Here is a 242,432-nt window from a genome sequence, read left to right as displayed (position 1 = left end):
TGGTGACTGACGCTGCCCAGTCCCCAGGAGGGGGAAGGGCAATGCTCTGCTCGTTCTTTTTTTTTTTTTTTTTTAATTGCTTTTATTTTTTAAATACACGACAGCAGAATGTATCACAATTCTTTTTTTTTTTTTCTTTTTTTAAAATTGGTTGTTCACAACATTACAAAGCTCTTGATATATATTTCATACATTAGATTGAAGTGGGTTATGAACCCCCAATTTTACCCCAAATGCAGATTGCAGAATCATGTCGGTTACACATCCACAATTTTACATAATGCCCTATTAGTAATTGTTGTATTCTGCTACCTTTCCTATCCCCTACTATCCCCCCTCCCCTCCCCTCCCAGCTTCTCTCTCTACCCCATCTACTGTAATTCATTTCTCTCCTTGTTTATTTTCCCATTCCCCTCACAACCTCTTATATGTAATTTTGTATAGCAATGAGGGTCTCCCTTCATTTCCATGCAATTTCCCTTTTCTCTCCCTTTCCCTCCCATCTCATGTCTCTGTTTAATGTTAATCTTTTCTTCCTGCTTTTCCTCCCTGCTCTGTTCATAGTTGCTCTCATTATATCAAAGAAGACATTTGGTATTTGTTTTTTAGGGATTGGCTAGCTTCACTTAGCATAATCTGCTCTAGTGCCATCCATTTCCCTGCAAATTCTATGATTTTGTCATTTTTTATTGCTGCATAGTACTCCATTGTGTATAGATGCCACATTTTTTTTATCCATTCATCTACTGAAGGGCATCTGGGTTGGTTCCACAGTCTAGCTATTGTGAATTGTGCTGCTATGAACATCGATGTGGCAGTATCCCTGTAGCATGCTCTTTTAAGGTCTTCAGGGAATAGTCCGAGAAGGGCAATAGCAGGGTCAAATGGTGGTTCCATTCCCAGCTTTCCCAGGAATCTCCATACTGCTTTCCAAATTGGCCGCACCAATTTGCAGTCCCACCAACAATGAACAAGTGTACCCTTTTCTCCACATCCTCGCCAGCACTTGTTGTTGTTGGACTTCCTAATGGCTGCCAATCTTACTGGAGTGAGATGGTATCTTAGGGTGGTTTTGATTTGCATTTCTCTGATTGCTAGAGATGGTGAGCATTTTTTCATGTACTTGTTGATTGATTGTATGTCCTCCTCTGAGAAGTGTCTGTTCAGGTCCTTGGCCCATTTGTTGATTGGGTTATTTGTTATCTTATTGTCTAATTTTTTGAGTTCTTTGTATACTCTTGATATTAGGGCTCTATCTGAAGTGTGAGGAGTAAAAATTTGTTCCCAGGATGTAGGCTCCCTATTTACCTCTCTTATTGTTTCTCTTGCTGAGAAAAAACTTTTAAGTTTAATTAAGTCCCATTTGTTGATTCTTGTTATTAACTCTTGTGCTATGGGTGTCCTATTAAGGAATTTGGAGCCCGACCCCACAATATGTAGATCGGAGCCAACTTTTTCTTCTATCAGACGCAGAGTCTCTGATTTGATATCAAGCTCCTTGATCCATTTTGAGTTGACTTTTGTGCATGGTGAGAGGAGGGGATTCAGTTTCATTTTGTTGCATATGGATTTCCAGTTTTCCCAACACCATTTGTTGAAGATGCTATCCTTCCTCCATTGCATGCTTTTAGCCCCTTTATCAAATATAAGATAGTTGTAACTTTGTGGATTAGTCTCTGTGTCCTCTATTCTATACCATTGGTCCACCCGCCTGTTTTGGTACCAGTACCATGCTGTTTTTGTCACTATTGCTCTGTAATATAGTTTGAAATCTGGTATCGCTATACCACCTGATTCACACTTCCTGCTTAGAATTGCTTTTGCTATTCTGGGTCTTTTATTTTTCCATATGAATTTCATGATTGCTTTATCTATTTCTACAAGAAATGCCTTTGGGATTTTGATTGGCATTGCATTAAACCTATAGAGAACTTTTGGTAATATCGCCATTTTGATGAAGTTAGTTCTGCCTATCCATGAACAGGGTATATTTTTCCATCTTCTAAGATCTTCTTCTATTTCTCTCTTTAGGGTTCTGTAGTTTTCATTGTATAAATCTTTCACCTCTTTTGTTAGGTTGATTCCCAAGTATTTTATTTTTTTTGAGGATATTGTGAATGGAGTGTTTTTCCTCATTTCCGTTTCAGAAGTTTTGTCGCTGATATACAGAAATGCCTTTGATTTATGCGTGTTGATTTTATATCCTGCCACTTTGCTGAATTCATTTATTAGTTCTAGTAGTTTCTTTGTAGACCCTTTTGGGTCTTCTAGGTATAGAATCATGTCATTTGCAAATAGTGATAATTTAAGTTCTTCTTTTCCTATTTTTATGCCTTGAATTTCTTTCGTCTGTCTAATTGCTCTGGCCAGTGTTTCGAGAACTATATTGAATAGAAGTGATGATAGAGGGCATCCCTGTCTTGTTCCAGATTTTAGAGGGAATGCCTTTAACTTTTGTCCATTCAGAATGATGCTAGCCTGAGGCTTAGCATAGATAGCTTTTACAATGTCAAGGTAAGTTCCTGTTATCCCTAGTTTTTCTAATGTTTTGAACATAAAGGGATGCTGTACTTTGTCAAATGCTTTCTCTGCGTCTATCGAGATGATCATATGGTTCTTATCTTTAAGTCTATTGATGTGGTGAATAACATTTATTGATTTCCGTATATTGAACCATCCTTGCATCCCAGGGATGAATCCTACTTGATCATGGTGCACAATTTTTTTTATGTGTTTTTGTATTCGATTCGCCAGAATTTTATTGAGGATTTTTGCATCTAGGTTCATTAGAGATATTGGTCTGTAGTTTTCTTTCTTTGAGGTGTCTTTGTCTGGTTTCGGAATCAGGGTGATGTTGGCCTCATAGAATGAATTTGGAAGAGCTCCCTCTTTTTCTATTTCCTGAAACAACTTGAAAAGTATTGGTATTAATTCTTCTTTAAAGGTTTTGTAAAACTCCGCTGTATATCCATCCGGTCCTGGGCTTTTCTTGGTTGGTAGTCTTTTGATGGCTTCTTCAATTTCATCCATTGATATTGGTCTGTTCAAATTGTGTGTATCCTCCTGACTCAGTCTGGGCAAATCATATGACTTAAGAAATTTATCGATGTCTTCACTATCTTCTATTTTATTGGAATATAGGTTTTCAAAATAATTTCTAATTGTCTTCTGTATTTCTGTAGCATCTGTTGTGATATTGCCTTTTTCATCCCATATGTTAGTAATTTGAGTTCTCTCTCTTCTTCTCTTCGTTAGCATGGCTAAAGTTCTGTCGATCTTATTTATTTTTTTGAAGAACCAACTTTTAGTTTTGTTAATTTTTTCAATAGTTCAATTATCTTATCCCCCCTTCCTTGAATTCTACCTGCTTACTCTCATTCTCTTTAGTGACTTCTTCCCTTCCCTTCTAATACCTTTCCTCCCAAGCATCTAATAAATTTATAGGAGTAAACAGTAACTCATCAGTCAAACAGAACAAGAAGTAACATGAGCAGCTTCAAAAAGCAAGGAAGAAAAGGAGTACAAACAATGCAGGACAGCCTAAATATTCAGGAGGACCTAGAGTCATCAGAAAAATGGTCATATAAAGAACTCAAGGAACACCTTAGACAGATGGAATGGAACCTTAAAGAGGATACAAGACAGCAAATCCAAGCAGCAAAAGAACACATTGAGAATGAATTACATAAACAGATAAAAGAAGAAGTTAAGCATCTTTATCAGGAGATAGAGATTATAAAAAATAATCAAACAATAATTCTAGAAATGAAGGAAACGATAAACCAAATTAAAAACTCAATTGAGAGTATCACTAACAGAGTGGAGCAAGTAGAAGCCAGAACGTCAGATAATGAAGACAAAATATATCATCTTGAAAAGAGTCTAGCCAACTCAGAAAGGCTGGTAAAAAATCACGAGAAAAACATCCAAGAGTTATGGGATAACATAAAAAAACCAAACTTATGAGTCATCGGGATAGAAGAAGGTACAGAGATTCAAACCAAGGGAATGAGTAACCTGCTGAATGAAATAATTACAGAAAACTTTCCAGAAATAAAAAAGGAAACAGATATACAAATTGAAGATGCATACAGGACACCGAGCACACAAAATCACAGTAGACCAACGCCAAGACACATTGTTATGAAGATATCCAATATACAGAACAAAGAGAAAATATTAAAAGCTACAAGAGAAAGGAGACAGATTACATTCAGGGGTAAACCAATAAGGTTAACAACGGATTTTTGATCAGACACTGAAAGCAAGAAGGTCATGGAACAACGTATTTCAAACACTGAAAGACAATGGATGCCAACCAAGAATTCTGTATCCAGCAAAATTAAGCTTCAGGTATGATAACGAAATAAAAATCTTTCATGATAAACAAAAGTTAAAAGAATTTGCAGCCAGAAAACCAGCATTGCAAAGCATTTTGAGCAAAACACTACACGAGGAAGAAATAAAAAACAATAACCAAAACCATCAGTAGGAAGTGCCTCGGTAAAGACAGAGGGTGGGGGGAAAGATAATCATGGAGAAACAAGCTAAATTTTTTAAAAAAAGGAGAAATAATCAAACATGGCTGGAAGTACAAACCATATATCAATAGTAACTCTGAATGTTAATGGCTTAAACTCTCCAATAAAGCGACATAGGCTGGTATCATGGATTAAAAAAACAAATCCAACAATATGCTGCCTCCAGGAGACACATCTGATTGGAAAAGACATACACAGGCTGAAGGTGAAAGGATGGAAAAAATATACCACGCACACGGTCCTCGTAAGCAAGCAGGGGTGGCCATCCTCATATCGAATAAAATCGACTTCAAGACTAAGTTAATCAAAAGGGATAAAGAAGGACATTATATACTGTTAAAAGGAACCATTCACCAACAAGACATAACAATTATCAATATTTATGCACCAAATAATGGTGCTGCGACATTCATAAAACAAATTCTCCTCAAGTTCAAGAATCAAATAGACCACAACACAATAATTATGGGTGACTTCAACACACCTCTCTCACCATTGGACAGATCCTCCAAACAAAAGTTGAATAAAGAAACTATAGAACTCAATATCACAATCAATAACCTAGACTTAACTGACATATATAGAATATATCAACCATCATCAAATGGATATACTTTTTTCTCAGCAGCACATGGATCCTTCTCAAAAATAGACCATATATTATTCCATAGGGCAACCCTCAGTAAATATAAAGGGGTGGAGATAATACCATGCATTTTATCTGATCATAATGGAATGAAACTGGAAATCAATGATAAAAGAAGGAAGGAAAAATCCTACATCACATGGAAAATGAACAATATGTTACTGAATGATCCATGGGTTACAGAAGACATAAAGGAGGAAACCAAAAAATTCTTAGAGATAAATGAAAATACAGACACAACATATCGGAATCTATGGGACACAATGAAAGCAGTTTTAAGAGGAAAATTCATCGCCTGGTGGTCATTCCTCAAAAAAAGAAAAAACCAACAAATAAATGAGCTCACACTTCATCTCAAAGCCCTAGAAAAGGAAGAGCAAAACAACAGCAAATGTAGAAGAACACAATTCTTATTACACATATAGAACACAATTTTTCATATCTCTGTTTGTATATAAAATATGCTCACACCAATTCATGTCTTCATACATGTAAAGCTGCTTTTTCCTCTTTTTTTTTTGATAGAATGCTAGAATTCAATCTATATTAAGAAAAATCTAGATTACAGAGGTAACTTTCATCCTCTTAAATCAATAACTTATCATTATTATTATTATTTGTTGTTGTTGTTGGTCGTTCAAAACATTACATAGTTCTTGATATATCATATTTCACAGTTTGATTCAAGTGGGTTATGAACTCCCATTTTTACCCCGTATACAGATTGCTGAATCACATCATTTACACTTCCATTGAGCTCTGCTCCTTCTTGGCCCTTGTCCTCCACTCAGAGGAAGGTGTGGCAGAGGCCCGGAGGCCTGGGGCTGACATAGCAGGTGGACGCTGGGCTGGGGCACAGAATGGCTCAGAGCCCCGTGAGAAGTGCCTTTGCTCTTAGTAAGAGAAGAGGCTAATTAACTTGTTAAATCCTCCCTCTTCCAGGGCACGAAGGCAGGAAATCCCCAGTGGTCCCAAGCAATCATGGCTTTCCTTCTCTTCACATTCCAATTCCTGGTTCCAGAGGTTCTCGTCAAGAGGGCAAGAGAGCTGGTGCAGTGGTGCACACCTGCGGTTCCAGCTACTCAGGAGGCCGAGGCAGGAGGCTCACAAGTTCCAGGTCAGCCTCCGCAATTTAGTGAGGCCCTCAGCAACTTAGTGAGACCCTGCCTCAAAATAAAAAATAAAGAGGGTTGGGGGTGTGGCTCAGTGGTTAAGTGCCCCTGGATTCAATCCCCAGTACCAAAAATTTAAAAAATAAAAATAGGGGCTGGGGATAGAGCTCAGTTGGTAGAGTGCTTGCTTTGCATGCACAAGGCCCTGGGTTCAATCCCCAGCACCACAAAAAAAAAAAAAAAAAAAAAGAAAAGAAAAGAAAGAAAGAACAGGGGCAAGCTTTCCACATGGCTTACCCTGGATAGCTAAGGAATATTGTGCAATATTAAATAATCTGTGTTATTCTTGAATTCATGTATTATATTTGTGGGTCCAGATGGAGCATGCACAAAGCATGACGTCATTTTCTTACCCGGCTGCTGGGCCTAGATACTGCTAAGAGAGACCGCAGAGATCAAGATGCATGTGAGACGAGTTATGCGAACAGCATTTGATGGTTGGTGATATTTTCCACCGTAATCATAATTTCTCACATGTGACCCCATTACAACGCTTCAGCTTGCCCTGTACCAGCCACGGCTCATTTCCCAATCTAAATATTGCTTTAAGAATTTTATTGACAATTTGTTCCCACATCCTCCACAGAGCAAGTATTTCCAAGTTGAAATTAATTAAAAACTATCGAAGACATACAATGCCTTGAGAAATGTGGTCTGATTTCACATTACTGTCAACAGAACAGAAATGATGGGAGAATCTTGATGATCAAAACACAATTCTGGTTTTGGTGAAAAAAAAGGGCAAGAAAAACAAAATTCACAGAATAAATATATAATAATTTCGGGGGGCGGGTGGGGCTGAGCGCTTGCCTAGCATGTGCAAGGCCGTGGGGTTTTTACCCGGCACAGCAAAAGAGTAAAAATGATGAATCATGTATGTTTTTATTTTATTACTCATTCAAATATCATCAGCCCATGATGAGACCAGTCAGATACATACATGAATAATTACTAATCTTTGATACTTTGTTAACCTTCAAACATATAAAACCATAGCTTTAGACATATTTTATAGTTTTTTACAATAAAGGTATATTGGCCATATGTTATGTCAGTGCTCATTAGTTTGAGCTCTGACTTTGGAATATTACGGTATAGGGCACATGGAGCTGCATTGGTATCATGCCCTGGACTTCACAGGTGCTCCCTGGGTTGGCCAAGGAGAGTGCCCGGGACCACACATGATCCAAATGCCTGGCTTCTCATTCAAACATGCATTTAATGAGCACCTACTGATTGCTAAGCATGGGGAATTATGTCAAGACACGTGGTTTACCAGAATTCAACGCAGTGACTCCGTGTGTGTTTCAGTTTCCTATTGCTGTGTAACGGATCATCCCTAACGCATCGCGGTGGCCTAAGACAGCAAACATTTATTCTTCACTGTTTCTGGAGGTCGGAGCTCAGGAGTGGCTCTGGCTGGTGGTTCTGGCTGGAGTCTGTCCTCAGGTTGCACTCTGCTTCTCTGGGTCTCTCTGGGGGGCTGCAAGCAGGGGGCCACCACCTGGGCCCCCTGATTCGCGTGCCGCATGTCCTCAGACACTGCGGCTAACTTCCCCCAAAGGACGATCCCCGGCAGCCAGGGTCAGCGTCACGTGGCATCTGCCCTGCTTCACCCCATCAGTTGGAATCCAGTGGCCCCGTCCAGACCCGGCTCCAGGGAAGGCAGGAGGCTGCACCTCTAGAAGGGAGGGGCTCTGAGAATTTGGGGACACATGGCAGAGTCACTCCAGCACGAGGGAGGGTGAGGTGAGTGCCCCACAGAGGGCCTGGCCGGCGGGGACACGTCCTTGCCTGCCACGTTTGGGTTCCACCAGCTCCCGGGCACTGGTGACCCCGGCTGTGCCTCACCTTCACCAGGACCCTAAGGGACCGACCCACACAGTCCCCGACCCACCATGATCTGGTTTACATTCTTTCTCCCCTACTGTGGGGTGACAGTGACTTCCATTCAGCAGAAACGGCTGTGAAGTTGGCTGCTCCCCAGCTCCCAGGTGGGCCCGGACCTGGGGGGGGGGGGCGCTGAGCTGGGGGAGGGGGAGGTGGCCATTCCATGACTTTTCAGCTGACCGTATTTTGGTGCTGGGCTGTCAGGACGTCACCCATCACAGCCCGAGGAACATCTGTATTTCCATTTTACAGCCAAGGGGACCCAGGCCGACAGGCGGTGGCAGAGCGGGGTTGGCCCCTGGCCCCTGTTGGCCTGGCCAGCAGCAGTGAGTGGGCTGCTTCAGAGGCTTCGGGGTCTGCCTTCTCAGGTGCCTGGGGACACCTGAGAAGCTGTAGAAATCTCCAGGCCCCCAGCAAAGGCAGTGTCACCCTGCCAGGGCGCGGCTGGCATGGGAGGCCCCATTCAGGCTGAGGAATGAGGGTGGGGAAGGAGACGGACCCTGAGGACAGACTTGGGCAAGTCCGCACAGCCGGAGCTTCCAGCAGGGTGACGGGGGATTGGGTGAGCTCCAGGGTGCAGCGTGATCAGCTTGAAGGGGACCCTGGAGATAGTACCCCAGCAGAGCCGGTGGCAAAGCCAGGGGTCTCAGAGTGAGGCTCACCTTCAAACTCTGACTCCAGCATCTTCATGCTGTGTGCCCTTGGATGGTCCCTAAACCTCTCTGAGTCTATTTCCACATCGACCATGGAGAGAGCCATAGCCCTGGACCCCACCTTGCGCCCCCCAGGCCCAACGTCAACACATCTGCGAGGACACCAGGCACACACCGTGGCACACGTCTGTCTTCACAGGTGGAATCCGTCACTGGAGCTACGTCCCTCGCAGTAGCCACCAGCCACATGTGGCTACTTACATTCCAGTTTAAATTAATTAACGTGAAATAAAATTTAAAATGCACTTGCTCAGCGGCGCCAGTCGTATTTCAAGTCCTCAACAGCCGCACGTGACCTAGAGGCCGCCATCCTCCTGCAGGACGGAGGGACCCACCACTGCACACAGGTCTGTTGGGCATCCTGGCGGGCACTGCCGGGAAATGCAGGAACACAGGGGGGTGGGGGGCCTGGCTCAGCATTGGGCGCTTCCGTGGCACACAGGAGGCCCTGGGTGACATCCCCAGCACCCAAGGAAGGAAGGAGGAAGGGAGAGGAAGGGGAGGGGAAGGGGGAGGGGGAGAAAAGGGGGGAGGGGGAGGGGAGGGAGGAGGAGGCCAGTTTTTCAGTAACCACTTTAGAAAAAGTAAGAGAAACAGGTGAAATTAATTTCAATGATACTTTTTCAAATCTACTGTACCCCTAATATCATTCCAACATCTTATTAAACCTTATTTTACATTCTTTCTTTTTTTGTTTATTTCACTAAATCTTTGAAATGTGGCACCTATTTTACATTTAGGGCACATCTCAAGTCAGACGATCAGCCTGTTTCAAGTGTCCAGTAGCCGCATCCCCGCCCATCCACATCTTTATTCTGAGTCAGGATCTTGCTCATTTGCCCAGGCTGGGCTTGAACTTGGGATCCTCCTGCTTCAGCCTCACCTGTGGCTGGGATTACAGGTGTGGCCGCTGCACAGGTGCAGGGCCGGTGGGAGTGAGTTCTCCAGGGCAGGGACCAGTGTCTGGCCCTCCCCACCCCTGCCCCTGCACTGACCCAGAGCTGCCCTCTGTCTGTCTGGCTCCCCGCTGTGGCCAAACAGTGTGCAGTTGCTCGTTGTGCACCCCCCAGGGCCTCGCTGAGCGCAGGACTCCCCACAAACACTTTTCAGCCAGAAGACAGTTAATGGTTGAAAGCTTAGTTCCCCTCTGGTGGGCGGTGGGCGGGTAGGGAAGAAGGTTTGGGGCTGGGAGATGGTTGACCTGCTAATCACTCTGCTGCCTTGGGTGGGTTACACTCCTTCTCTGGGCCTCAGTTTCCCACCAGGAAAATGGATGAGCCAAACCCAGGTGGCGCCGGAGCCAGGAGCACAGTGGATTCAGCCTCATGCCACGAATATTCATCCGTAAAACGGATGCTTGCCTGCTGACCTGGGTTCCAGGTACAGAGCCATCACCAGCTCCCGCACTCAGAGCTCAGCGCAGCTCCCGGCTCCTGGCTTGCCGATATTATTATCATTATTTTGTTAGGACACACGGTTGGCCCCTCTCCATTGGTTCAGCCCCTGCAGATTCAACCAACCTTGGATCGAAAATGCATCTCTACTGAACACGCATAGACTTTTTCTTGGGTTTTCCCCTGAACAGTGTGATAATCACATGCCTGGCACGTGCACTGTCTGAGGGGCTGTAAGCCATCGAGATGGTTTAGCGTCCACAGGAAGGTGCGTGTGGACCACGGGTAAAGACCAGGCCTTTCCACATGGCGGACTCGGGTGGCTGTGGGTCTTGCTCTTCTCAGGGGTCCTGGAGACCGGCCCCCATGGACACCAAGGCATGACCGGATATACAATTTGCTGTGGTGCTATTATATCATTTCCACGAATGCTACTGTTATAATCTGACATGAATTATTGTCACATTCATTGAGGCCACCAGAAGAGGCAGCATCGGCCTCCGCTGTTGAGCAGGGCTGCGGGCATTCGGGGGACTTTATCTGTTCAGTGTTCACATCGACTCTGTGGGAAAGCAATGGTTGCCTCCCCCCACTTCACAGATGAGGAGACCGAGGCTTGGAGGGGCAGAGCCACTCACCCAAGTTCACACAGCCGGCGGTGGGCAGCAGACCAGGGATTGTGACACAGTTCTGACTCCCAAAGTGACACCCTTTCTTCTGTGTCCCACTGTCTTGGAGGAGAACTACGCTCCACACCCTGTCCACCTTTGCTATCCACTTTTGCTGGCCTCTTTGAATCCCCTCTGCTGGGAAAACCAGGCTCCCTTAGAAGTTCTAGCTGCAGGCTGGACACTGTGAAGCGAGAGTGTCCCCCCCCCCAAGTGCCTACCACACCCTAGACTGGAGGAAGGAGGCCATTCCAGCCGTGGTCTGTGGGGTTTCTGGACTGGACAGGGCTCCGTGGCAGAGAGATCAACCGGGAACCAGAAATCTCCATCGGGGCCTCATTTGCATAATCCCCACAATCCAGTGCAGGCCCAGCTCCCCTTTGTGATATTCATTAAGTGGAGGAGAACGTCCCGGGCAAGATCAGGCTCCTGTTCTTCCACCATCGTCCCCTCCTGTCACCTCTACTGCTTCGCCCCTCCCAAACAGATCATGGGACTTGTGCAGAATCAGAATTCAGGAGCAAGAGCTACCCCGAGTGTCTCCCCATTCTGTGTCCCTCCAGGGTCGCCCGGGGCCCCTCGAGGTCCTGGAGGAAGACCTTCCCCTGCTCAGAAACCAGGGAGCAGTGAGCGCTAACCATTCGGATGTGTGATCAAACATGTCATCTGCATTTTCAAATTAATCCTAGAGGAAAATAATAGACTATTAGTTAATAGGTGTGACTGAGAAGCTGGCTGCTTTCCAGGTCCATCCCAGAGAGCCACCGGGCTGGGCTCTGCCAGCCTGCCAGAAGGCCCCAGAAAAACGAGCACCACCCCCGTCTCCTTGGCCTCCCCTTGGGCTCCTTGTTCCAGACTCCTAGCTGGAAGTGCCAGGCCACCTGCCAATGCCCCTCCGTAGCCTGCAGAACATCTCACCACCGTGGCCCACCGGCTTGCTGTGTGACCTTGAGAAAGCCACTTTCCTTCCCTGAGACTCAGTTTCTTCATTCGTAAAATGAGAGGGGTGACGCCGATGCCAGGCTCTTCTGAACCTAGAGATTCTGAGGTTCTGTCTCATGGTCAGACGGAAGATCTGCTTCCCCGGACAGAGCCGGTCCAGGGGACAGAGGTGACAGATGAGGCACGTGGGCCCACCACCCTGAAAGCTCCGTCTCCTCCCCTCATCTTGGAAGCTTTTCTGGACCCCAGGTCCCTGTTCCCATCAGGGTGCAGAGGGGGGAAAGCACCAGGAGAGCTGAGTCCTCGTGCCGCCCCTGCCCCACCCTCCACGAGACCCTCGGCAGGGCTTCTCCCCCTCTCAGGACCCAAAGTCAGCAGGACGGGACAGGGACCCATGGCATGGCACGAAAGCCTGGCCGATCCTCGTCTCCCCCGAGAGGCATGGCCAGCACCACGGTCAAGGTGGACACCCAGGGAATGGCCTGCAGAAAGAAAAAGGGCACAGAGGCCTAGAGCAGCCATCTTTTGAGAATCGTGGGGAATGACGAGGACACTTGTACACGGCCTGGCACGGGCGGCGGCGGCTACGTTATCATTATGGCAGCGACCAGGGACGCCTTTGATCTTCTCCGTAATCACCCACCTGCTCAGGCCTCGGGAGACTTTTTCTGGGTTCCCTTAGTCCTGAGCATGGAGCAGGGCTTCCTGGGTTTGACTGTGGGAGGCATTCCTGGGAAAGCTCCTGGGTCCTTTTCTCCAAATCCAGAGAATCATCTCAGTCGTGCATCACCACCTGCTGCAAGCCTGTCTGCCTGTCGCCATCCACCCATTTACCCATCCATCCCCCATCCATCTGTCCACCCATTCCCCATCCATCCATCCATCCCCCATCTATCATCCATCCTCCCTCTCATCCATCCATCTGTCCATCCATCCCTCCATCCATCCATTCAACCATCCAACCATTTTTTCCACCCACCCATCCATTCAATGATCCATCCATTCATCTATCCACCTACCCACCCACCCACTCATCTAACTATCCATACATCCATATATACATACATCTCCATCCACCCATCTGTCCATCCACCCATCTGTCCATCCACCCATCTGTCCATCCACCCATCTATCCATCCATCCATTCCTCATCCATCCATCCATTCATTCTTCCTTCCATCCACCATCCATTCTACCATCCATCCATCCACTCATTTACCAACCATCTATTGTCCCCCATCCATCCATCCATCCTTCCATCCATCCATCAATCCTTCCTTCCACCCACCCATCCATTCAAACATCCACCCAACCATCTATCATCCCCCATCCGTCCATCTATCCCCCTTCCACCCATCCATCCTCCCTTCTCCTTTCATCCATCCACCCTTCCATCCATCTGTCCATCCACCCATCCATCTCTCCTCCCACTCACCCACTTGGTAGATGCTTCCAGAACCCCTCTTCTGTGCCAGGTCCGGTTGGTGGACTAGCTCCCATTTGTTCCCTCCCTGACCCACTCTCTCTCTAGCACCTTTCCAGATGGCTGCTACAGCTGGTTCTGTGACTTCATGCACCACAGCCCATGGCTGTGCCCTGCCGTGTGTCCTGCCAACCCCTGGCCAGCTTCGTCTGGGTTTTTATGACTCTTCCTGGCTGGGGGCAGTTTTCCTGGCCTTCGAGCTTCCACACCTTGTAGCCCAGCTCCCCACCCTGCTGCACCTGTTGCCAGGCACCCATCCAAACAGCCCTCTCCAACTCCCAGAGAGCGGCAGGCTGGGAACAGGCAGCAGGTGAAGAGCCATAAACCTCTCTTCTGTGGGCGCCAAGATCAAAGCACCCTGCATCAGGCTCGGCGAGCAACTGCGACAACCTTTTACCTGGGCACGGCCCCCACAGTTTACAGAGGCGTTTCTCATCTCCAGGCTCCTTTCATCTCCCAACAGTGTCCCCTGCCACAAGGAACTGAGGCTCAGGAGGTCACACACTCAAAAGCCACATAGAAAGTGGCTGATGTGGGATTTGAACTCGGTGTTTCCTAGTGTTAAGTCCAGTGTCTTCTCGCCCACAACACAGCTACAAGATTGGAAGGACCTTAGCGCAGGGATCTGGAGGCCTGGCTCCTGGCCCAGCATTCTTGAGTCTATTGAGTGGCCTTAGCTACGTCATTTCCTCTCTTGGCCGCCGTTTCTTCTGCGGTAAAGTAGGAGGACTGCCAGGCCCGTGCAACTGTCGTGAGGATCTAAGCAGATGACGTGGGAATGGGCTACGGAGACAGGCTGCCCGCTGCAAGCCAGAAACCACCCACTCCTGCCAGGACCTGGACCATGAGCTTGAGTCTTTGGCTTCAAATGCTCGTCCCCACCCCATGGCTCTCAGGCTCTGGGCAGCACTTACCCCACCCCCACCCCCTTTCCAGGGGGTTGTTATCAACTGGCGGGAGAGAAGTTTCGATTTACTGTAGCAAGTGATGACTCAGTACCTACCTACCAGGCCCCTTGCTGGCTCTACGGTCCAAAGGTGAGCAGGACACAGTCTGCCCTGGGGCAGCTTCCCGTCCACAGGACGAATGAACTAGCAGGGCAGGGAAACCTGTGACGTGTTGAGGGGACTCTCTGGTGGCTGGCGCTTTGAGCGTGCCATCTCATTCTGCATTCATAACAAAGCTATAAGGACCAGGCCCATTTTGCAGATAAAGAAACTGAGGGGCTAGGGCGGGAGCTCAGCAGTAGCGCACTTGCCTGGCATGGGTGAGGCACTGGGTTCGAGTCTTAGCACTGCATATAAATAAATAAAATGAAGGTCTGTCAACAACTAAAAAAAAATTTAAAGAAAGAAAGAAACTGAGGCTGAAGGAGGCCAAGCAGCCTCCCTGTTAGAGGCCACACGGGGTTACAACTCGTGCCTGCCTGATTCCAAAGCCCGTACCGTGCCCAGTCCACGCGGCTGTTTGGCAAGAAAAATGGATGAAGAAAATCGAGACGTGTGTCATCCTCTCTTTGGGGAGGTTTAGAGGAGACACGCTGGTCTGCGGCGGGATCCCCTGGGGAAGCGGTTTGTGAAGAGGTCTTGGAACATGCGCAGAACCCCGGGGAGGACAGGGCACAGGGCAAGGGCCAGACTGAGTAAAGTTTGGAGGAAGGTCAATGGGGCCCGTGCCCGGAGCGCTGTGACAGGGTCCAGTTGGAACAGAGGCACCAGGAGGGAGCTGAGGCTGGGGAAGGGGCTGGGCCCTGTCCCCGAGGGGCCTTGTAGACCCAGTTGGGGGGGTTATACCCATGACGGGGGACGGCAGGGAGCCACTGAAGGCTTGACAGGAGAGGGGCTCAGCCGGGGATCAGGGGTTCAGGAAAGCCCTCCTGGGGTCGGAGAAAAGACCAGAGCCCCAGAAGAAGAGGAGCCATTCAGATCCCGCCCGGTCCCTTGTGGCCAGTTTCCTTCTGACGCCAAATAATTTAAACCACTGAGCAAAAGGCCCAAGGCTCAGCCTCATGACTCTAGGAGGCAGACGACGTCATCAGCCCTGGTCACAGGTGAGAGCCTGAGGCACAGGAAAATGGGGGGGTCCAAGGACACAGTGGAGCTGCAGCCCTTCAGAAAGAGAGCAGAGGAAGCCCCAGAATGAAGACCCCAGTGAGGCCACCCAGAAGTCTGGCCATGGAGTGGGGGGTGGGCCAGGGGTGTGGAAAGGGGACACCAGGACCTGCCTCCTGCCACCTCCATTCAGATGGTGCTACTGGAGCATGCATTCCCTGACTAGGACACCAGGTGGCAGTCAAGAGACCAGCAGCTCTGCCTGCTCCAGCCCAGCCCCAGCCCAGCCCCAGCCCAGCCCTAGCCCAGCCCTAGGCCAGCTCCTGCCCAGCCCCAGCCCAGGCCCAGCCCCAGCCCATGCCCAGCCCAGCCCCAGCCTCCAGCTGGAGTCCCAAAGACCCAGGGCTGGTTTCAGACACAGGGTGGCTTGCAGAGAACCCTCCCCTCCTGGTCGCTCTGCTCCACTCTCCCTACAGTCTCTGCGCTCAAAGTAGCATCCACAGCGGAGCTGGGTTTGCTGGGACCTTCAGGTGAAGCTGGAAGGTACCCAAGGGTTGCAGCCCTTCCCTGGAGTACTATACTGCCCAAGCAATGATGGTCTTAACAAGCCAGGGAAATGCTCATTCCGCGCAGTGCTGGGTGGGAAAAAGCTAGGACACAGCACTGCGTGAAGTTCTGCAGGGTGGTAGTTATGTGCAAAACGTGTGCCCAGAAAAATGCCCCCAAGGAACCACAAAATATTACCAGTGCTTCTCAGGCTGGGGAGATAAATGGATGGCTTTTATTTTTCTTCTTAATTCTTTTACATCATCCTCATTTTTAACAAGGAGTATGTGTACTTTTAAGGGAGAACAAAAGTTTTCTTAAAAGGGGGAGGACAGATGTTAGCTATGGAGATGAATTTTTTTTTTAATGTCTCCTCTTCTGGGAAGCCTTCCCCCTCTCTCCAGGGAGAGGGAGTGTCTCCCCCTCTGTGTCCCCGGAGGGTTTGCACAACCTCTGCTAAGGAGCACTTTTCACCCCATAGGGTAATGGTTGTTCTATGGCTCCACCTATGCTATTCAATATGGCAGCCACCAGTCACATGTGGCCAGTAACCACCGGAAGTGTGCCTAACGCAAACTGAGAGATGCTGAAATCAAAAAAAATGTTCATCAGAATCCAAGTATTTAGTATGAAAAAATACAAAAGAGGTCACTAATTCCATGTTGAAATGATAATATTTGGGATAAGTGGGTTAAATAAATATGTTAAAATTAACTCCACCTTTTACTTTTGAGGGGCACCAGCGATGGAACCCAGGCATACCAAAGCTGGCGGGCAAGTGCTCTACCAGTGGCCTACACCCTCGGCCCGCCTGTTACTTTTTCAACGTGGCTACTAGAAATTTCAAAATGAATATGGACTTTATGTCTTTTCAGTAGTGTTGACCCATGAGCTTCATGAGGGTAATGTGTGACTCTCCCAACTTAGGTCCAGGGAGGGAGAGGGTCCTGTCTGAGGTCACACAGCAAACTGGTGGCAGAACTAGATCTGAAGCCTCATCTGTGTTAACCCTCCTTGGTCTGGCACTAGCTGTCCATGTGACCCTTGGAACCCCCTTCCCATGTTTGCTCATCAGATCTAGCATTCAACTGTCACAGTCCCTCCGTGGCCTTCCTGACACCCCGGCTCTTGGCCCCTCACCGCCCCATCAGGCCCTTTTATTATCTTCCTAGTTTTATGATCTCCCTAGCACTCCTCACTATTGTCATTATCGTGTCATTATAGAGGTTCCCTGCAGCAGAATGTAGGCTCCTGGAGAGCAGAGCCTGATGGCCAGGGCACAGCTGTGGCTCCGCCTCCCCAGGGCCTGCATGCAGGAGGTGCCCAGCTCATGTTTGTCAATCAAACTTGATTGAAAGAGACTCAGACAAGTCAGGTCACGAAGCCTCTCTCCAGCTGCACCAGAAACCAAGCAAAGCCTGCTGAATGTCCTTGGGCAAGTACCTTCCCTCTCTGGGTCCCACTTTCCCCTTCTGAAGCCGGGCGCGCCCCACCCCCCCCCCTGGTGGCAGGGCTGGCGGCAGGATAGGCTGGTGGAATTAGCAGGAGCGGAGCTGATGGGTGTGAAGGCTGCTTTGTAAACTGTTAAAGCGTGATTGCAAATGTGGGGAGCTGTTGTCATTAGACACACAAGCTCCAAGCCGCTGCTTCCTCTGCAGCGAGGGGACTGGGTCACACGCCCTCGGGGCCTCCAGCCCTGGAGTGTCTCCTGCAGGCCCTGCCTGAAGGTAGTGCTGTCTGCAGGGGGGGTGGGAATACTGTGTAAATTGGTAGAGATCAAAGGAAGACACCAGCAAGGGACTTCCAAGAGCCAGGATCATCATCCTTCAGGAAATATCACAAGCAAATGGGTTGGGCAGGAGGGATGAAGCCAAGGGCAGTGAAAGTTCTTAGTAGGAGCTCAGGTGGAACGGAGTCCTAGGAGTGGAGAAGGCCGGTGCACAGGGGCAGCCCAAGCCAGCTGCCCAGGGACCAGGCTGGAAGGGCCTGGCCGGATGGCAAACTCCAGGACCCCCAGCAGGGAGTAAAGCAACGTTTATTATTATCACCATGTTTATGTGCAGCCTGGTAAAGGTGCAGGATGGCGGCCAATTCTGTAACTTTCGGGGTTCACTTTCCCCCTGAGGCCTCAGTTTGCTTGCCTGTGAAACAGGCAATTAACTAGTGGAATCCCTGAGCTGTGTGCCCACAAAAGGCGCGGGGCGTCGGCACTGGGTCAGGCCGATGGGGTTGAATCTGAGCTCCAACTTCCTGTGTGACCTTGGGCAAGTGACTTAATGGTCCTCTGGTCCTCGGTATCACCACCTGGAAAGGTCAGCACCCACCTCACAGGGTTGAAAAGTTTAAGGGGGCTGACGACGCACAAGTGAAGCTTGGCCTCAGGTCTGGTACCGGGTCCTCAACAAATGCTCATCTCTGCTGTTCTTTTTTTTTTTTAAATTAAAAAAAAAAAAAAAAATATATATATATATATATATATATATATATATATATATCAGCACTAGAGGGTGTCACCCATGCTAGGCAAGTGCTCTACCACTGAGCGACATCCCAAGCCTGTCACTGCTGTTCTTATATTGAATTAAAGAGAAAGGTAGCCACTGGGGTGGGAAGGTGCGAATAGAAATAAAGCAGCAGAACTGAATCCACCCAGCACTTAGAAGGTGCTCAATAAATATTCCTGGAGGCCGAGTACTTCTTGAGACAGGGCCAGGCATGTGGATTCTCTGGGGGTAGTATTGATAAGTACCACAACTTGGAGCTCCTCTGTGCAGGAGACAAGATCCTGCCCCAAAGTGGGACAAGCTCAGGGGCCCTGAAAACTTGGGTCCCCTGGAAGGTGTGACAAGCAGAAACTGAAAATAAAAGCCAGTCCCACCCCAGCAAATCTTGACCCTGGTGAGGAGTCTGCAGGCTTAAGAGGGGGATCTCCCTGACTCTTCTGTCCCTGCTCACTCCTGCTCCTCTGGGTGGCCTTCCAGGATGACACCCAATTCAAGTTCGGCTTCAAAGGATGACCCTATTTTCCAAATCTTAGTGTCTCGGGGTCTCTTGTGCCATTTTCTTGGTTTGGACTGTCAGGAAGGGATTGCTGGGACATTTGGATAGTTTGTGGGACAAGGGGGCAGCAGCAGTCTGAGTGGCACAGATTGGACTTTCAGGGACTGTCCCTCCACTGGGATCTCGCACCCACCCCACAGTGAGAAGCTCCTGGTTGAGGCTGGCTTGTCGGGAGTGTGGCTCCCAAAGGCCAGGCCCCCTGCAGCCGCCCACCACCTGGCCTCCGTACAGCCTGCTAATGATGATGATGATGAAGACTGTCAGAGCAGGGCTGGGCCCACAGAAATGGAACAAGGGGTCGTGTCCTCCCTGAAGGGACAGGCGTGCACAAAACCGTGGCTGCACAGACGGGTCCATTCCACAGCGTGGGGTGGATGGGGCTGTGCTTGGATACCCCCATGGGCCGCCTCCGCCCCTTGGCATTTAAACTGCAATGGGAACAAGATCAACAGAGAAGGAGAAATACAATGTACAGATAGAAGGGTCTGCAGGGAGGGGCTCCTGGGCTGGCTCACAACAAGGCAGGGATGGGAGGCCTGGGGTCTGCATGCCAGAGCCCGCCCCCGCCCCTGCCCAAGTGAACCCCCCAGGCCCGCTGGTTAGCGCCAAGGCCCACTCTCCCCATCGGAGGCCCCAGCCCAGCCCCAGCGCCTGGGAAAGCCGCCTGTTTTGTTCCCAGCCCCCCCCCCTTTTTCTCATTCATTGCAGTTCTGTCCCTTTCGAAGCCGCAGGGACCCGGGTGGCAGGGCTGAGGCGAGGGGGTGGCACTCCCAGCCCTGACAGGTAGGGCCAGCCCCCCCTTTGGGCAGCCCCTTCCCCCGCCCTCCCCGCGGGTCCCCTCTCCCTGCCCCTGTCAGCCGCGCCAGACGCTCTCCGGCTTTGCAGCATTCAATAAAAATTGAGAAACATTTGGGCTGAAATCGCTGCTTTATCTGGAGGAGCCACAGCGCCGGGAGAGACCACTGCTGCGCGGGGGGAACCCGGGGTCCCGGCCATCCCAGAGCGCGGGGTCGTCGCGCCCCAGCGCCCGCGCAACCTCGGGGTGACCCTGCGGACTCTGGGGGCCGGAGCTCGGGGCGGCGCGCGGCCAGCCGGGGCGCGGGGCGCGCGCAGGGGGCGGCGGCCGGGCCGGGCTCCCCCCGCTCCCGCGGCTCAGGTGGGCCGTGCCCAGCGCTGGCGGAGCCCGGGTCCCCGTTCTGCCCGGGCTGGATGGCTCATTCTGCTGGCTGCGCGGTGGCGGCGGCTGTGTGTGCGCCGCGCCTCGCCGCTCCCCCCGGCCCCCCGAGCCCGGGGCGCGCGCTCCCGCCCGGGCCGCCTGGGCCCCGCGGCCCGAGGCGCCGGGAAGCGCAGCCATGGCCCTGCGGAGGCTGGGGGCCGCGCTGCTGCTGCTGCCGCTGCTCGCCGCGGTGGAAGGTGAGCGGGCGGGCGGGCGGGCGGGCGCGCGGTGGGGGCGGGGAGCGGCCGGCACCTTGGCCCCGGCGCCCACCTCCGCCTGCGGCCCGCAAAGTTTGCCCCGGGGCGGGCGCCGGGCGCAGGTGGCCGCGGGGAGGTGTGTCCGGCGGCGCTGGGAGGCGCGGGCCCCGCGGGCGCCCGGGGAGCGGCGGGCGCTGATTGACTGTGCCAGGAGGAGGCGAAGGGACCATCTTGCCGAGGCTTTGTAGCCAGCCCGGCGAGCGCCGCCCAGGGCCGGGGGCTGCCCACGCGCGCCCGCCGCCCCGGCCCTGCAGCCCCTCGCGCCGGCCTGGCCTGGCTCGGCACCGGATGGAGGGGCGCGGGCCGGGGGCCGCGGCGCGCAGCCGGGGCTGCAAAGTTTGGCAGGCAGAGGAGGGAGGGAGGCTCCGCGCTGGCCTGGGTGGGGGCTCCGGGTTCGCGCCCCCCGCAGTGGGGCCCGGCGACCGGGAGAGCGGGGACTGGCAGAGTGCAAGTGAGCGCGCCAGCCCCGCGCCGGTGCCTGCCCATCGCTCGCGGCGTACAATGGGGTCCCCTCCCCGGGAGGACTGCGCGGGGGATGGGTCCGTGGGCATCTCTCCACCGCGCGGGGTCTCCGGGCACCCCCCCGCCGGCCACCGCCCCGCGGGGTGGCTGAGCTCAGCGTGGCGGCAGGAGCCCCGGGAACTCTCCAGCTGCCATCAGGGCTGGACCAGATGCCCGTGCCATGTGTTGGCCTTGGCCAGGGTCGCTGGGCCCTCTCCCCGTGGCCTTTGGTGTTGGTACCACCCGACCCCCAGGGGGGCCGAGTGGCTGCGGAGTGGCTGCCGGGCTCTAGAGGGAAAGTTGTTAGCGGGGTCTGGGTGTGTCCACCAGGAATGGCCGAGCTCATAGGGCAAGGAATGGATCCGAATAATGCTTCTCGTGTGCACTGCTTTCCAGTTTTCAAATGGCTTTACAGTTTGTGAAGTACTTTGCACTATACAGAGCGCTCTGTGGTTTACAACGTGCTGCGCTGTTGACAAGGTACTTCAGGCTTTACAAAGTGCTTTCCCACCCACAATTGTGTTGAATCCTTCAAAATAAGCCTTCCAGGGAGCCAAATGGGCATGCTTCTTACTCCCCTTTAACAAATGGAGAAACTGAGGCTCAGAAAAGTGCAGAGTCCCACCCTGCGGCTGCCGGGGCATGGAGACAGAACCCAGATCTGAGGTCTCCGAGGTATTACTCACTTTGCTGGGCTTTCTTGTTCCTAAGCAGGGTGACCCCTTCCAGGGTTCTGCCCCAGAGGCTGAGGGGTGAGGCATATTCACCCTCCGCCCGGCCATTCCGGGGTGATGGGCCCTTCCCCTCTCGAAGTGATGGCCTGGTCAGAACAGGCACGCAGGTCACAGCCTCTGGGGATGGCGTCATGGGGGACCCCATGCTATAACTTTAGTCTCTCTCAGTAATGAGCACTTTAGTGGCCACAGTCCGGGGGTGGGAGGGTGTCCCTGGATGGCAGCCACAGTTTCTGGCCCAGAGGCCGCTGTCCTCCGGCTCCTGGAGGGTTTGGTAGCTGCCTGTGGTTTCCCGGAGCGGGGCTGCTAGGCACCAGGGGTGCCATCGGCTCTGGGTGTGGGGGACAGCTCTAGGGCCCGGCTGCTGGCCGGAGCTCCCTGGAAGACGGCTGAGGTGCCACTTATTAACTCTGGTTTGGGGAAATGACTCATGTGCTGGCCCGCTATACGTTGGGATGTTTACAGAGTTAGGGGAGCTTGGCATAAATATTGCTATTTAGGTTGCAGTCAGCGGTGCTGGAGGGAAGAAAATTGGCCTCTCTCGTGTTGGAAGAGGACTGGGTGTGTTTTTAATTACTGTGGGGTAGATGGTAGGGCCATGTCTGTCCAGCCCTGACCTTGGCAGGGGGTGGTTGGAATCTGGTGGGCTGCGGCCTGACTACCCTGGCCCTGGACCCAGGGCTAGTTGGCTGCTCATGTCACAGGAGGGGGTGGCTGCTTGGACTGCCACTTGGGGGCAGGATGTGGAAGGAGTCCGCAGCAGAGTGGAAGGAGAGCTTCCGTGGGCACCCTAGACCTTGCTTCAGGCTTCCCTGGTTCCCTGGACCCTAAGGAATTTACTCTGTTAGGAGTGAACACAGAGCTGGCCATATTCGGGGGAGTTGGTAGAGGTCAGGGGGGCTGCTTCTAATTTACCGTGGGACCCCAGGCCCCTCCCTTCCTTCTAGGGGCCTCAGTTTCCCTGGGCCGTGAAAGGGTCTCACCCATGTTTTCGGGCGTCCATCCTACATGTCACCCTGCCTTCTCCTGTCTGAGCCTCATTTGCTTCATCCGTCAAACAAGGGTGATCATCAAGCCTGTCTGTCTGTCTGACGGATGTCTGTAAGGATCAAACCAGGGCACAGAGAGGGAAGAGTCCCCCTTGAAGCCCCGGGCATGGCCTTGTGGAATGGAAGACGGGGTGGGTGGTTCCGCCCACGGCACATCCAGGGGACACCTGCTGCCCTCCCTGGAAGCAGCTTGGCCTGTGGGGACGGGACCGAGGCTTGAGGCTGGGAGGGTAGCCGCGCTGCTTCCAGCACCCAGAGACCCCTGGCTGTGGCCCTTTCCTCCTCTCTCTGTAGCTCCCAGCCCACAGCAGGACACCTGAGCCCCAGCCCAGGAAATCCCCAGCTCCAGCCTGAGGAATGTGAGGAGGAGAGGGCGTGGGAGTGTTGGTGTGCGTGTGTGTGCGCGTGTGTGTGTGTGCGCGTGTGTCTCGGGGAGGGGATTCCTGGGTTAGGATGTTAAGTGTCATATCTCCCCCAAACCGCGAGACCCCTCCAAGAAAAACAGTGTGGAACATCTGGAGTCGAGGCTTCGAGAGGGCTGGAGGAGCCCGGGGGACACATTCAACAGGACAAGAGGACAGTGGCAGATGAAATCCAAAGGTTGAGGTCTAGAGGAGCTGGTCTCCGCGCATTTCATTTGCTCTCCAAATATTTGTGGAGCTTGCTCTCTGGCTGGTGGCGCTGGACCCCGGGGCGGGCAGGGAGCCGGGGACGGGCTGACAGGGAAAACCGTTGGCAAGTAAGAGGTGTGAAGCGTGCCCCAGAGTGCTGCCAGGAGGGCGCGGAGGGCCACCTGGGGCAGCAGTGGAGGGTTGGAGAAGGGTGACTCCGTCCTTTACGGCGCTGCACTCTGCCCGTGTTCTCAGCCCTGCACCTCCCTTTGCCACCTGGCGCGCTAACGAACTGTGCTCTTAAGCGTCGTGAAGGTTGGGATCCTGGGGATGAGGAGAATTTTGTCTGAAAAAGGAAACAGCATATGGGAAGGCAGGGAACAGGAGGGTCAGGCACTCACCTGGGTGTGTCCCCAGGAATGGGCACAGAGGGCAGCAGCAGACGCGAGACTAAGCCTGGGTGTGCAGGCAGGTCCGGAAAGGCTAGGGTAGAAGGCTGAGACATTTGGTTTTGTGCTGAGGGCAGCAGGGAGCCATTGAAGGTTCTTGAGCCATCGAGGGACCTGACCAGATCTTGTGTTTGAAAAGATCGCTGACTTCCTGCTCATGGGGCCATTGAGATGAGCCAGGTCGGGTCCGGCATCGTGGCCATAAGATGCACTTGCCTGTCCCCTGAGGGCAGGGACCCATCTGGCCCATTCTTGTATCCATAGTTGTGGTTCCCAGAGCTCTTTTCCAATGCCACCTTCCCAGAGTCCTTCTTGTGACTGCCTCATCTAGACCCAGTTTTGAGACTTTCCATCCCATCAGCTTCCTGTGGCTCTGCACCCCCCCCCCCCCCGTGCCTCCTCCAGGAGTCAGACACCTGGGCTGCTGGACTGTCAACCCTGGAGAGAAGGCCTTCTGATTGCCATGGTCACTACGTAGCTGTTCCAGGGCCTAGGACCCTGCCCAGCCAGGTGGGTGCTTGGTGCCCGGGCTGTGGCCAGGGAGCCCTGCATGAATCGCGTGTGGCGGGAACGAAGGAAGGCACGTGTTCTATTGTGTGGACGCAGCACCAGGGAGATGAGACAGGGACGAGGACAAGAGCCACCTGGCCAGGAGAATCAGGGAGGTCTTCCCGGAGGGAGACGCCGAGGGGCTTTTGAGCAGGGATGCAGGGGGGTGTTTGGGGACGATGGACAGAAATACCCCACTGGCCCGTCTCTTGGGCATTACCTCTTCAAGACCCGGCCATCTTTGTTGGGACCAGATAGGAGTCCGTGTCCCCTCGTGTTTGCTCCTGTCTGCTTCTCATTTCAGGGGAGGGTGTCCTCAGCCAGGGAGCCCGGCCTCGAGGTGAGAGCCAAGCGCTGTCGGGCTCCAGAGCCAGTTGGTTTGCTGGCCCCGTCCTCCATCCGTTGAAGATCTCGAGCATCACGGGTGGGAGAAGGGTTCTGAGAGCAGCTGGGGCCAGCGGATGTCAAGGGCAGTGTGGGGAGGAAACAGGGCAGCCTTAGGGCCACGTGGACCTGGGTTCGAATCCCGGCATCACGCTGTGTGCCCTGGAACTGGGGCCCAGCCACCCTCGGCTCCACTCCTCAGGTTCCCAGGGACACCTGGGGGGGGGACGTCAGGCGCTCAGGCACATGGCCATGTACATGGTGAGCGGGTCCCGGGTCCCTTTCCTTGGCGCACCCTCAGGTGTGCTCTGTGACAGCTGGGTCCTGACCTGGCCCCTGTAGCATCTAGATTGTGGGTGACACATTAGTCCTTAGCACCTCCCCTACCCCCTCCATAGGCTCCCAGCTTCCCCAGCCTGGGGACAGTGACCCCTCAAGGGTGAGTGGACCCGCTCCTCCTGAATCCTGGGCTCCGCCATCACCCTGAGATGGCGATGCAACGTGGGAAGCTAAGGGGGTCTTTCTGGGAACAGGGGCTTTAGTGCCACTGTGAAGATACCAAGCGACCCTGGGCACCAGTGAGTGGGGCTGCTTCTCCCCCTCGGGGGTCCTGAGCTTGCCCCCATGCCGCCCCCGCCCGCTGGGGCCCCATCCCTCCTGTCCGCTGTCCCTGGTCTTTGGCCCCTTCCTCAAGGTGCAACAGCAGGTGGTGACTGGTCAGCTCTGCTGTGAGCTTAAGCCTTAGACCAGGTCCCGGACACAAAGGCCCCCAGCAGGAGGGGGCAGTCGGGGCTGGCTGGTGGCAGGAGGTCTGGGCTGGGCAAGACGGGGGTCTTGGTCCCCTGGAGGGCTGGTGGGGTGCACACGGGACAGGCTTCCTGGCCTGGGTGGGCCAGGCCCCACCTGCCACCCAGGCCCTGTCTGATCCTGTGCCTGGCCCGGCCTCCGGACTCTCTGGAGGTTGGCAGCCGGGAGAGGAGGCTGGGGGACCTGTGTTCTTAACACACCTCCAGGTCTTTCCACCCGGCAGGCGCTTGTCCCCCAGTGGCCGCGGATAAAACCAGGACCCCAGGGAGGGGGACGAGGCTCAGACGGAAACTGGGAAAGACTGAAATGAAGTGAAATCAATCAGATCCCTGCCGCCTCCCGTGCCCGCCTCCCACACGGCTGGGGAGGCCAGGGGATGTTTGCACAGCGCAGGGCGGGGCGGCCAGGGCTGGGTGGCCGTTGGTGGCAGCACCTGGGAGCTTCCTGATTGGGATCAGGCTGATAAGGCCGCCTGAAAGCAGGCGTTTTTAGGGCCTTTTAAAGCAGCTGCCTTCCGGAGCTGGGGGAGGGGATACCTGTCTCCCCATGTCCCTGTGTCACCCGGGGGGGTTTTCCCAGGCCACAAAAGCCTGAGTCTGGCTAGGTGACCTTTCCTGAGGCCATCTGCTGCACCGCATCCCTGATGGGAGGTGGCCTGCTCTGTGACCTCTCTGAGCCCGTTTCTTCCTCTGCAAACCGGATATTGGGGCATTGAAGGCTCGCAGGGAGGGTTCAGGGGGACCCTGGGGACAGATCGTCCCTGTCGTGACTAGGAGACCTCAGCACCCTGTGCCCTGGCCACGGGCCGTCACTCTTTCTCTGAAGTCCTCGGCCCTTTGGTTTGGCCCTGGCCACTCTCCTCTTGTCCCCTGAGCCATACACCCTGGGGTCAGACTGACCCTTTCTGGGCGTCCTCTGGCTTGTCACTTACGGACTCTGAGCGTGGGTCCCCTTGTCTCTAAAATGGGGATGACAGTAGTTCCCAGATCCCAGGCTGGTCCTGAGGAACGGGTGTGTCACCGAGGAGACAGCAGGGTGTGTGCCCCAGGGCCGGGGAGTGGAGCGTGAGCACATGGGACTGTTGGTTCCTGCCTGACCCCACTGGGACTGGACCCAAGTAGGGGATGTGGCCGCCACTGTAGCAGGTTCCACTCCAGCTCTCCCCTGCTTTCTGGCCCAGTGCCTCCCGGCGCCCCCTTCCATGCCGCGTCGTGCCCAACGTGACACCGAGGCCACCGTCTGTGTTGCCCCGGCAGCCCCCGTGTGGTGCCTGATGACTCCCATTTTCCGGATGAGGAAACCGAGGCTCAGAGAGTGATTGGCCCAAGGACAGATGAGACGGCGCAGCAGGGATTCGAACCCTGGGCCCACTTCTGGAACGCGCCTGCCGGCTCCGAGGAGCGGCTTGGCTCTGCGAGGGTCTCCGGGGCAGCTGTCCAGCCTCTGACTCCCTCCACATCCTGAGATAATGCAGGCAGGAGGGTTCTGGAACTCACAGACCTGCCATTAAAACGCGATCGCTGTCATAATGGTCAGAATAATGTTGTGGTAACTTAGACAAATCAGGTGTTAACTCATTACCCGGTGAGGGTGCCTCCACAGACAGCGAGGACCAGGGACAGTCACGGGGCCACCGGCAGCTGCACTGCCAAGTGCGTGAGCTCCTCGGGTCTCACAGCGTCCCTGGAGGTGGACAGGAGCCAGGGGGCCCATTTCAGAGATGGGGAAACCGAGGCCTGGGGAATAATATGATTTGCCCAAAGCCAGAGCCTGGACGGAACTTGAAGGCTGAGGCCAACAGAGATCAGAGGTTGTTGGAATTCTTAGCCCTCATTTTGAAACAAAGAGATTCCACAGAAAAAAATCCTGTTTCTGGATCCTCTGAAAAGTCAGACAGTCTGGCTTCACGGGGCCCGTGTTCCCACGTGACCACGGTGGGCTGGAGCCCGAGAGCCGAGGCCTCTTCAGACAGGATGCTGAGCCCTCCCAGTGTTACCCACCTGGCCCCGAGGGGTTCCAGCCGCCCCGTGGGGCTGCCCGTGATCCTCCGTTACCTAGGATAAATCGCTTGGGGTCCTCCCGGGCCTCAGCTGCCTCTTCTGTATAACAAGGGGCTGGGACTCAGTGGTCTTGGGGGCTCCCTCCAGCTCCAGGGTTTGCTGCCCAGGGCTGGGCCTCAGGCGGGGAGGAGGTGCCTGGGAGGTGGATCTGTCATCTACGGCTGTGTCCTAAGCCACTCCAAAGCCTCTGGCTTCTGAGAGTGATTTAGTAGTTCTCCCAATTCAGTGGGGTGGCTGGGCTCCGCTGGGCACCGATTCTGCTCCATGTGGTGTCAGCCAGGGTCACCCAGCAAGGGGGACTGAAGTTTCATCATGACCCTGTGTACACCTTTGTGGCCTGGCGGGGATCACTGCCGCTACCAGACTAGACTGAGCTGCTTTCCGCCATGACGGACTCCAGGGTGGGGGGGGGAACGGCAGCACTGTCTCTTGGGGAGCCCAGGACCAAGCCCAGGGCCCTGCACAGGCCACTGGGCCACACCCCTGACCGCTGGGCCACAACCCCAACCCTGCAAGACTCTTGAGGGCCTCACGCTAATGTCACAAAACCTCGCCTCTAGTGTCCTGTCAGTCAAAGCAAGTCACAGAGCCAGCTCAGGTCACCCCAGGCTTCCTCCTCGGGCTCACAGGCATGACTTGCTGCCCAGTCCTTGGGGAGAAGCCCTGCGTCTCACCCGGTGGCTGAACACAGAAAAGTTGAACTTGGATAACGCTCCTGGATCATGGTCCGGGTTCTGCCCTTGGTCGGGTCTTAGAGGGGACGCTCGGAGCTCTGTCCCCTCCTCCCGCCATGCCGCTCCATGAGCTCTGGGCTACCCTGGGCTCCGGAGTTTGCTCTGGGCCACCCTCACGGGGGGCGTCATGGTGCTTGGTGTTGAGTTGCAGCAGCCCTATTCGGAGACCCTCCTCGGTCCTCGGTCCTTGGAGTTCATGGCCCAGCGGGGGTGGGGGTGCCAGGAGTGGGGAGCGCTCTCCCTCCCTCCCCAGCACTGATCTCCATTGCCTTCCAGGGTGGTCTGCCCATCCCAGGGAGGCGGGGACTCTCTCTGCAGTGTGTCCCATTCCTGGCACCAAACCTAGTTCACAATGGGCACAGAATAGGTCTGTGTGCAGGTTACTGAGAAGGGCGGCCCCGAGACACAGGGCCCTGCGTGAGGCCGAGGCCGGGGGAGGAGGCTTCGGGCTGCTGCAGGGGGATCTGAGAGCTGGGACCCAGGTGTGCCTTGCCCCCCTGGGTGAGGGGGTGAGCCGGGGCTGTGGTGGCAGGAGGCTGTGCAGGGAGCACCTGTTTTCCTCGCTCAGCGCGGAGAGCCCATAGAGGTTTGGTGGTGGCCGTCATTCTCAGTTGGGCCAGCGGCCACCACATGCCCAAGAAGGCCACCACATGCACACTCCAGGCATGTGTGGGCCCATGGCCATCAGACCTGCTCGGACCAATGTGGCCAGAGCAGGAGGGGTGCAGGCACCGGGCTGCGAGGGCCGCCCCCAGAGAAGCGCGGGAGGAGCAGCCTGGGCCATGCCAACCATCGAGCAAGGAACCGGGCTTCTGTGGTGACCCAAAGGAAAACTACGCCCAATGTCACACAGATAGTGAATGACAAGAGTCCTGGTCGGAGACGCAGACCCACAAGCTGGCCCGGCTCTGGCTAAGTGAGGGCAAGTGGGTGTTGGTCAGACAGTGGTGCCCCAGGGAGAGCCCACGACAGGCCAAAGAGGGCAGGAGCCACCACGCCTGACCACGTCCCTGGGCCGGGGTTGGGGCAGTTTCGCCAGAAGGATTTGCAGTTCTGGTGTTTGTGGGGAGCTGGTGTTGGAATACGGTCTCACCAGATCAAACCGGGTTTGCGTGTGGACTTGGCTCAGGGGCAGTTGATAAGGTCTCATTTAGGTGTTTGGGGGAAGAAGTGGCAGGGTATCGTCATCACCCCTGTGCCAGCAGGGACATCAGGGCTAGGGGACTGTGTGGATTCATCAAGGTCACCCTGCCCGTGGGCAGTGGGCTTAGAACACGCCTCTGAGCCTCGAACTGGGAACCTGTGACCTCATGGTCCCCGTTTCCCACTGGACAAAAAATCCAGGAACACGAGATCCATCTTGCAGGCACGTGGCGTAAAGGCAGAGAACGCGTCTTCTCTTGGTTTCCTCTTCGTGAGGACAGTTGGTGGGACAGAAAGCACCTATTTTGGAGAGGAACCAGGCTAGGTGGACCTCTGGCTCTCACACTGGGGACGCGTGACACTGGCCCTTTTAACTTACCTGGTTGAGCCTCAGGTTCTTCACCCATAGCATGAGGTTAGGAAAGGCTTCGTGGACGAGGCGGCTCTAAGACTCCTTTTTATCTTTGTGGGACTGGGGTTGAACCCAGGGCACTTTATCACTGTGCTCATCCCCAACCCTTTTTAAGAATTTGGGGACAATTGCAAAGATGCTGAGGCTGGCCTTGAACTTGTGATCCTCCTGCCCAGGCCTCCCGAGTTACTGAGATTGCAGGCGCGTCCCGGTTGCACCTGGCTCAGTTGATTCTTAAGGAACGGCCAGGTGAAGAAGTGGCGGGGCGGACGTTCCAGGCGATGGGATGGCGTGTGCAAAGATCCGGGTCAGAGCCCTGTGCCTGTGTGGTGCCTGGGGAGCTGGAGAGTCCTGTGTGACAGGGAGAGGGACGTGCCCAGCGCGGGGCGGGGTGCAAGCTGCCTGGCCCCAGCAGGGAGAGAGAGTGGGGTCAACATTCCCATTATGGCGGCGACATATGTCCACAGCACCAACTTGTCACTTGGCCTGGGTCCATGGGAAGCCGGAAGGACAAAAAGCATCTGAAATGTGTAAGTGGGGAGCAAGCAGCTTAGCGCACAGTGGGACGTGGCCCTCCTCAATGGGCCCCTCCCCCCTCACAGGAGCGGGGGCCTGGGAACAGCCTCCGCCAGAGCCCGCGGGGCCTTTATGGAACCCACCAAAGGCCGTGGCCCAGGGAGTCTTCCCGAGTCACGGCTCCTGGCTGGTCTGTCCTCTGGCTTGTCCCCACCGTCGTCAGCTGTCACTCCCGGCGGCCTCAGATGGCAGCTCCCGTGGCTCTCAGGAAAAGTCAAAAGAGCTTCTGAGCCCCAAGGAGCCCCTGACTCGGGGTGCTCCCAGCTGGCCAGGAAGCACGCCGTGCTGGCCGGGGTGGGGACTCCCTTGTGACCGTCCCCTAGCGGAGCTGCAGGGCAACAAGGCTGGGCCCCTTGGCCCAGGTCCCAGAGAGGCAGGAGATGGGGGGGTGTGCTTTGGAGACAGGCAGGACCGGGTTCTAATCCTGGCCTCTCACTGAACAGCTGTGTCCACGGGGGTCCGTCACTTCCCCCTCTCTAAAATGAGTGAGCCCCCTGCCCGGGGCACGTTAGGGAAGGGGAGATGGGGGTTCTGAACCGCACCCGCCTCCGGCCTCCGCTCCTCACTGCTCAGTGATAACAGCAGCGGCCGGTGCCAGGGAGGAGCTGTGACCGAGCAGGCAGCCCGGGTCTGGTCACCAGGGTTCCTCCAGCTCCACAGGTGGGAACTTTGAGAGCCGCCCGGGTCACTGGGCCAGGGAGAGGGGAGCCGGAGCCATGCCCACCGACTCCAGGGCAGACCCAAAGAGCTGATCTCGCCATTTCTATTTAATATTTTAAACTACAGAAAAGTTCAAAGTGTCTTTAAAAAAACCCTCATCTACCCAGATTTGACATTCAACCATTGTGAACATTCTTGTCACATTCTCTCTATAAATGTGTGTTTTTTCCTAAACCATTTGTCCTGAAGTTGCAAAGAACTAACATTTACTGGAAATTGACTCATGTCTAAGCCCCACTTTCTTTTTCTTCTTCTTCTTCTTTTTTTTTTTTTTGTACTGTGGATTGAACCCAGGGTGCTGTACCCCTGAGCTCCATCCTGTCCCTTTTTAGTTCATCCTGAGACAGGGTCTTGCTGAGTTGGCCAGGCTGGCCTCCAGCTTGCGGTCCTCTAGCCTCAGCCTCCTGAGTGTCTGGGGTTACAGGTGTGGGACACCGCACCCAGCCTGAGGCCCAGCTTCTCTTGGTTCAGATCACTGTCCCTGGCACATAGCGGGAGGACAGCTGGCAGTGCCTGCCGCTCACCGAGTCCTCCACCTGCCCGCTCTCCCTCAAGCTGGGCGAGAGCTACTGTTGTTTCCTCATTGTCACAAGGAAAGTCTCAAAGGTCCTGGCCACGAGGCCGGGGACCTGCCTTTCCTCCACGTTCACCTGAATTGTAGCCACCAGAGCACAGCCAGGGGCAGCCGTGGTGAGACGTGGCCCTTTTTTCTCCAGGAAGTGAGGAGGGATAGTAGCATCTGGGGGACTTGGAGCAGAGGACTAGCCCGGCCACAGCTTGCCATGTGGACTGAGGTCTCGGGCCTTTGGATTTCTGTCTCTTCCTCTTTCTCTGTTTGCCTGGTGTGGTGCTGGGGAGGGAACCCGGTCTCTGTGCTAGGCCAGCACCTCACCCTGAGCTGCGATCGGCCCTGCTTGCTTACTCTTTTTTTTAATCTTGGGACCCTCAGAGTCCACCATGCTCCCTGCTGCTCCGTGTTACACCCACCCTCCCCCTGCCTGGTGCCCTTTCACCTCCTGTCTCCCATCTATCCCTGCTGCTTATTAAGATCAGGCTTGGGCCGGGTGCAGTGGTGCACACCTGTCATCCCAGCAGCTCCGGAGGCTGAGGCAGGAGGATCACAAGTCCCAGCCTCAGCAACTTAGCAAGGCCCCATCTCAGAATAAAACCAAAAAGGGCCGTGGATGTAACTTGGTGGTAGAGCACCCTGGGTTCAACCCCCAGGACCACCCACCCCCACGATGGATCGGACTTGAGCATCTGTACCCGTCTGAGCTGTGACCTCCCTCGAGTCCCTCTCCTTCCATCCGTCCTTGGTGGCCTCTGTGTTCTTGGTGGTGTCCCGAGTGAACCTCTTTTATGTTGCTCCAGTTGGCCATCCCGCAGCACAGCCCGCACGCCTGGCTTCCTCCCAAGCACGCCTGACAGCCTCGTGGCCGTGGCTGGAGGGTCTGGTTAAATCCTTGGCTGAGCAGCTGAGCAGGGAGGTGGCTGGGTGATGGGTGGGTTGGTGGCTGGGTGTTGGGTGGAGAGCAGGGGAGCACACGGAGAGCTAAAGCATTGGACAGTGGACGGTCAGATGGATGATACCCAGGAAGGGAGGGGGGCAGGTTACGTGGAGATTGAGGGGCTGGGGGGTGGACAGGTGGATGGCTGATGCGGTTTGGGATGTTTGTGTGGATGAATGAACAGAAGAAAGAACAGACCCCAAAACCTAGAGCGGACTTCTCCCCTGGGTTCCCTCTGGTCTCTGGGCATTTCCTCATCCCATTCCTGGCCCTGGGAAGAGCTACCAGTCAGCACCGTCCCCGGGTTGGGAAAATCTCCTGAGATGTGACTGTGGCTTTGCCAAAGATTCTGCACTGGGGAGCCCCGGGACGCTGGCCCCCAGAGGGGATTTCTGCGGAATAAATCGAGTTTCCCCACAGGCTGGGCTCACTCTCCTGGAGACAGGGTCCTGCTCGCAGGGGCTGCTGACAGGTGTGGAGGGGCCGCCCTGAGCGTCCACTCGCTGCACCGTGAGCGCAGCCTGTGCCGGCCAGCAGCACCGGAGCTCGGAGCCAGGGGACGCAGCAGCAGGGGCCAGATCTAGCATCTGCTCCCAGAATCCTCTGCTGCCCGTGGGGTGCCCCGCTGCTGGACTCTGGGCGGGCTCCTTCCGTCTCCCCAGATGCTCTGTCGGTTCATCTGTCTGCACGTCCTTCCTTCCTTCCCTAGTCCTCCCCTTCCCTCATCCTTTCACCCGTTCAGCACTCGCTGTGGAGACCCTCCGGGTGCTAGAGCCTCGGGGAGAAGCTGAGCGGAACTGGCCCCTGAGGTCACAGGTCCTGGACGTCGGTGGGCAGCTTCCCTGCCCACCTCCGGCTTCCTCTCCCTTCTCCTCCTCCTTCCCTCCTCCGTCATGGACACGGTCATGGCAGCCTCTCTGGGGGCTGGAGGCCGTCCTGGGTGCTCACCTCCCCGTTGACAGTCATCAACTCATTTTGTAGGTTAGAGAAACTGCAGGTTGGGAATTGAGGGCGGTCCAGGGCCACGGCCCTCAACAAGCTCGGATCCTCCATCTGAGGGTCCAAAACCCAACATGCTCCCGGGCCCCCAAAAGTTTGGAGCCCCAACAGCATGTCACAAGTGGAAAATTCCACACCTGGCTTCCTGTGACAGGTCACAGGCAACACGCAGGTGCACTCAAAGCTCTATGTAAGACGACCTCCGGGCTCCGTGTCCAAGGCGAAGAGAGACACACGTGTTTCATGTTTAGACTCGGCCTGTCCCCAAAGGCTCGTTATGTTTGTGCAATTGTTGCAAAATTTGAAGGAAAAAAAAAAACCAACCTGAAATCCCAGACCCTCTGGTCCCAAGCCTTTCCAATAAGGGCTCCTCGATCCGCAGTTACTTGTGTGTGGGATGAGTGTGTGGCAGGCAGAGGGGACGCGCCTTCCGCCTGTGTCGTCAGGATCGTGTTTAGAGGGAGGGGATCCTGAGTCGGGAACAGCCTGAGCGGAGACCTAGAGGCTGGAAAGGGACCGAAGGCACGGGAGGGCAGTGGGCACAGGCTGGCAGAGGGGTTGCGCCCGCTGAGGGGCCTGGGGGAGGCTGGGGTTGGTCTCAGAAGCCAGAGGAAGCTGCTGGAAGAAACCCACAGCAGGAAGGAGGTGAAGCTGGCGACTGTGGAGGCCGGCAAGGGAGGCTGCAGAGCGGGAGGGTGGCCGGGGGTCCAGGGGGCCTCTGCAGCCCAGACCTGGTGCAGGCTGCCCCTGCCCCCAGCTGCTCCGCCGGTGGGAGAGGCCGCAACGGGGCCGGGACAGTGGCAGAGGAAACAAGTCAGGACAGGGCCGCTGCACAGCTCCCCGTCCCCTCCCTAAAGTCCTGTGGCTCTAGGCAGCACCTCAGGATCCTGTCCCTCCCCGCCCACATCACTCCTCGGTGCTGGGGGACGGTCACGGGCAGCCCAAGCAGCATCCCCAGCACCACCCAGCCTGCAAATGCCAAAGCTGGACGTGGGGGAAACTGAGGCCCGGAAAGGGAAGCAGCCTGCCCGGGTCCCCCGAAGCCAGTGTCAGGGTGGAGCTGGGGCTGCGTCCCTAGCCACTGAGATTCTTTCTGAGGGACACAAGACCATTAAAGTTGGCGGCTCCCTTTTCTGCCTGCGGAGACCTGGAGGTCCATCTGCCTCTGGCCCTTTAGAGAGTGGGGTGGATGAAGGTGAGAAATGGGCGTTCAGAAGATCATTGGCCACTGTGAACCTGTGTACCACGCTGGGAAGTGACATTATTATGAAGTGACGTTATGTAGTCATCAATTTTCTCTAAGAATGTCGGCTTCACAGAGTGAGGCTGTTTTGTTTTTGGTCTCTTTTGTTTGCAAGTGCCTAGCACTGTGCCCGGAGCACAGCAGGTGCTCAATAAATGCTGATGGAATGAGGGAGTGAGGAACACCCACCCCTTGTGGGCTCCTTACAGTGTCCCTGGAACTGCACAAAATCTCTACGTGCAATAGCCCCGTGGATTAGTGTACATGGCCCCACTTTGCAGATGAGGAGACTGAGGCTCAGCGAGTTCCCGTGACCTGTCATCTGCAGCTCTGTGACCTGCAGGCTGAGGGGCCACCCGCTGCTGGGGAGCTCAGTGAAGGCAGGGTGCTTCTGGGGCCTGTCACGGGGCCTGGCACCAAGTCGGGGCTGGACAGAGGGCAACCCTGGCCCCTTCCTCCCATTTCCCTCCCTTGGACTTTTCCCATCTGGAACGCACCCACCTCCGGGGCTCCCTGTCCGACTCTGGCCCTGGGGACCTTCCCGCCGCTGATGACCAAGGCCACCCCCTCACCCTGAGAAGCCTCTGAGGCTCCTTCCCTCTCCGTGGTCTGAACTGACCTCCAGCAGATCCTGCTGCTCCCCGACGGCGTCGGTCCTGAGGTGCGAGGCTGCAGCTGCACGTGTCGGGCGGGCGGCCGTGGTGTCTGCCGTGGCGTCTGCAGCGTGGCGCAGGGAGACAAACACAGCTGTGTTTATTCCAGAAATTACCTGCCCTGGAAATCTGCTCCCGCGGGGTAACGCCTCCCAGCTAGGGTCTCAGGGGGAGCCGCACCGAGGTTCCCCGAGTTCTGGGCCAGTTTTGATGCTGCGGGACAGTTGTGCTGTCAGGCAGACCTTGGCCGGCGGGGTAGACCTCAGCCAGCGGGCGCCCGACAGCTTCAGAATGCCCAGTCCGAGGGCAGCAGGCTTTCTCTCTGGGGCAGGAGGTTCTGGGAGGCGACCTTTGGCCTTCAAATCTCTAAGTCAGGAGGCCTGACACCCGCTCCCAGGCCACACTGACAGCAGAGCACCCAGACTTACCTAAGGGGACACGCCCAGGCTGGGCTGTGAATCTAGCCCTGCGCTTCTCTAAGCCATGGCCCTCGGCTTCCTACTAATTTGGGGATAAATCCCACCCTTCCCGTCCCAGGGCCCTGAGTGGTCCGGCCGCTGCTCACTTGGCCTCTCCATTGCCCACCCTGGTCCAAATCCAGGGCTCTGGCCTTCCCGCTCCTTACAGTCTCTGTATCGCAAGGCCCTTGTGCTGGTTGGTCCCTGGAGTTCAAGTGCTGTCCCTGCAGCTGGTCCACTGCCGTCCACTGTCCCAGGGAAGCCTTTCGGGAGCCCCAGGGAGCTCCACAGTGGATCTGTGATAGCGTGTTACAAAGTCAGGGTTGTGAAGTAATCGTGTGTTTCCTGATGGGCTTCTCTCCTCCCCAGCGCCCTGTAAACTCCACAGCGACGGGAGCCTGGACGGCTTCCCCACATTCTCCAGGCCCAGCGGCGTGCCTGGCTCGTAGTAGGTGCTCAATTAATATGTATCAGTTGGGAGAATGAACAAGCATGGTTTTCAGATAAGTGAAAGGAGGGTTTGCTTCTGTCTGTTCTTCTGGGTGACAGTTGGCAGGGTGCTGTGACACCCGTCATCTCCCTCTAATTGAACAGACTGGTATTGAAATCTGCAGGGGCTTGGCCCAGGGCCAGACCCAGGGTGGGCTGCAGAGCCGAGGTGAATCCGGCCTCCCGGGCCCGGGTTGGGGCTCACGCTGGCTGCACGCAGCCCTCTGGGGGGCTGGGCTTGTCTTCCTGCCAGACGGACGGAAGAGGCTTCTGGTCCTCAGAGAGGGGAAGTGACTCGGGGCCCACACGGCTAGCAAGTGGGCAGATATGGATTCGGAGCCAGGGAAGGTGGCTGGGCCTTTCTCTTACTTCTCACCGACACTCAGGCTCTGGGCAGGCAAGCCCCTCGCCAGCCACCGTGTGACTGTGGGCAGGTTACAGGGGACAGCAGGACTGTCCTGCCCCACTGGACAGTCATGTGCAAAACTGATGACAAGTGTCTAGTGGGGGGACAGTTGCAGGGGAGGGGGTCAGAGGCCCGCTGCAAGCGGGGGGGTGGGGGACATGGGAGTAGAGGCCTGCAGGAGCAGGGAGGGAGCCCCGGGGGTCCCAGAGAGGATGTTTGAGGCAGAGAGGACAGTCTGGGCAAAGGTCCTGTGGCAGACACGTGCAAGACTCCAGTGAGATTGGACCTGGGGGGTGAGGGACAGAGGAAGCAGGTGCCGGGGTGGTGGGAGGCAGGGCCTGGGTTTCCACCTTGATTGACAGGGAGCCGTGGAGGGACTGGGAGGTGTCAGGAAGTGCTGCTGTGACTGCCACGAGGGGACAGACTGGGGGACGACAGGGGGGTGTGGGGGTGCGAGGAGCCTCTGCAGGGCCCCGGGTGAGAGCCTGGGCTGGCGGGCAGTGGAGGGGCCTGTCAGTGACGGCAGGCCTTGCTCCCTGGTCAGCGTCACCCACTGTGGCTGGCTGGGGGGTGTCATACCCTGTGGCCGGGCCCGCCCCCACCTTCCCAAGGCTCTGATGGCGTCGTGGTGCACGGTGCTGGTCATAGTTTCTGACATGAGCCGTCGATCAGCTCCCGGTAGCCAAGCTGGCAGCTCTGGCACATACCGAGCCTCCCCCGGCGGAGCAGGCAGGGGGCAGGGGGAGCCCGCGGGGCCTGTGGTGACTCTGCACAGATCCCCTTCCTCCGTGGGGCTAGGGGCTGTGTCGGGGACAGCTGCCCCCAGGGGTTCGCGAGCCACATCAGCTGGCTCCAGTCCTGGGGCCAGCTCTTCCCAAGCGTGACTGGGACAAGTGACTCCCGCTCTCAGAGCCCCAGTTTCCTTGTCTGTAAGAGGTGACACCTAGTAAATGCTCAGTAAAATGACATTGCGTGGGGGACAGAGGCACAGAAGCCAGCTCAGCGACACCTTCCTCTGGTCTGTGCCTGGTCTTTGTCCAGTTCACAGCAGAGCCAGCTTGCCCGGTCCTAGGACTGCCCTCTGGGTACGGGCTTGCAGAGCCTGCCCCAGAAGAGGGCACCCTCTAGGGAAAGGGACCAGGCTCCAGAGCTGCCAGGGACAGGCTGTGTGGCCTCAGGCTGGTGACACACCCTCCCTGAGCCTCTAGGCCCATGCACTTCCTGCCTTTGGGATAATAAGAGGACCTGCCTCCCAGGATGCAGAGGGTGAAATAGGAACTTCTTGGAAAGGGCTTCAAGGGTGGGGCTCGCAGATTCTGGCTCCCTTCTGCCCAGATGTGTGGGCCAGAGGCCTCCCAGGAGTGGGCGCCAAGAGCTGCGGGGGCCTGGGAAAGGTGAGGCCCTGGAGAAGGTGGTGGGCGGCCACCTGGAGGTGGGAGGGCGGGGGAGGGTGTGGGCCCCAGGGCGGCTCTGGAGTTCTCTCTAATTTTTGAGAAAACCTTTCCCCCATCTTCATATAATTAAGAGTATTTTTAAAATGCCCCATTGAAATAAAAATAGTCCATTTCCACATGACCTCATTTCATTCCGTGCCCCCCAGGATGTGTGCACGCGCACACACACGCACACACGCACACGCATGCGATTGGATTTAGAGCTGTCTCTGTGCTAGCAGGTAAATACTTAGGGGATCCCCAACTTTATTTTCTAACTTAGAAATGGAGCCCATCGGGGGCCCTGTGTCCAGCTGTGGACTCTCCGCAGCTCGCGGACGCCTGTCCCAGGGAGGGGTGTCCCTGTGACCCACCGCCCACTGTGAGACCACGTTGTCTGTATCTTCTCACCGGCAGCATCTGGCCCAGGCCTGGCACGTCACCCCCACAGACTGGAGAGGCCGTCCCACAGGTGCAGAAGCCCGGGCTCAGGGACGCAGCCCCTCCCAACCCCAGGTCGCCTCCTGAGCAGGGGCCGCAGGACTGTCCAGAGCTCTGTCCTGCTCCACGGGCCTTTCTGTTCAGCCCCTTTGATTTCAGGTGGAGGGGCCAAGACCCAGGGAGGATGGGATCTGTGCATGTCTCCTGGAGGAGCCGAGGCAGGCACGGCTGGAAGTGTCAGAGTATGAAGCTTTAATACTCATCGTACAACGTTGGTGCGAACACGGACTCCACAGTCGGCCTGGGGTAACCTGCACCTGCGCCTGCGGCCTCGTCCTGTGCCAGCGGTTACCTGGTAGCGTCCACCTGAGGCGCGACGTTGGCCATCTGTGTTGGAGAGGCGGGAAAACTCAATCTGTGACAGGTCTGGGGACTTTCCCAAGGCCACCCAGCCCAGAGCCTGTGTTCCCAACCCCTGCGTCAGGCTGGTGTGCTTGGACGGGGACGTGGCCAGAAGCTGATCTCGGGACTCTAGATTCTTGGCCTCCTGGCCTCCTAAACAAAAGCACAGCCAAGAGTCCTCCCCCTCCCCCCCCGTGGGGAGCTCCCGGGCCAGGGCCCCCCACTCAGAGGCCGGCCTGGGAAGGAGCTGGGGTCTCCCAGGTCCTCAGGGAGGGGGCTCCGGGGCAGCCGCAGGGTGGCCCAGCCTACAGGCGGCCTCCCCTCTCACACAGCCAGGACAGTTGACCCCATCCTGTCACCTCCCGGTCTCCTCCGAGCCTCTGATACCCTCGCAGACAGCGGGGCGGGCTCCCCAGTCCCAGGTGGAGAAGGTGAGGCCAGGGATGTGCTCAGCCCGGGAGAATGTTCTTTTGCTGTGGTTCCTAACTTCGGATCACGGAGAGCCTTGAGACGCTGCCAAAAGCCAACCCCCGCCTCCTGGAGACCGGAGCCTCACACATACTTTCAGATATGATTTCAGGACTCACGGGCTTCGAACGCTGCAGCCACGCCGCTCTGGGCCAGAGCCAGGGGGATCCGCGCTTTTCCTACCTCACCTGCCGCCTGGGAGGCAGGGAGACTGGGGCTCAGAGAGGGTGGCCTCACCGACGCTGCACAGCGGGGAGGTGACAGTCCTGCTCGCAGGACCAGGAGGTCTAGGGAGCGTCCTCCTGAGGCTGCGGTCCAGGTCCAGACCCAGGCCTCAGGCCAGGTCGGAGCTTCTGGCTCCCTGGGAACTCCCGGCCCCTCCCCTTTCCTAGTGTGACCTCAGCCCCTTTGTGGGCTCTGAAGGATGGAAAGTCTGCCCTTGAATCTGGCTTAAATTATGGGCGTGGGTTTTCCCTGAAACCACCCCCTCACCCCAGGCCAGAGCACCCAGGGCTCTTTGGAAACCAGCCTGACCAGGGAGGAGGAGCCAAGGAGAGGTTGGGGGTCGCAGAGGTGCCTGGACTTGGAGCAGAGCCTCTGCCTATTTGCCCCTCATCAGCAGAGCAGCCTCAGAGTCTTGCTTGGTGGATAAGAGGGCCTGTGGGGCGGGTTCCAACCCTGGCTCAGCCACCTAGTGCTCTGTGACCATCTATAGGTTGCTGCCCCTCTCTGAACTTCAGCTGCAGGCACCACCCACCGTGCATGGCCTGAAGGAAGGGCATGGGACAGACAGCGGCAGCAGGATTGGGGGGTGACCCTGCGGTAGGCATGGCGTGCGCAGGCCTGGGTTCTGTCCTCAGCAGCAAAACGGACAACAGAGACGGACAGTGATGGTCCCAGTCGCCGTGGTTCTGGCAGCCGTGGGGGGATGGGGACACACAGTGCGGCACTGGTGTCCTCGGGAGGCTGGTCGGCGTAGGCAGGACGGCACCTGGAGGGCGACCGGGCAAGGAGCAGCGGGCAGGCTGGTCTTGGGGAGCGGTGGGGACAAGGCGGCGTCTCCTGGCTGTGTCGTAGTGAGGCCCGGGGCTGGCCCCAGAGGCACAAAGGCCTCCCTCCGGCTGCCTCCCCAGTCATTGTGGAGGCCAGACAAAGGGCTGTTGGTCCCCTTCCCACACGCGGGGGCTCTGTGTAGTGGCCCCCACCCCACAGACTGGTCCTGGTCACTGCGTGGGCACCAGCGGGATTCCCCAGGGGTGGGAGGAGTGGGGGCCGCAGTCTGGTTTTCAGAGGCCCCTTCCCCAGCTCGGCACAGGCCCTGGGGAGGGGCTGCCCGCGCCCTGTGCCGCTGCTGACACGGTGGCAGGGTCACCGAGGAGAAAGGCGCTGCCCAGCCCGGCCCAGCCTGCAGCGGGGCCTTCCTGCCCGAGAGGGGCCTTTCTTCCCAGGCGCAGTGGGCGGCGGAGGTCAGCGCCTCCTCCAGGATAATGGAGCCCCCAGAGCAGAGCCAGACCCAGCCGCAGCCCCAGCCCGTCCCAGCTGCAGGGAGGAGGCTGGGCGGCGGGCAGGGCCATCTCAGCCTGCACCTTGGCGGTGGCCCTGGCTCCCCCAGGGGTGTCTGGGGACTGGGAGTCCGTCCGCTGGCCTGACGAGGCCTCTCCCCGCTCCTCCAGGGCCTGTCTCCCCATCTGCCTGCCTGGCTGTCCCCAGGAGAGGCTCCGGGGCCAGAGCCAGCCGCGCCTGCCCCCTGGCTAGCCATCCCGGCTCCTCCCCGCCCCTCCACCCAGACCCAAGGCCTCTCCTTCCTCCGGGACCACCTCAGGAGCCATGGCTCTGCAGAGCGTCCCCACCCACCCTCCAGGGTCAGCTCAGCCCCACTACCAAGACCAAGCTCGCCTGCTTGGTGACCTGGCCCTGGTGACTTCTCTGTTGTCCTTGTCATCCTCGTCCTCCCACATGCACCTCATAAGCTCCCATGCCCCAGACCTCCATTCAGGCCCAGCTGTCACCCAGGGTCCTCCCTCCTCTCAGCTCAGTCCAGCCAACTCCTACTCACCCTTCAAAGCCCGGCTCACACCCCTCCTGAGCGCACCTGCCCGGTCCCTGCCCTCGGCCGCCCTTATCCACAGCCCTCACCGACACCTTAGGACACCACGGGGTGGTGATCTGTCCACACTGGCCTCCCCCCCAGGCTGGAATGTGGAGAATGTCCTCTCTTCCTGGGCCCAGGGGCTGCTCAGGCCGGCTCCCCCTCCCCCTTGGCCCATGTTTTATGAATGAGGATGAATGGATACACTGTCTGCCCGTAAAATAACTCCCCCTCATCCTGGAGGCCTTTAAACTCATGGTGACACCCCCCAAGACCTCGGCAGTGGGAGGGAGTCATCCCAACACGCAGGCTGCTCTGATGTGGCTGAGACTGGGCAGCGTCCTGGAGGAGCCGGGACCCAGCGGCAGGGACCCAGCGGCAGGCACGGGGAGGTGGCTCTCCTCTGGACGGCCTCGAGGAGCCTCTGGGTCCCTGCAGGACCCACTGAGCCACTGAAGTACACGGGCTCAGTTCAGGGGCCGGGAATCTCCACTGGGGGGCTGGGCGGCATCTGGGGGCCTCGAGGCCCAGCCCCGCCCTGGGGACGGTCTGGACAGAAGCACCTGGGAGCCTGGTCTCAGCTTCTCTTTCTGTCTCCTTTTCTTGTTCCCAAACCCGCCGAGCTCTAAGGTCCGTAACCATGATGCTGACCCTTTCTGGCGCGGATGACCATCCCCACTGCAGACGAGGAGGCTCGTGGGAGCAAAGCTCTTTCCCAGAGGTCGTCCGGCTGGCGAGGGACCGAGCCAGGCCCTGGGCTTCCCTGCCCTGGGACCACCCCACATCCCCCTCTGCCCTCCATTCCTCCAGGTGCTGGTTTGGCCCCCCCATTCTGGAGGGTGTGTTAACCAGTATAGTCGTCATTAACTAGTATCTGTTCCTTGCACTCAGTAGGCTTTCACTGAGGACCTACTGTGTGCTGGGCTCTGCTGCAGAGGCTTCCAGGGGAGGCTGAGGCTGGCGTTGGCAGAGAGGAGGGGCTCTCCTGAGCCAGGACGGGGGTCCCCTAGGCAAGGTGGCGCCTGGGGCCCCGGGGGCCTGGGGTCTGGGGGGCTGGGGACACTGCTGTGGCATCAGCTGGGACAGGCATGCTCTGGAGCCTCCCCTGGCACTGTGAGGCGGCGTTTTTGTTTCTGCTCCGACTCTGCAACCTCTCTCCTGTCCCTTCCTCCGGAGTTTCTGAAATGCACTAAGAGGACGGGACACAGCCCGCCAGGCTGTTCCCAGGCCCCAAGGAGCTCACCTGTGCGAAGGGCAGGCCTGTTGGCCCCACCCGTCCCAGGCCCGGCATTTCCGGGGTCCCACGCAGGTGGCCCTGGTGGAGTCAAAGCCAGGAGTGGAGGCCCGGCCTCCCCTGCGCCGGCAGCCCCGGGCCTGGGGGTGGAGCGGGCGCCCGCGCACCGGCCGGGCCTGCTGTGGCTCTCAGATCTGATGAGTGATTCATAACCTGACGCTGCAGAAAGCCGTGCTGGGCGGCAGAAGGGCTGCCCAGGGCTTGTGGTTTTGAGCACAGAGAAGAATTCCCTTGTTGGCTCGGGGTAGGATAACGTAGTTGTTGAGAGAGACATTTTCACAAAATAAATCCTTGGAGAAGCCAGGCGCTGAGGCCAGGGGGCCTGGCGAGGGATTATCTAAATAAACCCTGTTTTTGAAGCTTCAGGCCCAAACGATTTGCCTGAGCCTTTGGTTGCTTCCTTGTACTCAGCTTGAGGTCCCCAGTGACCCTGGGATCGTTTTCCGTGGTACCAGTGCAGCCAAGCCCTCTTCCTCTGGGTGGTGTGTCACTCGGTCCAGTCCCCCCTCTTTTTTGTGCTTACTATTCACTTTTGGAGCAAGATGGGTGTCCGTTTCGTGAGATGCTCCTGCCCACTGAAGGCTCCAGCTCCTGAGATGCTAGTGGCATCCTCCAGGGTCATCGTGCCCCCTACAGCCCTCGAAAAGTCGAATGAGTGGGCCAGGGGTCCTGTGCTCTGTCGGGTTGGGGACAGCACTCCTATGTGGCATCAGCAGGGAGCAAGGGCGCTCTGCAGCCTCTGTGTGAGCCGAACTGCTCTGTGCCTTGCCAAGTGCCACCAGCCCCTGTCCTGTCCCTGGGGTGCTGCTGGTTCTAAACTGGCTCCTGCTGTGCCTTTCCCTGCCCGGACTGCTTCCCGCCTCGCTCACGTGGGTGGCCTTGGCCTCCTCTATCTCTCTCTGCCTGGTTTTCCTCAATGAAATGGACAGCAGAGCAGGACCTTCTCTGGTGCGGGGACAGGGTGGGTGACGTTCTTACCGTGGCCCTCTGGGGCCAGGCCCCCCCTCCCTGCTCCTCCTGCCACCGCGGCCTCTGTGTGGACAGGGACGTGTGGACAGGGACGGGCTGGCCTGGTTCTGGAGGCCCTGCGCCTGGTTCCGTCTGCCACCGCGGGCTGCTGGGACCCATCTCCCCGCCTGACACCTCTGCTTTACTGCCCCCCTCCCAAACAGAGCTGTCCCCGCCGCCTGCCCGGAGCCGTGGCTCCCTCCCAGCGGACACCTGGCCGCCTCCCGGCTCCCTCTTATCTCAGCCCCAAGCCCTGGCCTCTGCCGGGAGATAAGGCCGCAGAGTGGCCCTGCGCCCCCTGCCCCGCACCCAGCCGTCTGCCTGCACCCCTGCCCCGCACCTAGGGCGGCTCCGGGCTGGAGTCCTTGTCACCTCCCATCGCCTCGCGGCTGGGCCGGGGCCTCTCGGGGTTGAGGTTTGGGACCCGTGGAAGGCTTGGGAAAGCAGGAGCATCTGCCTTGACAACCTGGTTTTCTGCCCCATGAGCAAAGGGTCCCTTCCCACGATGGCTGCCTCCGGGCACAATGACAGGACAAGGCCAGGAGGTGAGCTGCCGGGGCCTGGCCCGCCCTGCACGGCCCGTTGTTCTCAAGGCGGGAGGCTGAGGCTCCTGGGGAAGGGGACGCCGGCCTCGACCCAGCTCCGGGCCCCCGGCTCCCCGTGCAGGTGGGAAACAGAGCGAGCCCCCGTCCCCGGGTGACGGGGTGGCTGGCAGGGTCCTCGCCAGGATCAGACCCAGGCTCCTGCCCCTGCGTCCCCTTCCTGGCCCTGTGAGCCCAGGGGCCGTGGTGCCCTGTAGGCTCCGAGCTCCTGGAGTGGTCAGGTCACAGCTGCTGGCCTCGAGCTGTGCTGACAGTGGGGACGATGCCCGGGACAAGGGAGGCTGGACAGAAAGCCCTGCAGCCTTCACAGTGGCCAGCGCCACGGGCAGTCATGGGGAACTTAGGCGGGCAGCGGGGCGGGCAGCTCAGCCTCGTCCAGAGCAGGAGACTGGGGTTTGCTGGCCACTGGTCCAAGTGTCCTGGACGGAGAAGTTCAGGCCAGGGTCCCCTGTTCCATTCTTACCGTGACGCCCGGGAATGAGCCTCCCTCCTCCAGGCAGTCCCGGAGGAGCCTTGGTGACCGGCTCACCATTGGTGGCCACGTCGGACAGGGCTCCCGGCACTGACCCAGCACCTCCCCGGGACCCTCACTCCTGGGAGGCCCCGATCGGGCGCTTCCCCTCCAGAGCCTCAGCGGCCTCTGTACATGGGCCACTGCTCACCAGGCCCCTGGGAGTCCCGAGGAGCCGGCCGGGCGCGCACTGGGCTCCCTCCGCCGCCCACCGTGGTGACGTCGCGGTCCAGGCTTGGGGTGGGGCAGGTTCTGAGGCAGGAGGCCTCACCTGGTTGGTCTGGACCCCAATGTGACAACACAGGTGTCGGGGCAGAGGGTCTAATGGGTCTATGAGTTTGTTTCTAGTGGATCACTCAGTGAAACTGAAGTGAATCCGATCACGCGCCATTATTGACCCCACGAACCCCCTTCATCCAGAAGAATGAAATCCCCCTGCATCGTGACTCCCCTGAGAAGCACTCGGGGACAGGGACACGGGGGAAATCAGCCCTGTCACACCTAGGGAAGCCCCGGCCATCTCTCGGGGACCCGAGCCTGTGCCTGCCCCGGCTGGGACCCCTCTCTGTATGGGGGACCCGGGTGAAGGGAGCCCCCAGATCAGGGCCTGGGCTAGACCGTCCCCGGCAGCCCTGCCCACGAGAGCCTGGGCTGGAGGCAACCTGAGTGGCCATTCATTAACAAGCGACTTCCCTCGGCCCCTCCTGCCCGGGCCTGTCTCAGGGCAGCGAAACGGGGTTTCGGCTTCATGCCAGTCAGGCCGATGGGGAGGAGGGTCTGCACCCAGTCCTTGGTCTCTGGCTGGGGCCTGAGCAGGGCAGGCTCGTGTGGCCCATCGAGGTCAGAGCAGTGGGCACCAGCCAGGTCCAGGCCAGGACCACGTGTACGAAGCGCGGCTGACGTGGATGAAGCGCTGTCTGTGTGCCCAGCACTACGCCGCTGAGAGCGCTCTCTGAATACCTGAGGTGATGATCGACATTGTCCCAGGTGTGAGCCGGTTTGCCCAAGGTCAGTCTCTGGTCAAGGTCGGCTGACTCAGCCCCTCCTCCTCCTCCTCCTCCTCCCAGGGCCTGGAGAACCTGCAGACCCGGCAGCCTGGGCCTCGGCCAGCGGGCAGACAGACTCGAGGTGACTCACCTGCTCAGGGGAGCAGAGCAGACCCCTTGGGGTGGCGTGTGGCCTGTGAGCTGGCATTGCCAGACCCCCAGTCATCAGGGGCCCGTGCCAGCGGGGGCGGCCTGCAGGAAGCACTGGCAGGATGGCTCTGCCACCTGGGACTCGGGTGTGGCCTGTCACCTGGAATGAACCCGTTTGCCTCCTTGGGTGGGTGGCAGGAGCCCTGGGCCCTGACGTGGTGGCAGAGGACAATGAGCTGGGCGGCCCCATCCACCACTGAGGAACTGTGCACACTTGGGCAAGTCGCTTCACCTCTCTGTGACTTCATTTGGCAGCGAAGACAATCACACCCACCCGGGTCACCTGGGGTGGTACACATGGACAGCTCAGCATCCTGGTCAGGAGCCAGACAATGCACGGTCAGATCCCTGTTCAGATCCAGGCTCACATTAGAGCAACCGTTTAATCCTTTTGTCTCAGTTTGCCTCTGCAAAACAGGGCAAGTAATCCTCTCTGTTCCCTGGGTTGCTTAAGTATCTCTCCACGTAGAGCTTTTAATGCGTGGTACAGATTATGCACGCAGTGAGTTTTGACTATTGCTGATCCATTTTCCCTTGATCTTCCCCTCTCAACTTGCTTCCCTTCTTACTTTGGCTTCCAGGAAGCTCAGAACAGACATTGTTTCCTGATTAGGTTTGTGGACGAATCCTCTGCCCCTTCCCTGGAAGGGCCGACTTGGTGCTCTTTTTATAGGTACTTGATTCCAATTTCCCGGCACATATGTAAATTACAGAGTTTCCTTGAGTTCACCCTAGATAGAGAACAGAATTTTTTGGAAACCAGGAGGGTGGGCCACACGTGTCATGGGACCTCTGGCCTGTGGGGTCCTGGTCAGGGTCTGTCTCATTCGTCCCTGGCCCGGGGCTGGGCACAACAGAAATATCCAGCAGAAACCTGGGAGTGAGTGGAGGGGTTCAGACCGAGTTCGAATCCAGACTGTGGATGACCACAGCAGCTTCCCACCCACCAAGGACAGGTGTCCCTCCTGGTCCTCCTTTGAGGGAAGGAAGTGAACCTGGGCCCTTCCTTCCCTGAGCTGTGGCCTCGCAGCGACCCCAGGCCCTGCACCCCAGGGAAGGACAGATGGGTCAGCTGGGCCTCGACCCCCTGGCGGAGCGCTCAGAAAGCCCAGCAGACAGGAGGAGGGGACTGCAGGTTCTGGGGCCATCCCTGTGGTGGAGACCTCTGGTTTCACGCAGGAGTTTTTCCTCAAATCTTGAGTTTATTTATAAAAACAGTCGTGGTCGTCACACAGTGAGTTCCGACTCTGCCCCAGCCTGCACCGTCCCCCCACCAACACCCCCCGCGTCTCTCCTCTCTCGTAGTATTTTTACTAAGCAGATGAGGAAGTGGAACAGAGCAGGTTATGACTTGCCCAAGGTCACACAGCAGCGAGCACAGATTGGAATTTACAGTCCAGAACCCGGACCCTTCCCTTCTCCCCGCTGCCACTTCTCCATGAGGAGGAACCAAGTGGGAGGCTTTCTACTGGGGTGACCACGAAGATCCAGGGCAAGTGGGGCTGCAGAGGGGGCCCTCAGCCAGCAAGGGCAGGGCAGGGAGGGACGGCCGCTGGGCGGCTGGGACCTGCGTGGCCGCAGAGCTCTGCTCTCCCGCTTCCTGGAGTCGGGCCTCAGACGTGCCTTATCCCCATGTTTACCAGGTGTCGGCCCCAGCGGCCCCAGGGGAGCCCGGAAATGGCATCAAATAACGCTGAATCACACGCTCAGAGAATTCCCCTCCCTCTCCTCCCACCACCGATTACTCACGAGAGCGTCTGTGGCCCGCCACGTCTCCAGCGCCTCTTTTCCACCCGGGAAAGCAGGTCTCAGGCTCAGACCCTGCCCGGGAGCCAAAACGCCAGGGCATCTTCTCGTTTTCATTGTTCGAAGCCTGTGTACTTTTATTTAACAAACCCCCCACGCAGCACCTTCTGAGTGCTTTATAAGTGAGTCGTCTTCAGCCTCATTACAACTTTAGATGACAGGAATTCTTCTGCATCTTACAGGTGAGTAAGCCAAGGTCCAGAGAGGTCAAGTAACCTGTCAAAGGCCACACAGCTAATAAGTGTCAGAGCAAGAGTTATAAACCCAGGCAGCCAGCTCCGCTCCAGAACCCATGCTCTTCACCACCTCTCCAAACCGCCTCCGTTGATGGGGATCGGTGCTAGAGTTCTTCTGGTGACGGCAGGAACCTGATCTTCCCTGTACTAATGGATTTTTGGAGTGAGTCAATTTAAAAATAAAGTGTAGCTCAACTGGCAACATACTCCTATCGATAGTTCCACTGAAGCTTGATGATCACCTGGATCAGTCCAAGGGGGACGTTGAAGCCCAGAGAGGGGAGGGGACGTGACAAAGTCACACAGCCAGGACAGACGGGCGCTGGCACCTGCCGCCCACGCCCGTCTGCTTCCTGCACTGAGGCCCAGAGCCTGGCAGAAGGAGGGAGCGCCCGCCGTCACAGGACCCCGTCACCCAGCTGGGCCCGAACAGGCCTGGGCCAGTGTGGTGGCCGGGCCCGGCCGACTCCCTCCCCTCCTGGTCCCGCCCAGCTGCAGCCGCGAGCCCCGACCCGCGGCACCACCCCGAGCCCCTGCAGAAGTTCCCGGGCCTCTGCCTTGGGGAGCGGGACCCACCTGGCCTGGATCCTGGCTCTGCTGACCTCCATGGAGGGGACAGCGGAGGCCCAGTGAGGGAGGAAGGTCAGGGGCATGCCCCTGCTTTGGGCAGGGCCCCCTGTGTCACAGAGGCCAACAGCCTGTCCTTCTCCTCCCGGGGGTCCTGGGAAGGAGCCGTGGCCCCAACACAGATGGGGAGACGGAGGCCCGAGTGGAGGGTGGGGTCCCTGGGCCAGCTCTGGCCGGGCCTCGGCCCTGTGCACGGCCGCCCAGGTGCAGGCCGGACCTGGTGCCCATCGGCTCCGCGGGGCCTCCCGGGCCCTGCTCTCTCAGATGCGGTTTCCTCACCTGTGGAACCCACCGTGACAGCTGTGGTGCGTGTTCTTCGGACGTCCGATGCTCGACGGGCGTCCTTTATGATCCTCGATGCCTGGCGTAGACAGGAAAGTCCCCGCACGACGCTCTTGACAATCAGGTGCAGGCGGCACCTAGGAAAAAGTTAAACCCGTGTTCCAACAGGCCTCTAGAAGGGCCCGACCAGAGTTGGATCGGGCTGTTTTCTTTCCCACTCGTTCTCCTGGCCATCAGCCTCCAGGGGAGGAAAGAGCCTGAGCCCCCGCGTTGGGCCACCCTGGATTTATATCCCGGCTCCCCCACTGCCTGGCTGGTGACCCTCTCTGACCTTCAGGCTCCTCATCTATAAAATGGGGACGCCTTCTGAGGTTGTCCTGTGGATTGAATGAGTCAATGCATGTTTAGCCCGGGCATGTCCAGGCCCACAGTGGACATTTGGTATTAACGGCCATTCCTATTGTCATGTCCTTGCTAGGCACAGGCCTCCACTGGGCTCCCCTGACCCAGTCAGGTGGCCTTGGCTGTGCCGGCGCGTCACTTCCATTCCCAGATGGAGGAGGCCGGGCTGCTCACCGGCCGGTGGTCAGGGTAGCTTCCCGGGCCTCCTCTGCCTCTGGCTGCGCTCCGGCTGCGTGGGGGGGAGTCAGGAGACAGGCTGCTGAGTAGATGGCCCCCGGGGACCGTTTGTCGGGGGGCCTGACAGGGTCAAGGATCTTCCTGGACCCCCTTTCCCTTCCCTCAAGCGCCTGGGCTGGATCCATCATCCCGGTATTTATCTAAACCCTTGCTGGACCCATTCAGAGCCCGGCCTCTCAGCTTCTCCCCGTAATGAGCTCCAGATGTGTAAGGGGCCTTCCCGAGCCCGGAGGGGGCCGGGGGGCTGAGGAGGGCCAGAGCCGCTCCCCACGCTGCCCCCCACACGGGCCCAGGACACCTGGATCAGCGCTGGCCGCTGGGCATGCCAGGCCCGGGCATCCCGGCTCCTTAGTTAAGACGGCCCAGGGGTATGGGACCCGCTGCGCCACCCGAGGAGAGAGGCCGGGCGACAAGCTCTCTCCACCCAGGACCCCAGAGCGCTGGGGCTGGAAGGGGCTCGGGCACCTTTTCTCCCGTGGTTCCTGGTGGCCACTCTCAGGTTCCACCATCCGGAGCCACCTCTGGCTGCCACGCTGACCAATGACACGCTCCTGTCTTTACTGCAATAAAAGCCGGTACAGTAAGAAGGGAAGTCCCCCCGCAGATCAGACCCGCATCTGGACAGAAACAGAAGGAAGCGGTGACTGCGAGCGAGCAGCAGAGCAGGGCGGGTCCTCGCCTGCCAGCTCCAGCCTGCTGCCCGCTGCCCGCTGTCCCTGTGAGGAGACCTGCATGTCTGAGGCGCTCAAGTCCCGGCGGCCCCCGGAGACGGTCCCTGTGTGGGGGGGAGACGTCCTCACTCTGTAGCACCTGGAACATAGCATCGGGCACCGCCGAGTCCCCCGCAGACTGTCCCCAGGAGAGAGTCCAGGGTAGGGAAGGGCTTGTCCAGCGCACGCGGCCAAGCTAGAAATCTCGCTTCTTGCCCTGCACTGCCCGGCCTCCCCCATCACTTATGACCACCTTCACCTTCAGACCAGCCAGGCCCCGTGGTGCAGCCTGCAATCCCAGCAGATCAGGAGGCTGAGGCAGGAGGATCGCCAGTTCAAAGCCAGCCTCAGCAACAGTGAGGCCCTAAGTGGCTCCGTGGGACCCGTCTCTAATAAAATACAAACTAGGGCTGGGGTGTGGCTCAGGGTCAAGTGCCCCTGGGTTCAATCCCCAGTATCGACCCACTCCCAAAAAAAAAAAAAAAAAAAAAAGACCAGAAAACATCTTTAGATGGCCACAGGGGAGGGGATCCCAGAGTCAAATGGCAGGGCGCCACCCTCCTTCAGGCCGCCGTCTGGGAGAGAGAAGCCCCCGTCTCAGCAAGGCCCCTCCCTGCGCTTCGGGCCTGGTCCCAGCTCGACCTCCGAGTTCTCAGCAGCAGAGGGTAACCCAGGAGGTGGCCGAGAGGGACGGCCTCAGGAAGCCTGGAGATGGCCTCTTGGAGGGGGGGCTTCCTGGGGGAGCTGGGTGCGCCGGTTCGAATCCTCCCTCTGTCCCCGATGACCACATGACCTTGGACCATGACTTCACAGCTCTGTGCCTCAGTTTCCCCGTTGGTGACGGGGACGGCGCAGGGCTCCTCTCCATGAGCGTCCAGAAGATGAGATAAGCGAACACAGGCTTCCAGCCCAGCCTGGCATGGCCACTCCGCGCCGGGCTTCCTATGACGAGGCCCAGGGAAACGGGGGGTGACATCTGTCTCTGCTTCCCGTGGCCCTGGTGCACGGGGAGGAGGGGGAAATGCAGGAGGGGCTCTGGGGGAGGGGGTTGGGGGCGGCCGAGGAATTCCGGGGGGAAGGAGTCTGTCTTCCCCCCCACAGGCGCTGGGGAGCCACCGGCAGGCCACGAGCAGGGAGTGACATGATAAAAGGGGTGTTGGGGACGCTCTGGGCAGCTGTGGTTTCGGGACGGGCTGGAGGGGAGGAGGAAGCCTGCTGGCTGCAGCCTGGGATGGCCCCAGGAGACGCCCCGGGCGCCTTGGGTCAGAACGGTCAGCATCAGCGGGTCAGGGCCCGGCCGAGGGGCTGCACCGCCCGAGACCGGGCCTCCCCTTTCCGTGGGCAGCCCGTCGGGGAGTCTCTGGAGGGCGTCCAGGAGCCGAGCAAGGTGGACGGCTGCAGATTGATGAGGTGTGGGGAAGTGGCCGTGTGGGGGTGGGAGACAGGCCTGTCGGGGAGGGAGAGCCAGGATGTCCTCCAGCCCTCAGACGGACAGACGGGCGGACACGCTGACCCTGTGTCCACCCCACCCGCTGTGCAGCCAGCTTCGGGCCAGTTCCCTCAGCCCCTGAAGAGGCCACCCCCGCTGCCTGGGTTTCTCTCAGATTCCCCTGGAGTGGGCGGAGAAGGGCCGCGGGAGCCTGAGACGGGGAGGGGGCCGTGGAATGTTCTGGAAACTGCCCCAGGGTCGGGAGATGTATACGATGTGAAGGCAGATTCTCAGGGTGGCGTGCGGTTCCATTTGTGATGTTCAAAGGAGTAAATTGCACTTATGCCTCCCCAGATGCACTTCACGCGCAGGGAGATGTCTCAGTGACACCTAATTGGGCACCTCTGGGGACAGTGTGACTTCCTACTTCAGGCCTCCTCTATTGTCTCGATGCCTTTTAATAAACATTTCTTTTCCACTTAAGACCTTTTAGAAAATTCAGGGTGATGTTGGGTGATGTCGGCAGGAGGAGGCGGGGCCGGGGTAACGGGCAGGCAGCTGCGGGGGCCGAGGGGGTTCAGGGCTCTGCTCATTCTGGGGCCATCTTCTCCCTGCGGGGAGCCCCCAACAGCCCACACAGATGAACCCCCAGGATGACGCAGGTACATCCGGGGAGCAGGGAGGTGGCTAGGGGTCTCTGGGGGTCTCCGAAGGCGAGCAGCTGGAAAGCAGGTGGAGGGCCTGGGCTCAGGCAGGTGGGATCAGACCCTTGCCCCACGGGCCAGCGGGACCCTGAGCAGATCCATGGTCTCTGAGCCTCAGTGTCCTCGTCTGTGTGTGGCATTCAGCGTCAGGTGGTCTCACTGTGGGTGAGCTCTGTTTTTAGGTTGTCCCCAGAGCTGGGGCTTGAGGCATCAGGAGGAGGACACAGCGGAGGGGACTTCCCCGGCAGACAGATGAGCTCAGGGAGGCTGGTGGCCCCTGGCGAGGGCACCAGGCAGCCCAGGGTCAAGACCACCCTGCCTAGGCCCCCATTTCTCTCTCGCTCTGAGGGCCTCTCCCCTCGCCCGCCATACCCAGGCCACTTTCCTGGAGCAGTTATGAGGTGGCCCTCAGATAATTATGCTGATAGCCTTGGGAGGAGGCTCTGTCTCAGATGGGCATAGGATCCTGTGGGGCGCCTCATCCCTCCTCAAGACCACGTGGGGACCCCCATTTTTTCAGATAAAGAAACTATAGCTCAGAGAGGTGAATGCACCCAACCAAGGCCACACAGCTCAGCCGGGTCAAGCCAAAAGATGCCAGCTGTCCCCAGAGCCAGTGGTGTGGCCAAGGCAGGTCTGTGGGCTGCCCCAGGCTGGTGGAGCCTGGCGGGAAATACAGGGCCCCAGCCACCAATCCCGGCCTGTGCCAGGATTCTGCTGCTGTCTGGTCTTGGGGGACTCAGGGTCGTCGGGGCTGGTGCTTCTGAAAAGGGTCCCGTCTATTGTGAGCTCCGCCGGCCCTACCCAGAGCCATCCGCAGTGCTGAGATGGTGACCAGCTGTGGGAAGGGAGCGACAAAGAATAGAAAGGACTCCATGCAGCGTTGGCAGCGGTGGCAGAGGGGCACAGGGCGCGGGCGCCGACTGTCACTCTGAGCTTTAGCTGCCACCTGATTTCTGTAGTTTCCAAATTGTCCTTAAAGAGTGTGTGGCTTTTATGATGGGAAAGCGAATCGCAGGGCCTGGACAGGGACTATGCAGAGCGGGCGAGCGTGAGAGCCGGGCCTGGGCTCCCGCAGACCTGCACCGCCATGGCTCTTGGGCAGGACACCTGGTCCCCTGCGCCAATCTGTGGATCGGGGACAGGGAGTGGGGTGTGGCCCGGGGATAATTCCCCGCAGCCCACTCCCCTCCCTCCCTCCCACTCCTGGGCCTCCCGCCCCCGCCGCTGTCCCGGCCCTGGACCCTGTTTCTGCCCAGTCCCAGGGGCAGCTCCCTCTGAGAGGCCACCCAGACCCCCCAGGGCATCGGGGCCCCGGGGCTTTCGCGGTCGCCTTAGGGAGGCCCCTTTGGCGGATGGGGAAACTGAGTCCCGCAGCCACCTCGGAGCCTGGCGGCCGCTCCAGGTCCCCAGCTGCAGGGAGGCGCCTGCGCTCGTCATGCACCCCCACCCCCGCGCGGCGGCGCCCCGCTTAGCGTCTGAGGGGCACCGTGTCACCATCTGTGTTTTCCAATAAAAGAAAATGAAAATTGAAGCACATTAAAAATAGCTCAATTGGGATTCCGGGCGGGTGCGAGGCTCCCGTGGCAGACACCCAGCCCGCCTCCCGCCCGCGCCGCCCGGAGTCATCTGAGGCGAGCCGCAGGGGACGGGCTGCAGTGCTGTCCCTGAGAGCCCAGGGCTGCCACGACCCCCGGGCCAGCCTCCCGCTCCTGGGGTCCCTGGGAGACAGGAGAAGCTGGGCTCAGAGTCCTGGGTCTGTAGGCAACCCCCCACGAGGACCCCCCAGGTGCCCAGGAGGACCCAGCTGGAGCCCCCTTCTGAGGTCACAGGACCCGCCATGGCAGAGTGGAAGGGCCTGGGCCGTCTCTTCCTCTGACCCCAGGTTACTAACAGAGCCTGAGGGAGGGGTGTGAATGCCCCCCTCCGCCGTCTTGAGCGAGGGCCTTTCCCCGCTGTGTGACCTAGGGAAGTCCCTCTCCCTCTCTGAACCCCAGGGTCTCACTTCAGGATGACACAGGAGTTTCCCCTGGGGCTTGTCAGAGGACAGCATGGGACATCACTTAGCTCAGGGCCTGGCATGGACGGAGACTTAACCTTGGCCATGACTGTGCTGGTGGCTGAGCCACAGGGAGCCCAGGTCGACCTGGTGGTGAGGGCTTTGTACCTGTTGCAGCTGCTCACCATGAAGATGGGGGTGTGTGTCCAGCAGCCTGGGTACCATCACTGCCCGGGTGTCTTCCTCCCCTCGGGCTGGTTCTCTGAAGCAGTGTCCTGCACCTCTGGTCAGCTCCCACGCAGGCCCGGGGGCACAGTACCTGCCTCGAGGCCCCGAGAAGGGTGGGCAGGGAGCGCCCCAGATCCACACAGCCAGCCAGCAGCAGAGGTCCTCTGCCAGGATATGAGTGGCCTGGGAGAGGACAGGGTCCATGGACCTACCTGGACCTCGGCCTGTACAAGCAGAAGCCAGACCACATCCTGCTGGTCAGCCTTGGGCAAGTCGCTTCACTTCTCTGAGCCTCGGTTTCTTCATCTGTAAAATGGGAATGACTTGTAGTTCCTGCCTCTTGGGGAAGATGAGGTCCTGAGAAGGCACTGAGTCCATGAGAGGAGTCCACCCCCACCCTGCCAACCCCGACATCCAGAACAGAGACTGTGACACAGGGCCAGCGTCTGAGGGCAGCAGCTCCAGGCCTCTCCAGGAGGCCTCTCGGTCATGGGGAGTGAATGTGCGGGGCTCCTGGGATGGAGCCCGGGCCGGAGTGTGAGAGGTGGCCACCTCTCCATGAAGGAGGCTGTATGAGTGTCCTGTTGCTGCTGTAACAGATTACCACAAATGCGACGGCTTAAAGCCACACGAATTTATTATCCCGCAGCTCTGGGGGGTAGGGATCTGGAATGGGCTTGAGGAGCTGACGTGGTGTTGGCAGACACACGCCCTCTGAGGTTGAAGGGGAGAACCCATTTTCTGGCATTTTCCAACTTCCTGGGCTTGTGGCTCCTTCCTCCCTCTTCAGAATGCCTCCCTCCCATCTCTGCTTCTGTGTTCACAGCAGCCCCCCCCCCACTGCCGCCCTGCCGCCCTCTCGTGAGGACCCTCCTGATGACATTGGGCTCACTTGGGTCATCTGGGATGACTCCCGGGGGCTCGATCCTTCACTCAGTCCTATCTGCAAAGTCCTTACACACCTGCCACGTGAGGTGAGGCTCACAGGTCCTGGGGATCAGGACGCAGGCAGCCTGGGGAGCCAGTGTTCTGTATTCCACAGACAAGAAAGCCGGAGTGGGCCTCGGCCTTTCTTGGGGGCCCTGGCTAATGTTGATATCATCATGTCACAATATCATAATGTCTTTTTATTGAGTGACTGCTTTGTGCCCCGTCATGTGGGGATCTGAGTCATAATAATGACAGTCTGCATTTTACTGAGCACTTACTATATCTGGGCACGGGCTCAGTGCTTTTCTTGTGCCTGGTCTCGTTAATTGTCACAGTCACCTGCAGGGCAGGCAGGTACTAATGCCATTCCTGTTCCACAGCCCAGAAATGGAAAGTGGTGACAGGTCTGGGCCTCTGGTCTAGGAAGCAGGTTCCAATCTAGATGGCTGCCAGCTGCACCCTCCACCCGTCAGGAGCTGCCCCAGGATGGCAACCTCCCTGGAGCTCGGAACCACACCTGGGCTACACCGCCAGGTCCCTGCCCATCACCCTGACGGGGGGTCTAGCACTGCTGGCTGGGGTGCCGTCCTTAGCAGCTGTAGGTTCCTTGGCCGTGGGCACAGGTGCCCAGCGAGGGTGTGGGTGGAGGTGGAAGGGAGCTTGGGGGACAGGCAGGGGTGCTGAGAGCGGGCCCAGGTGCCTGGCGCGGGTAGCGACTGGACCAAGCTGTTGACCGTGGTGGCATGGCAGGTGGGTGGAGGCTGACGGTCCAGGTGGGTGGGGGAGGGGTGCAGGGCCCGACATTCTGGCCTTGGCGCTGGGTGCTGGGCTCAGGGACTTGGTGCAGACCCTCCTCGGGGGCTCCGTCAGGAGACTCGGGTGCATTCGAACCTCAGAAGCCCCCCCTGAGCACCGCCATCCTCTGCTCCAGCCCGAGGCCCTTCCCTCCTCCCTCTTTCCACCTCTCATGGAGGTTTCGGGGACCCACCTCTGGGTCTGTGCTACTGTGAATTTGAGATGTGACCTTAGTCTGGTTCCCAGGCTGCTCCGTCCTTCCGTCTCTACGTTGGACGTCACCTTCTGCAGCACCCTAGTGATCCCTATGGCCTCTGCCTGTGGGGTGACCCCTTCGCCCCCCGCAGGGTAGATGAGGAGCCCCCCACTGGCCTGGAGCAGGGCCTCCCGCAGGCTCGTCGGTCCGTCAGGGGCTCGGCGAGGAGCCTGGGAAACTCCCTGTCCCTGGTGTCCTCCGCCAGGGTCTCCTGCCTCCCTGGAGAGCTCAGCCGCAGCAGCAGGAAATGGGACAGAGAATTGCAACTTTAAATAAGGCCTTGTGCGCGCTCCCTGCCAGGCCCGTCCGTCACAGGGGACTCTGGGCTTCGGAGAGGGGTGGTAGGAAGGGAGCCCCAGAGGGTGCTCAGCATCCCAGCGTGGCTGGGCTCTTCCTGGGGACCCAGGCAAGTCTTCAGTCCTCTCTGAGCCTCAGTCTCCTCTTCTATTAAATGAGGACCTAGGAGGGTTCCTGTCATGTGCACCCAGTGGCACCTGGTGGACCGCGGTGGCTGGGCCGGATGATCATTTCCCTGTGAAGGCAGCTGCCGCCACCCCCCCCCCCCCGCCCGCCCGAGCTCCCTCTGGTCGCTGTCCTCGGCCCTGCTGGCCGCGGTGATGACGGTGACCGTGACCGTGGCAGCAGCCGAACCCGCAGGCCTCGGCAGAGAGCTTTGCATCAGACCAGGAGTAGGTGTCATTCACGGTCCCCATTTCCCAGATGAGGTCACCGAGGCTCCAGAGCTGTGTGGGGAGGGAAGGGGTCAGGCGTGCCATGAGCCTGAGGGGCCACCCACCACACACTGCAGCCCCTTCCGAGAAGCACCGTCCTGAGGAACGGCCACCAGGGCACAAGGCGCTTGGGGCTCCGGATCCAACCCCCCAGTTACGGCAGGAATTCCTGAGATGCTCAGCATCGAACGGGCCACCCCAGGCTGCCACCGCCACCAGCCATCGGCGCAGAGCTCCTGGCCAGGAGGGGCCCGAGTGGGGCTGGGTCTCAGGCGCTATGGCCTCCGTTCCCAGGGGACCTGCAGAGTGGTGTGGCCAGCGGCTTGGGAAGGCGTGCCACGAGGCCACCTGCTTGCCATCGGAGATGGCCCCTCCGTGTGCCTGGGAGAGACTGGCTGCTGGTCACTCAGGGCACCAGTGGCCTTCACATCCCACTTGGCAGCCGGCGTTGGAGGACACCAGGCCGCGTGCTGCGGGGACAGCTGGGCGCAAGGGACGGGCGCGGGGACGGCTTCCTGGAGAGGTGCCTGCATGTCCTTAAAGGTGGGCAGGAGTTCCCAGCTGGACACGGTGGACACTCTGGGTGGGGCAGGTGCAAGGAGCTTCCTCCGGCGGCCCCTCACGCTGGCCTCCCGACGGCCTGTCCTTCCAGGCAGGGGTGGCTCCCGGTGAGCAGACTGGCCTCAGGGCGCGGAGGGTGTCCCTGGGATCACCAGCGCCCTCCCGAGGGCCTTGCATAGCGCACTGGTCCTGGTGGCCCCCTCAGAGCTGCGAGGACACCAGCCCCTGTCCCTTTGAGACCGGTCGGTCCCGGGGCAGCAACGGCCTGGAGCCTGGACCATCACAGGCAGTGATGGCAGAGAGGCCTCTCCCCAGGGCCTGGCCTCACAGAATGAGGCTCTAGTGCAGGTGAGAAGCCCGCGCTGAGGAGCTCCTCCCCCAGCGGCTAGAAAAGCCGGGGCAGGTGACCGCTGTCCAGGCACCTCCCAGGCCTCCTCCTCACGGTCTGCAGGCGGCAAGGCAGCTACCGGGGGTGGGAGGGAGGAGCACAGGTTGGCTATGTGAGACCTCATCCCTGCCCACCCTGGAGGCCTGGCAACAGCCTCCTGCCACTAGATCAGACCGTACCTGCTGCCTGCCTCTGCTGCCACGTTCAGGCCTGGCAGCTTCCACTTCCCAACTTCACCATCTGCTTTAGCCCTTACCTGAGCCACCAGGTACCCAAAAGTTCCCTTGGGATGGTGAAAGAGGTTCCGCCATCCAGCCCAGAATGAAGACAGCCTTCCTTGCCAACCTGCTACCACTTGCAGAAAGGACTAGAAAGGACTCGTCTGAGGCAGCAGCCGCTCCCAGAAAAGGGGAGATTTAGAGCCATCAGACCTGGCGTGGAGCCTCTGCTCTGCTTTGAGCAGCTGTGTGGCTTAGGGTAGCTTTCTATACCTCTCTGATCCCTTGGTTGCAATTTCCTCTTCTATAAAATGAATATGTTATGAACGTGTGGACGGCCAGATCAGGCCACCCACCTCGAAAGATCCCCTCGGCCCTCAGGATGGACCCTCAGCTCTTCAACAGGTGTCACGATTCTGCAGTCTGGAGCGCTCTTCCTCCTCGATTCCGGAAGGGGCCTGGCTCACCGTTCCCTCCTGCCTTTTTTTTTTTTTTTTTTAAGAGAGAGTGAGAGAGGAGAGAGAGAGAGAGAGAGAGAGAGAGAGAGAATTTTTTTTTTTAATTTTTTATTTTTTTAAAGAGAGAGTGATAGAGGGAGAGAGAGAGACAGAGAGAATTTTTCAATATTTATTTTTTTTTTTTTAGTTATCGGCGGACACAACATCGTTGTTTTGTATGTGGTGCTGAGGATCGAACCCGGGCCGCACGCATGCCAGACGAGCGCGCTACCACTTGAGCCACATCCCCAGCCCGAGAGAGAATTTTTAATATTTATTTTTTTTTTAGTTCTCGGCGGACACAACATCTTTGTTGGTATGTGGTGCTGAGGATCGAACCCGGGCCGCACGCATGCCAGGCGAGCGCGCCACCGCTTGAGCCACATCCCCAGCCCCCCCTCCTGCCTTTGTACAGCCGACCCCTCGGCCCCGGGCACCCGTCCTCTGTCCTGGTTCTCCCCCTCTCTCCTTCCTTTGGCCTGGCTGTCTCCTGCACGGTACCTGGGGTGCAGGCCAGGTGCCACTCCTCTGGTGCCGGGCAGGCCAGGTCCCTCCTCTGCGGTGGGCTCTATCTGGATGTGTCTGAGTCTCCTATGGAGTGATCAGGGAGCAGGGGCTGAACCTGGGTTCCAGATCTTACTCGCTGACCCCTCTGTGGGCAGGGGTGGGCCTCAGCCATGTCCGGACCTAATGTGATCTGGGAGATAGTGGGGCCCCGTGAACCAGGCCACCTGGAGGTAGGGAAGCCAGCTTCAGAGGCCGAAGGACAGGACCCAGGACGCCAGGCTGAGCAAGAGGCCAGCTCCAAGTGTGGGCTGTGGCGCCTGGAAAGCCCTTGGACTTGCAGGGTGGGAGCCACAAAGGGTTTGACTCTGCTCCAGAGCAGCCACCAGCATCCTGGGTGACAGAGTCTATGGTGATTCTCTAGGAATTGGCATGGCTTGGCACATAGTAGGTGTGCAAAAATGTAATCTGGCTGGATGAGAGACGTGGAAAGCAACCGTATAGAGCTGCAAGAGACACGAATGGAGGTTGTCAGTGAATGGGCAGGGGAGTGAGTGGGAGGGAGAGGGAGGTTGGCTCAGTGGCTGAATGGATGGGTGGTGGGTGCAGGGGTGGATGTGGGTGGATGGTGATAGATGGATGGGTGATGATGGATGGATGGATGGGCTGATGGGAGGATGGATGGGTGGGTGGATGGATGGGCAGGTAGGTGGATGGATCGGTGGGTAGGGAATAGGTAGATGGATGGATGGGTGGTAGATGGAGGATGGATGGGTTGATGGATGGGTGGTGATGGATGGACGGGTGGGCTGATGGATGGGTGGTGATGGATGGATGGATGGATGGATGGGCAGATGGGTGGATGGACAGACAGATGGATGGGCAGATGGGTGGATGGATGGGTGGTAGATGGAGGATGGATGGGTAGATGGATGGTGATGGATGGGTGATGATGGATGGATGGATGAGCTCATATGTGGATGGATGGATAGATGGATGGGTGGGCAGGTAGGTGGATGGATTGATGGATAGGGAATAGGTAGACGGATGAATGGGTGGGTAGATGGAGGATGGATGGGTTGATGGATGGGTGGTGATGGATGGATGGATGGGTAGGTAGGTGGATGGATGGATGGGTAGGGGATAGGTAGGTGGATGGATGGGTGGGTAGATGGAGGATGGATGGGTGGGTGGATGGATGGTGATGGATGGATGGATGGATGATGATGGATGGATAGATGGATACCTAAGTGGGGTGCTAGGCATGATAGGTGGGTAAAAGGTTTGAGAGGAGTTGGTGGATGATGGGAGGATGGCAAGATGGCAGAATGATTTCGTAAATGGTTGCTTGGATTGGTTGGTTGGTTGGTTCGGTGAATGGATGGATATGAGGATAGGTGGTTCCTTGTTGTGCATGAGTGGATGAGTGGGAAGATGTGTAGATGACCGATATGTGAATAGATGTGTGTATGGGTGGGCAAACCGGTGGGCGGGCGAGAGAATGTCGTGATAATTTACAGATGATCACGAGGACAGGATGGTTGGGAAGATGGATGGGCGGGTGGGTGTGGGGGTCAACGGGTGAGTGAGTGAACAGAAAACCTCCGCGTGGCTAAATGCCTGTCACCTTGCCCAGAAGCAGAGGGTGGTCTGGATTCTGGGATTTGAGTTAATTGTCCTTCGCTGGGGAAACCAGTGCCAATTAGGCAAATAGACCCAGTCCCAGCAGGTCCTGCGGCAGGCTTGCTAATTGACTCCAACCTGACAGACCCGGCTTGGACTTACTGCGGCCTGTGTCTTATTGATTTGTAATTTACACTCCACTCACATCCAGAAGGATTTGAGGTGACTTACATGATTAAACCCACATGAACTAGGACATTTAGAAATTAAGTGAGACCGTGAAGAGGCCACAGAGCAGAGTGGTTAAAAGTACCTGGTTCACCTCCCAGTGTTGCGCTTCCTGGCTGTGTGATCTGGGGCAGGGTGCTTAACCTCTCTGAAGCTTTATTTCCCCTCATCCACAGAGAGGAAGGAAGGCAGAGAGGTTGGGCCAGAAGGTGTGCAGATGATAGATAGATACTGAAGTGGGATGCCGAGCAAATGGGTGGGCGGGAAGGAGAATGGGTGGAGGTGATTGGCTGAGAGGAATGATAGACAGATGGTGAGTGTGTGTGGGATGGGTGGATGGGCAAACCGGGACCATAATAACTCATCTCATAGGAGATGTGATCATCAAAAGAAGTAATGTATGTGACAGCTCGGCACAGCGGTTGGCACAAAGTAAGCGCTTTGAATTATCGCCAGCCCTCCGTCTCCACGGGTCTCACCTCCGTGGATTCAGCCAACCAGGGATCAAAAATAATTTTAAAAAATTACATCCGAGCTGAACATGCCCGGGCCTGTTTTTTCTCGTCAATGTTCCCCGAACAATGCAGCATGATAATATTTATATAGCGTTTACGTGGGGTTGGCTGTTACACGGAATCCAGGCGGGGTCTAAAGTATACAGGAGAATCTCAAAGGTTTTCTGCAAATCCTGTGTCACGTTCTGTAAGGGGCTTGTATCTGTGGGGTCCTGGAACCCAGCCCCCTGGGAACCCAGGGACAGCTATCATGCCCACATCATCTTGATACAGTGACCACGTTTCCTGGAGCAAAAGTCCAGACGCCTAGACTCATGGTGGTGCGAGGAGTGGCCTTTGGCCTCCAGGTCTGCTGGGTGGTCATCGGTGAGGTGGTCTCAACAGCAGCCTGACCCCTGGAGGGGCCTCCGAGTCGAAGACACTGCAGGCAGGTGACCAAGGCAATGACTGAGCCCCACCATGGCCACGGGAACCCCACTTCCCAGGTCCCCAGGGAGGGCTTCTCCGAGCAGGTGACGTTTGAGATGGGTCTTGAAGGACGGTGTGAGTGTCCCAGGCAGGTCAGGGGGGTGAGGAACATCTCAGGGAGCGGGAACAGCACCTTGGGTGCCCGCAGCCTGGTGGCCGAGGGGAGCGTGGAGTATGTAGCAGCGCACCCCATAAACACCGGGGCCCGGCTCTGCTGCGTCTTGCTACGTAAAGTCTGAACTTTCTTTTCTCCATAAAAGGACCACAACAGCCAGTCCGCCCTCAGCAGGCCACGCTAAGATCTCACAGGATAAAGCAACAGGACTCAGTGTAATACCGCACACAGTAGGTCTCAGTTTTGCCAGCCGCCGTGATCAGTCACCTCCTGTTAGATAGGAAGGGCGTGTGCGTTCGTTTAAGTAAAGGAAACTTAAAGATTGAAACCCGTGGGTGAGTGCTGGCCGCCAAGAGGCCACCTGGTGTGTGGGGGAGACTGGAGGGCCGTAGGCTTGGGTTCGATTTCTGACTTGCTGTGTGACCCTGGTCAAGTTGCCCAACCCCTCTGAGCTTCAGCTTCCATAAGAATACAGTGAGACGGGCGAAGGCGTCCCCGGGGTGGCTGTGAGAGCTGAAGGAGCTCTTCATGTGTCCAGGGCCCTTCCGCCCCCGCCTGCCTTACTTCCCCTCCCCAGCAGGCCCTGGTATTCATTTACCATCCACCCCCCCCCCCCAGCAACCCCGTCTCAGACCCCCATCCATCATCCTGTCCTTCGCAGAGGTTAAGTGGGTCCCCAAGCAGCGGATCCAAGCTCTCGAGGCCCCTGCTGCACAATGCTGCCCGCTGTTAGCCAGCGCCCGGCCGGCCCAAGGATTGGGTTTCCGCCGGCGGCCGGCACTGGCGGATGCCCAGAGCAGCGGCCGGCAGCAGGCAGGGGACAGAGCAGAGGAGCCGGCGTCCCCGCCCAGGCGTGAGAAAGCACAGGGCCTCCAGGCAGCGTAGGGCCTGCAGGAGGACAGGAGGGACGTGGCTCTCAGAGTCCTGGGCAGCAGGATTTTACATTAGCAGGGTCCCCTCTCCTCCAGCCCCAGGGCCGGACAGCTGCTGCCTGTGGGTGGGTTTCACTAGAACGCCCGCGGCCTTCCGGGACCTGGCCCTCCCTGGCTCCTCGGACTTTGCCACCCCTGACCCGCCTTGTGGTGGGCCAGGGAGCCAGGCCCTCTCAGACTCCCATCACGTGTCCAGAGGACAGGCCTGGGTTCAAATCCCAGCTCTGCTTTTTAGGGCTGTGTGGCATTGGGCAGTCTGCAAGCCTCTCTGGGCTGAGTCTCCTCACCGGTGCAGTCTTGCAGGGTGGGCAGAGCTTCTAGATGAGAACCTGACGCCCAGGGCGGTCAGGGGTGAGAGCAGGGGTTCCCATCCCTTTCCTGAGCCAGTGCTTCTGGGATCAGCCAAAAAAAGGGTCAAATCTGGCTTTGCTCCTTACTGGCTCCAGGGCCTTGCGGGAACCTGCCTCAGTTTCCCCCTCAGTTCGCTGTGGGGCGTCGAGGGGATGACATTGACGGAGGGCCCCCCATGGGTAGCTTCTGCCAGGGCTAGCCACTCCCTGGGGCCTTAGCTCGTCCTGTTCCCCCGGTGCCTCCCTGAGTCCTCAAAGCCATGCTGTGAGCTACTGGGGCTGGGTTTGCACCCCCATCTTACAGATAAGGAAGTTGAGGCTCAGAGGGGAAGGGACTTTTCCCCAAGCTGGTCCGTGACCTCGAACTTCACCTCCTGGTGGCCAACTGTGGCCTTTTCTTGGAATTTCTGATTTGGACCATGAAAATCATGCTCTGGACCCGTCGCAGAGAGTCTGGGTTAGGCTCCAGGCTGTGGCTGGCATCTGACCGCCAGGCCTGGGTTCCAGGCAGCTCAGCCCCAGCCCCGACAGGGCAGGCCTCCCCAGCAGGCCCTGCGCAGCCTCTGCCACTTGGGTCACATGCCTGGCTATTTGCTATCTGGGCTGCTGTCCTGTCTGCGGGAAAAGACCCCTGAGTGAGCTGCCGAGTGTCCATGTATTTTCAGTGTCCAACCTCCTGCCCCAGCTGGTCCCCACCTTGAACGTCATTTTCTCTGCGGCTCAAAGGTTCTTAGGACTCACCGTGTCACTACCCTCCCCTGGAACCCTCCATAGCTCCCCGCTGCCTATCGAGCAAGATGCCAGCCCCTGAGCCCCGTGTTTGAGGCTGTCCATGTTCTTGCTGATCCTGGGCCACCACAGCCTCCCACGAAGGGCTTTGGTCCCACAGCCTGGGACACTTGGCCCAGAGCCCCCCACTGAGGGCTGGTCATTGGTTTTGCTGTGACCCAGATGCCCTCCCCCTATGCCTTTGACCCTGCGGTGCCCTCTGTGTGGCCTGCTCTTCCCCTCTCTGCGATACCTCTCCGACTTCCCTGGTCAGAGCTCTGTGTCCTGGCGCCCCGCCTGGACCAGCCATCTCGCCCCCTCTCCCTGTCGTGAGTCATGCGCCGGGCACCGTCTGGGAGCTCCTGGAGGCAGGGACCCTGGTATCCGTCTGCATCCCGGGCCTGGTGCACCCTGGGTGGAGTAGGTGTCCACTGGATGACCGTGACTTTGCCAGAGGGGGAGAAGTCAAGGACAGCCACCAGGGACAAGGGTGGAGGCTTTGAGCTCGATTTTGGAAGAGAAGCAGGAAGGGCCGCGCCTTCCAGGGAGAACATTCTGGAAGTGTCACGTCCCTAAGGCTCAGGAAGCACAGTGCCTTCTGCAGGCAGAAGGGAAGTCGGGATGGCTGGACCCTCGGGGCGTGGGAGAGAGGGGCCAGGAGGTTAGTGCTGGTCCAGTTGGCAGGGGCCTTGGACACCGGAGCCAGGACTCTGTCCTGCAGACTTGGGTGTTAGGATCAGTGGCGACAGGACCAGACGCGGGCCTCGGGAACATCACCCAGCTCCATGCGCAGGGCCGAGGCGCCTCCTGTGCGCCAGGCCCAGGGCTGAGGACACGGTGGTGAGCAGGCAGCACAACGTCACCCAGAGTGAGGCCCCGGAGACAGCAGGTCTGCAGTGCTCACCCACAGGACGTCACTTCGTTCTCACAGGGACCCGTTTAGCAGAGGACACCGGCTTGCTTACCCTCCAGAAAGTGCCAGACCAGGGACAGGGCCCAGGCCGTCTGCCCAGGACCTCCCTGCTTGGTCTGGTCTATGTTTCAGTCCGTGGCTGCAGCGACGTAAAACTAACTCAGGTGGGAGGAGGCAGAGGGAGGTCCACCGCCTGGCTCTGCCCTGTGCCCTCGTGAGGGTCACCTTCACTCTCTGACCTCAGTTTCCTCATCTGTAAAATGGGGTTCTTAACAGCACAGACCACAGGCTCACCTGGGCCTGGAGTAGCATTGAGAGTGTCGTGGCCAAGGCTTGCCACACCTCGGTGCCTCGTGAAAGTCCCCTCCTCACCGCCCCCCCCACCACGATCACATATTTATTAGCCCAGACAAATAGTGTCTGTGGCCCTGGCGCATGATGGCTCGAGAGGGGGTCAGACAGAGCCGACTGGGGCAGGCTAGGGAGCAGGGGGCAGCCATCTGCCCTAGACGGAGAGCAGGGGGCCCCCACGCAGCCACCTCGTCGGCCTAGCGCTAACGACTTCAGTGTGTCTCCCCTTTTAGCTCAAATATTTCTGAAATGCACACTGCTCATTCACACGTAGCCGGAGGGCCGGGGCCTCCCCAGCCGGGCAGTCAGGGCCTCCTGATTACTTTCTTCTGTGCGGTCTCCAGGAAGGAGAGGGGGCGCCGCACAGCGGGGCCAGGGCCAAGACCGCGCGCGTGGCCCACAGCCTGGGTTCTCCCTGAGGAACGGAGGCCCGGCCCGGCTTCTGCCGGATGCTGACGTCTGGTGCCTCACCGTCCCCTGCTGGGCATTGGGTGGTGTCTGTAAGAGGGACTTACTGCAGCTCGGACCTGGGAGCTGGCGGGGGGTGGCGGGCACAGGAGCAAGGGAAAGAGCCGCTGGCAGGGTGGGCCGGGGTTAGGGCTAGTGGCCGGCAGGGAGGAGGCAGAGGCGTCCCCTCCTCCAGGAAGCCCTGCGCACCCCGGCCTCTCCTCCTCCCCGCTGCTCGGTTTCCACAATCCCCAGTACTCCCTGCACGTCCCCACGGTGGTCTTTGTCTCGTCCGAGTGGCGATTAATTATCCGAGTACAGTAACAGTGGCTGCCCTGCATGAGGGATTGTCACTGTCACCGTGGGGATGGGGACGGGGACATCTCCACCACTTCAGAGGCAGCTGGATGAACCCGGCCACCCCCGAGCCCGGGCCGCGAGGAGACGCCGTGTCGTCTGTGGGCGAGTTCCGCGGTAACAGTCCTGGTTCACTTTCCTTCTTTCTTTATGGTCACTTTCTTCCTTTTAAAAATGTACTTAAAAAGAAAGAGGAAAAAATAATTGGAAGAAAAATAGTAAGTGGACCATGGTCCAGGATGTAGGTGAGAGGGCCCCGTCCTGTCGTCCACGGGAGGCTAGAAGCCGGGAGTCCAAGCCCCGTGGATAGGAGCAGGGACCTACTATGTACCAAGCCCTGAGCTGCTCGGGGACCCCAGCACCTGCCCTTTAGGGTCACAGACACCATTGGAAGAGAACAGTAGCCGTGGACAGTTGCCACCCAGGTCACCTGCAGTTTTGAGAGCCCCCTGAAGCACCAGTGGCTGCAGGGCTTTGGGCTGGGGTGGATCCCAGAGGACTTCCTGGTGGAGGTGACCTGAGTTGGCCCTTCACAGATGAAGAGTGTCGGGGCAGGCAAAGAAGGCGTAGAGGGGAGGGGGTCAGAGGAACAGCACACGCGGGGTTGGCCAGAGGGCCCACACAGCGCATGCACCTGGAGGGTGGCTTGCAGACGGAATGGGTGGTGCCCTTGGGCAGTTCCTCAGCTTTGGTAGGGCTGTTTCTCCATCTGTGAAATGGGGCTGTAGCAGGCAGCTCTCAGCATTGCTGTGCAGATGTCGGCGAGTTTCTGGCTCTTAATGGGGTGTCAGTGGCTGTGAGGTCCCTCCCTCTGCAGATTTTTGGAACTGGAGGGAGATGGCTGGTGTTACGGGAGGAGGAAATGCTGAGAACCGGGGCGGCTCGGCTTCCTGAACCCACCTAGGTTCTTGGGCGAGATCAGCTCCAGATTCCCCACAGGATGGAGGGAGTTTGGCTTGAGCCTGGTTCGAGAAGAACAAAGAAGAAACTTGGGGCGTCTCTGGCGAGCAGCTCAGAGGCGTGGGACGGCCCCTCCTCACAGCCTGTGGCCGCCCGTGCAGAGGCTGATGTTTGTCAGATGTTGGCCTGGGGACGGGAGGCCAGGCAGGCTGAGCCAGGGACCCTGGGACCTGCCTTCGCTTTCAGGGCCCACTTAATGAGCCCAAAGGAAGTGGCGTGTGGGCAGACACTGGGTGGACCAGAAAGCACTGCGCCCCACCTAAAAATAACAACCCACTGAGTGAGGACGGAGCTGCGCGGGCTCCCAGCCGACGCTCTCTGCCTGTGATCAGCCTGCACACCCGTGCTGGGCCATTTTGCAGGCAGGGACGCTGAGGCTGAGGAAGCCAAGGCAAGGAAGCGGGAGACGGTGCAGACATCAGCTCCCCCTGACCTCCAGGCCCGGTCCATGAGCCCGGCCTCCCTGGCTTTGGCGCAGGCAGAGGGAGCCATCAAGACGGAAGTGTGCGGGACCAAGGGGACACTGTCCCAGCCCAGTGGTGGGGACACAGAGCCAGGGCTCTAGTTCCACAAACTTCACAGGCCCTTCCTGCTGGTGACCCAGGGGTCTGTCCCTCTGAGCAACTCCCCGTGTCCCTCCCCGCCTGTGTGTGGGGGACAGGTGGCCCCTAGCCAGGGATTCTGGGGAGCCCAGGCTTGGGCCTGACTTTTAGCGGGTGTCTCTGGCCGGTCACTTGCTCCCCCTGGGCCTGAGTTTCCATCCTCAGAATGAGGCCATCCGTTCCCAGCCCTCCTTCTCTGGGCCACGGAAACTTCTAGCGCTCCTGCTCTGGGTCAGCCCAGGAATCCCACCAAGGGGTGTGGGCCACCTGCTCGGGGGCTCGCCTCCACCCCCCCCCCAACGGCCCCTTTCGGTCCCAGGCGGAGTCTCCTCTCCCTGCTCCGCGTGGCTCCCAGCAGCTGTTCCTCGGGCCCAGGCCAAGAGCCCTGCTTGGCGCGTCTCTGGCTGAGGCTCTGGCTGAGGCCGATGAGAGAAAACAGGTTAAAAGTTCAGCCCTTGTTCTCTCCAGGAAGAAAAATCTGTAGCATTTGGAGTGTGAAAAGAAACCCTTTTTTTCGGCTCCAAAGCTGCATAATGGAACTTCCCTCCAATTTGCCATCAAAAAGATGCCCTTGGCACCGGCTCTACCGTCCCTGGCACCTCCCGCCCCGCCAACCCCTCCCCACGGTGGCCCCCGGGCAGAGGGACACAGTGGCCACAAACAGAACCACAGGTGGTCCTGGGGACACCTCTGCATCCTGTCTTGTCAGCTTAGGGGTCTGACTGGGGTCACTCTAGCCTGATGCCTCCTCCCTCCCTATCCTCGGTTCCCAGCGGTGACAGAGTTCACACCCTCGTGACCTCCCACTGAGACCTTCTCAGTGACCTGAACCTGGACAGTGCCTCCGGGGCCGTCGGACTCATTGTCTTGGTGCCTAGAAATGTACAGGGTGACGTCACTTCCCGCCCTGCCACCAACTCCTGTGTGATCTTTGGGAAGTCCCTCCCACCCTGTGCCTCAGCTGCCCTGGGCTGGATAGGGCTAGCCTCTCAGATGGTCAGGGTTCGTCTCCTGGGGCACCGCGGTGAGCAGCGCTGTGTGGCCACAGAGGGCGGGATCGTGCCTGGCACTGGAGCGCGGCAGAGCGTGTGCCTCTTGGCTATGGTCAGTGAGCTGGGGGACATGGAAGGTCCCACTGTGACCTCCTCCGTCTCTCTGCTTACTGTCCCGGAGCCTTTTCATTCAGGCCTCATGGCCAATACCAGGCTGGGAGCCGCTCCCTCCTAGGATTGGCCTTTAGCTGGTTTCCCTCTGGGGGGTGCCCAGCACGGTGCCTGGCACCTGAGCTTTGAAGATCTATTTGTTGAGTGAATGCTTGAAAGGGGTCAATTTAAATCCGTTCGATTCAATTCAAAAAGTGTTCTGAGGGCTTCGGGTGAGCTCAGGGGCAGAGCGCTGCCTAGCACAGGAGGCCCTGGGTTCCCGAGGCCTGAGGAGGTAGCATCCCAGGTCCTGGAGCAGCAGCGGGGGTCCCTGTGAGGGTGCGTGGGCCAGAGAGTGAGGGGGGGCCACAGGAGGGGCCAGTGCAGGCCGTCTAGGACTATGTGCCATTTTTTGAGAATTTGAAGATGCAAGCTGAAAAGTGCACAGATACCCAAATCTGGCATCAAAGTGAAAGGCTTAGGTGATGGATTCCCTGGAACCCATCCAGGAGACCCCGTCCTGACTCTTGCCTGCCCGAGTCAACCGAAATGAGGGAAGGACAGACCTCGTTAGACGTGATCGGCTGAGGGGATGGGGAGGAGGCTGACCATTAAGTTGTGCCTAGAGGCGCGGAACCCTAGAGGGGATGATTGGCCAGGTGTGGGAGGAGGTGGGTCCATGGGGGAGGAGATGGGTCCCAAGGGAGGGCTGTCCCGATGACGGGGGTCAGTGGAAGTGGGTGGGGCTCTGTAAGGAAGGGGAGGAGTCTTAGACCCCCCCCACAGAGTGAGGGACATTGCTGGGGGGCAGGGCGGGGCCATGACTCCTTGCTCTCCCCACAGAAACGCTGATGGACTCCACTACGGCGACGGCAGAGCTGGGCTGGATGGTGCATCCCCCATCAGGGGTGAGTCCGTGGTCCCCAGACCCTGCTGGGTTCCCCCTTGCTGTCTCGGGCTCGGTTGCAGGACCTGAGTGCCCCTTCACATTCCAGCCCCTCTCCCCTCTTCAGGGCCCAGAGCCAGGCTGCTCATGTCCCACCCTCCCAATCCCCTACCATTGATGGAGCGCCCGTTACCATGACAACCAGCTGGATGCATTCAGCCTTTATCCCACGGAATCCTCCAGGCGAGGCTGAGAAGTAGATACTCACACAACCCCCATTTCAGATGAGAAAAGTGAGCTCTCACTGCCCAAGGACGCTCTGTGTCGAGAGGCCTGGGGCACCTGTGCACACGTCACCTCCAGTCCCTTTTAGCTGAAGCTCAGAGCCACCTGCCCAGGACCCTGCGGCTAACAAGTGCAGGGGCTCGGGTTTGTTTTATTTGGTGCTGGGGATGGAACCCAGGGCCCGTGCTTGCTGGGCACACACTCCACGCTGAGCTGCACCCCAGGACTCAGGTTTGTATTCAGGGCTGTGACCCGTCTCTCTCTCTGGGTCTCCATCACACCAGGACTCTCTGGTTCTGGGCATCGTGTTTCCTTGGGTGGAGACTGTGCCTATGCCCTGAGACTCCCGAGGGCAGGATCTGCAGTTCTTTCTCCCCAGCACCTGCGCAGAGGGAGAAGCTAGGGGGTCAGACACTCCCAAGACGCTGTCCCAATGCCACCTGCCAGGTCTGAGCTTTGGTTTCCTCATCTCTGAAGTGGTCCTAATGATGCTGTTGTGAGATTTTCCTGCAAAGTGTCTAACACAGAGCTGGGCCTAGGTTGGTCCCCAAGAGAGAGAGAGTGGCTGTACTAATTATCACCGTCGTCATTGTCATCTCATCCATTTTAATATTCATTTCCCCTCCCCTGGTTTCTGGGGGAGGACCCTGGACGCCACAGCCCAGCCCTGCCCTCCCTCCACCCTCTAGGGACTCAGCTGCGGCCCCAGGGAACTGTCCCCCCTCTACCCCCAGGCCTACGCTCTCAATAGGCAGGGCCCCAGGGTCAGGCCTCTTTCTGTGGCTCTTTCTTGTCACCAATTTTCCATCTGCGAAGGCCGCTGGGCCCAGCGGCCCCACCCTGCCAGTAATGAGGCCAGGCTGGGCTGCAGGGCCCCCGGACGCAATTATTTGGGGTGTTTGGGCTGCAGGGCCTCCGCATGTTAATTAGAGAGAGGGGAGAAAGGCAGAGTGCTCTAATTAAGTGCTCTAATTAAGTTCTGAAGAAGAGCAGCAGTTGTAACAAGGGGCTGACTTTATCACATGGTGCCACCAAAAAAAAAAAAAAAAAAATTAAATGCAATGTAGGGAGCGTCAGGGTCGCCATCGGAGTAGAGGCCAGGCCAGTGAGCCTCGCTAGGCCCGCATGTCTTGCTCTCCCCAGGCCACAGCCTTCACTCTGCCCTGCAAGGACTTGGCCAGAGAATCTGTGCAGCAGAAAGACAAAGAACACCCGCTGGAGGGTGACGTCCCTGTCACCTGCCATTCCCACAGTCACATTTGGCAGTTGGGGAAATCGAGGCCCAGGGAGAGGAAGGGATTGACCAGGGCCTGCATCGGGCCAGCACGCTGTGTCCCAGGCAGCCTAAGCTAGCAGACCTGGTCTACGTGACCTGGGTCGAGTGAGGTCGCTGGCCCTGTACCTGTGCAAATCATGGCCGAGAAATAAGACCGTGAGGACACGGGCACTGGGCCTGGCCAGGAAGCCGGGAGGACTCTGCCGTAGGGTCCCAGGTGAAGCCACGGCACAGGAGGAGAGAGCAGAGGTGGCTGCCCCTGGCGAGCTCCCACCCGCTGCAGAGGCCCTGCCCCCATGTCCCTAAAAGCCCAAGGGAAAGTAGATGAACTCCAACCCAGGCAGCCAGGGGACAGTCTGCGGCAGAGAGGTTGAGGAAAGGTGCTCAGGCCGGGGTGTGGCCCAGTGACAGCTAAGCCTGAGGCCCTGGGCCGACTGCCTCCCAGTACCCAAGTCCAAACAAAACCAAGGAGGCTCGGCCACGGTCCAGCTCAGCCTGAGAGTGCGTGGAGATGACCAGCCCTGGGTCACAGAGGCCAGCCCTGTGTCGCTCAGGCTGGGTCCCAGGCAGGGAGGGCACCCGAGAGCAGCCTGAGCTCCCAGGAGACCCAGCAGCTGAGAGCCCAGAGGGGAGCTGTCCCCGAGGAAGGACTGTGACTTCCGGGTCCCCTAGGCAGCCGGGGGGCCGTCTTTCCCATCAGACTAGGAGTCCCCAGAGGCAAGGACTTATCTCCCCCGTCGGGCAGGGAGCTCCCAGAGGGCAGAAGATCCGCCTCCCCACCACACCGGAAGCTCCCACCAGGAAGCTTGCTCTCGCAGGGACCTCCCAATTTTCCCTTCCAAGTGGCCACTTTCTGAGATCAGGGTTCAGATCTTCTTTATCAGATAGTGAGCCACACCACCCGTGTCACCTGGGGGAGTGCCACGCCGCACGCCCTTCCCACTGAATTGTGCGTGGCTCTGACCAGCCGGGGGTTCCTTAGAGTCCGGGCTCTGTCGCTCCCCTCCGATTGGGAATTTCCTCCATCTCAGACTGGAGGAGCCCAAAGGCAGAGTCTGTGTCCCCACGTGGGGTGTTCACAGGGGCTGAGCCCTCCTCCCCCTCCTGACTGGCATCTCCCCCGCAGTGGGAAGAGGTGAGCGGCTACGACGAGAACATGAACACCATCCGGACGTACCAGGTGTGCAACGTCTTTGAGTCGAGCCAGAACAACTGGCTGCGGACCAAGTTTATCCGTCGCCGCGGCGCCCACCGCATCCACGTGGAGATGAAGTTCTCCGTGCGCGACTGCAGCAGCATCCCCAGCGTGCCCGGCTCCTGCAAGGAGACCTTCAACCTCTACTACTACGAGGCTGACTTTGACTCAGCCACCAAGACCTTCCCCAACTGGATGGAGAATCCGTGGGTGAAGGTGGATACCATTGCCGCCGATGAGAGCTTCTCCCAGGTGGACCTGGGTGGCCGGGTCATGAAGATCAACACCGAGGTGCGCAGCTTCGGGCCCGTGACCCGCAGTGGCTTCTACCTGGCCTTCCAGGACTACGGCGGCTGCATGTCCCTCATTGCTGTGCGCGTCTTCTACCGCAAGTGCCCCCGCGTCATCCAGAACGGCGCCGTCTTCCAGGAGACCCTGTCAGGGGCCGAGAGCACGTCGCTGGTGGCTGCCCGGGGCAGCTGCATTGCCAACGCGGAGGAGGTGGATGTGCCCATCAAGCTCTACTGCAACGGGGACGGCGAGTGGCTGGTGCCCATCGGTCGCTGCATGTGCAAAGCGGGCTTCGAGGCCGTGGAGAACGGCACCGTCTGCCGAGGTAAGAGCCGCGGCAGTTGGGGCCCAGGCTGGCCAGGGCAAAGGCCTGGAGCTGACCCTGGGGCTCTCTGTGGCGGGTTTCCAAATCCCCGGCTTTGCCCAAACAGCACTTCCAGAACCATGGTCCAGGCGCAGATCACAGGAGGCATGCCCCTCGACGTGGGCTGGTGGGAAGATGGAGGCCTTTCATCTTAATTACTATGTGACTATTTATGGTGGTCAATGGTGTTTCTTTTTCTTCACTGCAAAAGTGATACAGTTTCTCGTTTAAGAAAATGAATATCATTGCTAGATGCCATCTAGAGGTTAAGGAGGGGACGGTTATTGAGCTTTTGCTCTATCAGTCAGTACAGGCCGAGCGAAGGTGACGCGACAAAACAGAAAGTGTGTTTCTCACTCAGTGCTGCACATGCATCGTGGGTCAGCTTGAGACTCCTCCCTCTGGGAGCCAAGTGGGTGGAGGAGCCACTGTGAGGAATGTCACCATCATTAGTACCGAAGGAGGGCCAGTGTAACACATTACATCCGACTCAGAGGCTCAGCTGCAGTGGCTGAGCCTCGCTTCTCTGCTCATCCCAGTGGCCAAAGCGGGCCCTGTGATCACTCCCAATTTCCACTCTCACTGTGAACTGGGCCTTGTGACCACTTTGTATGATGCGCTGGAAGGTTCTCTGTTCTCTGAAGAAACCGAGTCTCAGAGGGGTCATGCAGAGGGTCAGTGGGGGATCTGGGATTCTCACCAGGGAGTGCTCCAAAGCCAGCCCTTTTAACCAGGATCCTAGTTAAGGAAACACGGTGAGTAACAGCAGCCCAGGTGGTGACAGTTGGGGTGCCAAGGGTTGGTGAAGTCTGTCATCAGCTCTACATGGCGGTCATAGGTCGCGGAGGTGGAGGGGCATGGCCTCCCGTTGGCGGGCTAGGCCACGCTTTTCCACTGAGCAGATGCATGGATTTGGCTTGATATCCTTGGAAAGAACAAACCTTAGAGATAACAGGGTGGGAGGTGCACACCAGAAACCAGTCAGTGTTGGTTGTTTATTCAGTCATCAAACCTTCACGGGCCTGCTCTGTGTTGGACCTTGTCCTGCGAGTCAGGTAATGCAGAGAAGAGCCCAGCTGCGGCCATCCCCTGGAGCACTCAGTCCCTGGGAGACACAAACCTGTAAATGGACAGAGGCTGAGGCATGAGACTTGTTTTAATAGGAACCGTTTAGGCTGCAATGGGCACAGAAAGTGACCGAAGGCTGCACAGCGGAGGTGCCCTGGGCGCTGTCTCGGGGGGAGCTCTGTTGGTAGGTGGCCCAGGACTTCTGGGGGGCGAAGCAGCATGAATGCGTCCTCGGGATGTGAAGCAGCTTGGCCCGCGAGGGGGCCTGCTTGGGTACAGCCAGAGCCAAAAGCTGGAGATGTAGAAAGAGCTGCGTCCGGAGCGGGGCTCAGACGGGATGGCAGGCGCGTCCTCGACTGCTGCTGAAGTATCACCCCAAGATTCAGCCGAGAAACCAACCCAGTGTCCGTCTCACCGTTTCCCGGATCGGCCATCCAGGGGGGGCTTGGACTGTACCTCTCTGTTGATGGGGACCGTGGTGTCATTCGCAGGCTTCAGGGGAAGGGTCTGCTCCCCTGCTCCCAAAGGTCGGTCACAGGGCCACCTTAGAGGTGCCCTCCTGGCCAGTGGGGAGGGTTCTGGAGGATGCCGGGCAGGCTGGGCCCAGCCCTGGCTCCCTTCGGCTCCTTATTCCCCTGGACTCACCAGCTCACCTAAGGCCCAGCCGCTGGTCAGGCGTGGGGGCCGGTCAGGCGTGGGGGCCAGTCAGGGTGTGATCCAGCTGCTGATGTGGCCTGTGGGCAGCCACCCAGACGTAGGGCTGCTCCAGCCCACATCCTCAGACGCTGGCCTGGCGGTCAGGAGCTTGGAGGAGGGGCAGCGACAGCCCTCTTCGGAGGGCCGCCCAGCACATTCTCACGCCCCTGCTCCGGGATCCTCCACTCTTACTGTGGATGGGCATCATTTGGAAAGTTGGCAGAAACGCGGGTTCCCGGGTCTGGCTTGGACCTCCTCCCCAGGACTGGTCACAGGGCTCCCAGGTGCCCGGGCTTGGGCTTTGCAACCGAGCAGCCCCCATGATTCTGAACCAGGACCTTGAGCTCAGACAGGCACGGAGAAGACAGATCTTAGCCAGACCAAGCTGGGGCTCAAGGCCCAGGGGATGACCCCAAGCCCAGCCCCACCCCGCCCCAGGGAGCATCCACCCTGAGGGTAGGGTGGCAGAATCTGGAGGGTATATTCCAGAAAGATCCATTTAATATCCTGACATCATCTGATCAGAAAAGTTCCATTGCTTTGCTCACATACAGTGCAGAACACAAGACTGGACGGAGTCCTGGGGAGATGAGTTGGGGAGGCCCCATAGCAAGTGGCCACCACCCCGGGGGGAAGGCAGCACTGGCTAACAAAGGGTCCTATTTCCCAGCACAGTGAGTTTACAAAGCTAAGCTGGTTCACTCCCACCCACTGTCTGTGGTGCCCACTGTGTGCAGGGATCAGTGAGAGAAGCCAGCCATTCAACAAGCATGTATTAAGTACCTACTGTTTGCCATTTAGCCCTCTGACCAATGTGTGTTGAGGACTACTGTGAAGCAGACACATGCTGGGACAACAGAAATGACCAAAATAGACACGCTCGCTCCCCCTGGAGTTCTTAGTCTGGATGGGGGACTCCAAGGGGAAATGTTAATGAACAATCAATAAACCAGTCCCAGCCGGTCCTGCGTGCACAGAGACCCTGTGTGACAGGAGGACCTGCTGTAGGAAAGAAAGGTGGGCTTCGAGCTGGTGGGGCTGCTCTGTGGGACCCAGGAGGACCGTCCCCAGCAGAGGGTCCCTGAGGAACCCGAGACTCAGGGTCAGTGGCTCCTGGGTGAGCTGGGCACTCAGACATGGGGGACAAGGCTGGGCATGGTCCTGCCAGAGCACTTTGAGAGCACGAGGAAGAAGGTGTCCTTGCCTGGGGGTCTCATGGGCCAGGAAGAGGTGGCACGAAAGCTGGGAAGACTGAGTGGAGTTGGGGGGCGGAGGGGCAAGTTGTTGGGGAATGAGGCCCTGCCCTGCGACGGTGCCGGGCACTCTGACAGAGGCCCGTGCTTTGTCCCCTCCCTTAATGACTGTCCCCTCTTCGTTGTCTGGTCCCATTGTATCGACCGGGGGATCTGGGCCGTCGCTGGCGGTTACACCTGCCAGGTGAGGACACCCAGGACTCCCTTCGAAAGACCTCAGTCCCCTCCCCTTCCCCTGTGACAGTCCCCAGCCTCCTTGGGATCACACCCCAGGGCCTCCCGCCAGCAGGTGTGTGGGGGGTCCCTGGAGTTCCTCTCCTGCAGCCCCCACCCACCACCTGTTCCCCACTTTCTCCAGTCACTACTGGCTGGATCAGGAAGGGCCGCTGCCTGTCCCCAGGCTGTCTGTCTCTGCATCCCTGTTTCCTGGCAGCCCTGCTTCCCCGGTCCAGTGGGAGCCCCCCACCCCAGCCACCTCTGGGGGCCCTGCCCACCTCAGTGCCCCTGCAGTGGCTCTGGGGACAGGCCCTGGTGGGCACAGTGCCCATGGCACCCCTGGCAGAAGGCTCCGGCTCAGTGGGGTTTGACATTTAGCTGGGGGGGGGCCCTGGCCAGGGCGGGGGTACTGCTGCTCGAGGCTGCCGCCAGGACTTCCCAGGCCGCAGCTGCAGGCGGTCAGCAGCCCCCGCAGCCCTGCCGGCTGCTGGCCCTGCTCTCAGCCCAGCCCAGCTTGACCTTGGCTCTGGAGACCTGGTTTCAAACCCCAGCCCCGCCTCTCGCTGGCCCAGTGACCTCAGACACAGCTGACCTCCTCCGACCTCGGCCTCCCCTCTTCAGGGCGGGACTGGGGAGGGCCTGGGAGCAGGGGCCAGACTGGGACATGGGGGGGAGCCAGAGGAGGCCCAGCGCCCGGGCGGCTCCTGTGTGTTGTTCTTTTTATTTTTTTTTCCTGATGAGCTTTTTATTTTGAGGAAAAAATAACTTTTCTTTATTGTGAAAGCCATGGGAGCTATTTGTAGAAACTTCAGAAATTGCTGATGAGCAAAAAAAAAAGAGAAAATTCAAACTTCCCACATCCCCGTCACCCAGGGAGGACCACGGTCACGAGCTACGAGTGGCTTGGAGCCCGCCCCAGGTGACAGGAGTCACACGTATGGATTTTTTCTTTTAAAGAAAAACAATGCGCTCCTGCTGCAAGTCAGGGGGGAGCGGGTGCCCGGAGGGAAGCCCTGGCCGTGCCCATGCCACGGAGGCTCGGCCACCACGCCACGTCCCTGCCACATCCCCGCCCCAAGCACTCTTCACCTCACGCCCTGCGGGTGTCTGTCGGGTCTCCTCAGGGCCTTGCTGGCTCCCAGAATTCCGCAGTGGAGTGAAGCCTGGCGTGGACCGTCCACCCCGCGGCTGGCCCAGGGATGGCCAGTCCACCATCGGCTCCCGCTCCTGGCCCAGTCGCTCAGGATACGTTTCCAGGCGTGGGATCTTGGTGCTCTGGACACCCACTGCCAAGTTACCCACAGGCAGGCGGGGCGTCCCGCGGTGGCCGCCTCTGACAGCCGTCCCCTGTGCCCCCCAGCGCCGCCTCTTAGGCCCCCGCATTGTCTTCTGTTTCACTCCCAGGATCCTGGGAGGGAGGGGCCCGGCTCCTCTCTGGGCCCCGGAGTGGGATCCTGGGCCACCCGAGGGTGGCCTCCCTCCCACCCTGCTTCCAGGCCCAGCCCTTCCCTCAGAGCCCGGCCCAGGCGCCCAGATGTATGGGGGGCCGCGGGGTGGGGTGCAGGCGGCGGCGGGGGGAGGAGGGAGGCCTCCTGGCAGGGCCCGCTGCTGGGGAAGGGCGTGAGGCTAGAACGCGGGTGGGAGGGGAGGCCGAACCCCCGCCAGAAAGTTCTCCTGTTTCCCTTGAGTGCAGGGTGGGGACAGCAGCTGGAGGAGGGGGCGGGGGTGGAGGGGCCCTCTGGACCCTGGGCAGGGGCGAGGGCCGAGACCACACAGGCCAGCCCCTGGGGAAGGGTTGGAGGGAGACCCGGCCAATGCGCTCCAGCTGCCCACATCTCTGCTCTGAAGACCTGGGACAGTTCCACACCCTCCCCTCCCCCTCCTCATCCATCCTCCGATCCATCTGTCTGTCCGTCCACCTAGCCGGCGGTCACCCAATGCCAGCTTCTGGTGTTTTGCTCCTTGGAGGGGTCGGAGATGTCCTCGTGGAGAACCAGAAGCCAGCCCCTGCTGAGGCCTTGTGTGTGCCAGGAATGTGCCAGGCGTCGGGGTCCTGGGAGAGGTCCATCTGGCCCCTGCCCTCGAGGACATCCAGTCTGGAGGGTTGACAGTGGCCTGTGGACAGCAGAGGTGCAGGGACAGGTGTCAGGCTGCGGAGGGCAGGACAGGCAGGGGAGGCTTCCTGGAAACCCTTTTCCCCTTATGGGGCAGCAGGAGCTGGCCAGGTGAGGAGGGGGAGGTGCAGAGGCCCAGAGGCCTCCTGTCATGGCTGCGGCCTTGGGGTGCTTAGCAGGGAGAAGGGAGAGAGCTGGGCAGGCTTCCTGGAGGAGGAGCCATTTCCCAGCGATTTGGGGGATGGGAGGAGAAGAACAGGTGGAAAGTAGGCCAGCAAAAGGCCATCGGAAAGGGCCACTTTTTTCTTTTTGTTCTCCAGACAGGTTGCTGCCCCCCCCCCCGGGGCGGGGAGCAGAACAGGGGGCTCTTGGCAAAGAGAGGAGGGAAGGGCCCCCAGGACTTCAGGGCCTCTGCTGTCAAAGGCCGAGGGCTGAGAGGCCTGGCAAGGCCCACGACAGGACCACCTGGGGTCCAGCACCGAGCTAAGTGCCCTGCTGCCCTGGTCTTATGGAATCTGCCATTGATCTTACTATTTCCATTGTACAAATGATGAGACTCAAGTCCAGAGAGGGTCAGCAAGTTGCCCAAGGCCACTCAGCACTAAGTTGGAGAGCCAGAATTTGAACCTGGCTTTCTCCGACTCAAGGCTGGGGCAACTTACTAACCAAGCACACCGATGCCAGATGAGCTCTCCACCACACCTGAGGTCCGCCATCTCATCCACCTGGCGCGGAGCCGCCATCTTGAAGAACCTAAGAGTGAGCAGCAGGGTGTGCTGGGAAAAGCCTCGGTGGCCTTATTTGAGAAATGGGGACAGTACAACCTGCCCTGCCCACCTCTAGGTCATGGAGGAGCCCCACGTGGTGGGCTGCAAAGAATGTGACAGCTAGCCAGCCTGGGGACCGTGGTTAGGACAGTGGGAGGGGCTCGCCCAACAGGGGCCACCCAAGGGGCTTCTCAGGCCTGGCCTTGAGGGGTGAGCTGCTTTCCTGTTCAGAGATGTGGGGCAGGGTGCAGCGTGACCCCAGGTCAGGCCCAGGGTGGGGAAGCCCTGAGGGTCCCCCACCTGACTAACCTCTACCCAGAAAGCAAATCTCCCCATCTGTCCCCACCCAGTGCTTCCTGCCCACCACCTCTGGAAGCCGTGTCACGTCCCTCTCAGGTGGCAGAGGCAGGTCTGTGCTCCTGTACCTCCCACTTCTGATTTCTGCTTCACAAGTGGTGTCCAACTGACACCTGGCCATCCGGTGGAGTTGGTAGAGGTCATGTCCATTTAACAGAAAAGGAAACTGAGCTTCCGAGAGATTCCACAGGCTGCCCCAGGGGATATGGCTAGGAAGGGGTAGGACGTGAACCTGGGCCACCTGACCCCGGAGCCCCTGTGCTGTCCTCTCTCGGCCCCAGACTGGCTCTCCTGACCCCATGACACCAGGGTGACAGGTTTGATGCACGAGGCCTGCAGAGCACGCCCATGGGGCCATAAACCGCTGGGGAAGCTCCCTCCCTCCACCGCTGCCTTTTCATCTGGCTGGGCTCTGGATCTCGCAGGAGAGGCCGGTTTATTGAGGAAGTTTATGCGTTTAACAGTTTAAGCCTCCTAAGCCTGTGGTACAACAAGATTTGGGAGCCGTTAACAATTCTGTGTGGTTAAGAGATTTTCATGGCGCTGCAGCAGCTGGCCGAGGTCCCACTGGCCTGCTCTGGCCTCTCCCTCCCGGGGCCCTTTGTCTTCAGCCCCCTCCCTGCTGCCTCTGCCCATCCTCCCACCCCCCACGTGTGAACTTTGGCCTCCCAGAAGGAACCAAGGCTCAGAGAGGGAAAGAGAGTTGGCCAAGGTCACACAGCCCGCAGAAGGCTGGCACGGAGACCTCTGCCCTGGAAAGGAGGGGACAGTACAGGGCTGATTCCTCCGTGGCAGAACTCACACACCCCCCTGAAGCCAACTCGACCCCAGCAAGGCCTTGCCGCATGGAGGGGGCCTCGCCAGGTTGTTCACCCGTGGGCTGGGGCTGGGTGAGAACTGGGGCGTCCTGAGAACTTCACCCAACACCAAGGGGTCCGCTCCCCCCCCCCCGCCCCCGTAGCTTGGGGCAGAAGTGCCACTGGTGACTGTGACGTCCTGCGCATGTGCAGCACTCATTCCGCACGCCCCGTGTGGCCCTTGGTCTCCCCCAGGAGATACTGTGACCTGAATGTCACCCACCTGAGAGGGAGGGGACATTTTTGACACAGGAAAACTGAAGTCCAGAGAGACAGGACGTTCCGGGGTCACTGAACATTCAGGGGACAGAGCTGGGACCGGAGCCCCGTGCTGCAGCCTCCTGGGCCTGGGCTCTCTGGAGTCCCTGGCTGTCTCCAAGACATCAGGCTGGCGGCTCCCCTGGAGCCCCAGGAGGTCCTGGGGGAGGACAGTGGTCAGGCTGGGCAGCGTGTGAACAGGCCGCTGAGGGTGGCCTGGCCTTGGGACTCCCGCCCTGGCTGCGAGGGAGGTGGTGTCGCAGGGAGTTGTCTTCTGGCCGCGGTCACACGCCTGTCCGTCCAGCCAACTGCGACACCACTGCCCCCTCTCACTTGCTCCCCTTGTCCTCTCTTCCCACCGCCCCCCTAAGGAAGGGGCTGAGGGACGGCCCCAGCCGATGGCAGTGAGCCCAGGGAGGTGACTGCAGAGCGGCCCAGGGCCCTCCTCTCCGCCCCCTGCCCTCCTCTGGCTCATCCTGAGAGCAGAGGGTCTGGGAGGAGCCAGCAGGCTACACGGAGGCCTCCCTGGGCACTGGGCCTCCTGGGCTGGGAGGGGTCAGAGCTGGGACCTGGATGAGGCCACTGGTGGGCTCTGCCCTGGGGCCCCCTGGCTGCTGAGACCGCCCCCCTCTCCTGAGCCAACCCACCTTCATCCAGCATTTCATCCACTCCACTCAACGGTCAATGCCACCGGTGACCTTCCACGTGGCCAGTCCAGGGCCGCGTCCCTGAAAGCAGCCACCCTGTGGGACCCCACTCTCTGCTGGGGCCCCTCCTGCCTCTCTGGGGGCCTCAAGGCTTGTTCCTGCCCCTCTCCCACCTCTGCACCACGTCCCCCGTCCCTCTCCCTGGGTGGCCCCATAGTCCCGCAGGCCCCGAGGCCTTCCCTGGGCCAATCCGAAGGGCAGACCCCCTTCCCCAGGTTTCCGGGTGCCCTCTCCTGCCCCCACCCACCCCTGCCTCTGTGCTCCCCCGGCAGACCCAGGGCTCCCCAGAACAGAGAGTCCCCAACCCACACCACCAAAGCCAAGGTCCTGCGGCCCACAGAAGCATCCGCGCCGGGTCCCTCTGGGGGCCTCTCTCCTTCCATCTCCCACCCCTCCCGCCCTCTCTGCACACCGACCCCTGGCCCTTCTTCTGCCCAGAATCTCTCTCTCTCTCTCTCTGTCTCTGAGATTCCCCTGTGGTCACCTTATCTTAGTGCAGGTGGGCGTCCGTCCCCCGTTTCTCTGTATCACCCCGTCGCCAGCCCACATGCCGGTGTGTCTGCTGCCCTTTCCCCCGCCCCCCCCCACCTCCCCAGCCCCCCACCCCCGTCTTCCCGGCAGGCACTTGGCTCCACCAGGTCCAACGTTGCTGCCTCCCTGGTCCCTGCTGTAGCTGCTGACTCGCGGGAGGTTCTCGATGAGTAAACCTCAGACTGAAACCCCCAACCCTGATGAGTGGCCCTGCTAGCGAGGGCCCTGGCACAGGCCGGGGTCTCCCCAGGCCCTGGCATGGACTGCCTACCTGTCTGTGCTAGGACGGTGTTTCTAGGTCTGCGAGGAAGGTCCCTCTCCTCCATTCTCAGGGGTCCCCTAAGATCTCAGATCCTCTTGGACCAGAGGCGTCAGGAAGTGTCTTTGGTGCAGACTTTGTCATTAGTAAATGTGGTTTCAGCCCTTGCTGTCCTCCTCCCCTGGCCTGACGGTGGCCTGCAGGTGGCGCGAGACCAGAATCCGTCCCTTTCTCCCCTCAGGAGCTGCGCAGACAGTGCTGGGGACAGGGGCTTCCCACTGATCACCCTTGAGACCTACCTGGCCAGGTTTTCCTGAGCCTTGGTTTCCCTGCTGATAAAGGGGGGCAGTAGTCCCAGCTTCCCAGGGTTTGGGGGAGGCTCTGAGGTATGGAGGGAGCTCAGAAGACAGGAGAAGGGTGGGGGGCAGGATTCCCCTCCAGGGCAACCCAGGGAGGACCCAGCAGTGTTGTTAGCAGGGCCGTGTGCGCATGTGACAGGGAGGCACGTGGGGATTACAGGCAAGCCTGGGCATGCAGCAGGTGCCTAATTTGTGCTTGAGCAATGACATGGCTTTAGCCAGCCAAGGTGCTCACGTCGAGCAGCCCGGGCACAGCCCACAGACTCAGGTAACTTGGTCCGAATTTGGCCTCTCCACCCACCTCGCCTGAGGCCTGGCAGAGTGTGGACCCCTGGCCTCCCTCCCCTGGACTTCAGTGGCTCCATCTGATTCTATCCTACCTGGTCCTTGTGGCCCTCAAGAGGCCACCAGGGCAGCTGTGACCATCTAAGGGTAAGGGTCCACGTTGCCTGCCCCACCTGCAGGCTCCTGGGGGCAGGAAGGCTTAGCAAAGAACCAGCCTCTTAGGTTCGAATATCGGATCCACCTGGGTGGCCCTGGGCTGGCGATCCACCTCCCAAATCCTTGATCGCCTCGTCTATAAAATGGGCATAATAAACAAATGTCTGTAACAGGCAAGGCATGAGGACTCAGGAAATAATGGCAGGAATGTGTCCAGCACAGCACCCGGCATGAGGCTCATGGTCAGCCAACTGCACCCTGCTGACCGTAGCCTGGAACTTGCTCTCGAAATGTTCAGAGTGGTCACCATCCCCTTTTGTATATGAAGATACTGGGGTTCAGAGAGAGCAAGTGACTTGCTCTAGGCCACACAGCAAATAAAGGGCGATTGCTGAACTCACTATGTTGGATGGAACAGGAGGTTTGGCCTGGGGAGAGGCTTGGGCACCAGACAGAGCTATTTCTGTCCCTGTGTCCTCAGCAAATTCTGGGCTTAAGGCCTCACATTAGTATTAGAAGAAGAGATTCTTCCTGGGGACTCTGAAGAACTCACCTGGCACCCAGCAGGGTCACACTGGCTCCTGGGAAGCCCGACTGAGTTCCCAGCCTCCCTCTCTACAGCCATCGCCATCTGATTAGCGACACGTAGAGACCCCAGAGTGGTCGCTGGCCTTTCTGTGCTCCTGGGCGGGCTGTGTAGCTTTGGGAGCCCCACGTCCGTATCCCTGGCAACCCCCGCCCTGGCCGCCCTCCCCCATACCCGGCTGTCAGAGCTGTCGATCTGTGGGAGCTCCCTGGAGACCCCGGGGGATGCACCGCATGTGCTGGGTCAGCGCCGAGTGTCCCTCTTAAGCAAGTGCGTGTGCAGGGCTGCTGGGGTGTGTCCGTGGGCTTGCGTGTGCTCACACACGCCGACCGCTCCAGCATCTGCCCAGGGGAACACCTCTGGGCCAGTGAGCATGTTCCTACCTCTCAGGAGTGGGCTTTGCACACGTGCTTGCCCACGTGGGTCACCCTGAAGCCGCCGTCGGTCATGACTACCCTTTGCTGTGTGCCTTTTCACACATTGGTGTGAAGGGGGAGCACACGCATGGGTGTGCCAATCAGCCAGCCTGGGTAGCAGCGCGTGCACTGCGTCAAACAAATGTATGCATCCATCCGTGCATGAGGGTGCCCACCTGTGTCCTTGTGCCACCGTGCGAGCACACTCTCTGGGTCGTATGGCACGGGTCTGCACAGGTGCACACACACCCTCAGGGAGATGGGCCAGCTGGGTGTGTTTCTGTGCTCTTGTGTGTATCAAACCAGATGCACGTGCACTTGAAATTGGGTATTTGTGAATGTGTGTGTGTGTGTATGTGTGTGTGCATGCGCACGTGTGTCTGTGTGTGTGATACTTTCTGGGGGCCAGGATGTCAGGGCCATTGATTTTCTGTCTCTTAGAAATTCCCTTTGAGGTCCTCTTCTTGTCTCTTTCATGAACCAAAGTCAGCGGATCCGACGTTCTTAAAGCAAACAGGGCCAATTTTGCAGCGGGCTCCATCCCTGGCCCACCGACCCCCACTGGTTGTGTGCCGGCACCTACACACAGAAGCTGCTCATCGTGCACAGAGAACAGGGGGCTCCAGAGGGGTGCCGTGGGGCGCAGACTAGGGGTCAGGCTCCCCATCCAGGTTCTGCTAGTTTCTGGAGTCGCGGCCCTGGCCGGTTTTCTTCACTCCCGACTCTCGGTTTCCTTATCTGCCACGTAGGGTGTCCAGGAGACGTGAGCACAAGGGGTGAAGCCCCCACCCCGGCTGGGGACTGTCATTTACCTCTTGTCCACCCTCTGTCCTGCCGTGATGTTCATGAAGTGCTTTTGCCTTTGGAGGTCGGAGGCTGGTGTCTGCTGGACAGGCCAGTGGAGGAGCTTTGGGAGGGGGACACACACACGCTGCCTGCCCTGGGGACCCTCTGCTCCAAGCTCTCTGCTCGGGTCCCTTCATTTCACGCTGGCCACCGCCCCAGGTGGTGGTTGGTGTTGTCCCCATTCCACAGAGGAGCAAACTGAGACCCAGAGAACTGCAGCGACTTGCTGAACCTCCAGGGAGCAGGTGGCAGGCAGGGTCGGGGCTCAGCTCCATGGACCCCTGAGTCTTATCCACGAACCCCCAGAGCAGGCAGGAGTGAGGGGCCAGGCCTGGAGGATGCCCAGGCCCCACAGGCAGGTGGCGTCCAGGCCCAAGGCTTGGCGCCGAGATAGGGTGGCACCCGCCTAGAGGAGAGGGGCCCCAGCCTGCGCCACCGCATCCCTCTCCTTCCCTTCCCCCTCCAGATGGGCAGCCCCTTGCGGGGTCCCCCCGCCCCTCGCGCTGCCGTCTTTGTGGCCCGGGAAGAATGCCTCTCTTTATCTCGCAGACGCCCCTTCCCTTTGATTCTCCTCTCCCCGGCTTTTCTGCTGACCTCTGCGTGTTGGGAATCCAATTAGAGGCGCGGACGGCGAGAGTGACAGCCGCGCCGAATCCCGCCTCGGCCCCAGCGAGCACGCTCCGCCGCGCCGCGCTGCTTGTCATGCTGCGCCCTGCGCGGGCTTTGTGGGGATTAGCTGCCGGGGGTGGGGCGCTGCAGATGGGACCGAGCGACGCTGGTGAATGTCATGTCCCTGCGGAGAGTGGAGGAGGGGCCGGAGCGCGGGATCCCGCTGGGGAGGGGAGGGATGGGGAGGCGCGCCTGGTGAGGGGTGGGCCGCTCCAGCCCGCAGGGGCGCTCGGGGACGGTGATGCCCCTCGGGTCCTCGGGTTCCCATTAAAGGTCTGGAGGGTAGAGCTGGCAGCCAAGCTCAGGGCTGCCCACGACAGGGCAGGGGAGCCAGACTTCCCACCCAGGAGGGGACTTGGGGGCTCCATGGAGGGCAGGCAGCGACGTGGCCTCCAAGTTCATCTGCAAAGCACTTTCTATATGAGTGGGGGGACCTAAGAAATGAAATGGGAAGGGGTCTGCCACAGAGAGAGCTTCCCGAGCTCCTCCTACCTCCAGCCACCCCTTGGCACAGCCTCCAGCCTCAGGGTACAGGTTATGCCCTTCCGTGGCCACCAACATGACTGTCACCCTCCTGGTTTAACAGCTGGAGAAACTGAGTCCCCCCCCCCCCCAGGGAGAAAGGCCCTCCTGGAGGGCATGAGGACAGCCCCTGGCAGAGCTGGGATTTCTTAAGTACCCCATTCCTGCCACCTGACCTTACCCACCTGCCTGGACCTCCTGGATGAGGAGTATCCCCAAGGCCACCTCCAGGGGGGATGTGGTGTCCCAGGCCGTGGATTCAGGGCCTTTCGGGGAAAGTGGTACCAGACAGAACTGGTCAGACACTGGACCAGCAAATGCCCCGGCCCCTCTGGACGTGGCCTACTGTGTGCCAGGCCCTGGGCAGATCTGCCTCCTGGGGCTCATGGCAGGGTGGGGAGACAAGGAGACCCAGAGGCACAGAGGGTGGAGTATGTGACGGGGGCTGAGGACTGAGGGCCACGGAAAGAACTGGGAGGTGGGGACAAGATCACACCAGCCTGGGTGGGAGTCCCCGAGGGCTTCCTGGAGGAAGGGCCACCTGAGCCGAGACCTGGCAGACCAGTGGAAATAGCCTGTGGGGCCCCGACATTCGGGCCTGAGAGGTAGGGCAGGGGTGGGTGTGTGGGGCGGACACCTGCCCACCCCTCCCCAGGCTCATGCCACAGCTGCCAGCGCTGGCAGGCCCCGCACCCAGAGCCCCAGAGGCCTGGGCCGTGCAGCGATGGCCACCTGTGGCGGTTGGCAGCCCTCGGGTGCTCAGGATCTGCAGTCAGAGTCACCATGGGGTGGGACAGTGGCTAGGAGGCAGGTGTGACAAGGGAGCGGGCATCTCTGGCGGAGCTGGTGCCTGCCACACGCTGACTTGCCCTGACCCACCCCAGCGCAGGAGTCACCACTCCACTTTACAGACAAGAGGACGGTCCCCGGGGACAGGGCCGGTCCAGAGCGCATGTCACCCTCGGAACCAGACGAGCAGGGCTGGGTGGCTCTTCCTGGACCTCGTGGCCAGCTGTCCCAGCCACACAGGCTCCCAGGTCTCTGACTGACCACCCCCAGCACCTGCCTCCCCTCCTTTGCTCCCCGCCCCCCCCCTGGTGTCTGTGCCTTAACCTGGCTCCACCTGCGCCTGCCCTCCCCGCCCCCTTGCCTCCCCTGCTTCTCCCTCCCTCCCTCCCTCGTCCCTCCAGCGCCTTCCCCATCTCCTTCCCCATCTCCTTCCCCATCTCCTTCCCTCCGGCCCGCAGGGGACCTCTTACCTGCCAGGACAGGCCAGGGGACCTGGGTGAGCCGAGGCTGGAGACAAGCTTCAGGGGTCAAGCTGGGGTCAGGAAGGAGCCCCAGCCTTCCCCCACGGCTCCCAGGTCTCTGACTGACCACCCCCAGCACCTGCCGGCCACCCGGCGGGGCCGGCCACCCTCACCAGGGCGGCACCTCGGGCTCCTCGGCTGCAGACCTGCGGAATCCGTGGCCTTAGTGGACACTTCACGCAGCTGCCGACACCCGTCTGGCTCAGCTCCGTCCCCTCCGAGCCTGGAGAGGGGCACCTGGCTCAGTCTTGTTCTCTTTCTTGTGTAAGATGGAGGCAGGACGCTGGGCCTGGAAGGGCTCAGCGCGAGGCCCAGATGCACTGCCACAGGCCAGTGTCCTGCCCGCCACACGCCGGTGCTCGGGTGGCCGGGAGGTGAGAGGACCCCCCAGCACACTAGAGCCCGGCGGAGGCAGGGGAGCAGGAAGCCCATTCCCTTGGACCAGAGCCACCATCGAGTCCTTTGGCCCTGAGGTCAGTGATGGCAGACTGAGGGGCCAAGGGTCAGGGGTCACAGGGCAGTTGCCCAGGCACACTTTGGAGGGCCTCTGTCCTAAGCAGTGCTGGCCCCAGGCCCTCAGAGGTGGGGTCCAGCCCCCGGGTGTGGCCCAGCTGGAGTCTGGTGTCACTCTGGGGGTCTCCCTGCTCCTGTCCTGCCGACCCCTGGGGGCGGGTCCCGCAGGCGTGGGAGGAGCCGCCAGCCTCTAGATCCCCCTCGTCCCCCACCTGCCATCCTGGGCTCCACGCTGGGCACAGGCCTGGCTTATTGGTTCTGAAGGACGGAGTGGTGCTCGGGTTTGGCCCTCTCAGGGTGCCTCGAGCCACACCCAGCCTCTCTGAACCTCAGTTTCCTCCTCAAGACCCTTGAATAGATTGAACAAGGAGCAGTCGGCCCAGAGTGGGTGTGGGCCGTGTGCTCCCCCAGGGGGACATGCCGGGCTACTCCTCCTCCTGCCTGGAGCCCTCCCTGCAGAGCTGACCTCCCCTCCCACCGCCTGAGGAGCTGCCTCAGGACCCTCTCTCTTGCCTTCTGTCCTCTTCCTCTGCCTTTCACAACCACCCGGTCCAGCTAGCTGGGCAGGAGGGGATCAGACAGTGTCCCCTGCCCATCCTGGACCCAGGGTGGGTCAGCAAGCCTTCAAGTGTGTCTGTGGGGGGTAGGTGGTGGAGTCGGGTGGGACACTCAGGCAGGTGAGTGCGAGTGGGCTGCAGACGGTTGAGGTGGACCAGCGAGGACAGAGGGCCTGAGCTGCTGGGGACGCAGGGCCCATTTGTATGCCTCAGGGAGCAGCAGCCCCCGAGGCCGGCTCTTAGAGGAGTCTGCCTTTGCAGTCCTGGAGGCGTCCCCGCCTGCAGAGCCCCCCTGGGTAGGTGGGAGCAGAGGCTGGGGACGTGCCCTGCAGGTGACTGGCAGAGCTGGGATAGGAGCCCAGCCTCACAGATAAAGCCTCTTCCCTCCTCAAGTGCCTTTGGGGACCTTGACTGAGTTCGAAGTTGGGTAAATGAAGAGATGACTAATGGCCATGAGTGTTTGCCAAGGGCCTGGTGCAAGCCTTTTACGATAACCCGTAATCCTCACACAACCTGCGGACGTACATGCCGCTTTATCACTGCCTTTTATGGGTGGAGAAACTGAGGCACAGAGAGGTGAGGTCACTGACTCACAGTCACACAGCGCCAGGATTCAGAGCCATGCCAGCTTGCCCTCTGCAGACGAGGACGTCCCAGGAGGCGGCTTTCCAACGGGGGGGGGGGGGAGGGGGCATGATGAAACCGGGTTCATTTTCACTGATTTCCACATAGCAGCGTCAATGCGTGGGGTGCCTCTTAGCATGTAAAGTCCTCAAAACGTGGGGCTGTCCCATCTCGGTGCCCCAGCTCTGGGCACTGGCTGACCCCACGAGGGTTCACAGATACGTATTGAGCACGTGAATGAGAGGGGGTGTCCCCAGGTCCCCAGAGCCCATCTCTGTCTCACAGTCCTACTGCGCGTGCGTGGCCCCTGCCCCGCCCCCACTCCCACCAGGCAGGTGTTGGCTGTGCCCGCCACAGGGCCAGGCCCCACGGGGACAAAGCGGAGGGCGCCCGGCCACCCGGCCCTGCGCAGGCTGAAGCTGCTCACAGGCTGGAAATCTCTTTTGTCGCCGCCCGCGCCGCCTCCAGCCTCCTTTAATTAAAGACAATTAGTGCTTTCAGCCCCTCCGCCCCGCGCGGCGCCCCTGTTTGCAAACACACAGCTGCAGGAGCTTTGTGGCCCCCCTACCGCCCCCAGCCCGCTTCCCCAGAGACACACAGAGGTGCCTTTATCACCAGCTCCCGCTGCAGCAGAGCCTCTGCGGAGGGAGGACTGGGACGCTTCCTGGGCAGCGGGGAGTCCAGGGCCCTGGGGGGGCGGCCATGTGGCCCAAGAGCAGCCTGTGGTGCCAAGTCCAGCCGGGGCACCTGGGAGGGACCTCAGCCCCTTCCTCCCCCTCTGTCTCCTCTGGGCCCTGCTCTCTGGGGCTTGGGCTGTCCCTGGGTTTCTCCAGGGACCTGAGGTCCCATCCAGGCACTTCAGGGCACAGATATTGGAATAAGAGGGAGAAATGGCGTTTATTGAGCACCTGCTGTATCTAGGGCCCTGGCAACACTTGGACTCTGCGCACTGTGGTCCTCAAGTGTCCCCATCCTGTGGACAGAGGCTCAGAAGGCACCATAGCAAGCATGGCCAGGAAGTGGCAGAGCCAGCCTTAGGGTCCGCCTGCTGGCCTGAGCGAGGGTGGGACCCAGCGACGAGGGCCACCCTCTGGAAGTCAGAGGCCATCTGGTCCAGCTCCCCGCCAGCCGCAGCCCTGTGGACAGGCCCCGCCGCGGGCCAGGCCACCTCTGGGTGTGGGGAAGCCCCAGCCAGGCCCTCCGGGAGCTCCTGGCTGAAGAGAAGATGCCACCCACAGCCCTGGACACGGCGGAGTGGGGGGCCCTGCGGAATTCTCCAGAAGCACAGAGCGGGGCGGGGTGCTGGCGGGAGGGATGAGTAATCGTTCTAAAACAGAGAGATCCGGGACCTGAGTCTTTCAGCCAGAGGTGTGGGCATGACAGGATCCCCCAGGGGCCAGCAGCGCAGGCAGGAAACGTGTCACTGTGCCCACCGTGGATCACGGGACAGGGGCTTGGGAGAGCTGAGGCCACACAGCAGGGGCCTGGCCCCCCTGAGTGCAGTACCCACCCACCCACCTACTCTCGGCCCCAGTGGGAACATCGCAGAGCCTGGCCCAGGCCTGGACGGAGCAGGGGCTCCATAAGGCCTGCTGAGCAGATGGACTGTCCCGTGATGGCAGGCGTGAGGCCCACTCACCGGCCACCTCTGTCCACTCCTGAGGCTGGTGCAGACATCACCAATCAATCCCAGCATCCTTCCCCTCCATCCAGAGAGCTGCAGGCCGAGTCCTGCAGCTGTGGCTCCCGCGCCCCCTCCCCCCCCCCCCCCCCCCCCCCCCCGGCAGGTCGCATTCTGCAGAGGAGACTGTCCACAGGGGACGGTAATGACGTTGATGACACGGGTGGCTTCTGCACACTAAATTCCCCCAGCATCCCTGCCGGAGGGTGCCCGTCACCTTGGTTCTCAGAGGGGACGCTGAGGCACACAGGTGGGGGTGACTCCCTGGGAACTGGCCGCACCAAGCCGCAGGCCAGGATCGACCCCAGGAGCCCCGCGGCCAAGGCCTGTGTCCCTTCCCTGCCTCAGGTCAGCTGCTTCTCCTGGCGTGGGCCTTGTGGCCCCCAGAGCCGGCCTCTCCAAGGGACGGTGTGCGTCAGGCCTCGCCATGAGGCCCCGGTTTCCTCCGGCTCCGGCGGAGAGTGGAGCCACTGGGACCTGGTGGGCTGGACCAGGCCTGGGATCCGTCTGCCTTTCGGCAGCTCTGGGCCGTTTCCTCCAGCCTGGACGTCTTCCCGCGGTGCCTCTGCGGGCCCTTTCAAGTCCCCTGGCAGCCCCCCAGCCCCACTTCCCGTGACCCGTGGCCCCAGCCTGACCCGCTCCACTCAATTTCCCGAGATGAGTTGCAGAAGCTGCAGGTTTGTGTGCGGAGACGGGAAAATTAACGAGCTGCTCCCCGGCGGTTGGCAGGTTGCAGGCTCCAGCTGGCCTGCGGTATTTACCAGCACCCCCAGAGCGAGGCGGTGAAGTGCAGCCCAGGCTGGGGCAGGGACGTCGGAGGTCAGACGAGACCCTCCTAAGATGCCTTTCTAAGGGCTTGGTGCCCTCGTCAAGGTTTTAGGGAACTACAGCCTTCATTCATTCCTAACGGAGAGGGAATGCTAACAGACATAGTGCATCGTGTGTGTCCATCCATTTACTGAGCATTTACTATGTGCCAGCCTCCTTACCTTGTTGAATCTCCTGCAAAGGGTTCAACATCTCTCCACATTGATTCCCATTCTGCAGACGAGGATTCAGACTTTCAGTAAGACATCTCCCAGGTCAGGCAGGGACGCTGGGCTTTGAACCCACAACTGTCTGACTTGGAGCATCTGCTTCTAGCCAGAGGAGAGGCCGCCTCCCTGGTCTTTGGTTAGGCACACTGTGCGCTGTGTACCAGGCACAGAAAAGAATAAGAGCCTCCCCGGACTGAGAAGTGCTGTGTTAGGGATCTGCTGCCTGGAGGCGGCTCGGCCCTGGGCATTTAGCCAGCTCGAGTCAGTTCTGAAGGTGGGGTGGGGCTTCCAAAATATGACATCGGGGCTTTGAGGGCTGATTAGGAGTCCGCCAGGTGACGATGAATCAAAGGATATTCCAGGTGAGGAGTCCACCTGGACTGCAGTGCTCTGTGTGCTGGGGAAGGACCCAGGCTTGCTGGTGTGGGGGCTGAGGGGGCTGGGATGGCCAAGGAGAAGAGGCATGGGAGGGGCGGGTGGCTGCCATGGTGGCCCTTGGGTGGAGGGCTGCTCCATGGTGGCCCAGGGTCCCGTCCTCTGGCCTTTTCTTGTTCTCCTGGGCCTCACGGGGGGGGGGGGGGGGCAGCTGAGTGGTTGGTTAACAGAGCCACCTCCCCTGCCGTCCGCCACCTGTCCCGGCCCCGGGTTGAGGCAATACTCACTCACTGCGTGCCTCAGGCCGGTCACTTGTCTCTGGGCCCCCAAGAGTCAGAGAAGGGAAAAGCCAGAGGCCACCCAGGGCCCTCTGTGTCCCCGAGTCCTCTGAGGAGATGCATGAGGAAGCGCCCTGTCTTGGGGATTCCCCAGGGGACGGGGCAGGCAAGTTGCCACCAGGTCCTGGGACGAGAGGTGCCTGTGGGGACAGCCCAGCTCCTCAGGGTGGCAGGCCAGCAGGTCTCCCTGCAGCCAGGCTCCTCGTCCCCCCATCCCTGGCCACTTAAGCTCCCCCGAGGAGTGGCTTGGTCCTTGTCACCCACCCCTGGCTGGCTGGGGGAGGAGAGCGGTTCGGTTGTGGGAGGCCCTGGTGGCCCAAGCCCCTCCCAAACCCACTCAGCCCCCAACGGCCTGGGGATGAGGTGACAAGGTCAGTGTCAGAGCCTGGGCAGCCTGGCTGGGCACGGAGTGGCCTGGGAGGAGCCCGGCCTCCCTGCCCTCCTGCAGTGGGGGTGCGGGCAGATGGGGCGCCTCATCCCCGTGGGGCGGTCCCCCAGCCCTGCAGTGGCCCCCAGCTGAGGACGGTCAGGGCTCCCCAGCTCTGGGCCTGGCCTGGGGAAGCCGAGGGCCAGTTCAGCTCCAACTCGATGCTCGGCCCACATCCTCTGCGCTCCTCGGCCTGGCCCACGTGAGCCCTGGCGCCCTGACCACTAGGCCCAGGGACTGCGTCGCCTCATCCAGGCCGACGTGCACAGGAAGTCACGTTTGTGCTCATTTGCACTCAGCGTGGCTGTCCCCAGGCCCGTCTGCCCTCATGGTGGTGCCATAGGAGCTAAAGATGGCCCTGCCTGGGCTCCAGCGATGCAGGGACCAGCTGTTGGAGCCCAGCCCAGCCAGCTATGTGGCTCCAGGCAGGTTAGCACCCTCTCTGAGCCCCTGAGTACTTGCAATGCAGGTGTCTCCCCACCTCTGGATCTGGGGGCGGGTGTCAGGTGGATTTGGACCCAGCCAGCCAGCCCCACCGTCCCATGTGGTGGAGGGAGGAGGAGGGTCTCGCGGGGATAGTGCAGCCCTGCCGAGTGCCAGCAGGTCCTGAGGTCCAGCGCCCGCTCCCCATCCTCAGCCCGGGGTGGCCCTGGGATGGGAACCGCGGCCCGCCTGCCTCCGCTGGCCCCTGCTGGTGTCTGGGTCCCAGGTCTGTGGGTCTCTCCAGGCCCAGGTGGGAGACCCTGGGGGAGTGGGGTCCCCGGGGGCAGGCCTCTTCCTGTCCCTGTTCCCTAAACGACACAGCAGAGTGACGCTCCCCGCAGCGCTGTCCCCAGGGACGGTCAGCCCTCGGGCCGGGCGCAGGTCTGTGCGGACACCCATTGCTTTCCGATTCTGGTGTCCACGTCCTGGATGCCGCCCCCCAGGGACAGCGAGGGACCACTGTGCATGTTCACTGGGGACCCGGCGACTCCCCCGTGAGCATGGCTCCGTGAGGACCCTGGGGTCGGTGGCAGTTCACCGTGACACGTGCCCCATAACAGGTGGGCGTCCACGTGACCCTGCCTGGAGCGGGTGGCCATGTCCCCGAGGGTGACGCTGGGCGGTGAGGACAAACAGAGGATACTGAGCCTCAGGTGCAACTTGGCACCTGGCCAGGCCCCTCCACCTGCTTCTCCTTGTCCCCTGCAATGTGTCACGTGACTTCCGTGCGTCCACGTTACGGGTGAGGACGCTGAGGCTCAGAGAGGTGAGTGCACTCACTCAAGGTCACACAGCTAAGAATCCAGGGCAGCTCCCTTCAGAGGGCGGGTGGGTGGGTCTGAGGAGGGGCCTGGGGTGCGGGAGGAGGCAGGAGCCAGACCTGGTGGCCCAGAAGCCATGTCCTCGCCTGGCTCAGGCCCTGCCGGGGCGTCTTGCCTCACAGCGCTCACAACTCTTCGGGGACCAGTTTGATCCTTTACGAATGTTCTTCAAAAGCCTGGCTCGGCTTCCTGCCCGTCACCATGGAGACAGCTCTGGGTGGCTGAGACCTGCCGCCCTCTGTGGCCACGCGTGGAGGCTGCCAGGTGCTGGGTGGCACCAGAGGCCCTTCCTGAGGGCCCCTGTTGAGGCCAAGGGTGGGGACTTAAATCCAGGCCGTGGAAAGGGAGCCTGAGTCCCGGGTGGCCCCCAAGCTAGGGTCTCCCCTCTGGCCGGGCATTGCTTTCCCGAAGAAGCAGCGCCCGTCCTGGTCCTCGGCCTTGGAATCCTGACAGGCCAGCCCAGCCCCGGGGCTGGGTGCATCCAGGAGCTTGACTGCACCCTGTACCCCCTGAGCCCCACACAGAAGCCCCTGCTGGTAAACAGGGCAACCAGGGCCCCAGGACACCAGTGAGGTGGAGGCCGGAGGCCGGAGGACACTGTGGTGGGGCCCCGACTGGGCTCCTGCCCCTTCCAGGCCCCAGAAGAAGCTCACAGGCAGCTGAGGGGCTCAGGCTGCTTCAGGCGCACAGTCGGCCCCTCGAGGGGAGCCCTTGCCTCCTGGGAGGACTGGCCTCGCCTGGCCTCGCCCCCGGCCTCCTGGGCTTTCCATTTGGGTCCAAGTCTCAGGGGTTGTTCAAAGATGCCAACGGCATTGGAACAGTTTGGAAGCAATTTGTCATTCCTGGAAGCTGTCAGGGGACTCCAAGGACTATTTAAAGAGTGCAGAATCTGCTACATTTGCAAGGGCTGTTGTGTGAGGTTTTCTGGTGCCGAGTGAAAATCCCTAGACTTCATGGCTCGGGGCCCTGCATGGCACCGGAGGTAAACTGGCCGCATGAGCAGCCGTCTTTCTCCCCAAGGTCCTGGTGTGTGAAGTTACCTGCTGTTTTGAGGGAACAGACAGTTTGTGGGTATGGGCAGCTGGAGAACAGGATTTAGAATCCAGATGTACCACTCACATGCTGTATGACCCAAGACTAATTACTGAACCTCTCTGGGCCTCCTTTTCCCCCATCTATAAAATGGGAATTATCCTACCTCTTCTGCAGGCCTGATTGTCCCCCTCCCATCTAATCTCAGGCATATGTGGGATTAGTCAAAGAGCCCCCCAGTCCAGCCATGCCTAACGCTGTCTTAATGAGTCCTGAGTGTGGATTTGGAGTTTCTGTGCCGTCACCCATCGCTTTCCGTTGGCCCAGGTTTGTCACACAGGTTAGAGAGCAACAGCCTGGGGCAGAGCCTAGGGTCAGACAGACCCACAGCCTGGCCAGGCCCCTACTGCAGTGTGACCGTGGGCAGGCTGGCCGCCGGGCCCTCCTGAGCCTCAGGTTCCCTCCCTGCCGTGGGAGGGAGACTCAGGCAGCCCCAGGGCTGTGGTGGGGGGCAGGTGAAATGAGGGACAGGAGCCAGGCGCCGAGGTGACCCCAGCAGCTCGGAGGCTGAGGCAGGAGGACCTCGAGTTCAAGGCCAGCCTCAGCAGCTTTGTGAGATTCTGTCTCAAAATAAAAAATAGAAAAGGGCTGGGGATGCGGCTCCGTGGTAAAGGACCCCTGGGGTCGATCCCCGGGACCAAACGTTAATCAACTCAACTCTGTAGTGACCAGGCCAGTGGTGGCAGGGAACCCCCCAAGGTCACCAGGGAGGCTGGGAGCCAGGACCGACCCCTGTCCCAGGCTCCTGACCAGGGCGTTGAAGAGGGAGCCCGGGACGGTGCCGTGGGGCTGTGTGGGCCGCGCTCCCCGACTCCCTGACACACTTGCAGAGCCGAGGGTGGCCCAGCGGGGACCCACCACCCCGACGGATGCACTGAGCACATGGTGCCTCCCTGTAGATGGGAAGATCGATACCGCGGCCTGTGGGCAGCCGCTCGATGCCCCGCCAGCTGCCAAGGGGGAGGAGGGCAGAGAATAGACTGGCCAGGCCTGCTCAGCCCCCAGGGTCCGTCCAGGCCACGCCAGGAGGATTCGGCTTTAGACCACCCGGGGCAGCCACCTCCCACTGTGCTTCACACCTTGAACCATTTCAGTTGTCCTCAGCATTGATCACTGAATCCCCCCAGCACCCTGCGCAGCACAGAGGGATAATTCCTCATTCCACAGATGAGATGTGACACAGAGAGCTTCAGTAACTCACCCAGGGTCACACAGCTAAATGTCTCCCAGCCAGGATTAGAGCTCTCACTGCCTGGCTCAGCCGGACACTCCTGCTGCCTTTCAGTAGCCGTGGAGACCGCCCGGGCCACACATGCTCACGGACCCCTCCGGGAGTCCTTTAGCCCCCTGTGTGCCGTGACACTGGGGCTTTGGCTCCAGAACCACTGGGGATGTTAGGGCTGGGCAGGAGCTCCTTGGCAGGGCCATTCTGCGGGACCTCAGAGCAGCAGGCGATGGTCACAGTCACTGTGGGAAAGCTCAGCCAGCATGGATTCTCCAGGACCTGCATCCCTGCCGGAGTGGCCTTATCCTCCCGAGGACCAAATACACAGAGCTCAGGTGGGACCAGGGGACCCAGCCCCAGGCCTCCTGGGGTCCGGCTGGGAGGAGGAAGGGACTGCTTAGAGGAAGAGCCCAGCTGACCGTCCTCTCCCGGCTCAGGTGGTAGGAAATGTGTGACTTTGGGGTTCAACGCAGAGAGAGGCCTCCTGACTGTGTGACCTTGGATGGAACCTTAACCTCTCTGAGCCTCAGTCTCTCAACTCCCTTGCTGCAGCTGGTCCTTTCGCCCCTCCCAGACTGCATGGTCCAGGGTCATTGTGCTTGTCCCTCCCTCCCTCCAGCTCAGGAGCCCTGGCCGGCCCACACTGCCCCTGCGCTCAGTCCCTGGGTCATCGGCCAGCCGGCCTGCGCTGCCACCCAACCCGACTCCAGATCCTGTGCTTCGTGTCTGAGTCCTGGCCAGTCCCTCCCCTCTGGCGGCCCAGGGCGGCTTTCTAAAGTAGAAATCTGGTCGCGGTCAGCCTCTACCTGAAATGTCCTGGTTCCACTCAGCACCCAGCACCGAGCTCCGCCGGCTGGACTGGACCCGGGAGGGGAGGCCGCCTCCATATCCGCCCAGCCACTGTCCAGTGAGCTGCTCTCCTAGCGTAGATCTCCCTCCAGCCCCCTGAGGTCCCCCCCCCAGGGACCCTCCTCAACCGCCCCTTCTCCAGGGACACAGCCACGTGCCCACGCCCCACCTCACCTGGTCACCCATCTTGCCCCCAGGTAGACGGGGACCATCCCCAGGCTCTGAGATGCCCCTGTAGTTAGAGTGACCATCCCGGGGAATCTCCCTTCCCAGCTCTCAGGTCGCTGGTCACGTTCTGGTCCCAGCTCCCCAGGCCTGTGCTGTGAGACCTCAGGCTGGTCCCCTGCCCTCTCTGTGCCTTGGCTGCTGAGCTTATCATTATCAAAAGAAATGCCCGGAGCCCAGCCAGCCGGGCAGTCCCTGTCCTGGTCTCCCCGCAGACGGCCTCCCCTCGGCTGGTCTTGGTGCCTTTCTGTTCTGTCCCCACACTCGAGCTCCAGCCACCGCCTTACGGTCGCCTTCCGCCTCCCTGGTGGCCCTTCCTTTCCTTTCTGTCCCCAGATTCCTGTGAGCACCGGGGCCCCCTCTCTGCAGGTCTGGATCTGGCTCCGGGCGGGTCTGGGAGCCCCCCTGACCCCCCCCCGCCCGTCCTCCACCGCGGGTCCCGCCATCTGCCCAGGCCCTCGAGGACCATTAGCTCACCGCGAGGCGCACCAAGCCATAAATAAGTAAAGGGGTGCGGGTCCCCGGGGGCCTCGACCCAGCTGGCCGCCCCGTCTCTGGCCAGATCTGGGGTCTCCACAGCCCCGGGATGGACTCAGCCTGACAGATCTCGACATGTCCTCACCGTCCCCAGAGAGTGGCGGGGAGATCGCCAGCCTCGCTGGCCCCATTAGTGTCAGTAATTGCCAATCAATTTCCGGGAGCCTGGTGAGGAAGAGGCCCCTGGGTGGCTCTGGGGGAAGCCACAGCTAATGGCCCTTGTTTGGATCACTGCAAATTGAGCAGTTGTTAAGAGTGGAGCTTGGTTTTCCTCCCTGCGTCCGAAGCACCCTCCCAGGGCCCGTGAGGCTACCAGACCAGTAAGGGCAGCCCCCTCTCAGAGAGCGGGGACCAGGCCGGTCACTCCTCTCCGCTCCTGCGTCCTCCGGATACTTTCCCAGGTCATGGCCACGTCCCCCTTCTCTGGTACTAAGTCCACCCCCGGCCTTCCCCAAGGTGGTCCCGTGGGGACCTGGGAACAACCGTCACCATCCTCAGGGCAAGAGACAGGAGGCTTGGCCAGGGCCACGCAGCTGGGAGTGGCAGGGTCACCGTTAGATGCCAGGTCTCGCTGGCGCGAAGCCTGTGTCCTCCCGTGCTGACGTGTGTCGCCCCGAGTGTCGTGTGCAGAGTGAAGCCGAGTCACCCCGAGAGCCAGAGGGCTGCAGGGGTGATGCCAACGGGCTCTTGTGCTCATACCCATTCACAGACAGGGAAACTGAGACCAGAGGTCAAGGGGCTTGGAGACCATTTCTCAGGTTTTTGGGAACAGAACTAGGATTCAAAGTAGATATATGAGTCCACAGCTGGCATTTTTAACCAGTTGTGTCAGTTTGGATTGCAGGTAACACAAAATCAAAACAACAGTGACTCGGACAAGGTAGGAGGAGCCTTTTTCTCTGGCAAATAAATGAAGCCCAGAGACAGGCTGGTATAGTGGCTCCATGATCACAAAGGTCCCAGAGTCCTGCTTTGGACCCAGGATCTCAGTTTGGCTGCTAGAGCTCCAGCCATCATATCCAAATTCCAGCCAGTAGGACAAAGGAAGGGTAAATGGTTCTTTGAAGGACACTTCCCAGAAACTATGAGCTATCATTTCCACTAACATCTCATTGGCCAGAACAAAATCACATGACCATGGCCCTATCCCAGGAGAGGGTGGGAGTGTAGGCTTGACGGCAGGAAGACCCAGGTAAAAATCAGGGGCAACCATTAAGGACCAAAGGGGGTCAGAAATGGGGACCCTCCTCAGTGCCTCCCATCAGCACCATCTGACTGGCTCTCCAGGTGCGTAGACAGAATCGTCCAGCGCTGTCTTCAGATCCAGCTTCCAAGTATTCCAGAACAGAACCTGAGACCCAGAGAGGGCAAGTGACTTGCTCAGGGTCGAACAGGAAAGGGGAACAGGGTCAAGTTCAGAAGCCAAGTCACAAAATCCAAATTCTTGGCCACACCCTACCCCTGGGCTCTTTTCCAGTGGCTCCTGGATCACTTCACATTCTCACCTCCTTCCTGAGCCTTAGGATAGGTGCACTTTCCTTTAGCACCCCCCCCCCCCCACTGAGCGAGAGGTGGTTTTTTCCACCAGTTTTGATACCGAAGACGTCTGACCTTGGCCCTTAGTGTTCTGGCCTGTCTTAAAGGCCTTTCCTGCTCTGAAATTCCATTTTTGAGATGCTCAGAAGCCAAGGGCAGCCTTTGTTAGTGAATGCAGCTATAGTGCTGACAGAACCAGCTATGTGTTCCTCAGCAAAGGGGTCTCCAGAGGCGGCACTTGTGGATGAGGCAACGGATAAGGAAGAACAGAATTGAAGGTCCTCAGATGATACCAGGAGGAAAGAATCCTCTTTGCTAGGCATCTTCCGCACCAATTATATTACTACAATAAATGTGAATGGGCTATATTCCTTTATAGACAGACAATGACTCTCAGGGCTTAAAAATAGAAAAAAAAATCCAGCTACTTGCTCTTTTTAAAAAGACACATCCAGAGCAAAATGATACAGGATAAAAAGTAAAGGATGGAAAGGGCCTCGCCAAGCAACGTGAAACAAAAAATAAAGACCTGGAGGGAAAGTGGGTGATAGTCCTCCGTATTTCACAGTTGAGGCCCAAGAAGCAACTTGGCTGAGGCCCCAGCACCTCTGGATGGCAGAGGTGTGAGTTAAACCCAGTCTGTCTGTCTCCTGGATGCCTGGCCTCGGGGAATGCCTAGCTGCCTTCTGTAACCAGACCAGTGTCACCACCTTGGCCTGAAGGGAAACTCATCTGGAGCCAGCCACCCGCCCCACAGAGCCGGCTGCAGTGGTTGGGAGTGAAGGCAGGACCGCGTTGGCCGCGGGGAGCTCCGTACTCCTGGAGCAAAGCTGGACCAACTCGCGGGGTGCCTGCCCCTCACCTCTGCTGCCCACTGCCTGGGTTCAAGCACTGCTCCCAGCCAAGCAACCACGGAGGTCTCTGTCCCCTGTTTTCCAATCCCTACCCTCAGAGGGACTCTGGGAGAAGGAGGACCTGTCCCACAGAGCCACATGGCCCAGGTTCATGCTTGGAACCAGGCTCCCTCTGCCTGCAGAGGACAGCAGGCCCAGAGGACAGTCTGGCCTCCAGGAGACAGTGAGGCAGCATTTGGGGCCCAGCACCACGCTGAGAGCCACTGAGACCTAATGGACCCCAGACAACCCCAGATGGCTTGATCCTTGTGTTTCTTGGGAAGAGTTGGCAGAGCCAAGCCTTCACTTGGGGAACAGGCCAGTACCAGCCCCTATACACAGCGAGCTCCACTCATCCCAGACAGACCCAGTGCGGTTCCCAGGAAGCACCCTTGACTGCCCCACTCTTCTGAGCTTGTATGTGCAGCAAAATGTACAGACAGAGTGGCTGACCTCTTTAGCTAGCCCTGCCCCTCCTTCACAACTCCACCTGTCACCTCCTTCAGGAAGTCTCCGACTCCCTCCCGCCTGCATTACTGTGTGCAGAACCTGGGTTTGCTGTGCAGAGTTCTGTTCACTGTGCGTCCATCCACCAGCACCACAGTCTGGCACGTGGGTAGCCTTTAAGGAGGACTTGTTCACTGAAGGTCTTCTGTGGGTGCCCATGGGCTTTCCAGGGACAGCAGTGATAACTTGCGTAAGATTCTCTTGAATCCCCACTCTAGACGGCGATGCTTGTACAGTTAGGAACTGTGTCTGCCGCTGTATCCTCAGGTGACAGTTAATAGGCAGTACAATAAATAGTCATTAAGGGGATGCTGGGATGAATGATTTAATAGGTGGCTTTAGGGAACAAACTTCACCTCTTTTGATCTTGGCTTTCTCGTCTGTGAAGTGGAGACAAGTAGAGATCCATCATGAGCTCTTCCTCGTCTCTATCCCTCCTCTGCCTCGGTGTCTAACATGGTGCCTCACACACGGTAGGCGCTGGGTAGTGAGCACGAGAGGACTGGGCAGAGGGCGACTGGCAGGTCGATGAGAGAATCAGAGTTTAGATGAATGACAGTGAGTGAGAGAGGCGTGGTGAGGAGTCGAAGCCTGTGGGTAGAAGACTCAGCAGGTGGCTTCCCGGGGTCACAGTAGGTGGATAACTCAGTGGACACGGAGATCGGCTGGTGAATGATGGACAGATGGATGAATGGATAGGAGGCAGGTGGATTTTGATAAAGAATCAGTAAATGGGTGAGATGATGAACACTGGGATCCTAGCTGGGTTTGTGAATGGATGGGTGGATGTATAATTGGAAGGATGGATGGGTAGATGGATGGATGGATTCATGGATGGATGGATGGATGGATGGATGGATGGATGGATGGATGGGTAGGTGGATGGGTAGATGGATGGATGGGTAGATGTATAATTGGATGGATGGATGGATGGATGGATGGGTAGATGGATGGATGGTGGATGTATAATTGGAAGGATGGATGGGTAGATGGATGGATGGATGCATGGATGGATGGGTAGGTGGATGGGTAGATGGATGGATAGGTAGATGTATAATTGGATGGATGGATGGATGGATGGATGGATGGATGGATGGGTAGATGGATGGATGGATGCATGGATGGATGGGTAGGTGGATGGGTAGATGGATGGATGGGTAGATGTATAATTGGATGGATGGATGGATGGATGGATGGATGGATGGATGGATGGATGGTTGGATGGATGGATGGATGGATAGATGGATGGATGGATGGATGGGTAGATGGATGGATGGGTAGATGGATGGATGGATGCATGGATGGATGGGTAGGTGGATGGATGGGTAGATGGATGGATGGGTAGATGGATGGATGGATGGATGGATGGGTAGATGGATGGATGGATGGATGAGTGGGTGGGTGGATGGATGGATGGATGGATGGGTGGATGGATGGATGGATGGATGGATGGGTAGATGGATGGATGGATGGATGGGTAGATGGATGGATGGGTAGATGGATGGATGGATGCATGGATGGATGGGTAGGTGGATGGGTAGATGGATGGATGGATGGATAGATGGATAGATGGATGGATGGATGGATGGATGGGTGGGTGGATGGATGGATGGATGGATGGATGGGTAGATGGATGGATGGATGGATGGGTAGATGGATGGATGGATGCATGGATGGATGGGTGGATAGTTGGGTAGATGGATGGATGGATGGTTGGGTGGATGGATGGGTAGGTGGATGGGTGGGTGGTTGGATGGATGGATCCATAGACAGCCAGAGGATAGACTTGAGATTGGATGAACTAATGAATGGAAGGGTGGAAATTTTGTACAAAACATGTATATCTGTGCCTATGGGAATATAACACAGTTGGATAGGAGAGACGGAAAGATGGGTGTGGATGGACAGATGGTGGAAGGAAGGTCTCCATCTGACCTGGGCAGAGACGGGAGGCAGGGCCAAGGGTCCCTGAGCACGGGCCCCTTGCAGAGCAGACTAGCCCCTGTCTCGCAGCGCTGCTGGGGGTTGGGCCCCAGCCCAGGCTGCACCCCTGTGAGTCAGGGGCTCTGCGGTGGCGATGCTCAGAAACTGACCAGGAGGGAGACGGCGAGCAGGCAGATAGGAGGGCCCAAGGGAGGGAGGGCGCCACTGGGCAGCCACCCTGTTCCCTCGGCTCTGGAATGGAGTTCCAGAAAAGGGCCGTTCATATTTCTCTCTTGAACAGGGAGCTGACATTAATGAACAGCTAATTAACATCTTGGAGTGCGATGGTTCCAGTGTCAGTGTCCCTAATTAGTCTCGCACTAATCTGCTTTAATTAACTGTCCCTGTCGTGGTTTTAATTTAATTTTCAGCTCCAGCCTGGGATGGCGGCCCTCCGAGCATTCCATCCCAGGGCGCCTGTGACCGGGGCAGGGTGGGCTGGCCCCAGCCATGTTCCCAGGGGCATTGCCAGGCGGCCCAGGATTGGACAGAGCCTATGACCAAGAGCCAAGCCCCTCGACAGCCCTGGGGACACAAAACCACAACGGAACAATTCCCTCCCCTCCTCTAGGAGGGTTCTCAGGTCAGCAGGTGCTCCCAGAACATTCCCTAGTCAGGTGCACCATCTGGGACCACACCTCGGTCTCCGGAAGTTCCCAAAGACTGAACAGACTTTTTGGACAAAGGCTGTGGTTCGGAAAGACCTGGATTCATGTCGTAGTTCTAGAACCTCCTAGCTGTGTGGCCTTAGGAAAAGTGCTTGGCCTCTCTGAGCTACTGTGAAATGGAACATCAGATCTAGGTATTAACACCTTATTCCCACCAAAGAAGCCAATTTTCAGGGGCGGTCGGCAGGTGCACCTAACTCCTTTCAAGGTCCCTGCAGAACACCGTGGCGGACGCCCCTGGGTTAGGAGCAGAGAGGCTGGTGGGGAACCTCTACTGGGAGTGAGAGGAGCCCCAGGCCAGGCCTTGGGGTGCCCAGGTCCAGTCACAGCTCTGCCACTACTCAGCCCTCCTGAGCCGGCACCTCATTCTCACCCATAGTTGGGAGGGCGGGGAGGGAGGGATGGCGCTGAGACCTCTTGTGCTGTGACCCGGGCTGGAGGACAGATGTGCAGCTCACATCTGCAGCTGGAGAACCAAGAGGAAGCGGGGTGCTAGGGCCACCTGGGCCTCTGCCTTTTGCAAGGCAAAGCAGGATGGCGGGGAAGGCTGTGGCCGCCTGGGCGGGAAGGCCCCGCTGCGGGCGGGAAGCAAATCAGGCTGCCCTGCGGCCAGACCCAGAGCCGCACCTGCCGAGTGTTAGACAAATGAGGATCTTTGAGGGAAGCTGGCGGGGGCAGGGGAAGGGACAGGAGAGCCCAGGAGCCCCAGCAGGGCCGAGAGAGGAGAGTGCCCAGCAGGGTGGGGACTGAGGTCCGAGGAGTGAGGAGGCCCCTCTGAGGGCCAGCCAAGGGCTTGAGCTCTACCCCGGGTACTGGGGAGCCACGGCAGGGTTTGGAGCAGGGGAGTGGCCTGGTGGGTGATTGGCAGGGCGTGAGTGAGTGGGAGTGAGGAGACTGCTGCCCAGCAGCCTGTCAGCAGGCTCCGCCAGGCCTCCGAGCGAGGGCCTGGTGTGCGTGCTGTGCACACTCCGCTCCCCATGGCCTTGGGATTCGGGAGATCTTTGGAGTGTCTTTGTGGCCAGGGCTCCCAAGCTGTCCCTCACACTTTCTCAGACGAGGTCTGCAAACCCCAGGACGGGAGGGGCTCAGACACCCAGGGCTTCTAGGGAAATTTAATTTCCTGTGTTGGGATTCTGATCCAAGCCAAACAAACAGATAAGCAATTTGCTCTTGACCAGACCTGAAGGAGGCTTCTCTCCCAGTGAGTCCAAGATGGGAGGGCACCCTGGCCTCCCAGCCGGCTTCCTTGTCTGGAGAGCGGCCTCCAGATCCTCCGGAGTTTCCCTTCCAAGGCCTGGGCCTGTCCTGGGCCTGTCCTGGGCCTGCCCCTAGAGGTCTTCCAACCTGCCCCTCTGGGGTCCCACAGCCTGACCCAGGTCTGGATCCCGCGGGTTTGCAGACCCTCAGATTCCTTCTGGCTGTCCCATGCCCCCTCCCCCTGCCTTTGACCCCCAGTTGATCTTTGCCTGCGTCCAGCCTGCGCCGAACCAGTTCTTCCTGAAATTCTTAGTAAATGAGTGTGGAATCCAGCCCCTGCGCCCTCCTCCCCATGGAGCACAAGATAAGAAAGAAGATGTCCCTCTCTGTCTGCTGCCCTCCCCGACCCTCCGAATCCCTGGAGAGTTCCCCAGGTCCAGTCCAGACCCCCCACCTCCAGGGATCCCTCCCCGATTCCCCAGACGAATGTGTCCATCTGTCCTTGCAGCCCCTGGGCTCAGGTCCTCTTGCCTTGTGGCATCTCTGGATGCTCTCACTGTGTCCCCTGCTTCTAACCCAGTGGCCAGAGAGGCCCATGGGAGCAGGTGGGAGACTCCCCCTCCTACCCAGGCTGGGGATGGATGCTACATGGAACTGGCCCAGGGGCCAGTGGTCAGCAGGCTGACCCTTAGTACAGTGGACTCATAGACAGTGGTGGCTTTGCTGTCCATCAGGCCTGGCTGCAGTCCCACCCCTAACCAGATGGCAACTTTGGGCTGCATCTCTGGAAGTCTTAATCTTGTCCCTGGGAGGACTCGATGGCGGGAACTAGTGCTAGGTGCCTGAGACATAGTAAGTGCTCAATAAAACAAGCTGCTGCTGGTGACGAAGTGCCAGAGCCCACACGCCAGAGCCCTGGCACCCTCATACCTGGGGACACCGTGGTTCACACAGACCTACCATGGAATAAACCTGATGCTGAGTGTGGCACTGGGCTTGGATGAGGCCGGCTCACTCCCACATCCCCCTGTCATTCACGCCAGGAAGCAGCTTGTCCAGGGTCCAGGCTACTTCAGATCGTGTGGGCCACAGGGGGACCAGCCCCTGGGCTGTGTTCCGTGGGGCTTCGCCATCTGCTCACATGGAGAGCCGCTCACGAGGATGTGCAGATGCCCACAGACGGGAGCTGAAGACATGGTGCCCACCGTCAGAGCAGGAAAGAGGCTGCTTCTGATGGTCCCCTGTAAAGAGTAAAGCAGGGGGGGGCACTGCAGCTCCTTGGACCCGGAACCCCACCCCTGGAGGGGGACGGGGTACTGAAGCCGCACCCACCAGCTCCATCCAGGTAGAGCCACCACGGGGTCAAGGCTGGGCCAGGTCTTAGGTCAGTGCCTGGAGCAGGCTCCCGGGGGTTCGGGGCTCGTGGGGGCTCCAGTGCTTCTCACGGGGGGCTCGGAAGCAGGTGCACATGCTGTTCCACGAACCTGGGTCAGAGAAGCCCCCGCAGGACCTGGGCCGCTCCCCAGCTCACCCTGCATGGGGTGGGGGAGCAGCCAGCACCCAGCCCCACCCCAGGAGCTCTGGGGTCTCCCCTACACCTGCTCTGGTGGACACTCAATGGACCGCATCCTGGCTCTGCAGGGAGAGACCAGAGGGCCCAGCCTCTGTGAGAGAGCAGGAGACCTTCCTCAGGGAATCAGGTGTCCCAGAAGGACTGTCCCCACAGCCAGAGGCGGCGTGGGGGATGGGACAAGGTCAGAGTCCAGGATCCCCCCCATGACATGACAGTCATCCCCTGTTATGGCCACAGAGCTGTGCCAAGCAAGTTGGACTGTCCAGGCCAAGAAAGGTCGCAATCATAGACCCCGAGAATGTCACCAAGGGGTGATCATGGGACAGGAAGGAGGAGAAGCAGGGCCGTCGGCAAAGCAGGAGTCTGAACAGCGCAGGCGCTCAGAGGTGGCAGTCACAGGATCAGAGACTCGTGCAACCCTGGATCATTGACACTGCAGCCTCCATCAGCAGGAGTTTGAGAACACGTGGCGCCTGCCCCAGGACGCCAGGCAGGGCTACGGAGCTGTCTGCCCCAGCGCCAGGACCAGGAACTGGAGGCTCTCGTCGTTTGTCTGCTCCGTGGTGCTGGAGATCTAGCCCGGGGTCTCGCACAGGGTGGGGGGGGGGGGTGCCGACTACGCGGCCTTTGTCCACAAAGCGGGCTCCTCTTGTGGCCGTGCCTCTAGGGGTCGCTGGTCCACTTCCAGGTGTGCGGCCAGATCCCAGCAAGGATCCCGCACCTGGGCGTGCGGGGCCACGGGCGTGGGACCCCCAGAGGCCTCCCGCTGACCAACTGCCTCACCCTCACCTGCACAGGTGGCCATGCCCACTGTGCCCTGCACGTGCCTCCCCACCAGCCACCCATCGTTCAGTCTGTTGTCACTTTCCGATCCCTTTCTGAGACTCAGACCATGATCTGGGCACCGGGAAATGGCCGTGGATCAAGACAGCCCCCTGCCCTAAGCATCAGACTGGCAGGGCCATTTAGGGACAGAGACCATGCTGTGGGGAGCAGTGGTCGGGGCATCCTGGAGGCCTTCCTGGAGGAAGGAGCACCGAAGGCGGCAGAATTCAGATCCACGGGGCGGCAGAGGAGGCAGTGGGGGCAGAGGCCCCAGGACAGCCACGTGACGGATGCGTCTGGAGTGGGCGAGAGCCCTGGTGTGGGCAGGAGAAAGGTGCCCAGCGGTGGTGATGGGGCAGGAGGTGCCGACGGGGTGCTGAGCAGAGGCACTGGGGGCCGCGGGGAGGCTGGAGTGGGGCACTGTGGCTGCGCCTGTTCGTGACAACACTTGTGCCTGATGTGGGGGGGGGGGGCCTGGGCCTACAGTTTGCTTCTCTTTCCTTTAGAAGCGAGGAACTGCGGATTCCTTCCCAGGACTGGCGGCCAACCCTGGGCCGTGCTCCAAGATCACTGAGAAAGGCCTTAGGCGGGGTCCCCTGGGCTGCACCGAGGGGTGCCGGCTGCGAGGCCTTTGTCCACAAAGACAAAGGGGAGGGGCGGGTCCCAGGCACTGAATGGACCTACACGGGGACTGGGACGCGTGGTGCGTTGCAGCCCTGTGCAGCCTCTGTGGAAGTCTGTCCAGAGCGGGGGCCACGCACGCACGAGGGACGAGAGCCAGGCGGGCCTGCACAGGGGGCCCCCAGCCCCGAATTGCGGAACGAGTGGGCCGGCGACATCAGCTCCCTGGGCCTCAGTTTCTCCGTTTGTAACTTGGGGCTGAGGACAGAGCTTGCCCTGCGGAGCCTCCGGGGGGAAGGGACGCCCCGCTCCTGTCACTAGCACCCTTTATCCCACCCGCCCAGCCACCCCATTTCCCAGGCAGCAAACCAGAGGCCCCAGGAGTGACAGCGGGTGTTCAGAGGTAGAAGGGGCGATGGTTTGGTCTCCCAGGGGCAGAGCCGCGACGGGAAGGAAGAGGGCAAAGCTCGGAGGTGCTTATAAAGTGTGTGGGGGACGAGGCCGGCCGTGACCCCAGGGCTCCCAGGTGAGCCCAGCAGGCGGGGACTGCGGCTCCAAGGTCTGCACCGGTCACCACTCCACACGGGGCAGAGCACAAGTGCGAGGTGGTGCTGGGTGGCGGTGCCAGGCATTGACTTAGCGAGGTGGTTCCTGTCAGGTGCTTCGCAGAGTGTCTTGTACATAGTAGGTGTGCAGGTTCTAGGCGGTGATGAGCATGAGATTCAAACCCAAAATCAGAATGGGGACAGCTGCCCCCTGTTGTCCTCCCCTCCCAGCCCACCCCCCAAAGAGGGGCCACATATTGCATAAAAGCTCAGCTGTGGGCCTAGTATGGTGGGCTGTCTATTCCACGAGTGTTAATTGAGTTCCTACTATGTGCCAGGCGACCTGCTAGGCCCTGTGTGTGGATCACCTCGAACTCAGCAATCCTGACAAGTGGGTCCTCTCTTATTTCCACGTCACAGATGAAGACACGGAGGGAGGCTCGGAGCCTGCGTGGTTGACCCCAGGTCAGACAGAGCGGGCAGGTGTCCAGGGCCTTCCAAACCAAGTGCCGTAATGCCCTGGCGCAGAGCCCAAGACTCGCTGGCTGAGATGGCTCAAGGGAAGGTCCCGAGTGGCTCCGGGTGGCAGGTGCTGGCCTGAGCGCCCTGAGCAGGCTGGGAAGTGTGGACCCCGCCCCCCAGCTCCTCAGGGACCCGGGAGGGCCCATGCTTCAGGGATCCAGAAGCAGAGGGCTGACCACAGTGGGTTCCAGAGGGGCGCTGCCAACCCCTAGCCAGAGGCAGGCAGGATCCCATTAACCTGATTCTCTGCCCCACATACACCTGCAGAGGGGCCCCGGGAGGGAGGGGGGCCGGGGAGGGAAGAATCGGGCTTCCCCAGACCCCAGATGGAGCGGCTGGGGGTGCTCGCTCCGTCTCCTGCAGTCAGCAGGACCTCGAGGCCCCTGGCTCTGAGAAGGGAGCGGGGAGAGAGGTGGGAGCAGAAAGTAGAGGAGAGAACTCGGGCTAGGGTGCAGGGCCGAGTCCCTGTGTGGCCTCGGGCAAGTCACCCAACCTCTCTGGTCTTTAGGGTCCTCCTTGGTAATAAAGGCAGACCAATGCCACTGCCTCAATGTTGCTGGGCAGATTAGCAACACTGGGCCTGGCACACACTAGGTATTCAAGAAAGGGTGGCTGTCACTACTGCTGTATGTTTAAAATCTTGACTCCAGACAGCCCTTCTCAGCTTGCTGGCCACATTCACATCCACTGTCTCTTTGGAGCCCCACCACACTTTCGCAAGGTCTCTTTATCAGAGAAGTTGAGAGACTTCCTGGGAATCACACAGCTTCTAACCCTCAGGCTGAGCTACAACCCCAGTGATTGTCACAGAGTGGGCCACCCAGCCAGGCCACCCCTCTTCATTCTGGCTGGTTCCTGCTCCTCTGACAGGATTCCCGTGGGTGCCTCTTCCTCCAGGAAGCCTTCCTTGATCACACAGGAGCCTGGTTAAGCTCACCCCCATCTCCCACAGCCTTCAGGCTTCTGTCGGGCATTTCTCAGCCAGCGTCTTGATGGTCAGGCGCTACCAGTCCCAGGTGGGACTCCCAGGGCCCAGCCAAGCTCCCCATAGAGAGGGCCACAGGAAACCCTTGGTCGACGGCTGCAGCTGCACAGGCACAGAGGGCCTCACAGGTGTCCCCAGTGTGCGTGTGTAAGTGCAGTTGTGCAAACACACCGTCACGCAGGTGTGGGGTGGAGGGGGTGCGTGAATACAGAGGGGGAGCTCCCTAGAACCGGGTGGGTGGAGCTGGCGTGGAAGCCCGCCCCCAGCCCCAGACATGCACATAAAATCACAGAGGTGACGTGGACACAGCTTGTAAGAAAACAGGAGAACCCTTGGGTGACTTTCTATTTTTTAATTTAGGAAAAAAAAATTATTAGGTAGAACAAAATATGGACATTCAGGGGCTGAGGCTGGGTGGGGCTCAGTGGTAGAGCACTTGTCTCGCACCTGTGAGGCGCTGGGTTTGACCCTCAGCACCACATAAAAATGAATAAGTAAATAAAATAAAGACATTAGGTCCACCTACAACTAAAAAATATTTTTAAAAATATAACCATTCAGTTGAAGATGGAAAGACTGAGAATGGAATTAAAACACACTGATTTTGGGGGGAAACAGACAGGGATAGCAATCAACCTTCTACTTGGTCCAGAGAATGTGCCTGTTAAAGTGTAAGGGTCAGGCTCGGGGCAGCGCAGCGGCAGAGCCAGGCTTGGCCCGGAAGAGGCCCTGGGTCCCACCCCAGGCCCCCCCACACACAAAAAGACCAGAATATATAACTTCAATAGAAGGAATAAAAAGGCATAAAGAAAGTTCAATCCATTCTACAGAAGGCAAGAAAGGATGATGGAGATTTAAGTGAATGATAAATAGAACACAGAAGAGTACATAAATTGACGCAGATGCACAGTAGTATTCACAATAAATGAAAAGAGATTAAACGCCACTGTTAAGAAACCAAAATTTCCCGGTGGCTCCGGAGGCTGAGGCAGGAGGATCGTGAGTTCAAAGCCAGCCTCAGCAAAAAGCAAGGCACTAAGCAACTCAGTGGGACCCTGTCTCTAAATAAAATACAAAATAGGGCTGGGGACGTGGCTCAGGGTCAAGTGCCTCTGAGTTCAATCCCTGGTACCAAAAAAAAAAAAAAAAGGAAAAGGAAAAGAAAAGAAAAGAGAGAGAAATTCTTAGTTTGAGGAAGGAAAACAATGAGTGTTCACCAGAGCCAAGGCCAGGAGAGGAAGGCCCAGAAGGAGGGAAAGGACAGAGGGTGACAGTAGCAGGTACAGTCTCTAGGACAGACTGGATACAAGGTATGTATCAGGGGTGCAAAGACCTCAAGACAGAAAGTATTGTCAGGGACAGACAAGGTCGTCCTCTTAATGACGAGATGTAACAATCCTGAACCTGCCTCCCAACACGGTCTCCAAACACGTCAGGAGGAGTCCCAGGTGAGGAGTCCCAGGTGAGGAGTCTCAGGGGAGGAGTCCCAGAGGGAGGAGTCCCGGGGTGAGGAGTCCCAGAGGGAGGAGTCCCAGGGGGAGGAGTCCCGGGGTGAGGAGTCTCAGGTGAGGAGTCCCAGGGGGAGGAGTCCCAGAGGGAGGAGTCCCAGAGGGAGGAGTCCCGGGGTGAGGAGTCCCAGGTGAGGAGTCCCGGGTGAGGAGTCCCGGGGTGAGGAGTCCCAGAGGGAGGAGTCCCAGGGTGAGGAGTCCCGGGGTGAGGAGTCTCAGGTGAGGAGTCCCAGGGGGAGGAGTCCCAGAGGGAGGAGTCCCAGGGGGAGGAGTCCCGGGGTGAGGAGTCCCAGGGGGAAGAGTCCCAGGGGGAGGAGTCCCAGAGGGAGGAGTCCCAGGTGAGGAGTCCCAGAGGGAGGAGTCCCAGGTGAGGAGTTCCAGGGGGAGGAGTCCTGGGGGAGGAGTCCCAGAGGGAGGAGTCCCGGGTGAGGAGTCCCAGGGGGAGGAGTTCCAGAGGGAGGTGTCCCGGGGTGAGGAGTCCCAGGTGAGGAGTCCCAGGGTGAGGAGTCCCAGGGGAGGAGTCCCAGGTGAGGAGTCCCAGGGGGAGGAGTCCCAGGGTGAGGAGTCCCAGGGGAGGAGTCCCAGGTGAGGAGTCCCAGGGTGAGGAGTCCCAGAGGGAGGAGTCCCTGGGTGAGGAGTCCCGGGGGGAGGAGTCCCAGGGGGAGGAGTCCCAGGGGAGGAGTCCCAAGGGGAGGAGTCCCAAGGGAGGAGTCCCAGGGGGAGGAGTCCCTGGGTTTGACCCGGTGCTGTAAAAACATAAAGTAAAACTGATACCCTTGCAAGAAGAAATCCTCAAGTCAAATCCACATTCTTAGCGGACCATTTTAGCACAGATTTCTCAGAAATTGATGAAGTAGACTCAAATTATTAGATTCAAGTGACCTAATTAATAAGAACATGCTCCCGATAAGTTTTAAAATCCACATTTCTTTTTTCTTCAGACACACCACACAGAAAGGCTCAAACAGGCCACAGACCTTCCCTGGTGCATAAGCCCGTCTACAGAAACAAGTACAGTTAGCTCCCACAGAGACGCGCAGATGTGCGAAGGGGGTCCCGTGTGACAGCCAGGTGTTCAGTGAACTAAACACTTCCTGGGGCATGACCTTGAATAATCAAACCCACTGTCTGAACTCAGTTTCCTGATGTGAGAAATGTAGATTTGGGATCAGCAAACCCTAAAGGGCCGGAGAGTTAACAGTAGCCCATGGGCCTCCTTCAGTCTAGGTCCCCCTCGCCACTACTCCACCTGCCCTTGGGGCTTAAAAGCAGATGTAGACACTATTGAACCAAGTGGGCGTGGCTGGGTACCAATAAAACTTTATTTTCAGAAACGGGTGGCGGGCCAGATTCGGCCCTCACGCCAACCTCTGCTGTAGATAATACCATTTCCCTTATCAGGATTGTAACGACCGAGGGCACAGAATCTCACTAATAAGTAGCTCAGTAAATACTACCTATTATGAAAGGACACCCCGGAGGACGTGAACAAGACAGACAGACAGACGTGTGGATATGTCTGCAGTCGGATATATGAAGACGGAGGTGTACATGTGTGCAAACTTTGTGCACAGAAGGACATACGCACACAAGTGGGCGTGTTCTCATATGTACCTGGAGAGTGAGATAATAGGAACCTTGTTCTCTCCCAGCAGCTCAGGAGGCTGAGGCAGGAGGATTGAGAGTTCAAAGCCAGCCTCAGCAACTTAGCGAGGCCCTAAGTCACTTAGTGAGACCCTGTCTCTAAATAAAATTCAAAAAAAGGGCTGGGGGTGTGGCTCAGTGGTTAAGTGCCCCTGGCTTCAATCCCTGGTACAAAAAAAAAAAAAAAAAAAGAACCTTGCCCTTGTAGGGTTTCGGGGGTACAACCAGGTGGCATCGGTGCAATGCCTGGCACACAGTGAGCCCCGGAAGTTAGCTCAGGTCCTGGACCCAGGGAGAGGCCCACGGACACGTTTGTACCCACGATGCTCTTTTCACCCACTGGTTGCCCAGGGCAAGCTGTGCCCACGAGGAGGCTCTCTGGGTCGCCGGAGGGGCCAGGGCAGCCCTGACCAGGACGCAGCTCAGCCTTGCCCTGAGATGTTGGGCAAGAGAGGAGTGAAGGCGCTTTACTCCCCCGTCACGTCTCCCAGGGCTCGAGGCCATGTGCTGAGTTGGAATTTCTCGACTTCACCCTCGTTTCTTTCCCTTGACACATCCATCCCAGGAACATCTGTGAGATGAAACGGAGGGGGCTTCCGAATTCAGCTCATGGCGCTGCGCTCCCACCCTCGCCACGGGGACATGAATCACGGGTGGAGGGGCCCCCCCGCAGAGCGGCCTCCCCCGGGCCTGGCCTTTTCCCGTAGCTGCTTTTGATTTCCCGCTGCCCCTGATGGTCTCCGCCCCCAGCCCCGAGGGTGCGGGTGTCAGGACTTGCCGGGAGCTCGGTGCGCACCAGGTGGGGGTCAGCCGCTCCTCCGGGGTTCTAGAGTCGACTCAGCTCCAGACTCTGGGGCCACAAAGGTCAACAGACCAGAAGCCAGGTCCTGCTTCTTGTCCCCATTTTTCATTCTCTGAAAACACTGGAGGGAGATAGTCACTGTGATTTTAGGGACAGGCCACAGCGAGCCCTGACTCTCGGCTATGGACCGCATTGTGCCCTGGACATTTTTATCCCTGGAGCAGGAGGGGGAGGGCGTGGTTGCCCTGGGCCGGGAGCACCCCGTGAGGTCTCACGGCTGCTCTTCACTGCACTTGATCTTCTGGGGCCCTGATGGCCCGGCAGCCCCGGGTTCCTCCGGGTGGCTGGCCACCTGAGCCCTCTCCCCCTCTGTCTCGTCTTCTGTGTGTCAAGAATGGATCTCAGGGCTCCAGAGTCCCTGGCCTTCATGTCGTGGGCCAGGGCCAGGGAGGGGCGCAGCCGGGCCTCCTGCCCATTTCTTCTGTCCAGGGCACAAACCCTTGGCGGTGTCCCGCCGAGCTGGGCAGTGGGAATCGTGGCAGAGACCTCCGCTAGGAGCCACAGGCTCTGCAGGGGGACAGTGGACAGCCCAGGGCACTGATGAGAAAGGCAAAGCATCCCGTGCGGGCTGCTGACAAAGCGCCGGGGGGGTGCAGGCGGTGGGGACAGAGCCCCCTGGTCCCGGTGGCTGGAGCAGGAGCAGGGAGGTGTGTCCCGAGGCGGGGACCCAGAGCTGGATCTGCTCAGGTGGCCATGGGGGTGTCTGCCGAGAGCCGAGAACACTGGGCCAGCGAAGCCTGAGCTGGGAAAACAGGCCCTGGAATGATGTCCCCCCCAGAAGGGTCCCCATGGTCCCCCGCTCCCAGGTGCCACCAAGAAAGCCACAAAGGCTCAAAGAAAGGAGGTGGCTTTCCCACTGTCACGGGGGCTCCTGGCCCCCCAAGTCCCTGCCTCAGGCCTTCTCCAAAGTCGGGGGGAAAGGTGCTCTGCAGTGAGCCCCCTGCACACACAGACACCTCTGCCCTGGTCCTGCTGGCTGCTCTGTCCCGTGGGGACAATGTGACATTCACAGAGTCACAGAGGGGTAAGAGCCTCTAAAAAGTAAATGCAGGTGGGGACAAAGAGCTTATCCCAGGCCCGTCTTCCAGGTGGGGAAGTTGAGTCCCAGGTGACCCGGTGACATGACGAGAGTCACACATTGTCTAGATGAAGATTAACCAGACCCTAAGGAGCAGGACGAAGGGAGAAGGGGGGTGCCAGGCCTGCCCAGCATCCCTGGGCTGTCTTGGGGCCACCCTGTCTTCCCAGGGACAGTCACAGACCAGACCTGGGTGGCTGCTCCGTCTAGGTCACCTCCGCCCTCCCGGCCTCCCACCCAGAATCCTTAGCAACAAAAGGGCAGCCGAGAGGGGCAGGACTCCCCCTGCCCAGCCGCCGGCTCCTGTTTACCCAGCTGTGGAGGCCCCGGCGGGGGTCCCTGGGAGGGTGGGAGGCCTGTCATCCAGCCAGTGCCCCACTGCGCAGGTCTTGTGACCCCTGAAGACCCCTCCCCTCCAAAGAGGTGGCCCAAGGTGGGGCTTGGCCTCGTGGGAGAGGCCGTGCGGTTCCCAGTACCGCTCCTTTATGTCTCTGCTCTTTCATCTTTAAACACACACTGAGGTGTCCGTGAGGGAAGGGGACCAACCCCGAGCTGGCCGGGAGGGGCAGGTGGGCAGCACAGGACCTGAGACCCAAACACCAGCGTGTTCTGAGTCCAATTCCAGCGAATCCCACTGCCTCTCTGAGCATCCTCTGCTGACCAGGGCAACGGCCACCCCTCTCTTGCCAGAGTCCTTGAGAAACTCAAGTGCAGCAGGCTACCTAGAAAAGCTTTGTGGATTCAGAATGCAATGTAGCTGGTGATCGAGAGCCTTTGGTTGATGTGAGGGGGAAATGTCTGTTTCGAGAAGCACCATTAGCTCATGGGGGAAGGAGCGCCAGCCAGGAGTCAGAAGAGCCAGGGACGGTGTGGGCTTTACCACGTGGCCCTGGGCACGTCTCCACCTCGCTTCCCTCCTGTTGAGATGAGATGATACAGCGGCTCACAATGACAGGTTATTCATCCAACCAGCATTTACTGAGCACCTACTATGCCCAGGGCCTGGGCTTTGCTGGCCTGCAGCTTCGGTCCCTCACACCAGGGGAGGGTGTGGGGCTCAGAATCCTGCAACACTGGACATTTTCACTTTGTAAACAGGAAAAACGAAATCTTAAAGAGCAAAAGGACTTGCCAGGATGTCAGAAGTGAGGTGCTCCTGTTGCCACCGTCTCCTGAATCCGGGACAGACCCTGGAAGTCCATCCTAACACTCTTCCTCCTGAGCCAGGTGCCCCTCAGGATCCCTCTCAACACAACGCTCCACCCAGCCACCAATCAACTGGTTGGAGTTGGGAGGTCAAAAGAAACTGTGTGCATGCCAACCCAGGGCCTGGGACCAGCGCAGTCGAGACTGTCGCTCAGACCCACGTTTCTCCCCAGCTCCGCCCTCCGTGTTCCTGGACCAGGCTCTTAGCGAAACCCGCGATGTGCCCAGCATTGTCTGAGATTCAAAATGAGTGAGGCCTGTTACTCTCCAGGGGAGGAGCGAAGTCCGGCGGGAAGGAAAGTCCAGGGAGAAAGACTTAAGTCTCAGGAGACAGTCATGACACTCAGTTCCCCGTGGGGACGTGGAGGAGAAAGCCCCTGGCTCCACAGGGTCAGGGCTGTGGTCACAGAAGGCCTCCCAAGAAGGGGACATCGGACTCATCACTCATCAGCAAACAAGTGACAATACGGGGTCCAGATGCATCTGGCTTCTCAGGGGGACGTGGCCTCTGTGGCCTGCGAGATAAGGAAAGGCATCATAGCCCAGGCCACCTGCCCTGAGGAGGGGGGATTTGCGGTGCTGAGAAGGGGCAGGACGGGACCAGGGAGGGGTGACTTAGGGGGTGAGGGGGATTCCCGGGGGCTTTCCTGGCTGGAAGCCCTGACAGGACAGGGCCTGGTCTCTGGAGGTTAGCTGGGACCTGAAGCTGCCCTGGTGCCTGACGAGCGCGTCGAGGTATCCCAGCAGTTCGGGAGGCTGAGGGAGGAGGATGGCAAGTTCAAAGCCAGCCTCAGCAACCTAGCAAGGTCCTAAGAAACAGCAAGACCCTGTCTATAAACAAAATATAAAAAGGGCCGGGGACGTGGCTCCGTGGTTAAGTGCCTCTGGGCTCAATTCCTGGTGCATCTTGGATGGATGGATGAAGGATGGGGGGATGGGGGGATGAGTGGATGGAATGGCACTTCGCTGAGTGTGTTTTCTCTTTTGCAAAACGAGGGAAATGGGGCCAATCTCATAGGGAATTGTAAGGATTAAATAAGATGACGTGGCTAAAGCACCCAGCACGGTGTCTGGCATTCAAAACAAATTTTTTTTTTTTTTATTGAAGGAATAATGATAAAAACTTAAGCCCAAGTACAAAGACTCTCACCTGGCAGCTCGTGGTGAGCGAGTCTTACACACCACGCCAGGATGCCCACCAGAGGAGAGAGTCTGCGACACGACAGCTAGAGACAAAACCCCTGGCGCCATCAGGGTGGGGAGTCACGCTGTGGCTGGGAAATCCCCCAAGTCCTCAAGGCCACAGAGGAGGGAGGTCCCCCACCCTCTGAGCAGACACACCCCTGGCACTTTTCTGATCCCCACAGGAACCTCACTTCTAGTGCTGCTGTTGTCCCCTTTTATCAGGTGTGAAGCTCACGTGTGGGTGTGCTAAGGGTCACGGCCAGTCTGACTCCCCAGGCCACTCTTAACCATCTGGGAGCTCACAGTCAGACGGAGGAAACTGGGGAGCAGCTACCAAGGGCAGGTTGTGCAGCTGTGCCCAGGCAGGTGCCTGCTGCGGGGCACTCTGTCAGTGCCCGAGGAGGGGAGGGAGGGAGGGAGGGAGGGATAGAAGGAAGGATGGATGGACAGATGGGTGGGTGGACAGACGGGTGGATGCTGGATACGCCAGTCTCTAACGGCGGTTCAGCAGGGGCCATGGTCTCCAGGGTTAGGGCCTCCAGAACCTCGGAGCTTCCTCCGTAGTTGTCCTGGTCAGTTTCTGAAGCCTGCTCAGGCCACATGCTTTGCTGTCCTTTCCTGTCTGTCACCTCCTTGTAGTTCCTGTGTCTTCACCAGAGCCACCTGCCACCCTTTTAGTCCTCGGAGAGCCCGAGGGAGCCTGGTGGTGCAGAGGGCCCGGTACCAGGGGGATATGTTCTAGTTAACAGAGGCGGGCACCCTGCCCGCTGTGCCGCTGACACCTGTGTGTCTGGGACAGTCACTTGTCCCTCTGAGCCTTCTCATCCTCATCAGCACAAGGAGAATACCAGTGGCCTGGCCCTGAGGTGGCGGACACACATGTGGCCATGCCTCGGACACCGAAGGAGGTTGTCCTGGGAAACTGCTGTTGGCAGGCAGGTCCAGGAGCAGGGACCAGTCCTGAGTGCGGGAGACCCTGGTGAGGCGTGACCCATGCCCTGTGTGGCCTCGGAGTCGCTCATGTCCTACCGTCACAATGTTGGACCCGTCCCCGGCCCCCCTTAGCTTGAGCTGGGTTCAGAGGAATGTGCCAGGGCGGGGGCAGGGCCGGTGCCAGGAGCCGGGCAACCTCTGTGGCTTCCAGCTGCCTCCCTGGGGCCTCGGGGCAGCTGTGGGGACCACATGCCTGTGGCCAGGGGAGGGGCGACAGGAGGACCCCAGAAATGGAGCGAGGAGCTGCCGGGAGCAACTTCCTTGCCTGTTTCCACTCTGCCAAGGAGCGGCCCCGAGAGGGCTTCTGCCAGCCCCCGGGCACCTGTCCCGGAAGCCTAATCACGGCCTCTCAGTGGGCGGCCAGCGCTGACCGAGGGCCCTGGGGAGAGGCCGTGCAGCTCAGTGGAACCCCCAAGGCAGCCCCGGCGCCCTCGCAGGGTGACAGCAGCCATCCTCCCCCCACAGCGAACTTGCTCCCACGTCCTCACTAAACCCAGCACCTCTCCGCGCCCTCGGTCCCTGCCCTGTCCGTCCACTGCCATCCAGCACTGCCCCCTCGCTGGCCTCCCTGTTCCCCCGTAGCCCCCTGGGGACCCGATCGGATCGCAGGTCTCTTCCCAGCCCCGTCTGGGACCCGTGGTTTCCCCGTCACACTTAGAGCTGGTTCTCCTTTCTGTAGTCATGACCCCACGCCTGTCCCCTGTCCTGCTCCCCCTGGTCACCCTCCCCAGCCACCCAGGCCTCCCTGCAGCTTATTACTGCCAAAGGAAGGGACCTTGCCCGTCTCTTCCCTGGCCCAGAGTCCCCTTCCCGGCCCTCTCCCCACAGCCAACACCTTTGAGTCTCACCTCCTCCGAGAAGCCCTCCCTGACTGCCGCGGCTAAGCTACCTCCCGGGCCACTCGGTGCACCCTGTTCTATTTACCCACTGTCCATTCCTTGCCCGTCCCCTCACTTGGTTCTCCGCCCCCAGGAGGGACCCAGCGCGCCGTTGCTGCTCCGTCCCAGCCGCTAGAAGAGCGCCTGGCATCTCCCGGGCACGGAGTCTGTCACATGAACGGCCCCTAAAAAAGAAACAGGTAACACGAGTGGCCACGTGACAGGTCCCTGCGGTGCCCGGTGCCGTCCACCTGGAATCTCCTTCTGTCCTCCGTCTGGAGCCCTCCGAGGGAGCGTCCTCGTTTTACAGCAGAGACGCTGGGGCTCCGGGGCTCGAGCGCCTCCTCCAGGCCGGGCAGAGCAGGAAGCAGGCACCGAGCGGCCGAGTGCCCAGCCCCTGCCCCGGTCTCTGTTCTAACAGGTGTCAGCAACCTGCGTCACAGACCAGAGGACAGTGGCGCAGAGCCCTGTGCTCCTGTGGGGGCGCCTCGGCCGCGAGAGCTGGGCTGCGGTTTGAACCCAGAGGCCGCTTCCTCTGCAGGGACAGGGGCTGGCAGGTGGCCCGGGCCGCTGGCTGCCCCCAAAGGGCTTTGGACACAGGACGCACGCCCCGGAGAGGAGATCCGACTGAGGACAGCCTCTGATGCATGTCGGTACTTGCTCGGCTCTGGGGGCCATCTCTGCCCTGTCACCGTGCTCTCCACACCTCGGGAGGTAGAGCCGGCGTCTCCATCTTGCAGATGGCAAGACTGAGGCACAGGAGGCCACCAGACCTGCCATGGCCCTCAGCTGGGAGCAGGGGAGCTGGGGTGAGCCAGGCAGGCACCCTGGTGGCTGCGTGTGCACCACTGACCGCCGCCCTGCCCTGCCTGCCCCAGGAGACCAAGCTGGTCAGGGCACCAGGCCCCTGGTTCAGGAGGGGACTCGCAGACCTGCGGTCCGAGTCACGCCACCCAGCCGTGGGTCCCACTCGGTGTGGGGAGAGGGAGCAGGAAGGCACATGGCGTCCACTCCGGTGAGACCCCTGCTCTGCCCTTGACGGCGTCTGTGACGCAGGGGACCGACCTGTGTTCCCTGATGTGCTTTGAGGACACCGTCGGCCAGAGGAAGCCCCGGCGAACCCGCAGTTTATCAGAGTCCAAGAGCTAAAATGTCACCCAAGGAGAGGCCCCAGACAGGGCGGCCACACGGTCCGAGGAAGCCGCGGGAACCGTGGCCCGAAGCCCTCGCGTGGTGACAGCCTGGGCGCTCTCGGTGGCCGCTGTTCTCCAGAAGTCGCCTGCCCGTCCCCATCGCGGTGTCTCGGGGCCAGAGGCCCCTCCGCGGGCACGCACCACAGCTCAGGGCTTGGCAAGTTTATGAGCTTTCAGGCTGTTCTTAGGGACCCTCCAGCCTCCCGTTTTTATAAGGGCTAAGATAAGAGAAGGGTTTATGGGATTAGAAGTCTGTCATCGTCCCCGGCTTTAATGTCTCTCTCTCTCTGTTTCCTTCTCTTACAAAACCGTCACCTGGGCTGGGAACAGCAGCCCCGGGCCCCATAAACAGGCTGTCCAAATAAAGGAGACGTTTAGGGGCTCCGAGGCGAGGCTCCGTTTATGGGGGACGCCCTGACATGGCCGGGCCTGGGTACCGTGTGGTCAAGTCTCCTGGCCGATGGCCAAAGGTCAGTTGGTGTTGAAAATCTTGCCGCCGCCTTGTAACGTTCAACTCTTGACCCTTTAAAACTAAGAAGGTGCGGGATCTTCGCAAGCTTAGGGGATGGGAAAATTTCAAAGTAACTTTTAAAGAAATCACTTGTCCCCGGTCGCGTTTGGGATCATTTTGACCCGAAGGAGCCTGGCAGCAGCACCTCTGATGCCCTGGGCCCTGCTCTGCCGTGGAGGCTTGATGGTTCTAGAACATTCCAGGGCAGGGACCAGGCAAGCTTCTGCCCAGCCCTCTGCGGCTTCACACGCTGCCTCCTGCAGACTTGGACACAGAGGCATCCTGCGCGGCGCTGCCTGCCCATCTGCCCGTCCCGTCCGCGCACTGGGGCTTCAGCTACAGCCCGTGAAGCCACCTGCTCCCCGGACTGGCCTGGCCTGGCCCACTTCAGTGTCCTGTCCGGCTCCCTGTCCTTCTAGACAGCTCGGGCGAGCATCACCACCTCCCGGAAACTCTGCTGTCAAGGACCCTCCTCAGGGGTCCCAGGGCCCAGCGCCTCCTCCCCCTGTAGCCCAGGCACCAAGCTTCGGGGAAACTACCCACCCAGCTTGGGCGCCCACTGAGCCCTGAGTCCCCACGCCCAGGCCAGGGAGCAGGCTCCAGGGGGCCGGGCCCCTGATGGGCAGGTCAGGCCCCATCCCGGCCGAGGAAGGCCAAAGGCTCCCTCCAGGAAGTCCGGTAACAGACCCCTTTCCAGTGGGGAGAAGCTGAGCAGCTCGCCCAGGCTGGGGGACCCAGGGTCCAGAGCCAGGTGTTCCCGGGCTCCGGAGCCTGACCCTCTCCATGGGGACGCACAGCCCTCCCCACAACACGCCCCTCAGCCTGGCACACAGTAGATGCTCAGTAAACGGTGGCTGCCCTGTTAGTAGGTTCCTGGCCCATTTCTAATGAGGAAGGGGGATGGTGACGGTGGGGAAGGGCTGGAGTTAGTAGAGGAGGCAGGGAGAGGTGGGGACTGGGCAGGGGAGGCCGTCGAGGCCAGACCAGGAAGGCTGGAGCCCAAGGAGGGGAGGGCCGGCAGGCCAAGGAGGGGAGGGCCGAGGTGACCAGGATGAGGACTCCCTGGGTCACTGGCGTCCCCACTCTTAGAAGATGAACCCGGCCTCCCTCAGGGGCACACAAAGCCCTTTGTGACAGAATCCCAGATCACCTGTCCTGCCTCACGTCCCACCTCCTCCCCCAGCACCCGTGCTCCAGCCACCTGCCCTGCCCTGACCCCTCCTGGCCCTTGTTCTGTCTGTCCGAAATGTCCTTCCTGACTTCTAGCCTCGGCAGACTCCTGTGCATCCTTCAAAACCCTGTTCCAATGGCCCCCTCTCTGAGGAGCCTTCCCGGACACCCCTAGCTGATGGCAGCAGCTCTCCCCGCTCGGCAGTGAGCCTCAAGGCCAGGCTCTGAGCCCAGTGCCTCTGCAGACCTGGCCCAACGTCCTCATTAGAAAAAGTCCGTGGGGTTTCAGTTGTCCCTCCTGCAGTCAATGGCAGGCCCTGGTGAAACCACACAGGTGACCGCCAATCGCCAGTGTCCAGGAGCGCTCAGGCCGAGTGAGCTGAAGGCCAGCTCACGCCACTCAGGGTCTGTGACAGAACGCTCCAGGGCCAGCGGGGTCCCCGAACACTGCCCTGGGCCTATCCAATGCTACCTGGAGACTTCGTAGCTGGGACCCCCCTGAAGTGTCCTGCTGGCTCCCGCCAGCCCAGCCTGAGCAGCAGGGAGGAGCTGGGCCGTCTCTCTCCTCCTATTCTAACAGCCTACGACCACATTGGCTTTTTCAGCAGCCTTTGGCTTGTGGTCAGCTCAAACCCCCAGATCTTTTTCACTGGGATGGCTGCCAAGCCACATCTTGTGCGTTTGATTTATGGCTTGGGTTAGCTGAGGCCTCCTCCTGCTCCCCAGAAGCCAACAGGAGGAGGAGGATAGTTTTTGTACCCGTAGGAGGGAGAAAGATTCTAGTCCCTCCCCTCGTCGGGGACCTCAGTGTGAATGTGGAAAGCCCGCCCCCCCCCCCCCCCCGTTTGTATTTCCTGATTCCTCCTCCCTGAGGTGCCAAGTGCTGGGACCCCTCGAGTACAGTTGTCATTAGCGTTCAAACCATAGGTGCCGGGGCTCAAGGAGACCAACTTTTGGGTCACTGGGGGAAGCAGTGGTTCTAGAAAGCTCCCAAAGAAGATAGGGAGAGAGAGAGGCCGGCGCTGGAGGCTAAGAGGCCGGCGCTGGAGGCCGAGGCCCCTGAGCTGAGGTGTTGAGGCTGGAGGCTGGTGCATCGTTTCTCTGAGCCTCAGTTTCTGATCTGTGGGATGGGGGTGATGGATCTCAGTGTCATGGTGTTGTTGGGACAAAGACAAGACGCCCCTTCCAGGCCACGGCCATTCCTTCTGTCTGGGGTCATGTGTAGCTGGGGCACAGGGCAAGGGGGTACCCAGCACCCAGTACTTCCCGGCTCTCAGTCCCTGCCCTGACTCCCTGAGGTCCTATCTTTAGGGAGCCCCCCCCCCAGCACCATTAGAATTTGTTGCCAAAGTCTCTGAGAAAGTTCTGGAGCCTGAAATGGTCCCCCCAGGTCCTCACCAACTGTCTGCCTCTCCACTGCTTCCTGCCTCTGTCCCCCGCCCGCTGGACCGTCCACTCCACAGGGGCAGCGACCGCAGTCCCCCCTGCCGCCGTTCCCGTGGCCCCAGAACCCAGCCGTGTGTAGAAGCCACGTTAGAGCTTGGGACCGTCCTGGGGACCTCGGCAGCAGGCCTCACCGGGTGGGCAGCGCAGGGTCCACCCAGAACCGGGAGAGAAGCCGAGTCGTTCCCCTCTGGCCGGAGCCAGGTGCCTTTCCACCCTCGCTCCTCAGGGGGGTGAGGAGGAGGCCGGCGGCTCCCCGGTCCTCCAGCCCCAGCCTCCGCCCCGCCTCGCACAAGTTGCTTGAGCAAAACAGCTTCTGCCAGGGCTCCGTCTGGCTTTGTCACTTTGTCCACTGGCCTGGAAAACAACTGCCCCCCAGGCTGGGACCTGAGAGCAGCCGGCAAAGCTCAGCCCCCTCCTGCCCCGGGCGCGAGGACAGGGCCCCTGGACAGGGCCCCTGGAAGGTGTGTGGCGGCCGCCCCGGGGGCGCGGGCTGTTGCTTTAACCCACTCACCGAGCAGGTAAGGAATTCCAGACATGTCCTCCGCTGACAGCTAATTGTGTCCTTTATTAATGACCCTGGCTTTCATGGGACACGGGGAGAGATAGGAGGGCAGGCTTGGCCCCGGGGCTCCCGCAGGTGGGCTGATCCCACAGAAGGGGAAGTGCTACGTGAGGTGACCCTGAGAGGCCCCCACCCGAGCTAGAGACGGGAGGGGCCTTTCCCAGGCCCCCAGCCCCCAGCAGGGTGGCCAGGCTGACGGCGATGACACGGGACTTGGGGGCCTGGCAGCCCCGTCCTGGGCCCTGACCCTGCCACCAGCCATGGCCCTAACGGGGGACCCCTGCAGGAGACACGGGGCCACAGCTCCGTCAAGGGCCTCGCCGCCTCCTGCGCCAGGCGCCCCACCTCCGGGACGGCTCACCACCTGTCAATACAGAGCCAGATGTGCTGGGGGCCGCCGGCCAGATGTGTCAGTCCTGTGAGCACATCCGGCTTCCCCCTGGGCACGCGGTGACGGCTCCTTAACACTCGCTCTCCCAGTGTCCAAGTCCCAGGATTCCCGGCTGGGAGGCTCCAGGCCTTGGTGCAGCGAGGGTGGATGGTTGCTGGTCACTGGCTGGGGCCAAGGGGGTTCCTGATGGATCTTTTTCTCAGGAGGGTGCGGTGTGTGGCATCAACCCAGTGATGGGTGGGGAGGTGCAAAGGCCCCGAGACTGCAGGAGGTCCGCGTACCCCAGAATGGTCAGTGGGTAAAAGGCAGGGTGACAGGAGGCGATTCTGTAGGTTCCAAGTGAGGCGGGAGCTGTCGGCCCCTGAGCAGAGCGGCAATGGGAGCGATCCTCGCCGCACAGGATCCCCTTCTGCCTTGCGGAGAGCTGACTGCAGTCGGCAGAAAGTGGGGTGATGGACAAGGGTGAAGCAGGAAGCCAGTCAGGAGGCCACCCAATATGGTGCCATTGCTCCCCTGAGCTTCTTTCTTCCCTCCAAATCTGGGTGTCAGATCCTTGGGCTGCTGCCCCAGCTTTGTCGCCGCTGACTTGCTGTGTGACCTCAGGCAAGTGACTGTCTCTGTCTGGGCCGTGTATTCTGTAGTCACAACATGAGGGGTTTAGCCTAGAATATGGTGGAAGCTCTGTCTCCCCTCCTGACTCCCCGTCTCCCCTCCTGACTCCCCAATCTCTCCTCCGGCCTCCCCTGTCTCCCCTCCGGCCTCCCCCAGCGGTGACCTTCATGCTCCAGCGGCCCTGCACATTTCCAGTGTCCCCCAGGCCAGGCCGGCCTCCTTTGCCCAGGCTGCCCCTCTGCCCAGAGCACCCCCTCGCTGCAGCTCTGCACCGGGAAGGACCTGCTTTTCAGGGTGGCCTCCCGCTCAGGTGGCATCTCCTCCAGGAAGTGGCTCCGGGTTCCATGTGCCTCTTGGAGCGGCTGAAGGCTTGGAGCCGCCGTTTCCTGTGAGATGGACGAAGTCCCTACTCCCAGGTCTGGGGACGATGCCGTCATAAGGCACTCAGCCAGCCCCTGGCACCTGGGAACGGCCTGGGATCTTGGGGTCAGAGGCTACTGGCAGAAGGACCCAGGCGGGTGACACTCCACAGGGTGGCCCCAGGTCGCTGGAACAGCTCCAGCCCAGATCCCAGGACAAGCTCCCAGCAGCCCAGGTGCCACCGGGATCCTGTCACCCCATGTCCCCAGCTCCTCCCTCGTGCCCCGCCTCCACCAGGACCTGGTCAACCAACACCGCGCAGCGGCCAAGCAGCATTGGAAATGTCCTTAATTGCTTCACCAGAGCGGGAGCCACCCCCAGGCAGATAATTAAAAAGTTCAGAGCTTGATTAATTGGGAGGAAATTGGAGGAATGGGGCGGCCTGCTGGGCGGGCGCGGGAGTGGGGCGCGCCAAAGGGAGGCCCAGGGCTGGGCCGACTTGGGGTCTAGGGCTGGGGGATGGCCGTGAAACACCCCCACGCACCTCTGCAGGCCGTGGGCGCCACATCTCGCGCCCTCACAGACCAGGCTCTGTCCCCGGAGCCCCCTCCCCTCGCCTGGGGAACCGACGCCGTGGTCACTCTGCGTAGTGGCCCTGGCCAGGGGACCTAGGACCTTCCAGACCACCCTCCAGGGAGCCGTTCCCAGTTCCTGCTCAGTGCGTGCCCTGCCCGGTGGCCAGCAGGGTGGTCAGCAGCTGCCCACAGGAAGCTCACAGTTGGGGGGGTAGGGAGGGGGCAGGTAGACGTTAAGGGAGGCCGAGGGGGGAGGTGGGTGGGCGCCCTGAGAGCCATCGGCAGGGCACGGGAACAGCGCTGGGGCGTCCAGCAGCCTGGGACAAAACCCCCCGGGGCCACGCGTAAGCTGGCTGACCTTGAGCACAAGATGCCACCATGTGGGCTATTGTCACCCCTCGGCCACAAGCTGGGACACCCGTCCTCTCTGCTGCTGCCCTGGTAGGGGAGACAGACGGTGACGATCCCCGGTGACGGGGCGGTGGCAGAGCCCTGGGAGGGGAAGCCTCCCTTCAGGACTAAAGGCTGCTCGGGCAGAGGCTGAGATGGAGGACCGGAGTCAGCCGGCGGGCACTGGGACAGCCTGCAGGGCCCCAGAGACCCAGAGCAGCTTATCAGGGGCGCTGCTGCCTCCAGGGCCAAAGCCCGGGGCGGAGGTGGGAACCCGCAGCCCTAGAGGGGAGGCCTGGCGAATAGAGTCCCCCAGGCACAGGGGAACCACTGGAGGGTCTGGAGCAGGGCAGGGACTGGACAGAGGGCAGGTCCAGGCACCCGGTGCCTCCCTCAGGCAAAGGAGGCATGTGGACTGCTCCTGCCTCTGACCTCTGTGTCCTGCCAGCGGCTGACACGGTCCCCAGCCCCATCCCAGCCACGGCATGTGTGGGGGGGGGCCGGTGACTGACATCCCCTGAGCGTTCCCTGGGCACTGCCACCATGGGGACACGGCACCGGGGCCCCTCTGCCTAGGGAAGGAGTGAGAGGGCGGGAGGGACATGCTTCATCCAGGGACATGAGGACCTGGGGGCAGATGTTTCAGAAAGAAAATAGACAGTGGGATCGCGTCACCTGGCCCCAGATCCCATGTGAATTCAGACAGGGTTCCCCTGTCCTCGGTGTCATCTCTAAAATGGGGTCAGCCCCCTCTCCTGCATGGAAGGTCGTCGGGCCTGCGGAGGTCACAGCCCTGGGTGCCTCTTAGGCCCACCGACTGGAAGGGAGACGCTCCTCTCTGTCCCCGGGGCCACCACCGGCTCTGTTCATGGCCCAGAGGATCCAGCACCCGCCCAGCCCAGCCCAGCCCAGGGGGGCGGAGGCAGGTCAACCTGCAGGGGGTGAAGCCCTCAGCACCCCCAGCCGCAGAGCACGCAGACCCGCCCTGGCACGGGCCCAGGGAGCCTCGGAAAACAAACAAGTCTCAAACGCAGGGCCAGAGCCGGTGCCCGCACCCGTTCACCGCCAGAGCCCGGCTGCTCGGGAGGAGGCAGAGGTGCCCAGCCAGCGCCGGCCTCTGTGGGGGTGTGGAGGCCTAGAGCCCCGAGGAGGTGGGCAGCAGCCGAGAGATCCGGTGGGGAGGGCACGCGGCCCCTGCTCTGCCCCAGGGTCCTGATGTCCCAGCGCCTGGCATCTGCTACGGGCTCGAGAAATGCCTCACCACATCCCCAGCCGGGCCTGACCTCCCGGGGACAGGGACCTGTCTGGTCCCCCTCTGCAGCTCCAGGGGCATGGCAAGCTCAGGCCTGGAACAGATGGCACAGGCTGGCCATCCCTGATCTGAAATCCAAAATGCTCCCAAATCCAGAACCTTACAGCGCTAACCTGACACCACGGGAGGAAATCCCCACGCGGGAAGCTGTCCCGGGACACCATTGTTTGAAATAGTGGGAGATTCCTTTCAGGCTAGGAGTTTGAGGTGCACGCGAAACTCAAATGGATTTTGTGGGTCCCCTGCCCAAGACATCTGTCCAGGTATGTGCTAGTGTTCTCAAGTCTGAACTCCCAAACCCTCCCGAGCCACACCTTTCAGATGAGGGATCCGTAACCTGTGCGATGGTAGCTCACCGAGAGCCAGGAAACCGCAGCTGTGGGCGCTTGTCTTTGACTATCTCCTGTGATCCTCTCAACAGATATAGAGTCAGTATTGTTATCATCCTCGTCGTATGGACAGGAAACGGAGGCACAGAGAGGTTAGGGGAGTTCCCCATGGTCACACAGTAAAGGAGAGGCATTGACTTTACTCAGAGTGGGGAGCGGGAGGTGGAATGCGGGTGCGGGCAGCCGACTTTTCAGGTGCCACCTCCACCTGGAGCCACAGACAGGCCTCGACCACAGGACCCCCAGGGAGACGTGCTCCTGCCAACCCCGCTGTCTGGCACACGGGGCCTGACTGAGCGGTTGACTCCAAGGCGGCATCAGCCATCTCTGGGAGGAGAGGGGTGAGCAGAGGCAGCAGGCCAGCCACTCGGTGCCAATTAGCAGCCCCGCCGTGCCAGGCCCAGATGGAGCCCGCGCGGCCTGACTCGGGGCTCACTTGGTCAATTATCACCTATCCCCGGAGCCCGGGGGGGGGGGCAGCGGAGAGAAAATCTGTTTCCCTGTAATCCTCCTCTCCGTCCCCAGCTGGCGGCCTGCCGTCCCCGCCCAGGGCTGGCTGGCCCAGGGTACAGGCGTCCACAGAAGGCCAGGCTGGCTGGCTGCTCCGTGCCGGAGCCCTGGGTTTGAGCACCAGGCTTTGCCTCTGTCTTGCCCAGTGACCCCGCTCAGCCTGACAAGATGGTCTCCAGCCCAAGATTCGGCCTCTTAATGATTTCTGCATCTGGACACAAGGTCTTTGAAGTCAGAGACCAGAAGTCCGACCCAGCCCTGCCGCTCGATAGCTGTGTGGCCTCCGGGTGATGGCTTCACCCCTCTGAGCCTCAGTTTCCTTATCTGTAAAATGGGAACGATAATGGTACCTACTTCAGTGGGCAGAGATGGATTAAGAGAGAGAATTAGGTGAGTTCCGAGCACGGGGCCCGCACCTGGGAAGTGTCTAAAAAGCAAGAGTTGTTATGTCCTCACGGGGCAGATGAGCGTTGACAGGCAGCGTCTCCGTAGCCTGTGCTGAGGGCTTTGTGGAGACCAACCCCCACGCCCACAGCCCAGCCCTCCACTTGCTCTCTGTCCAAGGACAGACCTGCCGTTCAGCAGATGGAGTTGGCTGAGCACCTACTATGTGCCAGATCCTGTGCCGGGGAGAGTGGAGGCTCAACCCCTCCTCCAGCCAAAGCTGACTAACCAGGGGGCAGGACAAAGATAAGCCCAGGTCAGACAAGCCCAGGTGGTGGCCTGGTCTGTACCGGCCCAGGTTACAAGCTGTGGGCGCAGGTTTCTTCCGTGTTCCGCCATCTCAGGTTGGGAGCTTGGAATTCGCCCTGGTGGGGAGCACACACCCCAGGAAACGGCAGACACTCCACTATTTCCTGTGTGCCCTGCACAGGGGCAGGTCTGCCGATCCTCAGGCTGGGGGGAGGCTGGGTAGGGCATGGGGCGTGGGGCGTGGGGTAGAGCCAGGACGTCTGGGCAGCTCGCAGGTTGACACACTGTCTCTAGAGCATTTGCTAATTGTGACGGGGTCCGCAGAGGAACAGAGATGGAGGTGGGCAGGAGTCGCTTGAGCCCGGGGTGTCCGTGTGGCCCTAGGAGGTCCTGGAGGAGGAAAAGGAGCCCATCCTGGGGGGAGCAGGGGGAGCGTCCAAGCCCAGGGCACAGCGTGGCCAAAGATGGGGAGGTGGGAACCGCCTGGTGACCCGCAGGCTGCAGCCCACGGGGTGGGGGTGGCTGGCAGGGGCAGGGAGACCCTCGCGGCGACCCAGGGCCTGGTGGCAGGGCTGGGCAACGTGACGTGAAGGGCAGGAGAGAGGCCCGGGCGAGTGCAGCTGTGATTCCCCATGGAGCTCACGGGGATAGGCGGGAGGCAGAGTGGCCCGTCCCTGGGTCCCGTCACCCAACGTCTGCTCTGCCTGCTCCCTCTGCAGAGGGGGAGGCTGAGTCGAGGGGCGAGAAGGCCTGTCCAGGCTGACCCGGGCCTGCGGCTCCCGTCCTCTGGCTTCTTCCCGTGTCTGCACCTGAGACCCAGATGCTGGCAGGAGGGGCGCCTGCCTGGTCCCAAGAAACTGGAGCAGTGCGCTGTCTGGGCACTGTGCTCGGCGGCCACCAGGCCCCTCTAGGAGGGGGAGCCGTGGTTGGGGGCTGAGCCCCGGAACACACCAGGTGGCACAGTGGACCTGAACCAGGTCCGCCTCTGCCTCCTGCGTCCATCTATCCATCCATACGCTCTGCTCTGGGCCTCGGTCTCCCCACAGGCCAACAAAAGAGTTGATCTGGACACTCCCCCAGCTCCTCCGGCATCAGCCGTTCCCACCCAAGAGCGCTGGCACCGTGGGGGGGGGGCTTACAGCCCAGCTGGGCACCAAAACCTGCTGGGGTCTCACGGAACCTGGAACAGGTGGGATGGGGGCCTTCCAGGCAGTGAGGACAGGGTGGGCGAGCCCAGAGACATGAGTGGGCCTGGGACTTCACACTAGAGAAGGGCAGCACCAGCCCAGGGGGCGCACGGGGCCCTGAGGAGCTCCGGCCTCCCCTGGGCGACGAGACTCATCGTGAGCGTTTGGAATTGCGGCTTCGTGGGGACATTAGCACAGATCACCAACTTACCTGCCCAGAGTGCACAGCTTAATGGATTTAGAGCATCCACAGAATCACGCAAGCATCCCCACAATCAATTTAAAACACTTTTGTCACCCCCAAAGAAACCCTACTACCCATTAGCAGACATCTCCCGTTCTCCCCCAGCCCCTGCCCTGGGCAGGCACACATCGACTTTCTGTCTCTTCGATGCACCTCCCCGGACCCATTTCCTATAAATGGAACCACACTTTGGTGCCTGGCTTCTTTCCCAGCAAAGCAGCGTCTCCAGGTTTACCCATCTGGGAGCCTGTATCAGTCTGTCGCTCCTTTTTATGGCTGAATAATATTCCACTGTCTGCCACTGTGCGTTGTCAAGTGACGTGGAAAGGTTTGCCTCAGAGAGCCTGCTCTGGAGGGTGGGCAGGGAGGCCAGATGGCCCTGCCAGGCTGGGGAGTGGGTGGGAAGAGCTTTCTAGATGCCTGTGGGGGCGGGAAGCGGCCACAAAGAGGAGGGATAGGACCCGCTGAGGAGGAAAGACCTGGTAATTGACAGGCGGCAGGGGGTGAAGCGGGGGAGGACATCAGGCCGCTTCCTGGGACAGAGAAGAGCAGGTTTTAGGAAACTCGGTGCCAGCGCCAGATAGACTGCTACGGGGGGTGGATCTGGGGAGCCTGAGAGGGGCTGAGGCTCGCAGGCAAGAGGGCAGGGGAAGACGGGCCAGATGGAGGGGCTGGCACGGCCCAGAGGAGGGGCTGCCCCCTCCAGTGGGCCCAGGAACTGGCCAGCGGATGCGCAGGCCCCTGAGCTGGGCAGGCGCTCTCTGGGAGGCGCCAGGAGCCTCCTGACCTGGGGCTGCGACCCCCGGGCCTCTGTCAGGAGGGAGGCGCTGGACCCTCCCTAGGGCCTAGGCCGGCACTGGGGGTCCGGAGGTTCACACAGGTCAAGCCTTGGGCCAGGGCCAGGCGTCACACGGAGACAGTGGATGCCAGCCATATGCACCCCGAGCCCTGGCTCCCGCCCCTCACGGCGGAGGCCCCAGTTCCAGAGGACCCTCGCCTTCCCGGCCTGGTCATCGGCGTCACAGGGGCCTGGTGGGTTGTGTCGAAGTCCTGGCTGAGCCCACAGGGCCTGGTCAGGGAGGTCTCAGCCTGGCGGGTGCCAGGACGCTCTGGAGCCACCTCACAGAAGTTCCCCCAAAAGGCAGAAAGGCAGGGTCCAGCCAGGTGCCTTTGGAGCACCCCCTTCCTCCACTGAGCCCCAGGACTGGAGCGGCAGCCCCTCCTCAACCCTGCTCCAGGTCCTGCGCTCACTGGAGTCCCCCTAGGTGGCAGGTCCTCTGTTTACCCACTGCTGAGAAAATTGCAGCTCAGAGAGGTCGAACAACTCGTCCAAGGTTGCATAGCACCTGGGCAGGAAATGTGCTCCAGGGCAGGGGCTTATAGACAAGTCAGCAGCATTTCGTCCCAAGGACGATCTTGTCCTCCAGAGCTCTTTCCTGCCCGCCCACTCCCTCACCCTCACTCAGTCCCTCCGAGGCATCACAGCGGACCTGGGGTGCTGAACCCCCAAAGGCTGAGGCTGGGAGACGGATAGCACTGACCACCTGACTCCCCACCCAGGGGCCACAGGAAGGGAAGGGAAGAGGCGAACACGCGTGCCTCCAGTGGAACCTCACGGTGTGCTCCGAGCTGCAGGGCCTGGACCCCAGAGTGGGACCAAGGCCACCGTCCCTGGGCCAACCCAGAATGACAAGGGTAGGCCAAGTGCAAACACTGCCCCCTCAGGCTGTCCTTGGTACTGCAGGCCCCGGCAGTTAATAAACAGGTCAAACTGGGCACTCAATTCTGTAAGGACTTAGGTGCCCCTTACGCACTTACGCTAAATAAATGGTCACCTGCAGAAAGGGGCCTTCGACTCATAGTTTTATGAATAGCAAAACTGAGTCTTCGAGTGGTTAAGCCACTGGTCTAGGGCCACACGGTAAGTAAAAGACGGAGCAGGGACTTGGGCAGGTGTGCGTGAGCCCAAGGGCAGCACCCTCTGCTCACCACGACCCTCTCTACTGACCCTGTGCTGTCGTAGGAGTTCTCTTATGTAATTAACCCCCTCCCGGTCTGGAACCCAGGACTCTAGCTACGAGCTAGTGGCCGGTGGCCAGCTGGACGTCAGAAAGCAAGAACGGACATTGGACACGGCCTCAGACTCCTTCAGAGGCCTCCCAACGAGGCCAGGGTGGATCCTAGAGGCTGCAGCACAGCCAAGCTGGGCAGGGAGGGAAGATACGGGCCCGGCCAACCCAGATGGCTCAGGGAAAGAAGCCAGGTGGTCGAGAACCTTCCGGATGGGGCCAGAGCTGCCCCATTAGACCTGGAGTCCCCAGAACTTCGGGAGGTGGTTCCCAGGATCAGGTCCTGGTGTTGTGAACTGGTTCCCTGATGACCCCCTCGTCTTCTCCCCCAGGTTGTCCCTCAGGAACTTTCAAGGCCAACCAAGGGGACGAGGCCTGCACGCACTGCCCCATCAACAGCCGGACCACCTCGGAAGGGGCCACCAACTGTGTCTGCCGCAATGGCTACTACAGAGCTGACCTGGACCCCCTGGACATGCCCTGCACAAGTACGCTCCAGGGTGCACCTGCCGGACGGCTGGGGACAGGGTGGGAGGCTGCCGAGAGCGCCGAGCACCTGGGGTGGCGCTGCTGCCCACGGTGGACGCCGTGGAGTTGACCTCTGTCTCCTGACGCCCTCTGCTCAGGCGCCGGGAGGATAAAGTCAAGGTCTCCATTCACAGAGGGGCCGGGGTTGGGAGGCTCCGCAGCAGAGCCAGCACAGTGGGGCAGGGGTCCTGCGGCACAGAAGGCTGCCCAGTATTCTAACCTGGCAGCGGCCGTCAGAACCACAGGCCAGGGTTCTCCAGGAAAGGGTGACCAAGAGGGCAGTTTCATAACCCCAGTCCCAGTCAGCTATAAATAACAGAGCTGATCCCAGTGGCTTAAACCATGCAGATTTGTTCTCTTCCATGCAAGGAGCCCAGGGCAGGCCGTCCTGGGATAGTATGAAAATCATGACGACTTCTGGGATGTGGCTCTTTCTGCCAGCCATAACATGTGGTTTCTATCCTTAAAGTCGCTTCATAGTCCAACATGGCTGCTGTAGCTCCAGCCATCATACACATTCTAGGCAGTAGAAAGGGAAAAGGCCAAAAGGGACTTCCTGTTCCTGTCTGTCTCCCTTTTAAGACACAGCCTTATTTAATAGCTTCTGACCTTTATGAATGACCAGTACTTAACCACAAAAGCCTGGGAAACATAGTCTTTAGCTGGACACATTGCTATCCTGAGTAAAGGTGGGTTCTTATGTGAGGAAAGAGGGGGAGATAGATATTGTAGGGGTATCCTGCACACAAAACCCTGTCCCTAGTAACACGTATTCAGAGGCTGGGGCCCAGGAGGAAAGGTTTCAGCAGATCCACAGCAGGATAACTCAGATTCTAGAAACATCCATCAGGTGAGGATTTGGAAGAGCCCTTTGGGAGGCCTGGGCTGGAGCCCGGCAGTGGGCAGAGGGTCTCTTGGGGGACAGCCCCCACAGCCCCCTCTGACTCACGCACTCCCCCCCCAGCCATCCCCTCCGCCCCCCAGGCTGTGATCTCCAGTGTCAACGAGACCTCCCTCATGCTGGAGTGGACCCCTCCGCGCGACTCCGGGGGCCGCGAGGATCTCGTCTACAACATCATCTGCAAGAGCTGCGGCTCCGGCCGGGGCGCTTGCACCCGCTGTGGGGACAATGTGCAGTACGCGCCCCGCCAGCTGGGCCTGACGGAGCCGCGCATCTACATCAGCGACCTGCTGGCCCACACCCAGTACACCTTCGAGATCCAGGCCGTGAATGGCGTCACCGACCAGAGCCCCTTCTCGCCCCAGTTCGCCTCGGTGAACATCACCACCAACCAAGCAGGTGAGCCACGGGGGCGGGGTTCGCGCTGTGCCGAGTGACCCTGCCAGCCCTCGGGGAAGACTCCCTCCGTCTGCAGAGGGAGCTCTTCTTTTCAAAGGCTGTGCATGGGATACACACCCTGGAGAGTCGGTGTCCCTCTGCGTTAGTGGCACTTCAAACAATGCCACCTTCTGTGGAATGTATACTACTGGAGGTTAAGGTTTGGCTGATGTAACAAAAAGCCCCAATGGTCAGTGGCTTAAAGAACACAAAAATGTATTTCCCTCTCGTGGAAGAGTCCAGAGGCGAGGAGTTCAGGAGAGTAGGTGGTCCCCAGGAGACTCGGAGACCCAGGTTCCTCTCGTGTCATCCCTTCCCCCCCCGCGGCTCCTCTGTGTGGTGGGAGAGTGTGACGAGGGGGAGACCCGGGAAGACAGGTGTTTCAAGCCGGGTTGGCAGGAGTCGTACCCATGGCTCCTGGGCATCCTGTGGGAAAGGCCTTGGTCATGTGGCCTCCCAGGGAGCTGGGGTGTCACCTCAGGCTGGACTTGAGCCCTTTGTCATGGTGGAAGGGAGAAGGGCCAACACCCAGCAGCTCCCACAGGGCTTCAGCCCACTCTGGTCTCTCAGTAGATGCACAGCAGGAGTCACGTCTAGAGACGCCTCTCCAACCTGAGGCTCACCTTCAGTGGTCCTGCCACACACGCGCACACACACACGCACACACACAGTGGCCAGCCAGTGCAGCCTCCCCCTCACCCCCTCCTCTGGGGCTGGTCTCCTCCATGACGGCCGCCCTCAGGCTCACCTGAGACCTCTAGTGTCCAGCAATGCCCACCTCCCAGCCTCCAGGCCCCATGAGACCACCAACCACACCTCGGTGCCCAGGTGGAAGGTCCCCTGATGGACACTGTGCGTGTGACCCTGTTATTCACTCAACACACGGTGCTGACCCCCTGCAGTGAGCAGGGCCAAGGAGCCAAGGGCGGCCAGGGGAGGGCCAGCGGCCACTCTGCTGTCTTCCAGGGCACAGCGCCCATAGCAGGCATGCAGAGGTCCCGAGGGGGAGGCCGGGGCCAGCCCTGGAAGGCCTCCTGGAGGAGGCAGGACTCGGCCTGCAGTTGGAAGGACCAACAGTAGAAAGACATGGAGTCCCCAGGCCCGAGAGGGTGCCCGGCAGCGCCACCTGGTGGACAGGTGCACTCCACGCCCCACCTCCAGGGGACCCCAAGGCCTCCCTGTCCCTATCTCACAGATGGTGCTCGGAGGAGCCACAATCCAGGAGAGTGCCAGGCAGGAACTGGCCAGGACTCCGCACGTGGGCGAGGTCCGGGCTGCGTCCAGGGACCTGGAGTCGGCTGAGGGTCTGGCTGTGATGTAGGGGTGTGTGTGAGAATGTGTGGATGTGTCACCCTGTGTGTGTGACCCACGTGACTGTGGCCGTGTGGCCTCTGATTTATACTTGCATTTGTGGACGGGGTGTGTCTCGCTCTGGGCCCTGGGAGCGGGGCTGAGGCGTGTGTCCACTTGGGTCCACACAGCTGAATGTGGCTCTGCTGTCCCTGGCGGTGTCTGAGGAGTGTGGCTGTTTGGGACCATGTGACGCTGTGTGGCCGCGGGTCTGTACGGGAGGCTGAGCCTGCAGTTCTTGCAGGTGCCCTGAAGTCCCCCTGATTGGGGTCCGCGGGGGGCAGGATCTAAGCGAGATCCTTAGAGACCCCTCGGGCCAGCAGCTGTCGGCCGGGACCCCCTGACAGATCTCCAGCCTCCCCTTGGCGCAGCTCCGAGCTGGGGAAGCCCGGCCCCCAACAGGGCGGGAGGGAGGCAGAGAGGAAGCCGGGGCCATTCCCTGGTGGTGGGCGCCCCCTGCCCCTGCGGGGACCCTGAGAGGACAAGTATCTTCTAGGAAGCCTGTTGGTGGCTAGGGGTGCTGCGGGGATGGGCCCCTCCTGTGCAGAGCTGAGTGTCAGCCCGTCTGGTGGACCTCCCTGGACTGTTAGGAACTCTCCTGGCCCTAGTGCAGGGGCCTTCAGGTTGTCACAGTGGAAATCTTGTGTCCCCATCATTTGGTCCCGTCTGTGTCCCCCACCTTCAGCACTGCAGTGGCCTGCCTGTCCTCGCCACAGCTTTCCCGGCACTAGAAGGGCACGCCCCGCGGCCCATGGTCAGTGGACATCTGCAGAAGGGTTTGGTGAGCATGGAGTCAGGCAGGGTGTGGAGAAGGGGGACGAAGCTGGGGACGAGGCCGGGGACTCCACGTCCCGTGGTCCCATGGTCAGCTGGACCTGAACCTCCAGCTGGTTGCCTTACCAGGGACAAGTGTTTCTCTGGGCAGGCGACTGGCCCTGCTTGCGACCCCTGGCCTGAGGAAGGACCGGGGTGACCGGGAGAGACCGGGCAATGTGTCCAGCCCCACCACCAGGGAGTGTGTCCAGCTGTCCCGAGTCCACAGTCTCGGCCACACTGCCATCATGGCCCTTGACACAAACAGGAACACCAGAGGGACAGGAGGAGGGGAGGCCAGCGAGGAGAGCTTCCCCGAGGAGGTGGCATTTCAGCTGACATCCAAATGACGGGCAGAGCTGGGGGCAGAAGGTTTCAAAAACACAGGCTCGTCCTCAGAGTCCACGCAGGGCTCCCGGCCACCTCCAGGCTGAGCCGGACACAGCCTAAGCCCTCGGGATGTGGCCGGGGCAGGTCCCGCCGCCCGCGCTCTGCGGTTCTGGAGCTGTGGGAAGGCGCCGGGCAAACCTGGCTCTGGGCCTCGGGCAAGTTGCTGTGCTGCTCCAACTGCACCCCCACCCACGGGCTGTCACCACACCCGGCTGCCAGCAGGGGGTCAGCTAATGGCCCCAGTGTCCGAAGAGCCTGGCACAGGGGGGCCCTCGAGAGGCGGAGCCTCTGCGTTCACTGTGGTCCTCCGCTCGGCTCCCACCCGCCCGCAGCTCGCCGTGCCTGGGGCTGGTCAAGGCCCTTTGCAAGGGCCATGCACAGGTCTCATTGTCCCCTAAAGGGAAAGCAGAGTGTGGAGTGCTAAGTGACCTGTCCTCAGCTATCCAGCAGTCAGACACAGAGCTCGATGACCAGGACCCAGTGCTGGCCAGACCCGCCCTTGTGTGGAGATGGGACGCCATGCCACAGCCAGGCTGCCCTCTGCAGCTCTGAGCGGCTGCACCCGGCAGGACACTGTCCTCTCCTCCTTCTCAGCAAGTCTCGTGGGAGCAAAGGCAGGACCTCGGCCCTCATCTACCAGGACCTCGGCCCTCACCCATCAGGTCCTTTCCGGGCCCAGCAGCCCCACCAAGCAGAGATGCCTCAGCTACGTAGTGGCACACACCTGTCACTCCAGCTATGCCTGTGGTCAAGAGGACTAACGATGCATGGACGAGGCACCCAGCACACAACAGGTGGACACTACATAGCATCTGACCTTATGGCTGCCTCGCAAACCCTGCAGACTTAGCTACAGAAAACTTGGCCAGGGGTGCTGTGGCCCACGCCTGTCATCCCAGCGGCCTGGGAGGCTGAGGCAGGAGGATCAAGTTCAAAGCCAGCCCCAGCAACTTAGTGAGGCCTTAAGCAACTCATTGAGACCCTGTCCCTAAAAATATACATATATTTTTGAAAAGGGCTGGGGATGTGGATCAGTGGTTAAGTGCTCCCAGGTTTGGTCCCTGGACCAAAAGAAAAAAAAAACCTGGGAGATCACTTAGGACCTCCCATTGCTGGAAGATCAGACGTCAGTGTGGACCCCGTCAGGTGAAAATCAGTGTCGGCAGGACGTGTCCCTTCTGAAGGCACTCGGGGAGGATCTGTGTCCTTGGACCTCAGGTCCGTGCAGAGAAGCGAGGCCTGTCTCCTGCAGAGGGTCAGCTGGGGCCACCCTGGGCTCCTGCAGTCCTCTCTCAGATCCTTGCCCGGAGCCTTCAACATCTCAGGGGTTCTGCCTCACAGAAGGCCACCCACGTCACACTGATGCACACCGGCACCCGCAGGGGACTTGGAGTTCCTCAGCAACCACACCTTCCTTTACGGAGAGGGAAACTGAGGCCCAGAGAGGTTCCTGAGTGACTGCCCAGGATCACATAGCCCACGCTTCGCCCAGTGGCCGGGTCGCTCCCTGTGACACCCGCCACGTGGCTCCCTCATGAAGAGACTTTCAACTCTCCAAAGCCTCCCTGCCTCCCGAGTGAGAGCCGGCGCCTCTGATCCTCTGCCCCGCTGTGGCGCAGTCTCTAGAACTGGCTGGAACATGTTCCCCTACTTCCCTCCCTGGGAGGCCAAGAGGATCAGAGAGAAAGAGGCCACGGGCGCCCCTGGTGAGCCCAGGCCGCGGCAAGAGGGTTGAGAGGGAAAGAGGGGGGGGAGGGAGCCCCCCAGCCCGGCCCCCACCTGCGTCCTGCTCTCTGATCCTCCAGAGCTTCCCCGGGAGGCCAGCACTGGCCTGAAGTGACATCAACACGGCTTCACTGTGCAGCACGCCGAGAAGAATGAGAGCTGGCCGCCGCCGCCGCCACTACCTCGGTGGCCTGCGAGGCAGCCCTGCGGGGACCGTGGCCCTGGGCTTGGCCAGGAGCGTCTGAGGATTTGCAGGCCATCTGCTCCGGTCACTCGGCAGCCCTTTGGCTGGGCTTTGCCAGGGCTCTGTTGCCCGTTTAGGGGTTGACGGTTGTCAGCCAGCCTGGGGGGGCCCTGGCTGGGACCGCTGGGACAACGGCTCGCTCCAAGAGTCTGGGCTCCCAGCAGGGTGGCCTGGACACCTTCTGGGGACAGTCACAGGGAACCGGGACAGCAGGCTCCTCTTCAAGCCCCTGCCTATCCAATCCTGTTTGTTTATGTCACAGTTGGCCAAAGCGAGTCACAGGCCAAGCCCAAAGTGGGAGCCAGAGGAGTGCATAGTTCCAGGGCAAGGAGTGTGGACACAGAGGGGCGATGAGGACAGCCAGCCTAACACAGGCGCTTAGACAAAATGGAGGTCTTCTTTTTCTTATGCGTAAAGAACGTTGGAAGACAGGAGTTACAGCAACCCGTGGAATGATCGGGGGCCAGACTCTTAAATACTCAGCTTCTTGTCCTCATGGGCCCTAATGACTGCAGTATCTCCAGCCATCCCACCCATGTCCCAGGCAGCAGGATGGAAGGAGAGTAGACTTTCCTCCCTTTTAAGGAGATTTCCTAGAAATCCTACACAGTATACCGGCTTATACCTACTGGTGAGCATGTTGTCACATGGCCACTCTGATCACCAGAGAGCTTGGGAAAATGTAAGACTTTTCACTGGGCAGAACCAGGATTTTGCTAATCTGAGAAACAGAGACCCGGAGTCTGCTGGCAGTGGGTAGTGTCTGCCGTGGTCCATTCTGCAGGGGAGGGACCTGTGCAGAGAGGGCGGTAGCTGACCTGGGTCACACGGTGGCCTGGGAGCAGCACTACTGGGTTGGGGATCTTGACACTGGTCCGGGGGTCCCTGGGCCCTTCCTCTGGGTCAGGTCCTGTGCTAGGCCCTTCACCAAGAGGTGGTCCCCGCGTAACCTTGCCAGGGTCCTCGTCGTCGTCATCCCCATCCACAGAGGAGAACCAAGGCCCAGGGTGCTGGGCCAGGTTGCCCGGGCCTCCCGCCACCTGGGGTCCGGGTGCTGGCGGGCCTGGGTCCCCCGGGAGGCCCTGCGCTGCCGCACAGACTTTCCTGCCTGGAACGCTCAGCGGGCTCCCTGTGCGTCCCTCCGTGTCCCAGCCTGTCTCCAAGAGCCTGAGTGAAGGACCCGAGGCAAGAAGCAAGGCTGTGTCTGAGAGGCCTCTGTGCAGACCCGTCCTGAGCGTCCTCCTGGGTCTGGAGAACCGCCCCCCAACCCTGGGCAGGCCACTGCGGTCTAAAAGACCAACACGCAGAGGAACAGCTGCCCCTTGAGCTGGCGTCCACAGAGCCTTGCTGGGGGCGGGTGCCCTGCCAGGGCCGGGGCAGGCTGAGGGCGGCTGCAGGTTGGCAGGCAGCCCCTGTCCTGGGGGCAGGAGGCCGCTGCCTACGGGGGACAGGGGGCTGGGGGCCAGTGGTCGGCAGCTGTCGGGGAAGTCCTGCGAGCCCTTTGCTGGCCCGCTGCTGGGGTGGGGGCTGAGTTAAAGCCCAGCCCGGCCCTGGCCTCTCTCCCTCCCTCTGGCCACCAGTAAGGACCTTCTGTGAGCTACACACCCTGTGCCAGCACTGGGGACAGGGGACCGAGGAGAGAAGGTCCCTGCCTGCAGAGTGCTGATTCTCTAAGGAAAACAGAGAGGGTGTGGAAGGGGTGAGGGGCCCTCAGGGGCACCTCCGAGGGGGACACTGGAGCCCACACCTCTGAAGAGGGGAGCTGGCCACGGGGCCAGGCTTGTGGCAGAACAGCAGCCCAGGCTGAGGTCACCTGCCGTGAGCCACCTGGGCCACTGTGGAGGGTGCCGGGAGGCAGAAGACCAGGCAGGTGGCCCCGCCGGCCTGCAGGGTACCTGTGCTATGCTGGGGGCAGTGGGAAGCCACTGAGCCCCGCCATGGAGGCTCCAGGGCCCGCCAGGCCGAGGCTGGGTGGAGCCTCAGACCCCACAGTGGCTGCCACCTCTCCCCACGCTTTAGCTCCGGCTGTCACGGAAGTCCTGACTCGTGGAAGGGCAAAGGTCAAGTGCACAGGTCTCCCTCCTTCCTTGGCTCAAGTCTGGAGAGGCGAGGCCAGGAGCCGGACACTGCGTCCTGTGGTAGCCGGTGGGGGGGCTCCTGGCTCCCGGCCCAGGCCCAGCATCCCAGCCCCTCAGCCCTGGAAGGACACAGGCACCAGAGAGGGTGGCCTCTGGTCTCAGTCAAGGACAGTGGGAACTGTCCCCAGGGCTTGGGGGGGGGGGGGGGCAGCAGGGCCCCTGACCACCTGCTCCAGCCGGGAGGCCCCGGGCTGCCCCCTTCCTGGCCACAGCCTCTTTCATGCTGGCTCCCTGGGGTTCCATCTCCTCACAGGGGTCACAGGGCACCGCTGACCGTGTCCCCTGCCAGCGTGTGCCTGGCTGGTAATTGAAAATACCAGAATCCCCCAAGGACCGGCTCACAAGGAAACCTGAGCCCCAGGGTGGGCGGGGGGCAGGCAGGGCCGAGATCATACAGCTGTTCGCCTTAATCCCGGATTCCAGGAGAGGCCAGCCCCGCAGCCTGGCCGCCTTGGTCACCGTCCCGGCGAACACTGCCTCCTGCCACGCCCAGGTTACGGGCTTAGGAGATCAGAGCCTGGGAGCGGCCTGAAACCCAAGCCGGCCAGACCACAGCGGTGGGCCCGGCCTTGGCCAGCAGCTGACCCCGGGCCAGGCATGGGTGGTGGTGGGTGCTTCACGGGCGGGGTTCACGAGACACAGATGAGTGGGAGCCGCAGGGGTGTCCCCGGACCTCCCTGGTCACAGGCCACCTGCAGCCAAGGGGAGGGGGAGGCCATCTGACCCCAGCTCCACTGCCTGCTCACTGTGTGGACGCGGGCCGTTGCCTCACAGTGAGTCTGTCTGCTCGTCTGTAAAGTGGGTCTGAGGACAAAGCCCGCCGTGCAGATTGGGGGCGTGTCGGGTGGATTCTCTGACGTACAGCGTCTGGCTGGATGCCCCCACGGGATAAGCCGAGGCTGGGCCCCCACCTGACTCGCTGCCTGGCCTGTGCCCGACTCAGGGAGTTCCTCAAACTGCTGCCCAGGGGCTCAGAGTTGGAGGCCCCGAGGGAGGAGTCCAGCCTGGGCAGACAGGGCCAGGCCTGGAGAAGCCATGTGGGAAGGGGTGGGAATGTACTCCACCAGGGCTCAGCTACTCCAGCCTCTAGCCTGCAGGGTCCGGTCTAGCAAAGCCTCCTCGTCATCCCGACGCCCACACAGGTGTGCATAGTGCAGTGAGTGCTGGATCCCAGCGACTCGGGAGGCTGAGGCAGGAGGATCGCAAGTTCAAGGCCAGCCTCAGCAACTTAGCAAGGCCCTAAGTGTCTCAAAAAGGGTTGGGAGGTGGCTCCGCGGTAAAGCGCCCCTGGGGTCAATCCTAGTACCAAAACCGAAGGAAGTGCAGAAGCTAAGGGACACATTGTGCCTCTTCGGTTTGCCGTAAGGGGACGTCACGAGGAGCCACGGGGACAGAGCAGCCCCTGTCCTTCCTCAGGCCTGGAAACCCTGGGCCGGGTCCTGAAGGCGGCTCCAACCCAGGGGCTCCATGTGGCTTCCCAGTCTTGAGGTCTGTCCAGCGCCCAGCGTGGTGCCCGCCTGCAGTGGACCCTGAGCTGAGAGAAAGACGCTTTCTCCCCCACTAGAGCTTGAGCCCGGAAGGCAGGGCCCCGGGGCTCCCCTCTGGCCCCAACATCACGCTGGCGTCATGCTGGTGACGCCAGGAACAGAGGGAAGTTCGCAGTGTCTCCCTCCTGGCCGACCCAGCACCCGTCCAAGCCAAGGGTCCCATTTCACAGACCTGGAAACCGAGGCTCAGAGAGGTTAGAAGAACCCGCTCGCCGTCCCCCTGCAAGTCCCCTGGGGGCTCAGGGCGTGTGGGTGGCAGGCAGCAGGGGCCGGGCACTGCCCCAGGCACCTGGCTCCTCAGAGCCCCACCCACACCCTGGCCCCCACCCTCACTTACACAGAGCCGAGGGGCCCAGCCCTGTGGGTCGGCCAGGAGGGCTGGGAAGCTGGGGTACGGGAGGTGCCCCCTGGGCTGACTTACTCCTCGGAGTCCCAGCCCTCAACTAAAGTCCCCGCCCCTACTTTCATCTCCTTCAACTGCCACACTCCAGACCGCAGGGTCGGGGAGACTGATGGAGGGACTGAACGTATGGAGTTGAAATTCAGCCTCTGTGCAGCGCTCGGCAGCCCCTGCCTCTGCCTGCTCCCAGGACATTTTCGTCTCCCCCCAAAGAAGATCCTGCGCCCAACGCTCCCCGTTCCTCCCCCCTCCCCAGCCCCTGACAGCCACCAATCTGATCTCTGTCCCAAAGGATTTGATACTATTCTGAGTATTTCTTTTTTTTAATATTTATTTATTTTAGTTTAGTTTTAGTTTTAGGTGGACACAACATCTTTATTTTATTTTTATGTGGTGTTGAGGATCGAACCCAGTGCCTCGCGCGTGCCAGGCCAGTGCGCTACCACTTGAGCCACATCCCCAGCCCTCTGAGTATTTCTTATAAATAGAATCCTACTGTATGTGAGCCCTGGCGACTGTCTTTCACTTAGCATATGCTTGAGGCTCCTCCATGCTGTAGACCGATTCAGTACTTCATTCCTTTTTTACGGCCAGGTAATATTCCATTGTGAGTGTACGCGCGGCAATTTGTTCATCTGTTGATGGGTATTTGGATGGTCCCCACCTTTTGGCTATTGTGAAGGGTGCTGCCACAAACATCCATGTGCAAGTGTGTGTTCAAGTTCATGTTTTCCGTTCTTTGGAGGATGTTCTTGAGAGTAGAAATGCTAAGATAAATGTAAATTGGTTATTCGGGTTGGTTTTATTGATGGCTGTATTCCTTAGCATACAGTAGGCACCCAGTGCAGAGCTGTTGAAGGAACAAATGGACCCCATCGCTTCCCTCTCCTACAGCCCTGTCACCACGACCAAGGTCTCTGTCCCCGGAGGCAGTAGATTGGCTCTTCCCGGAGAGACTGAGGGTGTCCTGTTCAGCCCCCTGGGGCCGGGCCCAGAGGAGGGGCACAGGGCATCTCTCATCTCCATGTGACTTGAGGCCCCAGGGATGGCCAAGGTCAACGCCGTCTGCACCCCGAAGGTGCCTGGAGAGCTCCTCAGCAGCCCCCGGCCCTGCTGACCCTCTGCCCTGCCTGCCGTCCACCTGGCCCCTCCTCTTGTGGGCCGCTGACCCCTGAACCGTCCTCTCTTTCAGCGCCGTCGGCCGTGTCCATCATGCATCAGGTGAGCCGCACCGTGGACAGCATCACCCTGTCGTGGTCCCAGCCAGACCAGCCCAACGGCGTGATCCTGGACTACGAGCTGCAGTACTATGAGAAGGTAGCCGTGCTCGCGCTGTGGCCCCACCTGTCCCCCAGAGGAGAAGAGCAGTGGCCTCAGAGTCAGGCCGCTAGCTCCCCCTCCCCCACCCTCCCCTGCTGTGCAGCCTCTGGCAGGTATCCTCACCTCTCTGTGCCTTGTTTTCCTGGCATGGGGTCCAGCAGCCATCTGGATAAACGCAGCCCTCACACACGAAGACCCCTCTGTCTTGATCTCAGTGGGCCTGAGATTGAAAAAAAAGTAGCTTCAAAAAGTTTTGCTTCTTGGTAATGAGCACCCCCACACCTATCTACAGCCCGTGCAGGGCCGGGATGGAGCCCCCCCCCCCCCCCCCCCGCGTCCTGCTCGCCCAGAGCCCTGGCTGTGGAGAACGTGATTTCTCTTGAACCTTTAGAGCAGCACAGGAGGGAGACTAGCAGCGAGAACCCGGGTTCAAACCCCCAGCTCCGTCCGTAACCAGCTGTGTGACCTTGGGCAGGTGCGGGTGAGGCGGGCTCTGTGGTAGGAGAGGTCTGTGCTGTGGGCAGGGGAGGCCAGTTGGCGCCCACCGTGGTGCCTGGCCATGGCTGCCCAGGCGCACCCCTTCCCTGCTCTCCCACTCTGCCCGCCGCAGGGTGGTCAAGGGCAGCATCATGGAAGGCCAGGAGAATCGCGGGGCCTGCATGACTCAGGGTGGGAGGGTAGACACAGCAGCTGGCCACCCAGAGGATGGACACCAGAGGCCCTGAAGCCCTCCCCGCTGACCGAAGACTTCCCGTCCCTGCTTCCTACAGGAGCCACAGAGAGAAACTTGCATTCGGACTAGGGTGTAAATGACTGATAGGAAGTCCCAGGAAGGCCCATTGGGAACCAGAACTGCACAGGAAGGTGTCCCTAAAGGCTCAAAGGAAGGGAGGGGGCCCTGCTGGAGCCCTGCTTTCTGCGGCCCTGCCCCTGCAGCCTGTGAACTGCTTTGACAGCCAGAACCTGGTGACCTCAGGGGCTCGGCCCACCCTGATCTGGCCTTACCCAGCTACTGCACGCTTCCTTGCAGTCCACTGGGTCCCCTCCTCCAGGCAGTGCGCTCCAAGAGGTCTGGGACCACTGCTCTCCCGGTCACCAGCTTCTCCCAGCCCCTAGGCCTGGCACACAGGAGACACCTGGTCTGGGGCTATGGATCCCAGCGGACCACGCCCTGCCCCGCCCCACCCCAGGACCACGCCCACAGCCACGCCCCCCGAGCGGCCACGCCCCACCCCTCCGGCCACTGCCGCCTCCTTTCTGTTCTCAGCTTGAGTACAACCTCCTGGGCCAGGCCTCATCCTCCCTTCTTCTCGTTCGTTCCTCACCCCACTTGGTGACTGTCATCGAAGTCTCTGCTGCCTCTACTTTGGGTCCAATCCAGGCTGGAGACCCTGCCGCTCTCTGTGCGGTTCCCCAGAGCCTGGCACACAGGAGGTGCTCAATAGAGATTTGTTGGATGTCTCAGAGAAGCCGTCCCTGAGGGCCTGGACTGGAGGTGACATGGGAGGGTGACTCCACCCTCGCTGGGCCCCGTGGTGGTACCTCCAGGGAGCTGGGCATCCTGGGCAGTGGGCCAGACTCCAGACCCAGGCAACCCAGGCCGGGCACAGCCTTACTGCCCGCTCCAGCAGGGCGGTTTAGCAACTCCGAATTCAAAAAGGAAAAGAGAAAAAAAAAAAAACCTAATTAAGAAGCTTTGTGATTAAATGAAACTGAAAGTGTGTGTCCCCAAAGACAGGAGCGGAAATGAGGGAGCCCCGTGTGGGTCCTGCCTGCGACCCATTTCCTCGGCAGGCAGGCCTGGGGGGCTGTGAGGTGTGAGCTGGGAGGAGTCTGCCCCAGTTTCCAACGCTGCCCAGGATCCCAGCCCTTGCCAGGGGCAGGGCCAGCAGGCTGGGCAGCAGCCGAGGTGACCGCCTGCTCCCGGCTCACGAGCCCTCTCTGTGCCAAGCACATCACCCACTCTCCAGCGGGGACAGGAAGGGAAACCGAGGCACGGGGAGTATGTAACTAGTCCAGGAGCCCCAGGGGCCAGGGCAGAGCCAGGATCTGCGCTGCGCTCCCCCTCCCTGCTTGGCACTCCCACCCCCCGCTGCTTCCCAGGGTGCTTCTGGGATGACCAGTGAGCAGTAGGCGAGACCAGGCCCTGCCACGGAGAACCTTGGGGACAAGTGGTGTAGAAGGGCAAGACTGAGAGCGAGCATGGCAGCCCCGTGCCCCCGTGATGACACAGCCCTGCTCTCATCAGCCCATCCCCGGGGACTGGGGTGCAGAGGGGGGCCACTTGGCCTCTGCTACCAGGAAGGGGGACAACAGCCGCTCACCGTCATCTTCACCAACTTTGGACCAGGTCCACATGGGAGTCAGGAATACGGAAAGCAACCAGTTGACCCAGAGGCCTCAGGGACCTAAACACAGACTCAGACACTAACAGCATGAGACAGGTGTGATGCCAGCTACAGAAGGGTCAGCAAATGTCCCGGGGCAACCAGAAGAGGCCCCCAGTCATGGCACGGGTGGGAGAGGCCTGCATTTAGTGACATTTGAGCTGTGCCTTGAAGGATGCAAAGAGCTGACAGGCGAAGAGCTGAGAGAGGGGTCACTGGGGCAGCAGGCAGAACATGCTCAAAGGCCCTGGGGCAGGAATGCGCAGCTGCATTCAGGGAACAGAGAAGGCGAGGCTCAGGGGGTCAGGTGGGAGCAATGGGAGCCAGAGGGAGGGCCGCAGGGGAAGAGGCTGGAGAGGAGTTGGGTCTGGTGTGTCCGGCCTGCCAGGCCCTGGGAGTCTGGAGGGAGTTAAGGTACGATGGGAAGGTTCTGGAATGATGGGATCTGACTTGGGGTGCATTCACGGGCCTTGTAGCTTGCTGTGTGGAGAGCAGACTGCAGGGGAGACTTGGGGACCCAAGGGAACCCTGCTCAGGGCTCTCATGGGACACCAATTGAGAAATGGTGGTGGCACAGCCTGGGGGGTGGGCAGCAGGAGCTGTGAGAAGCTGAAAGATCCAACAACATCCTGGAGCTTGGGGACCTGGGGACCTGGGGACCTGGGGTAGGTGATTGGCAGGTGTCGTGTGGCACCTGCTGGAGCAGGGCTGTGGGGACAGGAGGGTGGCAGCCAGACGAGTGTGCAGAAGAGCGGCAGAAGCAGAAGGAAGCGGGGGATGCTGAGGTGCAGAGGGGAGGGACTGGGTCGCTGAGGTGTCGGGGAGGCCCTTGTCCGTAGCCGGCTCTCAGCGACACCCGTGGCCTCGGGGTGCCTGCTACCGATTGCCTCAGGGAATGCTCCAGGTCTTCCTAGAAAGGGCCCCGAGGGACCCTGTCCCCTTTCCCTCGACTCCTTTCCTGCCTCAGAAAGGTGCTCTGTGGAGTGGGCTCTGCTCGGCCTTTCCCCAGCTCCACCGGGATGGCCCAGCCTGCCAGGCCCCAAGCGGCCTCCGCTCTGCCAGAAGGTTCCTGGATGTGGCTGCTGGAGGGGGCTAGGCTCGCTGCAGACCCTGCCGGGGGCCCTTTCCACCATTGGGCTTCCCAGGGGGAGATGGCCTCCTTTGGCAGCTGCCCCTGAGCCCCCTGGTTCAGCTCCCCTCAGCTCCGAGACCCCGAGGAGAGGCATCGGCGAGGCCGATTGATGGGGACGGGCCCTCAGGGGCCACACGGATGTCAGTCTTCATCCAACAGAAATGTGAAGGGGCAGCTGTGAAGGGGAAGGACGCTCCAGGGCACAGAGGTTGGGTGGGAGATCTGTGTTCAGTGCACTGAGCAGCACCTACCAGGAGAGGCCTTTCACCCATTCACAGCCATTTACTGATCACCGTGAGAACTTAGCCTGTGATAGCGTAGATGATAGCGATGTTGGTGACAGCCACATTTCATCCTTATGTGTGTGCCAAGGACTTATGTGCTGAAAGTTTGTCCGTGTTCTCACACTGAGTCCCTGCAACCACCCACCTTGGTGCCCACTGGCGTTATCCCACTTTTGAGGAGAGAAAACCAAGGCCAGGGTAGCTCAGGACATGCACCTGGTGACTCTGGCCCTCGGTCTCTGGGTAAGGACTCAAATGAGGGACTAGTGGATTTTGTGCTGATTTTCTTCCCAGCACCCATGGGCGCTGAGTCGCTTTTCAGATGAGGAGTTGGTGGCCCCGCAGCAGCTGATCAGATTTTATCTTCACAACAGCCCGGAGGGATTGGCATGCTTTGCTCCATTTTCTGAAGTGGAAAATAGAGGCTCAGGGCAGAGAAGGTCCTCCCCAAGGTGCCTTTAAGTGGAAGAGCTGATATTTGAAGTCTTTAATCCTGGGCTCCGTTCTGCACCCAGCGTTAGAGAAGGGACCTGCTCAAGTTGGCTCCTCACTCTCCTGTGGCACCAGTAGTGACCTCTCATGTCCCTCACATCAGCAGGACCTTAAAACCTGCGATCCTTACGTGGGCACCCACGGGGCCTGCAGAACCCAACCCACTTTTCACACCTGAGCAGATCCGATGTGAGACAGTGGCACCTAGTGTTAAGTCGTGGTACTTCACCCCAGATCTTGGCAATTCTGAATGTTCTGGTCACTAGCTAGTGAGCACCTACTGTGTGCTGAGCCTGTGTGCTGAGCACCTACTGTGTACAGATGAAGGAGGTGGCCCCTCCCTCAGGGAACCCACATCTTAGATAATATGGACCCATATAACAGAACAACAGATAGAACAGAAGGCAGGAGACAGGCAGCCCCGGGCTGGCACATCGGGGAAGTTTCCCCAGCAGAGGTAAAATGTCAGAAGAGGGAAGGGCATTTTGAACGGTGGCAGCCTGCCTGCAAAAGCTCAGAGTGCCCAGGGAAGGTGGGGTTGCCCGAGAAAATATAGGGCACAGGGCTAGGGGCAAAACTCAGTGGTAGAGCATTTGCCCAGCAAAGGCCCTGGGTGTGATCCCCAGCATGGAAGGGAGGAAGGGAGGGAGGAAGGAGGGAAGGAAGGAAGGAAGGAAGGAAGGAAGGAAGGAAGGAAGGAAGGAAGGAAGGAAGGAAGGAGGGAGGGAGGGAGGGAGGGAGGGAAAGACACAAGATTAGATTTGAATTTTTTGTACTGGGGATTAAACCCAGGGCCACTCAACTATTGAGCTGCACCCTTCTATTTTTTTGTATTTTGAGATGGTCTCACTAAGTTGCTCAGACTAAGTGGCTCAAATTCCTCGAACTTGTGATCCTTCTGCCTCAGCCTACTGAGTTGCTGGGATTAGGGGCAGGTACCACCACACCCAGTTAGATTTGAGTTAAAAAATAATGATTTTTAGTTTATGACCCAAATAGTGCATGGGACATACTAACATACTACATATCCACACACACCTTTCAGGCGCGGTAGCACACACCTGTAATCCCAGTAGCTCAGGAGGCTGAAGCAGGATGATCGAAAGCTCAAAGCTAGCCTAAACAACTTAGCAAGGCCTTAAGTCTCAAAAAATAAAAAGGGCTGGGGATGTGGTTCTGTGGCTAAGCACCCTGGGTTCAGTCCTGGTGCCAGTACACACACACACACACATATATATATATCTGAAGTTGACGCTCAGCTGAGCCACCTGAGTGTGTGTAGACATGGCAGCCCTCTCAGGGAAGGAGGAAGTAGTTGGGGACGGAGGAAGTGTGAAGGACCTTAGGGATGGGATGTGGCAGGCAAAGGAGTCGGCCTCACACTGTGGGCGCTGGGGAAGGACTCTGTGTTCAGGACCCTGGGCTTGGTGCAGGAGAACAAGGGACAGCCCCTCCCTCGTGAACCCACAGTCAAGGTGGCCAAGGGGCCTGAAGTGGCAGAAATCCCCTTCCTGTGGCACCCATAGCAAGTGCTCGGGGCCCTGAGAGAGAGAGGCACATCTGGCCTGGAAGTCAGGGAGGCTTCCTGGAGGAGGAGGCAGATGACCTGCACAGGAAGAGACCTCCTATCTGCTGCAGCCCCTGGCAGGACACCTGCAGGTCAGCCCCTTCTCTAGCCTCCACCCCAGGCTCTTGCTCCCTCTTGCTTCCCCCAGGCCAGGTCTCAGCTCACCAGGACCCGCCCCCTGGTAGCGGGAGCACCCACGGCTCACTTCAGCCTGTGAGCAGTGCTTTGAGATGGGGGGTCTTATTACTCCCACTCCACAGAAAAATGAAGGAGACACACAGAGGTTCAGGAGGTCGCTTCAGGCTACAGAGGCACTAAGTCACAGAGCCAGGACTTGAACCCAGCAGGTCTGGCTCCAGTTTGTGACCTTAACTTCCACGTGACAATGCCTTGGTGACGTTGCTCAGGCTCATCTCCATTGCTTCAGGAGGGCTTACAGGGCTCTGAGGTGTATACGTGATTGGCGGGTGCGATTAGGCGCGTGTTTTTCTGGATGAGGGTCCATGGTTTTTTATTTTTAATATTTATTTTTCAGTTTTCAGTGGACACAACATCTTTATTTTATTATTATGTGGTGCTGAGGATCGAACCCAGCGCCCCGCACATGCCAGGCGATCGCGCTACCGCTTGAGGCACATCCCCAGCCCGGTCCACGGGTTTTTATCAGTTCCTCCAAGAGCTTCATAATCCTCAAACGGTTGAGATCCTCGCACCTCTTACTCTGCTGGGCCGATCTCTGAGGCCAGAGCTTGTGCCTTAGCTCCCTGTGGAACCCCAGTGGCCAGCCAGGCCCAGTGAAGAGAGGGCACTTGGGAAAGTACCTGCTGGTGGCTGACAGATGCCTGGACCCCTATCCCGTGCACCAAGCCCAACCACCTCCCATGCCGTGGCTGGGAGGCCGGAATCGGTGTTCCACACCTCTCAAAGGAGGGAACATTAGATGTCCCAAAGCATGGACTTAGATGTGGCTCCTGGCACAGGCTGGTTTTGAGTCCCAAAGCAGCTGCCACCTGTTACACCTGATCTTAGCTGAGAAGAGGCCCCTTCACTTGACCCCTCAGGGCCCAGGACAAGGAGGCAAGGGCAGAAGTAATAAGATAGAGGAGGAGGCAGATGACCTGGCACAGGAAGAGACTCCCCCTGCTGTCTCCAGGCACCTGTGGGCTAGTCCTTAGGATCTGCACCCATGGGGACACTTGTCATGTGTATTGGTCAGCTGTTGCTGAGATGATGCTGCAAAACAAACTGTCCCCAAAACCCAGTGGCACACGACAACAAGCCATCGTTGTTCTTGCTCCTGGATTTGTGTCTGGGAACCAACTAGCTGGCCCCGTTTCAGCCTAGGAGTTGGGCCAAAGTATCCACCGGTTCTCACTCTGGAAGCAGCTGTGGCCTGGGGCGAGCCCCTCCAAGGCACGTGGTGTCAACACAGAAGTCAGGCCATGTCAGCAAACGCGCAGAGCTTGCCCGCCCCCCTGCTTGCTCTGCTCGCTCACCACGTCCACCAACATCGCGTCCACTAGAATACTCCCATGGCCATAGCAGGTCACCTGGCTGAATCCAGCAACCATGAGGCAGAGAAATACACTCTGCTCACTGCAAAGTCACGTGGCCAAAAGCGCATGGCCATGTGACAAATGGGGCCAGACCCACCCCACGTGGCAGCTATGGGCAGCGGGCAGCAGGCTGTGGGCAACAGCCCCACTAACCCTCTTCTCTGTTCCCCGGCAGGAGCTCAGTGAGTACAACGCCACAGCCATAAAAAGTCCCACCAACACAGTCACCGTGCAGGGCCTCAAAGCCGGCGCCATCTATGTCTTCCAGGTGCGGGCACGCACCGTGGCCGGCTACGGGCGCTACAGTGGCAAGATGTACTTCCAGACCATGACAGAAGGTGAGGAGCCCAGGGAGCAAGGGGGGCACCCGTTCCACAGAGAGAACAAATCCAGGGCCCCCTTCCCGTGAAAGCTTTGGGCAGATTGGAAAGGCTCCCCCTCCTCCAGGCACCAGCCTCCTTCCCTCCTGGTTGCAAACCTTTGGTCAGTGCACAGACCGCACAACCCTTCATGGTGCCTCTGCTTCTGTGGCCCAGAAGAGATACGGGCTTCTCAGTTACCATCCCATCGGCCAGGCCACTTCCCTTCCCAGGACACTGGGAAGCTCAGGCCTAACCTGCAGGGCCACTCGGAGCAAATAACTTCATTTCTTCCTCCAGATTTTTCTCATCTATAAAATGATAATTTCATAGTCAATCTGAGAGAGTAAACATATTCGATCCATAAATGACCGCCATGACTTGCAATGGGATTGAGAATTCTGAAGCCGCCTCTAAGTTCAGCAGGAAGTGCCGCGATAGATTAGTCATGTCTGCCCGGGCAAGGGAACAGGGGCTGTGGCCTAAGGAGTTTAAAAGGAGCGTGACCTCAGTGACCTCAGATGCCAGACAGACAGGGTTACCTCTCTGACCCTCAGTTGTTTTTTTTTAGCCACAAGTTGGGGTGATAACAACTATGTCATTATCATCCTCACCATCAAACTAGTGTAAGGACAAGGGACACAGCACACGGCTGGTTTTAGGCTCACGCGGCTTGGCCCTCGTTGACTAGTAGCCAGCGCCGTGGCTGCGGGTCTCCGGGGCCTTTCTCCAGGCAGCCACACCATCTACAGGTCCCAAAGTTTCCACGGGGCACCTTTACTGGGCCCAGACTCCAGTGTCCCTTTTCAGCATCTGCTCAGCTGCTCAGCATGGGCCTTGGCCTCTGTGTGGCCGAACGTTTCGGAGGCTCCCGGGCCCTAAATTCGTGTCTTAGCGTAATGAATTTACTCTTACGCTGACTGATCTGTGGCGGCACTTCCTGCTGACCATCTCTGGCTTCCGCCACTTCCTGAAGATATGACCTTGGGCAAATCACGACCTCCCGAGCTCAGTCTCCTCCTCTGTAAAATGGGGTCACTGCAGGAGGTGCATCACAGTCCCACAGAGAGGACCTGGCACTATTGTGACTCACGCTCGGGGACTCTGGCTCCAGAGTGAGTGCTCTGAACGGCCTCTGGGTTCAGGTCAGCTGGTATGATCGTTGGTTGTCATAGCAACACGGGATGTAGGTGTTGTGCCCATTTTATAGATGAGGGATTGGGGAGTGGACCGATTCACAGACTCGTCCAAGGTCACTTGTAAGCGGTGGCTTTCTCCATCCAGACATGTGACGGGTTGCTGTCAGGACGAGGACAGGGCCTGGGGACCTGGGGGGGAGGGGCAGGGGTGCAGCGTTAGGACCCCCGAGCCCAGCTGAGACGGCCCTGTGCTTCCTCCCAGCCGAGTACCAGACGAGCATCCAGGAGAAGCTGCCCCTCGTCATCGGCTCCTCAGCCGCCGGCCTGGTCTTCCTCATTGCCGTGGTTGTCATCGCCATCGTGTGCAACAGGTGGGTGGCCCGGGCCCCTCAGGCCCCACTGTCCCCGAGGTTCCCTCCCTCCAATCAGCCTTCCTGAGCCGGGTGTGCAAACAGAGGAGGCCACAGCTGTCCAGGCGGGGGGCGGGGGGGACTCTGTAGGCCCAGACCCCACGTGACCATCCGCGGTCCATCCCTTGAGCTGGGCGCTGCCCTTGGGAGGCCACGATGCAGAGGGTGGCCCAGCGAGGCACGGACGCTGCAGCACCGAGGACGTCTCAGCACAGTGGACACAGAGGACTTGAGAATGGCAGGAGCTACAGGGACGCGGGGGCAGTGCAGACCACCCCAGTGTGCGCTGGATAAAGTGGAGGACTTAGGAGACAGGCGGTGGGGGGTGTGGACCCGGCCTCCCAAGTGGCCAGCCCAGCAAGAGGAAGGGCAGGAGGGACCGATCCCTGGGCTCTGCTGGGCACAGCGCAAAGAGCCTCTCCCCTCCACCCGCCCAAGAGTCCCCACCTTCAAACGGACCAGACCATAAGGTCAGGTACACAGCGGCCCCCCGGGGTGACTGGGGCCGAAGCCGTGGCTGGCAGATGGTATTTCTCTTTAAAGGGGCATGGCTGGACAGGGAAGAGGGCAAGACTGAGCCTGGACCTAGGTGGGAAGGGACCAGAAGGGCCAGCCACTAGGCAGGGGGCGCCAGGGAGCCACCTGGCAGGGGAGTGGCTTCCGGGCGTGCCCACCCTCTCCCTGTCACCTCCTGTGGCTCCCAGCTCCCTGGACACCTCCAGGTGGCTCCAGCCCTTTGCTCTTGTTCCAGAAGACGGGGGTTTGAGCGCGCCGACTCCGAGTACACGGACAAGCTGCAGCACTACACCAGCGGCCACAGTACGTACGCACCCGCGGCGATGCCCTGGGCCCTCCACCCTGGGCCCCAGGGCCCTCCCCAGCCCCCTCTTGCCTCCACCTTCCAACAGGGTCCCCTGAAGACCCCAAGCTGTGCCTGACATTCTCCAGGGCTTCCTGGTACTGCAGGGTGCTCAGCACATAGTGGGTCCTGGACACCCATCTACAGAGTAAACAAACTGATGAACGATGGGGTGATGGAGCCCCAGGCCCCAGCCCGAGGGGAGAGCGAGGCAGCAGGCCCCTTCCTCCCCGTGTCCACCTTGGGACTGCAGCCCCCGTCCTTTCTCCACTGGGACTCCTGGTGGCCACCTCCCCCACCCACCAGTGCCCCTGACTCCCCCACTGTCCCCGGGCTGGGGATGCACGTGCCACCCACGTTCCCAGAGCAGAAGGCCGGGCAGGGCCGAGGGGAGAAGTGGATTCCGGAGCCTCCTCCACGGGCTCTCGGCAGCATGGTGACCAGGCAGCGGGAAGCACAGGGGCTGGGGGAGGCTCATCCGTCAGGACGGAATTCCAGCAGGTCCCACAGGGTTCTCAAACCGTACTCGGTGGGGTACCCTAGGGTGCCTCGGATGGTCACCTCCGGCAAAGAGGGGCCTCATCGAGTGTTCACTGTAACGCATCTGTGGAGGGCTCACTGTGAAGTCCAGGCACTGGCCTAGACGCCGGGGGACCAAGGAACATGAGCTAAACCTCCCGCCTCTGTAGAGTGCGTCCCAGAGGAGGGCAGGGAATTCAAAATGTAACCACTGAATAACGCGGTGCGTGAGCAGACGCAGCCCTGGGGAAGAGGCAAATAGAGCAGGACCAAGGACTGAGTCGCAGGGGTCAGGGCTGCAGGGAGTTGGGGCTGGCCTCGTTGAGAGGGTCTCTTTTGAACAGAGACCCAGAGAAGCTGGAGATTCCCAAGGGAAGGGCATTCCAGGCCGTGGGAACAGCCAGTGCAAAGGCCCTGAGGCTGAGCCCGGCAGTGTTTGGGAGCAGTAAAGAGGCCGGTGTGACCAGAGCAAAATGAAGGGTGGCCAGGAGGGACCATCAATATGCAGATTCTTGTCGGCCATGGCAGGGCCTTGGCTTTTACTCTCCGTGAAATGGGGAGCCACAGAAGTTTCTGAACAGAGGACTCATGGGCTCTGAGCTATGCCCTGGCAGGACTTCTTGGCTGCTGTATGGAGAATGGACCCCAAAAGGGCTGATGCAGGGAGATCAGTGAGGTGGCTGTTGGAATCATCTGGGGGGACATGGTAGTGACAACACCTGGTGGCGCCGGGGGAGGTGGGAGGAAGTGGTTGGATTCTTGCATCTTTTGCCGATAGATTTCCTGCAGGCCTGGATGTGGGTGTGAGCCAGAGAGTTCCAGGTACTAAACCTCCAGCTAGACCACTGGAAGGACGAGGTCCTAGGCCTAGAAATAGTTCTGGGCCTGGATGTAAAAATAAGTAAACCATTAAAACGCCCGGCAGACCCTGGAAGTACCCACCAACAGGGAGACGGAGAAGGACGTCCTAAGCATAAGGCAGAAAAAGGAACTCAAGGGAAAAGGGACACATTTAACTGCCCAGAAAAAAAATAGGTCATCAAAGCCAAGCAGGGTGGCCCACGCCTGCAATCCCAGCAGCTCAGGAGGCTGAGGCAGGAGGATCGTGAGTTTAAGGCCAGTCTCAGCAACTCAGCAAAACCCTAAGCAACTCAGTGAGCCCCTGTCTCTAAATAAAATACAAAATAGGGCTGGGGATATGCCTCAGTGGTCGAGTGTCCCTGGGTGCAGTCCCTGGCATCAAAAAAAAAAAAATAGTCTTCAATGACATGCCTTCCACTTGTCCCCAAGTAATGAAATCAAGAGGGCCCATGTGGCCGGACATAGTGCCTTCTATGTGCCCAGAATTGTTTTAATGCTTAACCTGTGGTCATCCATTTAATCCTTTTAACGTCCCACTGGGAATATGAGTAAACTGAGGCCCAGGGTCGCTCAGCTGCTCAGAGAAGGAGCCGGGCGTGAACCCCAGCCCAGGGCGCCAGAGCATGCGCACTCAGCCACCCTGTGCTACCTGCCCTCTGCCACCTGCCCTCTGCCAAGCCAGGGGAACCACGCCCTGCCACCTGGAGCCATCTGGGAGCGCGGTTATTTGGAGCTATCTGGAGCTATTTGAGTCAATAACAAGGAAACAGGTGAGGGTGTTTTAAAAATAGACCCAGGATCTGTTCCTAGATCAGTACACTTTACAGCTGAAGTTCACACTCCTGAGTCCTGCGCTGTGATGTCGCATCTGAGCAGGACTTTGTTCTTTTCAAAGCACGGCCTGCCCTGTGATCCCAGACCCACCCAGCAACCCCGTGTGGCCAGGACACAGGAGGAAGTGAGGCCCAGAGATGCATGTCACTGCAGAGTCCCTGCATGGGCTCATGTTTTCCATCCTTAAATAGGTGAGGGGGGACAAGGTCTGTGATGCCTGGATGAGGAGTCAGAGGAACCGACCCTATTTATCATCCCTCCTCTGCCGCTGGCCAGCTGGGCAACCTTGGGGAAGTTACCAAACCTCTCTGAGTCTTGGCATCCTTACATGGGAGATAACAGGAATGGAACCCTTGTTTCACAGGGTTGTAAGTGAATTCGTGGAAGCTAAGGTGCTTTATAATAATAGTGCTTAGCAACAGCCAACTCTTCTTTACTAACAGGTAGTTAGTTACTGCTTTCTATTTGCCCTTTAATAAGATATTCTCACTTAATCCTCACAATCCCCTAACGAGGTAGATGCTTATTATATCCGCTTTGCAGATTAAAACAAGTGAGCCAAGGTCAGGTAACTTGCCCAGGGGCACACAGCAGGATCAACGCGGTGGTTGAGACTGGATTCAACCTGGTGACTGTCCTTAGTGGCAGAGTTGGAATTCAAACCCAGGACCCTGCAGGTGTGCAGGGTCCTCCCCACCTCCTGAGGTTCCCAGCTGGCTTCAGGATGACCGTCAGAGGCCCTGACCGCTGTGAATCACACAAACAACAGCACAGTCTCTGGGGCAGCCTGAGCCCACAGAGGTCCTCATCCAGGCTCAGCCAAGCAAGGGCCGCTCCCCGGGGACGGCCCGCATGAGGCCCTGGCAGCTCTCAGCAAGAGCCGGCCAGCGTTCCATCAGACCTGTCAACTCTTGTCCAGGTCAACACCCCCAGTGACCAGATGACCTGGCACCCCGCCCCACCCGTGAAAGGGCCCAACCCCACCACAGTGGGGGCCAGGCCTCCAACACGTGGATTTGGGGGAATAAATCCCTCCTGACCAGCACCCTCGGTCAAGGCTTGAGGGTGGTATTTAATGATGGGTGGTGGAGGTGCCCAAATGGGCTTTGAGGTCTTGCTGTTCTCCCCCTCAGCGTCCCTGGACCCCCATTCCTGTCCCTTGTCCCTGGCTGTCCCAACAGGAAGGGTCTCCCTGGTTCTGTTGGGAGGAAGCCAACCACCTTGCAATGCCATGCATTGCATCTGACCAACAAAGACCATCTCCAGGGAGCTGATCCCCAGCCCTGAAGAGCGGGGAGTGGGGAAGGAGAGTCATGGCCGAAGGCTCCAGGTGGAGGAGGCTGGGCCAGATCCAGGAAGCAGTGAACGTGGTGATTGATTGAGAGTACTAGCCTTGGCTCAAGGCTGACAGACCTGGGTTCAAATCCTCCCTGTGCCAGCTGTGTGGGCTTGGCCCGATTACTTGGCCTCTCTGAGCTGCAGTTTCCTTATATGTGAAATGGGGGGAATTATCCTTTCCTCCAAGAGTTGTTGGAAGGAAGAGATGAGATAATGCCTATAAAGAGCCTGGCACGGTGTTGGGCCCAGACAAAGGATTCAGTAAGTGACAGCTGCTGGTGTTATTGTTCTGTCTCTGTCATCTGGATTCTCTCGGCTCTGCAGACGGGTAGGGCCTGTAGAGCTCTGCACAGTGTGCCAGGAGAGGGAGGAATGGGGACAGATCTGCGCCCACGCCTCCTCCCAGGCTCTCCGTCTTGGACGGTGGTTCTTCACCTCCTTTGAGGTCTCAGATTCCTGTAAGACTCTGATGAACGTGTTGGATCCCATGTCTATGTGTGTAGGTGTAGAAAAGTCTAAGATAAAAGGAACTGGAGATCTGTACTCGGGCTGGGTTTTCAGGGAGTTTTTTTCAACTACCTTTATTTCCATAAATTTTGGACTTTATAAAGAGCATGAATTTCTTTTTGAATTTAAAAAGGAAGTAAAAAATGCATTCCGTCCCAGGAGGTTACCAGACCTCCCAGAGTCCACCCTGGGGCTGCCAAGCGGCTCACGGGCCCGATGAACAACCCTTGACCTACAGGGACTGACAGCACCCACACAGAGCATCCCGGATCCAGCTAACGTGTCCGAGCAGCTTTGGCCAACTTCTCTGTACGGGGCAGATGGTGGATCTCTTGTCTCTTCCCAACTCTGCTGCCGGATAAGAGTAGCCACAGGCAAAGGAATGAGCGTGGCTGTGTTCCAATAAAACTTTATCTACAAAACGGGCAGGGGGCCAGTTCCAGGCTGTGATACAAGCTCCAACTCCTGGGTTCCTGGAATGTCTGCAGTAGAGCTGAGAGAGGTCAGCTAGCACGTCCAAGGTCACGGCTGAGCAGGGTCGATGGCTCCATTCACCACCGTGGGTCAAGGTGGCTGGCTTTCAGCCTTCCTCCCAACAGAACTGGAGAGACCATTCCTGTTGCACCATCCATGGACAAGGGACAGAAAGGGAGGACCCAGGGGAGCTAAGAGAGAGACCAGCAAGACCTCAAAGCCCACTTGGGCACCTCCACTGCCAACAATTAGATGCCATCCCCTCCTCCTGACTCCCAGAGCTGCTGCCTCCGAAGTAGCCACCCACAGAGCAGTGGGAGAATGTGGGCAGGAAGCTCGGGAGGACCCAGGAAGGCCAGGGTCGGGGAGGCCAGAAGTTCCGGGTGGTAGGTAGACCAGTTGTCTGGGAGGGGAATGCAGATGGATCCTCTTTCCTTTCCTTTAAAGTGTTTTGCAGTCTCATTAGTGGGTCAGAATTGGGTCTTTGAAGTTTGCCTCATCTTTTTGCATCAAAAAATAAAAATCTGCCAGGCACTGTGGTGCCCACCTGTAATTCCAGCGTCTTAGGCTGAGGCAGGAGGACCTCGAGTTCAAACCTAGTCTTAGCAACTTAGTGAGACCCTGACTCAAAACCAAAAAGTTTAAAAAACAGGCTGGGGATAGAGTTCCATGGTAGAGTGTCCCAGGGCTCAATCTCTAGTACCAACATAAATAAATAGAAATAAATCTACTTCAGGAATCAGATTAGTAGGGCCCATGCCTGACCTCATGCTGATCAACAGAGAATCAGGGATCAGAAGGGTTCTGGCCTTGACTAGTGGGGGACCCAGGAATTGAGGGAAGGAGCCACGGTTTCTCAGACCCTAGTGAATGGAGTTTCCCTACAGGCTGTGGGGCCTGCCTGGGAGGGCTGTGCAGGTGACATGGCTCAGGGACAGGACCTTTCACCAGGCCTGGAGAGATGGGGGGAGATCTTAGCAGCACCCCAAGAACACGGTGCTCTGAGGCCTGCCCCTTTTAATTCCAGTTCCAATTCTCTCTCTGTCTCTTGGCTTTTTCTTTCCTTACTCGGCACCCCTGTTCTCTGTCCTAGTAATCTTCCTTATTCACCTGGGCCACACCCAGAGCAGACATCACTAGTCAACCCAGACCGTCTTACCCACTGCCAAAAACTGTTAGTAATCAATGAAGTGGGAACAAGAGCTAGAACCTCTCTGTCACCTCTGAGGTCTCTCTGTTCCCCTCACCTTCCTACTGAGTGCCCACCTGCCCCATGACAGTCCAGTGCCCCAAAGGGGCTGGCCCAGTTCTGGGGGCACTGGCTCCCCTGTTTCCATTTGTGTCCATCAGTCCATGTGACCGGGCCTCGTCTTGTCCCCCAGTGACCCCAGGCATGAAGATCTACATTGACCCTTTCACCTACGAGGACCCCAATGAGGCAGTGCGGGAGTTCGCCAAGGAAATCGACATCTCCTGCGTCAAAATCGAGCAGGTGATCGGAGCAGGTAGGTGGCTGCGCCCCTACAGGTACCGTGGCCTCAGCCATGTGGGGCGGGGGGGACCGTCCAGGGTGTACTCCTGGGGCAGAGGGAGGGATGGGGTTAGGACCACGAGGCCCTGGGACCCAGAAGCCCAAGGAAGAAGGGTCCTCAAAGGTCCTCCAGTAAAACCACCTCGCAGACAGAAGGGGAAACTGAGGCACGGGGTGACCAAGACCTTGCCCAGCAAGTCGGAGACTGAATGGGTCCAGAACCCCATTCCCAGGCCCTTCCCCCAGGGCCTGGTCCTTCCTGCCGTCATTCATTCCAGATCCCTTTCCCCATTTCCCGGTTCCCTGGGTCCCCACCACGTGCCACGGGACAACCCTGAAGGACTCACCCTACTCTCTTCTCCCGAGGTGGCTGGGACTTCAGAGGGGTTCTGTGTCTGAGAGGGAGGATTGACCATCGGGGAGAAAAAGCCCCCGCAGGCCCCTAGAGCGGGGGGGGGGGGGGCGGGCGCAGGGAGAGGGCGATGGCACTTCCACCCGGCAGATGACAGCCCCGCCTCTCTTGATGTGTCTGTCCCAGGGGAGTTTGGTGAGGTCTGCAGTGGCCACCTGAAGCTGCCAGGCAAGAGGGAGATCTTCGTGGCCATCAAGACACTCAAGTCGGGCTACACGGAGAAGCAGCGGCGGGACTTCCTGAGTGAGGCCTCCATCATGGGCCAGTTCGACCACCCCAACGTCATCCATCTGGAGGGCGTCGTCACCAAGAGCACCCCTGTGATGATCATCACCGAGTTCATGGAGAACGGCTCCCTGGACTCCTTCCTCAGGGTAGGGGAAGCCCAGAGGGTCCAGGGGAGGGAAGGAAGGCTGGGCAGAGCTTCCTACCACCAGGCCCTGGCAGAGCTCTAGATCAGGAATGGCCTGTGGTGGCTCCCCCTCCCTTCCCTTCCCCGTGGCAGGCATTGCTAATCGATCCCAGCACTCCCTCCCCCCAACCCTGCAGGGGTCCTCAGTGCCTTCTCATTAGCACAGGAGAAAAGAAGGGCAGTATTTGCCCACATCAGCCAGAGGGTCAGGGTGGGAGTTCAGACTGGCACCGGGGGTCTTGTTGCTTTATCCAGGGTTTTTATCAGATCTGAGAATTCCCGAAAACTGCCTGGGCAAAGGAGAGGAGTTCAGAGCCTGAGGCCAACAGAGGACAGTTTTGATGCCCCACTCCCCGGGAGATCAGTCAACCAGCTAGACAGAGGGCACTGGCCTGGGTGGCAGAAACATGCCACTGGACCAGCTGACACCTGGCAAATACTTACGGAGCCTGTGCCAAGCACTGCCCATGCACCTCCTGTTTATCTCAGAACAGAACCGAGACTCAGAGAGGTTAGGTCCTGTGTCCACGGTTGCACAGCCAGGAAGGGGCAGAGCCAGAGTCAAACCCGAATCTCCGAAGCCCTGTGTTCTCTCCACCACCCTGAATTTGGCCTCTCCTGGGCCTCTTTGAGGTCCCTGGGCATCTGAGTCCTTCCCACAGGGAGCCCATGGCCAAGGCGGGGGCCCTGCTCCAGTTCCTGTTGTGAGGAGGATCCAGGGCTCCAAGGCCTTCTCCTCCGTTGACTCCATTTTCTTCACTTCTCCCAAAGCAAAACGATGGGCAGTTCACTGTCATCCAGCTGGTGGGCATGCTGCGGGGCATCGCCGCGGGCATGAAGTACCTCGCAGACATGAACTACGTCCACCGCGACCTGGCCGCCCGCAACATCCTGGTCAACAGCAACCTGGTCTGCAAGGTGTCCGACTTCGGGCTCTCACGCTTCCTAGAGGACGACACCTCAGACCCCACCTACACCAGCGCCTTGGTAAGGGGAGGAAGGGAACACTGGAGTCACAGCGCAGACAAGCAGGCAGAAAAAATCCTGCTGTCCCCACAGTGCACTGACGCCCGCTCAGGCCAGGCCCCGGGCTGGGCCCTAAGATGGGGGAGATGTAACCGTGGCTCCTGTGCACTGGGAGCTCCCAGGCCAGTGGGGGACAGAGCCCATGGAGTGATGGGGCTGGGGGCCAGGTCACCCAGCTTTGGGAGGCCAGGGGTGGTAGAGCTGGCTGGACGGCATGTTCTCCTGCAAGGTCATGTGACCAGAATGCAGGCTGGGGGTGGGCAGGTGAGGTGAGGGCTCTAGTGCTGGGAAGGGAGGCAGGCCAGAATCTGGAGGCCCGTGAAGGCCCAAGGTCAGGACTTTGCCCTGACAGCTGTTAAGGCTGAAGGGTTTGGACTGAGGGGAAGAAGCCCCAGGCCCTGTCCTCAGAGACCCCAGAGGAGACCCATGCAAGCCGAGCCAGGCAGGCGGGTCCTGTGTGTGCTGCGCCTGTGTAGTGCCTCCTCGGTGGAGAGATGAGGCACACTTGAGGGATGAAGGGGGCAGCAACTCTTTGGGAGCCAGGGAAGGGCCTTCGGTGGGATTTAAGGAGAGAATGGGGGGTCCAGATGGCAGAGTGGGAAAAGGGAGTCATGCAGAAGGAAGGCTGTGCAAATGGCCCGTGGTCTACGCAGCATGGCGAGTCTGGGAACGATGAGGAGCTCCTCGGGATTCATGCAGCATGGGGCTCAGGGTGGGCAGTAGAGAGAAGAGGCCAGAGAGGCCAACCTCCTATCCATTCCCCAGGGTGGAAAGATCCCCATCCGCTGGACAGCTCCGGAAGCCATCCAGTACCGGAAGTTTACCTCAGCCAGCGACGTGTGGAGCTACGGAATCGTCATGTGGGAGGTGATGTCCTACGGGGAGCGGCCCTACTGGGACATGACCAACCAGGACGTAAGTCTCCAAGGGGGCGGACAGAGCCTTTCTGGCCATCCAGATGGAGGAGGGGAAGAAAGGGACCCCTGGCCTTGTGCCAGTCTCCCAGGGGATGAGGGACAGGCCTCTGATGTGGAGGGCTGCCAGCCCAGCTCCCAGCCCAGCGTTGACTGATTCCGGAGTGCAGAGTGGCAGGGAAGCCCGCCTGCTCCCAAAGCAGCCCGTTGTCAGCATGCACACGCCTTGTGGCAGCCCTGAGTGAGACCCTCGGTCCTTCCGTGTTCCCCACCTCACCGGGGAGACGAGATGAGAATTCAGGGCACCCAGTGTAGTTATCTGGAACTTCTTGGTCAGGTGCTGAAGTGGAGAAGTTGGGTGTCGATCCCTGCAGGCACCAAGGCAAGGGCAGAAGGGACAAGACCAGCCAGGGAGTCTTCCCAGGACAAGTAGGACTCAGTCACAGGACCAGAGGAGTGGGCTTCCAGGGGGAAGCACAGCCCAGCAAAGGCCCAGAGACGTGATAATGAGGAGTGGTTGGGAGCGGTAGAGAGGAAAGCTGGCCGGAAAGGTTGGCAGGTCCCACGGTGAGGGGTTTAAGCCACCCAGGGATCTCCGCATACAAGAAGAACTTGCAGAAGCCTCCCGAGCAGGGAGGGTGACCCCCGGTCCAGCTGTGGGAGATGAATCTTGTCCCAGTGGCAGGAGAGATTGCAGAGGGGTGTTCGACTTCCTTTTCCTAATGGAAGAGCAGGTGGGGGCCATGGGGAGGGGACACCAGGCGGGCTCGAGGCTGTGCTGTGGGACCTGACTGGGAGGTTATCTCTTAGCTGGATCTGTAGGTGACACTGAGGTGGAGATTGTGGCCACCCTGGGGTAGAGCCGGGGGCCAAAGAGAGGAGTTCTTGGGACTATCAAACCTGAGGGGTAGGAGGAGCTGGTGAAGCCAGGCCCAGGAGGGTCAGCCTGGTAGACCTGGAGAGGCTACCTCAGGGCACTGGACTTGCTGAGACTGACAGAAGGTACGGCAGGGACCCAGCTGCCAGGTCAGACTGAGGCTATAGATGGTGGGAACACAGGTCAGCCCCACCCCAGGTGGTTGCCGTGGCCACCAAAGAGGTCAGGCCTGCAGTGCACAGGAGGCAAGATGGGCTGGCAGAGGTCAGATGCCAACACCACTCTGCCCCTGTGCTGTCTCCAGGTCATCAACGCCATCGAGCAGGACTACCGGCTACCACCGCCCATGGACTGCCCGAGCGCCCTGCACCAGCTCATGCTGGACTGCTGGCAGAAGGACCGCAACCACAGGCCCAAATTCGGCCAGATCGTCAACACGCTGGACAAGATGATCCGCAACCCCAACAGCCTCAAAGCCATGGCACCCCTCTCCTCTGGGTACAGCCTGCCCCGGACACGCCCCCTGCTCATAGCCCCACCCATCTCCTTCAAGCCCCACCCCTATGGTCCCAGCCCCGCCTTAACCCCACCCCTCTTCTCTGGACGCAGCCCGTGGTGGCCCCACCCCCTTATCTCGGCCCCCCCCCAACCTATGGGAGCTACTCAGGCCCAGGCCCAGCTCCCCTCCTGGAGTCTGATCACAGGGGTCCCCTGCTTCAGGCAGGTGCTCTCAGCTGCACGGTAGAATGAAGAAGGATAAGACCGGTGTTTGGTGGGCATCTGGCCTACTTTGGGGGTGCAGGGAGCACAGGATTAAGGCCGTCCAGAAGAGAAGACGCAGTACTGTGTGGGTGGTGGAGGGGGCCCCTTATAAAGGCCGTCAGAGAAGACATTTAAGAGAACCCACCTACGGATCCAACACCTTCGGATGAATAGGTGTTCCCATCACTAAGCCAGCTGCCTCACACTCAGATATCCATTATGTGTCTCATCAACATAATGTCACTCACACACACACACTCATACACACTCACACACACTCACACAATGTCCTGCACACATAAACACACAATTAGGCACAGGCTCTTGCGCTGCTCACACAGACACCGTCTCAGGCTCCCCCACCTCTACACACTCAAGGCGCCTGCACACCCACCCCACTCGGGAACACATACCACACACGTGTGCCCCCACACACACGTGTACCCCACACTCGTTGCCCACGTCAGCAAGACTGGCTCAGCCCTGGGAGTGTGAGTCCAGCACACAGGGGCTCCCCTCCTCCCCCAGGCCCCGGGGCCCGCTCCATCAGGCTGCAGCCCACCACAGCCTGCCTTGGGCCATGTCCAGGTCCCACGGCTGCTGACCCTGCACACTCAGTCTTCAGGACCCACAATCCCCCAGGGTTTCTGAGGGCCATCCAGCTAGGCGTCCTCAGATTCAGGTCTGGCTGAGCCCAGGGACTCCTTGAGCCAAAGTCCTTCATCCACCAAGTTCAAGTGGCCAAGAAATCAGGCTTGCATCTCTCTGTCGTCGCTCCTCGGCATGCCCTGCATCTCCTTGCCGTGACCTTGTGTCAGCCACTCCCGACTCGGGACAAGATCTTCCTGAGCTTTTAATCTCATGAGAGTCCTTACACCCCTCACCAGCCAGGAAGTTGTTCCCATGAGTGCCACCAGCTTTATCTGCAGGGGGGGATGGTTCCCAAGCACAGCCTCCTTCCTAGCACACAAACCACCGCAGAGGTGGGTGGGCTGTGGCAGTGAGGGACTGTCACAGTCAGCCCAGCCCAAGCCCCTGGTCCTGGAAATAGGAAACCCAGAGAGGTGCCTCCCCCGCCTCCCTCCTGTGGTCCAGCCTCAGCAAAGCTCCCAGGCAGCCCAGCTTGGAGTCCTGCACACACACACTGGCTCTCACACACACGCACAGAGATGCGGGCATATTTGCACAGATTTGAACCCATGCCCATGAACACACAGAATACGCACACACACCAACCTTGGTTCGCTCAGTAGACATGTGCATGCCCATGTGTACAAAGTAGGTGTGTCCACATACGTTCTTACCCTCACCGTCCCTGCAAGCCTGTGTCCTGACCACCTCTGTCACCCTCAGCATCAACCTGCCGCTGCTGGACCGCACGATCCCCGACTACACCAGCTTTAACACGGTGGATGAGTGGCTGGAGGCCATCAAGATGGGGCAGTACAAGGAGAGCTTCGCCAACGCCGGCTTCACCTCCTTCGATGTTGTGTCTCAGATGATGATGGAGTAAGTACCCAGCCGCCTCTGCCCGCCACCATTGGCCCCCATGCCCACCCACCTCCAGGGGACCCTGGAGGGTAAGGAGCAATGTCCCAGCCTGCCTGCCCCCCACTGGCTCTGTGGCTGTGGACAAATCAAAGTGGTTCCCTGGGCCTCAGGTTTGCCACCTGTAAACTGGGGTGGGGTGGTAGCCAGGGTGAAGAAGAAACAAAGGAAGGAGGTGCTTAGGGAGAGCTCCTCTCTCCTTCCACACGGTAGAGGGAAAAGGGCACCCAGGTGCTCTGGCTCCCGGAGTGTTCTTCCGGCTCACGTGGTCACACACCCCCAGCTTTGACAGTCCCCTCCCTTGCTCACCTCAGCGCAGAGTGCCTGGGGAAGCCCACCCAGCTCTGCTGGTCCCAGACCCTCTCCAGCCCTGACGTATCCCTAACACGTGTGCTTCTCTCCCAAAGGGACATTCTCCGGGTTGGGGTCACCCTGGCTGGCCACCAGAAAAAAATCCTGAACAGTATCCAGGTGATGCGGGCACAGATGAACCAGATTCAGTCTGTGGAGGTGTGACGTTCGCCTGCCTCGGCTCGCCTCTGCCTCCGGGCCGCCCCCTCCGCCCCACACGCCGGCCGCCCAGGTGCCCCGTCTACTGCAGGGTCAGCCACCTGCCAGGAGGCCTCTGGCGACAAGGAAGAACAAGCAGCGCTCCAGGACGTCACCAAGAATACGTACAACTCAAAAGATGGAAAAAAAAAGGGAAATGGGGGAAGGCATCTAGATCTGGGGGGGCGGGGCGTACAGGAATATAAAAATATTCAAAAGAAAGAGGATTCTCACGAGGAAATCGACGATGGTTCTTGGGGGAAAAAAAAGGGCTTGGGAGATCCGTGCGATTTTGTCCCATCGGAGACCAAAAGCAGTTTCTCTCCAACTCCCTCTGGGAAGGTGACCTGGCCAGAGCCCAGAGACACTTTCAGGAAACAAATGTGAAGGGGAGCATCAGGGGCGGCTCCTCTCCTGTCCTCAGCTGCTGTCGGGGAGTCTCACTCCACAGCCAGGCGATGTCGGGCCGCTGGACAGACAGGCAGCCGCCCTGAACCACTCTGGGAAAATCCATTCCAGGCCCCGCTGGGCGAACAGAACAAGCTTTCTGTCCTTGGAGGATGGTTTGGAAACTCCAATGAGAGAGACTCTTTCTGCTGTCGGTTCATGGGGCTGAGAAGGGGATTTGTCCTTCCAGGTCAGGGAGAGCAAGGACGCGTCCCACAGGCCAGGCTGTCTGGGTACAGCCGCCCAGGCCTGCAGCTCCACACCCAGGACCGTGTGCACAGCCGGGGCGGCCGCCCGCTGGGGTGCCTGCTCCTGCCAGCCCCCGCCCCAGGACGGATGCTGCAGTGACTGTGTCAGCCACACTGCCACTGAGAAGGGTTGATCTTGATCTTGCATCTGGGTTTGTTTACAGCGATTCGTGGACTCCGGGGTATTTTGATCAGGGGTGGTTTTGGTTTGGCGGGGGTGGGTTGTTGGGGTTTTTGGTTTTTTTTTTTTTTTTTTTTTTGGTTGGCTTTTTTTTTAAAATGACAATGAAGTGACACTTTGACATTTCCTACCTTTTGAGGACTTGATCCTTCTCCAGGAAGAAGGTGCTTTCTGCTTACTGACTTAGGCAATACACCAAGGGCGAGATTTTATATGCACATTTCTGGATTTTTTATATGGTTTTCATTGACACGCTCCTCTCCTCCCTCCTGCTGCCAGGCCGCACCAAAGCCAACTGCCACGGGGCCATCTGGGCCGTTCAGAGACTTGAGGGAGAGTGGCCGGGGGTGGGCGGCACCGAGGCGGAGGAGCATCCCACCCAGGATGGCTTTGGAAAGCAACAGATTGAGTGGAAGTGGCCTTGGGGGCCAGAAGGCCCAGCCCACTTCACTCCCTCTGTCCTGCTCTGTCCTTCCCAGGCACATAGGTTCCGTCGAGGTTCCCGAGCGCCCTCCGGGGCCAAAACCCAGTTTCACCTCTGGGAGCCTGAACCGGGCTGCCGCAGAGACCTGGACCTGGGTCATTCACTGTGATACCCCACCTCCAGGGCGCCCTCCAGACGGGCAGGCCTGCTTCTCTCCTTCCGGAAAGAAAGTGTGCGACTTGATTCCCACCAGGCCTCACCCAGGTCTGAAGGTCTTGGCCACCGGGAGACCCTCGGCCACAGACCCTCCCGTGAGCAAATGCAGGCACTGGGCAGAACGATCGGTTAGTGAACTGAATGGAAATAAACGCTTTAGTTATAAAACGACCCCTGTCCTCTGTAAGTTCCAAGAGGAGACCCTGGCACCCTAAGGATGTGCCAAGTGGTTCATAATGCTCTTCCAAGGGATTCCCCCCATCCTTAGGATTCTGCAAGGTCCAGGGCCGAGAAGACACATGGAGGACCATATATATATCTCCCCATGTGGCCTCTCTGACTCTGGCTTCTCAAAGGCACAGGCAGCAAAAGCAGTGCATTGGAAGTGGCTGAGAACTCAGCATTCCATGCCCTGGGGATCGGGGTGGGCCATGCAGGTGCACCATGGGCAGGGAGTGGACAGGGGGTGCATTCAGTATGCCGGGGCCAGAGCAAGGGGTTCTGGGTGTCCAGTGAGCTGTGATCAGGGTGCACTGTGATAGTGGGGGCCAGGGGGCCCAGAGTGCTCTTGGGCTCCCAGTTAGAGCCACAGGTGTGCCCACCTTTCCGAGGCCACGCTGGTTCCCTGTGTGACTAGGCTCCTGCTCATACTGAGATCGGGAGGAGGAGGAGGCAGGTTAGAGGTGCTCTGAATATCGGGTCTGGCTGAAGAGGAAGAGCCAGGGAGGCCCCATCTCAGGACCTTTTCCTTTGTCCACAGAGTTTTTTTAAGGGGCCTGCCCCGTGGGAAAGATGGAGGCCACAGGCCACCAGCTAAAGGCCCCGCGTCTGCACATCCAGCACAGACGGGCCTGTCATCTGTCGCTGACCTGTTCTCAGAGCCTGTGATGCAGGGATTAGACAGGAGACCGAGCCCCTGGGGGCACAGCAGGGACAGCCACCGGGAAAGCATTGGCAGGTTGCCCACAAACTAGCCGGCAATGGTCCACTGGCCATCCTTTTGTGCCCCAAAGATGCCCAGCACGGGTGGCAGCTGTCCCAGCACACAAGGTCACCTTCTGGCAAGAGCTGCCCTGGTGCTCTTTAGATTAACTCTGTCTCCCCAGCCCTCCCCCGCCCACCCCCACCCCCACCTCCCACTGCCCCAGGGCCCCACAAGGGGCTGGCAATTGGTGCTTCCGTCAGATGGCTTCCTATCCTGAGTTGCTAGGCTGGTGTCTGCTAGCCAGCACGCCTGCCTGTCTACCCTCCAGGGCCAGAGGTCTCCAGTGGCCCTGGGCTCCCACATACCTACTTCCCAGACTACAGGTGCTATCTAGACCCTCTGTCTCCTCTTCAGGGTCTCAGACAGATATCACTGTGACTGTCCGGGGGTGAGTCTCAGCTCACTTCCCAGTGCTGAGGCAGATCCCTCTACCACCTCTCCCTGGCTGCTCAGCAGGGAGTGGCACGTCATGCTGCCAAGCGCCTTCCGCGTATGCTACCCGCTGGCCTGGGCACTCGGCTTCGAGCTGCCCGCTGCCTGGTTACTAATCCTTTCCTGGCTCAACCTCCCCAAGTGCCAGCCCCCACCTGCCCAGCAGTGTGAGAGAAGCTTCCGGCGGCTCGGCACACAGTTGGTTCTTAAGGGAAGAAAGCTGTCTTGCAAACCCGGGGCCAGGGCACCGTGGAAATGGGACCAGCTGCTCTAGGAGCGGGACCCTGGCAGATCTGGCGGTGCGAGATGGGTAAGAGAGAGCCACGCTGCCGCCACCCTCCTACTCTGGCCTCCCCAAACAGGTTGCTGGTGGTGATCATCAGCAGGCATCTTCCTGGAGATGACATTCTGAATATCTGTCACCTGGGAAGACACGTGCAGACTGATCCGAATAGATGATAGCCGTAATGTCGGACCCCAGGCCTCATAGCGGGAACTAGAGTGACGAGGGCCATGGAGGACATTTCTTAAGAGACTCAGGCAGGGTCAGAGCATCAGCTGGTCTAGTTGGTCCCCACCTTATCCCCTCTGGGGGCTCTCTGCCACCCCCTTGTGGGCATTCACTGGCATTACACCCTCACAGATGAGGTTCAAAGCTGGGCGCTCCTGCCCCTGCCAGGCCATCCTCATACCTGGCTGAAGCACAGGAAGGACTCAAGGCCACCCCCCACGCCCAGTGCCAGGCCCTCAACCACTCCTGGCTCTCTCCAGGGCCCCTAGAGTTCCAAGATGGTACCCAAAGCTGGAAAGACTCTTGTCAGGAAAAATCCTAGGAATGCTTTCAAGGGACAGGTGGCCCCGTGATGCACCCCGACCCCAGGCTGCAGCCTGCTCCTGTCACTAGGTAGAGATGTGGATCTGGGGAGACACTGGCCCCTCACTGAGTGTAGTTTTCCATCTATGAAACAAGAGCAGGGACTGGGTGAGCCAGGCCTGCAAACACGGTGTCCACCTTGGTCCTGTGGGGAGGCCCCCCTTTCCCCCATATGAGAAGGAGAAACCGAGGCTCAGGGTGAAGTATCTTGCTCAGGGTTACACCTCCAGCAGGGGGCAGAGTGGGGCGGGGAGCCTTGGTTCATCCATTCCCAGGGACCGTTCCAGCTTGCTGACCTAGATGGCAGGCGGCGCGTGGTGTCTAATGTTGGCTGATAAAGAAGGGAAGCTAAAGGGGTCTGGGGCTACGAGGGGGGGCTTCCCGGGAGGCTCTCTTGAAAATGATAGAGGTCGAGAGAAAGGCACCTCTAAGAGGCAGCAACCAGAATGGTCCAGCACAGTGGACCTGGGTGTGGATGGGAGAGGAGAGGTGCAAGGTGTGGGTTGAGGTCAGGGAAGGGAAGTGCTCGGGTGTGCTGTACGGCCTAGCTATAGAGTCTCAAGCAGAAAGGTGTTAGCTTCTAGGAAGAGGAATCAGTTCGTCCGTCAGATGCAGCAGGCTCTCCAGATACCCCTCTGCCAGGGAGGAAGAGCCCCTGGCGCAGCCCTCATTGATTAACTTCCATCCTCACTGACGCAGATAATCCAAAGAGTCACTTAAGCTGCTTGGAACAGCAGGGCTGGACTTTGCACTACCTGATTCCCATGGAGCTGTGTCCACCCTGTTTCCTCCAGGCCTCTCTGAGAGCTGCCAGGCAGCGAGGAGTGGAGCGTGGAGGTGAATGGTGAATAGGTGGGCAGGAAAACCGCTCCCTCTCCCTGGCCCTGGACAGATCACCCAGGCCTGGGGCCCTGTCCTTTTCAATAGGGGATCACACTAGGGGAAGCCACAGGGGAGCCCCAGTGTGCTGAGTGGTGCTTCACACCTGTGCACACCCTACCCGTAGGCCTTGACCCAGCTCCCATAAAATGGCACCTGCAATAAGAGGTTAGGATGCGGAACGGCCTCAGTGCTGGCCAGTTCCCCCTTCAGGGAAACAAGGTCGGAGCACTGGTTGCAGAATTGGTTTACGGTGCAGGAAGAAAGTAAGCTCAGGGCATCCCCATGGGAGGCTGGTCTCAGGGGGTTGCAGCCACCAGGAGTGATTGCTGTAATAGCCGGGCACTTACCATGTGCCAGGTATTGTCCTCCCCACCTTGCAGATGAGGAAAATAGGATCCCAGAGGTGATTCCAGAAGATTCCAACCAGGCCACCAACCTGCTGTCCGTCCACTCGAAATGTTTGCCGTCAACCCCTGGATCAGACTCTCCTGGGCTGCTTAGTGCTTAACCTGCCGCATCCCAGGCTTCACCCTGCCCCCCCCCGCCAGAATTCCCAGGGTCAGGCCCAGGAGCCTCAGTTTCTGACACTAGGAGATTCTCCCGAATCTGAGATCCTTCCCCCAGTGTCTGCAGAGAGAGGGTCTGGTGTAGACAGGGATTAGGAGAAAGTCGGACATTGTCAGATAAAATGCCCCAACTCAGACGTAGATTAGGACTCTGGAAGTCGGCGGGTAGGGCTGACCCTCAGGAATGTGTTCAGACAGAGCTGAGATTTCAGGAAAATCAGAAAGACCCCCAGGCCCACGTCCACCTGGCACTAGCCTCACAGCAGGAAGGCTGCATCTAGGAAGCTGATGTGGAAGAAGAAGAGGAATTTAATCCTTCAGAGGGGCCCCGCAGCCCACCCAGGGCCACCCCACTGACCCCAACGCTGCAGTCCAGACCCGCTCACTCAACACCTGGCCAGGTGGGCCGGCAGAGGCAGGGTGGGGCTACCAGCTGGACCTGGAGCTTCAGATCTGGCATGGCCTCCCAAGCCAACAGTTTTCCCTCAAGAAGGGACAGGAAGCAAAGGCCCTTGTTGGTGGAGAGGGCTCTGGGCATTGGCCAGGGAACAAGCGAGGGAGGAGGTCAGAGCCAGGGCCACATGCACCCTGGGGCCCTGCTGTGCCTGCTTGAGTCAGGAATTCTCACATTCCTTGGGTGAAAGATTCCAAGATTCTAAGATTGCAAAACCCCCTGATCCTAAGATTCCAGGGGAAGGATTCATGTTCTTGTGATTCCAGCACCAGATGGCTCTATGCTGCTAATTCTCGAAATTTCAAGTCCCATTTTTCATTGCTGGTCCCCAGTCCAAGGGCCCTAGCAATTAAAAATAATAATAATAAATAAATAAATAAAGCACAAGGAGAGAGTGAGAGAGGAGCAGAGGAGGAGGGAGGGAGGTGGACGGCTGCCCCTGGTAAGAACAGCTCCCTCATTGGATCTGAGTTAGAGGTGGACCTCGGCAAGGGCCGAAGACCCTCCTTTGGAGCATCATGCAGAATCCTCTCCTGGGGGAGGGGTCCACCCCTGTCTGCAGCTAAGGGAAACACCCCCCCCCCAGGCTGCGGTGCCTTCTGGCTGTTGGGCTCTGTGGCTCAGCTCAGGGGCCAAGTAGGGACCCCATGGCTCAGCTTGGGGAGGAAGTCATGGGGAGGGGGGTGCACATTCCCCAAACCTCCGCTTCCCTGTTTGGAGCCAGAGCCTTAACGCTGGGCATGGGAAGGGCTGCTGCAAACAGCACAGGCCCGTTCCTCCCCTCTGACGCCCAGGATGCAGCTTCCACGGCCACTCAGCCCTGCCCCCTCCTAAGGGCCCCTCACCCCTTTGGATTGTGACCACTGCCTTTCAGAGCCGGAGGCCAGCCCAGGAGGGGCCCGTGGATGGCTTAAAGCTCAGCGTTCGGTCTCGTGGTTCCCACCTCTTGGACAGGGACTTTCTGATAAGCAGGGCCATCCACTAGAGCCCCTGAGGCTACCCTGGCTGGGCCTGGCAGGGACCCTCACTCACAGCCAGCCTCCCAGGAGTCAGAGAAGATGGCTGCCTGGCGGGTCCTCACCACAACTGCTATTTCTTGAGTGCCAACCATGTGCCTGGCCTGTGCCGAACTGTTTTACACGCAGTGTCTGGCTGATGCTCGCACTACTCAGCCAGACAGGGACAAGGACCACTCCCGTTCCAGAGACCAGAGACGTGACACCCCGGCTCTCCCAGGCCCACAGCCAGCAAGTGCCCTCTGACCCAGAGCCTGCCCTGCAATCAGCACGCTGCACCAACCACGGTCCCCACCCACAGCACTTCACCACCGTGGGAACCTCTGCCCGTCCAGCCCAGACCCCTGTCACCAGGCAGCGGGAGAGAGCACCTGGCCTGCTCCCAGGCTGTGCCCCAGCCTCAGCTCTGCAGCAGCACTCAACCAGGTGCCAGGGGTGCCAGGCGAATGATTTCACAGAACCCCGACTCCTCTGGTCACGGACGGGGGCTGTCGTGACAGCGCTGGGGAATCAGGGCATGATGCAGCGGGGGTCCCATGGCTGTCAGTCACCCCTGGCTCCTCCAGACCCCCACTGCTGTGACCAAGGAAATCTCACCAGCTGTGTCCAAGATGACCCCGACCCTGTTACTCCAATGCCTTTGTAGGAGTATTTTTAGCAGAACTTTTTTTTTTTCCAAAATAAATGTGAATTGTAAAAATTATCACTTGGACTCAGCGCTTTCTTCTCTCTAAGGTTTGGGAGCTCCCAGGAGTCCCATGTGGGGCTCTGACGGGTAACTGGGAGTCTGCCGGGACTAGGGATGGAGCCAGGGTCAGGTCTGGGACGGAGACTGGCGCTGGGGTGGGGCCTTGACCTTGAGTGATAACTGCTCTTCTAACTGCCGTTCTATGTTTAAGTTTGTCTTCTTCCCCAGGGGTCTAGGGTCTGCACCCCAATTCTGCCATGTGTAACCTGTGTGTCACTTCATGGTACGAAGCCTCGTTTTCCTGTTAAACGGAGGCCACAAGAGCTAACTCCTGGAATGTGGGGGACGGCAATCGTGAGGAGACCCGGGAGGGGCTCAGCAGGGCCTGGCCTGTCACCCACCCTGCTGCGTCTACAACAATGACAACGTTGGCCTCATGCCAGACACTCTATGCGTCAGACATCAGTGGACGTTGCACCCAAAGGACAAGGACATTTGGAGAGGAGTCCGTGTTCCAATACTTCCGGCAAATTCCGGGCAAGCTCGTTCAATTTCTGTATCTTGGGATGCCGCAGAGCTCCAGTGTGCCAGGGGCACAATGGGAACCTCCTCCAAAGTGTTCTTGTCACAGGCTTCCCGTCTTGGGGGGAGCGTCCTGGGGGCCAGTGTCCCTGGAAGCCACCGTGAGAACTACCCAGCACGGGTACCGCTCTGGCCGCTGGTGGAGTGGGGCTGGGGCTGCTGGGAAGAGTTGGGAGGGGGCTGGGATCTCAAGGCTGTCCTATGACCACTCACTCCTTCACTCAGAGGTACTTACTGAAGTCCTATTATTATTATTGCTATTATCATTATCAGTATCATTTTTATTTATTATATGAAAGGTGCCGCACCAGACAGCATGAGCAAAACAGAAATGGCTTCTGCCCTGGAGAGCTTATCGAGCATTTGGGCTGCTTCATCACACATGAATTGGACACTGACAGAACACCAGACACCAGGCTGATACAGTAGCCCCCCTTATACTCAGGGATGCATATATTCTGGGACCCTCAGTGGATGCCTGAAACCACAGTTAGTACCAAACTCAATGTAAGCTATGATTTTTTTCTATGTATCCTGCAGCATGGCTACATTGTATCCTGGTTTTCTATCCTTCCATGTTTAATGCCCTGGTACTCCCTTTGTACCACTATGCTTTTACTTCAAGGTCATTATTAAGCAAAATAAGGTTTACTTGAACACAAGCACTGCGATTTCCTACCAATCAATGTGATAACCAAGATGGCTACTAAGTGACTGACGGGCAGGTAACATATACAACATGGATACAGTGGTCAAAAGAATGATTCACATCCCGTTAGGATGAAGAGGGTTAGTAAGGGAATTATCACATTACTGAGAATGATGTGCAATCTAAAACATAAGTTTGTTGTTTCTGGAATTTTCCATTTAATATCATTGGTCCGTGGGTGACTAAGAATTCCACAGTTTTTCACAGAAACTGTGGAAAGCAAAGCCATAGGGAAGGGGTCACCTACTGTATTAGGAATGCTGTAGTGACTTAGACATGTGCCTACTTTCATGGGAGTCCTCAGTCAAGGGTGGGGACCAAGAAGTCTTGGATCACTACAACTTGGGGCTGCCACAGCCCCACCTCAGTCTTCTCCCAGACCTCACCCCTGCACACACCCAGAGGCACTGGCGCTTATATGCACTCATTTGTAAGTGACAGATGCCTCCACACACAAAGCCACACAGCCCCACTCACCACACATGCAGGTGAGTTCACGCTCACTTGCAGCCCTGTATACAAATGGAGTCACAGAGCCACACACTCACCCCACAGTGACCGATTACATCTCCAAATGCTCACTCTGCCAGGCCTTGATCTGAGATGGGAAGCAGAGAAGACTGAGCCCAAAGATGTCCCCTTATCAACGGTCGAAGGTACCCCATTAAAACCCCCACTCCTGCCAGGCGAGGTAGTGCACACCTGTAACCCCAGTGGCTTGGGGGGCTGGGCAGGAGGATGGCAGGCTCAAAGCCAACCTCAGCAACTTAGTGAGACCCTAAGCCAGTTAGCAAGACCCTATCTCAAAATAAAACATAAGAAGGACTGGGGGGATGTGGCTCAGTGGTTAAGTGCTGCTGAGTTCAATTCCAGGGACTAAAAAAGAAAGAAAGAAAGAAAGAAAAGAAAAGAAAAAAGAAATGAACACAATATGCCAGATGGCTGTCTTAGTCTGTTTTCTGCCCGAATACCTGAATCCATGAACTGGATACCTACAGAACACCAGGCACTAGAATGATAGAGCAGAATCTAACAGAATACCTGGGAATGGGTAATTTATAATAAACAGAAATGTATTTGTCTCAAATTCTGAAGGCTGGGAGATCCAACAACAGGGTCTAGCATCTGGTGGGGTCTTCATGCTTCATTATCCCATGGCGGGAGGCAGAAGGGCAAGAGACACGAACAGCATGAAAGGGGGCTGAAGTCATTTCACAGGAACCCACTCTCGAGATAACAGCATTGACCCTCGTCACCTCTATTAGGTCCCACCTCCCGGCACTGCGGCATTGGGGATGAGATCTCCAGCACATGAACTTAAGTGGGACATTCACACCGCAGAAGTGGGGATGAAATGATAAAAAAAAATAGTGGGAGAGGGTTTTGGGGAGTCCTAGAGGGGGCTTGCAGTTGTAAAGTGGAGTGATTGGACACAGAAGAGCACTGTAACCCAGGATCACATTTGTATGAAGATGAGCAGCCAAGTTAACCAATGGCGATGGAGGTGGTCAGGAGTAGCTTTCTGAGTGGGGCATGCGGCACACGCCTGTAATCCTAATGGCTCAGGAGGCTGAGGCTGGAGTTGTAGCTCAGCGGTAAAGCACTTGCCTCGTTGGTGTGAGGCACTGCGTTTGATTCCCAGAACCACACATAAATAAGCAAATAAAATAAAGGTCCATCAACAACTAAAATTATATTTTTTTTAAAAAAATTTTTTTAATTTAAAAAAAAGTTCAAGGCCAACCTCAGTAATTTAGTGAAGCCCTGCTCAAAATCAAAAAGGGCTGGGATGTGGCTCAGTGGCAAAATACCTCTGATTCAATCCCCAGTACTTAAAAAAAATAAAAAAAAATTTTAAAAATTCTCCTTCTGGGCAGTGCAGAAGGGAACCTTGTGGAGAGCCAGAAACATTCTACTTCTTTTCTGTTTTTTTTCCTGGTACCAGGAATTTGAATCCAGGGTGCTTAACCACTGAGCCACATCCCCAGCCTTTTTTATATTTTATTTTGAGACAGGGTTTTGCTGAGTTGCTTAGGGCCTTGCTAATTTACTGAGGCTGGCTTTGAACTTGCGATCCTCCTGCCTCAGCCTCCCGAGCCACTGGGATTCCGGGTGTGCACCACCGCGCCTGGCTAACATTCTACTTCTTGATGGAGGTGGTGGTTACACAGGTGTAAGCATATGCAAAAAAGCTCCAGGTGTAAGTATGAGTGCACCTAACACACTTGATGTGTGTTATCCCTCCATTTGCAAATACAGTGTGGTCAGGGAACGCCTCCCTGAGGAGATATTTGAATAGAGAAATATCTGCAGGCAGAGGGCACCCCAGGATCAAAGGGCCTGAGGTCGGCAGAGATGCCTGGCATGTTCAAGGAGCAGCCAGCCCAGGATGGCTGGAGCAGAAGGAACAGGAGCGACCGGGAAGAGTTGTGGCCCTTTGTGAACTACAAGAACTCAAACTCTTCTCGGCATGAGGAAAGCCCATGGAGTATTCTAGAAGGCAAGTGCTGCTGTCTGGTGTCTAAGCACAGCTCCGATGTGGTGGGGAGGTGTCAGTCAGGGCTCCCCAGAGAAACAGAACTAGCAGGACATATATTCAGAGGTTTATTTCTGGGAATGCATTTCTGCAGCTTGGCTGGCAAACCCCTGATCTGCAGGACAGACCAGCAGGCGGGAAAACTCTGGCAGAAGCGGCTTGTTGCAGTCCATGGGAACCCCTTCTCCCTCAGGGAAGCCTCCATCTTGCTCTTAAAGCCTTTTGCTGATTAAATGAGGCCCACGCAGATTACAGAGGATAATCCTGACTTGACGTTCAGTAAGGGAGATCATCCTCCGTAATCTGTTAATCACATCTACAAATCACACCTTCTCAGCCACACCTGGATGCGGGTTTGCCTGACTGGGTGCTGCAGTGAGCTGGGCTGAGGCACAAGTCCACCACGCAAAGGGCCAGGTGGAACAGGGAGACAGGAAGTCGCCGGACGGTCCTGGAAGGAGAAAATGGTGGCTTGCGGGGAGAGGCAGGCGCAGAGATGGTGAGAAGCAACTGGACTCTGGCTAGTGGGAGGGAAGGTCGACCTGAGTTGCTGATAGACTGGATGTGGGTGTGAGGAGGAGAGGGGGAGGAGGCCTCCAAAGAGTTTGGCCTGAGCAACAGGAAAGACAGAGCGGCCACCATCTGCAGTGGTGCAGACGGCAGAGGAGGTGGGTCTGGCGGAGATGGAGAATTCTGTAGGGACACGTCAGAGATGCGGCTTGAACATCAAGGCAGCAGCCGCATATAGAAGTGTGGAGGTAGGGAAGCAATCAGGGGGGCAGGTATCAATATAGGGACAGGCTGGTGACGGCGGAGAAGGAGCAAGGAGATGAGCGGAAATGCCAGAGCAACAAGAGCAATGTCCTTGGGACCAAGCTGGGTACGGAGCGCCCTGCAGCATGACGGACATAGTGCAAAAGCCCAGAACACTGTCCGGGTGGGAATGAAGATCGGGAAGTCACCTAGGAATAGAGGAAGTAGGGGCTGGAAATGGGGATCCTTAGAAGTAAGATGACTGAGGGCAGTGACCTTCTCAAGGTCAAGAGGCCAACCACGGAAAGTAGGGTAGCTGGCAAGACAGGACCTGGGTCCAGGATGGGGCCGGGGGTCAGGGCGTGGTCAGCATCATCGCACGTGGTTATTGGAAACATTAGGAATTGGGACCCAAGTCATGTTGGAAGTCTGAAGCCACCACCAGCCTGCAAGCCAAGAGCTGAAATCCACCACAGCGCCCAGCCCAGCCCAGCCCAGCCCAGAGCAGGGCTCAGTAGTGAGACTCCTTCACAAGCCACAGAGCTGCCCGACTGCAGCCTGAGCCAGGCCTGCCTTCCTTCTGTGGAGCCACTCTGCCCCCTGGTGGCCGGGCCTTGTAACAAGCCAGAGCAGAGACCCAGAGAAGCAGCGCCTGTCAGCAGGGACTCAGGCCTGGCTTGGGGAGCTGATGGTCCCAGACTTGCAGTGGCTCGACTCAGGAGTCTTCTATTTTTACCATGTTGTGAAAGAGACATGCATTCAGCACAAACGCCACTTTGAATTTTGAATTTTGATCTTTTCTGGGGCAGGCGATATGCTGCACGATACTCTCTGGCAATGCCAGGCAGTGGCAGCAAGCCCGGATTCCAGTTAGTCACCCAATCACATGGGAGTGGGGAGAACAACCCACGCTCTACAGAGCACCGCCTCACTAAAGTTATGATGTTCACTAAACTAGGTGTGTTAAGTGTGTACTTTCAACTAGGATGTTTTCAGCGCATGCTGGGTCTATCTGGGACGGAACCGCACCATAAGTTGTGCAGTCCCACCTGCATAGTGATGAGACAGGAAACAGAGAAGGCTGAGCCGAAGGGTTTCCCCTCATCAACAGCCCCAGGTACCCCTTTAAGATCCCCACTCCTGCCAGGTGAGGTAGTATACACTTGTAATCCCAGTAGCTTGAGAGGCTGAGGCAGGAGGATCACAAGTTTGGGGCCAGTCTCAGCAAATTAGCAAGACCTAAGCAACTTAGCAAGACCTTGTCTCAAAATAAAAAATAAAAAGGGGTGCAGATATAGCTGGTTGGTAGAGCATCCCTGAGCTCAATCCCCAGTTTAAAAATAAAATCCCCAGTCCCGACTTATTAATACTATATCTCAGGTTCGGGTTTCTAACTTTGGATTTCTCAACAAAATAAAGCAACCTGGCTGAGATGAAGGGCTAGGAAATTCATCTTGAGGCTGTAGTTACCTAGCCAGCCTGCTGTTTGTCTCTAGACTTCCAGCTTATCAGAGGTGGCTCTGGGAGGGAACAGCTGGCCCACATGGCCACCTCTGACACCTTTACCATGTACCTTTTATCAACTGATGCTCACAACCTTCCAGAGATGGTTCTTCTCAGGTGTGAAGTCTTAAGTGTTTAAAATTCACTCTTCAAGTATAGTTCATAAATACTGTCGACAATTGTCATTGAAGGGGCCAAATAAGTAAAACAATGATTATTATGGTGGAACTTCACTAACCCCTTGATGACATGGGAACCTTCTCTCTTGAATCATGTGATGTTTTTATTTTTCAAATACTGGAAGAATATTTCCTCACTTGTCCTAGTGGCTGTGCTCACGTGCAGTGTGGAGTTTGATCCACATTCACCTTTTATCCATCATACTTTCTCAGGTCTAGAAAGTCGACAAAACAAGAAAAAAAATCAATCCCTGATTTGTAAGGACTGCCACGTTCCATGGTGTAAATACTCAAACTATCAATGTAAGTCGCAGAGCGGAATGAGGAAGAGCAGGTCAGCACAAACCTTAGCAGATTTTATAAGGATTAAAATCACACAAAGTGGGCTGGGGATGTGGCTCAAGCGGTAGCGCGCTCGCCTGGCATGCGTGCGGCCCGGGTTCGATCCTCAGCACCACATACCAACAAAGATGTTGTGTCTGCCGAGAACTAAAAAATAAATATTAAAAAAATTCTCTCTCTCTCTCACTCTCTCTCCTCTCTCACTCTCTCTTAAAAAAAAAAGACTTTAAAAAAAAACACACAAAGTGTATTCTCTGGTCAGAATGGAATCAAACTAGAAAGCAAGAGTACTAAGATAACAGGAAAATATAACTCTAGTCATCAAAACTATGTTGTATCGATGGAATGACAGACACAGAGTACAACGGAATGGGACAGAGAAGCTAGAGACAGACCCGTGTGTGTCCAAATAATTTTTTGTTAATGTGTAAAAGGCATTCAACGGAGAATGGCCATTTCAGCAAATGGTGCTGGAGTAACGGGACATCTGTGTTGATCAGCTTTCTGTTACTGTAACAGAATACATGAAATAACTAAAGAGAAAAGGTTTATTATGGCTCACAGTTGGGGGTCTTTAAGCCTACAACCACTTGTTCTGTTGCTTGGGGCCTGCAGTGAGACAGTAATGCTTCGTGGTAGGAATGTGGGGTGGAGGAATCTGCTCACCTCATAGCATCAGGGAAGTGAAAGAGAAAGACGAGGAGCCAGGGTCCCGGGATCCCCATCCAGGACATGCTCCCGAATGACTGGAGGATCTCACCTCTTAAAGTCCTACCATCTGGGCTGGGGACATAGCTCAGTGGGTAGAGTGCTTGCCTCACCTGCACAGGCCCTGGGTTCAATCCCCAGCACCACAAAATTTAAAAAAAAAAAAAAAAAGTTCCACTGTCTCCAAGTAGCACCATTGTCTGGTGACCAAGACTTTAACACATGCGTATGTTCTTAAAATAGTTTTTTAGATGAACCTTTATTTTATTCATTTATTTTTATGTGGTGCTGAGAATTGAACCCAGTGCCTCACACCTGCTAGGCAAGCGCTCTACCCACTGAGCCACACCCCAGCCAACACATGTGCATCTGGAGGACACTTATCCAAACCAGAGCAACATCCATAGGCAGAAATGTGGATTTCAGTCTAAACCGCACATCTTATACAAAGATTAATTCCAAAGGGCTCACAAACTTTATAAGCTACAAAATGATAAAACATTTAGAAAATCTCATAGGAGAAAATCTTTGGGAACTAGAGGTAGGTAGAGTTCAGAGACTTGGCACCCAAAGCAAAGACCCACAAGAGAAGAAAATGATAAATTTGGTTTATTTGGGTTCATGGCCACTGTAACAGATTACTACAAAACTGATGGTTTTTAAACAATGTACTCTCACAGTTCTGAGGACTAGCAGTCTGAAATGAGTGCCACTGGGCCAGACCAAGGTATCAGCAGGGCTGCACTCCCTCTGTTGGCTGTAGGAGAGAATCCGCCCTTTAGTGCTGGTGGCTGCCAGGATCTCCTGGTTTGTGGTTGCATCATTTCAACCTCTGCCTATGTAGTCATATTGCCTTCTCCTCTTCTGAGTTGAACCATCCTGTGCAACTCTTTTACAAGGAAATTTGCAATTGCATTTAGGACTCCAATAATGCAGGACAATCTCGTCATCTCAAAATCGTTAAACACAACTGCAAAGTCCTGTTTTTGCTATAGAATGTAACATGCACAGGTTCCAAAGATGAGAACATGTATGGCTTTATTTATTTGTTTATTTGCAGTATTGGGGATAGAATCACCCAGGAGTGCTCCACCACTGAGCTACACATCCCCAGCCCTTTTATTTTATTTTTTAAGACAGAATCTCACTAAATTGCTGAGGCTGGCCTTGAACTCATTATGATCCTCCTGCCTTAGCCTCCCAAATCACTGGGATTCCAGGTGTGCACCACCACCCCCAGCCACAAGTGCATCTTTTGAGGAACCATTATTCAGCCTACCACAATTGGACTTGAGCAAAAATTTTAAACAATGCTTTGCAGAAGATCCTAGGAGGATGAAAAGACAAACTACTAATTAGAAAATACTCGGAAACTATATATTTGACAAAGGACCATATCCAGAATATGTAAAGAGCCTTCAAAACTAAACAATCTTTCAGCCCAATTAGAAGATTGGCAAAGAACATAAAGAGAGATTTCACTAAAGAGGCTATCCAGATGGCAAGAAAACAAAAAGCTCATGAAGATGTTCAACTTCAGTAGCTATAAGGAAAAGGCAAATTAAAACCACCACGATATATCACTACACATCTATTAAAATTACCAAAGTAAAATAGAGTGACTACCAAATGTTGACAAAACCGTGTGGCAATGATCCCTCATACACCGCTGGCTGGAAAGTAAAATGGTAGGGGCACTCTTATTTTTGTGGAACCTAGGGCCTCACACTACCCCTGAGCCACACCCCCCAGCTGGGTACAGCCACCCTAGAACAGTTTGGCAGTAACTAAGCCTATAACTACCATTTGACCCATCATTGTACTCCTGGGCATTTATCCCAGAGAAATAGAAACAAGTTCACATAAAGGCCTGTAAACAAATTCTCATGGCAACTTTGTTCTTGACAGCCCCAGACTGAAAACAACCCAGATGTCCTTCAACAAGCAAATGGTTAGACATTTGCGCTAACTCCAAGAAACCACTACTAAGAAAAGAAACAAACTTCAAAGACCTCCAGCAACTTGAGAATTACCAGGAGTGGGAGGGGGTCCCAAAAACCTCTCATACCATCAGACTCCATTTATATGCTTTTCTTGAAATGACAAAATTTCAGAACTGGAGAACAGATTGGTGGGTGCCAAGGGCTAAGGAGAGGGTAGGATTGCTAAGTTAGGGGGTGTGGCCAGGAAAGGGGAAGGAGGGTCTTTCCTGCTAAAGTAGCTCTCCTGGATCTTGACCGTGTTCTACTAATATCTTGCTTCCCATTGTTTTACCAAATGCCCACACTGGAGGAACCCAGGGAAAGACACACTGACTCTTTCTGACACTTGCCTGTGGATCTATCATTATCTCAAAATAAAGTTTACTTTTAAAAAAAAAAAGACATGCAAAATACAAGCCCAAATTCCATATTAGACTCAACAGACATAAAATTCATCAAAATGTTAAAACTCTGCTCTTCAAAACACAACATTAAGAAAATGAAAGTCACAGGACGCTGTGGCTGAAATCCCAGCAGCTCCAGAGGCTGAGATAGGAGGAGTTCAAAAGTTCAAAGCCAGCCTCAGCAAGGCTGGAAGCAACTCAGTGAGACCCTGTCTCAAAATTAAAAAATAAGAAGGGCTGGGGACCAGGACGCAGCTCAGTGGTTAAGTACCCCCGGGTTCAATCCCTGGTACCAAAAAAAAAAAAAGAAAATGAAAAGTCAAGCCAAAAACTGGAAGAAAACATTTGCAATACATATATTTGACAAAGGATTTATGTCTATAGTATATAAAGAGCTTTTACAAATCAATAAAATACAACACAGTTAAAACCACAGTGAGATATGCTGTTTAGGGATGTAAAATGGTACAAGTGCTTTGGAAAACTGCATGACAGTCACACCTAGAAATTTATCCAAGAGAAATGAAAGCATGCATTCACAAAAGGACTTGTACAAGAATGCCCTTTCATAATAGCCCCATCTGGAAACGGCCCAAATGTCCATCAACAGGTGAAAGGATAAACAAAGTGTGGCATATCTATACTGTGGAATACAAAGGAACAAACTATTGATACATGCAAAGACATGAACCTCAGAAACAGCATGCTGAGCAAAAGCGGACTGGCACAAAAGACTACACTGTATGATTCCATTTATGTGAAATTCTTAAACAGGCGAAACTAATCCACAGTGACAGAAAGCAGATCAGTGGTTGCCTGGGGCTGGGAGGGGGAGGGACCTGCCTGCAAAGGAATAGGAGGGGTGGAAATTTCCTATATCTTGATTGTGGTGGTGGGTATAAATATCTGTCACGATCATCCAACGGGGGTGGGGGGTGCAGCTCAGTGGCAGAGTGCGCAGCCTGCACGATGCCCTGCGTTTGATCCCCACCACTGCAAAAAAAAAAAAAAAAAAAAAAAATTAAATTTAAAAAATCATCCCAATCATCCCTGGATGGTGTGTTTTATTTTAAGTAAATGATGATCGGATAAAGTTGATTTTTAAAAGACAAAATACAACCCCGTATCTTGCCTTAATCCCAACAGACACAGAGGTACTACGTCAAGGCTTACATTTCTAAACGCTTACTCTACATTCCTGTACTTAATTTCTCCTCCCCCTCGGACAATGGACAGTCGGCCAACTGTCCGAGGGCTGAGAACCCCACTTTGACAACTACTCAGGTTCTCTACCAGACACCCCTGCGGACTCCTGTCTCCAGGCCCAGGCGGGCAAGCTGGAGGTCAGGGGAAGGGAGGCTCCAGACCCCAGGGGGCTCACTGGGCCTTGAACGCCGGCTTGTGCTGCACACGCAGCACCTGGTATGTGTTCAGGCCGGGCACGTCGAAGCCGGGGGACAGCCCGTGGCTGTCCAACGGGTAGAAGTTGACCAGCTGCCCGTGCTGGGCTTCCAGCGAGAGCCAGGCGTCTCCGAGCGGCAGCGCGCACGGGAACTCGCGGGCCACGTGCAGCTGGAAGACGCGCCCGCGCACGTGGCGCAGCGCCAACGTGCGGAACGCGGGGGGCACCAGTGCCTCGACGCGGGGCCCGAACTGGCGCAGGCGCAGCTCGCCCGCCGGCCCCGCGTGCACCTGGTAGAAGGTCCGGTTGGCGAAGGTGAAGTAGCCGGCGAAGGGGCGCGCGCTAGGCGGCGGGGCGGGGCTGCGCTCGGCCTCCCGGAGGGCCCTCTCCATGGCCGGCAGGAGCACGTCGTAGGCCTGCGCCACCAGGTCGGGCCCGGGCGGCCGCGGCCCGGCCAGCAGCAGCACGAGGCCCAGGCGCAGCGGGGGCACCAGCGAGAAGGTGGCGGCGTAGCCGTCCAGGTCGCCGTCCTTGCGCACCACGCGGTAGCCGCGCTGCACGTGGAACTCCCAGGGCGTGCCCGTCTCGTTGGCGAAGTAGGCCCCGGGGCAGGCCAGCAGCGGCGCCAGCAGCGTCTTGGCCGCGTCAGGCCGCAGGAGCCGCTGGGGCCCACTGCCCAGGAGCGCCATGGCCAGCTTGGCCAGGTCCGCGGGGGTCGAGTACATCTGTCCCGACGGACGGTACCAGCCCAGGTCGTAGAGCGGGGCCGGCCGCCCGCTGCCGTAGAAGCCGGCCGCTAGTCGGGCACGCACCGAGGGCGTGAGGTCGAAGCCCGTGTCCCCCATCCCCAGAGGCTCCAGCACGTTCTCTGAGATCCAGCGCTGGTAGTCACCCTGCGTGGTGTGGGCTGCCAGGACGTGGGCCAGGAGGGAGAAGGCCAGCGTGCTGTAATGGCATCTGTTAGGAGGGCAGTGGAAATCGCAGTGAGACCCTGGGCGGACTTCTCCAGACCCTAGTTAGCCCCTTCCACCAGCCCAGGCTGTCTGACATGCCACCCGGAAGGAACCCGCTTCATTGCGTCAGACCCAGAAGAGACTTAAGAAGTCACTGGAAGTAACTCTCCATTTCAGGTCTGGAAAGACTCAGCCCAGAGAGGAGCAGGAAACCGCCCGGGGCACAGGACAGCTGGAGGAGAGCTGGCTCAACAGGACATGGGGGAAAGTGGTAAAACAGATCTTACTGGTGCCTTACACTTTTATTATGATTTACTTTGTCAAATGGAAGATTAAAGTTGTAGACTATTAATGGGGCGGGGCCAGAAATAATGACCATGTAGCCCAAGGACTATCAAACATGAGTCAGGTCTCACTCTCCTTCCTCCAGTGCATGACATTCACCAATAATCAGTAAAAGCGATGCAGTCTCAGATCTCTAAGATAGTGCCCTAGGAAGTCCCAGGATGGATGAAATGGGTGCGCCTGACTCCACGCCTGCAGCCTTGCTTCAACAGAGGAGGAAGATGAGGTTCACAAGGTCAAGTGCCTCCCCCAAGGTCACAGGGCAAGTGAGAGCAGAGTTGGAAGGAGGACCCCAGCCTATGTCCACTTCAGTTGGATCCTCTCTCCCTCAGGGGAAGAGGGCCCCGAGGTTCGGCACTGGGAGAAGCAAAGAGAAATTGGGGGGAAGGTGCTTGATCGCAGTTGAGCTGATGAATGGAAGGAACTGGGTTCTGGGTCGGGCTCCCCAGTGCTGCGATCTGCCTCCCGCTGGAGGCCTTGGTGATAGGGACTGTGTTCAGGGATGTCCCAGGTCTCTGCTGACTCTGACCCTCCAGGATTGTTCACAGGTGTGAACATGTGGCTGGTATCAGGGCACCTCCTCACCTGGTTCCTGGGTCCACCACCAGCACATCATCCTTGAGCAGGCTCAGGGCTTCCTGGGTGCTGCCCCTCCACAGCAGTGAGGTGGAGCGTAGCCTCCTGGGCAGCCCTAGGGAAGAGCAGTGGTCAGACCTGCTGGGCCTGTGTTTCATTGGGGAAGTCACTGAACCTCTCTGAGCCAAGGCTTATCTATAACATGAGGGGACTAATGCCTATGTCATAGGGCTGATGTGACGGGTACCTGGCACATACTACCTGCTCATAAGACAATAGTTCTGGACTGGAGGTGTAGCTCAGTGGTATAGCAGTTGCCTGGCATGCTCCAGGACCTGGGTTCCATCCCCACCACTATAAAAAACGTTAATTGTTATCGACTATAGAACATTTAATTTCCACGAAAACTTCTTGAGGTCAGTGATCAATCCAGTTTTGTGGAACTGGCTCCTCTGTCCACTTGAGATTTTATGTCTTGGATGTGACAGGTATTGGAAGGATCACAGGCTTGGGAGTCCGTCCATCCATGCACCTGTCGCCAATTTATGAGCATGTGTTTTGTTCCAAGGACTGTTCTGTGTACTAGGGATTCAGCAGTGAACAAAGTCCCTGCTGTGTGGAGTGGACATTCTCGTAAATATGCATGCTGTGGAGGGCATTAGCTCCACATCAGATGGGAGGGACTCTCCTTTATACAAGATGTTCAGAGAAGGCCTTTTGGAGAAGGTGGCCCTTGAGCAAGTGATCCCTGGAGGAGATGTGGAAGTGAGTCAGGCAGTTGAAAGAAAAGGATGTCTTAGGCAGCGGGACAGCAAGTACAAAGGCCCTGAGGTAGGAATGTCATGGTATCTTCAAGGAACAGCATGGGACAGCCATGTGGCTGCAAGAAATGAGATGGGAGACGGGAGTGAGAGATACTGGAGGTGCAGATAACTGGAAGGGTTTCACTTCCCTCTGAGTGGGCTGGGGCCTCTGCAGGGGTTTGGGGCAGAGGGATGACATAATCCGAATTATATGTTACCAGGGGGCCCTGGCTGCTGTGTGAAAGCAGGATGTCAGGGTGATTGTGGAGGCCAGAAGCTGCAGGAGAGGGCCACCATGCTTGTCATGGCCTGAACCACACGCTAGCCATGGAGGTGGTGAGGAGCGGCTGGGTTCTGGACAGGTTTCTGAGAGCAAGCCTACAGAACGGGCCACCAGAGGGGCTGTGGTGGTGTGGGAGGTACCAGGAGTGACCTCAGGGCTTGTCCAGCAGCCAGAGGTGGAGTCCCAAGTCCTGGGCGTCAGTTCTCACTCCAGCGGTGCCGGGTGCACAGCCCTGAGCTGGTGGCTTGCCCTCTCTGAGCCGCCTCTGCTCCCTGTGAGACTTAGAAAAAAGAACCCCAGGGCAGAGGAGCCCAGAGGGAAAAGTCGGGGGATCGTCAGGATGCTACGGGCCTAGAGCAGCTGCAGGTGGCAGATTTCTCCACTGGCCCCTTTGAGACAAGGAGGAGCCAGGGGCGATATTTTTTGAAATTAAATCATGGTTTATTGGTTCATTTTAGATTCACACAACATTGGGGTTCGTTTGGGCCTAATGATGCAAGCGTGGGGTACAGTGTGTTCTGATCCGTCTGCAGTACTTCCCCTTCCCTGTCTTCCTCCCCCGCCTGCTCCCTTTCCTTTACTGCTCTTTCTTCTATTTATACATATTTTTAAAATCAGGGACTTGTATATGTACATAAAGGTGACATTCACTGTAGTGTGTTCACATAGGTACACAGAGAAGTTGGGTCAGAGTCCTTCCCCCGGTCTTCCCTCCTCCCATCCCTCCTCCACCCCTCCGCCCTCCCCTCCTCCCATCCCTCCTCCCATCCCTCCTCTCTCCCTCCTCCCATCCCTCCTCCACCCCTCCTCTACTCCACCATCTCCCTTGTATTTTCATGGGGTGGGGATGGGATATTTCTTAACTGACCTGCAGCCAGCCCTGTGTGGGGTTCCAGTTATAAATGAAGAAAACCCACAGTGTGCCCCTAGGGGGAGCCGTAGGGTCAGAGCCAGGGTGGATGTCCCTGCGCCCTGCCCAGGCCTAGACAGCTCCCAGCTCCCTGTTCAGGACTGGGTACTAACCCAGGAGCACCCTGCCACTGAGCTTTGTTTCCCCTTTGTTTTCTTGAGACAGGGTCTTGCCAAGTTTCGATCCTGTGCCTCAGCCTCTCCCGTGGCTGAGATTGCACCATGTACCCACCATAGTTTGCATTTATAATATTCCATTCTTAAAGAGAACCCCCAAAATGACAACAGCCTCAGGCTCCCCCAGAGTAACAGGCACAGCTGCTAGACCAGTACCTGCTGTGTGGGTGCTGGGTGGACTTGTCCACTGCGTCCTGACTCGTTATCGTGCTTTCATTATCATAATAGTGACCTGAACCAGTCCTTCCATTGATTGACTTATTTATTTATTTTCCATACTGGGACTTAAACCCAGTTTCATCTACAACGGAGCTACATCCCCAGTCCTTTTCTTATTTTTTTTAAGACAAGGTTTCACTAAGTTACCAATGCTGGTCTTGAACTCATGATCCTCCTGCCTCAGTCTCTGGAGTAACTGGGATTATAGGTGTCAGCCCCACACCCAGCCACTGTCGCTTTATTACCAAGGAAAAAAAACAAGGCTCAGTGAAGTTAAGTGACCTGCCCAAGATCACACAGCAAGGAGACAGAGCGGGAATTTCGGTGCTTGTATGCTTATCCACCAGGCCACCCTCTGCCCATGGAGACTCTGATCCTGTCCTGCTCTGCCATCTCAGGAGGACCCATCCCTCTGTGGAACCTCAGGTTCTGTACGGGGAAGTGTCAGGCCTGGAGCAAGGCCAGGAGGGACATCCTGAACTCACTGTGAGATGGTGAAACGGCAGCCCTTTCCAAGGACTCCGCTTTCTGGAGTTTATGGATTGATGACCCAAATATGAGCCAAGCACAGCATATGGGACGGGCAGGTGACGCTGGCCTTCTGCACTTTAGCCAGGCCACACACCTGGAGGCACAAGGTACCTCACCTTCTCCGTCACCATCCATGGGGGCAGACAGGCGTAGAGGCCGACAGCAGGTCCTTCAGAACCTTCCAGAGCATCCCTCCCTGTCCAGCCCATGTCCCTCCTGGCCGCGCTCCTTCCTGTCCCCGGCCTGTCTCACAGCCCCAGCCTCCCCTGCCCGGCCACCTGCATCCTGACTTGTTATCCTGCTTTCATCATCGTCACATAAATCATTTTATTAAGTAATTCCTTTACGTGACTCAAAACCCTAAATCACCAAAGTGTATGCAGTAAAGTGACCACGGCGCTCCCCAGAGGCAGCCTGGTGTTTCAGTCTCTTTAGTTCCTTCCCAAGATGTTGGGTGCACATTTCAACTAAAACATCTTCATCCCTAATACACACACGTGTTGCATGCAGACAAGGCATACATTATCCATATATACACATTGTATTTGTACATATATTTTATTTTCATTCTCTATATGGTAGCATAGTCTATATGTTGTTAGGAGTTTTTCTCCTACTTAATATCACACCTTCAATCTCAGTACATAAACATTATTAACCTTTTTTAGGGCAACATAGTATTTGATTGTGTATATATGACAGTTCATGGAGTCATTCTTGCTTCTATCTTTTGTTGTTACAAACTTTGCTAAAGTAAATTGTGGACATACTTTATACTACACATGAATACAGAATTTTCTAGAAGTGAGATGGTTGAGTCAAGGGTATATATTTTTGGTGGCAGGGATGGAACCCAGGGTCTTAGGCATGTTGAGCGTGTGCTCCGCCACTGAGCTACACCCTAAACCCTGCATTTTTTCAATATATTTTTTAATATTTATTTTTTAGGTATAGATGAACACAATGCCTTTATTTACTTATTTTTATGTGGTGCTGAGGATCGAACCCAGGGCCTCGCCCTTGCTAGGCAGGCGCTCTACCGCTGAACCACAACCCCAGCCCCCGAAAACCCTGCATTTTAAATTGTGATAAATCTGCCAGTTGCCCTCCGTCCATCAACTTCAGTTCCCACCACTAATGTGTAAAAGGACCTGTTCACCATGACCTCACCAACTCGGTGAACCCGCTCTTTTGATCTTTGCCGGTCGGGAAATGTGTCTCTCTGTGTAGTTTTAATTTGTGTTTATTTTGTAAGAAATGAGCCGGGGGATCCTTGCACTATTTAAAACATTCTTCAGAGCCTTTCCTGTGGATTGTGGATCCTGCCTCTGTCCCCACCTGCGTTTCCGTGGCTTGTAACCTTTATTTGTTTACTAAGGGGTGCTTGGCCTTCACTGTGGACTAGCCCACAATATCAACCTGTTGACTGGCTGTTGACCTAATAGGCAGATCTGGCCTCTCAGCTTGATTCTGACCCATGAGCTGGTGTGTCGGCTTGATCCACGTTCCCAGCCTTCACCTCGGCCAACCTTCACCTCTGCCAACCTTCACCTCTGCGTTCCCAACCTTCACCTCTTGCACTTGGCCCACCACCCAGGCACTGTGGGTAGGAAGTGTGGCCAGTTGAGGGAGCAGAGCGGGGATCCTGTTGGATGTCCCAGGAGTCCCCACCTGAAGGGGTTGGGGTCAGACCGGGTCAGTTCTGAGACTCACCTGAGAGCTGGCTGGCCATCCTGCGGAGGGTGACAGGCGAAGGCCTGGGGGCCGGGCCCACCTCCTCCAGCCCGTCCATCGGGCCCAGCGGGTTGCGAATGGTGAAGGTGCTGGCGTACCGCTCCAGAGGGTCGTCCAGGGAGGCCACGGTGCCTTCCTCCCACAGACGGTACAGCATGAGGACCGGGAAGACCTTAGAGACGCTGGAGATCCTAGGCGCAGGGCGCAGAGGGCCACCCGTCAGCCCCCCACCCACTCCTGCCCTGCACCCCTAGGCTCCTAGAGGAGCACTGAGCCCACTCGCCGGGATGTGAGACGGAGGTGGCCCAGCCTCTGGGGGCCACCTGGGGATGCTGGAGGTCACCAGGGGCAGGGGCTGGAGTGGGAGGGCGCTCCTGAGTACCAACCCCTGCGCCAGGCCCTTCTCCAGGCCCTTTCGACTCTGGGCAGCCTGGTTTGGTCTGTCCTCTCCTCTCACTGGCTGGGTGGCCTTGGGCAAGTTGCTAGACCTCTCTGAGAGCTGCACGGGTAGTAAAGTGGGTTGGGTGAGACTGTGTGTGTGAGTGCTTCTGTGTCCCCGGCAGGGGCAGTGCTCAGTAAGTGACAGCGAATAGAAGGCGCTGTGTGAAGACTGGTTCCGGGGCTGAGGCTCGCCTGGCATGTGTGAGGCACTGGGTTCGATTCTCAGCACCACATATAAACAATTAAATACAGGTCCACCCTTCAACAACTAATTAAAAAAAAGGACTGTTCCCTCTGGGTCCCTGTTATCCCCCAGTATCCCTGGGGGGTCTTCAATTCGCATTGTGAGCTTGAGGATCCTGTGGACAGCATCCAGGAAAGGGGACCCCTGGTGTGCAGCTGAATGTCCCAAGCTGCTCCCGTCTGGGCCACTGCTGCCGACTCACAGGGACCTGGGGTGAAGGCCCAGGAAGGGGTTATAGTTCCTGGGTGGCACATGGGAAGGGTGGGGAGACAAGGGACCTCTTTCTAGTTTGGGACTAAGGGCTCTGCAGAAGGGACCCCTTCCTCACCTGTTCCACAATGATGAGAAGTTGAGTACTCACTGGTCCTCTCTGGACCTCAGTCTTCTCCTCTATACAACTGTCAGGACTTCATCATGGGCCCTGGCAGCCTAGACCCCCAGCCACCATTCTCTTGGATCCCTGCCTTCTAGGTCCCTTTGCCCTCCCATCCCTCACCCCTCCACAGGACCCCTGCAGGCGGCCCAGCTGACCGGTACATGGTGTACTCGTTGGGTGTCCCAGAATTCGGGTCAGAGCCGTTCTTCTTCCCGAAGTTCCCAGTCCAGAGCACAGTGTCGTTGTGAATGACGACCGCGGACATGGCAGCCAGGCCCGGGGCCGACATGGCCTGGCGCAGGATCCGGTCCACCTTGAGGGAGAGCGGGAGGCTCTGAGTGTGGTGCAGTGGCCCCCACAGCCCCGGGTGGTTCTGCTCAGCCCCCGCCACACAGCAGCAACTGAGGACCTGTCCTCCAGGGACCCCGGCCTCCACCGAGCGGCTCCCCGGGGGCTCGTCTTACACACAGGCTTCCGCAAGCGATTCTTGGCTGGAAGAAGAAGCTTTTCCTTAGCGAAATAGAAAAGTCGGGGGCTTGAAAATGGAGACTGACTTGAACCCCGACGCCCTGGGAACCCTGCCTGGGCCCACCGAGGCCCGCGTTGGGGAATTGGCGTGTGCAGAGGCCCCGGGGCCTGTTGGAGCGCTGATTGAAGATGGCTCCCGACTGTCAGCCGTGAAGTGTGGGGACCACGACAGCTCACGCCCGTGGGCACTTAGAATTCACCGTCCCACTCCCTCTTCCCGCTCTCCCCACTTAACAGGTGAGAAAACTGAGTCTGAGCTGTGACGTCATCTGCCCACGGCTGGCGGAACCAGGACTGCCTGCAGTTCTCCACGGACTGCCGGGCACCTCGGGCGTGATGGACGTGTCCTGAGCAGCTCTGTCCACCCTCGTCCCCACCCTGCGTGCCGTGCCTCTCTGAGCCTCCCTTTCCTCCTGCACAGGCGGGGATTGTGAAGGATGCCAACAGGGCGAAGCCCCGCACCTGCCACGCACCAGGGTCACAGCAGGCAACTGTGGCCGCCATCATTGCTTTTTAAAATTTCTATGTCCCCTGAATGCCCCAGAGCACCCTCTGTCCCCTGTCCTCTCAGACGCCTCTCAGGCGTTTGCAGGTGGCGATCCGGCCCCGCACTGGTCCTGCCTTCCCTTCCCTGGGCCCCCCACCCCCTTCCCTTCACCTGCCCCTCTGGTGGCAGTTTCGAGTCCCCCCACCACACCGCCGGGCATCAGCTCCGGGTTCTGATGCGTTTCCTTGGCTCCGAGTCTCCTGGCTGAGTGACTCGGGTGGGTCCGACGGGCACAGAGCAGAGCCCTGTTGTGGGGTGTGTGTGATCGCACGCGCTGGCCTCTGTGACGTGGACTCTGCCCCTTCTCCCATCTCATCTGTCCCACCTCCCATGTGGCCTCCGGTCCTCTGGGTGCCACATCCTCAGCCTCAGCTCCGGGCCTTTCCCTGCATGCTGTTTCCTGTCGGGAGACGCCCTTCCGTCCCAGGCTCCCTGGGAGACACAGCCTCCTCCTCACAGGGCAGCCCTCGCCCTCCCTCCAGAGCCCTCCCTGACCCCAGCCAGTCCTGTTTGTCCCCACTCTTGCCCCTGTAGTAGACATAATTGTCATCTTGTCTGTCCCTTGGCTCCCAGCCTGGGGGTCTGGGGACAGGTCAGTGTGGTCTTCCTGCCCCGTCCCCAGAGCTCGGCTCAGGAAACACACACTGAGCAAGGGGGTGAGTGGACAAGTGCCCGCCGCATGCCCAGTGCCCTCCGGGTGCTCACTGACCTTTTCCATGGCCTCCTTCAACACAGGGAGGGGGTGGGCCAGGGGCACAGACTCGGGGTGCCGGGGACACATCCTCCCAGGGGCGGAGGTCACCTCTGGCCCCGAAGAACCTGGAGGGGACATCACATGGTGAGTAAGGACAGAGGTCAGGAGGAGAGTCGGGTCACCCTGGAGGGAGTGGTGGCAGCACAGCTCAGAGCCATGTCCTGGGGAAAGTCCCCCCCCAGGAGCCTGGCCAGATGCCAGCGCCCAGGGCCCACCAGCAGGCCCCGAGGGGCAAGGGGCGGAGGGTGCCAGGAGGAGGAGGCCCGTCCACACCCGCTACCCCCTACTTGGCCTCGGAGGTTCAGTAGGCCACAGACCTGGCTGGTGGCCACTGTGCCCCTCCTCTCTGGCTCAGCCAGCTTCCTGCCTGGTGGGTGGTCACTCACTGAGCTCGTGGGGGCAGCCTAGCTACTTCTGTCTGTCTGTCTGTCTCTCTCGTCCATGTTAGGGTGGGGAGGGGCCTTGGAGCCACACTCAGGCTCCAGGCCTAGCTCATTCTGTCACCAGACCTGAGCAAGGAGCAGGGGGACTGAGTCCACGCTGCCTCTCTCCAGGTGTGGCAGCCCCGCCATCTCGGGGGGGGGCAGTAGGCGTGTTGGCAGGGCCGGATTCCTGGGCTCCCCAGACCTGAGCTTACCCTGTGAGGCCAGTGTGGGCTGGTGAGGGTCTGAGGACCCCCCGGGAACTACCTCTCCTTGCCTTCCACGGCCGCCTGACACTTCCCCAAGCTGAGCCAAGGTCCTGTGGTAGGATCAGCAGGGCCATAGTTCTGAAGCTCTTCCCACCCCCACCCCCACCCCGGTGCTAAGGCTGAAGAGCAAGCCCCCTGCCACCCAGCCTCACCCAGCCCTCTCCGCACTTAGGAGTCTGGCTGCTTTATGACTCCTTAAGGCCAATGGAACGGGGGCCATTTGACTTCCAAGCATAGACCAGGGATTTCCTCCTGGGAGACCCTCCTGCCTCCTGAAAAGGAGAGGCCCGGGGAGGGAGAGGCCTCTGTCCCCACTGGCTGGCCTGCTGCACGGAAGGAAGCCCAAGTCGCACCAGCCACTTGGCTCTGCCAGCCCCAGAGTCACAGAGCCAGTGAGCCTGGGGAGGTCTGTCACTTCAACAGGAAGATCACCTGGTTGGGGGGGGGGGGGGTCAGCAAGTTCCCAGCACAGGCCAATGATCAGAATCGGGGCTCAGTAGAGCCGGGATCTGTCGGCCTGGGGCGGAGCTGGGGCAAGCTTGGCCCCACTGGTGCACACACCTGAAAAGTCACCTGGGGATCCTAACATGCAGACTTGATCCCCTAGTGCCGTGCGGGGTCTGAGAGTCCTGCCTCCAACAGCCGCTCAGGTGATGCCCGTGGAGGGTGCAGACCTGAATGGCGAGGGCTGTGAACTGTGGGCCTCCCACCAGTGACGAGTGGGGACACAGTGGGAGGGAAAGGGCAGAACTCCGGGCAGTTCAACGGGGCCATTCGGTATTTGCTGAATCTACTAATAAGAAACTCGGCTTCTATTTTGGGGATTGTTTTAAGTTTTCCCCTAACGGTTCATTTGTGCTTTCTGGCAATGTCAGTCTGCCAGGGAGTGGTAAGATGGTGGCTTGAGAAGCATGGCCCCGGGGGACGGGGGACGGGCCAGCCTGCCCACCCGGGGTCTTTTCATTTGAGGAACTGAGAAGCCTCTTATAGAGGAATCAACCCTCGAAAGAAAGGGCTGCGGTGGGAGGGAGGAGCCGCCCGCGAGGAAAAGGAGCCAAGGCGTCAGATCTCTGGTACGTTGGGAGCCGTGGCCCTCACTGAGCTTGGGGGCCTCTGTGATGCAGGGTGACACAGGCATGGAGACAGGCCCCCCCACTCCAGAGACCTGGGCGCTGGACCCTCCAGGATCCCAGCGGGTTGGAGTTCCCAGGGTTGCCATGGCAACAGAGGTGATACCGGCAATGGTGGCTCCTTCTCTGGGCCACAAGGCTGAGCCACAGGGTTGGGCCCGTGGCTGGGCCGAGATCCTGCCATGGTGGCAGAGCAGGGGAAATACTGTTGGCCCTTGCGGGACCCTGAGTTTTACCCTAACTGGGGGGCTTGAGAAGCCCTGGTGGATTAGGGGAGGTCTGCGTTTCATACAGGAGAGCGTCAAGGCCCAGAGAGGTCGCGGAAGTTGCCCAAAGGTGCACAGTGCCCGAGGCCTGGTGAGTGGGAATGGAGGCCGGAGCTCCTGAGTCTAAACCTGGGTCCTCCCTGCGCCCTGGGCTTGGCAGCAGCTCAAAGCCCAAAGGACCCATGGGGACAGGAGCAGGGGCCGTACCAGTGTGGCACTCACCAGTCGGAAGCTTGGGAAGCTGATACTGCCACAGGAAGCAGCCAGTCATGACCACGGAGAAGAGGAAGAGGAAGCCGCTGAGGGCCGGGAAGAGCCACCTCCTCCGCACTCTCCGCAGCTGGGGCCTCCAGCCAGCCTGGAAGAGCAGGGACACAGCGGTCACTGCATCCACCACTCCTGGCCTCAGGTCCCCGCGGACATCGTGAGCGTCCACAGCTTCAGATAACCCCAGCCCTGGGATCCAGGCCCCCCCGGGTGGCCCCTTCAGCTCCTGGCACAGGGCCCCGCTGCACCCTGGTGGCAGGTTCAGGAGATCTGGAGGAGGAAGCCCCGCGGGGCACAGGCAGCAGGCGGTGTAGACATGGGAGAGCAAGTTCTGAAGCCGTGAGGGAGAAAAGGCAGTGGGCAGAGGGCCAGAGTCCTGGAGAGGGAGATGGTTGCGCTCTCACAGGGCCAACTAAAGGCCTAGGTCCCACCTCAGCCTCTGTCCCAGACCTGGGCTAAGCCCCTTTAAGAGGAGTGCCACAGCACCCAGTGAGAGGGGCACTGTGAGGGCCCTTATGTTACAGACAAGGCTTAGAGAAGTGACTTGCCCAAGGTCACACAGCCAGCAGATCTGGGATTTGAACCCAGCACCCAGTCTCCCACCTGCTCAACCAAGGTTCTAGAAGACCCTTAATGGTCGTTGGTTGAATCATCTGATTTCCAGGTGGGCAGATGGAGGTTACAGGAAGGAAAGGGCTTATTACACACACACACACACACACACACACACACACACACACACACACAGCTCTATGCCCAGCTCTGAGTTACGTCCTCATCCCTTTTTGTTTTGAGACAGAGTCTTGCTGAGTTGCTGGCCTTGAACTTGCGATGGCCTTCTGCCTCAGCCTCCTAAGCTGCTGGGATCACAGGTGTGTGCCGCCTGCCTGCCTGGCTAACACCATCTTAGTGGACCTCACCACCTGCTCACAAGGCTGGTTTGGAACCTCTGTTTTATAGGTGATAAATGGGGCTCAGAGAGGTTACGCAAAGGAAGTCTATTCTACCCAACTGTCACCCCTGTGTCTGACAACATGCCCTCTTCTGAGCTTCTTTGTCCCTGTACTTTAACATGTCTTTATTGAGCACCTACTAGGTATCAGGCACTGTTCGAGGCCACAAGGTTCAGCAGTGAACCAACCTCAGGAATATGCACCCCCAGGGAGCTGGAGGGGTGGTGCCTGAAACCTTCTCCCTGGCTGGCCTGCAGCACAGAGGAGGCTTCCTTTCCACTCATCAGCGTGTCTCTGATGCTGACTCAGAGACTAGCACATAGTAGGCCTTCAGTAAGAAGGCCTACTATGTGCTCAGCACTGTTCCAGGTTATTTATAAACATTACCTCATTTGATCCTTGCAATTGAAGATGAGCAGGTACTATTATTTTCCTGGTTCTTAAGATATGCTTTTGAATTTCACATTGTCCTGTAAGTTGAGAGTCTTGGGTTCCAATCTCAGCTCTACCTCCTAAATCCACCAATCTGGTAAGTCCCTCATATCTCTGGGCCTCCGCCTCTTCAATTGTTGAAGAAGAGGACTGGGCTACTTGTGAAGAGTTTATTTAGTTATTTTTGTGGTGCTGGGGATGGGACCCAGGACTTTGTGCACACAAGGCAAGCACTCTACCAACGGAGCTCTGTCCCCAGCCCAGGAGTTTATTTTTACATCTGGAAATCTCACTGAATTTCAAAAGAATCGTCCAGCTCCAGAATTTGGTATTCATGCTGAAGCCTTCTTTTTTATTTCCCCAGTGCTGGGGATGATTGAACTCAGGGCCTTACTCATGCTAGGCAAGTATTTTACCACCAAGTCATTATTTATTTTTTAATTTTCAAAGATAAGATCAACCCAAATGTCTGAACTGGGGAATAAAAAACAAATATGCTATGTCCATACCATGGAATACTACACAGCAGTGTAAAGGGATGGACTTCTGGTATGTGCGATAATATAGATGAATTTCAAATGCATGACACTAAGTGAAATAAGCCAGACTCAAAAGGCTACAGACTATATAATACCACTTATACACCGTTATGGAAAAGGTCAGATTACAGGAAGATAAAACAATAGTTGCCTGGGACTGGGGCTGGGGAGGCTACACAAAAGCAGAAACTGGGGCTAGGGCTGTGGCTCAGCAGGTAGAGCTTTTGCCAGACACGTGAGGCCCTGGGTTCCATCCTCAGCACCACATGCAAATAAATAAAATAGAGGTATTGTGTCCCCTTACAACCAGGTGTGTGTGTGTGTGTGTGTGTGTGTGTGTGTGTGTGTGTGTATGTGTGTATGTGTGGAGAGAGAGAGAGAGAGAGAACAGAAGTGAATTTGGGAGTTGGTGGAATCGTTCTCCATCCCGTGGAGGTGATTAAGAGACTGTATGCATTTGTCAAAACTCATAGAACTGTGTGGACTTATTGTTTGTAAATGCCTCGGTGTTTGTTATTGTTTGTTTTTAGTTTATTTTTGCAGTAATGGGAATTGAATCCAGAACCTCATACATGCTAGGCAAGTGCTCTGCCACTGAGCTGCATCCCTGACCCTTGTGTTTTGAGACAGGGTCTTGCTAGGTTGCTGAGGCTGGCCTTGAACTTGTGATCCTCCTGCCTCAGCCTCTGAGGCAGTTGAGATCACAGGTGAAAAGCTCAGTTTTCGTAAAATGAGTCCATGAAAGACCCTGAGAGCACTAGGAGTGTCCACCAGAGTGTCAGAGGAGTGACACCAGATGCAAGACTCCACCTGTCACTGTCACAGGTTTGCACAAAGACACTCCCTTTGAGCAGCAGCAAAGAGCAGCAGGTGCGGAGCCAGCAAGACCTGGGGTGTCCTCACCCCGCCCTCAGGCGTTGGGTGACAGCTGAGAACGCCAGGGCTGGGATGGGGGCTCTGCGCTCTCTCTCTCCACCCCACCCACCTCCACGTGCAGCTGGGGGCTCTGCACCCCCAATCTGCAGCCCTCCCTGGGGTTCAGCGTCATCCCCTGTCTTTCTCCAATCGCAGGATTTATCCCCGTAGACCCGGGGCGAGTCAGGATTTAGCCTTAAGCTGTTCACCAGCTGCCACCTTTGGACTCTAAACTCTCTCCCAGTCCCTTCCTGGCTGGAGAACGCTGGTGTGGGGCGGCCCCGGAGGAACCAGGCCCTCTGCATGCAGCGCCCACTGCCCCTGCGGTCCCACACCAGTCTCCTTGGCCTCCTTGGCCCTTTCCTGGGGGCCCACTCAGACCGCCCACTTTGTCCACTCATGCATTCACTGGGCGGCGCTGGTTCCCAGGGCGGGTCCACACCACCCCCTGTCACCCTGCGCTAGCCACAGGGTGCACTGGGACCAGGGCCTGGGCCGGGTGAGGAAGGACTCTGCCCTCACCAGCTGGGGACACAGGACTGCACCTCAGGGCATCTCCATTTTCCATCTGCTTCCTGAGGCTCTCCCGTGCCTCCTGGAGATCAGGCCAGGACAAGCCAGGCTGTGCGCCGGAGAGCCTGGAGGAGGGGTCGGCCTCTGGGTGGAGGGGACAGAGCGCTCCAATCCACACTGCTCCTGGACTAGGCAGGGGCTCTGGAAATGCCAGTGGTGGCCACGCAGGTGACAGGGGGTGAGCCACTGAGGGCAGTGCCTGAGGCCGCAGGCCTGGGCCTTACCTGGGTCTTCATCTCCCCAAGGCAAGGATGGTCCAGCTCCTGGAGGATTCGGGTCTAGGCGCCGGGAGCCCCGTGGACCACAAGCCGAGTCAGAGGAGCAAAGGCAAAAAGAGGTCGTGGGGGGCTGGGAAGGAGAGGAGGGGACAGGAGCTACTAGGAAGCCTGGCTTCGCCTCCCCGCAAGGCCCCCACGCAGATGACCAATGCCTCTGTTTGCCCAGGGCCATCCTGATTTTAGCGCTGAGAGTCCTACCTTCCCAGAGAGCCCTTCCTCAGTCACCAGCAAACTGAGATAGCTGCCACCAACCTGCCCCCCTCGAGTTCCTCTCCCCCTCCAGCCTGCTCAGAGACAACCCTGCCAGGCCCCCGGGCACTGGCCAGGCTTACCTTCTTCCAGGAGGCCTGGGAAGGACAGGGCAGTTCAGGCCCCCCAACGTGATCCCCTGTGCTCCGGGGACAGGAGAGGCTTCCTGGGCTCTGAGGCCCTGCCCCAGCTCTCCAGGGACGGGCAGATGTGGCATCTGATTTCCCCAGCGCTAATCCCCCACCCGCACCCCAGCAAGCGCCTCTGCCAAGGGGATTAGTGCTGGGGTCCCCAGTGACAGGGAAGGGGGCAGACCTGTCCTGCCCGGGAGAGATGGACGAACCACGTGACCGGAGATACTCCAGGATGGAGGTCAGAGGAACAGGAACACTCTGTCCAGAAGGAGTCCCTGCCAAGCCCCATGTGGAAGAGAGGTGGCAGGTGGCAGCTGCAAGGTGGGTCCCACAGGGCTTCCTGGACCCTGTCCCAACCCACAGCAGCTCCTCATGCACCTCTGAGGTTTGAAGCCTCGTGTTGAAACGTTCAGGTAACTGGGTTCAAATCCCGGTTCTGTCACGGCCTGTGACCCTGGGTGAAGCACAGTCTCTTTGTTTCTTCCTCTAGAAAGCAGGGGTAATAATAATAACACCCCGTTGGAATGAGGATTACATTAGAGCATGCTTGTAGAGCAGGCAGCCCAGGACCTGGCACCTAGAAAGGGCTCCGTAAAGGTCAGCTTCGTGCTCTGACTTGGCTTCTATGCTCCACTGCTGCGCAGCCCCTGTGGGAGAGAGAGATCTCGTGGACATTCTGGAATTGCACATCTATTGATTTTAGTTGACACCAAAGATCAATATACTTGCTTTGTTAGCCCTAGACAAGGCCGCGCGCTGGAATTACCTGGGGGTCTTTTTAAAACCACTGGTATTTGGGTCCCGGGTTCTCAGGACTGTCGCCCAGATATCACAATGTGTGCAGGGTCCTCGGTGATTCTACTGTGTGCCAGGGTTGAGAACCATGGCCCCAGGCCCGTGTGCCTCCAACTTCACTGCACATGGGACCCTCCAGGGGGTTCCGCTAAACTGCGGGTTCTAAGCCAGTGGTCAGGGTGGGACAGTCTCTGTTTCTGGCCATCTCCCAGGTGATGCTGATGCTGGCCTGGGGAACCACACTTTGAGGGCAACTGATGGATCCCATCAGCCCCCTCATTAGAATCTCCTTTGGCTGCGCTCAGAGCTGGGTTTGTGAATGGGCCGAGGCAAACCTGGACCTTCTGTGGCTCCCTTGTCCAAACAGCTGAATGATTTTTCTGGAACTCTATTTTGTGTGGCTGGTGAATCAGGCTCAGTGATGGGAAATGAAAGATCACACAGCAGGTTTAGTGATGGGGATGGTGCTAGGACCCAGGCCTTTTCCATCCTACCTGGCTTCTGGGTTAGCTGTCACCGCAGCTCAGAGAGGCCTGTGGTCAAGAGTTTTGATAATGTGCACACACAGAGATGAGTGCTGCCTGTGACTGTTGTCCCACCGAGCAGGTTTTATCCTGTCCCATTTTACTTCCAAGAAAACTGATGCGTGAGGTCTCCAGGAAGTAGGAGGACTGAGATTTGGACCCAGGAGTCTCCCAGACAGGTGGGCCTCCGATCTTTTGTTCCCATCTATGAGGTCCCATGAGGCAAGAACTGCATCTTAAAGCTGATGCTGACTGGCTCAGTTAACCCCCTGCAGGGCCCTGAGCCCCCAGCTCAGGATGCCCTCCAGGACTTTCTGGGGGGGTCCTCCTTTGTTCTTGCCCTATCTCTGGAAGCAGCCAATTTTCCCCTTGGACAGCAGCCCCGGTCCTGGCAAATTTAGCCAGACCGCCACACGGTGGCAGCAGATGCCCACCTGTAAAGCCGTGGGTCCCTCCTTCAAGGGACCCTTTACTGGAAGGTGCTCTTCAGGCACGCCCACACCCAGCGCCTTCCATCCACCAACCAAGACCATCCCCCACACCAGCCAGGTAGGAAGCCATCATTCATCCTCATGGAGACTAGAGACCATGTTCATCCTTTGCTGAACTCCCATGGCTGCCGCCTGTTCTTTTGAAAAATTCCAAATCCTTTAATGTTACTCCCTTTAATGTCATGGACCTTCTCTTCCAGGGAGAAGGTAATTGTCACCATCCTTCACATCAGGGTTGTTAAGAAAGAAGAATGTGGCTGAAAAGGAAAGATAAATTAAACTTTAAGAAGGAGAATTATTTTCCCAAAAGATACATTAAGATACTGAGCATTTCCCCCATTTGGACTTTGATTCATTGACTCCCCAGTAGCTCACTTCACAGTCATTGAACATGCGCTTCCCGTCTGGGTCTGGGGAAGGGGACTGCCGCAGTCTTGGCTGGGCACAGAATCATGAGCCACCACAGCTTTGTAGATTCAAACAGCAATTTTTTTTTTAAAAGAGAGAATTTATTTATTTTTTAGTTCTCGGCGGACACAACATCTTTGTTAGTATGTGGTGCTGAGGATCGAACCCGAGCCACACGCATGCCAGGCGAGCGCGCTACCGCTTGAGCCACATCCCCAGCCCAAACAGCAATTCTTTATTCCCGAACTCACACCAGCCTCTACACACTCTCAGGGGCAATCCCAGTTCTGCTGCCGCCCAATTCACCTACTCCACGAGGCTTTCTTCCCAAAATACTCTCTGAATCTCACGAGAACTCAAAGGGAGCTCAGGTAGCAGGAACGCCCTATTTCCAGCAGCAATAATCCTCAACATCGAACTTCCCTAAAACCCAAGGTCTTAAACTGGGAACGCCCTTAACCCAAGGAGCGGGATACTTCCTCAAACTGCAGGATACACCCTAATCCTGGATCCACCCTGGTCATTGAGCAGGGTCACCTTTCTCAAACACACATGCAAGGTCACAGCAAATTTCCAAGGCAAGTCCATTTAACATGGGGTACGCTGGCAAGGAAATATCGATGCATCATTCCTACTTGGCAATGGCCCTCAGCAGGAGACGATGGCCAGGCAGACCTAGTAACGGATATTGTCAACACATGTTCACTGAGCACCTACTTGGGGCTGGACACTGTTCTGGGTGCTTCTGGGATACCAGCGAACAACAAAGGCAAACATCCCTGGCCTCAGAGAGCTTGACCCTGGCAGGAGCAGCAGGTGCATAAATTAAGTGGTGTGCTAGACAGTGGTACATGCCGTGGAAAAACAAGTAGAGCTGGGTAGGAGGGATAGATTATAGTGTTAAATTGCCTGGCTGGGATGGGCCTCACTAAGAGTTCACAGTTTTGTTTTGTTTTGTTTTGTTTTAGAGTATTTTTTTTTTTTTAAAGAGAGTGAGAGAGGAGAGAGAGAGAGAGAGAGAATTTTTAATATTTATTTTTTAGTTCTCGGCGGACACAACATCTTTGTTGGTATGTGGTGCTGAGGATCGAACCCGGGCCGCACGCATGCCTGGCGAGCGCGCTACCGCTTGAGCCACATCCCCAGCCCCTGTTTTAGAGTATTTTTTAATATTTATTTTTTAGTTCTCGGCGGACACAGCATCTTTGTTTGTATGTGGTGCTGAGGATCAAACCCGGGCCGCACGCTTGCCAGGCGAGCGCGCTACTGCTTGAGCCACATCCTCAGCTCTTAGTTTTTAAAACTAAAAGTCCAAACAGCATGATGAGCTCCCTTACTGTGTAAAATCATAGTGCATGAATCATGGCAGGAATGCAAATATCAGGGAAAGATCACATGAGGAGACAGAAAGCCAGAGAGAGGCAAGGTACTACCAGGGTCCCCCAGAACTACACTGATTCTTTCAAAGGACAGCACCCCCGCTGACCCAATCACTTTGCACTAGAGCCTGCTCTTAAAGGCTCCACCACTTGCATGCCTGTATTCCCAGCTACTCCCAGGCTGAGGTAGGAGGACCACAAGTTGAAGGCCAGCCTGGGCAATTTAGTGAGACCCTGTCTCAAAATAGAAAATAAAAAAGGGCTGGGGGTACAGATAGCTCAGTAGTGGAGCACCCTCTGGGTTCAATCCCCACTACTACAAAAAAAAAAAAAAAAAAAAAGACTCCACCATGTGCCAACATCACCACCCTGGAGGTCAAGATTCTAGCCCATGGACTCAGGGGTCGGGCACAGACCATCTCTGGCTTCTGTGTTGAGAACTGACTAGAGGACAGGGTCGGGGGCAGGAAGTCCAGTTAAGAAGCTGCCATGCATGTTCCGGTGAGAGCCAGTGACCGGGACCAGCAGCAGGTGTGAGCTTCGTGTTGGGTGCGGAGCAGGAGGGCGGTGGGGAGGGGCTCTACGGTTGCTGTCCTGTGCAGCTGGGAGCAGGGAGGGGGCTTTCCCTGCAAGCTAGGGACGTGGGGAGCGGACGAGGGAGGACCCCGAGTTCAGGGCTGGCCACATGAACGGTGAAATGTCAGGGTGAAGCTGGGAAGCGGGCGGGCAGGCACCCGCATCTGGAGCTGAAAGGTGGGTACCAGAAGGTGCGATCTAGAAAGTGTCTGGCCTGTGACATGAGATGATATTCAAAGCTATCACCAAGGAGTGAAATGGAGAGAAGGAGGAAGCTGAGGGAGGACCGAGCCCAGAGGCCCCGGAGAGGTCATTCCCTGGGAAGGTGGATTCCACCAGGTCACCCGGCCCAAGCAGCCTTCACTGGGACAACGCAGAGGCAGAGGGTCGGAGCTGACCCAGGCCTGGAGACCTCCAGCCTCTCCTTGTGCAGCGCTGGAAACAGGCTAGGACATGGCTGGAAACGCCAGCGTGTGCCCTGGAAGGGAACCCCTCTTGCCACTCGACCTTTATAGGCAAGTGTAAGGTCAGTCTCCCCATCAAAGCACCTGGTCGAGCTCAGGGTACCACCCAAAGTGCTGAGGGTACCTGAGACCCTGTGGGAGGTGGAGACTGGCTGGATTCACTTCTGCTTTAGAGATGGAGCCCCTGAAGACCCCCCCTCCAGGTTCTAGAGCCCCCAGAACCCGGAAGGAGCCCCCAGGGTCTCCAAAAGGATGCAAATTGTCTGACCCAGATCCACCTGCTGGCTGAGGGGTTCACCACACGTAAGCCCCCCTACAGGAGTGGCGACCCTCAGGGCTGATGGCAGGGATCAGTGGTTGCTGGCAAAGCTGGAGGAGACTTCAGAGAAGCAGGGAGGCCTGGAGGTGTAGCGCAGAGGCACAGCCTGAGCCCTCTGGCCCTGGAGACCAGGTCACTTCTGAGGAAGGAGCCGAGGCTCAGCCAGGGGTGCAGCCCCGAGTCTCTGGGCTTCTCCTGCAGTCGCTCCCTGGGCTTCCTGACTTGGCTCAAGGTGACATTGCCAGTGTGGCTACTCTGTCATCTGGCCAGCAAATAGTCCCCAGCTACAGGGCTATCCAGCACAAGCTGAGCTGGCGATTCATGGTGATATCCTTGGCAGGGAGAGCCCTGGCTGTCACTGTGGTGATTTCCTCCAAGATGGCTGAGCCACTGTGGATCGTGGAGTCCACCTACCCGTGGGAGGACCGTCTGCAGAAATGGTGAAACCCACACAGAGTAGACCAGGCGGGAGAGTCACAAAGCTATCAGGAAGTTGTGTACGCAGGTGGCACTATGTCCAAGGAAGGAACTATATCCAGGGCCCAAAACAAGTGGTTCCGCCCCAGTGAAGGCTGCTTGGGCCGCATGACCTGGCGGAATCCACCTTCCCGGGGATTGACCTCCCCAGGGCCTCTGGGCTTGGTCCTCAGCTTCCTCCTTCTCTCCATCTCACCTCCTTGGTGATAGCTTTGAATATCATCTAATGTCACAGGCCAGACACTATCTAGATTGTATCTCTGAAATGTCTTTTGCCAGCCTGCCCCAGTACCAGCCACGCTGAGGACGGGAACGTGGTCACACGGGCCCAAGACTCAGAAGTTTCTACCACTGTGGCCACCTGGGAGTAGTGGTCAGAAAGGGAGACACCATCGGATCCCCTATAGCTGGGCATGGTGGGTGGGGTAGTGGGGGTGATGTATTCAGGACTATAGTCGTTCTGCGTCCCAGGCAGCTGCCAGAGGCTATTCAGCAATGCCCGTCCACATCTGGAAGAGGGTGGGAGGTTATTTGACCCTCCCACCTGGTCTACTCTGTGACCCTCCACCTGGTCTGCTTCGTGAGACTGCTTGCATATGTTCCTGCTAGATCAGCTGGGGTCTGTCCTGCCCCCAGACCTGCCAGATAGTCTGTACTTGTTCTAGAGTGTTGGCCTCATAGGAACCTGCCAGTCTCCATTCTGACCTCAAAGGTAACCTCTGGGGAATCATGGAAGGTGGCCCCAGGGCAGAGGAGACCTATTGCACAAGCAACCACAGCCTCAGAGGAGATGGTGGGAACGGGACTTCAGGGTGAAGGCGGTGGCCTGGGTGGTGGCTCAGTGGCAGAGCGCTTGCCTAGCACGCGTGAGGCACTGGGTTCGATCCTCAGCACCACATATAAAAATAAATAAATGAAATAAAGTTATAAAAAAAAAAACTAATAAAAAGGAAAAAAAAAGTTGAAGGAAGTGTCAGGGTTGACCACCCAGAGTGGATGTCCATCAAGTAGCCTACCAAAAAGGACCCAAAGTCATGTCCACCCAGTTTTCCTTCAACCAGCCAATGGTCAGATTCAGTATGGACTCAAAAAAGGAGGGGTGATTGGGTGCAGACTCTGGAGACCCGAGGTCACACGGGCTCTCCTGTTCCTGGGTGCTGCAGGGAGTGACAGGGAGGGACTGACATGCCTGCTCCTTGAGTCATCCGTTCCCAGGCTTGACCAGACCTGCCAGGTGCAGGTGACAAGGGTGGAGGAGCAGTTCCAGGTCAGCCGGGCCCCAGCTGTCAACAGCGGCCACTGTCAGATGGTGTCTCATCTGGAAGTCCCAGCCCAGGACAAAGAGGATCCCAGGAGCTTTTAGAGTCTGGGAGCTGTCCCCCTGATGGCAGAAATCAGCCACCCAGATGCCAAAATCATGTCCTTGGCAGGCAGAGTCCTCACAGCCACCACTGACTGTGGACTGCTCAGAGCCACAGGGTACGGGGCCTCAACTGCCTGGGGCCACCAAACAGTGTTGCTGGTAAGTAATATGACACCACGGGCCGTTCTTAACAGGCTAAGTCAGGCCCCCAGGCCACCTCAGACCTCCCTGGGGTTTTGCTCTTGTGGCAGGCCCAGACCTGAGTCTAGGGCACCAAAAGGATGTGACCGTCACAACATCTTGATTAGCTTTATTACTATTAATGTTCCAGATGCTCTCTGCAAGATACAGGGCCTTATTTTGCCTCACATGTCACATACAGATCAAGTTCATGGTCGAATTGTTCTGTTTCCGCCACGGGGGGAACATACATGGCTGTTCTCCTGATGGTCCAGTTCCACTCAGCAAGACCATTAGCAATGGCGGGTTGAAACTGCACAAAAGCGACTGTTTACATAGATCTGAGTGGGCTATAGGGGACCCCCCAAGGATGGTGCAGAACCCCTGAGCAGGAAACCTGTGGAGACCTGGAAGGAAAGAGTGATAGAGAGCTCCCTGGGGCACAGTTAGCCCACCACCAGCTGCTGTGGAGGGAGCTGGGGAGGTAAACACCCAACCTGCTCCTTCCTCCTGTCTTCTTCCAGAGACCCCCATTGGCCAAACCCAGCTGGAAGCCATGGGGCAAGGGCACCTGATGATGTCATCCATTCCCATACAGGGTCCCTGGAGAAAAGTCAGGAAAGGGATGGAGAGGGGACCTGAAGGGCAAGTCAGGATCTCCGACACACGAGGGAGGGTGCCGTCTTAAGTAGGAGGGGTCATCTGAGCCAAGACCTGGAGGGGTGCAGTGGCTCATCTGCTTGTCTGAATGTGTCTCCTAAAACCTGGTAGAAACTTGACCTTCCACCTGACAACATTGGGAGGCGTGGCCTTTTGGGAGGTGTTTAGGTCAAGAGGACTCCTGTCTCGTGATGGATTAATGCTATTATCAATAGGCTTGACAGGGCTGGGATTGTGGCTCAGCGGTCTAGCACGTGCGAGGCTCTGGGTTCGATCCTTAGCACAACATAAAAATAAATAAATAAAATAAAGGCTTTGTTTTTTTTTTTTTTTTTTAAAGGCTTGACCAAGGCAGTTTGTTTCTTCTTTCCTCTTTTTCCCTTCCACCTTCTGTCTTGTGAGGCTACAGCATTCCCTCCCTCTGGAGAGTGTGGAGGTCAAGGCACCATCTTGGAAGCGGAGAGCAGATCCTCACCAGACACCAAATGTGCCACTACTTTGATCCTGGACTTCCCAGCCTCCAGAATTCTAAGTAATAAGTTTCTGTTCTTTTTTTTTTTTTTAAGAGAGAGTGAGAGAGGAGAGAGAGTGAGAGAGAAAGAGAGAATTTTTAATATTTATTTTTCAGTTCTCAGCGGACACAACATCTTTGTTGGTATGTGGTGCTGAGGATCGAACCCGGGCCGCACGCATGCCAGGCAAGCGCGCTACCGCTTGAGCCACATCCCCAGCCCCAAGTTTCTGTTCTTTATGAATCATGTAGTCTCACGCATTTTCTTATAGTAGCACAAACAGACTAAGACCGAATTTGGTAGTACAGGAGGACGTCACATCACTTCAAAAAGCAGAAGCAGCTTGGGAATGAGAGATGGATAGAGGCTGGGCCAATGGAAGGCCCCACTGGAAAAGCCTGAGCTGCCGTGAATAGAGCATCGGGGGCAGTTCTGGTGAGGGTGCAGAAAAGGAGCCATGGGAAGGCCCTTTCTTCTCAGAGGTGACTTACATGTTGTGACAGTCATGCTGATTCTGATTAGGTCCCAGACAGAAATGAGGAGCCGGGTATTGGAACCCAGAGGATAGGCCATCCTTGTTATAAAGTGGGAAAGAACTTGGCTGAATTGTGTCTGTGTCCTGGGACTTTAGGATGTTTGGCAAATGGTATATTTAAGCTGTAAAGGGCTCAGGATGTGTGGCACGGTTTCTCTTAATCCCTTACGGCAAAATGGGAGACAAGAAAAATGATTTAAAGAAGAAGAGGATGATTTATAATTAAAAAGGAAGCAGACCATAAATATTTGAAAATTTCTTAGCTTGGCAAAGTAAAGAAAATGTGTATGATGGAGAAAAAGCTGGGGCTGGGGTTTGGCTCAGAGGTAGAGTGCTCGCCTAGCATGCATGAGGCACGGGGCTCGATCCTCAGCACCACATAAAAATAAAATATATTGTGTCCACCTATAACTAAAAAGTAAATATTAAAAAAAGGAGAAAAAGCCAAGAGTATAGCCAAGCAATTATATGATAAGGAGACAGTGTAAACAGAAGGAAACCAGCTGCTTTATAAACTTTGTATTTTGTTATAGCAGCAAAAACAGACTCATACACCCTTTCATCCTAACAACTCTACATAAGATCTGTGATCTTACTCTCCCAATTACATAGTCGAGGTGGCAGAGGACAGTAAGAATAAATGACGTAAAGTTATGTAGGCTCACACAACTGAGAGTTGGGACAGTTTTTTCATTTTAAGACAGGGTCTTACTATTAGGTCAGCAGGCTTCCCTTCCCCCTCCCCTTTCATGGCAGCTGGGGGCGGGACCGAAATGGCCAATCAGAAGCTGAAATGGCACCGGGATCCCCAACCACCACGGTTGCTACTGAAGCAATAGCCCTGTCATCTCACATCAGCTCTGACCAACCCAGTGACAGATACCAACCCCTAAACTTGGGCTTGGCCAACCTGCTGTCAGTAGCTGCAATTTAGATGGCCTAGGCCCTCCCATCTCCAGCTTCCCTAATTAGCATTGTTCTTGTCCCCCCACACACACACACCTGCGACTTCCCCGGCCCTCACCCTTTTGCTGATGGGTGAACCTCGCCCAGGAGCACCCCCTGATAAACCTTCTTCTGTGCCTCATTCCTGTTCCATGGTTCCTCATCTCACCCGCCCCTTTCTGCTCTCTGCTTACTGTGCTGTCCAGGGTCCAGGCTGGTTTTGAATTTGTGGGCTCAAGCGATCCCCCTGCCTCAGCTTCCTGAGTCGCTGCACCATTCCCAATTGTAGAAGTGGGATTCAACCCCAGGCAGTTTAGCCCCAGAGATCTGGCCCTTAAAATATGATACAAGAGCATGGTAGAGAAAAGGCCAGAACACATAAACCTGAGATCCACATTCAGAGTTGTTATTTATTGAGCACTGACTGTATACTAACCACTGGGTTAGGTGCTATGAGGTGGGTGATTTTTAGTGGGACAGCAATGTGGCATTAGGTCACACTGAATCACAGTGCGATGGTGACTTCCTTCCCAATTCTCCTAATGGAGAAGCCTCAGCTTGGTGCTAGTCTGTCTCTCAAACTCTTGACACCTGGTTTTCTCACTTTCTAACCCCCAAATTCATAGGCTCTGGTTAGATCAAAACATGGTTTTATTTTTATTGTCTTTATTTTTACAGTTGTGTGTTATTTAAGTGAATCACACTTTTTTTTTTACAGAGAAATTGCCACTTATTTTTTTCCCTTATGGATAAATTTATGGAAGAAAGAAATAGCTGATTTAAAGGGACAATACTAAGGCTGGAGACGTAGGTTGGTGGTAGAGCAGTTGCCTAACATGTACAAAGTCCTGCGTTGAATCACTGGTAAGGAGAAAAAAGGCAGGGACAAGGTTGGGTTACACATTCAGGTGGTGCACAGCTATGGCAAAGTCACAAAGATGGTACAGAAATACCCGATGTTGAGAATATTTAGACATACTTTCTTTGTTTTGTGGTACTAGGAATTGAACACAGGAGTGCTTTACCACAGAGCTAAATCCCCAGTTCTTTTTTGGGTTTTTTTTTTTTTTTTAGTTGTTGATGGATACAATACCTTATTTATTTATTTACATGTGGTGCTGAGAATCAAACCCAGTGCCTCGCACATGCCAGGCAAGTGCTCTACCACCGAGCCACAACCCCAGCCCCTCTTTTTATTTTTTCTTTTGCTTAGGGCCTCATTAAATCGCTGCTACTGGCCTTGAACTTGCAATCCTCTAGCCTCAGCCCCCAGAGGTGCTGGGATTACAGATTACACCACCAAGAGCAGATTGGCGTGTGCAGAGGAGTAATGGAGGCGAAGAAGGGCTGGGTAGGGGTCAGGTCAGGGGGGACGTGAACACCAGGGGAATCAGTGTGGGTTTCATTCTGTCAACCACAGCAGCAAGACCCGGGCATAGGCAGGGAGCATGGTCAGAGTCGTGCTTGGCAGAGCTCCTCTGGCTTGAGTGCAGGTGGGGGCTCAGGCAGCAGTGGGGAGACCCCGGGGGAACAGGACCCGGATGGGGTAGAAGGGGCCTGACCAGGAGGACTCAGCGGCCCCCGAGGTCTCAGGCTGCACCATTAGCCACCCGGCAGCTGGCTGCATAGAGGTTTACCCTCCAGAGATGGCCTTTCAGTCTGTCCTCCTCTTTCCCCCAGGTGCCTCTCCAGTGTGACTCACTGAGAACTTTCAGTGACCTCCTGGGCTCTACTGAGTGCTGGGGTTTGGATGTCGTTTGTTCCCATGTTCTGGGGGCTTGGTCCCCTGTGCAATGGTATTGGGAGGTGGTGGAGCCCCAAGGGAATTGGGACCCAATGGGGGAAAGTCACTCTCTCAGTTCCTCTGGACTCCAAGTTTCCAAGACCTGGGCCTCATGCGAGGTGATTAGGCCACTGGGGGCACTGCTCTTGGAGGAATTAACGCCTCTCTCTAGGAGTGGATTAGATCTTGGGGGACTAGATCAGTTACCTCAAGAGAGGTTTGTTATAAAGCAAATTCAGCTTTTTCAGTGCTCTCTTGTACTTTCTTTCTCACCCTGGGGATCTGTCTTTTCTCTCATTTGCCAAGTGACGCCATCTGCCATGAGGCCCTAGGAAAAGCTGATATAAGCACTATACTCTTGGATCTCCAGAACTGTGAGCTAAATAAACCTCTTTTCTTTATAAAGGACCCAGTCACCAGCATTTTTGTCATAGCAACAAAAAACAGACCAATACAATGAGTCAAGGTAACATCAGCAGAAGCTAGCCCACCTCAGTCTCAATTAGGTGGGGGAATTGGAAGTACAATCAGAGAGGATGGAAAACGTGGACTCATGCCTCCTCGTTTTGTCTTTCTTCGTGGGGAAATTTCGATGTCTGTTTGATCGCTTAGGGTGATTCAATTTATTCCATATGATGAACATCTGATTTTCCAAGACCTTCAGCTTTAGTTCACTGAACAAAAGCCGTTCAAGGATCTTGTCCTGGAGCGCAAAGCAGGCCTGCAGCCTCTCCACTTGTTTTGTGTTCAGGTTATTGTTGTTGGCGTGGGCTTCCGGAGTCTTTGAATTTATGGCCTCCTCCTAAGCTCCCCGCCACCAGGAAAAGGGAAAAAAATTGGTTATTCTTGCTCCATGCCCTCAATTCTCTCACCTGCTTCAAAAGGAGGCAGTTTTGCCATCTTCTGTGAGTGACAGTGGGGACCCAGCAAGGGAAGATCACTTTCTCGGGCCACATGGACCCCAAACTCCCAAGACCTTTGGTTGCCTTTGGTTCATAGGAATGATCTGCCAATTGACATAAAGTCCTTAACCCAATATATCTGTCCCCAGAGTTTGTTTTTCCGGTGTGCCAAGTCTCAGTGTTCTCACAGAATGCTTCCCGCCCCCCAAACTTCTTGGGTGAAATTCCTTTTTTTTTTTAAATTTGTTGTTGTTGTTGATGGACCTTTATTTTATTTATTTATAGGTGGTGCTGAGAATCGAACCCAGTGCCTCACACATGCTAGGCAAGTGCTCTACCACTGAGCCTCAACCCCAGCCCCACTGGATGAAATTCTTGATTTTAGTTCAGTTTTATTTATTTTATATTATCATGGTGCTGAAGGATCGAATCCAGGGCCTCACCCATACTAGGCAAGCGCTCCACCACGGAGCCCCAGCCCCAGCCCCAGCCCCAGCCCCGATGACATGCTCTGATCTCAATAACGTTCATTCAATTTTGCTGTCTTCTTCCCCTCAGCTAATAATATCACCTGATCCTTATTTTTGGATTCAACTACAAACTCCTGGTATTTAAAAACATTTTAATACAATTTCAGGTGTGCAAAAAAGTAATTATCATAACAAATATCTGTGTTCCCACACCAGTTTAAGAAGGACAATATCACAAGTAGAATTAAAATCTCCTATGGGCCCCTTCTCCTAAAATATTCTCCCCACCCCACCCTTAAACACCATCTCCTCAGTTGTGATCCTGAGCGCGTTTTCTCTGCAGTACTTGGGATTGAACCTAAAAGTGTTCTACTGGTGAGCTACATCTGAGCCCTTTTCATTTTTTTTTTTAATATTTATTTATTTATTTATTTAGTTTGTTTTTTTTTTTTTTTGGCAGACACAACATCTTTGTTGGTATGTGGTGCTGAGGATCGAACCCGGGCCGCACGCATGCCAGGCGAGCGCGCTACCACTTGAGCCACATCCCCAGCCCCCCCTTTTCATTTTTTATTTTGACACATTGTCTCCTTAAATTGCTGAGGCTGGCCTTGAACTTGCGACTCTTGTGCCTTAGCTTCCTGAGTTGCTGGGATTACGAGTCTGTGTGCCATCTGTAATCCTGAATTTAGTATTTACCTTTTTCCATACATTTTTAAATCAGAGGCTCTTTTGCCCCTCCTCAATGACATGTGACAATATCTGAAGATAATGGTTTTCACAAACAGGGTGGGGGTGTGATGCTGGACTCTTGGGTAGAAGCCAGGGTACTGCTAAACTTTCTAATGCACAAGACAACTGGACAACAAACTATGCCACCGGGATGTCACCAGTGTCAAGGTTGAGACCTCCTCCCTTAGCATACTTTCACTACACATATACATCTTTAAACAATATAGGATATTGTTTTGATTTTGTTATTGTTCTGGGAATTTAACCCAGGGGTGCTTTACCACTGAGCCACATCCTCAGCCCTTTTAATTTTGAGATAGGGTTTCACTAAGTTGTTGAAGCTGGTGTTGAACTTGTGATCTTCCTATCTTAGCCTCCAGAGTCACTGGGATTACCTGTATGCACCACCTTTTCTGATACTATATGAAAGGTATCTGCTATAGTTTGGACCCGGAATGTGTCCCAAAGATTTACAAAGCAGAGACTTAGTTCCCAGTTATTAGGAGATGGTGGAACCTTTAAACGTGGGTCCGAGAGAGGTTTTCAAGCCATGGGGGGGATATCCTCTACCACACCCCCAAACAGAGGCCTAAAAGTGATGGGTTGCCTGATCATGGAGCCTGAGACAAAATAAACTTTTCTCTTTATAAACCGATTATTTCAAGTATATATTATACAGACACAATGGCATAGTCTACACTAGGTGCATTTCTTCTGTCTTTGTGACTGTTCTCTAGAGTTGTACCTATGTTGGTACTTGTATCTCTAGCCATTTGAAATCATTCCACTTAGAGTAGCCCATACCATGGTTGAAGCATGTGGACTTCAGACGTGAAGTAGGAGCATATACAAGGTCACTATTTTACAGTTAAGACCACTGAGGCCTTGTGAGGGACATGTTTTTCCACCATCACTAAGAGGTATCTCCAGAGCAGGGATGCAGACCAGTTTTAAGTTCCTCCGTCTTCCCCCATCATCCTTTCACTGTCCGGCCCTCCACTCCCCAATCCAGCAGAATATCCCATAACCCTGAGCTGATTCTAAATCCCCTCTTGCTCACCTGACAGTTCTCTGAGGAGGTGGGCTTGAGTTCATACTTGACCAGCCAGTTGCTAAGCAACAGTAGAAGGAATAGGAACCCAAACAAAATTGGCTTATAGCTTATCAACCAAGCCACCAAAGCTCCCAGGGTGCCCGAGGAAGCAAGTATGGCAAGGAAATTCCTAAAAACAAGCATCAGTTCCCCCAACATTGTGGCATGGAAGAACACGGGCCCCAGGACCCTGCCTCAGTCCCCTCCATGACAGGAGGCACAGCCACTCACTCCTGAGTCATAATTAGTCCCTTCCCCCCACCCAGCTGCTGCATAACAATGTTAACTACACCTATGTGTATTCACTGTGTGCCAGACTCTTTGACAGGCAGTTTGCAAGCCTGTCTCATGACTTCCTCACAACCGCCAGGTGATGCACGCCTGGAATCCCAGTGGCTCAGGAGGCTGAGGCAGGAGGATGGTGAGTTCAGAGCCAGCTTCAGTAACTTGGTGAGTTCCTAAGCAACTCAGTGAGACTCTGTCTCTAAATAAAATATAAAAAAAGGGGTGGAGATGTGTCTCAGCGGTTAAGTGTCCCTGGGTTCAATCCCCAAATCAAATCTCAAGCTTTATCAGATTGTTAAATGTGCAAACCAGTCAGGCCGACCCACAGGGTTTAAGACAAGCTTCAACAGCCTGCCACCTCAAGTTCCAAGTCTCACAGGTAACCAGTTCTCAATCTTCTAGTTGTTTCCTTGGCATTTACCTTTATATTCCTAAACATTATGCTTATACTGTTATTTCTTGATTTCTCCACTACCATTTATTCTGGGATGGACCTTGAGGATTTAGCTCTCACTTGGCGCCTCCCTGCCCTCAGCCCCTCTCTTCTCTCTCCCCCTCCAATCTTTTTTCTCCGTGCTCTCAGTATAATTCTATCACTTTGGTAAAACAAAATTCATTGACTATGTTCATTATGCCACATCAATATGTTGTGCTGTGATTACATTTTCTTTTTTGCATAGCTTTCTTTTTCTTCCTGGATTAGTTGTCTCTTTTTTTCCCCTCTTCCTGCTTACTTAGTTGTTTGTTTTTAATTTAACTTCATTGAAGTACAGTTTACAGTAAACAAATACACCCATTTTGCATGCCTAGTTCATTGAGTTTTGCTGAATATTTACACCCCTGGAACCATCACTCCATTCAAGCCAAATCATTTCCATCCCTGGCTTTGATAATCCCCTCCTGGTCTTTGGCGGTCAACCCTTAACTCTTATTTCAGGCGACCACTGACTGGATTTTATTCCTAGAGATGAGTTTGTTTGTTTTTTTTTTTTAAACGAGTTTTTGTATTTTATGTAAATGGCATAGTCTTGTTTGAAAACTAGTCTTTGAAGAGACAGGCGACTTAAAAAGGCAGATTTATAGCCGGGTATGGTGCGGCATGCGGGAATCCCACTTGGGAGGCTGAGAGTCAGGAGGATCGGAAGTTCGAGGCTAACGTGGGTAATCAATAAGACCCTGTCTCAAAAAAAATAAATAAATATTTAAAAAAAAAAAAAAGGGCTGAGGATGCTCCGTGGAAGCGTGCCCTTGGGTTCAATCCCCAGGACCGTGGGCAGACAAACAGGCTTCTATCTGTGTAACAACTGGAAAGAAGCTCGAAGAACACATGAACTGTTCCGTTGGCTCAGCAAGGGATTCCTTGAATAATTAAATGAAAACTCCGCCACCACCCCCACCCCCGGCCTCATGGTGGTTTGGAAGACCCGACTGGGGCGTAGAGCAGGAGGTGGCTGGGCGCGCGGGCGGGGGACGTGGAGTGCGGGCGAGGGCGCGGCAGGAGTGGGCCGGGGTCCGGAGACCCGGGAGAACACGAGCAAAGGCTTGGGGACGAGGAGCAAGTCCACGTGGACTCCACCCTGGATTTCCTAACTCCCCTCCGTCTTATTACCACCGAGACTGTGTGCCCTTCACAAGTTCAAGCAGTTACACTTCCATGTGCCTTCCCCCCACTAGACTGTACGTTCTTTGAAAGAATAACTTCATGAGCATTAGTAAATATTGGTTGAACGGACGAAAGAGCGGAGGACGGAGGGGATGAACGATTCAAGTCTCTGGAATAAAGAAAGGGTGGCCTTCGGAGGTGCAGTTTGGTCCAGGAACACCAAGAGCATTGTCGGGGCTGGATGCAACTCCCAAGGCTGAGGGGGCGCTCTAGACCAGCCTCGCGCTCCAGTCCATGGCGTCGCTCTAGCTGCAAAGCCGGCGCTCTATGGCAGCGGGGGCGGGGCCGGGCTCGGGCGCGGCTCCGGGCCTTTTTGTCCCGACTCGGCGGGAGCGCGCGTGGGACGAGCGTACGCGGCGGCTGTTGGAGGCGCTGGGAAAGTGTGAGGCGCAGCGCGGCGCGGCGGCTCCGGACCCACGGAGCGACAGACCGAGCGGCTCCGGCGGCCGTCGGCGGCCCGGCGGCCTGAGATGTTGTCCGGGAAGAAGGCCGCGGCGGCGGCGGCAGCGGCGGCGGCGGCGGCGGCGGCCGGGACGGAGGCCGGCCCCGGGGCAGCGGGCGGCGCCGAGAATGGCTCCGAGGTGTCCGCGCCGCCCGCGGGCCTGTCGGGCCCTGCCGAGGTCGGACCGGGAGCGGCCGGGGAGCGCACTCCCCGCAAGAAGGAGCCTCCGCGGGCCTCGCCCCCCGGGGGCCTGGCCGAACCGCCGGGGTCCGTCGGGCCTCAGGCCGGGCCTACGGTGGTGCCTGGGTCTGCTACCCCCATGGAGACGGGAATAGCGGAGACCCCCGAGGGACGACGGACCAGCCGGCGCAAGCGGGCCAAGGTGAGGCCGGAGCGCTCCCTACCCGGGGGTCCCCGCCCCGGGCCGCCGGCCCCGCGACCACCGCCTCGCCTGGCGCACGCCCGCGCCGCAGCCGGCCGGGTGGGGAGACGAGGGGGCACCGGCGCGGCCTTTGTGTTGGGACCCGCGGCTTCGGGCCGGGCGGGAGGAGGGGTGGCGGCGCCGTCCCGCACACCTTTCCGTCTCCTGGGTTGGGAACATGGCTTCCCGGCGTGGAGGCGCGTCGCGCTGCCGGGGGCACGGCTCGTGGGCCGCCGCCGAAGTGTCAGCGAGCGGTTCCGCGCTGTTGGTGGCATCTCGGTCCAGCAGCCAAGGGACTGGAGGGCGATGCTCGAAAAACCGCCTTGGAAACGGGTCGGAAAAGAAGAGAACTTTTTTTTTTTTGTTTGAGCGCTTGCTGTAGGCCCAGAGTTGCAATCTTTGATTTTACTCTGTCTTTTGATGTAGTCTTTATAGACGAGGAAGCCGACGAAAAGGGCTTGGTCAGTTAGTGCAAGTGGGAAGAAAAAGCCGCGACACCAGACAGCACACACAGAGTGTGCCAGATGCCCAGCCGTTTTACTTTCTCTAAGCACCAAAGGTCAGGTCACTGTTAGCCTCATTTTGGGAATGAGTAAACAGAGACACTCAGTTTAGGTGACTTCCCTCAAGTCACAAAACTAGTAAGTCATAGAACTGGCATGTGAGTCCCACGCTTGTGGCAGGGTATCATGGAAACAAAGGACCACATGGGACACCACTAATAATAGTATGTAGGGCACTGGGTCAGTCTTAGGGCAGAGTCGAGTGTTTTTCTGAAGAGTTCATTTCCTAGTTCAAAAAACTGGAAATATATGTAGATAGAAAAAATATCTAAGCCAGGTCGGGGATGTAACTGAGTAGCAGAATACTTGTTTACATTGTGTGGAGGCCCTGGATTCCATCCCTGCGGCACAAAACAAACGAATACGTAAATAAATATATGAAATAAAATTGTACAGTTTATGTCATTTGCGCTTGTAAAATTACCTGTGGGGTGTTCTTTGTTTTTGAGACTCATCTGTATTGTCTAGACTGCTCTCCCAATTTCTGGGCTCCAGAGAGCCTCCTGCCTCAGCCTCCTGAATAGCTGAGACTACAAGTGCATGCCTCTACGTTCAGCAACTGTGTATAATTTTTTTTGGTTTGTTTTTTTCTTTTGGGACTCCAGATTGATCCGGTCTCTTTAAGTTCCTGTGGGCTGGCCTTAAATTTGTGATCTTTCTACTTTAGGCTTCTGAGTTGCTAGGACATGACACCCAGCTACTGTGTGTCATTTTGAAGTGCAAATACTAGGTCTGTACAGATGAGGAGCTTCTTGAGATGAGTATTGTCTAGACTGAGAGCCGTCAGTTTCAGCTGCCTGCTTGGGAGACTTCTCTATAGTATGTCCAGGGCTGTGTAGAAAGAATTTCGAAGAAAAATTTGGGGGCTTTTTACCAAAATATGGGATAGAAAAGCAGAGGTTGATGACCTCAACTTTCAGAAATGAAATAGAGGACAGAAGCCCAATAGGATTTTCTTTTGCCCTTTTAATGAAAAGGATAGCCAAAAACCATGTGGTATTGTTAAAAAACCAGATTCATTTATACCAGTTACATATGATAAAAGTCAACATTTTATTTATTTGTTTTGCAGTACTGGGGGTGAACCCAGAGGTGCCCTTTTTATTTCTTATTTTGGGACATGGTCTTGCTCAGCTGCCTGAATGCTGTGAACTTTCATCCTCCTTACAAATGTGTGGCACTGCACCTTGCCTCACCATTTTAAAGTGTACAGTTCAGTGGTTTTTATGATTTTCACTTGGCACTACAATTTTAGAACATTCTAGTTGCTCACCAGAGACACCTGTATCATTAGCAGTAACTCCCCAGTCCTCCCTGTCTCCAGCCCCTGGTAACCACTAGTCTACTTTCTTACTGTATATGGATTTGCCTATTCTGGATATTTTTATATGGCATGATATGATATGTGTCCTTTTGTATTTTGCTGTAGCATGTTTTTATATACCACCCTTTGTTTATCCATTGATTAACATTTGGGTTTCCACTTTTTAGCTGTTCTGCATAACATGGCTGGGAACTTTAACATTTTTTGTGTGAATGTTTTTCAGCTCTCTTGAATGTATGTCCATGGGTAGAATTACTGGGTTATATGGTAATTCCATTTTAACTTTTGACATTTTAACATTTTTCCACCGAAGCCACACTATTTTACATTTTCTTTTCTTTTTTTTAAAATTTGTTTTGTTGCCAATGGATTTTTCACTTTATTTGTTTATTCATATGTGGCGCTGAGGATCGAACCCAGGGCCTCACACATGCTAGGCAAGTGCTCTACCACTGAGCCACAGCCCCAGTCCTATTTTACATTTTCACTAACAATGTTTGAGGGCTCCAATTTCTCCATATCCTTAGCTTTTATGTCTTATTACAGCCATTCTAGTGGTATCTCATTGTGGTTTCTTTTTTTTTTTAATATTTATTCTTAAGGTTTTTTTTAGGTGGACACAATATTTTTATTTTACATTTATGTGATGCTGAGGATCCAACCCAGTGCCTCGGGCATGCTAGGCGAGCGCTTTACCACTGAGCCACAACCCCAGCCCCTCATTGTGGTTTCTTATGCACTTCCATAATGAGTAATAATGTTGAGCATCTTCTCATTGGCCACTGTGTATCCTTCTTGGTGAGATGTAAAATATCCGTTCAAATCCTTGGATCATTTTAAAAAATTGTTTTGATGTAAGTTCTTCATTTTAGTTATGAACATTCTTAATCTTGATTAGGTCCAATTTGTTTTTTTGTTTGTTTGTTTCTAGTCTTACAGCTAAGAAAACATTGCTTAATTCAATATTGTGAGGATTTATGTGTTTTCTTCTAAAAGTTTTATAGTTTTAGTTTTTGTATTTAGGTCTATGATCCTTTTGGAGTTTGTATATGTGTTGAGATAATAGGGGGTCAGCTTCATTCTTTTGCATGTGAATTGTCCCAGCACAATTTGATGAAGTCTGTTCTCCCTCCATTGAATAGTCAGTACTCTTGGTGAGTGATCATACATATAAGGATCTATTTTTGAACTCTCAGTTCTGTCTCGTTACTCTATATTTCTTTCCTTAGGCCAGCATCACACTGTTCTTATTATTCTAGCATTGTATTAAGTTTTGAAGTCCCCAAGTGTGAGCTTTTCAGCTTTGTTCTTATTTTCAAGATTGTGTTGACTGTTCTCTTTCCTTTCTGTTTCCATATGAGTTATAGGGTCACTTTATCAATTTCACTGAAAAAAGGCAGTTGGGATTTAGATTGAGAATTGTATTGAATCTGTTGATCAATTTGGGGCATGCTGATAAGATTTTTGTCCTTCCCCTGAGTTTATTTGAATTCTGATTATACTGTTTTTTCCGTTGTGGTTAGCTCCTAGACTTTTAAAAGAAAAATGAGTTATGTGTTGATTTAGGTAAGCAACTAGAAAACAAGGACCTGGGAAAAAGTTACTCGTTCATAGCCAGTTTTGGGAGCCAGAGAAAAAGGCCCTCAATGAATCGTGTGTCTATTTAAGGAGTGAAAAAGCAAGCTGAGACCAGAGTAGACAGACCAAGCTTCAGTGTTTCTGGGGTGTATGCAGGGAATATATCTGTTTTGGGAACCCTCTTAAAAAGTTAATTGCATAATTAAAATTTAGTTTCAGGTTATTGGGATGGGTTCATGCAATTGAGGAGTCTTCAAGCTTAAGTTTCATTAGTTTTATAATAAAGTCACTTCTGGGTGGTATATGCAAAATATTTAAGTTTTGAAATTGGTAAATTGGTTTGGGACTTCAGGAATACTATACAGTTTGAGGAAAGGTGACCCTGAGTTAGGCCTTGAAAGGATTGTATAGAATACTTGATTTGTGCTGTCTAGTATAGTGGCCACTAGCCACATGTGGCTATTCAAGTTAAATTAAAATTGTTTCCTCAGTCACAGTAGCTGCGTTTTCAGTATTTAAGAGACTTTTTTGGGGGCCAGTGGCCTCAATATTGGAAACACAGATACGGAAAGTTTCCTTTATCACAAAAAGTTCTCTCTGCACAGAACTGAACTATGTGAAATGAAGTACAGACCATAAACTTTATAAGAATTTAGAAAAGGGGAAAATAAGAGTGGTAAGTTTAGAATAATAGAAAATAATTTACAGAGGAAGTAGGCCTTGAATTTTAGACACTGGATTAGAAGAAAGAAAAAGATTGAAAAAGCTTTTAGGGAGTTTAGGAGTGGGTAGAATAGCATTAAGGATTTCTTGACTCTAATGTGTTAAGTAATGAGAGGGCTAAGTTTGAATTGAGCCAGAAAGCTTACATATGCTAATTTAAAATTTTTGGCACTCATCTGTTTTCTGAAAACCTCACCCTTTTGGAAAGTCAGTGGCATCTGTGCCCTTGTTCTAAACAGGGAGAAAGATTTAAAAAATAAAAAGACTGGAGCTTTAAGGTGATTGGAAATTGAAACAGTATAGTAACAGTGAGAATGAGAAGGAAGAGATTAGAGATAAATTTTTGAGAGTCGTCAAGTGTAAGACTAAAAACAATTACCCTTCTTCAATCTGTGCTGGGATATTTTTAAGACCTTGGTATATAGTGTATAAGTAGTTGTAGAACCTAAAGTCTTTGGGGTTTTTACCTAGAGATGAGAGATTTCCAGTACTCTGGGTTCAAAGATTGAACTATGCCTTTTTTTTTTGCGGGGGCGGGGGATACCAGGGATTGAACTCAGGGGCTCTCAACCCACTGAGCCACATCCCCAGCCATATTTTGTATTTTATTTAGAGACAGGGTCTCACTGTTGCTGAGGCTACCTTTGAACTTGAGATCCTCCTGCCTCAGTCTCCAGAGTGGCTGGGATTACAGGTGTGCGCCACCTCCTGCCTGAACTATGCCTTTTTGCAGGGGAATAGTTTTATTTTTTAGAGATTGTATGCTTCTTTTAGATGACCTTAAAGCTTTATTAAATGGAGAAATCTTTTTATAAAATACAGTTTTCTGCAAGATCCCAAAACAAAATACTTGCCCTTTTTGGAATAAGAAGTTTAAATTTTATCTTTTATTTTAGTTGACAGTCTATGAGAACATGAGGCTATTGGAGAACCAACTTTGAGACTGGAGATAAAACAGTATGGTTTCAGCCTTACAGTCCAATTTTATTTTTGTATTTTGTTTTATTTGTAAATTATCATAACAATCCAGTATTAACAAGTACTACAGATTATGCCTTTTTTAGCTTGCCTTGCCATCTTTCTTAGGAGACTCTTAGTTGAATAGAGATGGCAGAAGAAACTTCATTCTTTTTTTTTAATTTTTTTAATATTTATTTTTTGATTGTAACTGGATACAGTATCTTTATTTTATTTATTTATTCTTTTTTTTTTTTTGAGAATTTTTAATATTTATTTTTTAGTTCTCGGCGGACACAACATCTTTGTTGGTATGTGGTGCTGAGGATCAAACCCGGGCTGCACGCATGCCAGGCGAGCGCACTACCACTTGAGCCACATCCCCAGCCCTATTTATTTATTCTTATGTGATGTTGAGGATCTAATCCAGGGCCTCCCACGTGCTAGGCAAGTGCTCTACCGCTGAGCTATAATCCCAGCCCCAGAAACTTCATTCCTTTTTTTTTTTTTTTTAAGAGAGAGAGAGAGAATTTTAATATTTATTTTTTAGTTTTTCGGTGGACACAACATCTTTGTTTGTATGTGATGCTGAGGATTGAACCTGGGCCGCACGCATGCCAGGTGAGTGTGCTACCGCTTGAGCCACATCCCCAGCCCCGGAAACTTCATTCTTATGTCTACCCCAAACTGAGTTATCCAAGCAGGGCAAGTTAATATGTTGGTTAATGTCTTTGAAGTGTTAAGGCTTGGTTTAACACATAGCTACATATATTTATTAGTTATATACATATATGGTGTGTGTATATATATAAATATATATATATATATATATATTTTTTTTTTTTTTCTGGAAATTCAACCTAGGGCCACTTTACCACTGAGCTGTATCCCCAGACCTTTTTTATTTTTTAGAAAGGATCTTGCTATTTTGCTAAGACTCATCTCAAACTTGGAATTCTCCTACCTCAACCTCCCAAATGGCTGAGATTTCAGGTGCCACTGCACTGGGCTCCTTGATAATAACACTAAAAAAATGAAAATCACAAATGAAATTCCAAAGAACTCTGTGGCTCTGTGGAACAGTAGTTTCTTTTTAAACACTGCCTTTAGATGTTCCTGCTTCTGCCTCTACTAATTTTTCTAATCTCTTTTTCCTGAAGATTAAAAGCTCTGTAGAGGAGTCTTTTCCAAGTGTATATTTTGCTTCTTATTTTTAATCATTTATTTTTTACTAGTATATAATCATATATAATGGGTTAATTTTGCCATATTTGAACATCAACATAACGTAATTTGAACAATCTCATTCTGTAGGTATTCTTGTTAATTTCTCTGACCAAACATTGGATTAAACAGTGTTAGAAAAGACCATTTTGCTGGGCTAGGATTGTGGCTCAGCGGTAGAGTGCTCGCCTAGCATGGGCGGGACCCGGTTCGATCCTCAGCACCACATAAAAAAAATAAAAATAAACGGCATTGTGTTGTCCATCTACACCTAAAAAATAAATATTTAAAAAAAAAAAGATGGGCTGGGGATGTGGCTCAAGCGGTAGCGCGCTCGCCTGGCATGCGTGCGGCCCGGGTTCGATCCTCAGCACCACATACCAACAAAGATGTTGTGTCCGCTGAGAACTAAAAAATAAAATATTAAAAATTCTCTCTCTCTCTCTCTCCTCTCTCACTCTCTCTTTAAAAAAAAAAAGATCATTTTGCTATAAAACTTCTCAGTCACCTTTAACCCATTAAGTTCCCAAGTTTTCAGTTCTGTAAATATTTCAGTGAAATTGACCAAGGTGTGCTGTCATTGGGGAATCCATTTGGGGTCCAGGTCCTTGGTTCCTGAATGACAATTGAGCAAGACATGCAGAAGTAATAGGTAAAGAACTGATTTATTGAAGGTGAAGGTGAAAATAGCACTCGGTAAGGTGGAGTGGAGTAGACCTGGAGGGGTGGGGGTGAGGCACAGGCTCAGGGCCTTAATGTCTGGAAATTAGTGTTTCGTATGCTGAGCTGGGAGGCATTCTCTTCCCTACAAGGGCCTTATTGAAGACCTTACGCCATTTGCTCCCATTGGTTACCTTATGGTACCTGATTGGAATACTGTCCAATTTCCCACCATTGGTCATTTTAGAATACCGAACCTGTGGTGGGAGTTATCATGGGCCATAAGTCCTCATGATGGGAGTTGTCATGGTATTGGGATTTCACTTACAGGGACATATGACTCATCACCTTGTCTTGCCCTCCAGAAGCATTTTTACTTTACCCTGCCTCTGCCATCTTGGTGTCCCTGAACTCTTACCTAACAGCTACCTTAAAAACAGTTTGGAGGGGTTGGGGTTGTGGCTCAGCAATAGAGCGCTTGCCTAGCGCTTGTCTAGTGCTTGCCTAGCACATGCAAGGCCCTGAGTTCAAGCCTCAGCACCACATAAAAATAAATAAATAAAATGTTGTGTCCAACTACAGTTAAAATAAATAAATAATCAAACAAATAAATATTAAAAACAGGTTGGAAATGACAATTTAGAGTTTATTATATAATTTACTATTAATACTATTAATATTATCACTAATCATTCACGTTTTACACTTTTCTCAAAAGAGTAGAACTCCAACCATAAATATTTATTTCAAAGTTACATAACTGGCATATTTGTTGCTCAAAGTTTTTTAGATATTCTAGAACTGGGATGATAGGACATAATGTGTTAGTATGCATTATGACTTTAAAACACACACACACACACACACACACACACACACACGTTCCCCCAACTTGGTCTTGGATCCCTTCTTCTTTAAGAGGCTTAGTGTCTAAGGAACATCCTTTAGGAAAAGCTGAACTTCTGCAGTAGAAAGGATTTTGTGTTCTTTGTGTTTGTCTTAAAATGTTTGCATGGCCTAGTTTCACATCAGGAAGTTTTTAGTCATTATTGAATGAATAGGATTGATGATCAGGAGATGGGGATGGGGCTCAATGGTTAAGTGCTCCCTGGGTTACAATCCCCAGTATTCCCCTCCCCAAAAAAGTAGGGATACACACTCATTCATACTTATTTACTCCATTGTGCCATGTACTCTGTGTTCAATATTTGAGTAGATGAACAATATTCAATTCATATGTTAAATTAGGATTCCTAGAGCACTAGTCATAACTTGTCAATTTATTCTTAATTTTTGTTTCCATTTTCTACCTCAATTCCATTCTTTTCCCTCCCCTACTTCCTGCCCTGTCACTCAAATTCTATGGTCATGTCATATAAAAGAAGGAGGGAAAAAAAGAAAACATAAAGTATCCAGATACCTTTAGCTATTTCAAAGACATTTAGAAAACTAAAATAGATTACCCATTCACCATAGTCCATAGGACTATTCATATTGGAAATCTAACACATTGGATATATTATTTGTGGAGACTATGTTATCATTGCTTGATCTCTGTATCTGGTTATTTTAATTGATTTCATTTTTTTATTGAGTCCATAATCAGAACTGTAGTTTCTGAGGTTTCCTGGAATCTAACAACAATTTAACAGTGTTTTAATGTTGACAACTCTTTATAATACTCTGTTACACGTTTCACATTTGGCCATCAGGTCCATAATGCAATCTTCTTTATCCTACACTCCTTTATCCCTAGTGATCCATACGCATGTGTGTCTAGTTCTGTCTTCTATATAATTAGAGGATAAATTAGTATTAAGAGCTACATCCTCAATTTCCATGTCACTTGTTCCTTAGTTTGTTGTAATAAGGATTCTTTGCTCATCATTCAGTTCTCCTAGGTACATTTTTTTTTTTTTAAAGCCAGTTCACCTTTTTTACAATTTTAGGTTGACTGTTGTTATTTGCAGGTTTTACACACACCCTGCCCCCCATTTAGTTTGTGTAATTCTTCTGCTGTTTCTCCATGGAATAGTTAGAAGCATAGGCTTAACATTAGACAGTGATATTCTGGTTAACTATTTTTACCTAACTGAGGGTTAATTTAGTCTTTTGTTGAAACTTCCAATATGTGAGTGTGATACTGAAAAAAGTTTTTAGGAGTTGTAGAGAGCCTCAGAGTCAGTGATTTGAAATGGTCAGTACTATTATGTAAGTTATAGATCAGGCTAAACCTGACTTGATGGTTTCATGATGCTTTTTGTTTTTAGTAATTACCTATTATAAGCTTTTTCCTTGTTGTATGCTTATTTCCTTTAAAATTTGTAGTTCTAAAGCAGTTCATATTCACTAGTGATTTCAAATAGAGTCCTTGATTTTAGATGTTTATTGTATTTTTCCTGGTACAATCTCTATAGGTGGAGTATAGAGAGATGGATGAAAGCTTGGCCAACCTCTCAGAAGATGAGTATTATTCAGAAGAAGAAAGAAATGCTAAAGCAGAGAAGGAAAAGAAGCTCCCCCCCCCACCCCCTCAAGCCCCACCTGAGGAAGAAAATGAAAGTGAGCCTGAAGAACCATCTGGTAAGTTGAAGAAACCAAGCACAGTTATGTTTTATCTCAGAGATAAGAATAAATAGATTTATTCCTGTTCTGCAATATTATTTGTCTTTGTTTGTACTCTGATATTCGGGCTCTTACCTTGTGTGTCTATATGTGTGTATACGTATGTGTGTGAGTGTATATATACACATTCATGCGTAGTGGTATTGATAATCTTTGTGTATTTGTCTGTGTATATGTATATAGTAGGAAAGTAAAGGGTGGTGGTGGAAGGAGGAGAAAAAAATGGTTGGAGAAAACATCAGAATGCCAAATCCAAAGAACCAGTCCTCTTAATGACAGCTCTCAGAATTCACAGATGCAATGATTCAGGAATTGGTCTGGTTAAAACAATACCTTTGTGCTGGGTGCAGTGCTGCACACCTATACTCCCACCTGCTCTGGAGGCTGGGGCAGGAGAATTGCAATTTGGAGGCCAGTCTTTTTGATTCACCAAGGCAACTTAGCAAGAACTTATCTCAAAAATTAAAAAGGGCTAAGGATGTAGCTTGGTATTAGAGCTCCTGTGGGTTCCAGGAAGGAAGGAAGGGAGGGAGAAAGGAAGGAAAAAACACTATTATTTACAACAGATAGTTTTGATAAAACCTTTATGGTGTGGATTAGTTTCAACAAATGCCTTTTCTGGTGAACAAATGTAAAAACTTGGGCGGAAAAAGGAAAGAGGTCTTAGTGCCTGTAATTGTTTCATTGTGGAGCCCTTCAACCAAAGGAATACTGTAAGAGAATACAATGAAGAGAATCTTAAAGAGCAAGCTTCTTATACCATGAAAAGATTATTAAAATTCATAGTATTTGTGTTAGAATTTCAAGTAGCTCTAAAGAATTCTTATTAACATTCCTAGTCCTGATTTTCTGAGGATATTCAGACCAGTAAGGGGGTGGCCTTCTGTTTTGGAGACCAAGCAAAAGCAAACAATTTTTTGAATTCTCTGCCTTTAATGATATTTCGTTGAGTCTTCTTGACTGAAGTTTCAAATAATTTAAAATAATTTCCATGAGGTTCAGGCCCATTTAACTTCACCAATTCTTTCAGTCCTGTGCTTTTTTAAAAAACAGTGCTTGTTGGGGCTGGGCTTGTGGCTCAGCAGTAGAGCGCTCGCCTAGCACAGGCGGGACCTGGGTTCAATCCTAGCACCACATAAAAAAATAAATAAAGGCATTGTGTTGTGTCCATCTACACCTAAAAAATAAATGTTAAAAAAAACACAAAAAACAGTGCTGTTTCAGATCCTATCTGCTATATCTTCCATGACTTTCATAGGTACCCCAATTAGGAACCTATTATGATGAATTTTAGTTTTTGATTTAACCTCTTTTATTTTTTAAAGGTGTTTCTCCTATGGTGTTATAAATTAATAGAAATTATTTTGTTTTTTAAAATGATCAGTATTAGTATTGACACTTCACTTGAGATTTTGTGTTAATTTAAATCCAGGTTTAGAGCTTAAACAAATTCTGACTAAAACTCTTAAAAAACAAAACTATGATTTATATGATAGAAATAAAATGTTATGAATAAATAGTGTTTGGAAATACAGAAAGATTAGATTCTGGGTTCAATTCATCCCAAAAGTCATTATGTTTTTTTTTGTTTTTTAAGAGTGGTTTTTCTAAAACTATCTGAAAGTGATTTGGGGGGTCACTCCTTGCTGGAAGGGTTCTAGTCTCAGTGGCATATGACCTTTGGGAATAATGTTCTGAGCAAGTACCTCAGCAATACTTTCTCTTGTGCTTGATTTTTCCTCCTTGTATGTAAATCTTCAATATTTAACTCTCTTTCCTTATTTTTTCCCTTATCTCCAATCCGTTCCCTTTATCCCTGTCCCTTTGCTCCTCTGTAGTCTTCTTGATTCTTTATCTTTGTTTCCTTTCTACCTTTTCTGTACATCTATGACTGACATACATGTAGTTGCTCAAGAAACTCCTAATGTCTTAATTAAAAAAGGCTCTAAGGATTATACAGTGATGATCTGATGTCTCAGATGCTGCTTCATCTTCTTTTGGTGTGGTTGTCAGTGTCCCCGGGATATGGTTGAATGATTTATCCATAGGTATCAAGTTAATACTTTGTCTTCTGAAAATTTTAAAGCAAATTTTATTGGTGTTTTGTGTTTGTGTGTGTGTGTGTGTGTGTGAGAGAGAGAGAGAGAGAGAGAGAGAGAGAGAGAGAGAGAGAGAGAGAGATTGATTTTTATTTTATAAATATTAGTCATTGTTCCCATAAAGAGTAAATGTCTTAGCAAGGGATTTAGGATTGGGGGGAACTATCCTTATTCTATTGTGTGTAGTTCATTCTATCAGTACTTTTATTGTTTTAGTATTTTTTAGGAAAGTTGAAGTTTTGTTTAAGTTGAAAATATTTTCAGTGTTTAAAGATGTGTTGGCAACAACAAAAACTTGCTAATATATTATTTGTGGTTATAAAAATGTATTTTTTTCTAAAATAAAATTTTTCGGAAATTTTGGTGTGAATTAAGAAGTACTTTTCTGTAGAAAGCAGTGGCAATTGATTAGCTGGTGTAGTTTAGAAACAGATTGGGCCCTGATGGTGAATCATGAAATGCTACCAGGTAAGTTAAATATTTGGGAACTGTCTATACTTACCATGTCTGTTTTCATATTAAAATCAGAATCTTTTAATAGTTTTTAGTTAAAAATTGAATGGAAGCATTATGATATAGACATATTAAAATCTCAGAGAAGATGTATATGTTTCCTTACCAGACATAAGGTATTCTGAAAAGAATGGGTCAAATGATTTGACTGGAGTAGGCTCTCAGGAGAGGACTAAGAAGGAAGCACAAAAGGCAGGTTGGAGTCATGCTGTATGAAGCCTTGTTAGGAATTGAGCCATGTTAGGAGACTCTGGTTGTAGGTAGTAGCACTGAGATAGATGCCTTTTTGTTTTGATAGGTGGTTACTCTATGCTGGCGAACTAGGCAAGCACTCTACCATCTAGCTATCTGTAACCACCGCAGTATTCCCACACGCTGGAGATTTTTGAGCAAGAGGGATTGTATTGAAGTATATATTGTACAAAAATCAATCTGATATGCTCTGTAAGGGTGACTAAAGGAGTCAAAAAAACTGGAATTGCAGAGGTAACCTGTACTATTTTGGTAATTGAGTTTAGTGGATTTTGATCAATGGAAAAATACTCTCTCAATATCAGAAGGTTTTTTTGTTTGTATTTTAGTGGGGAAGGAGTGCTGGGGATTAATGTAGGTCCTTGCTCATGCTAAGCATTTACTGTATTACTAAGGTACACTCCAATTTAAAGTTGATTTATTTTATTTTATTTATGAAAACAGGAGGTTTGTTATTTTGTCTGATTGAATTTATTTTATTGAGAGGAAGAAGTTATCTGTTTAGGCCTAAATATTATTTTTAGATTTTCAATTTTTGGCCATAACTTAATGCAGCGTTATAGCCTTGGTGGTAATCAAAGTGGGTAAATACTGTGATTTTTAATACTGTTTGTATTTAATATCTACCTTTTTTTAGATTTACTGTATTACATATTTGTTTCAACAAATGATGATTTTACTTGCTTTCCTTCTAGTACCTTTTCTGTGAAGATAAAGTTTTGTTTTTTTGTTTTTATGTTTTTTTTTAAGATCATAGCAACTGATCCTGAAGAGATTGCCTTTGAATTGAGTGTGTTTGATTTAGTGTCATGATAGTGGAGCTTCTATAAAACAGTAAAATTTCATTCAGTTGGGCATTACTGCTGAAGAATAATTGCCCTTCCATTTAAGTAGCCTTATATTAGAAAAAATGCTTTTTTGCTTTCTTGGCTCAGTTATTGTGTATCTTAGATCATTCCTCAGTTTCACATTAGTGAGGCTTTACTATATTAACTAGTTTGCCAGGACTTAGATTTTTCATTTTCAAACAAAATCATGATTTAGGCCCTCTGCCCCACAACTTTAGCAGTTGAAATTTACAAGAAAAATCTTACTAAGTTGTCCCTGGATTTAAATTTTCACTAGAGAAATTCTGATTTGGGAAGATATAGTCTATTTTGAGTTAGAAGTAGCTTTGTTTTACATAACCTGAGATTTTATGGAAACAAAGGAAATTTGAAATGAGCTATTAGGATGCCCACCTTTCCTCTCCCCATTTTTCTTTTCTTTGAGGTGGGGTCTTGCTATATTACCCAGGATAGTCTTGAACTCCTGGGTGCAGGCCATCCTCCTACCTCAGCTTCCAAGTAGCTGGTACTACAGGTATGTACCAGGCCCAGCTAGGATGCTTTTCTCAAGACTTTTCAAGTTGTAAATTTCTCAGTAGAGACAGCAGAAGTGTGTGCATGTGTAAAAAGCACATGTGTACATTACCAGTTTTCTAGGCTCAGTTATGGTACTCATATTTCTAGTGGAGTTCAGGTTCCTTTTAAACCATTGGTTAACTCTTCAAGTCAATTTTTTAAGGTTTGGTTAGCTGATTGGTGATAGCTCTGTATTATAATTTATTTTGTTTATTATGGGATGAATTACTTTGTCTCCTTGTATATATTTTTATTGGACCAGAGAAAGTTTTTCCTCTATTTGGATCACAAGAAGCTCTTTGTTGTACATGGTAAATTAGGAAGTATGTGTTAAATAAATTAATGAAAATCAGAGATTTTGGGTTGACGATTTTTGTGTGTGTATTTAATAAATTCTGGACTCTGCTTTTGTAATAGTAAAATTGTGGATTGATGGTATTTTTAAAAATCACATTGGGTTGGGGAGGTAGCTCAGGGGTAGAGTGCTTTCCTAGCATACACAAAGTCCTGGGTTTCATTCCCCATCCCATTAAAAAAAAATCATGTAAGATACAACCTGAATTAGTAAAAATGCTAAATAATAACATATATAAGAGTTATGGTTAAAAAGAATTTAACTTAATATTCAGTCACATTTGATCACAAATGCTATTATTATGAAAATATCTATATGATAAAACTTTGACCAAAATTTTGATTCATTATTCAGCATAGCAAAAATCCAGAAGGCAGAATTTTTTGGATTATCCCTTCAAGTTGATATAGTAGAATTTGACTAGAGAAGAGTTAAATATTGATTTCCTTTCTTTAAAAGGGGGGGAGGGAATGAAACAAAACCTCTATGGTTCTAATATTGTCACTTTATCTTTGTCTAGTTCTTTTCTTATATAAGAAGCCCTGATCTTACCTACAAGGCAGGCATACTGATCAGTTGGTAACAGCCTTGGGTGTATATTGCTAGGTACGGGATTCAGCACATCTATGCTGAATGGTATGGTCAGAGCTCAGGTGAATATTTTGGTTTTGGTGGTACTAGGATTGGATCCAGTGCCTTGTCCATGCTAGGCAAGCGCTTTAAGCTATATCCCAAGCCCATGTTTTTTTGTTCTCTTGAAATTTTGTTTTCTATCTTGTTTTGGCTATCCTCAGATTTCTCTCCATCCTAACAAGTGGAGTCAAGAGTGAGAATGGCTTTCAGTTTCGTTGAGAATTAACTCAGATCTTACCTCCAGAAGAAAAATTTCAAGATTCTGTTATATCCCTATGCCTAGCACAAAACCCTCTTGTATAGATTTACCAGAACTGGCTAGGGAATTCATTCCTGATAAAGCTGTTTATGTTGCCATTGAGACCTGCTGGTGTAAAATAAATGCCTGAAATAATTTGAGGTTTTATTATATGATGTATGGTAAACACATTCAGACAACAGACCTAGGATTAACTTTCTTGCTTTGTTGTGTTTTGTTTTGTTGCAAAGCATTATTTCAGTGTCATGATTTGGATCTGTGCTCCAAAATAACTTAATGGAGGACTGAGAAAAATGTGATAGGCTGAAAAGGTAATTTAGATGAATTCATCAAAATTCTTATGTTCTGAGAGATACTATAAATGGATTAACATGTATACTATACAACTCTGGTCCCCATTCTTAGGTAATTTATTGCCTACCATGAGACACAGATGTATGCCTGTGAAACAGAAGGGAGAACTCAGAGTGTTATATTTTCAATTTAAAGATTCTATAGGGACTTGTAGGTAGAAAGGTGAAGGCAGAGGATTGGAAGTATGGAGGAGAATTTTTTAAAATATGAAATGGAGACATTCTCTGCCTCCAAATATGGTAGTTCCTCATTCACTTTATTTTATACACTTTGATTTTACAACTACAATACTTTGTTGCAGGCACAGTGCTGGACTCCAGGAGTTCAAAGATGACTGGGACCTCCTGCAAAGAATTCAGTATACCGTAGGGTTGCAGATATTAACAATTGGCCACAGTGAAGAAACAATAGAATAGAACTGTATACACAATATGTAAGGAACTTATGTAATTTTTATTTCTTAAATGACAGATAAAATTGTATGAATTTACATTTACAACATTTTTTAAAGTACATATGCATTGTAGAATTAAGTCTAGTTACTTAACATGTATTAACTCACATAGTCGTCATTTTTTTAACATCTACACTTAGCATTTTTTAATACGATATGTCATTATTAACTCTAGTCACCATGTAGTATGAACATTAAAGAATGTTTCTAACTAATTAGAATAGACTAAAAAATAAAAGAAAAAAGAATGTTTCTGTCCCAGATTAGAGTTTGGAAATTTTACATTAAATGTGGAGGATTGAAGTTGGGCTTTTATGAAGCAATTTTAGATCCTTTAGATTCTTTAACCATTGAATCTGGCTGATAAGAACCATTGAATCAGATGTTTAATCCTTGAGAGATAGATCTGCTTAATGAATTATTTCATTTCATTGATTATTTTTACTTTTTTATTAAGAAAAAATAATTTTTTTAGGTAAGCAATTTCATTTGCCTCTGAATTCTTTTTAATACCATTTATTTGATTTGACCTTGTTGTAATAGAATAGGTTAATTTGTCCATGACAAATAAAATTTTACTGTGAGGGTTAGGGTTAGGGTCTTATCTGACAAATAAATTTACTGTGAGGATCAAATGAAAAAATGTGATATCTACCTTTATGTATAAACATTTAGATTTATTAAATATTTGAACTAGGAACAGGAATGGGGTAGGCTGGTGTTTTATTAAGAAAAAATCGGGTCACTTAATGGATTATGAAGATATATTATGCTGTTAGTTTTGGAAACTGGAAAATGTTTATAGTATCTCATTGTCAGTCTTGTCATTTATAAAACAAATCATTCTCTTTTTTTAATATTTATTTTTAGTTATAGGAGGACACAATATCTTTATTTTATTTTTACATGGTGCTGAGGATCGAACTCAGTGCCTCACGCATGATAGGCAAGCGCTCTATCTCTGAGCCATAACCCCAGCCCTGAAGCAGATCATTCTTAAAGAATCTGTATCCCTTTGCAGTATGTGTACTTGTGTGTGTAAGAACTTTTAAATCTTGGTATTAAATCTTTTTTGTTAAATCATGAGAAAAATGGCAAATATTGGTACTTATAACAGACCTTTCCTTCTCAAGGGAATAATTGAAATTAATGTATCAACTGTTGAGATATAACAGATAGGAACATTTTTATTGTGTTTGCTGATCAGAGGTTTTAAAAATTTGAAGATAGTTTGTGGAAGGGGTTTGCTTTATATATATATATATATATATGTTATTTGAAGATCGAAGAACATGAAAATTGTATCTTCCTTGGAAGTATTAAACCCAAGACATATTTTAGGTGGAAGGGAGCCTTTAGTTTTATCTGGATGTCAGTAGCCAGAGTTCTGAGAAACTATTACCTTGAGCAGGGAAAGTGGATTCTGTTTAGGAAACTCATTCATCTCATTGTTAATGTTAGATCGGTGCTTTTAATAGAAGCTCCAGAAAAAAGTTTAATGTATTGCCCATTTTAAAAACAGGTGAATAAGTAAAAAAGTAGGCTTTATTTTTAATTGCTCAAAAAAAAAATCACCTTAAGTTTGGTAATTGGGCAACATGTAATAGCATCTGCATTATAAACTTTCTTTAAAACATTTTGAAATGTAAATTATGAACCAAATTTTGCAGCAAAATAAGTAGGATCAAGAAAATTCCTATTATGGAATGTTTAGGTAAATAGCATGTGAAAACTTAAATTCTCTCCATCAGTTTCTAAAAGATTTACTTGTAAGCCTTTTACTTTTGATAGGATCCTGGCTACTAAGTTTCTCATTTCTTCTTCTTCAGTGGTTCAGTGGAAATTCCAGGCAGGTTCCTACTTCAAGCAGAACCATTTTTCTCTTTTCTAGATCCTTAGAAGGTGGGTTTATGTACTGTGCAACCCTGGGATTGCTGTTCTGATTGAAATCAATGAATTTCATTTAGGATAATTCTGTTGACCAGAACTGATCATTGTTAGCAGTTAAAGGGTCTCTATGTGCTTCTAAGGAACCTCTGATCCTTTTCATTCTGATTACCTTAGCCCAGTTTACTTCATTTTTACATTTCTTCTTAATAGTATAAGACCATTTATTTTGCCAAGAGTCATGGTCAAAAAGGTATGAGGAAAGAAACACACAAATAAAAATGTATAATCCTCTTTTTGAAAAGCTACCATCTCTCACCACAGAGTGCAGAAAGGCAGCATGAAGTGGTGATGGTTACCAGTAACTCCTGCCTTTCTCAGTTTTATGTCCCCTTCCCCTTTGTTTGGTCAGTTGTCTCTGTTTAACCAATTCCTTTTTGAAACTATGACTTTCCTATACTCATGAGATTAATCATACATTTATAACTGCCTCAAGCTTGCTGAGCTAACTACCTTCATGCTATTTTAAAGACTTTTCAAGACCCATTCTGACTTCAGAGTTCTGTTCTTGAATTTCCAACCATCTTTAGAAGATTTCCATTTGATTTTATTAGCTTATCTTCCAAGTTTCCCATTTTGTTCATTGTATTACCTCTGTCCTGAATTAAAAACCTGAGTCATCATGAATGACCTTTATTCCTCTTTACTAAGTCTGTCAAAGTCAATTGTCTTATGTAATCTTTTTTATTTGCTATGCCTTACCCACTTAACCATGTTATTATTATTATTTTTTTAAATTTTTTTTTTTAGAGAGAGTGAGAGAGGGGGGAGAGAGAGAGAGGGGAGAGAGAGAGAGAGAGAGAGAGAGAGAGAGAGAGAGAGAATTTTTAATATTTATTCATTTTTTTTTAGTTCTCAGCGGACACAACATCTTTGTTGGTATGTGGTGCTGAGGATCAAACCCGGGTCGCACGCATGCCAGGCGAGCGCGCTACCGCTTGAGCCACATCCCCTGCCCCTTAACCATGTTATTATAAGTGTATTTCACTTAAGATCTAAATGATTTCAATAGCCTTTCGATTGAATCTCTTTTATCTAGGTCACTTTTCTCCTCTAATATGTGTGGTACAAGGTGGCCAGTTGTTTTGCTGCTTTCTTGCCAAAGCTTACATGGTTCTGTGCATTCTCCCTCGAACCCCACCCCACCCACACTGGTTACTGCTAAGATCAGTGTTTGGTTTAGACACGAAGGTGTGACCCCTTTTCCCCCCTCATTTGGTTCCCCACTGCTCTTCCAGGCTGTGTTCTTAATGGCACTGCACATTAAGATCTGTGCTTTTCTCTTTGCCTCTATGAGTGTTCTGAACCATAGTGGTGTTTTCACTGCCTCTCTGTCTACCAAGTGTTCTCTGGACTTTTGCAGAAAAGCTTCCTTGATTCTCAAGTTTAGCTTCCTTACTGCTTGAATCTTTCCCCAAATAGTTACACACTCTTTGAAAACAAGGTCTCTACCTATTCTTTAATATTGGTACGTGATGGTTTTTGATAGGTATTCAATAAACATCAAATTAGTGAGATTATTAAATAAGAAACTCAGCTGATTTGTTAATACAGTGGAGATTTGTGTGTTGAAAGATGGTTTTAACTTTTGAAATGTTGTTCCCTTCACTAATATATCAAGCTCAATTTGAAATGAACATATTGGCAGTCAGCTTTCTTCTATGAATTTAGCCATTTTGATAATTGCTCTTCCCTTTAAAAATTATGCTTCCTAAAAGATTTACAAGTTTCTCAAAATGTTCACTGAAGTTACCAAATACGAATGCTATTCCAGGAAGCTAGTCAAATGTGAACTGAAGTTCCTAGGAATGGCAAACCAATGATTCTTATCTCCATGCTTGCCTAAGTATTTGAAAGTCAACATAGGCTTCCTTTAAGATGTTGGAAGACGGGGCTGGGGATGTGGCTCAAGGATGTGGCTCAAGCGGTAGCTCGCTCGCCTGGCATGCTTGCGGCCCGGGTTCGATCCTCAGCACCACATACCAACAAGGATGTTGTGTCCGCCGAGAACTAAAAAATAAATATTAAAAATTCTCTCTCTCTCTCTCTTAAAAAAAAAAGATGTTGGAAGAGCTGGGGACGGGGGACGGGGTGGGGGGGGGCGCATGCTTGTAATCCCAGTGGCTAGAGAACCTGACGCAGGAGGACCAAAAGTTCAAGGACCGCCTCAGCAACTTAGTGAGACTCTGTCAAAATAAAAAGGGCTGGGATCTGGGCGGTGGCGCACACCTGTGGCCTGGGAGGCTGAGGCAGGAGGATTGCAGGTTCAAAGCCAGCCTCATGCAAGAGCAAGATGTTAAGCAATTGAGACCCTGTCTCCAAATAAAATACAAAATAGGGCTGGGGATGTGGCTTAGTGGTCGAGTGCCCCTGAGTTTAATCCCAGTACCCCCATACCCTGCCAAAAAAAAGGGGGTGTTGAAAAAGTGATCTCTTGAATATTTGAATCAAGATGAGAAAGCATCCAGCATATGACTATAACTGAAACACTTCTAATCAGATCTGATGAAAGACAACTGAAAGAAAGGCTGTTGTGTAAGATAAACCAAAAGGATTTGATTTTCAGTTTGGAGAAGATATGCACAAATAACCTGAATATTTAAGAGCTTTACTTTAAAACTTGAGGGTGTATGGTGGGAGGAAGGGCTTGTGATGAAACAAAAGGAAGTCAAAATTGAGTTGATATTAAAAAGTTGCTTTTGAATATTTTCATTTCTGTTTTGAACTTGTATTCATGGAAGATAACAGCCATGCTTGCCTGCTGTCATATGTCTTTGTGTCACTGTCAGAAATAGGGTCTTAACTTGGAAAAGCCTTGGAAGCTGGTGAATAAGGCATTGGTGTTATATATGTGCGCTACTCAGAAACACTGGATGGAAAGTTAACTGCAAATGTTTGTGTGCTATAATTAAAATGATGAAGAATTGGTCTATAATACCTCTAATAAAGATGACCCTTTTCAGCTCTTTGGAAAAATAGGCATCTTCAGTACCCATGAGAGGAAATAAGCAACCTCATCCTGTTATTTCTAAACAAGTTAGACTCTTATCAGGACAAAAGAAAGTATCTTTTTCCTTAAGCTTATTTTAAGCACTTTTTAGTTTTGTTTTCCATCACTTTTTATGTTTACACTACCTTCTATTGTTTCATTCTGTTTTTCTGCTTAAATAATCCTTTGGAATTTCATTTCTTGACTTTTTAGTTTTATGTTAAAAATCTACCCTGGGTTTTGAATATTTTCCATTTTTCTCTTTTAAGTATTTTTTAAATTAAAGAAAAGTACTTTTTTTAAAAAAAATTTTTTAGTTGTTGATGGACCTTTATTTAATTTATTTATTTATATGTGGTGCTGAGAATTGAACCCAGTGCCTCACACATGCTAGACAAGTGCTCTATCACTGAGCCACATCCCCAGCCCAGAAAAGTACTTTATAAAAATTTCTTACATATGTATACATATATATGTTGTGTAATAAGTATATGATATGTATATATCAAAAAAAGACCACCTTACCTTGCCTTGTTGTACCATTGTTGTTCTTATTACCCCTGCCCTTTTTTTTTTTTAAACACCTAAGTTAGGAGTAAGAAATACACATTTCTGTTAATTATCATTGACTCACAAAAAAAGAGAAGTCAGTCATAGTTAGTTCTGTTAGTTAGTTCATGTTAGTTCTGTAGGTTAACATGAACTAAGTAGAGTATTGTGTGACATATAGTTTGAAAATAAGGAAAATGATAGGAATAGGAAGGATAAAGTAATTCAGACTGAATGGTGAGGTTGACAGTGTTTTTTGTTTTATTTATCTAATTTTTTAGTAGTGGTAAGGTGACAAGAGATTGTTACTTTCATTCTTGCCAAATCAGGAGAATCATTTGAGAGAGAGAGAAAATGTTATTCCTAATGTCTAAATGTCATTCTTCAAACTCTGTTTCACTGTTCTGAATCCATCCCCCCACCAAATACTGTTTAGTATTCTTATCCAACTTGGTTCTATTGGAAATCAAACAAAACAATGACAACTTTTTTTTTTTAAAGAATAAATCCAGAACTTATTGTTTCTTATTTAAACTTTATATAATTTTGAGGCTGGGGATGTGGCTCAAGCGGTAGCGTGCTCGCCTGGCATGCGTGTGGCCCGGGTTTGATCCTCAGCACCACATACAAACAAAGATGATGTGTCCGCCAAAAACTAAAAAATAAATATTAAAATTCTCTCTCTTTCTCTCTC

The 242,432-nt window shown here is 55.9% G+C and overlaps 4 protein-coding genes across 7 annotated transcripts in view; 2 read left to right on the top strand and 2 right to left on the bottom strand.

The window, feature by feature from the left end:
* The first annotated feature begins 20,365 nt into the window (after positions 1–20,365).
* On the top strand, positions 20,366–170,156 carry EPHB2 (EPH receptor B2). 3 transcript variants are annotated; one of them, XM_081306477.1, is made up of 16 exons: positions 20,366–20,519; positions 70,663–70,727; positions 73,393–74,077; positions 134,288–134,443; positions 135,448–135,783; positions 145,622–145,746; positions 153,436–153,505; positions 154,928–155,036; positions 155,827–155,894; positions 161,850–161,972; positions 162,537–162,784; positions 163,594–163,809; positions 164,614–164,763; positions 165,944–166,137; positions 167,755–167,910; positions 168,357–170,156. In XM_081306477.1, the coding sequence occupies exons 1-16, from the start codon at positions 20,459–20,461 to the stop codon at positions 168,463–168,465; spliced, it is 2,871 nt and encodes a 956-aa protein (XP_081162603.1). In that variant the 5' UTR covers positions 20,366–20,458; the 3' UTR covers positions 168,466–170,156. The 3 variants fall into 3 exon arrangements, with proteins under 3 accessions (XP_081162603.1, XP_081162602.1, XP_081162601.1); XM_081306476.1 differs by having other exon boundaries at positions 153,343–153,505; positions 155,830–155,894; XM_081306475.1 differs by having other exon boundaries at positions 153,343–153,505.
* Positions 170,157–186,986: 16,830 nt separating this feature from the next.
* On the bottom strand, positions 186,987–200,022 carry LACTBL1 (lactamase beta like 1; the record flags this gene model as incomplete). Its single annotated transcript, XM_081305636.1, has 7 exons — positions 186,987–187,968; positions 188,895–189,000; positions 193,521–193,732; positions 194,758–194,915; positions 196,387–196,496; positions 198,741–199,161; positions 199,927–200,022. 7 exons carry the CDS (start codon positions 200,020–200,022, stop codon positions 186,987–186,989), a joined length of 2,085 nt encoding a protein of 694 aa, XP_081161762.1.
* A 14,749-nt stretch (positions 200,023–214,771) lies between these two features.
* TEX46 (testis expressed 46) lies at positions 214,772–217,625 on the bottom strand (the record flags this gene model as incomplete). The annotated part of the gene is made up of 2 exons (XM_081305635.1): positions 214,772–214,972; positions 217,434–217,625. 2 exons carry the CDS (start codon positions 217,623–217,625, stop codon positions 214,772–214,774), a joined length of 393 nt encoding a protein of 130 aa, XP_081161761.1.
* A 2,075-nt stretch (positions 217,626–219,700) lies between these two features.
* The window catches only part of KDM1A (lysine demethylase 1A), a 62,846-nt gene continuing 40,114 nt past the window's right edge, over positions 219,701–242,432 (top strand). For both annotated transcript variants that reach the window (XM_081307325.1, XM_081307324.1), the window contains exons 1-2: positions 219,701–220,238; positions 229,724–229,889. In XM_081307325.1, the coding sequence (XP_081163451.1) occupies positions 219,885–220,238; positions 229,724–229,889 (520 nt within the window). In that variant the 5' untranslated portion in view covers positions 219,701–219,884. The remainder of the gene's footprint in view (positions 220,239–229,723; positions 229,890–242,432) is intronic.

The sequence above is a fragment of the Spermophilus citellus genome, assembly GCF_964194105.1.
Source record: "Spermophilus citellus genome assembly, chromosome: 9".
Taxonomy (NCBI): Eukaryota; Metazoa; Chordata; class Mammalia; order Rodentia; family Sciuridae; genus Spermophilus; species Spermophilus citellus.
This window is presented reverse-complemented; position numbering and strand designations above follow the sequence as displayed.

What these genes read in the sequence shown, in the direction of transcription:
- EPHB2 (XM_081306475.1), top strand. Translation starts at nt 20,459, where the DNA reads ATGGCCCTGCGGAGGCTGGGGGCCGCGCTGCTGCTGCTGCCGCTGCTC. An exon ending in AGCTGCAGTACTATGAGAAG is followed by an intron (nt 145,747 to 153,342) that starts GTAGCCGTGCTC and finishes GTTCCCCGGCAG; the next exon opens with GAGCTCAGTGAGTACAACGC. An exon ending in ATGGCACCCCTCTCCTCTGG is followed by an intron (nt 166,138 to 167,754) that starts GTACAGCCTGCC and finishes TGTCACCCTCAG; the next exon opens with CATCAACCTGCCGCTGCTGG.